The sequence below is a fragment of the Pongo abelii genome, chromosome 14, assembly GCF_028885655.2.
Source record: "Pongo abelii isolate AG06213 chromosome 14, NHGRI_mPonAbe1-v2.0_pri, whole genome shotgun sequence".
NCBI lineage: Eukaryota > Metazoa > Chordata > Mammalia > Primates > Hominidae > Pongo > Pongo abelii.
In genome coordinates, this window is record NC_071999.2 from 52788168 (window position 1) to 53076525 (window position 288358).

General features: G+C 40.2%; 3 protein-coding genes and 1 long non-coding RNA gene across 21 annotated transcripts; 2 read left to right on the forward strand and 2 right to left on the reverse strand.

The window, feature by feature from the left end:
• Positions 1–56586: 56586 nt before the first annotated feature.
• Positions 56587–211451, reverse strand: SUCLA2 (succinate-CoA ligase ADP-forming subunit beta). Of its 8 annotated transcripts, none has more exons than XR_010136636.1 (15): positions 211094–211451; positions 175905–177297; positions 171543–171723; positions 163572–163671; positions 163231–163393; positions 147862–147990; positions 143219–143357; positions 129103–129264; positions 128847–128989; positions 124197–124317; positions 123654–123742; positions 118116–118216; positions 107436–111548; positions 58180–61318; positions 56587–56864 (listed from the first exon to the last, which is right to left on the reverse strand). XR_010136636.1 is itself a non-coding variant. In XM_063714634.1 (13 exons), the coding sequence occupies exons 2-12, from the start codon at positions 175992–175994 to the stop codon at positions 118142–118144; spliced, it is 1440 nt and encodes a 479-aa protein (XP_063570704.1). In that variant the 5' UTR covers positions 175995–177297; positions 211094–211451; the 3' UTR covers positions 106581–111548; positions 118116–118141.
• On the forward strand, positions 120666–173015 carry LOC129049527 (uncharacterized). Of its 2 annotated transcripts, XR_008512671.1 has the most exons (5): positions 120769–120838; positions 122844–122981; positions 129936–130053; positions 130553–130635; positions 171951–173015. It is a non-coding gene; the product is annotated as an uncharacterized LOC129049527 (long non-coding RNA). The 2 variants fall into 2 exon arrangements; XR_008512670.2 differs by lacking the exon at positions 171951–173015 and having other exon boundaries at positions 120666–120838; positions 130553–131095.
• NUDT15 (nudix hydrolase 15) lies at positions 211166–221956 on the forward strand. The gene is made up of 3 exons (XM_002824258.5): positions 211166–211392; positions 215694–215890; positions 220404–221956. The coding sequence occupies exons 1-3, from the start codon at positions 211235–211237 to the stop codon at positions 220541–220543; spliced, it is 495 nt and encodes a 164-aa protein (XP_002824304.2). The 5' UTR covers positions 211166–211234; the 3' UTR covers positions 220544–221956.
• A 4858-nt stretch (positions 221957–226814) lies between these two features.
• On the reverse strand, positions 226815–268894 carry MED4 (mediator complex subunit 4). 10 transcript variants are annotated; one of them, XM_054529037.2, is made up of 8 exons: positions 268802–268879; positions 264099–264165; positions 260039–260209; positions 257152–257209; positions 255421–255507; positions 253643–253774; positions 250957–251115; positions 226815–228254 (listed from the first exon to the last, which is right to left on the reverse strand). In XM_054529037.2, exons 2-8 carry the CDS (start codon positions 264150–264152, stop codon positions 228055–228057), a joined length of 861 nt encoding a protein of 286 aa, XP_054385012.1. In that variant the 5' UTR covers positions 264153–264165; positions 268802–268879; the 3' UTR covers positions 226815–228054. The 10 variants fall into 10 exon arrangements, with proteins under 10 accessions (XP_054385012.1, XP_054385017.1, XP_054385011.1 ...); XM_054529042.2 differs by having other exon boundaries at positions 268696–268853; XM_054529036.2 differs by lacking the exon at positions 268802–268879 and adding an exon at positions 267296–268672.
• Between the last annotated feature and the right edge of the window lie 19464 nt (positions 268895–288358).

A 288358-nucleotide genomic window follows, 5' to 3' on the forward strand; every position in this document is an offset into this window, starting at 1 on the left:
ACTCACTCACTATCATGAGAACAGCATGAGGTTAACCATCCCTGTGATTCAATTACCTCCCACCAACTCCCTCCTAAAACACAAGGGGATTATAGGAACTAAAATTCAAGCTGAGATTTGGGTGGGGACACAGCCAACCATATCACCCTTCTAAGTACAACTTCTTGCAAGAATCACTCATGCTGTCTCCAACCCTCTCCTCCGATCCTCTCTTGAGCCCACTGCAATCAGGCCTGTCCACCTACTGTTGCCAAACCCAATGTTCACTTCTCAGTTTGCACCTACCACAACTGACCCACCAGCAGTGTCCCAGGACATAGTGCTCTCTGCTCTTCCTGCCTCACCAGCCCCTTGTCAGCCCCAGCTGCTCTTCATCAGGCCTCTCCTCTTCCACATCTGCCTCACTCCCTTAGTGACCTCATCCATGGCTTTCAGTATCTTCTTCAAGATTTTCTAACATGTCTCGATAAGCTGTCAGCTCTCAAAGGTAGCTCACCAGTGTGGACTTCTGCCCTGAAAATAATCCAAAATCCATCTTTTGTCCTGTCTATGCCCTGCTTCCTTTTGTTAGAGAGACAAAACATTTCCAATGGATCAGGTCCTTTCTTGGGTCAAGGGTGGACATTGACAACAATCCCACATAGATCCATTTATAAACTGACCTGTTGCTAGTGGAAGATCTTTTATCCTCTTCAAGGTTTTCCAACATGACCTCATGACATATGACATTTTCACTTGTTACAAGACTCTGGACATTTCTTTTTTTTTTTCTCTTTTTTTTTTTTTTTCTTTTATTATTATTATTATTATTATCATTATTATACTTTAGGTTTTATGGTACATGTGCGCAATGTGCAGGTAAGTTACATATGTATACATGTGCCATGCTGGTGCGCTGCACCCACCAACTTGTCATCTAGCATTAGGTATATCTCCCAATGCTATCCCTCCCCCCTCCCCCCACCCCACAACAGTCCCCGAAGTGTGATGTTCCCCTTCCTGTGTACTCTGGACATTTCTTAAGCTGTCTCAGTTTGGGATTCTCATCTATACCTTGGCTTATCAACATTTCACCTACAGGCTAGGTATATAGTTATAAAGAACATTTTAATCACTTCAGATAGTAGAAGATAGAATACAGCGCACAATATTTAAACGATAGTGAGGCATGGATTTTATTTGCTCTCCCAGAGTTTCCCCTTGGGGTTAAGTCCTAGTGACCCACTGCAGTCATTGACTTGGTAATGCACACTTTCACAAAGTACACATTTTTAAGATCCTCTATTATGTAATATAATCCAAGATTTTTTTTAGAAGTATTTTCCTGGCAGCAATGTGAATGGACAGAGACTGATTAAGGACCTAGAATGAGAGTCTAGTGAAGAAATAATAAATGCCTGAAGTCTGGCAGTGACTTGGAGGTTGGGTAGGTGCCAAATTTTTTAAAAGTCTGAGCTTATGAGTATAAGATAAAAAATGGTATAAACATCTCCAGCTTGTGAATGTGGAGAGGTGACATCATGGAATAAAACTGGAAATACAGAAAGAGAAAGAGCAGACAAGGGGCTAACTGATGAACGCTTGTGATGGTAGGTTCTTTTTGCCTCAGAAACTAGTCACCCTCTTTCTAACTCACAGGAAAAAGGAGACCTAAAAATAATCATGATAGGCCGGGTGCAGTGGCTCACGCCTGTAATCCCAGCACTTTGGGAGGCCAAGGCAGGCGGATCACAAGGTCAGGAGTTTGAGACCAGCCTGATCAACATGGTGAAACCCTGTCTCTACTAAAAATACAAAAATTAGCTGGGTGTGGTGGTACATGCCTGTAATCCCAGCTACTCGGGAGGTTGAGGCAGAAGAACCGCTTGAACCCGGAAGGCAGAGTTTGCAGTGAGCCGAGATCACGCCACTACACTCCAGCCTGGGCGGCAGAGTGAGATTCTGTCTCAAAAAGTAATAATAAAAAATAATCATGGTAATAATAAAAAATAATCATGATAATAATAAAAAGCACTAAGATAATCAAGAATAGATTGCCCATGTTCCTGCCTTCCTCCTGCTTATTGGAGATACTGAAAAACTAAACATCCAGGAAAATGTTCTGAACTCACCAAGGCAACAGTATTATATGAAGACAAGGCTAGGGGAGCCAGGCCATACTCTAGGCAGGTATTTGTCCAGTGCAATGGGCATGGCATGTTTAGCGGAGTAAATCCACTAGGAGAGCTGACAAATTAAAATGAGAGCACCATTCAGTAGATACGAAAAAGTCCTGCTTGGTAAAGTGATGGGAAATGGCAGAAGTCAATGAAACAATTGACCCTTCAACCAGAGGTCCCACCTGGGAATCAGCTCCAAAGACTGTAACTGGGTTACTGATGATCAGCGCAGCTCATAGGCCATGAATGTGAATGTTTCTCATCTCGGCTGTCTCACTGTGCTTTCTATTTTTCAGAAATCATTCCTGTTGTTCTGTTTTCAGACTTAAGGAATATGTATGCTGTCGAAATGACACTGCACTCAGAGATGGAAGGAAGCTGTTCCGGCTGTTCAGTTATTCCACTAACATTTTTCAACTCCCACCATGGACCACCCATGGTGGACCCAAACCAGGGATGCTAACATTGCCCACAAAAGACTTTCAGATTAGTAGCCATAACCACAAACATCTTATACAGCACTTATTCCTTTCCAGGCACTGTCCTATATAATTCAGTTATATTTTAGTGCCTTACATATATTAACTCATTTAATCCTTCACAACAACTCAGTAAGATAAGTGCACTATTGTTATCATCTCCATTTTAAAGATGAGAAAACTGAGGCAATAAAGGGTAAGAAACTTGCCCAAGGCTACACATAGAATAAGCTAGGATTTCAAATCAGGCTGGCTGAGTTCAGGGGCTGCACTAGACTATTCTACGCTCTATAGAAACAAATTATCAACAATTGAAATGGAGCATTTCTGGTATTAGATATTAGAAGTGAGGACATGCTGCCCCCAGGGCCAATTTGCATGGAGAAAGGTCAGGAAAAACTTTTCAGCCCTTGAACAGGGTCTTGCCAGATGAATATGGATTCACCAGGCAGGCTGGGAATGGGAGTTTCAGAGAGAGGGAAACTTGTGTGCAGAGACACAAGACAGGCAGCTGGAGGATGTTAGTTCAAGGTGGCTGGGATAAAGGACTGGAAATGGCATAGCAAGGGGAAAATGTGGGCATGTGCCGAGGCTTTATACATTATACCAAAAATAAATAAAAATATCTTGTTTCTGGGCCATACTTTTTCACTTGGTTCACTTAGTTCAGCACTTGAAGTCATCAGAAAATGAGAGAAGCACAGCCCCCGTGTGATGAAATGGAATGATAATCTCTCCAGTTAGCTCAGAACAGCTTTTGCTCAAGGCTCCTTAAGTTGCTCCTATAGCACAATGAGCACGTGTAGCCGTGTAACCACCACCAAGGCATTTAATGGGGTAACACAAACCAAGCCGGCTTCCATGATTCTTCTGCCCAACAGGGGGCTCTGTTTTGCGGTCCAACGCCAATCAAAAGTGATTCTTCATGCCACAAGATGTCTACAACTCCCTTTCCGTTAGACAACAGTCACAGAGCAGAGAAAAGCCAGGCTTAGAAAGCAAAGCTGCAGTACCAAACAAGAAACTATTCCAGGGAAATAGACAATAAGTAAAGCAAGCAGCCAGCCAGCACTCCCTTTAAAGTATCAGGATTGGGGTGAGGGAGGATGAAGCCTCCATAGCAAAGCACAGGATAAATAAGGTGCTTAAGGAAACCCAAAGCAAGCACAGATGCACAGATGGAAGATTTGTGCACCTGACTCTGGAAAATCCAATCCTATGTAGACTGGTGTGAGAAAAGAAGTGTGAGACTTGCAAAGGAATCTAGAGAACTCAGACATGGCAGGAAGAATCCAGCCCAGACCGAAGTAATTCCCTGACCACACCAGTAAGGGCTTTGGTTGTTTCCTCAGAGGGAAAGGACAGGATATTTCCAACCGCATCCTCTCTCTAGTGCCCTTCTTGCTCTTTCCTCCCCTCAGCCCACCCAGCTCAGCTCCATTCCCAGGGTAGGAAACTCAAGCCCCAATCCCCAACTCACTTCACCTGAGGCCTCAGAGAATCCAAACATAGGAACAGTCTCTTGCGACGGGTACCACAAGCACCAGTCCCATTCCTGTGTCTCCCAGACCTAAAGGCTGGGTCTGGGTCCTCTCTTCCCACCACGGCTCCACATCTGGAAGGGCAGATGTGCGCACCCAAGGCAGTTCCCTCCAGCCCCAGGCCTGACTGCTCATGGATTGGAGGCAGTGCGGGAGCCCCAGACAACCGTGCCTTTTCTGCCGCTCCATCCGCACAGGGCCTTGTAGCCTCTGTCTCCAGACCTCTGAAAATGAACAGGTTGCACACAAGCTCCAGCTCATCCCCCTCTGCTGAAAGGGGCACTTCCTGTCCTTCAGTCCCCCAAAAATGACTCACTCTCCAAAGTAGTGGTCTCTGATACTTCTTACTGGAGAGAACCAAAGTACGTATTTTCATCAGTGAGGAAGCAGTCTACTGCATCTATATTTCTGCACTATTAGTTACACATTGTTGACTGCATAGTAAAATGTGTACAGTTCTTTTTCCATATGTGAACTCAAATACTTTGGGTTTTTTCTCTTCATAAAGTGCTGAGTCACAGGACAACTTCTGGAACAGATTAGTGTAGATTATCTGCTCCCTCATGACAAATATAGTTACAATTCTGATGTCCAGAGCAGACCTCATCTGGATTCATGTCTGCTAGATGTGTTGTAATCATTCAAATTAACCCAAGCACAGAAAACCCTAGCAAAAACAAGATAGGCCTATGTTATAAGTGAAATGAAATATGGATGAGCTACATGGCTCTTCCAAGAGGCAGAGCTGGGTGCTGATTCTACATATCACCGTGTGTGTGTGTGCGTGAGAAAAAGAGAGAGTGAGAGAGAGTGAGAGAGAGAGAGAGAGAGAGAGAGAAATTGCCTGAAAGCTTTGGGCTGGCCCTATGGTAAGAATGGTCCAACAATGTCCTACCTCATCCCCTCCCAGGACTCACTTCTGAAATCTTGATTGAAGTCTGTGGTATGCCTGGTGCCCTAGTACTTAGGGAGTCAACTTTGAGATTTATCCCTTAGGATCCCTGGCTTGAATTGTCACTTTCCAGAAGTCACAACTGATAATTTGTTCTTACTTTGCTAAGGATGCAACACTCCCCACACTCAAATATTCACCTAAGTGGTGATGTAGGGGAAGACTGGTTATGAAGGATTCATGGTTTTCTCAGTCACTTTCAGATTCTGTTTCACATGAGCTGAGCAGCACCTCAAAGCCTCAGGCCACTAATCGCTGTCAAGTCAGCTGTGCCAATCAATGTGCCTTCCTATAATTTAAATCAAACATGACTGACTTTTTAAAACCCATCTAACTCAAAAATGTTAAGTACTTAGGCTCTGGGATATGTTTTATTTTTATCTCAGAACTGTATCTTCTCCCCCAAAATTGTATATAAGTGGTTATTTCCTTTTAATTTTTGGAATGAAGACACTGCCTTTTGGCCAGATGCAGTGGCTCACACCTGTACTCTCAGCACTTTGAGAATCAAAGGCCAGAGGATCACCTGAGGTCAGGAGTTCAAGACCAACCTAGGAACACAGCAAGACCTCATCTCTTTAAAAACAATTAGCTAGGTGTTATGGCTTGTGCCTGTAGTCTCAGCTACTCAGGAGGCTGAGGCAGCAGAATCCCTCAAGCCCAGGAGTTTGAGGTTAAAGTGAGATGTAATCACGCCACTGCACTCCAGACTGAGTGAAAGAGTGACTCTGTCTCAAAAAAAATTAAAAATGCCTTTCCTAGAAAGAAAATAAACTTGAATTTTGTGGCAAAACAAGTCTTACTAGGAAATACAATTGAGAAAGCATATTGGCTCTTATATATATTTATCTCCTGTAAACAGACTCTAAAATAACTGAAGCACATATGTTGGGGTTAGGAGCCTGGTTCCTTTCTTTATGAAGTGAGTAAAGTAGTCCCAGAAAATGAGAACAATTACCATTGCTAGAAGACTCTAATTTAAAACCAAACATAAAGTTGAAGGATTGCTAATACCTTCAGAATCTCTGATGAAACAAACGTCTACTAAGTTCATCAGAAGATAGAAGTAGGGCACCTTGCCTTTTAACACTTTCCACATTTTCCTTTGTGCATCCTCTTAGTTTGGATATACAGTCATGCATTGCTTAACAACAGGGCTATGTTCTGGAAATGCATCATTAGGCAATTTCATCATTGTGCAAACATCATGGCACGTACTCACACAAACCTAGATGGGATAGCCTGCTGTACATCTATACTCTATGGTACAGCCTATTGCTCCTGCACTACAAACCTGTGCAGCATGTGACTGTACTGAATACTGTATGCAACTGTAACACGATAGTAAGTATGTGTGTAGACTGTCCTGCTCCTTACCTCTCACTTCTTATGGAGATCCCCTGCCTCCACAGCTGGCCACCATGGCAGCAGGGAGACAAATGGAGTCATCAATCAGAGCTCCTTTTACCTTCCTGTCCATAGGACTTCAAGAGGCTGCAACAACTTGTAGAGAATGGAGTGGATAGAGTGTGGCTGAAATGCACCCGTGCTCAGCATCAGTAAAAGCCACCATTCACTGGGGAGCACTGGAAAGCGAGAATACAGGCAGACTCCTGTCTACACCCGGCTCATCAGAAAGCCAAACCCCAAAATGACCTAGAGAGCAAGGAGCTCAACCCACAGCCCAGGCTTCATGCTGCAGCCACCTTAGAGAAACCCCTCTACCCACCCCCTCCTTTAGTGGATAGTGGAGCTTCGTTTTGAACATTGAGGTTTGTGATATACAAGTATGGGAGCTTTAAAGCGAAGCAAGGAGAAACACCATAAAAAGAAAACAGTTTTGAGCATCCCAAAACAATCTCTGCAGAACACCAAGAAATGTCCAAAAGAAACTTCCACAGACTAAAATACTCTGTGGTCACCATCTTGAAATTCTTAAGAATTTTTTAACAAGGGGCCCCATATTTTCATTTTGCCCTGGGTTCCACAAATTCTGTAGTCCTTCCTGACAGAGTCTTCCCATATTGGCAACACCTGTGTCTAAACAACCAGAGAAAATTCTTTGGGAAGAGATGTCATAAAAGAACTGAAATCAGCAAAAACCCGCAGGTGGGATATATTACCTCTCCTGCTTACAAAATTTATCTTTCAGGTTGTCTGAATTTTTTCACTTCACTTTGTCAAATGGCCTGAAATGTTTTTCCCTTGGGAAAAAAAAAAGGTGAAGAAATGAAAGAAAGAAGAGGAGAAAACTCTTGTTTTCTAAAAAATAGCACTATAAACACAAAACAATATCAGTCATCCAGACAACAGTGTGAATTAACTTAATCTACCCACTTCTCTTCCTCCTGGCTGAAATCAGCTGCCACATTGCCACTGGGTGGGGAGAGGGAGGCAGAACGGGTGGTCTGGAGAAAGGGCTCTCAGTCACAGAGATGCCACAGTGGCACCTCTGGGTATCAGTTAGGACACTGATGTTGGAGAGAGGAGAGTGCCCCAGAAGGCAGATGAGGAGTGCAGAGAAGGAGTCAGAACATGCTAATGACACACTTAGCCTCTTCCATTCCAGAAATTTGCCTAGGACAGGTGAGTGCCAAGGACAAGTCAAGATCCCTTTCCTTTTCTGCATACCATGAGTCCTATTCCATAATAAATTATAGAATTAATTAACATCAGCAACTTAGCTACATTGTGTCCCAAAGACATTTACAAACAGGCCTAGCACAGTGCATACATAGCAGGTTTTCCAAGGGCAACAAATGCCCTTAAAATACCAAAATGCTGCTTTACAAATTAATGTTTAGGACACTTCTAGCCAAAGGTTAGATATAACCTGAATCCTATTCCACTGATGCACATAATGAAGGTAAATACCAGAGATATATTCCTACAAATAAATTTATTTTTAATGTGCATCCGTCCTTTCCACAGATACACTTAATTAGTAAAATACATGAAACAACAACTTTTGGCATCACTTGCCAAGAATGTTGAAGATTGAAATCGAATGATTAAATCTTTTAACCTAGAATGTAATGGGCACTTTTCTTCCAAAAACTCTACATTCCTAATTCATCCTTATGTGAAATGAACAATGGATGAATTTCCATATTTCCATGGAAACCAGCAGGAGTCGCTTGCCCATTTGACAGGTGAATGCACAAGCCCATAGTGGAACACATTCCCAGACAAACATTTTTCTCTCTCTGCTGCCCTAGGTATCCATGATCACCAGCACACAGCCCTATGTAGCCCACAAAGCCTTTCTCCCTGTTTCTCCCTGCACACCAGTCAGCAGCAGGTAAAATGTACAAAGCACCAACCATGGGCTGCTCTAAGTGCCTTTCTTCTAATCCTGATGACAGCCATTGAAACTGGTGCTATTGGCCCAATTTTGCAGATGGGAAAACTGAGGCTCAGTGAAGTAAGGGGTTCACTCAAAGTCACCAAGCAAGCTAATGGTCATGTTAGACTCTCCACCAGCTACTGTGCTGCTTGGGAGAGCAAGTAGGTGGGTGAAGGGAGTTGGGAGGAGGCAGAAGGGGGAACAAACATTGAAGACTCACTGTTCACTTTACAACTTACCTCTCAGTCAGGCCAGGTATCAACCCAGGTGGACAGAAGGAGGCTCCCGCTTCACCCATGAAGATCTCAGCCCCAGAACACAGCCCCAGAACACAGAACACTGCATATCGCCTTTACAGCAGGAGCTGTCTCCCACCCTCACGACCAAGCCTGAAATCTGTCATTGTATCTCCACCAGGATCACCACAGAGGCTTTGCATAAGTGCACAGACTGTAAGGGGCTAGGCTGAAGATGACAGGACAGGAGCTACAGCTGTTACTAGCATTGTGAAGGTTATGCTGTATGTGACCATGAGCAAAGAGAACGAGAGGGTCTCTTTTCTTCAATGCTTCCTCGTTTTATCATTTTCATGTGCCCCAACAGCTCTTAAGATGTCCCAAAATATCCCTTTGGATCATATATTATGAACATTTAAATATTATCTATTTTATCGCCCTAGGCATTCCAACAAATCTCAATGTATGGCTTTTTTTTTTTTTTGAGGCAGTTTTGCTCTGTTGCCCAAGCTGGAGTGCAGTGGCGCAATTTCAGCTCACTGCAACCTCCACCTCCTGGGTTCAAGAGATTCTCCTGCCTCAGACTCCCAAGTAGCTGGGATTACAGGCGTGCACCACAATGCCCAGCTAATTTTTGTATTTTTAGTAGAGATGCAGTTTCACCATGTTTGGCTAGGCTGGTCTTGAACTCCTGGCCTCAAGTGATCCACCCGCCTCAGCCTCCCAAAGTGCTGAGATTACAGGTGTGTGCCATCATACCTGGCCAGCATTCTTTATTAACTAAGCTTTGCCACAAGAATGACGTAGAATGTGAAATTAACGTAAAGTCATAAGCATGGAAATCACTGACATATATAAATGTTCTCAATTTTACCTTTCTAACTCCTCTATTAACAAATAACTTATGGGCTGGGTGCAGTGGCTCAGGCCTGTAATTCCAGCACTTTGGGAGGCCAAGGCAGGTGGACCACCTGAGGTCAGGAGTTTGAGACCAGCCTGGCCAACATGGCGAAACCCTGTCTCTACTGAAAATACAAAAATTAGCCGGGCATTGTGGCGGGCACCTGTAATCCCAGCTATTAGGGAGGCTGAGGCAGGAGAATCGTTTGAACCTGGGAAGCGGAGGTTGCAGTGAGCCAAGATCACGCCATGGCACTCCAGCCTGGGCAACAGAGCGAGACTCTGTCTCTAAATAAATAAATAAATAAATAAATAAATAAATAACATGTTTTCTTCTGGGTTGCTACTCAAAGTCTCATTGATGACAACGATTCTCAAATCTGACTGCACATTCAAATCACCTGTGGATCTTTTACACACGATGGTACTTAAGCCCCAGCCCAGACCAAGTGAATCAGGCAGGGCAAGGCCTGGATGTTGTTTAAAAATTCCTGGATGATTCAAAAAATCTTGTAAAACTGAGACACTTTAGGGTAATTTGCATCACCTGGGGATATTTTTTAAGTATCGGTGCCTGGACCACCCCCACCCACGAGATTTCCATGTAATTGGTCTGAGATGAGCCTATACAAAGCTCCCCAGGTGACTCTAATGTGCAGCCAAGTTTGAGAACTACTGCAGAGCCCAAAGAGAAATTATTATTCAATAGAAAAGATGGGAAATTAAAGAGCCAAAAAAAGTAAGAAAACTATTCACACTTCTCTGAGCAGTTGAAACCCAACACTTCTGGTTCCATTCTGGTCTCCTTCCAAACATAAGCATTAGTGGAGGTAAAGCTTGTTCCTCACACATCCTCAGGCTGCCTCCTTTCTGTTCCCTCCAAGACTTCCTGCTTAGCTCTTATAAGCGTGGACTTAGAAACAAAGAACCCTGGGTTACAGTCGCAGCTGGGTGACTCAGGCAGTGTACTTACTTCCCTGTCTCAGTCCCCTCCTATGTAAAGTGATTAGCAAAGAGCTGACACACCGTAAGTACTCAATAAACACTGGCTGTTCTACTTACTGGTGGTCTTTCTTCAACTCTTGTGAGGCAGGACAATAGGGTCTGGAGGCAGGGAACCTAAGGCTGATTCACGCTGACTTCCTAGAACTAAATCAAAAGGAAAACCCCAACTTTCCACACCTAAGTAACAAAAGGACTAGAGGCTACTCCCTTTGCAAACCCCCAACCCCCTTTCTGCGTGGAAGACGGAAAATTGAAAGTAAGTACCTCTGATTGGTTGCGAAAAGAACCAATCAGATATTTGCATAGGAGTGTAACTTTGTAACTTCACTTCAGCCTCGCGGGCCACTACTTTATTTGCGTGAGGTGTACACCAAGTAGCCAATGGAAAACCTTTAGGGGGTATTTGGACCCCAGAAGATCCCGTAACCATGTCCCTTGAGCTGCTGCTCTGGCAGCTCCCACCCTATGTTGTACACTTTCACTTTCAATAAATCTCTGCTTTCCTTGCTTTGATGTGTGTTTTGTCCAATTCTTTGTTCAAAGTGCCAAGATCCTGGACAACTTGCGGTCAAGACCCTCTACTGGTAACACTTGTTGGTAATAACTAATAATGATAATTAACACAAATAGGCTTATGATGTTCTAGGTCCTGTTCTAAATGCTTTACATATATTACCTCATTTAATTCTCACAATCACCCACAACTCTGAGGTAGTCACGAGCTTTGGCAGAAAGTAATGTGATCCTCGATCATCCAAAGAGTCCATCGACCCTCTCCCAACAGTCAGGGAGAGCCCAGCACTGCCTTCTCTTTGTCCACCTCTTTGTAGATTTAACATCTGCCTAAGCAATTTTACCTGTGTCTTTTCCATTTGTTGAAAGGCTTCAAACAAAATAACTTGCTTAAAGGCCCAGACACAGTGCCCAGCACCTAGGATTTTCAGGCAATATATATTTCCCTGTCGTCCTTAACGAGTTTGATTTCTCAAGCCACTTGGGGATTATTTTCTCACGAGCAATGTGCCTGCAGTTCTAAGTTCACAGCCCAGTGAACAGCTTTGCCTTCTATTCTGGCCCCAAAATTGGCCTGTGGGCTGGCCTACCGGTCCAGTGCTGGGGAATGGCAGCAGGTGTCAGGCATGAAGGAAGCACATCCGGAAGGGACCACCACTCCTCAGAGAGACATCATTGCCCTGACAAGCTGGCGTCTGAATGTCATCTCCTTATCGCTCCATCCACCCATTGACCCTACATTCGAGCTAAGTGATTTCCTTCCACCATTCATTCTTCCCCACAGTCTATAGAGCACTGTACTTCCCCTGAGTTTGCATCCAGCATATATTTCGAACCCTTCCTCCAGACCTCCCTGAGCCTCCCATTTAGCCTTGTTGGTTCAGTTTAAGCACTTCTTCAAAGTCACCCCTGCTTTGATGTGCATCCATGCCAAGGATTACCGGTAATGTCTGTATCTTATTCCTCATTGCCCAAATCTTTTACATAGCTTCCTAGAAGCCAACTTTTAAGGTATCATTCAGTAATATCACCACTTCTGAATCATCCATTAACTTCCCTCACTTATGGCTCTGCTTTTTGTCTGGTACTATCTGTCTGGGCATCATTTTTGACATTTTCCTAGCCCCTTATTTTTAAGCCATGAAGTTTACAAAACCAGTTCATCTAAGTATGGGTAAGAACAATTTCTCCCCTTCTAGAAACGTAAGGAGGAAAGCGCATGTAGAAAATCTTTCTGACTATATTGGGGGATTAGAGGTGGGTTCCGAAGATGTTGTGGAATGCTGTTTCCCCATGGTTTCCAGGATAGCTTTCAGGAATCCTTTTCTGTAGAATAGCCAAAGGGAGCCCCACTGAGTCGTCTGTAGGATTATTATTCAGTGGGAGGAATTCATGATCTGGGGTCCAATTGTGTGAGCTGGGATTCTGAACTCCATCAGGTAGTTGTGAACCCGTGTCAGGTAGCTGAGTATGTAGCCTTAGGCTATACTTCACATTTCTGACCTCATTTCCCCTTCTATATAATGAAGACAATAGGATTGTTGGTAAATTAAAGGAGATAATGCATTTTAAAGACCCAGCACATAATTAATACTCCAGAAATTATTGCTGTGGTTTTTATTATCATCTTCATTATGTTTATTAGGAACTTCTATTCTCCAGGCTGCATCAAAAACTGAGTGCTGGAAAACACATCTGCGAATAGGGAGGCAGGACTAGACAGGCATTGATATTCTCCAACTCTGTGGTCAATGTGCATGCAGGAGGAAGCAGAGCCCCATCCCTGGCATTTCTGGCCCTCTCCCATCCCACTTTCTCCATCCTGCTGCCTCGCTCCTTCCTCAGCCTGTGCTAGTGACAGCTGAGAGTTTTGACCATGCAGTCTGGCCCAGCATCTATCTCCTTAACCAGTACAAGCCTCTGTCTCCTTAGCCCTGCTCCTCTTCCTCTCCTTTGTTTCCTGAGGGTGCTGCTGTAGACTCAGATGAGCTGCTGGCAGCTCAGTGAGGAAGCACTCAGAGCTTATTTTTCCCCCTTATCATATGAATTATGTTAAAGACTAAAAATGCCAGGATGCACTCTAACTAGTAACAGCAGTTGGAGGCGTGGAGGTAGCAGGGGGAGAAGGAGGTGGTTGAGAGTGTATGTTTTTGACTTTTTATTTTATATAATTTTTAAGCTTTGTGATTACAGGTAACATTTGCCTTCTTTTTAGTGTTTTTTCATTATTCAAATATTTTAACCTGACTCATGCCTTTTGAAGATTAAAGAAATGAATAATAAAGATTTATCATTCCAATTAAATGAATTTTTCTCTGTCAGGAATTCCACAGCAGTAATAATGCTTGTTTCATTTGGGTTCTGTAGAATGAATATCCCATGCTACATCTTTGAGCCTTGCAAGATGGTAGAGGAAACTCACTGCCATGCATGAGAAAGGCCAACAGGGAGTCTTAAGGGGAGAGGATGAGGTGAGCCTTAGATGGAAAGAAGCAACTACCAGCCAGGGCTTGGCCTGCAGGTCTCCTGCGTTCCTCCTCCAATACACTGTATTCTGGAAGAATCCCTGCATTCATCTTCTAAGTTTACTTTGTAGTCGTCTTTTGTAGTTAGGGCATAGTTAAAAAGAGATTTACTTGCTCAATATTTGACACATGGACTCACCTATTGATGCTAAGGGCTAGACACACATATGGAGCAAAGCAATGTTCTTTGTGTTCATTGTTAGGCATGCGGTGATGCTTTTGAAAGGACTACAGCGCGCCAAAGGGTAGAGACTACCTTTGCAAACAGTGCACTGTGTATTCTCTTTTTTTTTTTTTTTTTGAGACAGAGTCTCGCTCTGTCATCCAAGCTGGAGTGCAGTGGTGTGACCTCGGCTCACTGCAACCTCTGCCTCCCGGGTTCAAGCTATTCTTCTGCCTCAGCCTCCCAAGTAGCTGGGACTACAGGTTCATGCCACCAGGCCCAGCTAATTTTTGTGTTTTTAGTAAAGACGGGGTTTCACCATATTGGCCAGGCTGGTCTCGAACTCCTGACCTCATGATCCACCCACCTCAGCTTCCCAAAGTGCTGGGATTACAGGTGTGAGCCACGGTAGCCGGCCACTCTGTGTATTCTTAAATCCAGCTTCAGACCTAGGGTGAGCTCCTATTCAAAACATAAGGTCTAAGTTTATCTCAATCCATGTGTTGCCAAACTTTCTGCCAAACATTGCCATAGACACATTTCTCTGAATCCTAAATTCATTCCCATCAACTAAATATGTGCTTAGCATTGTCATTGTACTTTAATTTAAAAGAGTCCAAACCAAGTATAAATGGATGAACCTTTTGGAGGGCAATTCAGCAAGACCTACCAAAATTTATTTTACTTCTATGAATTTACTTGCCTGTGTGCAGAAATAAATACACACATCTATGCATTATAACATTCTTTGTTAACAGACTCATTGGAAGCAACATAAGACTATTTTTAGAGGACTGGTTAAATAAATTATTCTACACCCATACAATGGAATATATGGAGTCATTAAAAAGAATGAGGTAATCTCTAAATACTGACAATGAAGATGTCTAAGACACATTATCAAGGGGGAATAAAAGAGGTCCACTCTATGTATGAGGAGCCTACTTATATAAGCAGAAAAATAATTTGTTGATATGCTCACATAGATATTAAAAGTGTAGAAAATATTTGAAAATCTTTGATTTCATATAGTACTTTCTAATATAAGGCTATGATGTGCCAAGCACTGTTTTAAGCTCTTTATAGATATCAACACATTTAATTCTCATGAGAAACTCTGAGGTAGGTGCTATTGCTATCCCCACATTTCAGATAAGGAATGGGAAGACAGAGAGCTTGAGGTCACACCCTGAAAGCCTGTGCTGGCTACAGCAGATAGTTTGACCCATGCAGTCTGGCCCAGCCTGCTCCTTCTTTCTAGTACTGCTTTAGTTTTTTTAAATAAGCAGCTATTGCTTTTATTTAAAATTTCAAGAATTAATAGAAAAAAAGAATCTAAACCCATTTGGGGCGTATCAGTTGCCATTATAAGGCATTCATACACATTGCTGCCTCAGGTTCAGGTATTGAGGAAAAGATTCAAAAATATGAGCAGGTTACTTGTCTTTTAAGTGATAGAAAAAGCAGAATTTGTTTCAACTCTTGATGTTTCCTGAAATCTAGCTCAAGAGGGAAAGTTGGTTTTAGAGATCCTGTTTTTCAGACATGTTTCTATGAAATCTTGATAGAGGAGCCAAGAGTACAAGCCTTAAGCAAGGGAGCTCTCCAATAAGACCCTCATTCAACAAGGAGGCCAGGGAATAGATTGGGAAGTGGGAAGCTGTGTTGGCTGTGGATACCCAAGAGTCATGGAGAGCTTAGGAACAGCATAGCAATTACCCTCCCCTCTAAGGCAGACACTTAAATTGTTGGAAACACCTCACAGGTCACCTCCTATTGGTGGTTTTAGCATTAACAAGCTGGAGGGTTATTTTTGCTGTTCCACTTAGCTGATGGCATCCCACATGAAGGTTTATTAGAAGTACTAAGATGTATACAAGGGTGTGGAGAACAGAGAAGAAAACATAATTAACTGGAAAACAGAAAGAGAGGAAGGTCCATGATCTGACTGAGGAAGGAAAACAGCAACCCTAAGCCACATATATAGAAAGAAACAAACAAGAGTGCAAGAGTGGGGAAGGGAATCCCAAGGACACTCCGGTCTGCTAGGGAGGGTAACCATAACAGTCACAAATTTTGGCTGCAAATAACAAGAATCAGGCCAAGGTAGCTTAAGGAAAAGGTGGTAGATGCAGTATTACAAGGGTGGATCAGTGTCTCACAGAAGCCAGCAGCCACTCATAGTCAGGTAGGAGCAGAACTGGAAACTGGAAATCCGGAGGCACCCTGGGAGCAGAATTTTCAGACATGCCAAAATTTCAGTCAGTGGATCTCCTTCACCCCACCTACATGGCAGAAGGAAGCAATGTCTCTATTTGGTCATATTCCCCAAGCTCTAGTGGTTGGCCTCAAAAAATTAAGAGACAGTTCCAACATCTACAGCAAGTTGGCGGTGTCCTTGGCTCCCTGGATTATTTTGCAATCTGCTGCTCACACCTCTTAGCCGTCTTGACAGGAGGAAAGAGAGAGACGGCATTTCCTTTTCTCTGTATGATGCCAACTTCTTTTCTCCCCTCATTTTTATCTTCCTTCTTTCTTCTTTTATGACACTTCTTTGGCTGGCCAGAAAATTACTTACAGTCTCCCTTATGGCATCTCTTGCCCCCTCCCCCAGCCATGAAGCACCCCCATTGTACATTTCTGGAACTGTTCATTGATTGCTCAGAATGGAGTAATTCTCTGTCTGCATCTAAGCCCAATGCACACACAGCAGCAGCTCCCAGGTTCCATGGAACTGCAGATAGCAGGGTCCAGAAACCTTAGACTGCAAATCTCATCTCAGGATTACTAGTTTTCAGATAAGGAACTATCTTGATTTGGTTTCTACTGAAAGCAGAGCCTGAGATGAGGACTCAGTGCAGGTAGTTTATTTGGGAGATGAGCCTAGGAAGCAGTAACAGGGGAGTATGAGAGAGAAAGGGAAAATGTCCATTTCAGAGTATGTTATTGAGTCATCTCTGTAGGCAACAGGGGCTCCACTCTGCTGGGGACCTTTGGGAAGTGTTCCTATTCTTCCCCTAATTATCAGCCTGAAGTTGTATCCACTCATTCCAACCATCTTCTGTTGAAACTTTATCCCCCGGGGGTCTGTGTGCCTCTCCACTTCCTGGTTGCTCCTGTGCATGGGCCAAGAGGGTTCCCACGATTTTGAAGAAGGTCCTTGAAGCAGAGGAAAAAAAGAAAGCCAGGCTTGCAGCAAGATGCTGTCAGCAGAAGGGAAATCCAACCTTGCAGGGAACAGCCCACTACATTGAGCCAAATTCAGGGGTAGGCTAGGGGGATGTAACACAAAACCCCACCTAGGATTTGTTTTTAATTGCTCAAAGTAATATGTGCACATGGTAAACAAACAAAAAAAAATCAAAGAGAGAAGAGTATACAGTAAAAGCAGCAATCTCCAACTCCACTCAGCCCAATACCAAGTTCCACTACCCAGAACCAACCACGTGAAACTGCTACTAGTTTTTCTTACCTCCAATTGCCCCTGTTTCTTACTCTTCCTCAAAAGAAATACACTGTAAAATTATCCATCCTCTCCATATCAAGGATTTCTCATGAAGTTTTGGGTTTTGATCCTAATCTACCTTTTCAACCAAGGAATCATAGATAGGAAAATGTATAAGGGATTTAACCCCAGAAAATTAGCTCTTTGCATATAGGCATTCATACCTCATCAGGGCTGCTCTTAGCACTGAGCTTTTCAGTACAGGCATACCTTGGAGATACTGTAGGTTCGGTTCCAGACCACAACAATAAAGCAGATATTGCAGTAAAATAAGTCACAAGAATTTTTTGGTTTACCAGTGCACATAAAAGTTATGTTTACACTATGCTTAATAGACTATAATCTATTAAGTGTGCAATAGCATTGGGTCTAGAAAAATGTTCATATCTTAATTGAAAAACACTTTTGCTGAAAAATGATGATCTGAGCCTTCAGCAAGTTGTAATCTTTTTGCTGGTGGAGCTTCTTTCCTTGATGTTATGGGCCTTGACCTGGATTAGGCTCTGGTTTATGGGAATGCTATGGCTGATTTGATCTTCTATTTAGACTACTCAAACATTCTTCGTATCAGCCATCGGGCTATTTCACTTTCTTATCATTCATGTGTTCGCTGGAGTAGACTTTCAGTTTCCTTCAAGAACTCTTCCTTTGCATTCACAATTTGGCTGTTTGGCTCAAGAGGCCTAACTTTCAGTCTATCTCGGCTTTCAACATGCCTTCCTCACTAAGCTTAATCATTTCTAGCTTTCAATTTAAAGAAACACATGACTCTTCACTTGAACAGTTTGAAGTCATTGCAGGGTTGTTAATTGGCCTAATTTTAATATTGTTCTGCCTCAAGAAATAGGAAAGCCCAAGGAGAGGAAGAGAGATGGGGGAGCTGCTGGTCTGTCGGGCAGTCAGAGCACACATGCATTTATTAAGTTTGCCATCTATGGTCACGGTTCATGGCACCCTAAAACAATTACAATAGTAACTTCAAAGTTCACAAATCACAGATCACTGTAGTGGATATAATAATAATGAAAATGTTTGAAATATTGAGAGAATTACTAAAATGTCACACAGAAACATGAAGTGAGCACATGCTGTTGGGAAAATGGCACCAATAGATTTGCTGGATGTAGGGTTGCCACAAACCTTCAGTTGGTAAGAATATGATATCTGCGCAGCACAATAAAATGAAGTGCATAAAACTAGGTGTGCCAGTATAAGCAGTCGAGACCTCAGTTTTTGGGAAATACTTGGATTCACAAAATTTTATTTCCATGCCTGTGATGACGGCAGGAAATACCCGTGGCCATGCAGATGCAGAATCCTAAAACTGAAAGTAAATGGAATTATAAGTTTGGAAATTGGTGCTAAGGACAGGGAAAATTGATTTGGGTAAATACTGATTCTAACAAGAATTGAATTTCTGAAAACCCTACATCCAACATAAGAAGATACCTTGGAATGTGGTGGGCTTCCTGCAAAGACTCAGAACTTCTTGCCAATGTAGGTAGAGAGTGTCATTTAATTATGTGACAGAGGTACTTGTCTAAGGCAGCTATACACCCTGGATTTGCTGGGGCAAACACAATGACAGATATTCCACCCAAGTGGCTCCATAGGACACTTGTTAGGTCACATTTGGGTAGCACAAGACATTCACTGATAAAAAGAGCTGTGAGTCTAGCCCTAGAGTAAGGAAGCCCAGCAGCTGGAGCTAGCTGTCTTGCCACAGCATTGACACTACTTATCAGCATGACCCTGAGCAAGTTACTCAGCCTGTCTGTGCCTTGGGCTACTCATCAGTATATGAGGGGTACTAACGGGATGTACTTCAAAAGATCGTTTTAAAGATTAGATGAGATAGCATAGTGCTTCTCCATTCATCTGTGGTGAAAGAACATATTTCTAAAATTTTCAATCTGTTATGGATGAATACTCATACAAATACAAAAAAAAAATACCAGTTACATAGCAGTGACAAATACAAGTTTCTAAATACATACTCTCAGTTTTTCTACTTATCATGTCTTAAATTGGTAACAAACTGTTGTTAGTCGGCACTAGTTCCTGGACCACACTTTGAGCAATACAGCAATCACATATTTAAAGGGCTTATCATGGTTTCTGGCATATAGTAAGAGCTCAGTAAATGTTGGCTTTTATAATTATTACTGCCTGGTGTGTCCATTTTATGGTAAAAGCTTTTATTGATGGGAACTGCGTTGTCAGGACCTGTCTCAGGCTGAGCTAACTAGAACTGAATTGCCAGAGCACCAAGTTAAAAGCAATGCGCCAAAATGAAAGCAAGAGTGAAGCCTTTATCCATGTACCGCGATAATAGAAGCAAGAGGCTAAAACCAGAGAAAGGTGTCATCTCTTCCCTTTTCCATTTCCCCAGGGAACAGTGCACCTGTTGAGGATCAGATGGATCCCTGGGGGCGGGGTGGGGGGCGGTGTCTCACTAAGTAAGAAGTCCGGAACAAAAGGCTTTTGCAGTTTTATGGACCTGGGATCCAGAGGAGAAGGGAGGGCTAGAAGTGGAAAAGTTACTGGACACTGAGTCAGTCAGAGTGGAGAAAATATCTTCAAGGTTTATGGATAAGGAGGCACCTTTTCCAGTGGAGGTGCCTGGCTAGGAAGTCACTGTGCATAAGAGCATGACCAGCCAGTGGGCAGGACTCCTTGTCTCTTGCAGTGAAGAGACTGCAGGTCTCCTCAAAGACCACAGTGCACTGGCTGTGCGCCAAGGCTGTGTGGGGAGGGCAGATTTCCCCAGAAGACTGCCAGGGAAAGCCTCTGTCATTGCCTATGGAAAGGCCGGAACAGTCACACATAGATTTTTTTTTCCCCAGGAACTGGTCTCCTAACATGTAGCCAAAGCAACTTCCTAAGAAAAGGCAAAATTCAAATGACAAATACTTGCCCTTCCCTGTGGCCTTTTTTAGAGAAATATTCTGACTCAATGAATGACATCATTTGAGAAAAACTTTTGTAACTCAGGTGTTTGGAGATGAACAAATAGTACCATTTAGGAAATCCAACTCGAAAACAGATGCAAAGTCTATGAATAATTTGAACAAAATGAAGGATCTTTTTTTAAAATGTGTAAGAAGACAGGTGACATAGCAAAATCCAGCTTTTTCTTCCTTTCTAAGGAATGTTGCTTAAAAACCATTCCATGAACCACAGATTTAGTTATAACTTTTTCACATAATATTTCAAATTACTTGAGTAGGAAAATACATATACAGTCACAGAATTCTCATTAGCTCTGCCTAGTAGATTTACTAGAGCTGATTATATCAATGCTCACTTGTTTTAGTCTCCTCTTATGATCAACAGATTTTATTTTTCTTCTTTTTCTTTTTCTTTCTTTTTTTTTTTTTGAGACATAGTCTTGCAGACTATAGTGCAAGCGGCGCAATCTCAGCTCACTGCAACCAACCTCCCCCACAACAAGCCTCACCCCAGGTTTAAGTGATTCTCATGACTCAGCCACCCAAGTAGTTGGGAATATAGGCATGTGCCACAACGCTCAACTAATTTTTGTGTTTTTAGTAGACATGGGGTTTTGCCATGTTAGCCAGGCTGCTCTCGAACTCCTGGCCTCAAGTGATCTGCCTGCCTCAGCCTCCCAAAATGCTGGGATTACAGGCGTGAGCTACCACTCCTGAGACATTACTTTTAAGGACTTTGCCACACTGGACAGGACTCAAAGGTATGTGATGAGGTTAGTAAGGAACAAAACTTGGGAATCTTTTGCTGCGAAAAGAGACTTGTAAGGGTGGGTAGGCAATAACATAATTGTCTTCAATATTCCCTAGATTAGACATAATCAGAGCTAAATTAACAGGAACCAATGAATAAAGCAACAAGGAAGTATATCTGATCTATACGCACACACACATACACAGACAAATATTTTAACACAAAAACATTCAAGAATTTTTAACAATAGAGCATGTCTTAGTTCAAGCTGCTAATACCAAAAATACCATAGACTGGAGTGGTTTAAACAATAAACATTTATTTCTCACATTTATGGAGGTTTGGAAGTCTAAGAAAAACGTGCCAACAGATTTGGTGAATGGTGGGGGCCCATTTTCCGGCTTGTAGACAGCCATCTCTTCTCACTGTAGCCTCACATGGCCAAGATAGAAATGATTTCTCTCATATCCTTTCTTATGAGAGCACTAATGCCATTCACGAAAGTCTGCACCCTCATGACCTAATAACCTATCAAAGGCCCCACCTCCAAACACTATCATACTGAGGATTAGGGCTTCAACACATGAATTTGGGGGAGATACAAAAATTCAATCCATAGCAGGCTACCTGATTAGAAAACCAAATATCCTGCCGGGCATGGTGGCTCACGCCTGTAATCCCAGCATTTTGGGAGGCTGAGGTGGGCAGATCACGAAGTCAAGAGATCAAGACCATCCTGGTTAACTCAGTGAAACCCCATCTCTACTAAAAACACACACACACACACACACACACACACACAAAATTAGCCGGGCATGGTGGCCGGTGCCTGTAGTCCCAGCTACTCAGAAGGCTGAGGCAGGAGAATGGTGTGAACCCGGGAGGCGGAGCTTGCTGTGAGCCGAGATCATGCCATTGCACTCCAGCCCGGGCAACAGAGCGAGAGTCCATCAAAAAAAAAAGAAAGAAAGAAGAAAGAAAGAGAGAAAGAGAGAAAAGAAAGAAAGAAAGAGAGAAATAAATAAATAAATAAATAAATAAATAGAAAGAAAGCCAAATATCCGTAGTTCTATAAATTTTTTAATGCTAAAAATGGCAATAGATGGGTTAAAGCCTGAATACAAAAGCAACACACACAAAAAAAGTTTAATCAACTTTATTCATTCAGAGTGCATAATATTGATCAAGTCAATGAAACTAGTGGCAATAACGAATAAACTGGTCTCGAAAAAATTGAGATCTATTCAATAAGCATATGTTTACATTCTGACTCCAGATTTATTTCACAGACAGTAACTCTTAACGTGTTTCTCAACTTGTATTTAATTTTCATTTCAACACCTTTCTGAAAAAGAAAATATTTTCAGAAAGTTAGGTAGATGCAAAAGTTGCCTAAACTTTAGGCATATAAATTTCATAACATAAGTTTCATAACAGTTCTGGAAGTAATATACTGAATTTTAACATGATACAGAATTCTGCATCACCTTGGAAGTCTTCATTATCCTTCAGCTCAATCAAGTCCCCTCAAAACTAAGCCAAACTAATAGGACATATTCTTTTTTTTTTTTTTTTTTTTTTTTTTTTTTGAGACAGAGTCTCGCTCTGTTGCCTAGGCTGGAGTGCAGTGGCACAATCTTGGCTCATTGCAAGCTCCACCTCCCGGGTTCACGCCATTCTTCTGCCTCAGCCTCCCGAGTAGCTAGGACTACAGGCGCCCGCCACAATGCCCGGCTAATTTTTTGTATTTTTAGTAGAGACGGGGTTTCACCATGTTAGCCAGGATGGTCTCGATCTCCTGACCTCGTGATCCGCCCGCCTCAGCCTCCCAAAGTGCTGGGATTACAGGCATGAGCTACCACGCCCGGCCAATAGGACATATTCTTGAGAGTTCATCACATCCTGAGGTTTGCACTTGAAAGGCTGCTGCAAAGGTGTAATGTATAATTCATACTCCTCAAATATCTGTGAGTTTCTTCTGAAATTGTGTATTCATTTCTACAAAATTCATTTATGGAATGCCACAAAACATGGGATACTATTGAGTTCAGGACAGTTCAGTTCAGACACTTCAGGAACAGGAAACTGGACTCAAGCTGGCTCAGACATTGAAATAATTTACGGGCCCACATAATTTAAAGTTCAAAGCTAGCACAGAGCTTAGGCACGGTTTGTTCAGAACTCCAGCTCAATCTCTCTGCATTTCTCTTGACTTTATTTCTTTTTAATTTTATTTCAATAGTTTTTGGGGAGCAGCTGGTTTTGGTTACATGAATAAGTTCTTTAGTGGTGATTTCTGAAATTTTGGTGCACTCATCACATGGTCAGTGTACACTGTACCCAATGCATAGTCCTTTAACCCTCATGCCCCGCCCGCCCTTTCGCCTGAATCCCCAAAGTCCATTACATCATGTTTATGCCTTTGTGTCCTCATAGCTTAGTTCCCACTCATAAGTGAGAATACACAACATTCCATTCCTGAGTTACTTCACCTAGAATCATGGTCTCCAACTCCACGCAGGTTGCTGCAAATGTCATTATTTTGTTTCGATTTATGGCTGATTAGTTTTCCATGGTGCATATATACCACATTTTCTTTATTCACTAATTGTTTGATGGGCATTTAAGCTGGTTCCACATTTTTGCAATTGCAAATTGTGCTGCTATAAACACGTGTGTGCCAGTGTCTTTTTCATATAATGACTTCCTTTCCTTTGTATGAAGAATACCCAGTAATGGGATTACTGGATTGAATGGTGGTTCTACTTTTGGTTATTTAAGGAATCTCCATACTGTTTTCCACAGTGGTTGTACTGGTTTACATTTCCACCAACAGTGTAAAAATGTTCCTTTTTCACCACATCCATGCCAACATCTATTTTTTTCTAATTTTTAAATTATAGCCATTTTTGCAGGAGTAAGGTGGTATCACATGTGGTTTTTATTTGCATTGCCCTGATAATGAGTGATGCTGAGCATTTTTTTTTTATACTTTAAGTTCCAGGGTACATGTGCACAATGTGCAGGTTTGTTACATATGTATACATGTGCCATGTTGGTGTGCTGTACCCATTAACTCGTCGTTTACATTAGGTATATCTCCTAATGCTATCCCTCCCCCCTCCCCCCACCCCACAACAGGCCCCAGTGTGTGATGTTCCCCTTCCTGTGTCCATGTGTTCTCATTGTTCAATTCCCACCTATGAGTGAGAACATGCAGTGTTTGGTTTTTTATCCTTGCGATAGTTTGCTGAGAATGATGGTTTCCAGCTTCATCCATGTCATTTTTTTATTTGTTTGTTGGCCATTTGTTTATCCTCTTTTGAGAATTGTCTGTTCATGTCTTTTGCCCACTTTTTGATGGGATTATTTCTTTTTCCTTGCTGATTTGTTTGAGTTCCTGTATATTAGTCCTTTGTTAAATGCATAGTTCACAAATATTTTCTCCCACTCTGTGGGTTGTCTGTTTACTCTGCTGATTATTTCTTTTGCTGTGCAGAAGCTTGTTAGTTTAATTAGGTCCCATTTATTTATTTTTGTTTTTGTTGCATTTGCTTTTGGGTTCTTGGTCATAAAGTCTTTGCATAAACTTATGTCTAGAGAGTATTTCTGATGTTTTCTTCTAGAATTTTTATGGTTTCAGGTCTTAGATTTAAGTCTTTGTTCAATCTTGAATCAATGTTTGTATAAGGTGAGAGATGAGGATCCAGTTTTATTCTTCTACATGTGGCTTGCCAATTATCCCAGCACCATTTGTTGAATAGGGTGATCTTTCCCTAATTTATGTTTTGTTGTGTTGTGTTTGAGACGGAGTTTCACTCTTGTCACCCAGGCTGGAGTGCAACGGCACAATCTGGGCTCACTGCATCCTCAGCCTCCCAGGTTCAAGCAATTCTCCTGCCTCAGCCTCCCAAGTAGCTGGGATTACAGACACCCACCACCATGCCCGGCTAATTTTTGTATTTTTAGTAGAGATGAGGTTTCACCAGGTTGGCCAGGTTTGTCTCAAACTCCTAACCTCAGTGATCTGCCCACCTTGGCCTCCCAAAGTGCTAGGATTACAGGCGTGAGCCACAGTGCCCAGCCCCCAGTTTATGTTTTTGTTTCTTTGTTGAAGATCAGTTAGCTGTAAGTATTTGGATTTATTTTTGGGTTCTCTATTCTGTTCCATTGGTCTACATGCCAATTTTCACACCAGCCCCATGCTGTTTTGGTAACTGTAGCCTTGTATTATAGCTTGAAGTTGGGTAATGTGATGCCTCCAAATTTGTTCTTTTTGCTTAGTCTTGCTTTGAATATGTGGGCTCCTTTTTGGTTCCGTATGAACTGTAGAATTTTTTTTTCTAGTTCTGTGAAAAGTGATGATACTATTTTGATGGGAAGTACACTGAATCTGTAGATTTTGGCAGTATGGTCATTTTCACAATATTGATTCTACCCATCCATGAGCATGGGATGTGTTTCCATTTATTTCAGCAGTGTTTTGTAGTTTTCCTTGTAGAAATCTTTTACCTCCTTGGTCAAGTACATTCCTAGGTTTTTCGGAGTTTTTTTGCTTTTGTTTTTGTTTTTGTTTGCAGCTGCTGTAAAAGGGATTGAGTTATTTATTTGATTCTTAGTTTGGTTGATGTTGGTGTATAGCCACACTACTGGTTTGTGTACATGAATTTTGTATCCTGAAACTTTATTTAATTCATTTATCAGTTCTTCAAGTTTTATGGATGAGTCTTCAGGGTTTTCTAGGTATATGATCATATCATCAGTGAACAGCAACAGTTTGACTTTCTCTTTACTGATTTGGATGCCCTTTACTTCTTTCTCTTGTCTGATTGCTCTGGCTAGGACTTCCAGTACTATGTTGGGTAGAAGTGGTGAAAGTTGGCATCCTTGTCTTGTTCCAGTTCTCAGGGGAAATGCTTTCAACTTTTCCCTGTTCAGTATTATGTTGCTCCTGACTTTATTTCTGTGTGAGTTGTTTCTTCAGGATAGCTTTTCTTTGTAACACAATGGCAGCAGCAAGTTCAGACTGTAAATCCATATTCTTTGTCATCCAAAAAGAAAGAGATTTCCTGTGTCCTACAACTCCCAAAAAATTTTTCAAAGCATCACATTGATTAGACAACCTCTAAAGCAATCCCTTGAACTAAGGGAATGTCATGTACTGAATGGCTTCATATTCAATTACCTGGAGCAGTAAACATGGACTCAGGGCAAGATGTGGATTTGCAGCATTTGCTAATTTCCATGGTGTAAATACTCCCACGATAGCCAATAAAGTGTGTGAGAGAGAGGAAAAATGGAAACACTATGAAGAATGCCAGAAATATTGTCAAGAGACAGGGAATGAAGAAATAACAGAACATATCTTAAGGCATTGAGGGAAAAATAATACTTTTGCTGACTTAAGTCTACTTAATAAAATGGTTACACACATAAATACTAGAATAATAGATACCAAACTATGAACAGTTATTATTTCTTGGTGGTAGCCATATGAGTAAACTTCCTTGTATTTTTTAAATATATATATATGAATAAACAACATATTTATTTTACAAGAGGAAAAAATGGTATTTTCATAATACTATTTGCCAAAACACATCTGGAATAGATGTCAGAATTCAGCACTCCTAATGCAGCATTCTCTACTTAATTATGTATAATCACTCAACAAACATTCTCCTCATGCAAAGAAGTAGAATGAAATTGTTAGTAAAGGAAATGGCAGATTTTACACATTATAAACTCACTCCTTCTGCAGTGTCATTCAAATATTTATTGATCACCCTCTACCTACCATAATCATTTTCCATGAATTGTTCCCAAAACAATGTTATTGATATTCATCTTTATAATAATATTCCAAACTTTTAATTGCAATAAAAAATCATCAAAATAAATGCATGTTTTACTGATTTATCATCTTATTTAGCTGTTACTGTGATGCTTACTTCACGCTACAAGACATGAAAAAATCCAAAAAATGATGAAGTTGATAGACCACAGAAACTATCTATTAATTACGTGAGGAATTTAAATTATCAAAAACTAAGTGGTTTTCCTTGCTTTAAAGAAATTATAATGTCTGAGTGGCAGATGAAATGAAATAAGACAGAAATTCATCTTTCTTCCTCTGCCCTTCATTCATAAACCTTTTTGTTCATTTCAAAATGGAAAGCAAGAAGAATTAATGAGATTTTTGCCTGAAGCATATCCCTCTAAACCCACATCTATTTAAATTAAAAATTCACCAAAATAGTGTCTGCATTTTCAGTAATTCTTGAAAAATAATTGTATAGCCTCCAAACGACAATCTCAAAAGATAAAGAAATAATACAAATATATTTAAAAACAACTGTCTGAATCTATATATTTTTCCTCTTGAGTCTTTTTTCAAATTGAAGTCTTCAGATGAAATGTTTTATAAGCCTATTCAAGTGTCTGCACCTATTTCTATACCTAGCATAAGATCATATCATTTTATCGTGTTAGAAAAGCAGCACTTACAGGACAACTGCTCTGCAATTCATATGCCACAGCATATAACTGAAGGATTTTCAGTGGAGTGGTCTTGAGAGTAGATGATTTTTCTCCCCAGGGATCTGCCTTCCATACTAGATTAGGAACTCCTCAAGGCAAGGGATTTTCTTTATGTCATAGGCACCTTTGCATATTGGTGGACATATAACTGATTTCAGTGAATATTTATTAAATAAATGAATCAGTAATTGAATGAAGCTCTGCTTTACCCAGTGTCTCAAATTCATGAATCCAGAAACAACCTTAAATTTAAATAAGCAGAGATGTAAAATTGGATGTAGGACATAGTCACATGGTGGCTTCTCAAGTCATCCACAGTCCATCCATTCTCAAAACCTCAAAAGCTCCTTGAGCCTTCTGACCACTTTCTAAGGCAAAGAAATTGTGGCAACTCCATCTTATTCATTGAAAGGTGTTGCCCAATTTAGGTTTCAAGGGGTCCTTCTAGCAAGCTGTTAAGATAAGCACCCAGTGTGTGACTGGAACACTGAATCCTGAGTTATGGGTGCCCCTCTGTCACAGAATTCTCCCCTATCCAGCCTATACTCCTCCCTCTCAGGACTAACATTTTCAAGATCTACCTCTGATGTGATGCCTCATTTCCTCCGGGCACTTCTTACCCAGATTCTCCAACTCCTTTATAGGGACCACTTCACCCTAAAGAAGGGCTCTACTTCCCCATTCAGGCTGAGCTGAGACCTGAATCTGGTTATCGGCCTGAAGGCAATAAGGGTGGTGGACTCGAGCTTGAGGAGAACCAGCAAGTCGACTGCCTCGCCCTCACCTGAGGCTTCTCAAAGTATCCAGACAATGGGAAGCAAGAGGGCATGTTTTTCTTTGGAGAGGGTGATGGAGCTGCTTCTGCCAATGAGGAGGATCCAGAGGAACTGGGACCCTTACGGTTATCCTCCTGTGTCTCAAACTCCCCATCTTTTCCTCTCAGGGTGCTAAATTTGTCAGAGGAACCTTGTTGAGATGGTGCACATAATATGTCTTGCATTTCTGCCACCCTTATAATTAAATCCAGAGCTGGATTTTCAGCACAGGCTTCACGGTAGCTGTGAGAAATGAGTCCTTTAAAGCTGCCTCAGGAACACTCTGGCTGACAAAGCATGGCTTAAATGTGTCTGTGATTCTCTTTTTATAAAGCTACTAATTCCATCAAAAGAAGATACCTCATGCCACAATCCTTATAAATTTTGTTCCTCCCATAACAACCAGATGCATCAGTCACGCATCTACCAATGCCCTGTCTTATAACTACACTTCTCAATAAACCACAAGTGAAAACTTCAGTAATTTTTATGAGTAATCAGCAGAAGAATGCTCCCTGCAGAGATATCTACTTTCCAGAAGCTGTGAATATGCCACTGTACATATAGACAAAAGGGACTTCGCGGATGTGATTGAGGTTAGGTAGTTTGAGATGGGGAGATTATCCTGGAGTATCAAATGGGCTCAGTCTAATCATTCGAGTTCTTAAAGACAGAGATACTTTCCTAACTGGGTAAGAAGTGACCATAGAATAAGGGTCAGGGAGATGCTACTGCATTGCTGGCCTTTGAAGACAGAAAAAGGGGCCACAAGCCAAGAAAATGCAGGTGACCTCTAGAAGCTACAGAAGACAAGGAGTCAGCTTCTCCTTTGGAGCCTCTGGAAAAGAACACAGCCTCACTGACACTTTGATTTTAGCCCAGTGAGACCTCTATCAGACTTCCACCCTACAAATTTTAAGATAATAAATTAGGCCAGGCTCACATCTGTAATCCCAGCACTTTAAGAGGCTGAGGCGGGTGCATCACTTGAGGTCAGTAGTTTGAGACCAGCTTGGCTAACATGGTGAAAATTCTTTCTCTACTAAAAATATAAAAATTAGATGGGCATGGTGGCAGGTGCCTGTAGTACCAGCTACTTGGGAGGCTGAGGCAGAAGAATTGCTTGAACCCAGGAGGCAGAGGCTACAGTGAGCCAAGATCACACCACTACACTCCAGCCTGGGCAACAGTGTGAGACTCCATCTCAAAAAAAATTTTTTTTAATTTAATTTTAAAAAAATAATTAATGCCTTGTGTTGTTTTAAGCCACTAAGATTATGGTAATTTGTCACGACAGCAATAGCTAATTCAGGATGCTGCTGTATGCCAGAATTGTTAACATTTCATTTTCCACAAGCAATGAAGTTCCTAATGCTTTCAGACAGATAGGCAACTCAACCCAAAATCTAGTCTTGAGGGTCTGCTTTCTAGACCCACTCCTCTACCTGTGTTTCCTAGAAAACGAAACCTGTGGCAGTTACCTATGCACTGAGGCTTTATAAAAAAGGACAATCCCAGGACAGCAAGAGTGTGGAGGGAAGTAGATCAAGTTAGCAAATATAAGGTCCACCTCATTCATCCACTTATCTAGCCACAGCTTATAAGACAACACAGCCAGCTGCTTGGCCATGTGGCCCATCTTCCAGACAGATCATGGAAAACCATTTCCCCTCAGAAGAGTCCATCAGGGGAAGAAAGGGAAATGAATGGAACCTTTGAGCACATCTCCTGTCTTCATTAGTCAGAATCTTCCCTCCACACTTTCAAGGTCTTCACCCAGTAGGACGACCCACTAGGGAACCCAGGTCCCGCAGCCTGTAGCACAAAAGTGGAGCAAAGGGCCAAGACTCCCCCGATCCTTAGGTGATGGCTGGGTGCAAGGTTGATGCAGCTCCTGCCAAGACATGCACCACAGACACCATGGAGAGCCCAACCATCGCCAAGTGGGTGGGGGAGGACTGAGACCCAGAGGGAGAAGATGAGGAACTTCCCATTGAGCGAGCTGCTCAGGACCTGGGGGACAGGGCGAGCAATGAGAATCTATGGAAGCACATGAACGAGGTCTCATACAGCAGCTTAGAAAATTCCATAATGCAAGACCTCTAAAATTAGAAACCTAAGACAAATAGCAGAGACAAAAATTTCCACTTTTAAAAGTTTTGTAATCACAAAATTTCATCAGCACACACACATACACACACGCACACAATCACCTAATTCATAATAACTACATGTTGATATACAAATTTTTGAGTTGGCCAGTCATGTTCAGTGGACTTTTTGGACTGCCTTGGAAAAGTTCCACTTTTCTGAGTCTAATGTTTCTGTACTAGATTAGCACTTCTTTTGTTGATCAATGGGGAAATGGGACAAGACCAGACAATCTTACCTAGGTCTTATTGGAAGGGCTGGACCTACTATCCTTTGGTACCCTTTGATTCCAGGATGTCTTCTTGGCAGCCAATCATGCCACTGTCTTAGGTCAGTTCTGGTGTAGCTTTCTTTTTTTTTCCCCCCAGACAGTGTCTCTCGTTCTGTCACTTAGGCTGGAGTGCGATAGAGCAGTCATGGTTCTTCCTGGGCTCAAACAATCCTCCCACCTCAGCCTCCTGAGTATCCGAGAACACAGGTGCACACCACCATGCCCAGCTAATTTTTTAAATTTTTTGTACAGACATGGTCTTGTCATATTGCCCAGGCTAGTCTCAGACTCCTAGACTCAAGTGAGTCTCCTGCCTTGCTCCCAAAGCCCTGGGATTACAGGAATAAGCCACCCTGCCAGGCCTGATGTAGCTTTTTTTTTTTTTTTTTTTTTGAAACAGGGTCTAACTCTCACCCAGGCTGGAGTGCAGTGTGCAGTAATGACTCACTGCAGCCTCAACCTCCCAGGCCCAGGTGATCCTCCCACTTCAGCTTCCTGAGTATGTGGGACTACATGTGTGCACCACCACGTCCAGCTAATTTTTTGTATTTTTCTGTAGAAACAAGGTCTTGCTATATTATCCAGGCTGGTCTCAAACCCATGGGCTCAAGTGATCACCTACCTCAGGATCCCAAAGTGCTGAGATTACAGGCATGAGCCACCGCGCAGGGCCTGGTGTAGTTTCTTTCATGGAGCAATGTTCCTCAGCAAATATCTGTTGATATTCTTTTTCAATGCTTTCTACCTGCCTGGTTTCTTATACATGTACCCCTTTCCTTATTGGCTTTTTAACTCTAAACTATTTTTGTATCACAGTTATAGCTTTTATAGTTGACCTAGTATTCACAGTTATTAAAATCAAAATTAGTTACAATTAAATTCATAGCACACCACCCTAGGATTTTTTTCTCACTGGGTGTGAATTTCAAAAAAAGAAGCCTAGGGTAGACCAAAGAAATAATTTGCTGATTCAGAGGCTTCCAAACGCTGGTACTGGGCTGGGGAACGTTATAGATCACCCTTCCTGTAAATATCCCAACTGCTTAGAAATAGACTGTTCCCTACACAGTACAGTATGAGAGTCACTGCAAGTTCTCTAAATTAAAAAAAAAAATCAATGGATTAGCTGACCATATGTCCTTATAAATTAAGTATACTGGAGACTTAACTTATGGTCTCTTTGTGCTTTAAGTTTAAATCCATAAAGCAGTACAGCAGCAGTTTTCTTCATGAACAGCTTTTTATCAGCTCTCTGGGCAGAGCCCAGGTAATGAAGCCCAGGGACCTCAGAGAGCTGGCCCTGTGAAATTAATTCCATGGCTATGGGAACATTCATTAAAATAATGGGTGACCAAAGAAGTATGTTTTTATAAGAGCTACAGTTGTAGTTGTTGTGAAATGTACTCAAGTATTCAAAGTAGTTTCAGTACTTGGCATTTTAAATAAAATACAGTTAGTGGATTGAAATGGTAATAGCCTGTCAGGATTCTTAAAATAAACGGGGCCTGGTAGGATAAATTACTTTATATGGAAATTACCTCCGAGTCTACTCTGATACATTACTGTTTTTGAACATGTTGAGCAAGATTTAATAAAGCTAACTCTAATAGAGTCTGATAGCCTATGTTTTCTTAGTGGTTCTTAAGGTTTAGTCAGCTTAAGAATCACCTGGCTACTTGTTAAGTATGCCTATCTTAGTTCCTATCCCCAGAGACTTTTGAATCAATAGATCTGAGGTGGGACCCAGAAATCTACATTTTAAGGAGCATTTCCTCTCTTTAGGTGATTCTGACACAGGTAGTTTACAAAGCACTCTCTTAAGATAACCAGTGTGGGAGTCTATGGCTCCATCCACTATCCCAAAACCTCAGTGGGCACGCCAGCCAGGAATACCATGGAGAAGTTGGTAAGTCATAAGCACTGTGTGCAAGGACGGCTCCTACAGTACTCTTCAGATCCTCCCAGGCCTCACTTGTCACCAGTAACTTCGAACTAGCAGCTAGTAGCCTGTTCTCCACGAACTATGACCAGATTGTGGGTCTGGGACATATGGTCAGCTAATCCATTTATTTATTTTTTTTTAATTTAGAGAACTTGCAGTGACTCTCATACTGTACTGTGTAAGGAACAGTCTATTTCTAAGCAGTTTGGATATTTACAGGAGGGGTGATCTATAACGTTCCCCAGCCTGGTAACAGCGTTTGGAAGCCTCTGAATCAGCAAGTTATTTCTTTGATCTACCCTGGGCTTCTTTTTTTTGGAAATTCACACCCAGCGAGAAAAAAATCCTAGGGTGGTGTGCTATGAGATTAATTGTAACTAATTTTGATTTTAATAACTGTAAATACTAGGTCAACTGTAATAGCCATAACTGTAATACAAAAATAGTTTAGAGTTAAAAAGCCAATAAGGAAAGAGGTATATGTATAAGAAACCAGGGAGGTAGAAAGCATTGAAAAAGAATATCAACAGACATTTGCTGAAGACATTGTGACCAGGGGTCACAATCCATCAGGATTTCATCTCATGCCTGTGCCTCCCATTCTCATTTCCTGCCCTATGATTGCACTGTTGGCACAGAGGCATGAGACATCGTGGGTCTCAGTGGCACCCATATACATGCAACCTGGAAGTCCTTGGGGAATTAATGTCCCATGATGAAAATCTTGGATCCAGGGAAATGGAGACAGCACATGATTTTTAAATAATCCTCCCTCAGTGGACGATCAAAAGAGGCAGTCCTTTCTATGACCTCCCAAAACATGGTTCCACTGAGATCAAGCGATGATCACACTAGATACCTCAAATGGCTCTCTATATCTGTCATTCCCTGTCTCACTCCTCTTGTTCCTCATGTGCTCTGGGGAATTGCACTCCTTGATAGCATAAGAGCACATAATCTTTGCCTCAGGCTCTGCTTTCCGGGGAACCCAAGCTAAGATACATTCTAGAATTTAGTTATTTAACTGTAGTGCAGCAAATAATTATAAATTCACAAGCTCCTCTGACTAGACCTATTCTCGCTTCACTGCGCATGGCTGAGACCTCTGAACTTTGGACAGAACATTTCCACAAGGGACAAAGAAGATATTGAGAAGCCACATTCACCAATACCAGCACGTGGCCTTCATCTTGTGTGTATCTTTGCACTGCTAGCTAGCTAAAGAAACTTCGCCAAGTCTAATCTAAGTTGTCACTCTCACCATTCCCCAGACCTGGACTGACCAAGCTTTATAGTCTAGCATGGCTCAACTGGGTTACATCAACTTCAACTAGATTAAAAGATTTGTCTGTTCAGCTAGAATGTGATTTGAGTTAGAGATCCAGAACTATTATTCCAACAAAACTTAGTTCCATTTCTCAGCTGTATCCTTTTTATGACCTAGATTAGGACATCACTCCCACCACATTCTGTTAGTTAGAAGTGAGTCACCAAGTACAGCTTATGTTCACACTCACATGAAGGGAAATTAGACTTCACCTTTTGTACGTAGGATTATCAAGGAACAGAAAGCCACCATCTGGCTTCATGCTGGACAGGCTTACCAACATATTCACATTTCAGAAGCCCTAGTTAAACTGCCACTTCTCAAGGACAGAATTGTGACCACTTTTCAGTACAAAGCTGTACATACAATAGACCCCAAATATTTGCTAAATAAATAATCAAAAAAGAAAAGGACTTTATCTTCATGGTCCCCTGTACTTCCATTATTTCAATCATCACTAGAACTAGGCATTTATTCACATTATAGCTATCAGTTCATATCCTTCATATCTTCACTGACATGCCAGGTAGAAAATTGAAGCAGTTAGCTAAATAACTCAGGCTAAAAGTGTTTTCACTTCAATTACATGCAAAGATGATGCAGGAATTTTTGCCCATAGTGAGATTTTTTTTTTTCCCACCAGAGGCAGCATACTTTCTCCTAAAGATTTTTCCTCCTTCAAGTCAACCTCAAATTTCTTCCAGATGGTTCTGAGAAACTCATAGCAGCAATTTGTCACCATTCCTTTTATTGAAGGTGTAACACACTGCTGCAGTTTTAACTAGTCCCAGATCAGCAGTAACATATCAAGCACTAATGCCTTCATTAGCTTCTTACAGGCTGTTGCTTCTGGAATTTCTAGGGACTGAGAACTACAGTGTCTCAACCAAAGAATCGGCAACCCCTTTAGAATCCACAAGGAGATGTGTGGTGTGCATCAAGTATAAGAGGCCAAATGTATATGCTTTAAATCTATAGTACCTGAGAACAAAAGCAGTTTTTAAAAATTATTCCATAGCTTTTTCAAGTACATTTATGATTTCATTATTTAAGTTTAAATATTTTTGAAGTATTATACGAAATGCAGAAGCAGAAAAGAAATTGTTGATATACTTAAACAAATGAAAGTATAATATTTCTGCAAGGCAAAAATCCTCCATAATTAAAATCAAAAGACAAATAACAAATAAGAAAAAAACTACAACTCATTTAAGTGACTAAACATTGATTTTCTTAATATATTAAGAGCTTCTATAATTTAATAAAAAAACAACAAGCCAATGAAAAAGTGGACAAAAGATATGAACTGATAGCTTAAGGTCAAGGAAGTGGAAATGGCTCAAACATATAAACAGATGCCCAATCTTATACCTAATAAGAGAATGCAAGTTGAAAGAACACTAGGGCATCATTTTTACCTATTAAATTTGAAAATACGAAAAAAGGTTTGATAACATTCTGTTAGGGAAGGCGTAGGAAACAGGCACTCTTATATAGCTTGATGGTGGGAGTAAAAACTCCATGGAGACCAATGTGCTCACACTGATCTCTATTACAAATGTATGTGCCTTTTGGCCCTCATGAACCACTTCTAGGACTATGTCCTAGAGTTACTCCCATACGAGTATAAAATGACAGATATATAAGCCTTCGTTACAGCATGGTATCGAATATTAAAACCACTTAAATGTCTACCAAGAGCAGATGGGTTAAACAAAATAGTGCAAATGTGTGCAATGGAACACAGCTACTAAAAAATGAAGTAGATCTTTATATACCAATATGGAGTAAGTTCCAAAACATATTGTTAAGAAAAAATTAAAAATAAAGTGCAGAACAATTTACATAGTATGTTATGTTTCTACCTTAAGAATATATATCAAAGCTATATTGAAACAGGGTTGCTGGGAGACAGAGATGGAAAGGAGATCTATTTTTTCATTTTGTTGCACTTAAACCTTTTATATTTTATATTATGAGAATGAATTACTAATTTAATTAATAAATAAAAATGTTAAAATCATGCACTGCCAGAATGTGGTTCTATAATGGGACAAAGCATAGACTTTTCAATTGACCCACCCCCCAATACAGCAAAAGCAGTGCTAAGAGGAAAGTTTATAGCATTACATGCCTACATCAGAAAAGCAGAAAGATTACAAATTAACAATCTGGCAACCCACCTCAAATAACTAAAAAAGCAAGAACAAACCAAACCCAAAATTAGCAGAAAAAAAAAAAGAAATAACAAAGATCAGAGCAGAACTAAATGAAATAGGACCAAAAAACAATACAAAGGATTAATGAAACAAAAACTTGGTTCTTCTAAAAGATAAACAAAACTCATAAACCACTAGCTAGAAGAGAGAAGACCCAAATAAACAAAATCAGAAATGAAAAAGGAAACACTACAACTGATACCAGAAATACAAAAGATTATCAGAGACTATCATGAAGCATTGTACACTCACAAACATGAAACCTAGAGGAAATGGATAAATTCCTGGAAACATAAATCCTCCCAAGATTGAGCCAAGAAGAAATAGAAAACCTGAACAGACAAATAACAAGCTGAGATTGAATCACTAATAAAAAAAATAATCACCAACAACAATAAAAAGCCCAGGACCAGATGAAGTCACAGCTGAATTCTAGAGAAGAACTAATACCAATCCTCCTAAAACTGTTCTAAAACATTGAGGAGAATGGAATTCTCCCTAACTCATTCTATGCGACCAGTATCAGCAAAACAAGACAAAGGCACAACAAAAAAAGAAAGACACACCAATATCCCTGATGAGCATAGACACAAAAATCATCATCAAAATGCTAGCAAACAAAATCCAACAGGACATTAAAAAGGTAATATACTATTATCAAATGGGCTTTATACCAGGGACATAAGGATGGTTTGACATATGCAAATCAATAAATTGGATTCATCACATAAACAGAATGAAGCACAAAAGCCATATAGTCATCTCAATAGACACAGAAAAAGCATGTGATAGAATTTAATATTCCTTCATGATAAAAACCCCCAAAAAACTAGGCACAAAAGGAACATACCTCAAAATAATAAAAGCCATATATGAAAATCCACAGTCAACATCATACTGATTAGGGAAAAGTTGAAAGCCTTTCTTCTCTAAGAACTGGAACAAGATAAGTATACCCACTTTCACCACTGTTCTGGCTAGGAATTCCAGTACATTCAACATAGTGCTGGAAGTCCTAGCCAGAGCAATCAGGCAAGAGAAAGAAAGAAAGAAAGTGCATCCAAATTGAAAAACAAGTCATATTACCCTGTTTTCTAACAATACAATCTTACATCTAGAGAAACCTAAAGACTCCAGCAAAAAACTCTTAGATTTGATATCTGAATTTAGTGAAGTTGCAGGTTACAAAATCAACGTACGAAAATCATCTGATTTTCGTACGTTGATTTTGTATCCTGCAACTTTACTAAATAATAACGGTCCAATAATGATCCATTAATGCCTCAATAATGATCTAGCTAAAAAGGAAATCAAGAAAGCAATTCCCTTTATAATAGCTGCAAAAAGTAAAATACCTAGGAATAAATTTAACCAGGGAGGTGAAAGATCTGTACAAGGAGAACTACAAAACACTGATGAAAGAAATTGTAAATGACATAAACAAATGGGAAAATATCCAATGCTTGTGGATTAAAAGAACTAATATTGTTAAAATGACCATACTGACAAAAGCAATATATGAATTCAATGCAACCCCTATCAAAATACCAACATCGTTTTTCACATAATTAGAAAAAACAATCCTACAATTCAAATGGACCCCAAAAAGTATCTGATAGCCAAATCAATCCTAAGCAAAAAGAACAAAGCTATAGTCACATTGCCTGACTTCAAATTATATGACAAGGCTTTACAAAGCCAAACGGTAGCCAAAACAGCATGGTACTGGTATAAAACACATAGACCAATGGAACAGAATAGAGAACCCAAAAATAAAACCACATATTTATAGCCAACTGATCTTTGACAAAGCTGAAAAGAATATACATTGGAGAAATGACACTGTTTTCTTTTTTTTATCATTATTATACTTTAAGTTCTGGGGTACATGTGCAGAATATGCAGGTTTGTTACATATGTATACACGTGCCATGGTGGTTTGCTGCACCCATCAACCCGTCATCTACATTAGGTATTTCTCCTAATGCTATCCCTACCCTAGTCCCCCATCCCCGAACAGGCCCCAGTGTGTGATGTTCCCCTCCCTGTGAGAAATGACAGTTTTCAATAAATGGTGCCGTGAAAATTGGATTGCCATATGCATAAGAATGAAACTAGACCCCTATCTCTCACTATACATAACAGTCAACTCAGGATGAAATGTAAGACCCGAAACTATAAAATTACTAGAGGAAAATATCGGGAAAACTCTTCTGAACATTGGCCAATGCAAAGAAGTTATGACTAAGACCTCAAAAGCACAGGCAACAAAAAAATAGACAAATGAGATTTAATTAAGCTAATACACTTCCGCACATAAAAAGAATCAGCGGAAGGACAGACAATTTGCAGAATGGAAAAATATTTGCAAACTATTTATCCAACAGGGAACTAATATTCATAATCTACAAGGAGCTCAAACAACACAACAACAACCAAAAAAACGCCATTAAAACTCGGGCAAATGACATGAACAGACATTTTTTAAAAGAAGACATAGAAATGGCCAAGAGGTATATTTTTTAAAATGTTCAACCTCAGCCGGGCGCAGTGGCTCGCGCCTGTAATCCCAGCACTTTGGGAGGCTTAGGCGGGTGGATCACGACGTCAGGAGATCAAAACCATCCTGGCTAACACGATGAAACCCCGTCTCTACTAAAAATACAAAAGAATTAGCTGGGCGTGGTGGCGGGCGCCTGCAGTCCCAGCTATTCGGGAGGCTGAGGCAGGAGAATGGCGTGAACCCGGGAGGCGGAGCTTGCAGTGAGCCAAGATCACCACTGCACTCCAGCCTGGGTGACAGAGCGAGACTCTGCCTCGAAAAAATAAAAACAAAAAGCTCAACCTCACTATTCATCAGAGAAATGGAAATTAAAACCACAACAAGATATCATCTTACCCCAGTCAGAATGGCTATTATTTAAAAGACAAAAAATAACAGATGTTGGAGAGGATGTGGAGAAAAGGAAAAGCTTATACACTGTTAGTGGGAACGTAAACTGTGGAAACTATGGAAAACAGTATGGACATTTCTCAAAGAACTAAAAATAATGGCCGGTGGCTCACACCTGTAATCCCAGCACTTTGGGAGGCCAAGGCGGGTGGATCACCTGAGGTCAGGAGTTCCACACCAGCCTGGGCAACATGGTGAAACCCCGTCTGTACTAAAATACAAAAATTAGCCAGGTGTGGTGGCACGTGCCTGTAATCGCAGCTACTCAAGAGACTGAGGCAGGATAATTACTTGAACCTGAGGAGGCGGAGGTTGCAGTGAGCCAAAATCGCACCACTGCACTCCAGCCTGGGTGACAGAATGAGACTCCATCTCAAAAATATATATATATATATAAAAAAAGAACTAAAAACAGAATTACCATTTTATCCAGCAAACCCTCTACTGGATATCTACCCAAAGGAAAAGAAGTCAATATATCAAAAACAGTACTTGTACATTTATCACGGCACTATTTACAATAGCAAAGATATAGAATTAACCTAAGTGTGAATCAATGGATGATTCAATAAATAAAATGTAGTATATATACACAATGGAATATCATTCAGCCATAAAAAACAATAAAATCAGTCAGACGTGGTGGCTCACACCTGTAATCTCAGCACTTTGGGAGGCTGAGGCAGGCGGATCACGAGGTCAGGAATTCAAGATCAGCCTGGCCAACATGGTGAAACCCCATCTCTACTAATAATACAAAAATTAGCCGGGCGTGGTGGCACATGCCTGTAATCCCAGCTACTCGGGAGGCTGAGGCAGGAGAATCGCTTGAACCTGGGAGGCGGAGGTTGCAGTGAGCCAAGGTGGCGCCATTGCACTCCAGCCTGGGCAACAAGAGTGAAACTCCATCTCAAAAAAAAAAAAAAACGAATAAAATCATATCTTTTGTGACGACATGAATAGAACTGGAGATTATTATTTTAAGTGAAACAAGCCAGACACAGACAAATATTGCATGTTCTCACTCATAAGTGGGTACTAAAATATGTATACACGTGGGCATAGAGAGTGGAATGATAGACAATGGAGACTCAGAAAGGTGAGAGGGCAGGAGGCAATGGATGATAAGAAATTGGTTAATGGGTGCAATGTGCATTATTCAGGTGACAGATACTCCAAAAGCCCCGACTTAACCACTATGCAATCTATGCATGTAACAAAATTGCAGTTGTACCCCATACATTTATACAAATAAATAAATAACAAAAAAATTGGCCCACCCCCCATATGTACCTGGCTAGACCCTGGGTCAGGCACTGGATGTCTTCATAGCCCCTTCCCCTTATTTTGCAGCTTGCTTCTGGTGATATCCTGGGGTCACTTACACTTACACTACACAGTACCATTGCATTTAATAGCTTCTACATTCAGAAGATGCTGCCTCTGACAGTGAGAGACACTAGGATCCAAAGAGAGTTTTTCTGGAAAAAGGGGGCTTTTCTTTCTCCTAAAAACCTCTGCATGCAGCTAGATGGAATTGGTTTTGTGGTGATAGGAATAGAGAGCTGAACCTTATCACTCTTTCTGATACATGTTTTTGAGTCAAGGTACCTGTTATTCATGCATTACAATTGGCTTTTTTGGCTTTGACCCTTCCTTCCCTCCCTCCCTCCCTCCCTCATTCCTTCCTTCTCTCCCTTTGTTCCTTCTTGTATAAATCCATCTGGAAGCAGGTCATAGTTGGAAGTTCTATTTGCCTGTGATTGCAAAATCACAGTCCCCTTTTGGCAACACAGGAATTACCTGAGAAAAGATTCTGCAGCTTCAAACTTTAACTGCATCGCCACTTTTTTTTTTTTTTTTTGCTAATTCCTTTTCTAAACAATAAAACTATGTTAATGATCACAAGAAAATCATCACATCAACTGAGTTAGAAATTAAGAGAGCAACTGGATGTCAATAAAATATTGACCACAGCTCTGAGAAAGGCAGTTTCATTTGGCAGGTGGTGTGATTCTCAGGGGAAGCATTTATTCTGTGTGTCAGATCCTGGGGGCCCAAGGTGCCATGGTGGGAGTTTACAGGTGGTGGTAGAGGAGAGGAGGCATTGGCCAGATCTTAATTTTGAAGAGCACTCTTTTCCTTCAATGAGGAAGTTCACTTCTTATCTAGGGTAAATTTCTGCATTGAGGTCTTGTGGCTGAAGGTGATACTCCTAACTCTGATTGGGCATCTTGGGTCAAGACAGGCTATCTCCCATCTACAGATGGTGACTGTTCAATAGACTTCCTAAGAATTCATGACTTTCTGAGGGGCTTGGCTACATCCTAGTTTTGGCAGTTACATAAGTCAGATTTTGCAAAACATGATGTAAACCTTTCTTATTTCATATGGTTGAAATATTATTTCCTTAACAATTTTAATAATTTCATGTGAGAATCTTGCCTATCGAATTGGATTAGAAATTGCAATCTCTCCTTTCTCTCTATTTACCTTCCTCTCCCTCCAGAAGTGGTTCTAAAGAAAAGTTCTGCTATAGTTGATAACTGACAAGCCAAAACAACTATCTGATTTTTGCATAAAGCTGAGAATTATACCAACACTCTTGCTTTCATAATTTGATTGAAACACAACATAGAAAAGGGGAAATAAACAAAATGGGCATAAAAATCAATTTGGCAATGAAAAGGCAACCTGAGATTGTCAAGGTGAAACTATCTGGATTGGAGAAAGAAAGTATTACATCTTTTTTTTTTTTTTTTTTTTTTTTTTTTTTTTTGAGACGGAGTCTCACTCTGTTGCCCAGGCTGGAGTGCAGTGGTGCTATCTCGGCTCACTGCAAGGTCCACTTCCCAGGTTCATGCCATTCTCCTGCCTCAGCCTCCCCAGTAGCTAGGACTACAGGCGCCTGCCACCATGCCTGGCTAATTTATTTGTATTTTTTTTAGTAGAGACGGGGTTTCACTGTGTTAGCCAGGATGGTCTCAATCTCCTGACCTCATGATCCGCCCGCCTTGGCCTCTCAAATTGCTGGGATTACAGGCGGGAGCCACCGCGCCAGGCCGAAAGTATTACATATTTAGCAATGCAAAATAAAAACTGAATTAGACCTTTTATCGAATGTATTATTAATATATTGCTGAAACTTTCTAGAATTCTAGACCTATGAAGTTCAAGAATTGAAGCTTTCAATGCTATCTATATGTGTCCCTTCTGTCTTGAGCTCTATAATGGCCCAGAGGGTGAAATGCAATCCCCATTGGACTTCGGGCACTGCCAGCTCATAGTTCTTTTTAGGGTTTTTTGTTTTTCTTTTTGTTTTTTATGTTTGAATGGCTAGCACACGGCCTAGTAGACCAATGGATCTTTTGTGCAATTTACTGCTCTGAGTATGCAATCATTAGGAAACAGTTAATCATTTAAATTGAAGTTGAATGTCATTGATGGCATGATGTTGAGCTTTTAAACTTTATATCAACCATATCAAACTGAAACATGGTGAAAAAATTACCAAACTGCTTCTCAACGTTTTTGCATTCAGCGACTATTTTTGAGTATGTGCTATGTTTTTAGCTATATTCTTGAAAGAATTAAGACTTGAATATCCACTTGAAGGATGGATTTGGTGAAAAATAACTTTGTATGGTTATTACTCCATTCCTCTAGATGCAAGCCCCTTTGCTCTATGGTGGCTCACCTGTGAAAAGCTGTGCTTTTCTGAGTGAGAACCACTGGATTTTTTACAAAAGGAAACTAGGCAAGGCTTATACTTGGAAGATGCTTGAGACCCTTTTGACTATTACCAGTGGACAATTCATGGAGCCTGTTAGCAGTTGGATTTCTTTTTTATTACTTTATTTTATTTTTTGAGACAAGGTCTCACTCTGTCACCCAAGCCTGAGTGCAGTGGTGTGATCATGGCTCACCACAGCCTTGACCTCCAGGGTTCAAGCGATCCTCCCACCTCAGCCTCCCGAGTAGCCAGAACTACAGACACACACCATCAGGCCCAGCTAATTTTTTTTTTTTGGTAGAGATGGGGGTCTCACCATGTTACCCAAGCTGGTCTCAAACTTCTGAACTCAAGCAATCCATCCACCTTGGCCTCCCAAAGTGCTGGGATTACAGGCGTGAGCCACTGCTTCTGGCAGCAAGTGGATTTCTATTGCTATGTCCCTACCACTGAAAAACCCAAGTTCTATGCTTCCTTCTACATTGTTTTTAACACTCAGAACAAATTTTGAAGTAATAATTATCCCAAATTTGTTTGTAGAAAATCTTAAACTTAGGAGACTTAATTTATCACATTTCCTTCTATGAGGACATTCCACCAGCAAGTCTGCTCACTGCTTCTGGTGATGTGTGTTATGTGGATGACACAAGACAATGAACTTTTTTATCTTTCTTTTGGTCCATGTTTAATTCCTCACACTTGGCAACTAAGAAAAAGTTGGTTGGGTTGGTTTTGTTTTGTTTCATTTTCCAAAAGGGCTCACTCAGGTTGTCTTTTCATTCAAATAATTGAACCAAAATGGCAGTCAGTATTCATTGAAGGTTTACTAGGAATATAGTTTTGTGGCGACATAAAGGAAAAGGAATGTCTACTTGAATGAAAAAGTCCACTTTATTTAAAAACAAAATACAGAAAGTAACAAAAAAAACTACATATTGAGTTTAAAGGGATGGAAAAGACAAAGGAAAAAATAGGACGGGAATATCTGAAATTTTTAATAATAAATAATCAAGTCCTGGCTCTACAGAGGAGACCAAAAGTGTTTGCATATTCCACTCTGTATGTACTTGGCAGGTACAGAGAGAAGTAAATGAAGAAAGAATGAAGACTTTGAGAAGTGTAGTTCCACTCAAGTTCTTGGTTGGTTACAATCAACCAAAACTAACTCAGGTGCCCTTGGTTTCACCACACTTGATGATCCCTGGGCCTTTGAGTCATTCCCTTAAGACTGGAGGGCTCAAGTGGAAACACTGGATTTGCTGAGCCCATGGGACCTGGTTGCTCAGAGAGTGAATACTTGGCCCTCTTTGGCTTCCGTAGAGGAAGGTGCAGACTTGTCTTCCACTTGTGTGGTATTCCCCACCCACACATTAGAAAAGGTTTTGAGAAGTCCTTTGTATCTATCACAAGTAGGTAGGATTCACAAATGGTATCACTAAGTAGTTTGGATTTTCTCCTTCAAATATCAAAACCCTGCACACTACCTTGGTGAGTTATAAAAAAGCTGTAATTAAAAAAATGTTTTAACTGGAGGACTGAAGTCACTAAAGACCATTCCTAGATAATTTAAGATAGATTTCAAATTATTTTGATTATCCTCATTAAGTTTTAGGAGCTTAAAATTTAATCAATAATAATAAAGTTTAATTTTTATAGTCTCAGAGTGCTTGGCTGCTTATGTAGTAATCTGAGGGTCATCTCTTCATTAGGCCTTTTGGGAGATGCTATTTCTTCATGCCAGCCTGAAATTTCATGCTCTGCTTTGAGATGAAAAGAAGCAATTCCAAGAGTTTTTGACCAAAAGCAACACAAATTCAAGTTATAAAATACCCTTGACATGTTCACTGTTCAGCACCTTGCACCAAATGTCAAGGAATTATCAATACTAATTTACTTCCTTTGCCTTTCTAATGACTATGTTTGTGGAGAATTTTGATTAAAATGTGGCTACCTGTGGCCATTTTGCTGGAAAGGGGTTTTTCAATAATCTTTGAATGATTATTCTTTCATGTGACTTCAAGGAAGAGATATTTATGAATTGGGCAATTAAAGTAAAATTTAACATTAAGAAAGTGAATGCTGTCCAAGAATTACAATTTTATGTACTGAGCAATTTCCTAACAGGAGAAGCTTAGCTCAGGTCCCAAATGCTGAACATGGCTCGTGTGTGTGCGTGTGTGTGTGTGTGTGTGTGTGTGTGTGTGTGTGTTGATCAACAGTGGCTCTCAATCTTGTCTCCAAATTAAAATCACCCCTGGGGAGCTTTCGAAAGTCCCAATGCCCAGTCTACATTTCAGACCAATTAAATCAGAATCTTTGGGTGTAAGTCACAAGCATCACCATTTTTTAAAGCTTCCCAGATGACTCTAATGTGTGACTAAAGTGGAGAATCCCCGGGTTCATCAGATTGACTGGCACATGGCTAACTAATGAGTAAACCATAAACTCTGTATCCTGCTTCATTCTGGAGACCTTAGCTCCCAAATCTACGCTTTAACTCTGAACCTTCTCCTGAGTTATAGACCCATATTTTATTCAAAACAAAAGTCATGATCCAGCTTTCACCAATCTTCCCCTTTCCCTTTGTTTTCTTTATCAGTTAATGGTTTATGAGTTCTTGTAGTGCATTGCATCAGGCCAAGGGAGGTCTGCAATAGCTTTTACCTGAAGTAGTGTTTCTCAGATTTGGGAGATCTTGCTGAAATGTAGAGTCTTACCTAATAGGTCTGGAGTGGTTCTACATTTTCTACAGACTTCCAAGTAAGGGCCCCACCGCTGGTCCAAAGACCACACTTGATTGACAAGGATCTAATGTAACACCTGTTCCAGTTATTCTGTTATAATGTCTTGTTTATTTCCTTCACATACCAGAGTTATGTTGCTTAATTATGTGTTTACTTGTTTACTATCTCCCCACCAAATACAAACTCCAATAGTCCTATGGATATTTTATCTACTGAGTACCTATTATACTAACTGGCATTTAATAGTGGCTTACTAAATATTGAATAAATACATGAATGAATGAACATGCTAAAGAGACTGTCATAGGAGCTGAGTCAAGCTGGAAGGGCTCTTGCCTGAGAGATTCTGGATGGAAATGCTGTCAAGGGGAGCTGAGAGGTAAAAGATAAAGGGAAATTAAGAGTATGAATGGAGAGTAGGAAGCAATTGGATAATTGCGACTGTTGAGTAGAAGGAGTAAGGGCTCAAGTGCAGAGTGGATAAATATCAGAGCTTAGAGGTCTAATATTAAAATTATGAGCATTCTTTCAAGCCTTGCACATCATTGCCATATTGATGGTAAGCTAAAGAACTAGCCTGGACAAATATCAGCTTTCATAACCAAGTTCTCTGGAATGTCACAGAAGGTTTCCAGAGTTTACCTTTAGCTCTCTTGTCCAGACTCATCTCCCAACTTATTCTCCCTCTCTCTCCAAGATTCGTCACTGCCCACCAGGCACGGGCTATACTGTACTGCTTATTGATATGTGCTCTTATTGAAATTTTATTCATTTTCAGCCCATATTCTTCCTCCTCATTTAAGCCATATTTAATCCTATTAATATTGCCTTCCTCCTCTATACTGATTTAGCATGTCAATTCCATGTCTAGTCTCATTCTGCCACCCAGGCATGATCTCAGCTCACTGCAACCTCCGCCTCCCAGGTTCAAACGATTCTCATGCCTCAGCCTCCCGAGTAGCTGGGACTACAGGTGTGCACCACCACACCTGGTAATTTTTGTACTTTTAGTAAAGTCATGGTTTCACCATGTTGCCCAGGCTGGTCTCGAACTCCCAGCCTCAAGTGATCCACCCAACCCAGCCTCCCAAAGTGCTGGGATTACCCAGCCTCAATTCAATTTCTTAACATGTTTTATCACCAGTGCACAGGTCTATCTCTCCCAGGAGTTTAGGGTTCTATTAAGGTCAGGCCCCTGTCTTATAAATCTTTGGCTCTCCATGGTATGTTACACTGTTATTATATGTAGTTGGAGCCCAACAAATGTTGCTTAAAATGATGTATAACAAAATAATGGTAAAACTTCATATTCATATATGGATATTATAACTTCAAAATACATTCATAGACTCCCTCTTCTGACCATAATGAAATAATAAGGGCTGGATTTTCTTCCTCTCCTCCCCACCACCATAAATAATCAGAAAACTGGAAAAATATAAGAGATCTGTTTTCAGACAACAAATGACACAGGGCTGTGATCCTTGAGAAAAGGGAACCAGGTGAGCCGGGCCCTATGATCACTTCAGATTTCTGCCTGGCGGTACCCCATATCATGGAGCTGAGTGATAGCATGTTGATCAGAAGCAGACAATGATTATTTTGCTGAGTTTAAGAGACAGTGATCAGAGTTGAGAGAGGCTGAGGCAGCTAAAAGTTGTAGAGAATGATGCAGAATAATAACTGTATTAGTCCATTTTCACATTGCTGATAAAGACATAGCTGAGACTGGGTAAATTATAAAGAAGAAAAAGGTTTAATGGACTTATAGTTCCATGTGGCTGGAGAGGCCTCACAATCATGGCAGAAGGCAAAAGGCATGTCTTACATGGCAGCAGGTGAGAGAGAGAATGAGAGCTAATCAAAAGCAGAAATCCCTTATAAAACCATCAGATCTCATAAGACTTATTCACTACCATGAGAACAGTAGGGGGAAACTGCCGCCATGATTCAATTATCTCCCACTGGGTCCCTCCCACAACATGTGGGAATTTTGAGAGCTACAACTCAAGATAAAATTGGGGTGGGGACACAGCCACACCATATCATTCCACCCCTGACCCATCCCAAATTTCATGTCCTCACATTTCAAAACCAATCATTCCCCCAAAGTCTTAACTCCTTTCAGCATTAACTCAAAAGTCCACAGTCCAAAGTCTCATCCAAGACAAGTCCCTTCTGACTATAAGCCGGAAAAATCAAAAGCAAGTTAGTTACTTCCTAGATACAATGGGGGTACAGGCATTGGGTAAATATACCCATTCCAAATGGGGGAAATTGGCCAAAACAAAGGGGCTACAGGCCCATGCAAGTCCGAAATCCAGCAGGGAAGTCAAATCTTAAAGCTCCAAAATGATCTCCTTTGACTCCATGTCTCACATCCAGGTCATGCTGATGCAAGAGGTGGGTTCCCATGGTCTTGGGCAGCTCTGCCCCTGTGGTCTTGCATGGTACAGCCTCCCTCCCAGCTGCTTTCACAGGCTGGCATTGAGTGTCTGTGGCTTTTCCAGGTGCATGGTGCAAGCTGTCAGTGGATCTACCATTCTGGGGTCTGGAGGATAGTGGCCCACTTCTCACAGCTCCACTAGGCAGTGCCCCAGTAGGGACTCTGTGTGATGGCTCTGACCCCACATTTCCCTCCCACACTGCCCTAGCAGAGGTTTTTCATGAGGCCCCCTCCCCTACAGCAAACTTCTGTCTGGGCATCCAGGTATTACCATATATCCTCTGAAATCTAGGCAGAGGTTCCCAAACCCCAGTTCTTGACTTCTGTGCACTTGCAGGCTTAACACCACGTGGAAGCCGCCAAGGCTTAGGGATTGCTCCCTCTGAAGCCACAGCCTGAGCTCTACATTGGCCCCTTTCAGTCATGGCTGGAGCAGCTGGGATGCAGGACACCAAGTCCCTAGGGTGCACACAACACAGGGACCCTGTGCCCATCCCATGAAACTATTTTTTCCTCCTAAGCTTCCAGGCCTGTGATGGGAGGAGATGCTGTGATGACCTCTGACATGCCCTGGAGATATTTCCCTCATTGTCTTGGTGATTAACATTTGGCTCCTTGTTACTTATGCAAATTTCTGCAGCCAGCTTGACTTTCTCCTCAGAAAATGGGATTTTCTTTTCTATCACATTGTCAGGCTGCAAATTTTTCAAACTTTTGTGCTTTGTTTCCCTTATAAAACTGGATGCCTTTAACAGCAACCAAGTCACCTCTTGAATGCTTTTCTGCTTAGAAATTTCTTCCATCAGATACCTTAAATCATCTCTATCAAGTTCAAACTTCCACAAATCTCTAGGGCAGGGGAAAAATGCCACCAGCATCTTTGCTAAAACATAACAAGAGTCACATTTGCTCCAGTTCCCAGCAAGTTCCTCATCTCCATCTGAGACTACCTCAGCCTGGACTTTATTGTCCATATCACTACCAGCATTTTGGGCAAAGCTATTTTAACAAGTCTCCAGGAAGTTCCAAACTTTCCTACATTTTCCTGTCTTCTTCTGAGCCCTCCAAACTGTTCCAAACCCTGCTCATTACCCAGTTTCAAAGTTACTTCCAAATTTTCAGCTATCTTTTCATCAGCACCCCACTCCTGGTACCAATTTACTGTATTAGTCCATTTTTATTCTGCTGATAAAGACATACCAGAGACTGAGTAAGTTATAAGAAAAAAAAAAAGTTTAATGGACTTACAGTTCCATGTGGCTGGGGAGACCTCACAATCATGATGAAAGGCACATCTTACATGGCAACAGGAAAGACAGAGAATAAGAGCCAATTGGAAGCAGAAATCCCTTATGAAACCATCAGATGTCATGAGACTTATTCACTACCATGAGAACAGTATGGAGGAAACCACCCCCATCATTCAATTATCTCCCACTGGATCTCTCACACAACATGTGGGAATTGTGGGAGCTACAATTCAAGATGAGATTGGGGTGGGGACACAGCCAAACTCCAGAAATTTGCATAGGTCCCTTTGTGTCTTTACTGAATACATGAGGGTATAGCATGAAACTCCATGAAGCAGAGCACAGAAAGACAAGGGAGCAGTGATCCAAACAACTGCCCAACCTCACACAGGGCTTTTGAGACATTTGAGCTAACTAGCCAGTTTGAAGAATTATTGTGATCACTGGAGGCATTCAGTAGACTCCAGAAGAGCCATGCCTTAGTAGTGTGGTAAACTATCATTAAGGAACAATCTCTGTTTACTGTAATACATCTTACAAACAAGTCTCTAAAAGGCCAAACTGTGCTGCAGTTAACTTAACCGGCTGCTAGAACAAAGACCAATACTCTTTAAAGGAAGAGAATAGAGTATAGATTTTCAACAATGTAAAAATCACAATGTGTATTATTCAACAAAAAATTATTATACATATCAAGAAGCAAGAAAACATGGTACAAAACCAGAAGGAAACTCCATCAATAGAAATGGACCCAGAAAATTAACAGAATTAGCAGACAGAAGGAAAAAAGCTGTTATAACTATGATCAATTATATTTTCTAAAAACAAGAATATAGTGAAGAGAGACACGAAAGATAAAAAGGAGAGCCTTCTGGGGATACGAAATACCAGCATCTAAGATGAAAAACTCACTGGTTGGGACTAACAACAGGTTAGACATTGTATTAGTCCATTCTCGTACTGCCATAAATAAATACTTGAAACTAAGTAATTTATAAGGAAAAAAGGTTTAATTGGCTCACATTTCTGTAGGCTGTACCAGACGCATGGCTGGGGAGGCCTTAAGAGACTTTAAGTCATAGCAAAAGGGGAAGCAAGCACATCTTACATGGCCAGAGCAGGAAGAAGAGAGTGAAGGGGGAGGTGCTACACACTTTTAAACAACCAGATCTCATGAGAACTCACTCACTATCATGAGAACAGCAAGAGGGAAATCCATCCCCGTGATCCAGTCATCTCCCACCAGGCCCCTCCTCCAAAACTGGGGTTACAATTTGACAAGAGATTTGGGTGGGGACACAAACCCAAACCATATCTGACACTATATAAAACAATATTAGTAAGTTTCAACACAGAGCAATCAAAAATATCCAAAGCGAAGCACAGACAGAAAAAAAGACTAAAAACGAAGGAAAAAAAAAAAGAATAAACAGAGCTTCAGTGACTCAGAAAAAAGACTAGAGTTGTCTCACATTTATGAAACTGAAATCTCAGAAAGAGGGGTGGGCACGGGAGGGGGGCAAAAAAAGATTTGAAGAACTAACAAATGAAAAATCTCTACAAATTTTATGAAAACTATAAATTCATAGATCCAAGAAGTTTAAAATACCACATGCAAGATAAAAAAGAAAAACGCACCAAGGCACATTCGAATCGAATTCCTGAACCTGGTGATAATGCCTGGGTTTAAATCCCTGGGCTGTGTCCTCTTTTGCAGACTGCTTAATTGATGGGCCTGTCTCAGGAGACATGCAAGGTTAGCTTTGGCAATATCCTTGTGTTCCTGACTCTCCTGTGATGGGAGTCTTATCTCAAGATTAAAATCCTTCCATGCTGCACATGCCCTAATTGTTGTAAGTTACGGAGGGAAGGCAAATGTAGATTAAGTCTGTGTGATTTCTCACGAGGGTGGTGAGGCACATGGGATAGTCATTGCTTAGGCTGTTGTTTTTAACCCCTGAACTAGTGAAAGGGCCTTTGCTATCATGCAGGGTTTCAGATTTGCAAAGCAAGCACCTGGTCCACTTGTTGCTATCTTCCTATGCTTTCTCTCTACAAATCAAAGCAGAACTGTGTGGGATCAAGGACTTCCTCAGACAGGGGTTAACTAAGCATAGGTTAGCTCCTGGATAACCAAATTAAATTTTGTTATAAAAATAATGCCATGCATAATCATGTACAGTCAATCCTCATTATTTGTGTATTCCATATTTGTGAATTTGTCTACTCACAGGATTTGTTTATAACCCCAAAATCAATGGTGCTTTCATGGTCATTAGTGGACGTATGCAGAGTAGTGAAAAATTTGATTCACCCAATGCGCACAGTCATGGCTGAGGTCAAACAAGGTGACACTCTGCCTTCTTGTTCCAGCTCTCATACCGTAAACAAGAGACCTTCTTGTGGTCTATTTAGTACCTTGCTTTTTGCATTATTATGCTTTCCGTGGATGATTTTGCTATTTATAATGGCCTCCCCAAGCACAGAGCTGAAGGCCTGTCTAGTGTTCCTAAGTGCAAGGCAAGTGTTCGATAAGCTTCCTTAAAGCAGGAGTGATAGTGCCATTGACTATGAGTTCAGTGTTAATGAATCAACAATATATATTAAATAAGATTGACATAAGACTTTGCATAAAGATCCAGAAAATGTCCATGAGTCCAAGTCCCATCCCCACATCCCTTGTGATGCCTTCTGGGGCCCATGGCATTTTGGTATTGGGAGGCAGGGCAACAGGAAGTATCCTAGGTCCTGGCACATAGCTGGTGTCAGTAAAAACCCCAATCTCACAGGGAATGGCAAAGAGCAAACCCATTACCAACTCTCTAAGTGTGAAAAGCAGACAAAACTCAAGAATCAGAGCCATCACTTTAGTACTCATAGCAGAGTAACCAGCAGGAACATTAGCAAAGTGGGACCAGTTCCACCACCTTTGTGGGGCATGATGGCTTGGGATGGGTGTTACATGCCATGGGTTACATCACAGTTGAGAAACCCAGGGCCAAAGTCCTCATACCTTTTAGAGCAAGCAGCAAACATTGCAGCAAGAAACAAGCCAATCCTCCTCCTCGGGGAAACAAGCAGTTACATGGTGGTTATACTGTCACTGTCTTAATCATTCAGCATCAGGAAATGGACGAGACTTGTGGTCTGGCACAGTTGGCAAGAAAATACAAGATGCTCGGGGCCCATGGTGGGTGGCATCTCCTAATGGGAAGTGTTTAAAACTGTTTGTTGAATGAATAAAACGAGCAGAATAGTGGGCTCTGTTTAGAGTGAAAGGTCTTTGTCAGGTTTCATTTAGTAGTTTGGAATGAAAAACTTGTTTCTATCAGTGTATAGTTTTAACTATGCAGTTTTAGCCATAACTTGTTCTCACTATACTTGGGGCCTTGGGGAGTGCTAGAAAGAAATATGGGTGCGTAGGAGGGCAGGACATTGGCAGATGAAATGCAAATTTTGCTGGGAAAATAGAGAGGCATTTTGGGAAACAGGTTGATGAGCCTTAGAATTATTTGCAAAACTGCTAGAAATTCCCACATAGTGCTGTGCTGTGATTGGCTATTAAGTTGCAGCTGCAACTTGAAACAAGTTGCTATCCAAGTTTTAAATAATTCTTTGAAATGTGCAATTCTCCATGGAATGGTAGATTAAAATTCATATTCTCTTTTTTTAATACTTCATAAAATCTTTTTAAAATCCACTTCTATTTGGACAGGGGAAAGTGAAAGATACCAAAGGGAGTTTGTAAAACAACCAAGGTAGCAATACCTGAAAGGAGCTAACTAGAGAGTGTTTTATCTGAGGTTAAGAATTAATAATGACATCTTTTTAAGACTAAGGACTGCTTGAACTGTTTTAACTGAGAGATTAAATTAGATCAAGTATCAGAGCCCAGGATTAGACTGAATTATTCACTGATAAAATTATGGCTAACGTGTTTTGAATCTACTCTTAAGAACTATGATGCAGCAATTTGATTACCTTCAGCAATCAATGAATGAATGATGAAATGAAGCCTTCAGCCAGGTGCAATGGTTCATGCCTGTAATCCCAGCACTTTGGGAGGCCTAGCTGGGCGGATAACTTGAGGTCAGGAGTTTGAGACAAGCCTGGGCAACGTGGTGAAACCCCATCTCTATTAAAAATACAAAAACTAGCCAGTGTGGTGGCACACATCTCTAATCCCAACTGCCCGGGAGGCTGAGGCATGAGACTCTCTTGAACCCAGGAGGTGGAGGTTGCAGTGAGCTGAGATTGTGCCACTGCACTACAGCCTGAGCAACAGAGCAAGACCCCATCTTGAAAAAAAGTAAAGACAAGAAAAAGAAAAAATGAAGCCTTCAGGTTCCATGCGGACAGTGGCAGAGGATTCACTGATATGTGCACATACCAGCCCTTCTCTACTCTGGTGCCATTTTCTCCTCACTTTTTCTACTTCTCTTTCTCCCCTCACTCTTACTCATTTTCCAGGGTCTAACTTAGGTCCTGAGATGTCTTCACTGACCACTTCAGCCCGCAGAGCTCTTACCTTGGAGGTGCAAAACCTTATTTTCTATGTCAGTGGTTCTCAAATTTTAGCATTCATCAGAATCACCCAGAGAGCTTGTAAAAACACAGATTCCTGGGTCCCATCCCCAGAGAATTCAGGAGATCTGGGCTGGTGCGAGCAATTTTGCACTTCTAACAAGTTCCCAGGAGCTGCCGATGCTCTTTCTAGTACCATACTTTGAGAACCACTGATCTATATTCCTGGTGTTTTTCACTTAGTTGTACATGTTTTGAGATAAGAGACCTTTCTTTCCATATTGCTATTGAAATTTTCATAAGAATATGCCTGGTCTGGAACATAGAAGGTACTCAACAAATGTTAGTTCCATTCACCATCCCTACTTCCTTATTTAAATTATAAATTCTTTGAAGGAAGGTGCATTTAATATATGCAGCTATGTACTTAGGAAGTACTCAATATATATTTACTAAATAAATGGATAAATAGAAGATTCCTGATTCTGGTGAAGATTTTTTCCTAAAACCTCTAGCTTATTTTGTTCTGTTATGAATACCTTCAGTTTTCCTCAAGACATAGTTCAGTAGTATAGAAATATCTTTTATTAGTTGTGTGTTGTGGAAAGAACTGACAAATTAAAATGTCTCACTTCAATGTAGTTCCCAGTTGGACAGGTAGTTTTCTCTTTCTTGGATCTTTCACACTGCTGAATTGAGCGACACGGTCGTGGGTCTTTCTGGCTGATGTCTCCATAGTCTCTTGACACAGGGCTGCTACCAGGGTTTGGTTCAACTGATGGAGATATAATTTTTCTTTGTCTGAAAGGCATTGTTTACCTTGACCTTGACAGGGTGGCAGCAGGACTGAGGCTGCCTGATACCTGTGATTTTGTTTCTCTGTTATCAATGGGACTTAACTCTTGCATCTATGTCCAATTTGGGAAGAACGCTTGGGTGGAGAGATATTAAACTCTTACTTTTCGCATGCTATTGGCAAGTACAGGAGCTCCATTCCCACAGGGCAGGCATCCAGGAGCACAGAGGCAAGTCACTGCATGTTTCAAACACACTACCAGAATTCAGAAATTGAAAAAATTCCCTGAAGAGTCCAACAATTTGGGAAATAATAAAAATTATCCCTTAATTGATTTTTTAAATTATTTTCATGTCCAGTGTTATGGATTAGTCCATTTGCTATTTGACACCCAAGATAATGGGGTCTTATTAGCTGTAATTATTAGAGTAACAATTTTTTCTGTCTACAACTATTCCTGTGAGTAAAGTGAAAAGAACACAGATTTGAAAAGTATCTGTTTCTGGCTTCTGGCTGAAGGCTGTGCTTCCCAGCCTGTCAGAACAGCCACCCTGAAGGCTGTTAAATAAAAAATAAAATAACATAATATAGATTTGAGGTCACATAGACTAGAGCTCAACTCTTAGCTTTGCCTCTGCATTAGTTCTGGTCTGTTAAGAAGCAGACAGTAAGAAGAGATTAGACAGAACTTCAGATCACATGCAGGTCTGACACCTGGAGAAAGAGAGAGGGAAGGAGGATGGGGTGGGAGGTCTCAAACTGTAGTGCCGAAAGGACAGTTTGGCCAGGTTTCTGGGGACTCATCAAGTCAAAGGTGCCCATGAGAGGAATCCTGTGTCTCGCTGGAATGACCCTGCATTAGTCCTCACTTAGTGACCCGACTGTGCTCAATCACTGGCTGGGAGAAGCTGGGAGATGTGTGGCTCAGGAGGAAAGTGATGGTGCATCCAGAGGGCAACAGCAGGGGCTGCCAGTCAACTCTGTCCTTGCAGCAGGAGATCTGAGGCTCATTCCCATGGTCACCATGGCCTCTAACCACACACTCTGTTTTTACTGCCCCATGGAAACTGTCTCATGGGGATGTCAGTTAGGATGCTACACCTTTCCTTAACTGAACACATATATGAATGATTTCTTCCTAGAAGTGGTATCCTGGGTGGAGGGACAAAGAAATTAGAAACAACAAAGCTGATTCATCTTAGCAACCACTGCCTTGGTTCATGAGTGAAATTTCTGAATCTGGTTCCCAAACTTTCCTTTCATTTCTTAAATTATTCACCATCTTCTGCTCAAACGTCATTATTGTTGCTTGGAACCAAAGAACCCTGACTGATCTGGTAACTCTGATTTTGGGGGTTCACTCAGTCTTTTAGCTCCACTTGTGAAATGTGGGAATCTGGGAGGATTAAATAAGATAGAATATGTAATAATATAGAATAGGTAAAACATTTGGTACATGGATCTTGCCCAACAATTTTTCCTCCTTCAACATTGATTTCAGCCAGGTGCAATTGCTCATGCCTGTAATCCCAGCACTTTGGGAGGCAAAGGTGGGAGCATCGCTTGAGACCAAGGCTCAAGATTAGCCTGGGCAACAAAGTGAGACTCTGTCTCTCCAAAAAATATTTTTTCATTGACTGCATATTTTAACAACATATGTCTCTGATATTTGAATTTGAATTAAATTGCATGAGGTTGTAAATGTTCATTTTTGCAAACATCACACCACCACTATTTATTGACTATTGCAGGGGCAGCAAAACTCTACCTCCATCCTCTTAAAGTCCTGGCTGGGCCTGAGAATTAAATTGACATAAGAGAGATTAACAGGAGAAAAGCAGCACACAAATTCATTTAATACAAGTTTTATGTGGCCTGGGGAGCCCTCATAAGGAAAATAAGACCCAAAAAACCAGCTACAGTCAGTTACTTATATACTGCATTGGACAAAAGAATACTAAGTTGTGAAGAAGCAACTAAATTATGTGGGGAGACTTCAACAATATGAGTTATCTTAACAAGGTCTGTAAAGAATTCTTTCAGCCTTGACTTCTCGTCCTTAAGGATACAGATGTTGCTTTTCCTTCTAGTATAGGAAGGGTGTCTTTCACATCGGAATTTCATCTTCTGCTTTTAAGAAACAGAAAAGAGGTCAGAATGATCTTCTTGCAACTTCTGTCTTTCAAATGCCTTTAATTCAAAACAGTCAATATGTGAAAGCGGTATGTTTTTAACCCCTTCAGGGTGAACTATGTATGAAGTAAAATTCCACAAAAGATACTCAAGACATGGTTCCCAGTCTTGGAAGGAAACAATCTCAACTCCCTATTGTCTAGAATAAATTTCAAAATACCTTTCTTACCATTTAAGGCCACTCAGCATCTGACCCTGTCTTTCCTCTCTAGCCTTATTTCCCAGTCCTGCCCATCACATTCCCAGAGCACTCACCCAGATGGAACCCACCTTGCTCTTCTGAGCCTGGGGCTCTTCTTATGACACTCCCTCTGCCCCTTTGTCTATGCCACTTGTCCTGCACTGTGTTCTGCTGTCAAATTCCACCTGTCCTCATGGCTGACCTCAAGTGTCCTCTACATGATCCCTTCCACGGTCTCGACAAGCCCCCAGGCCTTCTCCCTGCTCTTGTGTCCTTCCTCACATGTTTGGCCCTGCATGTGGCAGCCTCCATCTCACAGGGTGGTCATGGTGTCCATACTTGAACTCCCCACTGAGCTAAGGGTGAGGCTTGCATTGCACTGATCTTTATTTCCCTGAGAGTTCCTAGCATGGTGCTTCTGACATAAATGCTCCCCAAGCCATAGCGAAAATCACAGGGGAGAAGGACAGATGGAAGGAATCAACGTGATGGTAGGAAGCAGGCAGGAAGTGGCTCAGTGCTCTATGAGAGGCACAGATACAACCCAATTTAAATTTTATCTTGAAATTTCAAACTTAGAGAAATATTGTAGCTACAATTTTAAAAACTCCTGTACATCTTTTACCCTGATTTACCAATTGCTAATATTTTGCCTCATATGCTTTATCATTTTCTCACTCTATGTTATTTTTCTGAACCATTTGAGAATAAGTTGCAGAAATCATGCCACTTGCTCCTAAACACTTCAGTGTGTATTTACTAAGAATAAAGGTATTCTCTTACACAGCCATATTACACTTATCAAAATCAGGAAATTTAACATTGATATAGGATTAATCTATACCTTCATTAAATTTCCCCAATTGACCCAATATCTATTATATCTTTTTTTTTCTGGTTCAGGAGCCAATCTATGATCATATATTAAATCGTGTATTCATGACAGATAAAGTTTTAAGGACAAAAATGGCATCATTTTGGGGTCCAGATTCTACTCAAATTCAAGATGCATGTTTCTGCTCATCCCAGCAAATTATGATAGCAAAGCCGGGAGTTGTGTGATCTTACACAGCAATGCTATGCTGCCCGTTGTTTTTGATTTGCAGACCCATCAGAGGTTCTGCGCAGATTGAGGCCTCGGGGTGCTCTCCCCAACTGGTGGTGAAAAAGGCTTCCAGCGGAATGAGATGACGCCTGTCTGCTTACAACTTCTCACATTTCCCAGAGATTGGCAAGGAAGTGGACTCCTGTTAGACTCAACATGGCAGGAAATAATTACTCTGAAGTGTTTTTTGTGAAGCAAAATTACTAATGTTAATTATTAATCATATTTATTTCAAGATTCTAAATTAACACAATTATCCACATCCTATGGATTACAGAAATATAAAATATTACACTTTTGGCTTACACACATATAAATACTAATTTTAGGCTTTTATGATTTGAAAGGCAAATCACCCCAAACATTACCAGCTGGAGATGCTAAGGGAGAAAAGAGGCCATCTCTTTTGTTCCTTTGGCATGATCCTGACACTTTTAGTATTTGAGAGTCCCAGGTTTTGCTGTTATTTTAAATCAGATCACTTTCAGAAAGGTAAGTGATCTTGCTTGACTCCCACTCCTTTGCAGAAAGACAGAAGAGCTTCATCGGGGACTTTTTACCCTGAATGACTTGTCTATACCTTAATAAAATTTCTCCAACTCTCTGATTGTTCCAATATCTATTATATCATTTTTTTTCTGGCTCAGGATCTAAGATCATATAGTAAGGTGTGCATTCATGACAGATAATGTGTTAAAGAAAAAAAATGGCATCATTTTGGGGCCCAGTTTCTACTCAAATTCAAGATGCGTGTTTCTGCTCATACCAGAAAATTATGACAGCAAAGAAAAGAATTGTGTGATCTTACACAGGGATTCTGTTTCCTGTTGCTTTTTATTTACAGATCCATCAGAGGTCCTGCATGCCAGCTCTTCCTCCTGGATTGTCCATTCAGGCCTCATTGGAATCTCTATTCCGTAGTTAAGATCTAGTTCAGTAGCCACCTCCTCCATGAAGTCCATCAACCCTTCAACAGTTATTTGTCCTCCCCTCCATACACCTTCAGCATTTATTCATTGTTGTAGTAACACACTGTGCTGTACAATGATGTGATGGTCCTTGAGATTACAAATGAATTTCATCTTCATCTTCTCATACCCAATAAGGTTCCTGGAATATGGCCAGTGAGCAAGGAATGAATGAATCTCTGACAGTCTCATACTGACCCTCTAAGACTCCCTGAATCCTCCTCACTTTACTTTGGAAGCTGCTAGTTCTAATTCCTTGTGCTTTCCTTCTCTCTGATGCCCTCTGGTTACTTTACTTTGCGCTTGGATGAAATTGATACAGCAGCTTTATTGCAGTTGGGAAGGCTTTTGGATTACAAAGCAGATGTGGTGGTTTGGGGTCGGGGGTAATTCCATATGAAGGCTATTGGAAAGCAAAACTTGGAGGGCTCTGCAAGTTCATCTTGTCACTTCTACTCCTCTTTGACTGATGGGTATTTTCCTCATTCTCAGTGACCTCTGGGGACAGCAATTTTGTATGGCCCCCACTGGAAACCTTTACAGCGGCAGCATGGTGAAGCAGGTGTGAGAGTTTAGATGCATAAAGATGGGTATTCTCAGATGCCCCGGCACAGAATACAGCTTCTCCAAGGCTGTCAGGGCTGGGTTGAAAAGAGGTCTGGCCACACCGAGAATGGTTATCAGTGTGAATTTACCTGATCTCACAGATATGTTCTCTAGTCCCACCGTCCTTTCCTTCCGCCTTGCCAATTCAGCAGGTCTGGCCCAGCCCAGACCATTGGCCCTTCCCATCCTTGGCAGCTACTACTATTAAGTGCATATCTTATCTAATACCACCCTTGCTTCACTCTTGCTTTACCTCCCAGACCTTGAAATTCTATTCATATCTGATCTCAGCCTCCCAGCACCAGCACCTATATATATTCTATTAGTGCTGTAATGGCTAGCATGTAAAGTGTGGCTTAAAAGAGCCAGGGTACCCATTTGCCAGTAGAGCAAAATTTTGGCATCTTGTGTTTTTTTTTTTTTTTTTTTTTGAGACGGAGTCTCGCTCTGTCCCCCAGGCTGGAGTGCAGTGGCGCGATTTCGGCTCACTGCAAGCTCCGCCTCCAGGGTTCACGCCATTCTCCTGCCTAAGCCTTCCGAGTAGCTGGGACTACAGGTGCCCGCCAACACGCTCAGCTAATTTTTTGTATTTTTAGTTAAGACGGGGTTTTATCGTGTTAGCCAGGATGGTCTCAATCTGCTGACCTCGTGATCCGCCCGTCTCAGCCTCCCAAAGTGCTGGGATTACAGGCGTGAGCCAACGCGCCCGGCCTATTTTGGCATCTTATGTAATGATGCCTCTTATATTCAGCAAGTAAATTCCGTAATGTGTCACCCACCCGTTTTAAACGCTAATAAAAGAAATGAGTGCATCTCTCGTAACTATCACAGTAGTGGGAGTTGTAAGGGGAAAAAAAGGCCAGACGCATTTTGCTTTCTTTCTTAGTTAACACTAACATCTTTGCTCTATATTTGTGTCTCAGTGATGTTCCCTTCTTGCTGCTAAGCCTGGTCTATTGTTGGCATGGCACATGTGGGCTGCATGGGTAATTTGTGTCCTAGGAGGTTTCAGTTTACAAAAATAGGCAAAGCTTGACTTTTCACAGTCACTTCCTCTGTAATTAAAATGGCATATTTCTTAAGTTAGGAAAAGATGAGTTTATGGTAAGGGGAAAAACAGTCTCTTCAAAGAGACTGAATTTATATTCTTGAACCATTGCCATATATAATAAAAGGCCTAGCAATTACTTGAAAGTCAATTTAACATTGGATATAACAAAATAGTGCAAATTGGATAAATTAAGCTTCAGGTTCTTTTCTATTGAAGGACATATTGACTTTTTTGTTTTATTTTTTTGTTTGATCCTGGGGAAGTGGAGTCAATGGAAGCATTTTGGCACACATTTCTTTTTTAAAAAAAATGTAGTTAGGAATATGCACATCTTCCTCTGTACGGGTGGGGAGAATCTGTTTTGTTTTTCAATATTTGCTCCATTGTGAATTTATTTTTGGTGTAATGGTGCGTCCCAACACCATTTGTTGACTGATTCATCTTTTCTCCACTGATTAGAAACACAACATTTTCCTGCTATAAAAAGAAATAATGTTTTGTTAATTTTATATTTCAGGACTAAAACAACTATATTTACATGTGTTAAGATATTTCCTTATTAAATTTAAACATGTAAGCCACACAAGTTTTAATATCCTGTCTTGGCATTTCTTCACTTTTAAAGATGTGCTAAGAAACAAACAGGAAACTGGCCAAGACTTCTGTTAACTGTTGAGAAGCTCCTAGAAATATGACCTGCTACCTCACAGCTCTGCCTCTAGCAAGATTCCCCTAAGTCTTGGCCCTAGAGACTTTTAAACAAAGACCAAGACATTCAGGTCACAAGGGCAGTGGCTGCGATGATCTCAGAGCCAATGATGGCAAACTGCTCAGTTCTGGCTCAGCACAGGTGAGGGCTGCAATGACATGGAGGAGATGGGGCACCATCCAGAGTCTAACCTGCTTGCTGCTGTGTCCACTGCTAAGAGTCCTCAGAAGTCACTGACAGCAGAACGGAGAGGAGAAGGTGCTGATGAGCAAAAGATAGCCCTAGACTCTGACTGGAAGGGGCCAAGTCAGAGTCCCACTGTATGCTCACTGCCTCGGAGAAGGGCACCAGGTGTGTGTGTGTGTGTGTGTGTGTGTGTGTGTGTCTGTGTATAGCAGAGGAGGGGGCTGGCTGGGGAGGCCTCACAATCATGGTGGCAGGCAAAAGAGAAGCAAAGTCACGTCTTGCATGGCAGAGGCAAGAGAGAGAGCATGAGCAGGGGAACTCCCCTTTATAAAACTATCAGATTTCATGAGACTTATTCATTGTCACTAGAACAGCATGGGAAAGACCCACCCTCATGATTCAGTTACCTCCCACCGGGTCCCTCCCATGATACGTGGGAATTATGGGAGCTACAATTTGAGATTTGGGTAGGGACACAGCAAAACCATATCAGTTGCTTATGATTTGGAGCAGATTTTTTGGTTTGGTATTGGTTTTTGCTCTTTGTCCCATAAAATGGCTTCTGAGCCTGAATGTCCTTCTTGTTGCCCTGAATTGTTTTGACTGGATCCCAAAAGGCTTTCCCCAGGGGATGTTTGGAGAAGGAGCTCAGAATAGTTCAACTGGATCTAGTCCTCCTGGCTACTAAGAGACATAGATAGGAATCATATAAGCTTGCTTTGTTTTCGGTTCTTTGGTGTTTTTTGTTTTTTTTTCTCTCTTGACTTGGAAACAAGTTTAATGCAGGAAATGGATGCAGATAAAAATATATTCAAGTGATTAGGACTTGGAATACCCTACAGAAAAGGTAGGCTACTTAATGTCAGAAAGCATAACAAGAAGATTTTTTTTTATAATGAATGTTGAGCTGAATTATGTCCATCCCCTATGGGGTAGGGTTGGTAAAGGGATAGTATGAACCCCACCCCAAGGGAAGTTATAATCTAAGACTAGTAGGACAGAGGCAGGAAGCAGAAATGTCACTTTTCACAATACAATAACTACTGACAACATTAGAAAGTACCCATATGAAGGCCCTCATTTTTATAGATAAGGAAACAGAAACCATTTCCAAATAGTTAAGGAGAATGATGAGGCTTCAGGTTGAGTGCTTTGTGCACTCAACATGAAGAGCACTCATTTACTCTTCACCATGGCTACATGGGGTAAACAATGTAGTTACAGCCATTTTCAAAAAGTTTCATTCACTAGGTTCTCAATAAATAACTGATGAAGGAATGAATTAACAACTCTAATGCATTTATTCTTTTACGGGGGATGTTCTTTCCTCAGGCATCCTCTTGATAACTTCCCCCACCAAGCCTGCTCCTCTTCCAAGGTTCCCTGTCTCTATGAACTGCCCACCTTGCAACCATTTGCACACGCCAGAAACCTGTCTCCTTCATACCTTCCTCTCTGACACACGCTTAGAGAATTCTTCATCCAGTCCTGACAGCTTTGCCGCCTAGAATTCTCCTGAATCCATCCATAGATCTCTGCCTCCACCACCACTACCCTCATCCAAATTGCCATCATCTCTCACCTGATGACCGTGGCCACCTCCTGACTGGGTCCACATATCAATTCTGAGCTCCCCTAAATCTTCTTCCCACACTGTAGCAAGAGTAGCCTTTTCAAAAGACAAATCCCCTCTTTCTATTTTTTCTTTTCCTTTCCTTCCTGAACAATTCAGACTCAAAGCCACTAGGTAGGACAAAGCAAGGCAGGCATTCCAGCCTGAGATGTAAGAAGTTGCCTTAAAAGAGCCCTCCAGGATACTACACACCCTAATGTAGGTACATAGGACCCAAATCAACCCTACTCTGGGATTGGGGTCAAATATCAAGGATTCCAGCAGTAACAGTATCTGGTGACAAGGCTGAAGTGGGAGAAGAGACCACAGAACACAGGAACAATGCAAAATCTCTCCAGATAACAGTTTTCTCAGCCTCTTGACTCTGATGTACATGGAGATCCCATCTTGTTTTTTCACTCCTTGCCCCTTCCTGTTGAGCTTTTTACACAGACCCTCGCCATTGCCTTTTAATTCATCAGGAAATAGACAGAGCTTCACAGTGGCAGCAGCACCTGTTCCCTGCCCAGCCCCAAGCACAGATATTGGAAAATTATTCAATTATTAATTAACACTTGCAGCCCACAGTTTACATTCTCGTCTTAAGTGAGGGCTAGTGAATGAGGCAATAATATACTGTTTTACATTTTCAAAAATTAAGGAATACTACTACACACCTATCGGAATGGCCAAAATCCAGAGTGCTGACCACCCAAATGCCAGTAATAATGTGAACCAATAGGAGCTCTCATTTATTGCTCATGGGAATGCAAAATGGTACAGCTACTTTGGAAAAGAGTTTGGCAGTTTCTCATAAAACTAAACATACTCTTACCATATGGCCCAGCAGTCATGATCCTTGGTAGTCAAAGGAGCTGAAAAGTTATGTCCACACAAAAACCTGCACATGAATACTTACACCAGCTCTATTCATAATTGCCAAAACTTAGAAGTGACTAAGATGTCCTTCAGTAGGTGAATGGATAAACTGTGGTATATCCATACAGTGGAATATTAATTCAGTGCCAAAAACAAATGAGCTATCAGCCGGGCGCGGTGGATCATGCCTGTAATCCCAGCATTTTGGGAGGCCGAGGCGGGTGGATCACAAGGTCAGGAGTTCAAGACTAGCCTGGCCAATATGGTGAAACCTCATCTCTACTAAAAATACAAAAATTAGCTGAGCATGGTGGCAGGCACCTGTAGTCCCAGCTACTCGGGAGGCTGAGGCAGGAGAATCGCTTGAACCTGGGAGGCAGAGGTTGCAGTGAGCCAAGATCGTGCCACTGCACTCCATCCTGGGCAACAGAGTGAGACTCTATCCCAAAAAAGAAAAAAAGAAAAAAAAGAAATGAGCTATCAAACCACAAAAACATGGAGGAGGCCAGGTGCATTGGCTCAAGCCTATAATCCCAGCACTTTGGGAAGCCAAGGTGGGCTGATCACTTGAGGTTAGGAGTTCAAGACAGCCTGGCCAACATGGTGAAACCCCGTCCCTACTAAAAATACAAAAGTTAGTTGGAAACGGTGACCCATGCCTGTAATCCCAGCTACTCGAGAGGCTGAGGCATGAGAATCGCTTGAACCCAGAAGGCAGAGGTTGCAGTAAGTGGAGATTGCACCACTGCACTCCAGCCTAGGTGACAGAGTGAGACTCCATCTCAAAACAAAAAAATAGTGGTGATGATTATATTAATACAATCTTAATGCCGTTGAATTATACATTTAAGGATGGTTAAAATGATAAATACTATGTTATGTATATTTTACCACAATACTAAGAAGAATTACCAGTGCCCCCCTCCACTCATTTTCCACTGTATACTCTTTGTATATTTATATCATGGGCTTGTATTACCTATTTAAAGCAGATGTTTTTAACCAAAAGATTTAGCTTTATACATTTATAGGATGTTCTTTCAACTGCATAAAAGTGGCTCTATTGTGTCTTAAAAATGAAAACTTATTGAAAAAAACTGCAAAGGGTTAAAACTGCATCTGAGGTAAGTAAATTCATCAATTGCTGCTGTTCCTCCACAGAAAGAATGTACACCTCCTCCTTTCTTCCTCTCCTCATAGCCCCACCCCAGCTTCCTGTCATGCACACTGAGAATTTCATCATTCTGGCAACCTCATATCCAAAAAAGGTCCCTGGCACAAGATTTATCACTCCCCAAAATTATCATGAAAATTATATTTTAATACCTGACATATTAATGCAAGAATGTAAGCAATAATTGCAGAACTGTCATGAAAAGACTTTCAGTCTTTTATTTTTCTTTCTAGAATCGAGAACAGTGGTAGATATGGAAGCTGTGACTAGCCTGAAGAGTGCAGACAACCAAAATGAGTTTCCAGCAACATTAAGGCAAACCACAACAGAACAGGTAAGTCAGCCTTTATTTCTCAGGTGACACTTTGCACTGTGATACCACAGTGCTCACAAAAGCTATTACAAGTATACAAGCCAAGTTAACCTATTTAAGAACTTTTCAGAGGCTACTGTGTGCCCAGCACTGTAACTTCAGGTCTCTATTCTACCAAATCTATGACGTCAAGTGGAAAAGACAAATTTTCCAGCTCTGCAGTGTCCCATGTAGAACTCTTTGAGAGGAGGGACTATGCTTTGTTCCTGTCTACTGCGCAACACAGAGTAGGTGCTTACAAGATGCATGAAGTTCTAATGTTCCACAGCGCTGCAGGATGACTATAGTAAACAATAATATATAGATTCAAACACCTAGAAGGAGGATAATGAATGTTCCCAACACAAAGAAATAATAAATGTTCAATTTGATGGATAAGCTAATTACTGTGAGCTGATCACTATACATTATATATTGAAACATCACTCTGTATCCCATAAATATATACAATTACTACATGTCAATTTTACAAATAAAAGAAAAAAAAGATGTTTGAAGTAATGAATGAGTAACAAAATGATGTGGATGGCTATGTGCAGTGGCTCACACCTATAATCTCAACACTTTGGGAGGCCGAGGTGAGAGGATTACTTGAGGTCAGGAGTTCGAGACAAGCCTGGCCAACATGGTGAAACCCTGTCTCTACTAAGAATACAAAAATTAGCTGGGCGTGGTGGCACATGCCTGTAATCCCAGCTACTCAGGAGGCTGAGGCAGGAGAATCGCTTAAACCCAGGAGGCAGAGGTTGCAATGAGCTGAGATCACACCACTGCATTCCAGCCTGGGCAACAGAGCAAGACTCCGTCTCAACAAAAAAAAAAAAAAAAAAAAAAAAGAAGTGGAGATATGGAGCACCTACCCCATCAGTTTGCATGGCAATAATCAGTGACCTCTTCTTCAACACTCAGAGTGAACGCAAGCTGTTAATCATCCCAAACCAAGCTGTGACCATGCTGAGTGGTGGCCAGGAAATTATAAATAACATTCATTCCATAAGCAGATATTGAATGTCTACTATGCTCCAAATAAATGCAGGGTGCAGAGGACAAGGGAATGCTGTCCCTGCTCTTTTACTGCTGTATTCATCATAGCTTTTTGTTTTATATATATCTGATGCTCTGGCATCTGGGGCTTTGCTGACCTTGGAGAGACTGCCTTTCCCAGGGCTAGCCAATTCCTAGAGATAGTAAATAAATTGCCTGCAAGTGCACCTTCTGAGCAATCCAGAGCCCATGCCCCCACCACCTCCTCTATCAGACTCTGACACACAGAGCTTTCATTTCCCTGCCCTAATCACCCCCAGGCAGGTACCAGACAACTCAGGACAATCCCTATGCCCCAAAACCCACTGAAATCATTTGAACTAGCCAATCCTAAGATGCTTACCCTTCCTCCCCAGCTCTTTCCCACAGAAACCATGATAAAGGCTCCTGCCCACATTTCCCTCTCACTCCCCTGCCTCCTGACTGACCCTGGTGCCTCCCCAGGCGGCCCAGCATGGTGTGGCATGCCCCTCCTCTTGGGAACTGTGAGCAACAAACTATCTTTTCAGTGGCAATCATCTCTTAATCTGTTGGCCTCACCATACCTGGATAATAATAAAACCCACATTTAAAAAGAGTTGCTTACAGTCTAGGAGGGGACATCAACATATCTCCCTACAATTACAGGGCTGGATGAGAAGTTCTACAAAGGAGACATGAGCAGAGGGCTGTGGGGGTGCAGCGGGTAGTAGCTGATGTGGGCACTGCTGCAGATTCCAGCAAGAACCCTAAAACGAGCTTGGGTTGGATGGTTTGTTGCTAAGGCAGAGAATGCAAACATGAGAAAAGGCTGAGGGTTGGAAAGGCTTCACCTGGAGCTGGGAGGAGCCCTCTTTACAAAGAAAGGAGACGGACACCACTGCCCTCCTGCCTCTGGGACACGGCTGCTAACCTGTGGAAGGTTCTGGCTGACTGTCTTCTGTACCCGCACAGAGAAGGGTAGGTAGTAACTTCAGCCTGGACCAGAGTTAAAAGACGTTGGCCTTGTGGTGGAAGAAAGTTGGGATTCTCTATTTTCTTTTAGCCCAGATTTAAAAAATGTGAACATTAAAGAGTTTCTGGCCAGGTGCAGTGGCTCACACCTATAATCCCAGCACTTTGGGAAGCCGAGGTGGGTGGATCACCTGAGGTCAGGAGTTCAAGACTAGCCTGGCCAAATGACGAAACCCCGTCTCTACTAAAAATACAAAAATTAGCAGGGCATGGTGGTGGGCACCTGTAATCCCAACTACTTGGGAGGCTGAGGTAGGGAGAATCGCTTGAACCTGGGAGGCGGAGGTTGCAGTGAGCCAAGATCATGCCATTGCACTCCAGCATGGGCAACAGAGCGAGACTCCCTCTCAAAAAAAAAAAAAAAAAAAGAGTCTCCATTCTCCCTCTTAAATTCAGGTTCCTCATCTGTAAAGTGAGTGAGGAGGACCAGGCATCTGAAGTCCACTCCAGTCCTTGACTTAGTATCTATTCCAGGTACAGAGAATAATACAGTGTTATGGGCTGAATCATGTCACCCTAAAATTAATTTGTTAAAGCCCTTGCCGCCAGTACCTCAAGGTGTGATATTATTTGGATATGAGCATTACCAGCATGAGGTCATGTGGGTGGGCTCTAATCCAGTTTGACCAGTATCCTTGTAAGAAGAAGAAATCTGTATACAAAAAGAGAAACACCAGTGATGCGTGCACACAGAGGAAAGACCGTGTGAGGACACGTGAGGCAGCAGCCATCTGCAGGCCAAGGAGAGGGGCCTCAGGAGAAACAATTCTGCTCACACCTTGATCTTAAAGTTCCAGCCTCCAGAACTGGGAAAAAATTAATTTCTGTTTTTTAAGCTACCTAGTCTGTGACAGCAGCCATAGCAGACTATATGGTAACAGATCAATTGTTAAAAACTTAAAGTGTCTAGGAAAAGGACTTCCTCAACAGGAAGCCACAAAATGCTCTCTGGTTATTTTGATGTTCAGCCAATTCACCCAAAGCTCTGTGCCATGACTAATAAGATACAATTTAATATAACAAACATTGACCGAATGCCAGTCACAATGAGAGGCACTGCAAACACATCTAATTCTCCAAGGTCATGAGGATTCAGACAGGGGGAAGAAAGAACAGGTTCTTCAAAAATCTCACTTTAGCCAAATAAACAAAACCTCTCCCTCTTTTCCATGTGACCTGAGTCTCAAATAACTGATGGATTCACCCCCATCAGGACTGCCTCAGTCTCTCCCAGAGGTGAGACAATCAAGCGTGACAAGGAAGAAAAGTAAAGTATAGAAATCCACATGTGTGGACTGGCCATTCTTACAGAGGAGAAGCTGTGGCTGTTCCCTGTGAGAAATTCTCCAACTCAAAAGGAGACAATTGAGAAAGGAACAAGAACCATAAAAACTTTCCAGAGTCTGTCATCAGAACAACCTCCTTCACTAGGGCCGTAATCAGCAGAATGGAAAAGAACAGGTTGCACAACACTTAGATAATATTCTTGGATTTGCCCAGAAAAGTAGGGAGATGGGAAAACTCAAACCTAAGCTCTGTCTTTGGATAAAAATATAACAAAACAGGGGGATAGGGAAAACAGGGAAATGGCAAAAAGGAAAGAAAGGTCTGGCAATTGGGATATTTTTATCATTAATACCCAGGGATGAACATCTTTAGAAGCCACTCCACTATCACGAATCTTTAAGACATCAACAATGTTAAAATAGAAAAGCAGAGACTAAATATTCTACCTTAACGCCTTAAGAATCAAAGTCCCACAAATCCACCCACTGGGATGCTAAGCATTCCCAGACATCTCAGGAAGAAAACCTTCCATTAGGAGAGCCCAGAGTCCTTATTTTTCAAGTGGCAAAGATCTAAACTTGATTCTAGAGCATGGTCCTAGCAGGACAGCATAGCACAAAGATTTTATTTTTTAAATATTCCTTTTGAAATTCTTTCTATATCCCTTCCCAGCAGAGAAAGCCAGTGGGTTTATCCTTCCAGGGCCCTCTCCTCTTCTTTCTCAAAAAAAGCTGGCAGTTGCTTCCAGGAATGGGCTCTGCACCTCCCATAAGTCACTCCTGCCCCACAATCAGGGCCAGGACTGTGTTGAATCAGAGCAACCCAAGACCAAATTGCAGCCCATCAGCTAAGGGTACAGCAGGTGGGTGTTGAGTCTCTAAGGACAATCCTCACAGAGAATCAGAGCCCGAGATTTGCATTAATGTGATGTTGGTGTTTGGACCTAAAAGAAACCCAATTCTGAAAGGAACCATGAGCAGGAAAACCTCTGGACAGAGTCCAAGTTCTGGCTCTATCTTTGCTGTGTGACTTTAAGCAAGTCACATAACTCCTCTGGACCACTGTGTTTTTTCACTGGAAGAAAGCAAATATCAGGTGAATTGCTAAGGTTCTTTTCAGCTGTAAAAGTGTCATGGCTTCAGTTTCTTCAATTCATTCTGGTAAATATTCATATAAAATAATTTTTAGAAAATAATTTTTAAATTATTTAAAATAATTGTAATAGTCACATAAGACTGTGAGTATTATCAACAATAAGCTGTTAAAGCATCACAAATTGGAAATACCATTTTCTGAATTTATACTTGATATTTCTCATTCTTTTTTACTTTTTTCTGCATTTAAAGAGTCTCCTGGCTGCGTACGGTGCCTGTAATTCCAACACTTTGGGAGGCTGAGGTGGGTGGATCACATGAGGTCAGGTGTTTGAGACCAACCTGGCCATCTCTACTAAAAAATACAAAAATTAGCCAGGCGTGGTGGTGCTCGCCTGTAATCCCAGCTACTCAGGAGGCTGAGGCAGGAGAATCACTTGAACCTGGGAGGCAACAGTTGCAGTGAGAGATCGTGCCACTGCACTCCAGCCTGGGTGAAAGAGTGAGACTCGTTCTCAAGAAAAAATAAAAACATTAAAAAAAAAAAGTCTCCCACCCATAGGAGGTATTATGAGTTGAATTATGTCCCCTCAAAAATCATATATTAATGTCTAACCGCCCATATCTTGGAATGTGACCTGATCTGGAAATAGGGTGACTAATTAGTCAAGATAAGGTCGTAGTGGAGTAGGGTGGGCCCCTAATCCCATGGGACTGGTGTCCTTATAAAAAGGAAAATTTGGAGACAATCATATCCACGGGGAGAATACATGAAGGCTGGCGTTGTGCTGCCACAAGCCAGGGAACTACCAAAAACTGGAGAGAGGCCTGGCACAGATCCTTTTCCAGTTCCTTCAGAGGAAGCACAGCCCTGCTGACACGTTGATCTTGGACTTGGACTTTCCAGACCTGTGAGGCAGGAAGTTCTGCTAGTTAAGCCACTCAGCATGTGGTGCTTTGCTATGACAGCCTTAGCAAACTCGTACAGAAAGTTAAACCTACCTCTCGCTATAAAGCAAGAAAGGCAGCTCCTCACTTTCTCAGCATTCCCTGTGGTTGGGGCCAGGATATGTGGCCTGGGCTCTGCCCATCTGACACACCTGCCAGAGCTCTGAAGCAGAGAAGCAGGGACTTCCCTTCAGATGACATGTGGCAGAGCAGCAGCCACTCCATGCAGCTCCAGGAGGTGGCTGCAACAGAAGCCCCTGCAGCAGCAGCCAGCGTGGCCCATCCACAGTGTGCGTGGTGCCAGCAGGACCTGCTCCTGATGGCAAGGGCAACTCATCTCCACAGGACTCGTTCTGCAGCCTCTGAGCCTGGTCCTTCTGGAGATTCCATAAGTTACTCCATACTTTCTCATCAATTTCCTTTCTTCTTTAACAGGGAAGGCTTCTATTGCTTGCCTAGAACAGTTCCTGACACAGCAGGTTCTTAGTATTTGTCAATATCTAATAAACCCTAAACTGAATAAGTGGTATTATATAAATCACATAACTTTCTAAAATAATTTCAATTTAATACACATATATTTTTGTGAATATCAAAAAAAAAACAACAGTTACTTGTTACCTCACAACAGCACCTTGGGAAGACCTTTCTAGTATCCTGACTTTCACAGATGGGGAAATCCCTGTTTGGAGACTTGCCCAAGGTCCAGAGCTAGCAGATGGCAAATACAGGGTTTGAACCGAGGCATGCTGCCATAGTAAATGTGAACAGAGCTCTCTGGAACAGTACTGAAAAATTTTTTTTTTTTTTTACATATTACTGGTCAAAGGTTCAAAGTCTCTGATTCTGAACTAGTTATGCACAATATTTGAAATTTGCCTGGGTGTCAATTTGTCTGGAAAAAGTGACATGTGTCTTGCCCTGAAGGAAGAGAACTAGAAACACTCTGTTTTTTGGGCAATGGTCCAAAGGAGAATGATATCAATAGCTCTATAACTTGGGGCACAAATTATTCAGGCAACAGCAAAGTTGGGGACTTAATTTGTCCGACAAATTGTGTTGTGTCAGCTTGACTTATAAAACCAAATTCATTTTTAAAAGTGTTAGCCATTACAAATTCTGAGATACTTTTTAAAGCTTCGGTTTGGCAAATGAGAACAGTTGGGAAAATAAATATGTGCGGTGAAAAGAGTTAAAATATCTTGTTCAAAAAAGAAATTATGATAACTGTGAAAACTAAGTATCAGAACAAATGTCCATTCTCAAGTTAGGCAGAGATGTCACCCTCAAAATCAAAGCATCATTTTTGGAAAAATGTTGGAAAGAAGCCCATGGTGTAGGTGACAGTAACAAATTTTCTGTTGCAGTTTCTAAGGTGAGGATGAATCAGGTCAGCTGGGACCTGCCTTCCCAGTCTCCGGTAGGAATCCTCTCTTGTAGAACTTACTGCTGAAACCAGGTACTTACTTCCCTGCATGCGGATCCAGAATCATAGCAAGTTCTGTTGATTCATTGCTTCCCACGCTGAGCCTGGAATGCAGCCATTCCACCTCTTTCCTGGCCTGTCCTAGATGGAATTCGTGGCTTCTCTGGGCTCTGGCTTTCTCACGAAGTGAAGGGGCCACCTGCCTTATCCTGTCTGACCTTTGATGTCTGATAGTGGAGGCTGGGGTTGCTCCTGAAATTCCTGCAAGGTACTAGAGACCTTCCAGCTAAGCTGCCACTTAGCTCCCAGTTATTTCCCACATATCCTCTCCCCAATCTCTGGGCTCAGAAGTACTGCATTATGAGGAAGCTGGTGGACCTGAGGCTCACAAAGGCAAAGGCTTCAAGTTCAAGGTTCAAATGAGGCTCAGGGAAACTATCTGATCAAATCTACTAAAACTAAATATGTGCCTATCCCATGACCCAGCAATTCTACTGCAGAGCATATGCCCAAGAAACTGTGTATATGTCTCTTTCAGAAGACATGTGCTCATCACAGACAAAAACTAGACACTATCCAAATGTACATCCACAGTACAATGGGCAAACAAACTGTGGCAGGTTCATATTTTATTACATAACAACAAAAAGAATAAACCCCTTTTATATTCAACAATATGGATAGACGTAATATTAAGTGAAAGAAGCTAGACACCAAAAGTACCTACTGTATAATTCCATTAAGTTCAAGAACCAGAAACACAAATCTGTGGTGAAAGAGGTCAGACTAGGTGTTATCTCTGGGGAAGAGGGTGAGTATTGACTGGGAAGGTACATAAAAGAACTTTCTGGGATACTGGAAGTGTCCTAGATATTTGTCCTAATGGTGATTACAGGGGTATATACATAGGTAAAATTTTAAAAGATGTGTGTTCATTTACCTATGTAACAAACCTGCACATTAAGTTCCCACACCCCGGAACTTAAAATAAAAGTTGAAAAAAAAAAAAGATGGTGTTTATCTGCAGGTATATTACATTCTTTTTTGTTGTTGTTGAGACGGAGTCTCGCTCTGTAGCCTAGGCTGGAGGGCAGTGGCACGATCTCGGCTCACTGCAAGCTTTGCCTCCCAGGTTCACAACATTCTCCTGCCTCAGCCTCCCGAGTAGCTGGGACTACAGGCGCCTGCCACCACTCCCGGCTAATTTTTTGTATTTTTAGTAGAGACGGAGTTTCACCGCATTAACCAGGATGGTCTCAATCTCCTGACCTTGTGATCCGCCCGCCTCGGCCTCCCAAAGTGCTGGGATTACAGGCATGAGCCACTGTGTCTGGCCTACATTCTTTTAAAAAATTTGAAAGCATGGGCTATGGGAGCTCAAGACGTCAGTGTTAAAATAGTGATGAGTAACGGAGATTCCAATTACGTTGCTCAGGTCAGAGCTATCAGGCTTCAGTGCTCAGTATTCAAGATAGCTCAGAATTCAGAGCTCATAATCAAAATATCTGCAAGTAAACAATAATAATTGCTACCAGCTGTTAATCACTTTCTAGGTGCCAGGCTCTAGATAAAGCATTTTATGAACACGACCTCATTTCCTGCCTGCAACAACTTTATAAGGTAGGTGCTAGTAATATTTCCATTTTACAGAATAATGACATGCCTTGCTCAAGGTCATGCTGCTGGTAAATGGTAGTCAGGAAGCTAAAGAGGATCTATCCAGGACAGAGAGATTGAATGGCATCAAGGGGTGTGGGGGAGCAAATTTTCCAGGTTCCTCTGCTCTGGACACTGTATTTCTTAGTAAGAGATTAATCAGCAAGACAAGGATGCCCTCTCTCACCACTCCTATTCAACAGAGTATTGGAAGTTCTGGCCAGGAATCAGACAAGAAAAAGAAATAAAGGGTATTCAAATAGGAAGAGAGGAAGTCAAATTGTCTCTGTTTGCAGATGACATGATTGTATATTTAGAAAACCCCATCGTCTCAGCCCAAAATCTCCTTAAGCTGATGAGCAACTTCAGCAAAGTCTCAGGATACAAAATCAATGTGCAAAAATCACAAGCATCCCTACACACCAATAACAGACAGACAGACAGCCAAATCATGAGTGAACTCCCATTCACAATTGCTACAAAGAGAATAAAATACCTAGGAATACAACTTACAAGGGAAGTGAAAGACCTCTTCAAACAGAATTACAAACCACTGCTCAAGGAAATAAGAGAGGACACAAACAAATGGAAAAACATTCCATGCTCATGGATAGGAAGAATCAATATCATGAAAATGGCCATACTGCCCAAAGTAATTTATAGATTCAATGCTATCCCCCATCAAGCTACCAATGACTGTCTTCACAAAATTGGAAAAAAATTACTTTAAAGTTCATATGGAACCAAAAAAGAGCCCACATAGCCAAGACAATCCTGGGCAAGAAGAACAAAGCTGAAGGCATCACGCTACCTGACTTCAAACTATACTACAAGGCTACAGTAACCAAAACAGAATGGTACTGGTACCAAAATAGATATACAGACCAATGGAACATTGGTCTCAGAAATAACGCCACACATCTACAACCATCTGATCTTTGACAAACCTGACAAAAACAAGCAATGGGGAAAAGATTCCCTATTTAATAAATGGTGTTGGGAAAACTAGCTAGGCATATGCAGAAAACTGAAACTGGACCCCTTCCTTAAACCTTATACAAAAATCAACTCAAGATGGATCAAAAACTTAAACATAAGACCCAGGACCATAAAAATCCTAGAAGAAAACCTAGGCAATACCACTCAGGATGTAGGCATGGGCAAAGACTTCATGTCTAAAACAACAAAAGCAATGGCAACAAAAGCCAAAATTGACAAATGGGATCTAATTAAATGAAAGAGCTTCTGCACAGCAAAAGAAACTATTATCAGAGTGAACAGGCAACCTACAGATTGGGAGAAAATTTTTGCAATCTACCTATCTGACAAAGGGCTAATATCCAGAATCTACAAAGAACTTAAACAAATTTACAAGAAAAAAACAAACAACCCCTCAAAAAGTGGGCAAAGGATATGAACAGACACTTCTCAAAAGAAGACATTTATGCAGCCAATAGACATATGAAAAAAAAGCTCATCATTACTGGTCACTAGAGAAATGCAAATCAAAACCACAATGAGACACCATCTCATGCCAGTTAGAATGGCGATCATTAAAAAGTCAGGAAACAATAGATGCTGGAGAGGATGTGGAGAAATAGGAACGCTTTTACACTGTTGGTGGGAGTGTAAATTAGTTCAACCATTGTGGAAGACAGTGTGGCGATTCCTCAAGGATCTAGAACTAGAAATACCATTTGACCCAGCAATCTCATTACTGGGTATATACCCAAAGGATTATAAATCGTTCAATTATAAAGAGACATGCACACACATGTTTATTGCAGCACTATTCACAATAGCAAAGACTTGGAACCAACCCAAATGTCCACAATAATAGACTAGATAAAGAAAATGTGGCACATATACACCATGGAACACTATGCAGCCATAAAAAAGGATGAGTTCTTGTCCTTTGCAGGGACATGGATGAAGCTGGAAACCATCATTCTCAGCAAATATTACAAGGACAGAAAACCAAACACCTCATGTTCTCACTCATAAGTGGTAGTTGAACAACGAGAACACATGGACACAGGGAGGGAAACATCACACACCAGGACCTGTTTGGGGGTGCGGGGCTAGGGGAGGGATAACATTAGGAGAAATACCTAATGTAGGTGATGGGTTGATGGGTGCAGCAAACCACCATGGCACATGTATACCTATGTAACAAACCTGCACGTTCTGCACATGTACCCCAGAACTTAAAGTATAATTAAAAAAAAAAAGAGAGAGAGATTAGTCAAAACTTCAGAAACGGAAATTCCTCTCTTTCCCTAGGCAACCAAGCCATCAATACATTGATGTGAGGGAAATCAGAAGGGAGCAAATCAGGTCCAGGCATGAAATGGCTTCTGACTTTGTCAGCCAGTAGATTTTCTCCCTTGTAAAGAAATCACCACAGGAATGAACAGTGCCCCAGCAGGGGCTTATCATTCTCTTCCTTGAGAGTGTAAAGCTCCAGTGCTGACTCACATATGTGGAAGGGGCCAGAACTAAGTTAGGGCACAAGGGCCAGAAGCTCCTGTAGCTGTGGCCTCCAGGCCACCTGCCCACAGCCTTTCCCACACTTGTGACACTTTTATTTCCCTTTTGTGAATTGCCCCCAGAGTCTTTTCAATAAATCCTGTGTTACTCATAGTTGGGGCTCTTGGTTACAGTGAAAACTTAATTTGAACCAGGTTAACTGAACAGTGGAATTCACTGGAAAGATCCAGTGTTTCTCACAAACTTCAAAGACAGGGATGCAGCCAGCCTCAGGAATGGAACCATGGCTGGAGCCCTGTAGAGAACCTGGAGGCATCTCTCTACAACACCCCATCTGTTTCTCCCTCTATGTCTGTTCTATTCTTCCCTGTTACTACAAACCAGCCTCCTCTGCTTCTCCATCTACGTGTGGGACCTGGCTACCACTGCTCCCAGGATTTCTACACTCTCAGTCATGCACCCAACAAGAAGCCTATCTCCAGCTCTTACTCCCCAACCTAAAATCTCAGGGAAATGACTGATTGGCCCAAGTTGGATCAAATGCCCCAGACCAGACAAATGTGGCAGGAAGTCCAGGTCCTGTAGAAACATGGCAACTCCTATCACAATTGTGGGAATGGATGGGGAAGAAGGAACTAGTAGGAAAGGGAGGGCAGACAACAATCTTATGGGCATCCATCACGTGGCCTACCTTAACAAATCTTTTGACAGTGGGGAAAACATCAGCCTTGGAGAAACAGGGACTAGCTCTATCATTTATCAGTTGTGTGATCATGGGCAAGCTGCTTGACTTTCCCAAGCCTTTGTTCCCTCATCTGCAAAGTAAGGACAGTAACACCTACTTCTTGGTGTCACTGAGAAGATTAAGCAAGAAAGAAGATGTGCAGCACCTAGTACAGTGCCTGACACACCTAAATGCTAAATAGTCCTAACCTTATTTTGAACATCAAAACAGTCATGGGAGGACTGAGGGTGCTTTGAGTATAATGAATCGTTTTGCTGAAGAGGAGGTTTTCTTATGCTATGAAGCCTGCCAACTTATGGCATTTCACCAGGGCATCACATGCTTTCAAAAACGTGTTTTAAAGAAAAATGGATATAAATTATATTTAGTGTTTGTCACAAGAAAAGTGAGAGGCCAAGACTGTAACATACTGCAGGTACCCAAACTAAATCCTCCCTATGAAGCAGATAACAGTAAACTTTGTCCTTGGGATATTTGGATTTGTTGAATGATAAGCAGTTAAGTGTGGACATTTATCAGCGATAAGTTATAAATAAGAAAGTTCTGAAGAGGCTGAAAAGCTTATCAGACTACATGGGGAGGAGAGTTCTAGTTGTCAAAAAGACAGGTGGAAGTTTTCCTTTTTCTCTCTTTTTATAGAGTAAAGAGAACAATTTTTTATTTTAGGAAATCCTGGACTATCTCAGACACTTCTTTCTAGGTCTGATTTAACACCTTGAATAAGTTGGCTTCATGTCACCCATATCAAGATGGCATTTCAGAAAACAAAGACAACAGATACTGACTCTGAACACAGCATGTTGAAATGTTGAGAAAGTGTCTTGTTAAGAGAAAGGGCCAAACTCTTGAAGTTTATCAGTTTGACATATCTTGGCTTAGGATTCCCAGGACTTCTCACTTACAACAGGATCTGTAATAACTCCCATTCTCTGAAGCTGAATGAAGAAGGCCAGGGAAATTGCTCCATCTACAGTGCTTGCTGGAAATTAGTGCATGTGTGTCTAATATTCAGAGTAGAGCAGCATTTTGTTTGTGAATATTTATAAGCAACAACCCACATATACTTAACATTTCATATTGAAGAACTGTTTCTCAGGTAGATAAAAAATTTCTCTGCAACCTAAAATTTTAGTGCACATTTTATGATGTGAAAAGACTCAAGCTTTTTTTTTTTTTTTTTTTTTGAGACAGAGTCTCGCTCTGTCACCCAGGCTAGAGTGCAGTGGCATGATCTCTGCTCACTGCAAGCTCCGCCTCCCAGGTTCCCGCCATTCTCCTGCCTCAGTATCCTGAATAGCTGGGACTACAGGCGCCTGCCACCACACCCGGCTAATTTTTTGTATTTTTAGTAGAGACGGGGTTTCACCATGTTAGCCAGGATGGTCTCGATCTCCTGACCTTGTGATCCGCCCGCCTCGACCTCCCAAAGTCCTGGGATTACAGGCGTAAGCCACTGCACCCAGCCAAGAATTCTTTATATTAATCCATTTTAAATTAACAAAGCAAGTATTTCCTCTTTAGCATCATGAAAAACGGAGCATGCTCATATGAGAATCATAGAAATCCACCCAGCACAGGAAATCCCTTTAAAATTTGTAGGACTAAAATAGTCCTACAAATAATCGTTGACCCTCTTGCTTAATACTCTCAAATGATGGGGAGTGACTCACTAATTTATGAGGTGTCCTTGCCATCATTTGCTTTTGCTTTCTACCGATCGGTACTTAGTATGTCTCAGAAGCAAAACAAAACAAGCCAGCCTTTAAATACCCTCTCAAAGATGTGACAATGGCCACAGGCATCCGTCAGTCCTATCTCCTTTATATCAGACTGAACTTTTGCTATACTCCTGCTACGCTGTTTCACCTAAAGCTGCCTCCTCGCGTATTTTAAGTTCAGCCTCAAGGTTTCTGGGTACATAGTGAACTGAAACCCGACTGGATGTGGAAACAGACCGGAACCTGCTCTTGGAACAAGTAGCTAAGTCTCAGCTAATCCCAGCAGCCAGACTTTGACCACTCACACGCAGCCAACCTCTCAAACCGTGCTAAGAAGGCAGACGCGAGCTGTAAGCAACCCAGCAGTTTCCATACCTCACTTCCGTTTTCTGTACCTCACTTCCGTCTTCTGTACCTCACTTCCGTTTTCTGTACCTCACTTCGATTTTCTGTACATCATTTTCCTTTATCTGTCCATATATCCTTTTGAACTCCTGGCAGTGCCTGAGTAACTCCGAACCTATTCAGGTTGGGAGGTGGGGGTTAGCTACTCAATTCACAAATCGTTCTTTACTCAGTTAAAATCTGTTCAATTTAATTTGTCTAAAGTTTTTTTTTTTTAATGCTCCCAACAAGATATTTTTTCTAGGCCCTTTATCATCTTGAATACCTTCCTCTAATCCATGACAATCTCTCCTGAAACGCCATATTGGGAACTGAATTGGATCCAGCCCACGTTGTGGAGGAGCTTTCTGGTGGTGGGATGTGGTGTGAGCTTTCTTTAGAAACCGCTTCACACCATTGGCTACTGCTTTAAAAATAGCAGAAAAACGAACTATTTTCTCTAAGATGTTATCACATCTCAATATTACACATTATTTCCATTTTTCTTTGAAGTTACACTTATTTAAGTAGTTCTATTATAGGCCAGCACTGACCTTAAATGGGTTCCATTGTAAAGGAGCTGACTGCTGGTGCTGATCAGGAAGTGATTCTTTTGTTTGCAAGCAGAAAGGTCATGAGAGGGCTTTCATAGAAGACTAAAGAAAATGTCTTCCAAATTGGACATTTCCTTTTAGATGGAGGGAGGATAAGAAATGATGTGAACATCAGTTTCTTACATTGGAGGAAAATAATGAGCCATGAAAAGAGGTAAAGTCACATAAAATTACATTTGTTTTGTTAATTAGGTGACACACCATGCCAAGACTAAATAAAATAAAAGGAAGGAAAAGCAACACACCATTTCTGAAGCTAACTTCCTGATTCAAAGGCGAGGGACAGCTCAACCACCTGCTCACCCAGAAGATGGGCTTCAAAGAAAGATGCAGTTAGAGAGACTGGTTTTATAATTAATCTTTGGACAATGCGGTTGATATAACCTGCAAAAGACTTATAATGAGAAGCATGTTCCTGGGAGCTGGTCTGCTATATATATATATATATATGTATGTATATGTATATATATGTATATATGTATGTGTATATATGTATGTATGTATGTATATATGTGTATATATATGTATGTGTGTCTATATATATATATAGACACACATACACACACACAACATATTTTAATTCAGGCCAGGTGCCATGGCTCATGCCTGTAATCCCAGCAATTTGGGAGGCCAAGGCAGGAGGATCATGTGAGGCCAGGAGTTAGAGACCAGCTTGGGCAAAATAGTGAGACCTCATCTTTACAAAAAAAAAAAAAGCTAGGCACAGTGGGACATGCCTGCACTCCCATCTACTCGTGAGACTGAGGTGGGAGGATCATGAGCTCAAGAGATCGAGGTTACAGTGAACTATGACCATGCGACTACACTCCAGCCTGGGTGGAAAAGTGACACCCTGACCCCCCCCCCCAAAAAAATTAAAACATTCTCATTCCTTCCTTCTAGTTCTTGAATATATCTCAGCTACAACTGGTGAAACTGTAGGTAAAAGTACAAAAACTACTCTTCAAAGACAGGCAACTGACAAAACACAAGTGTACAGCATGAAAATTAGAATGATTATTGTATCACTTCTCGGTCTTTCAGCTAAAACCAAGTGCAGAATGATTGCTGTTACTTGGTCAAATAGTGTGGACTTTCCAATGATGATAACCTAGTGTGCTGTGAAAATGTTCCAGAAAACTGGAAGACACCACACCCACACCTCTCACAAACAAATAGTTTCTTCTATCCAGAGAGTAGCTCCTGGTTAATGTAACTTCAGTTGAATTTTCTTAAGTTACTATTTGAGGAAATATCTTTGCCCTCTCCCCGCATACATGCAAAACCACTTTTTAGCACTCCTGGGTATCTCTGAAGTTTGACAAAAACATTTGTACCCTCAGTGATTTCAACTATAATTAATAGAGCACTCTATATATAGAGAGAGAGACATAGTAACATGAAGCTTATGCTCTATGTCCACTCTGAGAATTCCTAGGCCATCCTGGTAGTCGGCATCTTCTCTTTCTCACAATTTTCCATTCCAAATATCACCATTCTGTCACTTTCCACTAGCTCTCAGTCACCTTCACTCTCTTCTAGGACTAGTATTTCTGGCTGTATGCCTGTACCACAACTCATTACATAAAATTTCCTGTGTCCTGGCAAACTTCATTAAAGTTAAACGAGGATTTTCGTGGTTACATCTCTGAAGCCACAAATTTTAATCCCAGCTGCACATTAGAATCACATGGAGAGCTTTTTTAAAATGTCATTGCCAAGGCCTCACCCTCAGAGATTCTAATTTAATTCAGGGATGCCCAGCACTAAGTCTCTTTTTTACTTTTCTTTTTTTTTAGAGACAGGGTTTTGCCATGTTGCCCAGGCTGGTCTTGAAGTCCTAGGCTCAAGCAATCCACCCACCTTGGGCCTCCCAAAGTGCTGGGATTACAGGCATGAGCCACCATGCCTGGCCAGCATTGGTAAGTCTTAAAAGCTTTTCAGGTGATTTTAATCTACAGCCAACGTTAAGATTTAGTGTGCTAATGCCCAAAATACCTGAAATGTGTGATGTATGCCATTAGTAACTGGTTCTCATCACTGCAACTGTTTTCATGAGGCAGAGACAGCAAGATTCTTACAGACAGACAGCTTCTAACACTGAGTCCCAGAACACCCACAGGAATGAATACAATCAAGAATTAAATGTCAACGCTGGGCACAGTGGCTCACACCTGTAATCCCAACACTTCGGGAGGCTGAGGTGGGTGAATCTCCTGAGCTCAGGAATTCAAGACCAGCCTGGGAAACATGACGAAACCCTGTCTCTACCACAAATACAAAAAAATAGCCAGGTGTGGTTGCATGCACCTGTGGTCCCAGCTATTCAGGAGGCTGAAGAGGGAGGATCATTTGAGCCTGGGAAGCAGAGGTTGCAGTGAGCTGAGATTACACCACTGCACATGGAGTGAGACTTTGTCTCAAAAAATAAATAAATAAATAAATAAATAATAGCAAGAAAATAATTAAATGTCAGATAAGAGATAATGCTTAAGTTCACATGGAAAAATAAACACACTGAAGAGTTAAGAAAACACTGACAAGGGGCTGGGCACAGTGATTCATGCCTGTAATCCCAGCACTTCAGGAGGTCAAGGCGGGTGGATTGCTTGAGGTCAGGAGTATGAGACCAGCCCAGCCAACTTGGTGAAACCCCATCTCTACTAAAAGTACAAAAATTAGCTGGGCATGGTGGTGCATGCCTGTAGTCCCAGCTACTTGGGAGGCTGAGGCAGGAGAATCACTTGAACCCAGGAGGTGGAAGTTGCAGTGAGCCAAGATTGTGCCATTGCACTCTAGCCTGGTTAACAGAGCAAGATTCCATCTCAAAAAAAAATAAAAAGAAAGAAAAGAAAACACTGATGACAAGGAAGGGCTCTGAAGAAAACAAGTTCAATCAGATATTAAAAATACACTACACAGCTCTCGAGGCTTCCAAGATGGCTGAATAGGAACAGCTCCAGTCTGCAGCATCCAGCGAGATCAACGCAGAAGACAGGTGATTTCTGCATTTCCAACTAAGGTACCTGGTTCATCTCATTGGGACTGGTTGGACAGTGGGTGCAGCTCACAGAGGGCAAGCCGAAGCAGGGCAAGGTGTCGCCTCACCCGGGAAGCACAAGGGGTCAGGTGATTTCCCTTTCCTAGCCAAGGGAAGCTGAGACAGTCTGTACCTAGAGGAACAGTACACGCCTGCCAAAATACTGTTTTTTTCCCATAGTCTTTGCAACTGGCAGACCAGAAAATTCCCTCCTGTGCCTGACTCAGCAGGTCCCACACCCATGGAACATTCCTCACTGCTAGTGCAGCGGTCTGAGATCGACCTGTGATGCTGCAGCTTGGCAGTGGGAGGAGAGTCCAACCTTGCTCAGGCTTGAGTAGATAGTTTTGTCCTCACACTGTAAATAAAGAGGCCAGGAAGCTTGAACTGGGCGGAGCCCACCTCAGCTCAGCAAGGTCTACTGCCTTGCTGTAGATTCCACCTCTGTGGGCAGAGCATATCAGAACCAAAGGCAGCAGACAGCTTCAGCAGAACTAAACGCCCCTATCAGACAGCTCTGAATAGAGCAGTGGTTCTCCCAGCACAGCGTTCGAACTCTGAGAACAGACAGACAGTCTCCTCAAATGGGTCCCTGAACCCCATGTAGCCTGATGGGGTCCGACAGACACCTCATACAGGCAGATGCCCCTCTGGGATGAAGCTTCCAGAGGAAGGATCAGGCAACAATATTTGCTGCTCTGCAGCCTCTGCTGGTGATACCCAGGCAAACAGTGTCTGGAGTGGACCTTCGGCAAACTCCAACAGACCTGCAGCTGAGGGTCTCAACAGTTAGAAAGGAATATCATCAACATCAACAAAAAGCACATCTACACCAAAACCCCATCTGTAGGTCACCATCTTCAAAGACCAAAAGTAGATAAAACCACAAAGATGGGGAGAAACCAGAGCAGAAAAGTTGAAAATTCTAAAAACCAGAGCACCTATTCTCCTCCAAAAGGTCACAGCTCCTCACCAGCAGAGGAACAAAACTGGATGGAGAATGAGTTTGATGAGTTGACAGAAGTATGCTTCAGAAGGTCGGTAATAAGGAATTTCTCCAAGCTAAAGGAGGATGTTCAAACCCATCTCAAGGAAGCTATAAACCTTGAAAAAAGGTTAGATGAATGGCTAACTAGAATAAACAGAGAAGACCTTAAATGACCTCATAGAGCAGAAAAACACAGCACAAGAACTTCTTGACGCATGCACAAGCTTCAAGAGCCAATTTGATCAAGTGGAAGAAAGGATATCAGTGATTGAAGATCAAATGAATGACATAAAGTGAGAAGACAAAATTAGAGAAAAAAGAGTGAAAAGAAATGAACAAAGCCTCCAAGAAATATGGCACTATGTGAAAAGACCAAATCTACGTTTGATTGGTGTTCCTGCAAGTGACGGGGAGAATGGATCCAAGTTAGAAAACACTCCAGGATATTATGTAGGAGAACTTCCCCAACCTAGCAAGGCAGGCAAACATTCAAATTCAGAAAATGCAGAGAACATCACAAAGGTACTCCTTGAGAAGAGCAACCCCAAGACACATAATTGTCAGATTCTCCAAGGTTGAAATGAAGGAAAAAATGTTAAGGGCAGCCAGAGAGAAAGGTAGGGTTACCACAAAGGGAAGCCCATTAGACTAACAGCAGATCTCTCGGCAGAAACCCTACAAGCCAGAAGAGAGTGGGGGCCAATATTCAACATTCTTAAAGAAAAGAGTTTTCAATCCAGAATTTCATATCCAGCCAAACTAAGCTTCATACGCAAAGGAGAAATAAAATCCTTTACAGACAAGCAAATGCTGAGAGATTTTGTCACCGCCAGGCCTGCCTTATAAGAGCTCCTGAAGGAAGCACTAAACATGGAAAGGAACAACTGGTACCAGCCACTGCAAAAACATAGCAAATTGTAAAGACCTTCAATGCTAGGAAGAAACTGCATCAATTAACAGACAAAATAACCAGCTAACATCATAATGACAGGATCAAATTCACACATAACAATATTAACCTTAAATATAAATGGGCTAAATGCCCCAATTAAAAGACACAGACTGGCAAATTAGATAAAGAGACAAAACTCATCAGTGTGCTGTATTCAGGAGACCCATCTCATGTGCAAAGACACACATAGGCTCAAAATAAAGGGATGGAGGAAGATCCACCAAGCAAATGGAAAGCAAAAAAAAAAGCAGAGGTTGCAATCCTAGTCTCTGATAAAACAGACTTTAAACCAACAAAGAGCAAAAAGGACAAAGAAGGGCATTACATAATGGTAAAGGGATTAGTTCAACAAGAAAAGCTAACTATCCTAAATATATATGCACCCAATACAGGAGCACCCAGATTCATAAGAGAAGTCCTTAGAGACCTACAAAGAGACTTAGACTCCCACACAATAATAATAGAAGATGTTAACACCCCGCTGTCAATATTAGACAGATCAATGAGACAGAAAGTTAACAAGGATATCCAGGACTTGAACTTAGCTCTGGACCAAGCAGACCTAATAGACATCTACAGAACTCTCCACCCCAAATCAACAGAATATACATTCTTCTCAGCACCATATTGCACTTATTCTAAAATTGACCACATAATTGGAGGTAAAACACTCCTCAGCAAATGCAAAAGAAGAGAAATCACAACAAACTGTCTCTCAGACCACAGTGCAATCAAATTAGAACTCAGGATTAAGAAACTCACTGAAAACCACACAACTACATGGTAACTGAATATCCTGCACCTGAATGACTACTGGTTGAATAACAAAATGAAGGAAGAAATAAAGATGTTCTTTGAAACCAATGAGAACAAAGACACAATGTACCAGAATCTCTGGGGCCCATTTAAAGCAGTGTGTAGAGGGAAATTTATAGCACTAAATGCCCACAGGAGGAAGTAGGAAAGATCTAAAATCGACACCCTAACATCACAATAAAAAAAAACTAGAGAAGCAAGAGCAAACAAATTCAAAAGCTAGCAGAAGACAAGAAATAACTAAGATCAGAGCAGAACTGAAGGAGATAGAGACACAAAAAACGCTTCAAAAAATCAATGAATCCAGGAACTGGTTTTTTGAAAAAATCAACAAATAGATAGACCACTAGCAAGACTAATAAAGAAGAAACAAGAGAAGAATCAAATAGATGCAATAAAAAATAATAAAAGGGATATCACCACTGATCCCACAGAAATACAAACTACCATCAGAGAATACTCTAAACACCTCTATGAAAATAAACTAGAAAATCTAGAAGAAATAGATAAATTCCTGGACACATACACCCTTCCAAGACTAAACCAGGAAGAAGTTGAATCTCTGAATAGACTAACAACAGGTTCTGAAATTGAGACAATAATTAATAGCCTACCAACCAAAAAAAGTCTAGGACCAGATAGATTCACACCCGAATTCTAACAGAAGTACAAAGAGAAACTATTCCAATCAACAGAAAAAGAGGGAATCCTCCCTAACTCATTTTATGAGGCCAGCATCATCCTGATACCAAAGCCTGGCAGACACAATAAAAAAGAATTTTAGGCCAATATCCCTGTTGAACATCAATGCAAAAATCCTCAATAAAATACTGGCAAACTGAATCCAGCAGCACATCAAAAAGCTTATCCACCACAATCAAGTCGGCTTCATCCCTGGGATGCAAGGCTCATTCAACATATGCAAATCAATAAACGTAACCCATAACATAAATAGAAACAATGACAAAAGCCACATGATTATCTCAATAGATGCAGAAAAGGCCTTTGACAATATTCAACAGCACTTCATGCTAAAAACTCTCAATAAACTAGGTATTGATGGAACATATCTCAAAATAATAAGAGCTATTTATGACAAACCCACAGCCAATATTATACTGAATGGGCAAAAACTGGAAGCATTCCCTTTGAAAACCAGCACAAGACAAGGATGCCCGCTCTCACCACTCCTATTCAACATAGTGTTGGAAGTTCTGGCCAGGGCAGTCAGACAAGAGAAAGAAAGAAAGAGCACTCAATTAGGAAAAGAGGAAGTCAAATTGTCTGTGTTTGCAGATGACATGATTGTATATTTAGAAAGCCCCATCGTCTCAGCCCAAAATCTCCTTAAGCTGATGAGCAACTTCAGCAAAGTCTCAGGATACAAAATCAATGTGCAAAAATCACCAGCATTCATATACACCAATAACAGACAAAGAGAGAGCAAATCATGAGTGAACCCCCATTCACAATTGCTACAAAGAGAATAAAATACCTAGGAATCCAACTTACAAGGGATGTGAAGGACCTCCTCAAGGAGAACTACAAACAACTGCTCAGCAAAATAAGAGAGGACACAAATAAATGGAAGAACATTCCATGCTCACAGATAGGAAGAATCAATATCGTGAAAATGGCCATACTGCCCAAGGTAATTTATAGATTCAATTCCATCCCCATCAAGCTACCATTGACTTTCTTCACAGAATTGGAAAAAAATACTTTAAAGTTAATATTGAACCAAAAAAGAGCCCACATAGCCAAGACAATCCTAAGCAAACAGAACAAAGCTGAAGGCATCACGCTACCTGATTTCAAACTATACTGCAAGGCTAAAGTAACCAAAACAGCATGGTACTGGCACCAAAATAGATATATAGACCAATGGAACAGAACAGAGGCCTCAGAAATAACACCACACATCTACAGCCATCTGATCTTTGACAAATCTGATAAAAACTAGCAATGAGGAAAGGATTCCCTATCTAATAAATGGTGCTGGGAAAACTGGCTAGCCATATGTAGAAAGCTGAAACTGGAACCCTTCCTTACACCTTATACAAAAATTAATTCAAGATGGATTAAAGACTTAAATGTAAGACCTAAAACCATAAAAACCCTAGAAGAAAACCTAGGCAATACCATTCAGGACATAGGCATGGGCAAAGACTTCATGAATAAAACACCAAAAGCAATGGCAACAAAAGCCAAAATAGACAAATGGGATCTAATGAAACTAAAGAGCTTCTGCACGGTAAAAGAAACTATCATCACAGTGAACAGGCAACCTACACAATGGGAGAAAATGTTTGCAATCTACCCATCTGACAAAGGGCTAATATCCAGAATCTACAAAGAACTCAAACAAATTTACAAGAAAAAAACAACTCCATCAAAAAGTGGGCAAAGGATATGAACAGACACTTCTCAAAAGAAGATACTTATGCAGCCAACAAGCATATGAAAAAATGCTCATCATCACTGGTCATCAGAGAAATGCAAATCAAAACCACAATGAGATACCATCTCATATCAGTTAGAATGGCGTTCATTAAAAAGTCAGGAAACAATAGATGCTGGAGAGGATGGGGAGAAATAGGAACACTTTTACACTGTTGGTGGGAGTGTAAATTAGTTCAACTACTGTGGAAGACAGTGTGGTGAGTCCTCAAGGATCTAGAACTAGTAATACCATTTGATCCAGCAATCCCATTACTGGGTATATACCCAAAGGATTATAAATCATGCTACTATAAAGACACATGCACACGTATGTTTACTGCAGCACTATTCACACTAGCAAAGACTTGGAACCAACCCAAATGTCCATCAACAATAGACTGGATTAAGAGAATGTTGCAGATAAATACCATGGAATACCATGCGGCCATAAAAAGGGATGAGTTAATGTCCTTTGTGGGGTCATGGATGAAGCTGGAAACCATCATTCTCAGCAAACTATTACAAGGACAGAAAACCAAATACTGCATGTTCTTACTCATAAGTGGGAGTTGAACAATGAGAACACATGGACACAGGGAGGGGAATATCACACACCGGGACCTGTTGGGGGTCTGGGGGCTGGGGGAGGGATAGCATTAGGAGAAATACCTAATGTAAATGGTGAGTTGATGGGTACAGCAAACCAACATGGCACATGTATACCTATGTAACAAACCTGCACATTGTGCACATGTACCCTAGAACTTAAAGTACAATAAAATAAATAAATAAATAAATAAAATAAAAATAAAAATACACTACACAGCCTCCATAGTTTAAACAGTGTAGTATTGTCATATGACTGGACAAATAGATCAAAGAAATAGAAAGTTCAGAAACAGACTCAACTATTTATAAAGATCAAGCATATAATAAAGGTGATATATCAAAACACTGGAACAAACGTAGTCATGTGCAGTAAACGGTGTTGGTACAACTAGACAGCCATCTAGAAAAAATATAAAATTAGATTCATTCCTTAAAGCGGAGAAAAGAAAAAATCTCAAATGGATCAGAGGTCCAAATGCAGAAAAGGAAAATATACAAGTACATGAAGAAAACATGAGTGCATTCTCCTTTAACTCTGGAGTAGAAAAAGCCTTTCTAATCATGACTCAAAATTCAGAGGCAATAAAAGAAAAGACTGATAAATTTGACAGCATTTAAAAAGATTAAAACTTTTGGCCGGGCATGATGGCTCACTCCTGTAATCCCAGCACTTTGGGAGGCCAAGGCAAGAGGATCACTTGAGCCCAGAAGTTGAAGACCAGCCTGGACAACATAGTGAGACCCCATCTCTACAAAAACAAACAAAATTAGCCAGATGTGGTGGTGCACACACGTAGTCCCAGCTACTCAAGAGGCTGAGGTGGGAGGATAGCTTGATTCTGGGAAGTAGAGGCTGCAGTGAGCCAAGATCATACCACTGCACTCCAGCCTGAGCAACAGAATGAGACACTGTCTCAAACTTTTGCATGATTAAAAATACCATAAGCAAAGTTGAAAGACAAAAAACTGGGAATAAATATTTGCATCATATATAATAGCTAATGGGCTAATATCCCCAATTCACTTTTTAAACTTTAAAATTCAGAGGAAATGATCAAAAATCATATGTTAAGTAGGCAGTAGACATCAACAAATAATTCACAAAAAGGATACAGTATACGAATGGATTTAAAGCAAATGAAAAGATGCTTAATTTCATCCATAATAAATGCAAATTAAAACTTTACTGAGTTAGCATTTATCACTTATCAGAAAAAATAACAAATCAGACCAAAAAATTCAAAAAGTTTCAATACACTTCGTTGGCAACACTGTGGGCAAATGGGCACACTCATACATTGTTGGAAGGAAATGCAAAATGGAATAGCCCCTATGGAGGACAATTTGGCAATATCTAAAAAAAGTACACGTACATTTACTCTTCAAATCAGTAAACCCACATCTAGGAATTCACCCTAAAAAAGATACAACTTCAATAACATCAAAATACATGACCACACAATAAAGCGTTAATTATAACTGCAAAATATTGGAAACCACCTGTTTGTCCAAGCAAAGGGGATTGGCTGCATAAAATATGGAAAATGCACACACAAGAGTACCGCGCAGCTAAAAAGAATGAGGAAAATCTCTGTGAACTAATAATAGATTTCCAGGAGATACTGCCCAGTAAAAAAAAGAAAAAAAGACACCTTTTAGGTAAATCTATTAAAAATAAGGAAAAAAATCATATTTTCATATCACTCCAAAAAAAACCAGAATAACAATCTGGTAAACAATGTAATTCATTACCTACAAAGGATGAGGAGGGAAGGAAAAATGGGAAAGTGATGCTTCTCTGAATATATCTTTTTGTATAGTTTTGACTTTTGAAAGTATATTTATATCTTACCTGTTCAAAACGATAAAGTTGAATCAATAAGATTAGAAACTGGGGGGGGAAAACTCAAATTGAAAGCAATTTCAAACAAATGAACCTAACTGTATTTCAAATAAATAACATAACCACACCAAAGGGAAAAACAATAAAAAGAAAGAACTAATGCAAGTAACTTATGAATACAGTAAAGCAAAGTATTTGACCATATATCCTCAGCCTGGGGAGGGTAGAACATGGGACAAGGGAAAGAAGCAAAAACAAATCCTAAATGCTTCTCAATAGGGTTCGTTTTATGGTGATATGGCAAAACGGTTCTGAAACTACTGTGGATGTATTATTGAACTGAGCAAAAGAGTGAATATGTTGATACTGTAGATATATAGGATTTCATCATGGAATAAATATCAAATGGGAGACAGCAAGAAAAATCCCTGTTGATATAGATTGAAATTAGAGTATTGGTGTGAGTTCATGATTTCTAAAATACATATACACACACACAGGGTATATATATATCTGCATGTGCATACACATACATACAAGTGTGTGAATATTATACATGCATTAATTTACTAGTTCTGTCTGCTAAAGGGCCAAAAAGCAGTGACATCCCAGTGGAAATGAGTACACTTACAGCCCAGATCTTGGTCTCTAGTACTACTTTCCACTAAAGGAACCAGGGATCCTGGGAGAAACTTCTGATTCCATGGATAGGACAAAGTAAGCCTAAGAAGAAAGTGCTTTAAAAAAAAAAGATGAGGCATATCATGAAGACACAGAAGCCAGCTTGAAGGGGTTTCCATTGGTCAAATCTGGTGTAAATTGAGCACCAAAATAGTTTAAAATAGTAATGAGGTAGGGAAAAATGGTGGATAGGAGGCAGGACTAATTTGCAGCTTCCACTTAGATGAAAACAGCAGCATGTGGAGACTCACATTGTGAATTTTTAATGGAAGAAATACTGCAGAAATATACCAGGAAAACCAAGAGAATCCACAGACCCTTTGAAGGAAGTGGCTTGCTTCTGCAGGCTCCATGAGACAGCCAAAAAACTGTGAGTCCTCAAAGTGTGAAGGGAGAATGTCCACCCCTGAACACACATCCTCACTGGAGAACCTGAAAGTCCAGATCATGGGAGAAGGATTAGACCTAACCTGGAGCTGAGACAAATTTAGAGAGTTGAGCAATATATAGGGGTAAAGGAAGCAGCAGGAAGAGCCCTGTGGGCACTTTCAATCCCCAGGGAAGCCATTTCCGACTTTGTCTTGCAGGGATCCTTGGGGACAGCTGCTAGTGGAATTGGGAAAAGGTCATAGGGAGAAAGAAACTTCCAGCTGAACTCTGTTAACAATTTCAACTGAATGCAAAGTTTCCCGGACAGAATCTGGGAGAGAGGGCAAACTGGGAGAACAGGTACCAGCACAGAAGCCATGGCAGCCAAGGAGCGGTGAAACCCAAAAGCCCTGCTTGCTTTCTCAGCAGGGAGGTTTGCAACCTGAGGCAAGTTCTCAGCCCTGCTTATGTGCTGCCTGGAAATAAACTCAGTACTGTTGAGGGGGCACAGTGGGAGTGAGACTGGCCTTTCCAGCTGTGTGAGACCTGGGTGAGGCCTATCACTGCTGGCTTTCCCCCATTTCCCTGGGGACCTGTAAGAAGCAGCAGAGGCAGCCATAATCCCCCTGGGACCATAACTCCATCAGCCTGAGAACCACACCCCCATCTCCCTCACTGGCGCAGCAAGTTCCACCCAAAGACAGTCTGAACTCAGACATACCTAACCCTGCCCCCACCTGATGGTCTTTCTCTATCCACCCTGGTAGCCAAAGACAAAGGACATAATCTCTTGGGAGCTCTATGGTCCCACCCACCACCTAAGAAACAGGAAAACTTATCCAGGCAAGCTTAGGGCAAGCTCGTATCCTCCCTATACTACCATAGCTGGCGCTCTCTTGAAAGCGCCACCTTCTAGCTGGAGACCAACCAACACAAAACCAGCACACTAAACAAAACTGCAACCAAGGACCCTCACAGAGTCCACTTCACTCCCCCACTACCTCCACCACAGCAGGTGCGGGTATCCATGGTTGAGAGACCTGAAGATAGTTCACATCATAGGCCTCTTTGCAGACACCCTCCAGTACCAGCCCAGAGCCCAGTAGCTCTGCTGGGTGACTAGACCCAGAAGAGACATAACAATCACTGCAGTTAGGATCTCAGAAGGCCACATCCCTAGCAGAATGGGGAGAGCACCACATCAAGTGAGCATCCTGTTGAATAAAAGAATTTGATCAGCAGCCCTTGAGCCCCAGATCTTCCCTGTGACATAATGTACCCCAATGAGAAGGAACCAGAAAAACAATTCCGGTAATATGACAAAACAAGGTTCTTTACCACCCCCAAAAGATCACACTAGGTCACCAGCAATGAATCCAAACCAAGACAAAATCTCTGGATTGCCAGAAAAAGAATTCAAAAAGTCAATTGTTAAGCTAACCAAGGAAGCACCAGAGAAAGAAGAAATCCAACTTAAATCCAAAAAGTGATATAGGATATGAATGAAAAATCTCCAGTGAAAGAGATACCATAAATAAAAAACAATCACAACTTCTGAAAATGAAGGACACACTTAGAGAAATGCAAAACTCACTGGAAAGTCTCAGCAATAGAATCAAAAGAGTTAACCCAATCTGACAAAGACAAAGAAAAAAGAATTTTAAAAAATGAACAAAGCCTTCAAAAAGTTTGGGATTATGTTAAACAACCAAATCTAAGAATAACTGGTGTTCCTGAGGAAGAAGAGAAATCTAAAAGTTTGGAGAACACATTTGAAGGAATAATCAAGGAAAATTTCCCTTGTCTTGCTAGTGATCTAGACATGCAGATATTAATACCAGAAGCTCAAAGAACACCCAGGAAATTCACCACAAAAAGATCATTGCCTGGGCACGTAGTCATCATATTATCTAAAGTCAAGACAAAGGAAAGAATCTTAAGAGCTGTGAGGCAAAAGCATCAGGTAGCCTATAAAGGAAAACCTATTAGATTAACAGCAGATTTCTCAGCAGAAACCCTATAAGCTACAAGGGATCAGGATCCTATCTTTAGCCTCCTTAAACAAAACAATTTCCAGCCAAGAGTTTTGTATCCAGCAAAACCAAGCTTCATAAATGAAGGAAAAATCATTCTTTTTAGACAAACAAGTGCTGAGAGAATTCACCACCACTAAGCCTGCACTACAAGAAATGCTAAAAGGACTCTAAATCTTTAAAGAAATCCTCAAAATACAGCAAAATAGAACCTCCTTAAACCATAAGTCTCACAGGACCTCCAAAATCATAACATGATTAAAAAAAAAAACAAAAAACACAAGGTATTCAGGCAACAATTAGCACAACAAATAGCATACTACCTCACATCTCAGTACTAACACTGAATGTAAATGGCCTAAATGCTCCACTTAAAAGACACAGAATGGCAGAATGGCTAAGAACTCACTGACCAAGTATCTGCTGTCTTCAAGAGACTCATTTCTTTTTTCTTTTTTTTTTTTGAGACGGAGTTTCACTCTTGTTGCCCAGGCTAGAGTGCAATGGCACAGTCTCAGCTCACCACAACCTCTGCCTCCCGGGTTCAAGCAATTCTCTTGACTCAGGCTCCCAAGTAGCTGGGATTACAGGCATGCACCACCACGCCCAATTAATTTTGCATTTTTAGTGGAAACGGGGTTTCTCCCTGTTGGTCAGGCTGGTCTCGAACTCCTGACCTCAGGTGATCCACCCACCTCAGCCTCCCAAAGTGCTGGGATTACAGGCGTGAGCCACCATGCCCAGCCAAGAGACTCATTTCTAACACAGAACAACTCGCATAGGCCAGGTGCAGTGGGTCATGCCTGTAATCCCAGCACTTTGGGAGGCCAAGGCGGGCAGATCACCTGAGGCCAGGAGTTCAAGACCAGCCTGGCCAACATGGTGAAACCCTGTCTCTACTAAAAGTACAAAAAAATTAGCTAGGCATGGTGGCACACACCTGTAGTCCCAGCTACCTGGGAGACTGAGGCAGGAGAATGGCTTGAACTCGGGAGGTGCATTGAGCAGAGATTATGCCACTGCACTCCAGCCTGGGTGACAGAGTCAGACTCCATCTCAAAAAAAAGGGGGGTGTGGAAAAAGATATTCCATGCAAATGGACATTAAAAGTATGCAGGAGTAACTATTCTTGTATCATACAAAACAGACTTTAAAGCAACAACAGTTAAAAAAAGATGAAGAGGTACATTATATAATGATAAAAGGACTAGTCCAACAGGAAAATAGCACAATCCTAAATATATATGCACCTAACACTGAAGCTCCCAAATTTATAAAAACAGTTACTACGAGACCTAAGAAATGAGATAGACAGCAACACAATAATAGTGGGGGACTTCAATACTTCACTAACAGCACTAGACAGGTCATCAAGACAGAAAGTCAACAAAGAAACAATGAACTTAACTATACCCTAGAACAAATGGACTCAACAGATATTTACATTACATTCTACTCAACAACAGCAGAATATACATTCTATTCCTCAGCACACGGAACATTCTCCAAGATAGACCATATGACAGGCCACTTTTCAAGTCTTAATAAATTTAAGAAAATCAAAATTATATCAAGTACTCTCTCAGACCACAGTGGAATAAAATTAAAAATCATCTCCAAAAGGAACCCTCAAAACCATGCAAATACATGGAAATTAAACAACCTGCTCCTGAATGATCATTGGGTTAACAATGAAATCAAGAAGGAAATTTAAAAATTCTTTGAACTGGACAATAATAGTCACACAACCTATCAAAACCTCTGGGATACAGAAAAGCAGTGCTAAGAGGAAAGTTCATAGCATTAAATACCTACATAAAACAATCTGAAAGAGCACAAATAGACAATCAAAGGTCACACCTCAAGGAACTAGAGAAACGAGAACAAAGCAAACTCAAACCCAGCAGAAGAAAAGAAATAACAAAGATCAAAGCATAACTAAATTAAATTGACACAAACAAACAAAAAACAATGCCAAAGATAAATGAAACAAAAAGCTGGTTCTTTGAAAAGAAACTAGAAAACCTAAAGGAGATGGATAAATTCCTGGAAATATACAACCCTCCTTGATTAAACCATGAAGAAATAGAAACTCTGAACAGACCAAGAACAAGCAGCAAGATTGAAATGGTAATTTTAAAATTGCCAACAACAAAACAAGTCCAGGACCAGACAGATTCATAGCTGAACTCTATCAGACATTCAAAGACAAATCAGTACCAATCCTATTGACACTATACCAAAAGATACAGAAAGAGGGAATCCTCCCAAAATCATTCTACGAAGCCAGTGTCACCCTAATACCAAAATGAGGAAAGGATATAACAGAAAAAGAAAACTACAAACCAATATCCCTGATGGACAAGGATGCAAAAATCCTCAACAAAATACTAACTAACTGAATCCAACAGCGTATCAAAAAGATAATCCACCACAATCAAGTGGGTTTCATACTAGGGATGCAGGGATGGTTTAACATATGCAAGTCAATAAATGTGATACACTACATAAACAGAATTTAAAACAAAAATCACATGATCAACTCAACAGACACAGAAAATCATTTAACAAAATCCACCATCCCTTTAATGTTTAAACCCTCAGCAAAATGGGTATAGACGGGACATACCTAAATGTAATAAAAGGCATTTATGACAAACCCACAGCCAACATAATACCGAATGGGGAAAAGTTGAAAGTATTGCCCTCGAGAACTGGAATAAGACAAGGATACCCACTTTCACCACTTCTATTCAACATAATACTGGAAGTCCTAGTCACAGCAACCAGACAAGAGAAAGAAATAAAGGGCATTCGAATTAGAAAAGAGGAAGTCAAACTGTCACTATTTGCCAATATGATTGTATACCTAGAAAACCCTAAAGACTCATCCAAAAAGCTTCTAGAACTGGGCTGGGCACAGTGGCTTATGCCTGTAATCCTAGCACTTTGGAAGGCTAAGGCGGGCAGATCACCAGAGATCAGGAGTTCGAGACCAGCCTTGCCAACACAGCAAAACCCTGTCTCTACTAAAAATTCAAAAATTAGCCAGGTGTGGTGGCACATGCCTGCAATCCAGGCTAATCAGAAGGCTGAGGGAGGAGAATCACTGGAACCCAGGAGATGAGGTTGCAGTGAGCCAGGATCGTACCACTGCACTCTAGCCTGGGTGACAGAGCAAGACTCCATCTCAAAAAAAAAAAGAAAAAACAAAAAACAAAAAAACTCCTAGAACTGATAAATGAATTCAGTATACAAAATTAATATACAAATCAGTAGCACTGCTATACACCAACAGCAACCAAGCTGACAATCAAATCAAGAACTCAACCCCTTTTATTATAGCTGCAAAGAAAAATAAAATACTTAGAAATATACCTAACCAAGGAGGTGAAAAACCTCTACGAGGAAAACTACAAAACACTGCTGAAAGAAACTATAAATGACAAAAACAAATGGAAACACATCTCATGCTCATGGATGAGTAGAATCAACTCTGTGAAAATGACCATACTGCCAAAAGCAATCTATAAATTCAATACAATTCCCATCAAAATACCACCATTATTCTTCACAAAACTAGAAAAAACAATCCTAAAGTTCATATGGAACCAAAAAAAAAAAAAAAAAAACCCTGCGTAGCCAAAGCAAAACTAAGCAAAAAGAACAAATCTGGAGGCAGGCATCACATTACCCAACTTCAAACTAGACTATAAGGCTATAGTCACCAAAAGAGCATGGTACTGGTATAAAAATAGGCACATAGACCAATAAAACAGAATAGAGAACCCAGAAATAAAGCCAAATACTTACAGACAACTCATCTTTGACAAAGCAAACAAAAACATAAAGTATTCAACAAATGGTGCTGGGATAATTGGCCAGCCACATATAGAAGAATAAAACTGGATCCCCATCTCTCACCTTATACAAAAATCAACTCAAGATAGATCAAAGGCTTAAATGTAAGACCTGAAACCATAAAAATTCTAGAAGATAACATTGGAAAAATCCTTCTAGACACTGGCTTAGGCAAAGACTTCATGACCAAGAACCCAAAAGCAAATGCAACAAAAACAAGGATAAATAGGTGGGACTTAATTAAACTAAAAAGCTTCTGCACAACAATAGAAATAATCAACAGACTAAACAGACAACCCACAGAGTGGGAGAAAATATTCACAAAGTATGCATCCAACAAAGGACTAGACTGGCCAACATGGCGAAACCTGGTCTCTACTAAAAATACAAAAAAAAAAATTAGCTGGGCATAGTGGCGCATGCCTGTAATCCCAGCTACTGGGGACGCTGAAGCAGGAGAATCACCTGAACTCAGGAGGTGGAGGTTGCAGTGAGCCAAGATCACACCACTGCACTCCAGCCTGGGTGACAGAGTGAGACTCAAAAAAACAAAGAATCATATCCAGAATTTACAAGGAACTCAAATCAGCAAGAAAAAAAGACAGTTCCATCAAAAACTGGGCTAAGAACATGAGCAGACAATTCTCAACAGAGGCTATACAAATGGCCAACAAACATATGAAAAAATGCTAACATCACTAATTATCAGGGAAATTCAAATAAAAACCACAATGTGATACCACCTTACTCCTGCAAGAAAGGCCTTAATTAAAAAATCCAAAAATAATAGATGGTGGGGTGGATCTGGTGAAAGGGGAACACTTTTACATTATTGGTGGGAATGTAAACTAGTACAACCACTGTGGAAAACAGTTTGGAGATTCTTAAAGAACTAAAAGTAGATCTACCATTTGATGCAGCAGTCCCACTCCCGGGTGCCCACCCAGAGGAAAACAAGTCATTATATGAAAAAGATACTTGCACACGCATGTTTTACACTCACAATTTGCACTTGCAAAAACACGGAACCAGCCCAAATGCCCATCAATCAATGAGTAGATAAAGAAAATGTGGTACAAATATACCATGGAACACTACTCAGCCATAAAGGAATGAAATAATGGCATTCGCAGCAACCTGGATGGAATTGGAGACCATTATTCTAAGTGAAGTAACTCAGGAATGGGAACCCAAACATCGTATGTTCTGACTCAAATGTGGGAGCTAAGCTATGAGGACACAAAGACCTAAGAATGATATAATGGACTTTGGGGACTCGGCGGAAAGGTTGGGAGGGGAGTGAGGGATAGATACAGTGGACTTTGGGGACTCGGCGGAATGGTTGCAAGGGGAGTGAGGGATAAAGGACTACATACTGGGTACAGTGTACACTGCTTGGGTTATGGATGCACCAAAATCTCAGAAATCACCACTAAAGAACTTATCCATGTAACCAAACACCACCCGTTCCCCCCAACCAAAAAAAAACAATTTTTAAATTTAAAAAAAAAATTTAAGACAGATGGGAAAAAACAAAAAAAGTAAAAAATAAAATAGTAGTGAATTGTAAACCATTGAAAAACAGGAATTCATGAGTCCAAGCAAGAGATGGCTCCTGCTTGTAGTATTAGATTGGTGCAAAACTAATTGCGGTTGGCCGGGTGTGGTGGTTCACGCCTGTAATCCCAGCACTTTGGGAGGCCAAGGCAGGCAGATCATGAGGTCAGGAGATCGAGACCATTCTGGCTAACATGGTGAAACCCCGTCTCTACTAAAAATACAAAAAATTAGCCGGGCGTGGTGGCGGGCACCTGTAGTCTCAGCTACTCAGGAGGCTGAGGCAGGAGAATGGCGTGAACCTGGGAGGCGGAGCGGAGCTGGCAGTGAGCCCAGATCGTGCCACTGCACTCCAGCCTGGGCGACAGAGCGAGACTCCGTCTCAAAAAAAAAAAAAAAGAAGTTATTGTGGTTTTTGTCATTACTTTCAATGGCAATTACTTTTGTACCAACCTAATAGAATGCTGAGGGGTGACTAGTCAATGCAGAACAAATTGGAAAAAATCATCATTTGGGAGCTATCATTGTGATGTCTGGATAAAGCAAGAAACATCAATGGATGCTAAAACCAAGGGGGAATTTTTAATGAAGAGCACAATATTTAGCTGGTCTTAAAAGTGTCTCCCTGCAGAATGCATATTAATTACAAGGAAAAAAGAAGAGTGGTAATTGTAATGTGTAATTGTAAGTGTAAATGTATTACAGTGGAGAAATGGAGGAAAACTTTGACAAAGTAATTGAAATGATCACGAGTGAGGGCCAGACGGACACCATGCACTTGTCGATACACTGAGAGCACAAAATCAATGACACAGTGTTCTTTCAAGCCAAGAATGCAGAATCTGCATCTAATCATAAGAAAAAACTAGATTAATATAAAATTAAAAACATTAAATTTTGTTAAAGGCTGTGGAAATGTTTCAGGTTAAAAAAAGGCTAAGACATGATAACTACATGCAATACCTAATCCTAGACTGAATCCTGCACTGGAGGGGGAAATGCCACAAAAGACATTATGAGGTCAACTGACAAAATTGGAATATAGATGGTAAAGAATTCTATCAATGTGCATATATCACACCGACAACAGTACTAATGTTATATAAATGAATATTCTATTATTTGAGCAGTTTATACATAGTTTGTTCCATTCACATTATTTAGAATTTCAGTATCATCCACAATGTGAGTACAGTAACTGAAACACAAAGGAGAAAGCAAGGCAGTGGGGTCAGGGTAAGGTTCAACGCATGGCCTGACAAAGCCCAAGAGTTCTCTCCTTTAGTATGCATCTCCTACAGGCAAATAATATCAGTTGCTCATTGTTTGAAGGAGAGTAGCCTATGCAGGATTCATTTATTGTTCAGGTGTCTTTTCCAAAGTATGATAAAACAGGAGTAAGTTCAATAATGAATATCTGCAATCCAAACCAATTTAGCTATAATCAAGGATATCTTTCTTATCTACTATCACAAACATCCCTGTTGCCTCCATCTGTCTTAGAAGAGTTTTTCAAAAGTAAAGACACAATTAATTATACCTTATTAATTTCCTCAAAAGCAAATAAAAAAATGTGTGTACCACTCAGCATACAAAAGTTACACATTAAACGTGCATATATATACATATATATCTCTTTCTTAATTGGCCCAGTCATGAAATTTACATTATTTACATTTGGCCATCCTTACTTTTAACATGTACAGAATTCTTCATGTAAATGTAGATGACCATACATTTTTTTTAAAAAATTACTTCCATACAGTACATGCTTCCTTCGTGAAATCCTAACCTCAGTTCTCAATATTGTAAACTTGGATAAACCCACAGTTTGTTGGACAGCTAACACACAAGCATCACAAATTTTACTAAAAATTTGGGCCAACTCATTGTACACTTGCCCCCTGAAATGAAAAATACACTAGAATTGAAGCAGTATATTGCCATAACTGACCTTAAGGGTAAGGAGATTCTCCTATATTTACAGACTAAGACTGGAGACATGACTGGTAATCTCCAATACAAGTGCTTTTAAAGATAATCTAATTTTAAGCTTTGAGGTAGCATAGGACGAACCCTATAAAATTCATTTTTCTTTTCTCAAAATAATGGAAGAGACTTTTAAAACCTAATATCTCATCAATATTACCGCATTATAGAGCTAATGCAATCCTGATAGCTTGATCAAAAAGACTAAATACAATAAAAAAATCAAGGTATTATATGAAGGAGAGAAGACATTGAAGATAATTTAAGGCCTTGAAGTGAATTAATCAGTTTAAGTTAAAGCTGAAGAATAAATCATAAATTATCCACCTGAAATGCAAGCAGTACGCTTTTTCAGCTTCTGTTCTGTGGATAAAACAATAGAAGAGAATATTCTTATCCTTAAGAAATACTCAAAGCATTTAGGGAGAAAGAGCCATGATATATGTAGCTTACTCTCAATTGGTTCAAAAAACATCATGAGAAAGAAAGAGATAGAGAGAGCAACAGATTAAGCAAATGGAATGAAATGTTAAGAATAGGCAAATTTGGGTAAAGGATACATGACTATTCCTTGTACTATTTTTATTTTAGCAACTTCTAGTAAGTTTGGAATTATTTCCAAATAAATTTTTAAGTCTTTTAATACTAATATTCCAGGCCAGATTAAACAAAAGATTCAACCAATGAAATACTAACCAATAATTCCTTTGTGCTGTCAAATTGAAGACGTACAGTTTGTTGGGCCACTTGTGGTTTTCATAGGTCATTTCCCATGTATTTGGCAGCTAGTGGATTTATTTGCCACCATTAGATGTAGAAAATCTAAAGTACCTTTGAAAGGCAAGGTTGAAGCTCAGAAGAAATGATTAAGACTCCAAGTCCCACAAGTGGTTACAAAACAAATTTAAATTCACCTTACAGGTGTGAAGTGTAGAAGTAAGTGTCCTTTCTCTATCATGCTGTCATTCAAGAATAACTACTCATAAAGATCCTTTGAGCCCTGGGCCCTACTGGCTGCCTGGAAGCTCAGAAATGAATGGAGGAACACCATTACCTTCATATTTCATCACCTAGTCCTCCTCCCTGCTTCTATCCTAATGTTCCATTTCTAGGCTAGTGTCCCTTGGCACGTGATACCTGCTCACAAGCCACAGTATCCCACCTCTCCACGTGTGCTCAGTCCCTCCAGCCTACCTGTCCCCACCTGGTAGATTCCTACTCCTGCTTCAAGATCTGGCTTCAAAAGCCTTCCCTCTCTCCACACCATCTCTTCTCCCTCAGCACCCTGAACACACCGTTGTGAAAGCTACAGTCTAGTAAAAGGGCAGCGTGTTTTTCCTGTATTTCCCTCGAAGCTCCTTAAAGGGTAGAAATCATGCCTCAGTCATCTTTGCACTCCTCATTTCCAACTAAATGTCTACTTTGTTTAACCAAATGGAACTGCAAGTCTTTTGCTGTAGCCACCAAAAGTTCTTTTGTTCAAAGAAGAATGTAAATAAAACTGAAATATGAAATAGAGTGAGTTACAGAGGTAAGCAGTAGCTCTACCTCTCAGAGAAAGAAACGATCCCTCCTGCAAACGCCCTTTTGCTGGATCTTAGGTGTGTCACCATAGAAAATAAGGAAAGAACTTTTAACCCATAAAGAACTATTTGGTTTAAGATGAGGAAAATAAATCTCTGATGCTGTCTTTCAGGGTGATAGAGATTTCCATATGAGAAAAAGCAGCTAATTCCTGGGCACTTAATGATAGCACTATCTTGTCTAAAAACGGCAAAAGCAGTATCCTGGAAAATGCTGACCTAAGGTGACAGCTTATAGTAAAATGAAAGCAAATTTTAAGCACAAATCTTACTCTGCATAAGTTATTTACTACCCAGATATGTATTCTTTGCTGATTAAAGGTACAGCATCAGTGAACTACTGGAGTTATTTTTAGCCAGAGACAGAAGAGATTTTTTAATCCTTGAAAATTAAGGGGCAAGATGTTCCTTACACTATGCTGCTTCTAGGAGTTCATGTCTCATTCCTTCTCATAAGGTCTGGTATTCTTTCTACTCCCATGCAACACTAACAGCTTTTCTGGAATATGATTATAACAGCACTATCTTAGTCTGTTTGTGTCACTATAAAGGAATACCTGAGACTGGGTGATTTATAAAGAAAAGAGGTTTATTTGGCTCATGGTTTTGCAGTCTATACAAGAAGCATGGAGCCAGCATCTGCTTTTGGTGAGGGCCTCAAGCTGCTTCCACTCATGCTGGAAGGTGAATAGGGGGCTGCATATGCAGAAAGCACGTGGCAAGAATGAAGCCAAAAGAGAGAAGGGAGGTGCCAGACATTTTTTAACAACAAACTCTCAGGCTCTCACAGGAACTAATAGAGTGAGAACTCATTCATTACCTCAAGGATAGTACCAAGTCATTCGTGAGAGATTCCTCCAAGACCCAAATACTTCCCACTAGGCCCCACCTCCAATCCTGAAGATCAAATTTCAACTTGAGGTTTAGAGGGTCAGATATCCAAGCTATAGCAGCATCATCCCATTATACATTTGGTGTCTATGTCCTTAACCAAAGCTCCCTCCAGCTTTGCTGTAGTTTACTAAGTTGTATATTATACTTTATGTGGGATTTTCTCACTGCCCCCTAACATGGAGCATAGAATCTACTGCTGGAGCAACTTCCTCCAAATACTTTTCAATTTGGTGGCTTTAACGGGTATGCTTATTGCACCTCCTCTGCAGACTCAGAGGTACTTGGAGTCTGGCCACTGCTCGTGCCAATGACAAAGAATGCGTCAGCTCTGAAGTCAGAGCTCAGACCATGAGAGTAAAACCTATGTATTAGCAGAAGAGAAAAGCAAAAAGAAAAACAAAGAATAGAAAAGAAAGGCAGGGAAATGAAGGGAAGCAGGGAAGAGGAATAAGTGAAACGAATCCCAGGAGTGGTAAGGCACAGTGGGCGCCACCAGGAACTGCCCTCTGATCTAGTTCTCCTAACATGCAGAAAAGGATCCTTTGTAGATTGAGTTCACTATTCTTCCAGCGACAACTATCAGATGACAGGAATTCTAAAGCCTAACATCACTTCCACTTTAAGACCAGCAAGGTATGGAGGAGGTGGGTAGTAATAGAGTATGAAGAACATGAGGCTGGGCACTGTGGCTCACACCTGTAATCCCAGCACTTTGGGATGCTGAGACAGGAGGATGGCTTGAACTCAGGAGTTCTAGACCAGCCTGGGCAATATAGCAAGATCCTGTCTCTACAAAAAAATACAAAAAAAAAAAAAAAAAGAAATTAAAAACATAAAATTTGAAGGCAGAAGGCCTGGTTCAGGTCATAGGCTATGACACACAGGGTAAGCCACTTCTTAATCTTTTCATCTCAGCGTCCTTATCTGTTAAATGGTGATAATAACACCTGGCACACAGGATTGTTGTGAGCATCAAATGACTGCACATGAAAGGGTAAGTTTCTATTTCAACCATGATGGAGAGATGGTTAACATGCCTGCACTTCACAGATTCTGAGAACTAAAGGACAAATATACCCAACAAGCAAAATTTGAGGTGCAATTGCTTTATTAGATGATATCCAAGTACTTGTGTATCTACACGTATTTCTCTATATCAGCTAACAAAATGGGGAGCCTTAAAAGAAACACAAGTATTTTTTTCAAATATTTGAAGGGTTCCCAGAAAGAAGGATTAGCTATTTCCAAACTGGTTCAAATATAGAAACTTAGTCAGACTAGCAGGTAAAAGCTACAGGGAAAAGGATTTGGGATCAGTATAAAAAGAGCTTTCCAATATTTCAAACTGTTTAAAAATGAGACAACTCCCCATAAGGAAATGAGTTCCCTGATAGTGAAGATGTTTAAGTTGAAAGGAATGACCAACTGTCAGGATATGTTCAACGTTGGGTAAGGTGCAAGTTGCACGAGGGCAGGGGGGGTGTGTTTGTTTTGTTCACTGCTATCACCCTGTGCCTAGAACAGTGCCTAGCATGTGGAAGACACCCAGATACGATAAATAAATGAGCAAACTGAGCATAGTGGTGCATGCCTGTAGTCCCAGCTACTTAAGAGGCTGAGACAGGGGCATTGCTTGAGCCCAGAGGTTTGAGTCTGGCCTGGGCAACATAGGGAGACCCTGAGAAAGAAGAAAGCAAAGCTAAGCAAAAAAAAAAAAAGAAAAGGAAGGAAAGAGAAAAAGAGACAGAGAGAAAAAGAGAAAAGAGAGAAAGGAAGGAAGGAAAAAAGAGAAGGAAGGAAGGAAGAGAGGGAGGGAGGGAGGGGAAGGGAAGAAATGAGCATATCCTGTGATCACTTTGAATCTAAGACTATAATTTTATGACAGATGTTCAACAATTCTTAGTCTGCTGAGTCTGTGTCCACTCAGCAGCTCAGCTGGGCATCTCAAAGGCCAAATCATTTAAATATTTTCTCTTGTCAAATTCACAAACACAAGAGTTGATTCTACATCTGCAGACAAACAGGTACCAGAAAGCCCTACCTCACTGTTACACACTAAGAGTGTGGAATGAACAGCAGGTGAAACAGCCAAACCTACACAAATCAACCAACAAAATCAAATGGGAGTTGAGGAGAGGGGTAGGTGTTACTCAGGTATAGTGGCAAGTGGATCTGAGGACAAGAATGTTCTCCTATGCATCTCTGTATCCCCAATACTGAGCACAGTGCCTGGCACAAAATAGATGCTCAAAAACCATTTGCTGAATTCAATTGAACTGAAATTTATGTCTGACAATTATTAACTATCTGCCTTTTCATTTCGTATGAGGTTCACAATTCATTGTTATATATTTATTCATACATTGACTTGGACTTAATTGCTTATATCTCCCCCACTACATTACAAACACCATAAGGGACCACTTCTCCTATTGATCATTGTATACCATGTAGCCCTGGTACATTGTGTGGAACATAGGAGGTGTGCACTTAATATTTGTTGAATGAAGTGAATAAATACTGGAAGTGGATCTCTAAAATAACTGTGTACTTGAAAGAATTCCAGAATCATAGAATCTTTCTAATCCTTTTAGTTATTATTTGTTTATTATCAAGTTTTCCCATTTAGACTGAACCATTTAAGAAATGAAGCAATTTAATCTAGATAAAGTAATGGTAATGCAATAGTAATATCAGAATATTTCTTCTAAATTGATGGTCAAAAATGCTCATGAGAGTCCCCAGAAAAACTCAGCTTCAAGTTTGTTTTTTTTTTTTCTTTTTTTTGAGACGGAGACTCGCTCTTTTACCCAGGCTGGAGTGCAGTGGCGCGATCTGGGCTCACTGCAAGCTCCGCCTCCCGGGTTCACGCCATTCTCCTGCCTCAGCCTCCCGAGTAGCTGGGACTACAGGCGCCTGCCACCATGCCCGGCTAATTTTTTGTATTTTTAATAGAGACGGGGTTTCACCGTGTTGGCCAGGATGGTCTCGATCTCCTGACCTCGTGATCCACCCACTTCAGCCTCCCAAAGTGCTGGGATTACAGGCGTGAGCCACCGCACCCGGCCTCAGCTTCAAGTTTTTTAGGGAAACATTTTACTGGCCAACACTCCCATTTTCAAACAGACTTCACAGTCAATCCAGAGGCTGCAGATAACTAACTTAATCCTCTTCTTTGGGCTATATAACTGGGTTTGTCTTTTTTTTTTGGCACTTCTACTGAAGGGCATACTAAAGCAGAGGAAAGAAATCCAGTCAAACCACAAGCATGAATTTTGGCAACTTTTATAACAGACAAGCCTAGTGAACAGTTAGTATTTGGTGACTCCAATGTTGTCTTTCTGGACCTTTTCCCACCCAGTCATGGAGATATCCCTCCACCCAAAGCTGCTCCATTCATACCTAAGGCTCAAATGTCTGTGAAGACAGTGTTTGTTACCAGTCTGCAATAAGATAACTTACATCAGAATATAAATGAAAGCACTGAAGCTTCCTGCATTGGAAAAGTCTTGCTACCTTGCTACCAAGATAAAAATATATTTCAGATGAACTAAATAGTGTGCTTCATGACATAATTGACTTAAATCCTGGCAAAAGATCCTTACCTGGTTGCAAGTCAGGAACAAATAGCTTCAGAGACTGGCGCTTTGAGCAGCATTGTGCTAAGCCATAAAAATATATCTCCTCCTGGGTATCTGCATTTTAAAGGACAATAAGAAGCTTCAAACCGAAGGAATCGTTCCCTAAGCACAGGTTCTCACAAACATAGGGATATTATGTCTCGAACAGGTGGACATGATATTTGAGGTTTAGAAGGGAACCACTGAAATGAGGCATCCTGCCATAACCAGATCTAGTACATAACACATGCATAAAACGGTATCAATTCCTTTTCTCCTACATCCTGACCCAATCCAATTTTTTTTCAAAGGAACACATGCATTAGAATCACCTAAGAAATTTATTAAACATGACTGTTGCCAGGCCAGCTGAATTAGAATAGCTGGGTATGGGCCTAGGAATCTGTATGCTTAACAGGCATCCAAAAGATTTACGTACACTGAAATCTGAGAACCACTGGATTATATCAGCTGAGGCTACAGAAAAGATCTTTGCAACTGCAAAGGAAACAAAAATAAAAGTCCAAAGTGAGCACCAAATAGGAACTTTTGTCCCTGCCACAGATATTTCAGAAAGCACGTGAATACAGCATAGCCAATCAACTGATGCAAGCACCCCCTACACCATAAATAGGCTTTGCCCAATAGCATTTGCCAGTTACTGTTTAAGCAAACCATTGTTTAACTGCCATTAACCTCATAGGATTATTGACACTGGGTATCCATTTCTCAAAGAGATATCAGATATTTGATAGGTTAAATTGAGAAACACTGGATTATTTGGCTTGGTTTGGTTTTGTTAATGGAACTTCCTCACCTCAGAAACAGCCTGTAAGCCTTTTTCTAACTAAGGAAACAATGGGCTTTATTCACATGGTATTTCACTCACAAGTCCCCTAAATTACTGGCTTGCCAAACCCTGCTCAAGCAAGCAGGCTGAGTGACAATAACAAAAGCTAAATTATTTGGCATTTCAGTGACAATGTGTAACAGTGTATAAATTTTTTAAATCCCCTTACTGTTCTGCCTTTTCAGCAATGACACATCTACAAAATGGGCACTAGGCCAAGTACCCTACCACAAAACAAAATCGTTGCCTGTTGTGGTATTAATGCTCAGTGAAGCAACTGGTCTCAGTACACAGTCAAGTACACCAAAACAGGCATCAAAGAGTAGAACCTAACTGTTAACCCAAAGTATCTGAGACGGGTCTCAGTCAATTTAGTAAGTTTTTTTTTGTTGTTTTTTTTTTTGCCAAGATTAAGGAGGCACCCGTGACAGACTCAGGGGGCCCTGACGACATGTGCCCAAGGTGGCTGGGGTACAGCTTGCTTTTATACATTTTAGGGAGACATGAGACATTAATCAACATGTGTAAGATGCACATTGGTTCGGTCAGGTAAGGCAGGACAACTCAACGTGGGGGCTTCCAGGTTAGAAGTAGATAAAAGACATAAGGGTGCATTTTTTTGAGTCCTGATCAGCCTTCCACTCAATACACAACTTAGTCTGACTCAGTGAATCTGCATTTTTACATAAACAATACGGCAAAGGAAGCAATCAGATATGCATTTGTCTCAGGTGAGTCTCAGAGGGATGACTTTGAGTTCTGTCTGTCCTTTGTCCACAGGGAATTTCCTTGTGGACGAGGATCCTTGTGGCAAATTGTGAGGGAGGTATGTAGCTATGTTATTTAGGAATAAAATGGGAGGCAGGTTTGCCTGACATAGCTCCCAGTTTGATTTTTCCCTTGGCTTAGTGATTTACTTTCCTTTTACATAACCACAGAGGAGAATGCCATGGAGAGGGGCAATAACAAGCACTGAACATCAGGAATGCTGGCAGGGGAGTTAGATATGGCTCCAAGTCTGTTCGGTCGTCTCCACAAGGCTTCCACAAAGGCCAGTGGTTTCACACTGACTTATGATACCAAACACAAGAGAACCAACAGCCTGGGCAAATTAAGTCTACGTTTTTTTACGAGTTAGCCCATAATGAAAATTCTCTCACAGACTGAAAAAATGGTCCATATCAATCGAATCACAATATTTAAGAAAGCCATGACCAACTTGCTTAAGACTGCTCCTTCAGCTGCCCCTCTTCAGCATCCCTCCCAGAGGAAGAAAAAGCATTAGACAAAAAGATTCAGATCAACACTGCCCCCCTTCAAGAGAGTCATGACACACCAGACATAAAGCAGTGAATCACCTGTCATTTGTTTCCAGTTCTTCCTCATCAGCCGACAGTCATACATCTGGCATCAAATAGTATAGCTTTTATTTTTTTCCTAGTAGGATTAGAGTTATTCAATTGAAAGTTGAAAGTTAGGAAAATGGAAAGTTCAATTTTTCTACAAATAAGCAAGGATAACTTTGACAGCTGAATGACTGAAGAAGAAAACAATGCTTTATCTGCAGCACTCTCTGTCATGGTTTCAACAGATCTCTTTCCTACCTCCTACTTTAAGTAAAAGTTAAATGAAGAGTCTCCCTGCATGTGCCAGTTTCATATACACGCAAGAACATACAGGAAGTTAGTATATGATAAAGATGACATTTTAAAATTGGTGGGAAATAGATCAAATAGGGAAAAGTAAATCCCCTAAGGGATAAGTAAATGGTGTTTGGGAAACAGCTTAGCCATTTGAGAGGGGAAATTTGCATTCATAACTCAAGTTCAGACTTTATAACAAAACAATTAAGCCTTTCAAAACATATCATGAAAACTAGAAACCACAAAGACTAACACATTTCATTATATTTAAAATGGCATATGACATATATATAAAATATATAATAGGCAAAAATGGTTAATCTCAAATATACAAAAAGTTATTAATACTAGGAAGAATGAACAGTCAATAGAAAAACAGTCAAAGAACATGAAAAGGGCTGGGCGCGGTGGCTCACGCCTGTAATCCCAGCACTTTGGGAGGCCGAGGCGGGCAGATCACGAGGTCAGGAGATTGAGACCATCCTGGCTAACACGGTGAAACCCTGTCTCTACTAAAAATACAAAAAATTAGCCGGGCGTGGTGGTGGGTGCCTGTAGTCCCAGCTACTCAGGAGGCTGAGGCAGGAGAATGGCGTGAACCCGGGAGGTGGAGCTTGCAGTGAGCTGAGATCACGCCACTGCACTCCAGCCTGGGCGACAGAGCAAGACTCCGTCTCAAAAAAAAAAAAAAGAACATGAAAAGGAAGTCACACGCTGACACACACAAACACACACACACATACACTTCCACAAATGCCCAGTCAACAGATGATAGCTCAATCAACATTAAACAGGACATGGTTTTTGCCCATTGGAATTAGCAATACAATGTTATCAAGTATGGAAATATTATTGTGCATTATGAATGGAAGAGTAACCAAAAGACACTTTCTGGAAAGCGGTTCATGCTTTTACACAGCTATTCCACTTACAGGTTTTTACCCTAAGGAGAAATTACCCATGTGCTGAAAGACATATGCACCAGAGTGTTCACCTGTTATTTATAATGTTAAAGACATATAAACCAAATGTCAATAAATGCAAAGCTAGGTTAAATAAACCACGATATACACATTCTCTTGTATGTGCAGCTATTAAAAATTACGTAGTCCTATATTTGATGCCATGGAAAGATCCTTATTTGACTGAAGAAATGCAAATTATAGAACATTATGTATATGATCCTATTTATATAAAAGTGTATTCATATCTATCCACATATGCTCATATTTAGAGATGACCAGAAGATTGTTTACAAAACTGTTAACATTAGTTAATTCTGGGTTCTGGCACTGCAGGTGATTTTTACTTGTCTGCACTTTCTTGCATCATTCCAGTTTTGAAGGGGTTTATTTTTTCAATGAGTATGTGTCATTTTTACTAAAACAATTATCTTTTTTCTAAAACGATGCTAGTTTCATCAAACAAGGATATCAAAAACAAATAAAAAGATGCTTCTCTGCTTTAAGAACAAATCATAGGAATAATCATAAAGTAGTTGAGGTTTTCTCCAGTTTCCTTCTTATTACATGCTCAGCTGGTCACTCTGGAATTGTCACTCTCAATTGATGAACTGCAGGGTCTCAACTGGTGGTCAATCAACTCCTATTGAAGACATTAATAGATGTTAGTGTTTAGTTGGTGATATGGTTTGACTGTGTTCCCACCCAAATCTCATCTTGAATTATAGTTCCCACAATTCCCATGTGTTGTGGGATGAATCTGGTGGGAGGTAATTGAATCACAGAGGTGGGTCTTTCCTGTTCTCATGACAGTGAATAAGTCTTGTGAGAGCTGATGGTTTTTTGGTTTTTGGTTTTTTGGTTTTTTTTTTTTTGAGATGCAGTCTCGCTCTGTCACCAGGATGGAGTGCAATGGCACAATCTCCATTCAGTGCAACTTCTGCCTCCTGGGTTCAAGCAATTCTCCTACCTCAGCCTCCCGAGTAGCTGGGATTACAGGCACACACCACCATGCCTGGCTAATTTTTGTATTTTTATTTCAGTAGAGACAGGGTTTCACCATGTTGGCCAGGCTGGTCTTGAGCTCCTGACAATCAGGTGATCTGCCCGCATCGGCCTCCCAAAGTGCTAGGATTACAGCTCGTGAGCCACTGGTTTTATAAGGGGGAGTTTCCCTGCACAAGCTCTCGCTTTGCTTGCTGCCATCCATGTAAGACATGACTTGCTCCTTCTTGCCTTCCACCACGATTGTGAGGTCTCCCCAGCCATGTGGAACCGTGAGTCCATTAAAACTCTTTCCTCTATAAATTACCCAGTCTCAGGTATGTCTTTATTAGCAGTGTGAAAATGGACTAATACAATTGTCAACAAATGAACCAGGAAGCTTAGGCCACTCCTGGCCCTTTCAATACTTCTCCCAACTTGCTAAACTTAGTGATTTCTGTGTTACTGTATTACTGCTGACTAGACTCTAGGGCACCCAACAGTCATGACTTCTTTAGTTAATGGCAATTGTTTTGCAGATTTACATAGCTATAAGTACCATAATGTTAACCACAACTACTCAATGCTGAGTCTCCTATCCCTAGACATTTGTTTATAGCCTACTTCCAATTTGTGTTTATATCTTCACAAATTGGATGTGATGGAGCTTTTTTCAGTCCTACTCAAAATGTTATCTGTGGACTGATGCCAGTCCACAAACAGATCACAAATCTGCAAGCGATAAACAGATATTTTAAAATATTTAGAAACTTTTACAGCAGTTTGAAAGAGCAATTTTATCCTGTAGAATCAAAAATAAATGAATAAAAGAATTGAGGCTTTTCTGTGCTTTTTGAAAATTTTTTTCTAGTAACTGTTTTTTATAAAAGAATCAGTCCATTAGAGAATTTTAATTTCCAATTTTAAAAAAATGGCCCTTATTTTTAAAAACTCATCTTTCCTCTCAGTTTAAGAGCTGGCTTATTATAACTTATGCACAGAAGCATAAATATGGTAGTGTATTAAATTTCCTGGCTCTGCCATCAAAAATTAGCAGCAATTTCACAGCCTAAAACAACACAAACGTATTATCTCACAGTTCTGTAGGTCAGGCATCTGGATAGGCTTGGCTGGTTTCTCTGCTTAATTTCACAAAACCAAAATGACGGAGTCAGTGAGCTGTGCTCTCATCAGGAGGCTGTGAGAAGAACCTACCTCAGAATGCATTCAGATGGCTAGCAAAATCCAGCTCCTTGCACTTGTAGGACTGAGACCCCCACATCCTTGCTCGCTGTCAGCTAACAGCCACACTCAGCTAAAAGTCTCGCTCCAGTCCTTGCACACAAACCCTACATCTCAGAGGCAGCAACAGGGCATTGAATTGTTGCCTCCAGCTGTGGATTATTCTTTGCTTTTAAGGGTTCATGTGATTAGATTGGGCCTGCAGGGAAATCCAGGATAATCTCCCCTATTTTACGCCACCACACCTGGTTTTTGTATTTTTAGTAGAGATGGGGTTTCACCATGTTGGCCAGGCTGGTCTTAAACTCCTGACCTCAGGTGATCCACCTGCCTCAGCCTCCCAAAGTGCTGGGATTACAGGTGTGCTCCACTGCGCCTAGCCTACTTTTTTCCTCATTTTATACTGCAAACCTCTAAATCTTTTTTACCACTATACGTTAAATTATAGAAATCTAAAAGCCACAGGACTTTCCTCACCCTTTACATTTTGACAGGACAAAAGAGCATGACTAACTACAGACCTCTACCCTTGACCCACCATCCAACATTTACATCCATCATTTTGCAACTTCTTTCATTTTTTTATTTTTTTGAGACAGAGTCTCGCTCTGTCGCCCAGGCTGGAATACAGTGGCACGATCTTGGCTCACTGCAACCTCCACCTCCCGGGTTCACGCCATCTCCTGCCTCAGCCTCACAAGTAGCTGGGACTACAGGTGCCCACCACCACGCTTGGCTAATTTTTTGTATTTTTAGAAACCTAACACGGGTTTCACCGTGTTAGGCCAGGATGGTCTCGATCTCCTGACTTCGTGATCTGCCCACCTCGGCCTCCCAAAATGCTGGGATTACAGGCGTGAGCCACTGCGCCCGGCCTTGCAACTCCTTTAAATAGAATTCTTTGCCAGATGGAAACAACTCACCAAAATATTAACAGCTTCATTGCCCTCTGCTGGAGTTTTGAGAGTTGGTTTCTGTTTTTTGATTTTTGCCTGCTTATTTTCCCCCTTCATGGGCATCTGCTACCAAGTGCCAGAATCAAGCTGGCTTAGTCTAGGCTTCGCAACTGCAAGGTTAATAGTCAAAACTGGTTATACTCTTGGTACAAACCATAGTAGTTTAGTATCTACTCAACTATACCTTAGAGAACTCAAATGTTAAAATAGGCTTTTTTTCATATGAAGCGGGTAGGGCCACAAGGAAGCAAGTATCAGCACTGCATAAAGAATACTCAAGGTTGTATGTGTTTTAGGAAATGAGGTGTGAAGGTGTATAAGTAGCTACCAGCTGGTTGTTTCAAGTCTCCATTCTCCACAATCATTCTCCATAACCATTCTTGCCAAGCTAGTTAGTTTCAATTCCACTGGTTACTTTTTAGTCCTTACTATACTTGACTTCTGAGCTGCATTAGACACCATTGATGACTCTGTCCTTGAAATATTTTTCCCTTGCCTTCCCTAATACTTTTTAACAGTTTTCCCCTTCAGCCACTTAAGAAACACTTTGAAGCCATGCACTCTTCTTTTTGCATTCCAAGCATCAGAAGTCTTCCAAACTCCTAGCAGATTCGAAGTACCACCTCTCTCCTAGCAGCTACTAAACTCTGAGTTAACTCAACATCCACTGTTTGTCCTTTCAGTCTCCAAGCATGAATTGTGATGGTTTTGAAAAATGTTAACAAAATCTTTGATGCTTCTCCCTTCAAAAAGTGGAGCTTAATTTCCCTCCCCTTTGTGGGCTGGATTTTCTAATAAACAGTGCAGCAGAAGTGACAATGAGACTAGAACACAAAGGCACTGTGGCTTGGGGGGCAGCGGGCACGCAGCAAAGAGCCAGCTGCCATGTCACAAGGACACGAGCAGCCCTGTGGATAGGTCCACATGGTAAGAAACTGAGGCCTCTGGCCAACAGCCATACAAGTTAGCCACCTTGGAAGTAGGTCGTCCAGGCTCAGTGACACCTTCGAATAACTGCAGCACCAGAACTAATCCCAGCTAAACTGATCCCAAACCCATAGATAAGAGATATAAATGAGATAGTAAATGTTGTTGCTTGAAACTCACTAAGTGTTTGGGGTAATCTGTTATGCAAGAATAGATAACTAAAACACTAGTATTACCAATAATCTGTATTATATCCTCTCTGATATACCAAGCATTGTTTTTAACTCCTAAGTAGACCTTGAATAATACAAATAATACAAATAATGCCAATCTTAGTTCATCACTGGCTGGTATTCTTTGGAATGAATCTTTAAAAAGTAAAAACTAAATGACTGGACTTTTAATTATCACAAGTTTTTTTTTTTTTTTTTAAGATGGAGTTTTGCTCTTTGTTGCCCAGGCTGGAGTGCAGTGGCGTGATCTCGGCTCACTTCAACCTCCGCCTGCCTCCCAGGTTCAAGCAATTCTCCTCTCTCAGCCTCCCGAATAACTGGGATTACAGGCGCCCGCCACTAGGTCTGGCTAATTTTTGTATTTTTAGTAGAGACAGGGTTTAACCATGTTGGCCAGGCTGGTCTCAAACTCCTGACTTCAGGTGATCCACCCACCTCGGCCTCCCAAAGTGCTGGGATTACAGGCGTGAGCCACTGCGCCCGACTACAATTTTAAATGGTTTATGGCTCTGATACTCTATGTCATATATATGTAAACTACCAAATATATATTTGGCTAAAAATACATATTTTGTTTTCTACATATAAATTCTCTCACACATTTTTGTTCTCTTCCCTTACTAAATAAACTTCACTGATAAGAAAAGAGCTAAGTAAACTGAGGGACACTAGCATTAAAACTTACTCTAAGGCAGAAAGACTGCTTGATGACAGCCTGGGCAATGTAGCAGGACCCCATCTCTATAAAAAATAAATTAGCTGGGCATGTTGGCATGCACATGTAGTCCCAGCTACAAAAGGAGGCTGAAGCAGGACGATCACTTGAACCCAGGATATTGAAGCTGCAGTGAGTCATGATTGTGCCACTGCACTCCAGCCTGGTTGACAGACTGAGATCCTGTCTCAAAAAAACAAAAAACAAAAGAAGCCCTCATATAGCTAGTAAGTAGTGGATCCAGATTCAAAGCAGACAGTCTACTTTCAAAGTCTGTGCTCATCATCACTATGTTATGCTGCCTCTCATAGTATATACATCTGATCACACTTTAAGAACATCACAATAGGTAGAAGTTCTGAAATCCATCAGTATGGTTAAATAGTCTACTGCTTGGTCAACATTTCCTTCCATGGCATTAGTTAACTACCAAGTTTTATGCAGTGAGCAAAAGGTCAATATGTATATATACACACACACATATATTTACATATATGGACAAAAAGAACAATGTGACTACAATCTGTCTAAAAATATCCACCTGTTACCATATAAAACATCATACAGACTTTGGGAGGCCGAGGCAGGCAGATCACGAGGTCAGGAGATCGAGACCATCCTGGCTAACTCGGTGAAACCCTGCCTCTACTAAAAATACAAAAATTGAGCCAGGCGTGGTGGCAGGCGCCTGTAGTCCCAGCTACTCAGGAGGCTGAGGCAGGAGAATGGTGTGAACCCCAGAGGCAGAGCTTGCAGTGAGCTGAGCTCGTGCAACGGCACTCCAGCCTGGGCAACAGAGCGAGACTCCATCTCAAAACAAAAACATCATACAAATTTAGACATGTCCAAGACCAAAAAATAAACTCAGCTTCTCTCTTCCCCAGTAAAATAGTTAAGAAAAGCCTTTGAACTTAGACATCTTGGACTCAATTCTCCCCTCTGTTTCCTTTAGAGGATATACTAGATGGCATACACATAAATAGCAGACTTCCAGTGAACTATCTATCTATAAGTAGCTGTATAATATGTATGGTTGGCTGGGTACAGTAGTTCATATATGTAATCTCAACATTTTGGGAGGCAAAGGCAGGAGGATTGCTTGAGCCCAGGAGTAAGAGACCAGCCTAAGCAACATAGTGATTCCCTGTCTCTACCAAAAAAACAAAACAAAACAAAAAACAAAAAAACCACATATGGTGGCGTGTGCCTGTAGTCCCTGCTACTTAGGAGGCTCAGGTGGGAGGACTGCTTGAGCCCAGGAGGCAGAGGTTGCAGTGAGCATGATCATACCACTGCACTCCAGCTTGAGTGACAGAGACCCTGACTCAAAAAAAAAACAAACAAACCACTGTCATGGCAAGTGTATGATCTACGAATTGGTGCTTAGACCTCTATACTGCAATAATGAACACATCAACTTCTACTGTGTTTACTTCAAAACAAGCAAACAAAAGCCATGAACCCAAATCACATTGGGAGATTTTTATTAATTTAAATTGACATTCTTAATTTTGTCTACAAGTCCTTGGTAAATATGCCTTTATCTGAAACAAACCTACAGGTGTTTCTTAATATGACAGAATCATGAAGACTTGCAGTTAATCAGTGTTTCCTAATGATTAAAACAATGTTCAAATAATTACAAAGTTACTTCATCAAAATTCTTAGAAGAATATTCTGAGGAGTGTTTGAAAGCTCTGTTTATAAATAGTGATTGATACATTTATTATGTATTTGGTGCTGAAGATAAACACTTTTTACATAAAACATTGTTTTAATATACTGCTCTACTAATGAGGCTAGTTATTAGATATACTGTATTTTAACACTAAAGAATAAAGTATCTTCATATTTATCTTATTTATAGGACTCTTATCAATGAAGAACTTTGTATCCAACAATAATAAACTGGCAAATTGCAAGTTACGTTTTGTAGGAGAAGCAAAAAAGACTGGCTGCGACAAAAGAAAGAAGATAACTGCATTATACATGCTTCATACAAACAGTCCATTCTGAATGGTACAATTAAATGCAGACCAAATCCTTTTAAATGTTTGTGTGCCTAGATGGCAATTACAATCTCCACACACTAAAAAGAAAAAGAACAATAACACAGAACACAGTATTCTTAATGATTATAGCACATTTAACACCTTCAGCCATCCAGTGGGTTTTCAGATCATATTGGCAACTGAAATTTCACATCCACATGTGCTTGCTTCGCTAAGGTCACTATTTCAGAGAGCTTTACAACCTAAAAAAAAAGAATGAAGAATTTTCACAAAAAGGTAAATTCAGAACTACAGGTCAGTGCAAAATTAATGTACACTCAATTTTTTCCATTTAAAACATCTGGGCTATTCTGACATCACTATAAATCACATTACATTCTTATAAGCAAATGACACTCTCAAAGGATAATCAAGTCTGACACTCTTCATAGCCCAAACTTCAATTAAATACTTTCTGATTAAGATGTTATACCACCTGCTAGGATTATACATATGTATTACATAAGATTATATATATGTGTATAAAATGTGTGCGTATGTGTGTGTGTGTGTGTGTGTATATATATGTATAAAATATTCTAAATTTTATCTTAAAGACAGAAACAGTGAGTGTCTTTGTTGGATACTCCACAACTCAAAGCACGTCTAAATAAAAATTTGTTTTGAAATAAGTATACAATCTTAACTTAAAATATTGGGATAGAAGTTTGGGTCTAGTAGTTAGTATTTTATTTTTTGTCAGTAAGTTAACAATTGCTAACCTGAGTTCCAATTCCCTCTACAATCTGTCTAAAAATATCCACCTGTTACCATACAAAACATCATACAAATTTAGACATGTCTAAGACCAAAAAAACAAACTCAGCTTCTCTCTTCCTCAGTAAATTAGTTAAGAAAAGGCTTTGAAGTTAGATATCTTGGATTCAAATCCCCCCTCTGATGCTTATGACATATAACCTTGAATAAGTTAACTTATCTAGCCTGTTTCTTCATCTATAAAAATGGAAATTTTATCACCAAACTCATATTAAATGAGATAATCCTTGAAGAAAATAGCTTAGCATTGCATGCACAGTAAATATTCAATAAACAGTAGTAACTGCTAATATCATCATCATCTCATTCAATATTATTATTGTCATGACTTCTATAATCTCCCAGTCAATAAAAACACTGTAGTCATAACTTAAATCAACTGTTCACTTTTACCTCTCATGATCTATTTGATCAAGGTCCTACTGGTTCTTCTCCTTCTTTTCATGTCCTCCAAGCTTTTCTTAATTCAAGCTTTCATTCCAAAAAAGTGCACTTTCAGAGACAAGTTATAACCTATTTATTACCTTCACCTTTTCTCATATCTAAGTATTACACTAGATGGACTCCTACTATCTCTCCTCTTTTCCCTTCAATATATCCCACATCTCAAAGTCAAAACAGGCTTTCTGAAATACTTTCTCCTACTATTCCCTTGCTCAAATTCTTTATTTTTAACTCAGGTTTAAGTTTAAATTCTTCTGTCTCTAAACTAGAGTTAAATTTTATTTACTAGTAAGTACTTTCCCAAAGACGGACATAAGACTTTTATTATTTTTATGTAATGACATCACATTAACTCAGCAAATTCAAGAGTCTGGCCAAGTGTGCGGGCTCATGCTTGTAATCCCAGCACTTTGGAAGGCCGAGGTGGGCGGATCATATGAGGTCTGGAGTTCGAGACCAGCCTGGTCAACATGGCAAAACCCTATCTCTACTAAAAATACAAGGCTGGGCGCAGTGGCTCACACCTGAATCCCAGCACTTTGGGAGGCTGAGGCAGGTGGATCACAAAGTCAGGAGTTCAAGACCAGCCTGACCAACATGGTGAAACCGCATCTCTACTAAAAATACATAATTAGCCAGGCATGGTGGTACATGCCTGTAATCCCAGCTACTTGGGAGGCTGAGGCAGGAGGATCGCTTGAACCTGGGAGATGGAGGTTGCAGTGAGCCAAGATCACACCACTGCATTCCAGCCTGGGCAACAAGACCAAAACTCTGTCTTAAAAAAAAAAAAAAAAAAAAATTAGCTGGGCGTGGTGGCACACACCTGTAGTCTCAGCTACTCAGAAGGCTGAGACACAAGAACTGCTTAAACCCAGGAGGCAAAGGTTACAGTGAGCTGAGATCACGCCACTGTACCCCAGCCTAGGTGACAGAGCAAGACTCAGTCTCAAAAAAAAAAAAAAAAATCAAGAGTCTACTATTGATTAAGCTACAGAGCCCAAAGAGTGTTCGAGTGTTCAGTGAAATGTCTATAAACAGAATGGAAGGGAAGACAAAAAATTCTCATCTCTCTGTATCTACTATGAAGTGTTCTCTGATACACATTATTATTAAGTAAAAGAAACAAAGTATAGATTACCATTAATCTAAAGTGGGAAAAGGGAAACACACACACACAAAGTCCCCCCCTTATCCAATTTCACTTTCTACAGTTTCAGTTACCTGCAGTCAACTGTGGTCCAAAAATTTTAAATGAGAAATTCCAGAAATAAAAAAGTCGTTAAGTTTTAAACTGTGTGTTGTTCTGAGAAGTGTGATGAAATCTTGCACCATCCTGCTCCAAGTGGAATGTGAACCATCTCTTTGCCCAGCGTATCCACGCTGTATAAACTACTCTTCCATTAGTCATCAACATTATCTGCTCTTGACACCCAACCATCAACATCATGGCTCAATGATCCAGGATGAACCAAAGCAGATGATTCTCCTTCTGTTACATCATTAGGTCAGTAGTAGCCTAATACTATGTCACAATGCCTTCATCATTCACCTCACTTCATCTCACCAAGTAAGCATTTTATCATCTCATTATCACCACAATGGTGAGTATAGAACAATAAGATATTTTGAGAGACCACATTCACATTTATCACAGTATATTGTTATAATTGTTCTACTTTATTATTAGTTGTTGTTAATCTGTTACTGTGTCTAATACATAAACTTTATCAAAGGCATATATGTATAGGAAGAAGCACAGTATATACAGGTTTGGAACTATCTGTGATTCAGGTACCCACTGGCAGTCTTGCAACACATTCCCTGCAGATAAGGGGGGACTACTGCACACATACATATAGTTATATACATACAATTAGCTTATGTTTTTAAGAAGTGGAAAGATAAACCAAAACTTTCTTAAAAAACAAAAAAAAAAGGTAAAAAGGTTGCCTGTTGGGGAAGAAGGAAAGAGGGAAATATATAAAAGCTAGATTCCCTGATAATACCTTGTTCTATACTTTCCACTTTGGAATCATGTAAACATAAAATAAAAAACAAAAGATTGTGTTTTTTTTTTTTTAAAAAAAGCAATCCCTTTAAAAACAATGAAACTACATCGAGCTGAGACAAAACACACAGAGAATTATTTCACATGAATTTTAAAATCCACTAAGTTGTGGGACATACCCTAAAGGACAGAAAGAAATGCAGATATAATTGCTTTCAGTAATCAGACTGTTGGTATTCTTATTATAAAATTGTCATATCTGTACTAAGGGACAAAGCAAATGAATAATTATGATAGTATGGCATGAACGAAGGCACAAACAGATGTCAGATAAGAAAAAAAATCTATACTCCTGGACTTGCATTGAAAATATCAGTATGAACTCAAGTATTACCTCTTTAAAAAACACGTTTTCTCAGACTTGCCACTTAAAAAGCTCAGAAACAATAATCAACCCAGTATCTATGAATACTCATAAGGCCCAAATTGTGCTCTCTAAATACCATTTGGCCCATTCAAGTTCTGACTCAAGAAATGTAAAGATGAGCCTGAAACATTTTATCATACCAGATAGAGGGCTTCTCAGAAGGATGCAACAGTTAACCTGAAGAGAGGTTCCCAAAGACCAAAGGTTGGACAATTTCTGTCACAACTTATATGAACTGAACTACATCAAATGTTTAAGTCATAAGTTCAAAACAGTATGCCAGTGGAACACACATGTGTATGCACACACACACATACACACACACACACACCTGAAAACAAAAAGTAAACAAAATACAAAAAAAAAAAAAACCAAAAAAAAGCCTAGGTCACCTTTATTGGACATAATAGAACAAACATTATTTTGAAAATTGGTCAATAAAGGCAAACAATCAGGTAATTATCCTACTTTTCCTATGCAAAATGTACTCCATGGTAACAAATGGTTGACACGTGGAAGTTTTACTTTTTAGAAGCATTACATATAATAAGTGAAGAATGACAGAATTACAATAGCACCGTTTTGCAACACAAACAAAATACTGGATCTAAGCTATGATGTCAATGGCTAGTAATACCACAAAAAGATTAACATTGTATACGTTTTGATGAAATTAAACAACACCTACTATGAAACATTCTTGTTCCCTGCTCCCCAAAATCAAATATGAATATGGTCAAGCCTACAGATTGAACTCCCAGTTTACAGGAAATATACAGGGCAGAGAACATAGAGAGGGCAGAGAACATAGAGAGGGCAGAGAACATAATAAATGAATGACATCCTAAAGATGCAACCATTAAAATCCAGACTATGAGAAACTTAACAGGACCATCAACCTGGATTTTTCAACAAATAAACCACAGAAAATACTTTTCTTTTTAAAAGGGGAAACCAACAGATTAAGAAACTTAGTGACATATTAACCAACTACAATGCAGAGACTTATTCTGATCCTAACAAAGAATTTAAACAAAAGATATGAGAAACTCACAAATTTCAACAATGACTGTATTATTTTTTATAAAACATAACCATAATACCATTACCCCACCTAAAACAAATAACAGTAATTCTTTTATACCATTATCAACACCTTTATCTTTTACAGATGCATGATGAAATGTATGAAATGATTAATGTCTGGGATTTGCTTGAAAACAATCACAGTTGTGGGAGGAAGTAAAAATACAGACAAAACAAGAAACAAGAGTGGGCAGGAGCTGACCATTGTTTAAGATGATCACAGGTATAAGACGTTCTGACAAAGATTCTCTCCTTGACCAAACTCTCTTTTGTTTTTGTCAATATATATTTATCGAATATATATATAGATACACACACATACATATATATGCGTGCATGTGTGTGTGCGTGTGTGTGTGAAGATAGGGTCTCCCTATGTTGCCCAGGCTAGTCTCAAACCCCTGGACTCAAGCAATCCTCCTGCCTCAGCCTCCCAAAGGGTACTCTGAACTCTCTTCTCAACTTGGCCCTAACTTTTGGACTTCTGTATTTGTCCCTGCATAGTCCAATTTTACCAAGAATCTTGCTTAAGTCAGTTGAGCCAGGATCCTCCCTTACCCATAATGTATCCTTTTAGTAATTTTTCATCCACTGCCCCCACCCTCTTCCTTGGTTATAAATTCCCACTTTTCCTTGCTGTGTTTGGAGTTGGGCCCAATCTTTCTCCCCTACTGCAAAACTCTACCGCAGTAGTCTCTATGCTTATTCCAACAGTCCCTCTGAATAAAGTCTGCCTTAACATCTTTCAGCAAGAGTCATGAATAATCGTTTTCTTTAACTATTCATTACACTCATAATATTTAGCTGAAACACAAATTATTAGCTGTATTAATAATTAGGTTCATTTTAGAATCTGTGTTTATAAATCCTCCTTAGATGAACATGGCCAATTTACCATTCTAGCAGCTTCATCCAAGTCATCACAAGCAAGTATTTTAAGTCCACTGTCCGCTATCAGTGCCTTAGCATCATCGACTCGTGTACCTGTAAATGATTTATGCAAATATAAATGTTTTAAATACACACACAAAAGCATTTTAAAATGTTTGCCAAAACATGATACAAGAATGAAACCTCAACAGAGGAGACTTCCATCATTTAGTATAAACGCTTCTAAACCAAAGAAAACACTGTGAAAGCCCAGGTTATCTTGTAAAATATTTTGCCTTACAATAATTCTGACTTGCTTAGTAATTCAGGCAAGTCAGAATTCAAGACAAATCACAACAAATAAAAAGTGTATCAAATTATACCAAGCAAAAGTATAAACATTTTGCCCCAATGTTAAAATTTTTTAAAAACTATAGTTTTAATTTCATATTGTATAATGCTTTCAAAGACACAGCTATTTAAAAACTATCTTTTAACGAACTGAACTCCATGGAAATGTGAACTTTTAAAGAATTAGGAACAATTGCAAGATACCTTTTACACTCACCTTGTAACCGTACCACAACAGGTATTTTAATTTCCAAGTCTTTTACTGCCATGACTATACCCTGTGCAATAACATCACAGCGCATGATTCCTCCAAAAATGTTGACCAGAATAGCCAGTACCTATGAATAAAGTGTTCTGATAGATTAAAATTTAAAAGAAATTTAAGTTCTTTTCCCCAAAAAATACTAGTATATGTGCTTCATGATAAACATTAATTTGATAGAAAGATTTTCAGACCAAACCACCATACCCTCTTCTAGCTCTCTTTATTGAAGTCTATGTAGTCCACTGCCCACCAGAACTTATTTCCACCTCCTTGGGTAATTTCAACACCTAGTTCACATTTCCTTCTCTACTATATCCCATATGAACAAGACCATCTAATTCCATTTACTTTCTCTTGTTAAACTTGGCCATTCACCAACATGACTACCCCCAGAACATACTGTAAGATAGTCTCATGTGCAAGATCTCCAATTTAGTGTTTGTCACCTATCATTTCCTCATCTATTCCTGTAGGAAAAGGGCATGTTGTGTGACAAGAGTAACACCATCTTGAAGCAAAACTGTCATAATGACTAATGTTTGACTCCTGCAGAGCAAGGCCTTCTGCAGCAAGGTCAAGAAACACTGCCTATAACATAGATAACCCTTATAAAGAAACAATGCCTGTAGCATAAATGACAACTCATAAAGATGTTTACCTAACTTCCTCAATGGTCACAAGTTTGACAAGAGGGTCTGAGACGTGACCAGCTGCACAAGTGTTACCAAGAAAAAAAGCTCACTACATAAAGGATAATTTCTGGAGGGCTAGTGTGGGGATCCACCATCTCGCAGCCACCCAAGCCATAGCTTCTGTTTCTAAGTCCCTATATTAATTTATTTTCTTTCTGAGAACTGGATTTGCCAGCCTCTTTCTTTGGCATCTCAGATCCCTTGGCCTCTGGGGGTACATGTGCATAGACCTGCTCACTGCAAAACAATCCCCATCAATGTAATCAACTTTTTACACAAACCAGGCCCTAAGAATCACCCAACTTCTCCTGTATGGCCCTCTCTTGGCTACATTTCACATCCAAATCTCAGGACCTGTTTTGGTCAGCATTCTTTCAGCATCACAATGATAGTTCTGAATCAGTGTTCTCCTATCCTTTCCAAATAATCTCTTTTTTTAAAAAAAATAGTTTAGTTCACTCAGCTATACCAGGGCTTCTCAAACAATGAGATTAAAATGCATTGTAGATACACCAAAATATCGTTCCCCTCAATTCTTGGGGCAGCTAGGAATGTTCTGGAGCAGCAGGAGCCTCAGGGCCAGTGGACTCTGACTACAAGCAATCTTCTCCATCTACCTCCAAGGCCCCATTGAAATATCTTCTGTGAATGCCATGACATGAAAAGGGGTGAGACACACTGAGCTATACTATACATTCTTTACCTTACCACTATTATTCCCAGACCTTTAAGAAATGAAGCTCTGGAATTCATAATAGACTGGAACTCATAGCAGCCTTTGGCATCTCTCATCTCTCTCCCTCTCACCTCATTCTGGATAGTTTCCATATTCACCACCAGGCACCATCTAACACTCCAGCCTTAAAGTTCTTGGATCTTTACGCTACCAAGCCACTTTCACCTGTAGTCAATTTAAACGAATTACTACCATGGATAAATCCTGGACTAGGCCAGAATGAGTGTCTCTAGAATATTAAATGTATAAATCTCATTCTCTGCTCAACCTCCTTCCCCTTTCACTTTAATGCCTTTTTCCTCTAGCTCTATCAAACACAATCTTTTCCTCTTAAAAGCCTCTAGTCCCCCACCCCCACCCCCCAAAAAAAGCCTCTTGTCCCTCAATCCCTCTCTAATCTTCTACTCTATTAGCTCTCCATGGCACTGACTTTCTTTACTATAGAACCTGGGACATATGGCTAAGCAATTCAGTGTCACTGCCACCTGAATGCTCAATTCTGTCATACCTATTCCTCTGCCATCCTACTTCAAACAATGCATCTTTGGATGATTCCAGCCATAGCTTATTCAGGGAAAAGTAAAAAAGTAAAAACTGAAAACAAAACTGGAAACACTAGCATAACCTGAAGAGCAATAAAATAATGATTCATCAGCAATCCTCAACTTAGTAGTCGGCCTCATATCTTTAACTCTCTTCATAAGCCTTCTATCCCACGCAAGCCCTCTAACTTTTAGCATACAACCTTCCTTTCTTTAGTGGCACCTCAGGAAAGGAGTAACCACCTTTCCAAAGCTAACCTGGCCAGATAATTATCTCCATCTATTTACTATATAGTATTTCTTCCAGGTCTTCACCCCTCTAGCTACATTCACTCTCTGTATTTTCAAATCTCTTCTCTTCCTCCAACTAGAAACAGCTCATCTTCTTGATCTTCTAAACAAGCAAGAAAACATACACTACAAAACTCTCCTCAGTCCTACTGCCTTTGACTGATAGCACTGCATCCCTTCCATGCCTTTGTAAAAAAAAAAAAAAAAAAAAAAAGTCCTGGAAGAGTAATCTCTCCTGGATATCTCTATTCCCTCAATTCCTCGTCAAATCAATCCATTACAATCTGGCCTATGCCCCCATCTCTTCTACTACTCTTACGAAGGTTCCCACTCACCTCTTTCAGTTCTTACTCTGTCTGAATAGTCCTACAACATTTGACATTGTTTCCCAATGCCTTACTTCTCAAAACTCTTCACCTTGGTCCTTCGATGTCACCACTCACTCCTGATCTGTTCCTATCTCTGTCATTTGTTCTCTGTTTTTCATTTGGGTTTTCCTTCTCTATTCAACCCTTCAACAAAAATGGAGGGGCCAGGTTCCATTCTTGGTTCCTCATCTCACTTGCACGGATCACCTCATCAACTCCTAAGACTTCAACTTTTCTCCACTATAGGAAGTACAATATCTTTTCAACCAACTGTCTACTAGATATAGTCACCACAATCCAAACTTGACTTTCATTCTGAAATACCTGTTCCTCGACTTTGCCTCTGACAGCATGAAAGGCATCACCACCCAATGATTCTCCCCAGCCCAAAGTCCTAATGTTAACTTAACCAACCCTTCTACGAGGCTCCCAGAAAAGAAGAAAAACAACGAATTTAATGACCTTATCTCAGAAATGCCTCTAATTTATTCTTAACTGATACTGCCTTTGTCAGGGATCTCTTCCATGACAAGAGAATTTATTCATTATGAATTCTCTTGTGTATGTGCTGGGGTAGGGAGTTAAAATCCAAACTCCTTAACTATAGACAATAGGGATCTTCACAAATGTGGTCACAATTTGCCAACATTATCTCTTATCATTTATCCCAATAATGCCATATTCTTACACATAAGCATCTTACCACCCCATGAACATAATGGCCCTCTCTGGATTCTATGTCTTTGCACATTTTCTTCCTCTTGCCCTCATTTAATTTTCAAGACAGCTCAAAGTATCATCCATTCAGTGAAGGCCACCCTGATTCTCCCAGTTGTTGCCTCTGTCTTCTGTTCTTCCACAGCACTACTTTCTGTCGATCACCCCAATAAAACTATAAGTAACTCAAGAGAAGGGCCCATGTATTTCCAAGTCCAAGCATAGTGACCATCACAAAATATATGGCCACTTCAATGCTATCCACATTGACACCCTGGGTTCCCGTTCTGTTTCCAACTCTGATGCCCATCATGTCAGTCCCCTACACTGTAACTCTTCATATACTTTTCTCCATTCTTGCACCTGGGCCCTAAAAGCCATGCTTAGAAAAATAAACAACTAGAATTCTAATTCTAGTTGTAAGTACTCAACTCAATTCTAGTAGTAAGTACTCAACAGTTAGATAATTAGATTGTCTTTAATACTCTGCTTCTTGAGTTTAAGTCAAAAGAAGCTATAGAAATATAATTCCAATAAAATGTTTGTTTTAGTAATTACTAAACAAGGGAAATAATGCACATTTTACATCTCATTTTAGTTTAATCCTCCTTGCAAAATTAATAAATATGGAAAATAAGGCTGTAGGCTCAAAGGAAAAGGCATTGAAATAAATTTATATTTTAAACAATTCTACAGTCTAACACCACAAATAAAAATATACATTGTCAGCAGCATCAGCAATAAAAAATATTGATTAATGACCTACATATGTACTGGGCATTATACCAGACACTAGGAGAAGCAACAATTAGTAAGATATGATCCCTATCAGTGAAGAATTCTCAGTCTAAATCCAGTAAGAATAGTTCTACAGAGATTATTATCTTTTTTGTAAGCCTTACAAAATCTACATTGGCCACACAATAGATACACTCCTTAACAAATATCTAGTGATTAATAATATATATGTATTTTGAATTATGATACTTCACATCCCTTGTACTTTGATAATCATTAATAAACACATAGTTCTAAATTATGGCACATCTATAATGACAGATTACAAAAACATTAAAATGAGTGTCTCAGAAGAGTCTCTTGGTGAATTGCAAAAATCTTCAAGATATGATAGCAAAAAAAGACTCAAAATATATATTAAGACATATATATGAATTCTAAAACAAAAATATACATTTTTACATGTATTTATTTTATATATTTACATGACATAAAAATATATCAAGCCCTGCCCTTACCTTTTTATCTGAAGTGATAAGCTTAAATGCTTCTGTTACTTGATGGACTGTAGCACCACCACCAACATCAAGGAAGTTGGCTGGAGTCCCTCCATGAAGTTTTATTATATCCATTGTGGCCATAGCCAAACCAGCACCATTTACTATATAGGGGAAAATGATTTGTATAAGCAACAAACATAGAGAAAATAAATTAAACTTAGTAAATCCAAATTAAACTTAGTGAATCCAATTCTAACATAAAAACACATGGTACCTAGGCAGCCTATATTTCCATCGAGACCAATGTAGTTGAGATTTGCCTTAGCAGCATCTTTGTCCCTTTCATCTTCCTGGGTCCAGTCCTGTAGATCAAAGATTTTCTTTTGGCGATAGGCTGAATTAGAGTCAAAATTGATCTTTGCATCCATACACAATACTTCGAAGGGAAAAAGAGAAAAATGACCTTAATTTCAAGACACATACAATAAAGTATCAAATAATCAAATGGTCTTTAATTTAGGGAAAAGACACATTTTAATTTTGTTACTTAATGAAAATATTTCAATTTATGTTCACCATGAATTCAAACTGTTCTTTAAAAAAGAATATTTGGGAATTAAAACTGCCCCATCAAAGTTATTGGGTCTACATCCATGCTATGCACTACATAAAGAAAAAGAAACCTCAAAAATATTTTAAATTATTTAAAAATTGTCAAAAATTAACTATCCTTGTTCCTAGCTAACCCCATCACTTGGGCCCCATATCCCATCCCCTCTCCTCTACTCAAAAATAATGTTCCAGCAATTCCGTCTCCCCTACATTATAAATCTGCCTCCCCCACCTTACCTTTCTATTGGCTAAATCTTGCCTACTTGCTAAAACAGTTTTATTTCCTCACCTTAATAAAAAGAAAAAAAATCTTTTAACTCCTATCTCCCCTTTACTCTTTACTACATAGCAACTCCTTGAAGATTTGTCTAATTAATCGTTAAAAGAGGGGTCTCAGAACAAGGGTTTCTGGGGAAAAAAAAAGAAATAGAGGGGTGAGAAAACTATAGCCAGATTTGGCCTGTGCCTGTTTTTATTTTTATTTTTTTGAGACAGGGTCTCGTTCTCACATCCAGACTAGAGTGCAGTGGCGTGATCTCAGCTCACTTCAACCTCCACCTCCCAGGTTCAAGCAATTCTCATGCTTCAGCCTTCCGAGTAGCTGGGAATACAGGTATGCACCACAACACCCAGCTAATTTTTGTAGTTTTAGTAAAGATAGGGTTTTGCCATGTTGGCCAGGCTGGTCTCGAACTGCTGACCTCAAGTAATCCACCCGCCTCAGCCTCTCAAAATGCTGAGATTAAAAGTGTGAGCAACTGAGCCCAACCTGTGCCTGTTTTCAAATGGCCTGTAAGCTAAGAATGGATTTTACACTTTTAAAGGATTATGAAGACAAAAGGGGAAAAGAAAGAGAAGAAGAAGCAAAACAGCAGCACCGAAAACAATATGTGATCCATAAAGCCTAAAATACTTATTAACTGCCAACCCCTGTGCTTAAACTCCTTGTACCGAATTTTTTTCCTGCCATTCTCTCTTACACCCACTCTAATCAGGCTTTTACTTCCAGCACTCTACCAAAATGGCTCTTAACAAAGGTCACCTCTCTGACTTCACCTTTCAGTACTCTACCCCTTCCTCACTCCAATCTAAACATAACATTCTCCTTGCAGCTCCTGAAAAGATACAGGGTTGAAAGAAGCGAGCAATTTCAGCTGCTGCCCAACACAGGAGAAAAAGTTTGGAGCCCAGCTAAGTTAAGTACCATTAATACCAAAAGTCAATATTGTTTCAGAGGAAGATAATAGAATTCAGTCTTTATACCATAGCTCCCAAAATGTACAGTATATGAGTCAAACTTACTAGATCCGTAATGAAATGGGGAAATGTGACCACTGGTAAAGAGAAAAAACAGTCAACTGAAACCAAACCCATAGTAACCCAAATTTAGAATAATCAGAAGACTATTATAAACTTTTTAAAACATGTTTAAGGATTTAAGAGAAAATATGGTCATAATAAATGAACACACAGGTAATCTAAGCAGAGAATAAAACAAGGGAACAAAATGGAAAATCCAGAACTAAAAAGTATAATATCTGAAATAAAAAATTCACCGGATGAACTTAACAGCAGACTGGTGATGGGTCAGTGAACCTGAAGACAAAGAGAAATTTTCCAATCTGCAGAAGAAAAAAAAAAAAAAAAAAAAGAAACTGCACCTCAGTGACCTCTTGGACAATATCAAGAAGTCTAATGTGAAACTGGAAGAAAAGGAGAATGGGACAGGAAAAAAGTGATGAAAGAAAAATATATCAAGCCAAGATTCTATATCCAGTGAAAATACACTTCAAAAGAAGGACAGAATAAAGACATTTGCAGAATAATGGAAACAATATTCATCATTAGAAGACCTGCGCTAAGAGAAATGCTACAGAAAGTTCTTCAGGCTCCAGGGATGTAACGTGGAAATCTGAATCTAAAGTAGTAAATGTCAAGAAGGGGCAGTTTTGTTCCACAGGGGACATCAGGAAATGTCTGGGGGCATTTTTGTTTGTCACAAATGGAGGTTGCTACTGGCACCTGAATGCTACTGGATAAACATCCTGTTAAACATCCGACCAAGCACAGGACAGCCTCCCATAACAACAAAAAAATCAACCTACCCTAAAATGTCAATAGTGTCAATGTTGGTAAATCTTCATCTATGGGTAGGAAAGAACAACAAAAATATATGAGCAAACTGAAACCAACCCAATAGTCCCACAGCCTGTTCTTTTGGATAAACAGTGAAATTGATCTTTCTGGTCTTAAAGCTTGAAGCTCACATTTGTTTTATCTCAGTTCCTTCCTCAGGAAGGGACCCTCAGGGCTCTCAAAAAAATGTATCAAAGAACTGAAACTCACCAGATCACCACATCCAGACAATGAGACTAGACTCTGGACCCCTCATTCATCATGATTGCTTCCTTGACCCTCCCTAGTTCCTATTTTCTTACACATTGTTACTTTTTTTTCCCTGCTATATAAACCCCGAGTTTTAGCCAGTCAGGGAGATGGATTTGAGACTGAGCTCCGATCTCTTCAGCTGCAGCACCCGGCCTTCTTCCTTGGCAATACTTGTCTCAGTAATTGGCTTTCTGCGTGGCGAGCAGCAGGACCTAGACCAAACCCCTAGTGATTCTGTAACAGATTTTGGTTAGTTGACAGGGAACATGTTGCTTGTGACTCAGCTGACGTGGGTGGGGAGACTCAGAAACCATCCTAAGCAGCTGCCCACCCAATTTTGGCTGAAGGTGAGTGTCAGTCTCTCTGGCCCCACCACAGCCGGCCCCAACCACATTCCTGATTGCCTCATTAGAACTGCCTTTGAAACTTGACATTGCATCGATATAGGTAAGTGTCCTTTATGGGCCTAGACATAAGGATTTGCTCCTCTCAATTTGGGAAATCTTTAAAGAATTTTCATTTGTAGATTGAACAAGCCCAAATGACTGAGAGAGGGAAGAACCCTAACTGTTTCAGTAAGAACATTCTTGGAGGTTTTTCTGTAATTGCGTGTTGTGTCCGTGCAAGTGAGTGACCTTTGTGGGTACCGGACAGTTGGATCAGCTCCTCTCAATTTGGGAAATTCCTAAGAAATTTTTGTTTGCAGTTGACCAAGCCCAACTAATGGAGAGAGGAAGCACCTCAAGTGTTTCAGTTTGGACACTTTTGGGGCTTGTTTGTTGCTGTAGCAGTTGGATTGTGTTTGGGTGATTGTGTGTGTTTTATATAGTCATGAGAAATTAGAATTTGGTAAAATGATACACTTTTGCAATACTGTTTGGTCCCAGTGTTGTTTGGAATCTGGAGTTTGCTGCTGAATGAAAAAGTGGGATGGAGTTGTATGTTACCAAGACTTTTGTGCTGCTACGCTAAGCAGGATTGAGCCTGGTTAGTATGTGATGTTCTCCTTTGCTGATGTTTGGCCCCAGTGTTCTTTGGAGTCTGGGGAGGTTTGGCCTTTAAAAAATCAAACTGCCATGAAAACTGCTTTACCCAAAGTTTTGGTTCACAGCTTTCAGTGGATTACCTATTGGAGTAAACAAAATGTAACCATGTAAAATCAGTGAGTTTGTATTGCTATCTCATGGCTAGAGTTCCAAGGTAAACACTACTGGATTTTCATTTGTGTGCGTGTATACATACATGTCTAGATGTGTTTATCTGTATGTACACTTATTGTTATATGTTGTGTCTACCAAATTGGCTTATAAGTAAAAGAGCACTCATAAATTAAGTCCAAGCAATTTTTAAGTTCATGTGAGTTAAGTAAATCTTTACTAAACAAACTAGCTTTAAAATTGTTAGTAAAATGAAAATAGCAATGTCTTCAGAATTGTCAGCATACATTTTTGCCTAGATTTTATATTTGTCTCTGGTAGATATTTTGAGGTGTCAGGGTTTGGCATAGAAGGTTATAAAACTATAAACCCAGCCAAAACAAAATGATCTTTGTGCAAATTTTTTGATAAGACTAATTAAGTTATTGGTTTAATGAAAAGTTATTGGTGAAAATGCCTATGTAGTTAACTTTAAAGTTCTTATTTCAGTGAATGACTGATATTCATAGATTATAAAATGGTTAATAAGGAAATAACTTTAAATGATGGCATCTAATATATGTTTTCAGAAGTAATCTCGATAAACTTAAAAATGAAAGAACTGAATACTTGTAATTGGGATAAATGTTTTAGGTAAACTTCTTGTGTAATTTAAAATTTTGAAATTATTTTTGATGCTCATTGGATATCTGGGTCATTTCCAGTTAAGAAAGGGTTGTGATATAGGGAAATATGTTTCTAAAAATTGTGGAACTGTTCTCATCTATAAAATGCTAATATAGTTCAGGATTGCTTTCTAGGGTTTCACTAACATTTAAGGTTACTAAGGATAAGAAATAATATATAATTCTGTTTTAAAAATGTGCCCAAAAAAATGTTATGAGAAAAATAATAATTTTGTTTAATTCAGAAGTTATCTAAAAGTTAATTCAAATTATGGGCTTGAAAACGTTTTTTATGAAACAAGGTAGTAAGGAAACAAGTGGGGGAGAAAGGTGTGAAAAAAATTATGTATATGATGATCATGTATTTTTGGTAAGGAAGGTTATAAAGAAAAGATAATAATTTTGTACGTGAAAGGATCTTGTATGGTAAATTGCTGTCCTGGAGTAAAATGATGTTATTTAAAGAAATAAGAAAGAAGAAGGGAGAGGGAGAAGGAGTAGGGAGAAGGAGGAAGAGAGGGGGAGGGGAGGAGGAGGAAGGGGAGGAGGAGGAGGATGATGATGATGATGATCTGGGACTGATCGGAAAGCCCAGGAGAAGGAGGAGGAGGAGGAGGAGGAAGAGGAAAAAAATCTGGGACTGATTGGAAAGCCCAGGCATGTCATGGATGGTCTGTGTAAGTCATATGTAGCTTTTCTGGTTTTCCAGTGTGTCTGTCTTCATGCACAAAAAGAGAAAACAGAACACAGAAGAGTTTAGATAATAGATTCTTTAAAACCTGAGAAAGAGAGAAATTTGGCTAATTAACATTTCATAGTTAAAGCTCTTAGTCTTGATGAAGGTAAAATAAGAAACATTGTAAAGAAATGCATCAGCAATTTAGCAATTCTTAATAGTTAAGCATGAAGCCAGATCTAGTATGGACTCATATTTCACATACATGCTTGCATTGCTTCACACTATGTTAGTTGTTTTGCATGGATACTGCTGGCACTGGAGTATTTACTGGTCATGGGCCTAGAGTGAATTTCTTTATTGCACAGGATGTATGGTGATATTGGTGGACTTAAGGTTATTGAATTGTGTACCAGGAATAAAATATTCATCATGTGGTTTTTTGGGAGGTTCTGGGTAACACTGTAGCCTCCAGGGTAGACTGAGTAGGGGAAAGATTGAGGGCTGGGTTTCCTGTTTGTTTTTGCTTCTAATTTTCATTTGTTTGCTGTTGTTCTCCTGTGGGTTTTGCTTGTGTATGCATATATATAAAACCATAACTTTTTAAGTTTCTAATGGAAAGCTTTTATTTGGTTCTACAATTTGCCCTATTTATCTAAAGTTCCTAAGCTACTTTGGTCAAGCCTTTAAGATAGAGGACACCAGCCATTTAAAATTTGGTGGATTTTGCTTACCTCTAATGATCTAAAGAACTACAACAGCTTTAAGGTTTCTGGCACACACACACAAATAATAATAAAAGACAAGTTCTGAACAGTACATTATATATTCTGTTATTTGGAAAAAGTAGGTGAGAATAAAAATGTTTAAATGTTTATATCCAAGATAATTCAATTCAATCAATAATTTAATGAAGAAAAACTGTGATGTGAGTACAAAGTTCTAATGTTCAGAAAAGACTGGCCCTGTCATTAAGGAAATTATATTGATTAGGATTTCTCCTCAAACTAATTTAGTTGTGTTGACCATTATTAAAATTAAGTGATATTCATTTGAATTTAGTAGTAAAAAAAAAAAAAGAGACTTTCTAGTGACTTTTGATCCCAAGACATTTATCAATGATGGGCTTTCATGTGTATTTGTAAACAGAATATGTGCAGGTGTTGCACTGGTTTGAAGATTAATACTCATAATGAACTGCTTTTATAAGACACAGGGCCAGAAGTTAAAACGATTCAGTCCCTCTAGGCCCAGGGATCACTGCGGAAGAGGTAGCCATGTAAGATTGTAAAGGCTGATTTTGAGGGATAAGATCAGAAGTTTTCTATAAATTAAACATTAATACCAAAAGCACACTGATGCAAGGCCAGCATCTGGGTCTATGTGTTAGAAGAACATGGTTTTCTTGGAGCACTGATATGCTCTTTAAAAAGAAAATTGGGACCATAAATTAAAAGTTTATGGAAATCTTACCTTATGGTCAAACTGATTAAAATTAGATTTGTTTATACAGTTTTATTAACTTTAATAATATATCATATAAAGGAAAATTTTGGTTTTTGCTTTTGAACAAAATGTTTGTGTAATATTAAGAGATAAAAGATTTTGTTTACCTTCTGAGTAAGTTGCAGGGAGAAAATGGAGGGGAAGGGGCCAGACAGGTTTAGTTGGCATGCTATCTTTATTACATCTTATTGCTTAGGAAAATGAGTCTCCTCTCTATCAAAGAGTAAATGTTTTTGTATAATTTTGGCTAAATGAATGACATTTTACAGTGACTTTGTGATTCTATTTTGTGATAACAAGTGTCTTAAAACTTTGATATTTGGCAAACTTTCTATAAGCAAAATTTCAAGATCTAAATTCAGTCTTTTTGACCTCAAACTATTTTTTTTGGATATTAGGTTCCCTGACATCCAAGAGAGATATATTAGGCTTATTAGGCTTGTTATGTTAGAATTATACAGGAAGCATTATCAAATGTGAGGTAGTATTTAACTGTCTTTGGGTTATATTTATATAGATATGTTGTTAATATGCATTCCAGGATTGCATGACATTCCTGAAATTCTGATGTGTCTTAATATATGTTGTCAGTAGTAATTATGATTATGTTAAATTGTTGTATGCCACACAAGTAACCAAATATCCTTATCAACTGTCTTTATGACTGTCTTATGACTTTCGACATCCACAATTGATATACTGCTTTGAATCTCCTCAAAAAGTGACTTATAATCACCTATGTATGGCCCAGGGCTTGCTTCTTTGGAGGAGTTCATGAAAAGGACCCTTTAATGCAGGTTTCTAAAAACTTTGGAGTTTGTGCCCCTGGATTAGAGAGACCTTCCAGGACTCTAATTAAAGAGCTGATGTGTTTATAAAGATTGCTAACCCAATATGAAGCAGAGCAGGAGTTCATTGCATGGACTGAAATAATGAAGACTGAAATAATTTTTATGGCTTTTTTTGTTTGAAATATTGATGATTCTTTTGTTTGTTTTTTGTTTTTCAGAGTCTGGAGAATATGTTCCTTTTGAGCTATATATAGCCTTGATATATACTTTAAGTGTATTGAGTAGAGGATACTTTTATAAGTAGAATTTGAGGCATATTTCTCTCTCTGCCTAATTTCTCCAGAATTTGGAAACTGTGAATATTCTTAATTCATGGAAAATGTGTTTGTTTGCATACATTTAATAAAAACCTGTTTTCTTTTGTAATGGGACACAGCCGGAGGAACTGGCTATTTTCCTAGGACTTTGACTCAAATGACCTTGTGAAATGTTCCAGCAAAGCCAATTTGGAAGAATCTATGGGCAATGATTCTTGTCACACTGTGTGTGGGTAATCAGGCCAAGTATATGGGACTGAAGATTATTTTGCAGGTAGATTGGTAGAAGCTTATTTTGCAGGTAGATCCTGCTGTGATTTGTCTTTGGTGGAAGTGGTACGCCAGAGAGAGAAATATTATGTGTCAGAAGAAACTCTATTAGGTGAACCTTTGATTCCTGGGTGGCTACATGGTCACCTATGGTATGGAGCTGCCTATGACACCCTTCCTCAGCATGAAGCAGCCAGAAAGACCAATGACTGGATTCCTCATGATTGAGGAACTGATAAATAGAAAGGGAAGACTGAAACTGACCCAACAGTCCCATAGACTGTTCTTCTGGATAAACACAGAAATGGACCTTTCTGGTCTTAAAGCTTAAAACTTATGAGTTTTTCCTCAGGAAGGGACCTTGGGACCTCTCAAAAAAATGTATCGAAGAACTGCAACTCACCAGATCGCCACATCCAGACAATGAGACTCTTATCACTTATTCATCATGACTGCTTCCTTGCCCCTCCCTAGTTCTTGTTTTCTTACACATTGTTACGTTTCTTCCCTGCCATATAAACCCCTGGTTTGTCAGTCAGGGAGATAGATTTGAGACTGAGATCCTATCTCCTCAGCTGCAGCACCCAATTAAACCCTTCTTCTTTGGCAATACTTCTCAGTGACTAGCTTTCTGTGCAGCAGGACCTAGACCAAACCCCTGGTGTTTTGGTAACAAAATGAGTAACTATATTGAAGCTAATAAAAGCCATTTATGTAAATGTTGAATAAGAAAATTATAAACATAGAAAGTGGTAAAACTAGAATGAACCTTGAAGAACTCAAGTGGAATTAGAGTTATCAGTATAAATTTGGAGATTTTTAAAAACACAGAAGGCCGGGCGCAGTGGCTCACGCCTATAATCCCAGCACTTTGGGAGGCTGAAGCGGGCGGATCACCTGAGGTCAAGAGTTTGAGACCAGCCTGGCTAACATGGAGAAACACCATCTCTACTAAAAATACAAAAAAGTAGCCAGGCATGGTGGCACATGCCTGTAATCCCAGCTACTCGGGGGCTGAGACAGGAGAATCCCCTGAACCCGGGAGGCAGAGGTTGCAGTGAGCTGAGATCACGCCACTGCACTCCAGCCTAGGCAACAGAACGAGACTCTGTCCCAAAACAAACAAACAAAAAAAAACAGACATAAACATAGGTGTGTTTTTATGTATGTGTACAAACATATACATACACATACACACACACATACTTCTTGGTTCTGTTTGTTGAAAAGGCCTAGAAGCAGTGACACAATATTAGCAATATGCATTAAGTAGTATGTCTATCTTGGTACCTATTAATAAATATCGTTTTCCACAAAAAAAAAAGCCAGAGTCCTTTGGAGAAAAGGTGGCTTGCCAAACTGTGACAAGGAAAACAGAAGATAATCCTGGAATATCTTGTTGCACAAAATATAAAGCTTGCTCAAATAATAATATGGACATATCAAAAGGACAAAGGGAGGACTTACAGTCACACAAACCTTGCAAACGTTTGTAGCAGCTTGTTGGTAATAGCAAACTACTGGAAATAACCCAAATGTCCTTCAAAGTGTAAATGGGTGAATGAAATCAGGTACTTCTATACAGTGGAATGCTACTCAGCAATGAAAAAGAAACTATTGGTAGATGCAACAACCTGGATAGACCTCAAAGGCATTATGTATAGTAAAAAGGTCAACCTTAAAGGTTATATATTATATGATTGCATTTTTATAACATTCTCAAAATAAAAAAAAAACTATAGAGGATGAAGAATAGCCTAGTGATTTCTAGGGCACACGTAGAGGATGTGAATGCAAAGAGGTCTCCTGTGCTGATGGAACAGTCTGTATCTTGATTGTGGTAGTGGCTACTCAAATCTATGTATGGACTAAATTAAATAAAATTATACATATACACACAAATAACTGTAGGTTTAAAATGTTAAAAAAAATGGTGAAAACTAAGTAAAATATTTAGTCTAGCTAACAGTAATGAACCAATGTCAACTAACTGTTTGGGTATATACAGCTAAATAAGATGTCATCATTAGACCGGGCGCGGTGGCTCAAGCCTGTAATCCCAGCACTTTGGGAGGCTGAGGCGGGCGGATCACAAGGTCAGGAGATCGAGACCATCCTGGCTAACACGGTGAAACCCCGTCTCTACTAAAAATAAAAAAAATTAGCCGGGTGTGGTGGCGGGCGCCTGTAGTCCCAGCTGCTTGGGAGGCTGAGGCAGGAGAATGGCGTGAACCAGGGAGGCGGAGCTTGCAGTGAGCTGAGATCGTGCCACTGCACTCCAGCCTGGGTGACAGAGCAAAACTCTGTCTCAAAAAAAAAAGTCATCATTGGGTGAAGGGCATACAAGACTATTAATTTAACAACTTCCTGAAAGTCTGTATTTGTTTCAATATTGTAAGTTAAATTATAACTTTATTTATAATTTTTCATTTATTTAAAAAAAAAAAAAGAGGCCACAGGAGCAAGCCTGAAAGTGGCCTCTGCTGGCCAAATCTGGGATAGTCTGCGTAACAAAATAAGGATTAAAATGGATAACTCATTGATTAAAGAATGGATGAGTCCATCCTGATACAAATGATGGAGCAGAAGAGAAAGCTCTTCTGTATAATACAAAGCCAACTAGTAAATATAGAGGGAATGATGTAGTTAGAAAATCACCAGCAGATGCCAAAACTAATGGGTAAAAGTTTGACAAGGAATATAATATTTTCCCACAAATTTCATGGTAATTACAACGGGAAAAAATAATGACTCTATAATGAAAAAACCTTCTGGAAACTATCTTAAACAAGTGAGCCAAGTTAACATTATCAATACTGGAACAAACCAACATAATGTACCTCCTGACATCATGCACTATGAAGGAAAAAAACACCATGAGGAACATCAAACAGAGAAACACAAACTGAAGGGCATTCTATGAAGTAAATGACCCCTTCTTTTAAAAAAAAAAAAAAACAAAAACAAAAACAGGAACAACAAAAAATAAGATCAAGAAATAAACTTCCTGATCTGTTCCAGGTCAAATGGATGTGACAACTCAATTCAATGTGTGATCCTGGTGGTCCTGGGGGAAAATAGTATAAAGGACATCAGTAGGACAGCTGGCTACATTTGAATATGTATTATGAATTAGATAATATTTTCTCAGTATTAAATTTCTTGGTTTTAATAAATGTAGTCAGGTTATATAAGAGAATGTTCTTGGCTTGCACCTGTAATCCCAGGACTTTCAGAGGCTGAGGCAGGCAGATCACGAAGTCAGGAGATCAAGACCATCCTGGCTAACATGGTGAAACCCCATCTCTACTAAAAATACAAACAATTAGCCGGACACGGTGGTGAGCACCTGTAGTCCCAGCTACACGGCAAGCTGAGGCAGAACAATGGTGAGAACCCAGGAGGCGGAGCTTGCAGTCAGCCGAGATTGCACCACTGCACTCCAGCCTGGGCGACAGAGCAAGACTGTCTCAAAAAAGAAAAGAATATTCTTGTTTTTAGACACTAGAAGAACAATGTCTCCAACTTATTCTTAATGGTTCCAAATATATTTATATTTTTATACACACAAATGCATGTGTACACAGACAGAAAGAGAGCAGAAAGAGAATAAAACACAGGGTGAAATGTAAACAACTGGCAATGTTGAGTAAAGTGTATCTGGGAGTTCCTTATACTATTTATTTCTGTATCAAAATTTAAAAGTAAGGGGGAAAAAAGCACACATGGTACCATATTCACAGTAAGGAATGATTTAGTTCAGCAAAACATCACCCATTAAATTAAATTAATGCTGTTGAATAGGAAAAAAATTGGCAATTCTTATCCTTTTACTTTCCATATAAATTGCATAAGGATCCACTCTTGGATGGTTCTTGGACAGTTTTTAGTTAATCCTTAGATAATTACATTTAAGTTATATAGGCTGGTGCAGAAGTAATTGCCGTTTAAAAAAAAAAAAAGGCAAAAACTGCAATTACTTTTGCACCAACCTAAATATTAAGAAACTGACCCCTTTGATAATGAGTATTCCTCACAATTCCTACATTCCTTGCAGTTGTTCAGTTTGAAATATTTTCTCATTTCCATTACTATTTCTTCATTAATTCATAAATTATTTTAAAGCATTTTCTTTAAATAAAAAAAAAAATAGGCTGGGTGTGATGGCTCACGCCTTTAATCCCAACACTTCAGGAGCTGAGGTAAGAGGATGGCTTGAGTACACGAGCTGGATGAGCCTAGGCAACATATTGAGGGCCCGTCTCTACAAAAAATTTTAAAAAGAATTAGCCAGGCATGGTGGTGGCATGGGCCTGTAGTCCCAGCTACTCAAGAGGCTGAAGAGGGAGGATCGCTTGAACCCAGAAGTTTAAGGCTGCAGTGAGCTGTGATTCTGTCAGCGTACTCCAGCCTGGGCAACAAAGCAAGACTGTGTCTCAAAAAATTTAAAAATGTAATATTTTATATTAATTTCCAATGTTATTGCTTTGTGTTTACAGATCATTATCTGTGTTATGAATTCTTGGATATCTGCTGAAACTTTTTAATTTGTGACTCAGTATTAAGGTTTTTTTAATCAGTATTTGGATTAAAAAAGTGTTTTTCTAAATGTTGGGTAGTCCATTAAATTTAAAAAAAGGGAGGGGGCGGGGGGCATAAGGAACACCTAGTGAAGGCAATTTACTCTAACTTTAGTTTTACTAGAAAGTTTTAAAAAAGAAAATAAAGTTCTCACTGCAGAACCTTTACTTTAGCATTACTAAAAGTAGAATAAGATACTCTAAAAAACTAAAAGTAAAGCTAAAGTAAAATATTAATTGATTAAAGACTTAAAAAATGAAACAATTTAAAAAATAGAACTGACTAAACTGACCCAAAACAAAAAACAGAGCACATTGAGGATGAATATTTACTGATCTTAAGATGGAGAATAAAAAAATCTCTCAGCATAAAAGTAATGGAACTCGGCTGGGCGCAGTGACTCACGCCTGTAATCCCAGCACTTTGGGAGGCAGGGGAAGGCAGGTTACCCAACGTCAGGAGGTCAAGACCTGCGTGGCCAACATGGTGAAACCTCATCTCTACTAAAAACACAAAAAAATTATCCAGGCGCGGTGGTGCATGCCTGTAGTCCAAGCTACTTGGGAGGCTGAGGCAGAAGAATTACCTGAACCCAAGAGGTGGAGATGGCAGTGAACCCAGATCACGCCATTGCACTCCAGTGTGGGGGAAAAAGCAAAGCAAGACTCAGTCTCCAAAAAAAAAAAAAAAAAAAAGTAATGAGATTTGAGTACATGCAAAAACAAAAATATTTCCCCCAAAAATCAAATAACATTAAACAATAAAGGACAATCTCAGAGAAAGATTCACGCCAAATGTCAGAAAAAAGATTGACATCCCTAATATATAAAGACCCCATATACATAAAGAGTTCCCCAGGATATGTTATTAAGTGAATAAAGAAAGATGCAAAATGTATATAGTATGCAATCTATATATCCAGATAGCTAATTCCATAAAATTACAGTTCAATCACCACCACACTGCATACACTAACCCAGCACTGCCCAATAAAACCTTCTGCAATGATGGGAATGTTCTGTGTGTGTGCTCTCTTAATATGGTAACCACATTTGGCTGTTGAGTATTTGAACCATGACTAGTGCAACTAAGTAAATAAATTTTTAAATCTTATGTAACTTTAATTAATTTTTAATTAATTTTAATAACTGGCTGATAGTCACTGTATTGGACAGTGCAGTTCCAACCCCTCTGTGCACGTCTCTATAAGGTGTTCGTTTTATTTTTTGTTTGTTTTAATGGGTTGAATAGTGTGTTTTGTTTTAATGGGTTTAATATTTGTTCATATTCATTCTGTTAGTTTTTTTTAAAAAGCTTCTACATAGGTAGAAGTTTAACTTCTTTAACTTCCATGAGTTTAACTTCCTTAGGGAAGCATATTAGAGAAATAAATGCATAATCATGTTAGACAAAAGAAGATACTTTACCAGCTCCATCTGAATCTTCCACCATTGGATTTATTTCTATCATGGTTGCATCGTATTTCAGAAAAAGGCTGTAAAGCTTGACCATGTTTTCTGCTGCTGATTCCACAATAGTAGGTGGAAATCCCATCTTCTGTGCAAGCTGAAATCAACATGTCTTTTTATTATAGGTAGTTTGCATATGTCTAATCAACATTACTATAAATAAAAAGCCTGTAGTTTATCACTTAAATGATAAACATGAGTCATTTATAGTCAAACATTAATTACTGAAATAGCAGCTACCATTACTAAATGCTTAAACAAAACTTTTTATTCAAAATCTTCAAAAGGTAGATATTATGCCCATTTTATAGATAAGAAAGAGATTCAGAGAGATCAAGTAACTTGCCATTCATTGGCCTATATTCCAGTTCCATAGTGTCCATACTGCCTAAGCTTTACTGCCAACCTAAGCTGAAAGAAGAGGTTTATATTTTATTAAAACTATATATAAAATGTGACCCAGGCACAGTGGCTCACACCTGTAATGCCTGCAATTTCAAAGGCTGAGGGGGCCGGATCACTTGAGGCCAGGAGTTATGGACCAGCCTGGCCACCACAGTGAAACCTCGTCTCTACTAAAAATATAAAATGTGGACTGACAACCCTTATGATCCAAAGAAAAGCCAAAATATTAGAAGACCCTATTTTACCTTTTGTGTAATTTATAAAGTGTCTACCAAGCAATAAGAATACATGTTATACAGTCAAATGAGTGTTATCTCATTCATTCAAAAATGTACCAAGCACCTAACACATTCCAGGCACTGTGCTAGGCCCAAAAGATAAAGATGTTTAACTTTATAATATAATAAAAGAGTTTAGTCTTGAGGGATTCCCAAATAGAGATACCCACAGAGCTTTTAAACAATACAATATCAAGGTCCCAACTCAGAAGTTCTGGTTGACAAGTTATATACTGGATCAAGCATCTATCATGTTTCAAGTTCCATAAGCAATTCTGAACCACTGGTACAGAGGATACATGTCTATATGTTTATTCTAACAGTGCTGCCACTGCTCAGGAACACTATAGAGAATTCTTTCCTCTTTTTCAGTTGTTATCTAAAGTTGTAACACATTCTTTTGATTTTCAATAACAAAAAATCTTAAATTCTTTGAAGATGAAGAAGTTATTTGCAAAGAGTCAAATGCCAATAAGTAAAGTGAATGATCAAGCTAAACAATGTAGCCTGGGCGCAGTGGCTCATGTCTGTAATACCAGCACTTTGGGAGGACAAAGAGGGTGGATGACTTGAAGCCAGGAGTTTAAGACCAGCCTGGGCAACATGGTGAAACACTGTCTCTACTAAAAATACAAAAATTAGCCAGGTGTTGTGACACATGCCTGTAATCCCAGCTACTCGAGAGGCTGAGACACAAAAATTGCTTGAACTCAGGAGGTGGAGGTTGCCGTGAGCCGAGATCACACCACTGCACTCCTGCCTGGGCGACAGAGTGAGACTCTGTCTCCCAAAAAAAAAAAAAGCACTAAGGAATGTAATCTTTTGTTTTGACCTATTTCAAATAAAGAATAATATGAAAGTACCATTTTATTATGAAAGTTTTTCGCTGTCACAACTCACCTAAAAAAACAAAAACTAAAACCAAATGTTTAGGCTTAAACATTTGAAAACTACAAAGTAATTCTGATCAATCCATTATGACATCAATTTTCTAATGCTAGGCTCTGTTTCCACTCACCATCATGCAAAATGCTATAATCTTAGATTATTCCTCCATGCATTCTTGTAAATCAAGTATTTTCTTCCTCATCTAAATTTCACTCTCCAGTCATCATCTTCACGTAACTACCTAATAAATCAAATCCGTGCCTTTTAAACATTTATATCATTCATTTGCCAAAATTAATTTGCTTTACTCTCCATCAGAAACATTTCTCTATCTCCTTAAAACTTTGTGCCGGTCAAAATTCTTGCCCTTGGCTGGGCACGGTGACTCACGCCTGTAATCCCAGCATTTTGGAAGCCCGAGGTGGGCAGATCATGAAGTTAGGAGTTCGAGACCAGCCTGGCCAATATGGTGAAACCCCATCTCTACTAAAAATACAAAAATTAGCTGGTCATGGTGGCGGGCGCCTGTAATCCCAGCTACCTGGGAAGCTGAGGCAGGGGAATTGCTTGAACCCAGGAGGCAGAGGTTTCAGTGAGCCAAGATCATGCCACTGCACTCCAGTCTGGGCAACAGAGCAAGACTCTGTCTCAAAAAAAAATAATAATTCTTGCACTTGCTGTACTTCAATACCATAAACTTATTCTGACATAGTTTTCTCATTAAGAAATGTTTAAGGAGAATGGTGTGAACCTGGGAGGCAGAGCTTGCAGTGAGCCAGGATCGCGCCACTGCACTCCAGCCTGGGCGACAGAGTGAGACTCCGTCTCAAAAACAATAAAAAATAAAAATAAATAATAAAAAAAAGAAATGTTTAACTTCAAAGTCCAATATTCGAATTCTTCTTTTAAGATGAGTCATTAGACCAGGCGCAGCAGCTCACACCTGTAATCCCAGCACTTTGGGAGGCCCAGGCAGGCAGATTACTTGAGGTCAGGAGTTCTGGAGCAGCCTGCCAATATGGTGAAACCGTGTCTCTACTAAAAATACAAAAAAAAAGTTAGCTGGGCATGGCGGTGCATGCCTGTAATCCTAGCTACTTGGGAGGCTGAGGTGGGAGGATTGCTTGAACCCAGGAGGCGGACATTGCAGCGAGCCAAGACTGCGCCACTGCACACTCCGCCCTGGGCGACAGAGCAAGAATCTCCATCTCAAAAACAAACAAATGAAAAGATGAGTCACTTATTTTTATATCCAAAGCAAACAATTTAATTCAATAGCAGCATTACAAATATTACCAAGCAACTCTCACAAGGCCTTAATATTAAACTCAATGGGGGCTTTTTTTTTAGTGGGGGGAAGAATGGAGGGAAGCAGCACACAAGGACAACAGAGAAAACCAGTAAAACTAGGCAAAATTTTATTGTGAACATATACAAATTGAAAGAATTGAAAGAAGGACCACAGCATTTATCAAATTCTTAAAATCATTCATAAACCACAGCTCTATTATGGAGATATATAAGACAGTGTCCCATCCATTCTATACAATTTACAGAAAATAAAGGGGACACAGGAATATTTTAAATGTTTAACCACTTAAACCATGGAGATATAAAATCCAGACTACGAAAAACAATGAATAATAATCACCTCAGTTTCTTCAACAACTAAACTGAAAGAAAAAAGATGACAGCAGAAAAGAGAAACCTATAAGTTATAAAAGACCTGTGAGACTTATCAGTCAACAGCAATGAAGGGACTGGACGCGGTGGCTCACGCTGTAATCCTAGCACTTTGGGAGGCCGATGAGGGCGGATCACCTAATGTCAGGAGTTCAAGACCAGCATGGCCAACATAGCAAAACCCCATCTCTACTAAAACAAAATACAAAAATTAGCCGGGCATGGTGACGCGTGCCTGTAGTCCCAGCTAGTCAGTAGGCTGAGGCAGGAGAATAGCTTGAACCCAGAAGGCAGAGGTTGCGGTGAGCCAAGGTGGCGACACTGCACTCCAGCCTAGGTAACAGAGCAAGACTCCATCTCAAAGAAAATAAATAAAATAACAATGAAGGACCTTATTTGGATCCTGAGTCAAACAAACTGTAGATGAAAAATTGATTTGAAACAACTAGAGAAATTTGAATGACTAAGTGATGATACTAAGAAATTATTGTTGGCTGGGCGTGCTGGCTCACGCCTATAATCCCAGCACTTTGGGAGGCTGAGGCGGGTGGATCACCTGAGGTCAGGAGTTTGAGACCAACCTGACCAACAAGGTGAAACCCCATCTGTACTAAAAACAAAAAAATTAGGCAGGCATGGTGGCAGGTGCCTGTAGTCCCAGCTACTTGGGAGGCTGAAACAGGAGAATTGCTTGATCCTGGGAGGCGGAGGTTGTGGTGAGCCAAGATGGCACCACTACACTCTGGCCTGGGCGATGGAGCAAGACTCCGTCTTAAAAAAAAAGAAAGAAAAGAAAAGAAATTATTGTTAATTTTACCAGATAGGGTAATGGTATAGTGACTCTTTTTTTTTTTTTTTTTTTTTTCTGTTGCCCAGGCTGGAGTGCAGTGGCACAATCTCGGCTCACTGCAACCTCCGCCTCCTGGGTTCAAGCGATTCTTCTGCCTCAGCCTCCCAAGTAGCTGGGACTACAGGCATGCACCACCATGCCCGACTAATTTTTTTTGTATTTTTAGTAGAGACGGGGGTTTCACCATATTGGCCAGGCTGGTCTCAAACTCCTGACCTTGTGATCCGCCCACCATGGCCTCCCAAAGTGCTGGGATTACAGGCGTGAGCCACCATGCCCGGCCAGTGACTTTTCTAAAAGAATCCACACTGAAATATTTATAGAGATATGAAAAAATTGTAAATAATTCCAAAATGAGCTATTTCAAACAAGCTATTAACTTGCCCGACACTCAAAATGTTTAAATAAATTTTGACAATTACTTCAGTTGTCCAGTTATCTTTAAGTATCATAATTCTCTAATCATAAGCTAGAAATTTTTCAGGAATACAACATACGTGGAGAGCTTGTTCCTTTTTGATGCCTTCTTCAATATCAATAGGTTCTTTAATTATTGCTTCAGGAGTCTCAGCAGCAACATCTTCAATGTTGACACCACCATGTGAACTTCCTATTAATACAGGACCCTGGCAAGGGAAGGAAACAACCAAAACCCTAGATTTATTTTAGACTCATCAATGAAACTTTAAAACCTACCCGTGCATAATATCAGATGTAAGCATCTATTACTCTCTACCCACATTTTAAAATTTTCTTGAGAATTTATCCTCACATCTCCAGCATAGTGCCCTCTTATAAATATTCAATTAAAGCAATGGAAAAAAAAGTAAAAAAAGAAGAAAATAATGGCTTGCCTGCAAGGAAAACAGATTTAAAATATACACAAAAACTTACACCACAATAGCAACAACTTGGAACCAACCCAAATGCCCATCAATGACACATTGGATAAAGAAAATGTGGCACACATACCATGGAATACTATGCAGCCATAAAAAAAGAATGTGTTCATGTCCTTTGCAGGGACATGGATGAAGCTGGAAACTATCATTCTCAACAAACTAACACAGGAACAGAAAACCAAACACCACATGTTCTCACTCATAAGTGGGAAATGAACAATGAGAACACATGGACACGGAGCAGAACATCACATACCAGGGCCTGTCGGGGTTGGGGCAAAGGGAGGGATAGCATTAGGAGAAATACTTTATGTAGATGACAGGTTGATGGGTACAGCAAACCACCATGGCACATGTACACCTATGTAACAAACCTGCACTTTCTGCACATGTATCCCAGAACTTAAAGTATAATTAAAAAAAAAAGAAAAGAAAAAAAAACTTAACACCAAATATGTAAACATATATATGTGAAATATAACCTATGCATTTTTCATAAAAACTGAGGGGACATTAAAAGTATTGCTTAAAGCATAAACACTAGAAAATCCTGAAAACAGATATTTCAAAGAAAAAGCCTAAGAAAAGGGAAAGTCTAAGCTCTAGCCCTACTGCAAGACAATAAAAAAGAAAGCTGGCCAGGCACAGTGGCTCACACCTGTAATCACAGCACTTTGGGAGGCCAGGGCAGGAGGACTGCTTGAGTTCAGGAGTTCAGGAGTCAAGACCAGCCTGGGCAACATAGTTAAGACTCCATTTCTACAAAAACTACAAAGAAATTAGGCAGGCATGGTGGCATGCCCCTTTAGTCCCAGCTACACAGCAGGCTGAAATGGGACGATGGCTTGAGACTGGGAGATCAAGGCTGCAGTGAGCTGTGATCACACCATGGCACTCCAGCATGGGGACAGAGCAAGACCCTGTCTCAAAAAAAAAGTAAAATAAAATAAATAAAAGAGAAAGCTAACTAGTTTGAAAGAATAGCTCTGGCTATTGTCATGAACAATATGAGAAGGTAAGGTATCAATACTAATAATTATTAACCTTTAAGGCCTTGAAAATCAATCAAGAAAAAATCATAAATTATCTAATAGAACTACTAATTTATGCATTAAACTAGAAATAATGTTAACATAAAAAAAAGAGAAACAGTAAAACTGTATTTAAAGATTATTTACTGACAGGAAAATACTGATCTATAGTGGGTAATGTAGTGTATGTTTACATGTAGTGTTATGTATGAAAAAAATGATACAAAGCCCTAGGTTGTTTTCTCAATTGTATTATTTTTTAACATAAAGTGCGTTTCAATGTGCTCCATATTGACAGAAACAATAAAAGAGTGGGAAATAAAACATTAAAAGACTTTTGTTATTTTAAATGCAACTATTTTCCAAATAAAATTCTTTTACAATGAACATACTATTACATCCAGAAAAAAGAACAGGCATGATAACTTTTTTTTAATCAAAAGACTAATTCCACTTTTCTTTCTTTTTCTTTTTTTTTTTTTTTAATATGGAGTGCCGTTCTGTCACCCAGGCTGGAGTGAAATGGTGCGATCTCAGCTCACTGCAACCTCTGCCCCCCAGGTTCAAGGGATTCTCCTGTCTCAACCTCCCAAGTAGTTGGGATTACAGGCATGCACCACCATGCCCTGCTAATTTTTGTATTTTTAGTAGAGACAGGGTTTTACCATCTTGGCCAAGCTGGTCTCGAACTCCTGACCTTAGGTGATTCGCCTCCCAAAGTGCTGGGATTATAGGCGTGACCCACCGCGCCCAGCCTAATTCCACTTTTCTATCCTAGCATTTAGTGTTTTAGTAACATACTCATTTAAGGTATAAATTAAAGGAATAGTATTGCATTCATTACTGTTTAGAGAACGAAACAGTCCTTCAAATACTTAAAATAGGGCAATAACAAAAATTAAAAAGAAGAAGAATCTATCACTTTTTTAAGAGTGTTAAACTTTTATTTAGGAAAAAATGATTTTGTACCATGTATTCGATTTCTGTATATATTTGTAACAAGGAATTTGGATGACTTTTGTCCCCAGGGTCTTGGAAGTAACTTCTAAACCCTCCGACCACATCTGATAGTTGATGCTACCAAGGAGCCTCACGGTGGGCCCCTAGACAGTTTACACTAAGGAGATGCCTCAGGCGGGCAATGGCCATGCCAGAAAAAAGATTGATAATGTGATTAGAGGTTTGGGGCTTTCAGCCAAATTATATCAACCCACTCTGCATAGAAGAAACGGGCTAAGTCAACTGCACACACAATGATTCAATCAATGATACCCAGGCTGGGTGTGGTGGCTCACATCTGTAATCCTAGCACTTTGGGAAGCCAAGGCAGGAGGACTGCTTGAGTCCGGGAGTTCGAGACCAGCCTGGGCAACATAGTAAGAACCTGTCTCTACAAAAATTTAAAATAAAAAAAAATTTTCATTTAATGCCTACACCATAGAACCCCAATGAAAACTCTGGACACCAAGGTCAGCAAGATGACAAAATAGGAAGCCCAAGACCTTGCTCCCTGACAAAAACACTGACTTTAGCAACAATATATGATCCAAAAACCTTTTATGACAATGACAGTAACCAATTAGGAAGTCACAGTACCCCAGGTAAGCTCAAAGCCAAGAACATCTGCAATGAAATTGGTAAGAAAAGCCATTTCATTTCATCCACATCAGCATCCTTCCCCCCACCTCTCCAAACTAACATAGTTTGGGATTAAGAAGCTTCTCCATTGGGAGAGAAAGAGAAGAGTAGAACACATGTTCAACATTCCAGCTTCTTGGAGGGCTGTCCAAGGGACTGTTTCCTGTCTCAACTGACATGGGTGCTGATGGAGAACCAGCATACTCTGGATGCCTGTGGGGCATCGAGAACAAAGGAGAGTACACAGGCTCATGGCAGAACCAGAAAATGTGTAACATCCCAGAGAGAAGTTGACACAGCTTGCCACAACTGAGAAAACACACCCAGCTCCTGATTTTTTTACAGGTTGAGTACTCCTCATCTGAAATGCTTAGGACCAGAAGACTTTGTTTGGATTTCTTTGAATTTTGAAATATTTGCATTATACTTACCATTGGAGCATCCCAAATCTAAAAATCTGAATTCCAAAATGCTCCAATGAGCATTTCCTTTAAGTGTCATGTCAGTGCTCAAAAAGCTTAGGATTTTATAGCATTTTGGATTTCAGAATTTCAGATTTGGGATGCTCAACCTATATTAATACCACAAGAAACTAGAAAAAGAATAACTAAACCCAAAGTTGGCAAAAAGAAGAAAATCATAAAGATAGAGCAGAAATAAAAGAAACAAGGAATAGAAAAAAAAAAATCAACAAAACTGCAAATTGGCTCATTGAAAAAGTGAATAAAATTCACAACCCTTTAACGATAAAACGATAGAAAAGACTGAAATAACAAAAATCAGAAGTGAAAGGAGACATTACAACTGTCACAGAAAAACAGTCTGAGACTGCTATGAAAAATTATGTATCAACAAATTGAATAACCTAGAAGACATTGATAACTTGCTAGAAACAATCTTCAAAATCATAAAGAAATAAAAAATATGAACAGCTCTATAACTAGTAATGATACTGAATCAGTAATCAAAAACTTCTGAGCAACAGGAAGCCCAGGACCAAATGGCTTCACTGGAAAATTCTATCAAACATTTAAAGAACTGAACCAATCTTTCCCAAGCTCTTTTTAAAAAATTGAAAAGGATGGAAAATTTCCATACTCACTCTATGAAGCCAGCATTACCATGATACCAAAATCAGAAGGTATTAAAAGAAAACTACAAGCTAATAGCTCTGAAAAAATAATTTTGAAAAAAAAACTCAACAAAATACTAGCAAACTGAATTCAACAACACATTAAAGGGACTTTACATCATGATCAAGTGGGACTTAACTCCTAGAATACAAGGATGGTTCAACATACAGAAATTCAGTGTAATACATCCTATTAACAGAATGAAGGACAAAAACCACAATAATCTCAATTGATACATAAAAGGCATTTAACAAAATTGAATACCCTTTTACGATAAAAATTCTCAACAAAGACTGAAGGAAACAACCTCAATATAATAAAGGCCATATAAGAAAACTCATAGCCAACATCATACACGATAATGAGAAACTGAAAATCAATGTGCAAAAATCACAAGCATTCCTATACACAAATAATAGACAAACAAGAGCCAAATCATGAGTGAACTCCCATTCACAATTGCTACAAAGAGGATAAAATACCTAGAAATACAACTTACAAGAGATGTGAAGGACCTCTTCAAAGAGAACTACAAACCACTGCTCAAGAAAATAAGAAAGGACACAAACAAAGGGAAGAATATTCCGTGCTCATAGATAGGAAGAATCAATATCATGAAAATGGCCGTACTGCCCAAAGTAATTTATAGATTCAATGCTATCCCCATCAAGCTACCAATGACTTTCTTCACAGAATTAGAAAAAACTACTGTAAATTTCATATGGTACCAAAAAAGAGCCCATAAAGCCAAGACACTCCTAAGCAAACAGAACAAACCTGGAGGCATCACGCTACCTGACTTCAAACTATACTACAAGGCTACAGTAAACAAAACAGGATGGCACTGGTACCAAAACAGATATATAGACCAGTGGAACAGAACAGAGGCCTCAGAAATAACGCCACACATCTACAACCATCTGATCTATGACAAACCTGACAAAAACAAGCAATAAGAAAGGATTCCCTATTTAATAAATGGTGTTGGGAAAACTGGCTAGCCATATGCAGAAAGCTGAAACTGGATTCCTTCCTAACACTTTATACAAAAATTAACTCAAGATGGATTAAAGACTTAAATGTAAGACCTAAAACCATAAAAACCCTAGAAGAAAACCAAGGTATTACCATTCAGGACGTAGGCATAGGCAAGGACTTAATGACTAAAACACCAAAAGCAATGGCAACAAAAGACAAAATTGACAAATGGGATCTAATTAAACTAAAGAGCTTCTGGACAGCAAAAGAAACTATCAGCAGAGTGAACAGGCAACCTACAGAATGGGAGAAAATTTTTGCAATCTATACATCTGACAAAGGGCTAATATCCAGAATCTACAAGGAACTTAAACAAATTTACAAGAAAAAAAACAAACAACCCCATCAAAAAGTGGGAGAAGGATATGAACAGACACTTTTCAAAAGAAGACATTTATGTGGCCAAAAAACATATGAAAAACAGACACTTTTCAAAAGAAGACATGTATGCGGCCAAAAAACATATGAAAAAAAGCTTATCATCACTGGTCATTAGAGAAATGCAAATCAAAACCACAATGTGATAGCATCTCATGCCAGTTAGAATGGTGATCATTAAAAAGTCAGGAAACAACAGATGCTGGAGAGAATGTGGAGAAATAGGCATACTTTTACACTTTTGGTGGGAGTGTAAATTAGTTCCACCATTGTGGAGGACAGTGTGGTGATTCCTCAAGGATCTAGAACCAGAAATACCATTTGACCCAGCAATCCCATTACTGAGTATATACCCAAAGATTATAAATCATTCTACTATAAAAACACATGCACACGTATGTTTATTGTGGCATGATTCACAATAGCAAAGACTTGGAATCAACCCAAATGCCCATCAATGATAGACGGGATAAAGAAAATGTGGCATATACACACCATGGAATACTATGCAGCCATAAAAGGGATGAGTTCATATCCTTTGCAGGGACATGGATGAAGCTGGAAACCATCATTCTCAGCAAGCTAACACAGAAAACAGAAAACTAAACACCGCATGTTCTCATCATAAGTGGCAGTTGAACAATGAGAACACATGGACACAGGGAGTGGAACATCACACACCGGGGCCTGTCGGGGGGTGGGGGGCTAGGGCAGAGATAGCATTAGGAGAAATACCTAATGTAGATGACAGGTTGATGGGTGCAGCAAACCACCATGGCACGTGTATACCTATGTAACAAACCTGCACATTCTGCACATGTATCCCAGAACTTAGAGTATAATAATAATAAAAATAAAAAAGAAAACTTACAGCCAACATCATACACAAAAATGAGAAGCTGAAAGCTTTTCCTCTAACATCAGAAACAAAGCAAGGATGCCCACTCTTCCCACTTCTATTCAACATAGCACTAGATGTCCTAGACACAGAAATCAGGTAAGAAAAATAAAAAGCATCCAAAGAGAAAAGGAAAGGTAAAATTCTATGTTTGCAGATGAGATGTTGTCATATGTAGAAATCCCTAAAGATTCTGCACACACACACACAAAACTCTTAGAATAAATCAGTTCAGCAAAGTTGCAGAAGACAAAATCAACAAACAAAAATACGTTGCATTTTAACACAGTAACAGTGAACAATGTGAAAAGGAAATTATGGAAATAATTCCAGTTAAAATCAAAAAGAATAAAATACTTAAGGATAGCCTAATCGCGGAGGCATAAGACTTATGAACCGAAAACTACAAAACACTGCTGAAGGGAATTAAAGAAGACACAAACAGGCAGGGCGCGGTGGCTCACACCTGTAATCCCAGCACTTTGGGAGGCTGAGGCGGGCGGATCACGAGGTCAGGTGATCGAGACCATCCTGGCTAACATGGTGAAACCCCATCTCCACTAAAAATACAAAAATTAGCTGGGCATGGTGGCGGGTGCCTGTAGTTCCAGCTACTCGGGAGTCTGAGGCAGGAGAATGGTGTGAACCCAGTAGGTGGAGGTTGCAGTGAGCTGAGATCATGCCACTGCACCCCAGCCTGGGCGACAGAGCGAGACTCCATCTCAAAAAAAAAATAATAATAATAATAATAATAAAAAGACACAAACAAATGGAAAGACATCTTGTGATCACAGATTGGAAGACTTAATATTGTTAAACTGTGCATACTACCCTAAGCAATCTACAGATTCAATGTAATCTCTATCAAAATTCCAATGGCTTTTTTTTATAAAAATAGAAAAATACACTAAAATGCATACATAATCTCAAAGGATCCAGAACAGTCAAAACAATCTTGAGAAAAAAAAAGAAACTAGAGGCCTCACACTTCTTTTAAAATATATTACAAGGTTACAGTTATCAAAACAGTATGATAATGCATAAAAAAATAGACATATAGACCAATGGAATAGAACAGAAAACCCAGAAATAATCCCTCAGGTATATGATTAAATGATCTTCAACAATGGTGCGAAAGCTACACAAGAGGGCAAAAAGAACAGTCTCTTCAACAAACGGTCCTGGAAAAATTGGATATCCACATGCAAAAGAATGAAGTTAGATCCTTACCATATACTACTATATGCAAAAATTTACTCAAAATAGATTAAAGACCTAAACATAAAACCTGAAACTATAAAACTCATAGAAGAAAACAGAGAGAAGAAAGTTTATGACATTGGATTTAGCAATGATTTCTTAAATATGATACCAAAGGCACAGGCAGAAAAAAAGCAAAAATTGACAAATGGAACTATATCAAACTTAAAAACTTCACAGCAAAGGAAATAATCAACAAAGTAAAAAGGCAATCTACAAAATGAGAGAAAATATTTGCAATTCATATATCTGGTTAACAGCTGAAATTCAGAATATGTAAGATCTTCTACAACTCAATAACCAAAAAAATAAAAAATAAAAAACCCAAACAAAAAAATTTAAAGATGGGCAAAGGACTTAAATAGACATTTCTCCAAAGCAGATCGGCAAATGGCCTGTAAGCATATGAAAAGATACTCAATATCACTAATTACGGGGGAAATGAAAATAAAAACCACAGTGAAATACAATCTCACACCCTTTAGGATGGCCACTACCAAAAAAACAGAAAATGAATGTTGGCGAGAATGCAGAAAAATTGGAAGCTTTGTCTGCTGTTAGTTGGAATATAAAATGGTACAGCTCAGCTAGGCGCAGTGGGCTCATGCCTGTATTCCCAGCACTTTGGGAGGCCAAAGCAGGCAGAACACCTTTAGTCAGGAGTTCAAGACCAGCTGGCCAACATAGTAAAACCCCATCTCTACTAAAAATACAAAAACTAGCCGGGCATGGTGGTGCATGCCTGTAGTCCCAGCTACTCAGAAGGCTGAGGCAGAAGAATCACTTGAGCCCGGGAGGCGGAGGTTGTGGTGAGCCGAGATCGCACCACTGCACTCCAGCCTGGGCAACAGAACGAGACTCTGTCTCAAAAAAATACAAAAATTTAAAAATTAGCAGGGTGTGGTGGTGGGTGCCTGTAATTCCAGCTACTCAGGAGGCTGAGGGAGGAGAATCACTTGATCCCGGGAGACTGGGGTTGCAGTGAGCCAAGACTGCACTACTGCACTCCAGCCTGGGAGACATAGCGAGACTCTGTCTCAAAAAAATAATTAATTAAATAAAATGGTACAGCTGCTATGGAAAACATTATAGAAGCTTCTCAAAAAAATTAAAAATAGAATTACCATATGATCCAGTAATCCCACTTCCAGGTATACATCCAAAAGAAATGAAAACAGGATCTCAAAGAAATATTTGAACATCTATGTTCACTGTAGCATTACTGACAATAGCCAAGAGATGAAAGCAATCTGAATGTCCATCAAAAGATGAATGGATAAAGAAAATGCCGTATATACATAAAATGGAATAGTACTCAGCCATAAATAAGGAAACTTTGTCATACGCTACATCATGAATAAACCTTGAGGACATTATGCTGAGATAAACCAGTCACAAAAAGACAACTACTTCAGGTATCTAAAATACTCAAACTTGTAGAAACACAAAGTAGAATGTGATTACCAGGGGCTGAAGGGAAGGGGGAGAGGGAAAAGGGAGCTGTTCAATGAATAGTTTTAATTTTGCAAGACAAAAAAGTTCTGGAAAAATTAAAGAAAAGAAAAAAAAGATTTGGAGATCTGTTCTGGAGATGTTGCACAAAACGTGCACAAATTGTTTTACTCTGTTCCTTTCACCAAAAGAGAAATTAACATTCTCCTTCCTTCCTCCCTCCCTCCTTCCTTCCTTCCTTCTTTCTTTCTGAGAATGCACTATTATACTGCATACTCAAAATGGGTAAGGTAAATTTTTTGTTATATTTTTGACAATCAAAAAAAAAATCTCTGAACACCAAAAGCTTGGGGAGCTTTGAGTTGGCAATATTCTGCATACTGCCACACATTAAGATGCTAGCAAGACAAAACATTCCTGAGAACAGTGGAAACTTCGTGTTTGGGAACCCTCCCAGACCTTGTTGGCTGGTTATGATTTTTATATCCTTTGGCTATAATAAAACTGTAATCCTAAGTTTAACATTTTCCTGAGCTCTGTGAGTCGTTCTAAGGAATTAACCCTCAAATTTGTAGCTAGCTAGTCAGAAATGAGGGTAACCTGGGGACCACCAAAATTGACGCTGGTGTCTGAAGTAAGGGCAATCATGTACAGGACTATGCTTTTAGCCTCTGAAGTTTGGCTAAACTATGGGCACTTGGTATTAGAACTCCTTTCAATATCAAAAAAATTTTTTTTAAATAAAAGAATTCAGAGCCTTCTGAGGCTAAAGAAGAGAACATTAGCAAGTCTAAGTAAAGAGAAATGTTTGAAATGATGGTCTAATTTTCAGTTCCTCTATAAATTTCAAATGAAAGGGTATTCTTCATTTTCTCTCTAGCAAGGCCGTTCATAATTATTAGCTTTTACAAAGATCTAAAGAGCAGGAAAAAATTCTGATTGAAGAAAAGGCGTTTCAGTTTTAGTCATGCCACTGAAATAGAATACAGACAAATTAAATCTATAGATAACCATAAAATATAATTTTATTCAACAGGGGAGGTACAGACCAACAAATCTTCAAAATATTCTAACACTTTAGTTTAGTTTTCTTTTCCTTTTTTTTTTTTGAGACGGAGTCTCGCTCTGTCGCCCAGGCTGGAGTGCAGTGGTGCAATCTGGGCTCACTGCAAGCTCCGCCTCCCAGGTTCACGCCATTCTCCTGCCTCAGCCTCCAGAGTAGCTGGGACTACAGGCGCCTGCCGCCACACCTGGCTAATTTTTTGTATTTTTAGTAGAGACAGGATTTCACCATGTTAGCCAGGATGGTCTCGATCTACTGACCTTGTGATCCGCCCGCCTTGGCCTCCCAAAGTGCTGGGATTACAGGTGTGAGCCACCGCACCCAGCCTATTTTCATTTTAGTTTTACTCTCTTTTTATACCAACTGGTAAAAGAAATGAAAAGCCACAGAAAAGGCAACACTAGTTGAGGAGAAAAGTTAATATTAAATTCTCACTAAACTAAAAATTAAGTCAACAATTGGTTATAAGTTAGAAAAAAAAAGGAAATAATAATACATAGAAGAAAGTGGAGTCTCTATTTGTCTTAATTCCACAGCCAATTAGAAAGAAACCAACTTGCATGGGTAAACGTTAAACAATGACTATAGTTCCACATTTACTCAACACTGTAGAATGAATAGCTATTTCACGTTCAAACGACTTGGCTTCACTTTTAAATCTTAGTAATAAACTTTCAAAACAATTTCATTTCAAGCAAGTAGCTGAAATTTCAAATATATTAATAATTCTACTTTTCACTTTTTTTTTTTTTTTTTGACACAGTCTCACTCTGTCACCCAGGCTGGAGTGCAGTGGTGCAATCTCGGCTCACTGCAAGCTCTGCCTCCTGAGTTCACGCCATTCTCCTGCCTCAGCCTCCCGAGTAGCTGGGACTACAGGCGCCCCCCACCACCAGGCCCGGCTAATTTTTTGTTTTTTTGTATTTTTAGTAGAGACGGTGTTTCACCGTGTTAGCCAGGATGGTCTTGATCTCCTGACCATGATCCGCCTGCCTCAGCCTCCCAAAGTGCTGGGATTACAGGTGTCAGCCACCACGCCCAGCCCTACTTTTCACTTTCTTAACCTAAATTCTTCTCTTGTTGGTATTTTTTAAAATTTGCCTTAAAATAGGCTTAAATGTAAAAGGCTTAAATGACAAAGCAGACATATGATATAATAAAGATCTGTAGCGGGGCATCATGGCATGCACCTGTAATCCCAGCTACTCAGGAGGCTGAGGCAGGGGAATCACTTGAACTTGGGAGGCGGAGGTTGCAGTGAGCAGAGATGGCACCACTGCACTCCAGCCTGGGCGACAGAGCAAGACTCTCAAAAAAATTAAAAATAAAAATAAAAAATAAAGATGTGTATTTAAAAAAAATCATACGAAGTAAAATTAGAATTCTTAAGCACATTTTATAACTATTTCAGGTAAAGTCAAAAATTGACACAGGAAAATGTCCCACTCATTTGCAGAAGACTGCAGTTGTTTTACCAGAAAAATATAGTAGCAAATGTGATTTATTAAATAGACTTGACTCAGACCAAAAGTACCCAACAGGCACTAGGCACATGTTAAGAAATCTAATTTAACAAAGGTATCACACAGAGAGTAGGTACTTGAATTCATTTTCTGGCACGCCAACCCCATAGAAGATACCTTCCAGAATCAGGATGTGAAAGGTACTAAAGACCAGTAGAACCTATGATACATCTCCTAAAAACAAGTCAGTAATAAAAGTAATTGTTTTCTGTTTTGTTTTAGTTTTGCTTTGCTTATTCTTTTTTTTTTCTTCAACTTTTACGTTGAGGGGTACATGTCCAGGATGTGTAGGTTTGTTACATAGGTAAACATGTGCCACGGTGGTGTGCTGTACAGATCATCCCATCAGCCAGGTATTAAGCCCAACATTCACTAGCTATTCTTTCTGATGCTCTCCCTCCCTCCACCCCCACCCTGACAGGCCCCAGTGTGTGTTGATCCCCACCTTGTGTCCATGTGTTCTCATCATTCAGTTCCCACTTATAAGTGAAAACACACGGTGTTTGGTTTTCTGCTCCTGCATTAGTTTGCTGAGGATAATGGCTTCCAACTCCATCCATATCCCTGCAAAGGACATAATCTCATTCCTTTTTTATGGCTACAGAGTATTCCATGGTGTATATGTACCACATTTTCTTACCCAGTCTATCATCGATGGATGTTTAGGTTGATTCCATGTCTTTGCTATTGTGAACAGTGCTGCAGTGAACATACCGATGCATGTATCTTTATAATAGAATGATTTATATTCTTTTGGGTATATACCCAGTAGTGGGATTGCTGGGTCAAACAGTATTTCTGCCTCTAGGTCTTTGAGGAATTGCCACACTGTCTTCCACAATGGTTGAACTAATTTACACTCCCGTCAACACTGTAAAGGTATTCCGTTTTCTGCAAAACCTCGCCAGCATCTGTTGTTTTTTTGACTTTTTAATGATAGCCACCTGAGTGGCATGAGATGGTATCTCATTGTGGTTTTCATTTGCTTTTCTCTAAAGATCAGTGATGAGCTTTTTAATCACATGTGTGTTGGCCATATGTATGTTTTTTTTTTTTTTTGAAACAGATTCTTGCTCTGTTGCCCAGACTGGAGTGCAGTAGCACAACCTCGGCTCACTGCAACCTCCACCTCCCAGATTCAAGCCATTCTCCTGCCTCAGCCTCCCAAGTAGCTGGGATTACAGGCACCCACCACCATGCCCAACTAATTTTTTTATTTTTAGTAGAGACAGGGTTTCACCATGTTGGCCATGCTGGTCTCAAACTCCTCACCTCAGGTAATTCATCCACCTCGGCCTCCCAAAGTCTTGGGATTACAGGCGTGAGCCACCACACCCAGCCTGTGTCTTCTTTTGAGAAGTGTCTGTTCATGTACTTTGCCCCCTTTTTAATGGGGTTGTTTGCTTTTTTTCTTGAAAATTTGTTTTAAGTTTCTCATAAACTTTGGATATTAGACCTTTGTCGGAAGGATAGATTGCAAAAATCTACTCCCATTCTGCAGGTTGTGTGTTCACTATGATGATAGTTTCCTTTGCTGTGCAGAAGCTCTTTAGCTTAATTAGATACCATTTGTCAATTTTTGCTTTTGTTGCAATTGCTTTTGACGTTTTCATCATGAAATCTTTGCCCGCGCCTATGTCGTGAATGAATGGTATTACCTAGATTTCCTTCTAGAGTTTTTATAGTTTCGAGTTTTACATTTACGTCTTTAATCCATCTTGAGTTAACTTTTGTATATGATGTAAGGAAGGGGTTCAGTTTCAATTTTCTGCATGGCTAGCCTGTTCTCCCAGCACCATTTATTAAATAGGAAATCCTTTCCCCATTTTAACAAAAGCAATTTCTAATGATTAGTTAATTGCCATGCATGGGACATTAACTCAATCACAAGTGCTCCTTGTAGTTTAAATAGCTGACTAATTTTTGTTGTTCAACAGAGATCTGTCCACAGGGATTCCCAAAAACATGGCTATACCCCAAAAAGTGACACCAACCAACTCTACATTGGTCTAATGTGATATCAAAGAATTTATAATGTCTTCGGTCAAACAGTTTTACTGGTACTACAATATTTTTAACCTGAATTATAACCATGTATTATTATTAACCAAGTATTAAAATAAAAACATTTTATCCCCAACAAGACCTAAATAGTTGTCAGGAAATTCAAGTTCTTAAGACGAACTCAAATTTGATCCTTTTCCCAAATGCCTTAACATATCTTTAATAATACATATTCAGTATCCTACCTTCACTACAATAAAGATGAATTACTATGGATAGAACTCCTATCTCAATTCGTCCAGGTATTTATACCTTGTTTCTGGCTACCATAACAAAAAGTAAAAGCATAACTAACAAAATGACAGATGCTGATATATAATGTCAATGAAAATAAAAATAAAATGTAGTGAAAATAAGTGAATGTGTAAAAATATAATTTATGTAAATTTTGGGTAATATATGAGGTTACTGTCATGGGATTTTTAAAATAACTCACAAACTAAATTCTATCACATAGAATATCACTTAAGAATAAAACAATGCTTCTTAATTTTATATTCTGAGTGGATTTTTACTACCATCTAGTGTTAGATCTTTAGAAATACTTCCTTATAAAAATTAAAAGTTGCAAAAGACATCTTATATCATTCAAACATTAATAGATTTAATTGTAAATAAGAAAAATCACACTACAGAAAGTTGCTATTTTTTAAAAAAGTTGTTCTACATAAGAAAACTATTTTCATGACTCTTAAAATTTTTGTTACTCTAAATTCTACACAATTAATGTTCTACATGAAATCCGTACTGGGGCTTTCAAATATATACCCAGTTGCTTCAAAAAACAAGCTAGTTAACACACAGATTCAGCTTGTAAAACTTAATACCCTTGAAAAACAGATAATTCTAGTATAAAATGATTATCAATGCTCTCTTCCAAGCACCAGGTCTATAAAGGGATTTTCTCTTCACCAGAAGCTTTATGTTCAACATTTTAGGTTCCATAAAGAGAGGAGAGCTATGCTAATGTAATACTCTTTAAAACCATATTGTTTGCTACTTAATGTCATCCCTCAATTTACCAAATATTGAATCATATAGTGAAACAAACCCGAAACTATTAAAAAAAAAAAAACCCAAGAAGTTGAGAAAACAGAAGATGAGGCAATGGATACACATTCTTCTAGTGGGTTCAGCAACTTTCTCTTTCATTAGAATATTTTACTATGCTAGATATTATTTTCTCAATCTGGAGATGATCCAGAGATGATTTAAGCTGCTTTTAGTGAATTAACAATTTGAGAATCCCATGAAATTTATTACAGCAGAATTTTTCCTATAATTTTAAGATCATGATATTATATATCAAATTTTATGGCATTAACGAAGCCGTTTTTTAAATGACATAAATATCATGCTCATGACATACAAACAGATTATAGTTTGTACTTTTAAAATCTTTCCCACATAAATAGAAACAATAATGAACTTTTGAAATTGAATGTCATAAATTTATCCTGTATGTATCATGTCTACAATTACTCACTTGAAATGACCTTTCCATTGTTATTGCAAAGTAGTATTCTCTCCTGGGATATTTTCGCTCACAGACCAATACTTGATTGCATATTCTGCCCTTTTCTCCTGTTTGCTTGGTAAACAATTTTTTCCCAATCATTTGTGAAGAAACAGCTTTTGCTTCTTCTGGACTAAAATAAGAAAAAGAACTCAAATTTTTCTTTCCTCCAGTTGAGAAAAAGCAAATCCACATAATAGCCAAAATTTTATCTCATCTAATATTTAAATTTCAGTATTTTCATCAATTCAGTAAGTAATCTTTAATCAATCTTTAACAAGGATGATTTTTCCTTAAAAAATATGACTTACGAGAAAACTATCTTCACTCCTCCTTTGAGGCCACTTTCAAATGTTCCTTTTCCTCTACCACCAGCTAAAACCTGTGCCTTTATCACAACATCTTTTGAACCTAGAAGAAAAACACTTCTATTAAATATGAAGCATGTAGCAGCATGCCAGACATAGTATTTTGTTATTTAAAATACATATTGACAGGTGTTATTAAATCAAGTCTAATTTATTCACAATGTCCAAAAATGAGGCATTCTATTCGTAGATTTTCTAGATTAGAACACTAAAATAATCACTGTCTAAAAGACCCACAATTTTCAAAATTAGTCACTTACATTAAACCATTTCTTTTTTTTTTTTTTTTTGAAACAGAGTCTCACTCCGTTGCCCAGGCTGGAGTGCAGTGGCGCGATCTCGGCTCACTGTAAGCTCCACCTCCCAGGTTCACGCCATTCTCCTGCCTCAGCCTCCCGAGTAGCTGGGACTACAGGCGCCCGCCACCATGCCTGGCTAATTTTTTTGTATTTTTAGTAGCGACGGGGTTTCACCATGTTAGCCAAGATGGTCTCGATCTCCTGACCTCGTGATCTGCCCGCCTCAGCCTCCCAAAGTGCTGGGATTACAGGCGTGAGCCATCGCGCCTGGCCACATTACACCATTTCTTAAAGTAAACTGAAAATAATTTAACCATTCCTTGACACTTTGGAAAGTGTCATCTAGAACTTTGGAAAGTATCAAAAGTACAAAATTGAATTTCATGTCTTCCTAACACTTCCCGCCCTCTCTATTCACATGTAAACTTGTTGTCCTGAGAACATTTGAGTTATATACGCTATAGCAGGAATATGTCATGATTTGGCGGATATTACCATTACCAGTATTGATACTGATTTATACTGTCCCACTAAGAGAAAGTTCTATTAAAATACATTATTGAGCAGTACTGCAGGAGTACTATCAGGAGTTATTAAGCTATCTGTATCAAAAGATTTCAGAATTCTATGCTTGCAAAGCTTATGCATATTTTTAAATAAATGGACTGAATTTTTCTTAACAGGTAGGCTGATTACTATTTATCCCTTTTCCTCTCCTTTCTAATTTGCTGTGGAAAACCAGCAAACTAGCTGTTTAGCCTAGATAGTACTCATCATTCATGATCAAGAGTAAATGGGCTGCGTGTGGTGGCTCGCTCCTGTAATCCCAGCCCTTTGAGAGGCTGAAGCAGGCAGGTCACATGAGGCCAGGAGTTCAAGACCAGACTAGCCAACACAGTGAAATATTATCTCTATTAAAAATACAAAAATTAGCCAGGCATGGTGGTACACGTCTGTAATCCCAGCTACTTGGGAGGTTGAGGCACAAGAATCACTTGAACCCGGGAGGCGGAGGTTGCAATGGGCCAAGATTGTGCCATTGCACTCCAGCCTAGAGGACGCAGCAAGGCTGTCTCAAAAGAGTAAATGCTCTGGGTGATGGGTATCCTAAATGCCCTGAATTGATCATTACACACTCTATGCATGTAACAAAATATAATGTACCCCAAAAATGTTATGTATCAGTTAAAAAATAAGAGTAATACCTCTTAGAAAGGCATTCTCTGTGTACCAGACAGGCAGAATTTCAGAGCCTCCTCATTTTGCCTCTCATAGCATTTTGCCCATACTGGTAGGGTGGCACCAACTATACGTTATGGCAAAATAATTAAGCTTTGAGATCAGGGCTAAAGGTCTCATTGTATTCATTATATCCCAAGCACAAGGAAGTCTCTGGGATATAACAACTACTCCATAAACATGGATTTGAACAGACTGAAGTAGGGTCCTCTACAACTAGGATGTCACTCCACGATGCATTTATCAAGCAGAATGAGAGGAAGCTCCCACCTAATCAGATGAACCAACCAAATCAATGAGGTAGGAAATGGAGTTTGAAACCAAACAAAAATAACCTAAAGTTTACACATTAACAATTATTTTAAAAGAACATTTAGAAAATTACTGATGTAAGCCTTCACCAGAAATGCATGCTATTTAAACCAGATGATGACCCTATGCATAGTCAGCCAAGAGAGTGTTTAAAAAACTTGTCTTTCTCAAACTCCACTTCCATTCAGCCAGGAAATCATACTGGTTCTATCTTTAAATTTATCCAGAATCTTCACCATTCCTCATCACCTGCAGTTTAGACTCTGATCCCAACCATCACTATCTCTTAACTATATGACCTTTGTCTCCCACAGAATATTCTCAAGGCAGCAGCCAAAGCAGGCACACCATTCCTCTACTTAAACCTCGCACTAAATGCCAGTCTCACTCAGTTAAATGCCAAAGTGCTTACAATGGCCTAGAAGACCTTATAATAACTCTCTATACCCTATAATACCCTCTACCCTTTTTATCTCCTAGGCCCTCCTTGTTGCTCACTCTGTTCCAACTGCACTAATCCCCTCACTATTCCTGGGCATGTTCCTGCCTTCAGGACTTGGCTCTAATGCACCCTCTGCCTAGAATACTCTTCACCAGGTGTCCATGTGGGAAAAGCCCCCGATCCTTCAAGTTTCTCTTTAAATCTCATGCTGCCCATGAAGCTTACCCTACTAACCTGCCCACCTGTGACCAATCCCCCTTACCTACTACACTTTCCGCCATAGAATTCATCATCTTCATACATATGTAATTCTCTTACATATATCATTTGTTATTTTGCTTCCCCATCAGAAAAGAGGCCCAGGAGGGCAGAATCTTTGTTGTATTCATAGATGTTAACAAGCATCTGGGAGAGTTCCTAGCACATAATATTTTGCTGAATGTTGAAAAAAAGAAACATTTAAAAATATGAACAGAATTTTTATAAATCTAGATTTTTCACAGCTCTTACGAAAACTCCCAATGGGAAAAACTGGGTGCACAGTACTACAACTAGAGCTGATTAGAAAAAGTATCTTGTTTAGATAAGACAAACCCTTTTCAATTAGCCTGTCTCTACTATTCACAAATGTGTCACAACTAATGTTAGGTAACGAATAGAAACAACTTAGAAATTTCCTTAAAACCAACAATAACGTTCTTATTGAGAAAACTACAGGTAGTCTCTGAACCGTGGCAAATTAGAGTTTGTGCCCAAACGGAAGGGAGCAGCCACTATTTATTCCACCTGTTTCTGTTTACCTGTCAAGTCCTGGTTTTCCAGCACTTTAAATATTTGTTTATATCCAAAGAAAAAAATACTTGTTTATATCCGAAGAAGAGAACTGCAATGCAAACAGTGCAAATGTAATGTAAAAAACGGTCATAGTTACACTGTGCTTTACTGAGCTAAATTCCTCATTCCTATTTATTAAACTGGGAACTTAACACACTGACCTATTAAGTAAGAGTAATGAAACTCTATTTTTTCAAAAACACTTTGCAAGACAGAAGGTTCTTCTCTTCCCCGCAAAGTGGCAATTTCCTTTCTTTAGGAATATAAAGTCTTTAAGGGCAAAAGATGATTCTTCGAAAGTTCCTTCTAAAAAAAAAAGCCCTTCACAACGAAAGCAAAAAAAAAAAAAAAAAAAAAAAAAATTCATGAAATACAGTCTCATCAACTATCAAGAAAGGAAGAAGGATAAGAAGAGAAGTCTGAGGACAACTGGTCGAAACAAACATTTTATTCAATTCCATTAATTCACTCAACAGGTTCATCTACAAACCAGACACTATGCTAGCGTTGTAGATACAACAGTGAATGAGACCTCTCCTGCCCTCATAGAACCTGCAGTCTTATTACATTTGGCACTTTGCTCTAGTCAGACAAGATCTTTTTTGGATCCCAAGACTGTCTCTCTAAAACACAATCACTATCCCACCTACCTTTAGTCACTCACAAACATTTTAAGCATTCCTTGTATACAGGTATCTAACTAATAAATATTTAAAAGAAAGAAAGAAGGTAAAGTCCTATTATATGCCATTAGAAATCTCCCTCCAGGCTGACGTTCATTAATCAGCACCCTTCACATGTATCTATTCAACCAGATAGGGATTCCACCTTAAATATACTAGAAGCCAAACTATCTTTCTATAGTAAATAGGGAAATTATAAAAATTCTGCCAAATCTGTGCCCAGGCGCAGTGGCTCACACCTGTAGTCCCAGCACTTTGGGAAGCCAAGGGTGGGTGGATGGCTTGAGCTCCGGAGTTTGAGACCAGCCTGGGCAACATGGTGAAACCCCATCTCAAGAAAAAATACAAAAATTAGCCAGGCATGGTGGAGCACACCTATAGTCCCAGCTACTCAGCAGGCTGAGATGGGAGAAGTCGCTTGAGCCCAGGAGGTTGAAGCTGCAATGAGCCATGATCACACCACTGCACTCCAGCCTGGGTGACAGAACAAGACACTGTCTCAGAAACAAACAACAAAAATTCTGCCAAATCCTTACTAAAATCATATTTCCTTGAACTATGAACTGTTAGAGATAATTTGCTCTCAGAACTGACCCCAAATAATATCTACTACATTTATCTGTGCTAACAACCATCCCTTTGATAATCTATTCCAGAAACCTCATGATCTTCAAGCTCACCAACTTTCATTTTGGGGACTTATATAGTCTTTTAAAATATTAGAATTAGATTTCTTTCTAACCATTCCTCCATTCCTAACCTCAATTATTCACAACAGGTAAAACTTGCCTCCAGGACAGTGCCTCTCAACTTTTTTCACATCATCACACAAACAGAAAATGATGGACATGGTAGGAAATATTGGGTAAAGAGGCTCAGTGGCCCCAAACCCCATGCTAACTCAACTTCTCCTGCCACCACAGGACTGGGAAGAAACAATAGTTTGGCACACCTGTAAAGCATTTATGCTCTATTATATCACTTGTTGAGCAAAGCGCTGAGTTAAGAGTTTTTACCAAGGCCGGACGTGGTGGCTCAGGCCTGTAATCCCAGCACTTTGGGAGGCTGAGGCAGGTGGATCACCTGAGGTCAGGAGTTTAAGACCAGCCTGACCAACATGGAGAAACCCCGTCTCTACTAAAAATACAAAATTAGCCGGGGTGGTGGCGCATGCCTGTAATCCCAGCTACTCCAGAGGTTGAGGCAGGAGAATCGCTTGAACCCAGGAGGCGGAGACTGCTTGAACCCAGGAGGCGGAGGTTGCGGTGAGCTGAGATGGCCCCATTGCACTCCAGCCTGGGCAACAAGAGCGAAACTCCATCTCAAAAAGAAAAAAATAGTTTTTATGAAATGAAAATTAGCATTTTATGAATTTTGCAGAAATTCAAAATGCAAAAATCACCCTGAAGTAATGAAAAATCAGCACCGGGAATTGCTAGCTAGATGAACAAAACCAGATGTATTTCTAAGGCCCCTCATTCTACACCTTGTGCAACTAGATCCCATAATCATTATCTTTTGTTATCAATGACTCACTAAAAACACAAAATTGGGCCGGGCGTGGTGGCTCATGCCTGTAATCCCAGCACTTTGGGAGGCCGAGGCAGGTGGATCACAAGGTCAGGGGTTCGAGACCAGCCTGACCAACATGGTGAAACCCCCTCTCTACTAAAAATACAAAAATTAGCTGGGCATGGTGGCGAGCGTCTGTAATCCCAGCTACTCAGGAGGCTGAGGCAGGAGAATTGCTTGAACTTGGGAGATGGAGGTTGCAGTGAGCCGAGACCGCGCCACTGCACTCCAGCCTGGGCGACAGAGCGAGACCCCGTCTCAAAAAAAAAAAAAAAACAAACACCACAAAATTGTCCTCCATATTTTCATAGAAGTTTCTAAATTTATCTTTTAAAAACTAGCATTTCTGCTCCTCTAGATTTAAATTTCCTTGTTAATTATTAGTCTCCCTCCCACACTATAATCATCATTTGCAATATTCTTTGACAAAAAACACACTTTCTAAATGAACAAGGTATCTGTTCCAAGGGGCTCAAAATCAGAGCTGCCTACCTGCTTCTTATTACTTGTGAGTTCTGGTCCCAGAGAACTTGCCAGAAATACTCATAGTTACAGTTTATCCTGCACATATTATTTCTTCTGTACCTAAGAATCATTAAGTTTTTATAAGGCATAATCAAAACAGATTGGCATCTGAATTAATCCTATTCATTTTATGAAAAAAAATTTCTATGCAAATTATTTTTTCTGACAAAACAATGGAATTTCACTAAATGAGAAAATATATGGAAAACTAGTTAAAGAAACCAATTATAATAATCAAAAAATAGACAGACACAGTGGCATGTGCCTGTAGTTCCAGCTACTCAGAGGCCTAAGTAGGAGGATCACTCGAGCCCAGGAGTTTCAGACTAGCCTGGGCAACATAGTGACCCTATCTCTAAAAAAAATTTTTTTTTGGAATTTTGAAATCTGGAAACAAGGGGAAAACCATTTTTACCGACATAATTATATATAAATCAGGTCTCATTAACATTAACCATGCAGAAGTTCCAATTATAGGTCACCATTAATTAATAAGAATTTCATCACAATTAGTATGAACTTATACAAAGCTTTTGCTTAATAAAAAGTATGCTTGTAATCTGATTTAAAATAATTTTTTCTGATTAACAACAATAAAAATAACAAAACTATACATGAAAAATCATGCTTCCAAGTCAAGGAAATCATGGCCATCTCATTCAAAAACATAGCTTATATGACAGTTTTCTGAACTTGTATATATCCTTAATTTTGAAAGAAAAATCCATTCTAGAGACAAATAAGTACTACCCAAGATGAATACTTTTAAAATTTCAAACACTTTGAAAATGTTCCTTATCTTTCTTAAAAAATATAAAAGCAAAGTATTCACCAAATCATACTTAGAGTCATATTAATTAAATGTACATAGAAGAGAGATTATTTATGCTAATCTACGTAAAATTGGTGGGATTTAAAATACTGCTAAAAAGAAACTGCAGTGTATAGCTAGTACATCAGCTCATTATGTTTTCATGCTAAAATCTTTAAAAATGTAAGCTTATTTTCTGAAATCAAAAATTATTTTTTGATTAACAGAGTAATTCAAATTGACAAAAGCTATTAAGGCTTCTGTTATCAATAAAGGAATCTGCTAATAAACATGGGCAACTATTAAATTCATTTAATATTTATTAATTTAGTATTTATTGATTACCTAAGTGTCAGGCATTCTTCTAAGATTTTGGGATATATCAGTGAACAAATAAGAAAAAGAAACTTGGGCTGGGTGTGGCGACTCACACCTGTAATCCCAGAACTTTGGGAGGCCGAGGCAGGCAGATCACAAGGTCAGGAGTTCGAGACCAGCCTGGCCAACATAGTGAAAACCCGTCTCTACTAAAAATACAAAAAAATTAGCCGGACATGGTGGTGGTGCCTGTAATACCAGGTACTCGGGAGGCTGAGGCAGGAGAATCCCTTGAACCTGGGAAGTGGTGGTTGCAGTGAGCCAGGATTGCACCATTGCACTCCAACCTGGGTGATAAGAATGAAACTCCGTCTCAAAAAAAAAAAGAAAGGAAAAAGAAACTCTACTCTCAAGGAGTTTACATTCTAGCACTCTACTTTTTGTTCCCCTTTGGTTCCATATTTTTCATGACAAAAAAATGGAGGGGGAAGCACGGACCTCTCCTTATAAGCACATAAACAGCTAAGATTTTCCTTCACCATTTCCCTGAAGAATCATCACAACTGCCATCCTTTAAGCTCCAGAGTAGTTAGAGTAGTAGTAGTAGAATTCCCTTCCCCATAATTATGTTCCAACTAAAAACAGGACTTCAGCTTCTTAATGCCAATGTAAGTGACTCCCACGTCACTGGCATTATGGGAGCTCATAATAATAATAATAATAATTTTAGAATTTCAATAATAATAAAGTTCTACCTTCTATTTTAAGCAAAGAAAATGTATTTTTAAAAAAAGTTAAAAGTTATCAAACCAAAAATAAATTTCAAATCTTCTCAGAGCTCTCATGTCAAGGTGGCAAAAGTTTTTGTTAATTTAGTACCTAATTTTTTGGCAATTGCATAAGCTTCATCTGGTGACTTTGCCACATATCCTTTGGGAATGGAGACACCAGCTTCTTGCAATAATTCCATACTCATGTATTCATGTAGTGAGAGATTCCTTTGCTGTTGCTGCTGTACTTGGAGTCCATGGTTATTAAACAATCCAGAACTTCCCAGAACCTAGAAAGATTGGGGACATATTTATATATGACAGTGATTTGGCAGTCAGTCTTGTTAACTACTTGGTTCTTCATAATTATAACAAAACTGTTATATTACATTAGCAAAGTACAATATTCAGAGTACCTGAATTATAGCATAAAACTAAAAGCTAGCCTATCAGCTAAATATCACTGTTACCACTGTCATTTTAATTATTTCCTCATCATCTCTATTCCTTATTTTAGATTTCAGCTTTACTACCATATCTCCAATGATCTACAGGACAGTTCTACCTCAATGCCAAATTCAGCAGATCTAACACCAATCTCATCTTTTCCACCAAACCAAAAATCCTTCCCAATTTTCTTCTCTCTACCATTCCTCCACACCTAACAAGTCACCTGGCACTAGATATGTAATAATAAAATGATTTGATACCATTACTCTTTCATACAATTGATACTCAAAACCATGGCTTCATCTGTAGTGGATGTTGCAGTATGCTGCCCAGATCCCCCTGGCACTCCCCATTCAGGACCAAGGCATTCATAGCCCCAGCTGCTGCTGCTGGGAGTGCTGGTTGCTGACAGCTCTCAGCTAAGTCCTCTCACTGGAGCCTACTTGCCCAAAGTCACACCTCCTTCCCACTGGCAGCCTGTACCCAATGACTGGTCAATGGAATCACACATTTAAGTGTTATCCACACATTTCCATAATCTCAATACAGAATGCAGTATACTGAAACATGGTTCATATGAAACACACAATGTCATAAGAATTAAATTTAAAGAGGTCATATAAACAATCTGTTTCTTAAAGTAGGTTCATGAGCTTTTGCCTCAAAATTAACTGGGTTGCTTGTAATCTGCAGATTCCTGAGACCCATTCTAAACTGCAAAATTAGAATCTCTGGACTGGGCCCAAGGAAATCTGCATTCATAACAAGTCACTCAGTTGATTCTTAAGAACCCTACAGTTATGAGAACTACTAGTCTTACAAATCAATCATATATAATAGCAACTTATTTCTGATCCATTTAGCAAGCTAAAATCCTTGGTAACGTTTGACCTAGGTAGCTCAATTCCTTGATTTAGTGTCACTTCAATATTAAAAGCCAGCAACCAAGCTGGGCACAGTGGCTTACACCTATAATCCCAGCTACTCCTGAGACTGAGGCAGGAGGATCGCTTCAGCTCAGGAGTTTGAGACTGCAGTGAGCCATGATTTCACCATTGTCCTCCAGCTTGGTCAACAGAGCAAGACCCCGTCTAAAAAAACAAATAAATAAGTTAAAAAAAAAAAAAAGAAAGAAAGAAAGAAAAGAAAAAAACCCAGCAACCTCTCAAACTACTGTTTAGTATACCTCCACCTTCTGACTCAGAAATACCATTCCTGGGTATGTACCAATAGAAATTAGTCCTTACATCTATCAAAAGGCACATATAAAAATGTCTAGAGTGTCTAGACCAGGCTTATTTATAACAGACAGAAAACAGAAATTAGCTGACTGCCCATCAACAGGAGAATGGATAAACTGTGGTATATGTATATAATAGTATACTACAGAGAAATAAAAAGAAAAAAGTACTATGGCTCACACATCAATGGATTAATCTCACAAATATAATGTAGAGAGAAAGAAGCCAGAAACAAGAATATATACTTACATGATTTATTTTTATAGCGTTCAAAACCAGTCAAAATTAGCCTATGGTGACAGAAGTCATAATTGGTTGCTACCTTCTGTCAGGGAGTATTGATAAGAGAGAAGACATGAGAGTCTTCTGAGGGCTGGAAACATTGTATATCTTGATGTGGACGATGGTTACACAGGTGAATACATACATAAAAATTAATCTAGCTATCCACTTAAGCTGTACATCTTACTGTACATAAATTATACCTCAAAATAATAATAAAAATAAGTGGGTAGGGGAGTAACTAGCATAAGCCTGGCAAAAATAGTTATACACTCAAATATTTTCTTTGATGACTATGAACTAGACAGTGGGCTAGGGACACTAAAAGAATAAAGACACCTGGGTCCCAGCCACAGAGTTCACAGGCATGTAAATAAACAACTGCAATACATGTAAGAGCACTAGGTCACTAGCATATAAGTCACTAGGTGGCACCTAACTGGTTAGTTGGATCAGAGAAAATGTCATAAGGTCTGATCCCAGTTTAAATTTTAAAAAAATTTAATGTCTATAAAGAACACTTTGGGGACAACTAGAAAAATCTGAATCTAAACTATATATATTCATGTTACAGCAATGTTGAATTCCTAAGTATGATCATTGTGGTTATTTGGAAGACTGTCCTTATTCTTAAAGACATGCTGAAATATCTATTTTCAACGAACATACACTAGGATAAAGATACCAAGAAATTGGAGGAGGGTCAGAGAACTTAAAAAAATGTTTAAAACAGGCCGGGCGCGGTGGCTCAAGCTTGTAATCCCAGCACTTTAGGAGGCCGAGGCGGGCGGATCACGAGGTCAGGAGATGGAGACCGTCCTGGCTAACACGGTGAAACCCCGTCTTTACTAAAAATACAAAAAATTAGCCGGACGTGGTGACAGGCGCCTGTAGTCCCAGCTACTAGGGAGGCTGAGGCAGGAGAATGGCATGAACCCGGGAGGCGGAGGTTGCAGTGAGCCAAGATCGCGCCACTGCACTCCAGCCTGGGCGACACAGCAAAACTCCGTCTCAAGGAAAAAAAAAAATGTGGAAAACAAATTGCTAAATTAAATGTGTGACCTTGAACAAGTTTCTTAAGACTCCGTACTTCTATGTCCTCATCTACAAAAGCAAAGGGTTAGACTAAGGTCCTTCCAAACTCTAGAGCTGCATTTCCTAATAGCAGGGTAGAAGAGAGCAACTGTTATAAAGAAAATAATACTGGAAATTTCCATATGGAGAAATGAAGGCTTTTAAATGAACTTCCAAAAAGATAAAGATTTTGACTAGAATGAAAACGTATTTGTCACTAAATTCCCCATCTTCTAAAAACTAAATAGCACTCTTGTAAGATTCATAAGGAAGTTCAAGGTCAAAAAGTCACTTCTTCTATTGGGAAGCAAACTCACAGAACTCACTATCCCTAGGCTGAAAGTATGAACAACTTCAATAAAAATGAAAAAAAAAAAACAAAAACAAAAACAAAAAAAAGGTAGGGGCGGGAGGGCCCTAAATCAATTCATACTATGACATGTATGAAGAGTTACTTTAGAAAAAAACCCCAAACTCTGGAATTGACTTAGGACACCAATAATGCCCTTCCACAGTCTTTTGTTGTCAAAGTTGGAAGGAAGATGTTTGTTTTCGAAGTTGTGGAGCCGACTCAAGTACACGGCTTTAGAACGAGACAGCTCTGGGATTAAATCTCAGCTTTGATCTTACCTCCTATATGACCTAGTCCAAATTACTTGTTCTCTTAACCATAATATGTTCAACAATGATGCAGGTATTGAATGACTTCCTCACAGTTGCTGAAAAACGTGAGAAACTACACGAAAAGCGCTCAGCACATTACCTGGCACACATCAAATATTCAAAACAAAGCCGGTAACTATTATGCTATAGCCTATCCAGAAATAAGGCTATACAAAAGATTATTTTCTTACCTCTCCAACTGGTTAGGTAGAAAACAATCTTATTACTGCTATTAACAAGTAGAACAGTATACAACTACTTGGAGGAGAGGGGAAACTTCCCTACCTTGCCCCACAAAAGGCAAGCTAGTAAGCACCGCTGGTCCTCTAACATTCCCACCTATGACAGCTCCCAAGAAACACAAAAGTGCATTTGAAGGGCATTCCCCCCTGCCCAAAGAGGGGCCGCGCAAGTCTCAGCCCACCGTGCCAGACGCCGGAATGGCAGCAGAAACTGTCCTGACCCCCTCACCTCCACTCACAGCCCACCTGCTCCCGCCCATCCCTCAGAAACTGCAGGAACAGCCACCGCCGGGCCGCCGGGGATCCTCGCGGACTAAGGGCTGGGGCAGAGCCGCGCAAACATGGGCTCGCTCGTAGTCCTGGCGAGCAGCACTCCCGGGCAAGTCGCCCGAGGGCCTTGCAGGGCACCCAGAAAATGTCACTGCCGGCGAAGTGACCCCGAGCCGGGCCACGGGACCCCTCACACCTCACCCTTTCTCCTGCCGACCCTCGAGATGACAGCGGGCTGGAAGGCGTTACCTGAGCAGCGGCCCGCTGAGCCGTCCGAGGCCGGTGGTTCCGAAAGGTGGCGACGGCCACCAGCCGGCCGTAGAACATGGAAGCCGCCATTTCTGAGTCGGACCCTGTCCCCTCGGCGCCGCGCGCAGGCGCACAGGCGATAGGCGGCCCAAGGCGCAGCCTCTCTGCAGCGCTCACCTACGCCCCGCCTCGCACCACAAGTTGGGGGCGGGGCCTCGGGTTAACACTGCAGCTGCCAGACCAGCTCCCTGGCGGGCGGGGAGCAAGCTTTGACCTTTGGAACTGGTCACCGCAGCCCCAATATCTGCCCTGCCGTCAGAAAGCAACCTGAACACTTCCTAGTGAATTGCAATGTAAAGGTGACCAGCGCCGCCACTTGTGTGATCTTAACTTCTCTTAGCCTCAGTTGCCTCATCTGTAAAATGGGTTTCATTCAAGAAATGATTACCCACTGTCTACTTCGTGCTAAACAGCCTTGAGCCCTTGGGCTACAGTAATGAATAAAACCACTTGTGATGCTCAAAGAGATGTTCGGTGTCATGCGCTTCTGATGCTTAAAGAGATGATCGGTGTCACACACATCCATGTGAAGAGACCACCAAACAGGCTTTGTGTGAGCAATAAGGCTGTTTATTTTAACTGGGTGCAGGCGGGCTGAGTCCCAAAAAGAGTCAGCAAAGGGAGATACGGGTGGGGCTGTTTTATAGGATTTGGATGAGTAGTGGAAAATTACAGTCAAAGGGGGTTTTTCTCTTATGGGCAGGGGTGGGGGTCACAAGGTGCTCAGTGGGGGAGGTTCTGAGCCAGGAGAAGGAATTTCACAAGGTTAATCGCTCAGTTGAGGTGGGGCAGGAACAAATCACAATGGTGGAATGTCATCAGTTAAGGCAGGAACTGGCCAATTTCCCTTCATTTGTGATTCTTCACTTGCTTCAGGCCATCTGGATGTACATGTGCAGGTTTGAGCTCAGAGGCCTGACAGTCGACCCCTAGTTACCAAAGCTGGTGGCAGAATGGAGTCTCCAGGGAAGCTATTGATTGATTGATTGATTGACTGATTGACAGGGTCTTGGTCTGTCACCCAGGCTGGAGTGCAGTGACTCGATCACGGCTCACTGCAGCCTCAACCTCCCATGCTCAAGGGATCCTCCCACCTCAGCCTCTGGAGTAGTTTGGGACCACAGATGTGTGCCACCAGGCTTGGTTAATTTTTTTATTTTATTTTTTTAGGGACAGAATCTCTCTATGTTGCCCAGGCTGGTCTCCAACTCATGGGTTCAAGCGATCCTCCTGCCTCAGCCTCCCAAAGTGCTCGGATGACAGGTGTGGGCAACCACACCCAGCCAAGGATCTGGTTTTTGAAAAGATTAAATTTAACAAACCTCCAGCAAGACTGCAAAGAAAAAAGAAAAAGAGAAGACACAAATTACCAATGTGAGGAACGTACCAGGGAATATAATTATAGAACCTTCAGACACCAAAAAGGAATGCCGTAAATAACACCACACAACATAAATCTGACAACTTTGACAAAATAAGCAAATTCTTCAGAAGGCACAAATTACTACAAATAACCTAATATGAAAAGGATAATTTAAATAGTCCTCTAACTAGAGAAAATAGTCCTCTAACTAGAGAAAATTGTAATTTTTAAACTCAAAAAAAAAACCCAAAAAACCTGAGATCTCCAGGCCCAAAAGCTTTCACTGATGAATTCTATCAAATGTTTACACAAGAATTAACACCAATTCCATACAACCTCTTCCAGAAGATAGAAGAGGAAGGAACAGTTGCCAATGTATTGTATGAGGTTAGAATTATGCCACTACCAAAGCCAGGAAAAGACCATACAAAAAGAGAAAAATACCAACATTTCTCACGAATATTGATGGAAAAATCCATAGCAAAATATTAGCAAATATAATTCAGAAATATATAAAAAGAATTGTACAATATGACCAAGTGGGATATATTCCAGAGATGTAAGTTTGTTTTAATATTTGAAAATATGTGTAATGCACTATGTTAAGTTAGAAAAATCACATGATAATTTCAATCAAAACAAAAAAAGTAGCTGGGCACAATGGTTCATGCCTGTAATCCAAACACTTTGGGAGGCCGAGGTGGGAGGATTGCTTGAACCCAGGAGTTCGAGACCAAACTGGCTGGGCCACATAGCAAGATTTCATTTCTATAAATAATTTTAAAATTAGCCAGTCATGGTGGTGTACACCTGTGGTCCCAGCTACTCCAGAGACTGAGATGGGGGGGAATCACTTGAGCCCAGGAGGTCAAGGCTGCAGTGAACCGTGATCGTGCCCCTGCACTCCAGCCTGAGTGACATAATGAGACCCCATTACAAAAAAAAAAAAAAAAAAAAACAGGCCAGGCATGGTAGCTCACGCCTGTAATCCCAGCACTTTGCGAGGCCAAGGCAGGTGGATCACCTGAGGTTAGAAGTTTGAGACTAGCCTGACCAACACGGAGAAACCCCGTCTCTACTAAAAATACACAATTAGCTGGGTGTGGTGGCATGTGCCTGTAATTCCAGCTATTCAGGAGGCTGAGGCAGGAGAATCACTTGAACCAGGGAGGCAGAGGTTGCAGTGAGCCGAGATCGTGCCATTGCTCTCCAGCCTAGGCAACAGCAGTGAAACTCCATCTCAAAAAAAAAAAAAAAAAACCGAAAAAGCATCTTACAAATTCCAACATTCATTCATGATTAAAAACTCTCAGATAAACAGGACTAGAGGGGAACTTCCTCATCTTGATAAACCAGATTACAAAAAACTTACGGCTAATATACTTAATGGTGAGAGAAGACTGAATGCTCTTCTCATAAGATTGGGAGCAAGGCAAGGGTGTTCACTCTCACCACTTTTATTCAATATAGTGCTGGAAGTTCTCCTCGGTGCAATAGACAAGAAAAGCAATTACAAGCATATGGAGTGAAAAGAAAGAAAGAAAACTCTCACTATTTACAGATAACATAATTGTTGCTATAGTTTGGATATCTGACCATCCAAACCTCATGGTGAAATCTGATTCTCCAATGTTAGAGGTAGGGCCTGGTGGAAGGTGTTTGGATCACGGAGGCCGATCCCTCATGAAGGGCTTGGTGGTGTCCTCTAGGTAATGAGAAAGTTCTCACTGTATTGGCTCCTGTGAGAGTTCTCCCAAGAACTCATTGTTAAAAACAGCCTAGGACCTTCCCTCTTTCTCTCTTTCACTTCTGCTCTCTTCCAGTGTGATCTCTGCACATGCCAGCTCCCATTCACCCTCTGCCATTTGGGGAAGCTTCCTGAGTCCCTCACCAGCAGCAGATGCTGGCTCTAGGCTTTTTGTTTAGCCTGCAGAACCATGAGCCAAATAAACCTTTTTTCTTTATGAATTACCAACCCTCAGGTAATGTATACACAAACAATTTTCACACACGTCCATGTGAAGAGACCACCAAACTCACTTTGTGTGAGCAAGAAAGCTTTTTAATCACCTGGGTGCAGGTGGGCTGAGTCCGAAAAGAGAGTCAGCAAAGGAAAATAGGGGTGGGGCTGTTTTATAGAATTTGGGTAGGTAAAGCAAAATTACAGTCAAAGGGGGTTGTTCTCTGGCGGGCCGGGGTGGGGGTCACAAGGTGCTCACTGGGGGAGGTTCTGAGCCAGGAGAAGGAATTTCACAAGGTTAATCGCCCAGTTAAGGTGGGGCAGGAACAAATCACAATGGTGGAATGTCATCAGTTAAGGCAGGAACAGGCCATTTTCACTTCTTTTGTGAATCTTCAGTTACTTCAGGCCATCTGGATGAATACGTGCAGACTTGGGCTCAGAGGCCTGGCAAGAATAAGATGATTGTCTATGTATAAAATCCCAAACATTTTACCAAAAAAAAAAAAAAAAAAAAACTCTTTGAATTGATAAGTGAGCCCTGCAAGATCTCAGGAAACAAGAAAAATATACAAAAATCAATTGTATTTCTAGGTACAAGCAATGAACACATGGACCCAAATCGAAAATACAATATCACCTAAAATTCCTTTTAAAAATGAAATGCATGTAAATCTAATAAAACATGAACAGGACTTACCTGCTGAAAACTACATAATACTGATGACATAAATCAAAGAAGATAAATAAGTGGAGAGATATACCATGTTAATGAATTGGAAGACCCAACACAGTAAAGATGTCAATTCTTCCCCAAATTGATATATACGTTTAATGTATTTCTATCAAAATTGAAGCAAAACTTTTTATACATACAGATGTAGTATTATAAACTTTATGTGAAAAGACAAACTAGAATAGCTGAAACGATTTTGAAAAGAACAAAGTGGGAAGAAACTGAGTTCAACATTTACTATAATAGCTACAATAATCAAGACTGTGTGGTATTGCTGGAGAGAGAGACGCATAGATTGATGAAACTTAATAAGAAACCTAAAAATAGGCTCACACAAATATGCCCAACTGATTTTTGACAAAGGTGCAAAAGTAATTCAACGGAGGAAATATGGTCTTTTAAATAAATGGTGCTGGAGGAATTGGACATCCATAAGCAAGCAAACAATCAAAAAGAGCCCTGACCAAAATCTCACATATTATACAAAACTTAACTCAAAATTACTTAACTGTAAAACACAAAACTATAAAACATTTAGAAAAAAATAGGAGAAAATTTCAAGATCTAAAACTAAGTAAAGAATTCTTAGACAACACCAAAAGCATGATCCATAAAACAAAAATTGATAAATTGTGCCCCATCAAAATAAAAGCTTTGGCTTTGCAAAAGGCCGTGTTAAAGTAAAAAATCAGCCAGGTGCGGTGGCTCACACCTGTAATCCCAGCACTTTGGGAGGCTGAGGGGGGTGGATCACCTGAGGTCAGGAGTTCAAGACCAGCCTGGCCAATGTGGCGAAACCTCATCTTTAATAAAAAAATATAAAAATTAGCCAGGTGTGTTGGCGCAGACCTGTAGTCCCCGCTACTTGGGAGGCTGAGGGAGGAGAATTGCTTGAACCTGGGAGGTAGAGGTTGCAGTGAGCCAAGAATGTGCCACTGCACTCCAGCCTGGGAGAGACTCTATCTCAAAAAAAAAAAAAAAAAAAAGGATAAAAAGTCAAGCTACACACAGAGGAAAAATATTTGCAAACCACATCCAACAAAGCTCATACATAGAATATATGAATTACTTTCAAACACAACATATAAAAGCAAATAATCCAATTATAAAATAGGCAAAAAACATGAACATATATTTTCCCAAGGAGGACATATAAATAGCAAATAAGCACATGAAAAGATATTCAACATCTTTAGACATTGGGGGAAATAAAAATTAAAACAACAATGTGGTATTACTACACACCAGTCAGATTAGCTAAAATAAAAAATAGTGCAATAAAAATGCTGACATGGGCATGAATCATTCATACATTGCTGGTGGGATGTAAAATGGGAAACAGTTTGTCAGTTTCTTTAAAAAACTAAACATGCAACTACCGTACAACCCAGGAAATGCACTCCTGGGCATTTATCCCAGTGAAAGGAAGACTTGTGTTCACACAAAAACCTGTACACTAATGTTTATAGCAGCATTATTCATAGTAGCCAAAAATTAGAAACAATTCTGATGTCCTCTAATTAATGAATAGCTAAACAAATTGTGATAAATTCATACCATAGAATACTAAGAAATAAAAAGGAACAAATGATTAATACATTCAGAATTTTACTGAGTTTAAAAAGCCAATCCCAGCCGGGCATGGTGGCTTTTGCCTGTAATCCCAGCACTTTGGGAGGCCAAGTCGGGCAGATCATTTGAGGTCAGGAAAGAGTTCAAGACCAGCCTGGCCAACATGGTGAAACCATGTCTCCATAAAAATACAAAAATAAGCCAGGCATGGTGGCACATGTCTGTAGTCCCAGCTACTAGGGAGGCTGAGGTAGGAGAATTGCTTGAACTGTGGAGACAAGGGTTGCAGTGAACCAAGATCCGGCCACTGCACTCCAGCCTGGGCGACAGTGAGACTGCCTCAGGAAAAAAAAAAAGCAAAAAAAAAAAGCCAATCCCAAAAGGTTACACATTATATGATTCCGTTTTTTTTTTTTTTTTTTTTTTTAGACGGAGTCTCCCTCTGTTGCCCAGGCTGGAATGCCATGGCGTGATCTCGGCTCACTGCAACCTCTGCCTCCCGGGTTCAAGCAATTCTCCTACCTCAGCCTCCTAAGTAACTGAGATTACAAGCGCACACCACCACGCCTGGCTAATTTTTGTATTTTTAGTAGAGACTGGGTTTCACCATGTTGGTCAGACTGGTATCAAACTCCTGACGTCGTGATTCACCCGCCTCAGCCTCCCAAAGTGCTGGGATTAGAGGCGTGAGCCACCGCGCCTGGCCTATATGATTTCATTTAAATAACATTCTCAAAATGACAAAATGGAGAACAAACTAGTAGCTGCCAGAGTGAGGGAGAGGTATGGGAGAGGAGTATGGCTATAAAAGGACAACAAGAGGGATCCTTATTAGTGATGGAAATGTTCTGTATCTAGACCGTATCAATATCTTAGTTATGACATTACTATTGTTGGAAACTAAGTAAACGGTCCAAGGGGTCACTCTGTATTATTTCCTACAACTGCATGTGAACCTATAATTATCTCAAAAGTTGAATGTAAACATTAAAAAAGAATGTATCATATTACAAGTCATTAATAAAATAAAAATTCACGGGCCCATAATTTAAAATTTAAATTTGTTGAAAAGGGGGGAAAGGCCGAGCATGGTGGCTCACGCTTGTAATCCCAACACTTTGGGAGGCTGAGGTGGGCAGATCACAAGGTCAGGAGTTCAAGACCAGCCTGACCAACATGGTAAAACCCTGTCTCTACTAAAAATACAAATATTGGCTAGGCATGGTGGCGTGTGCCTGTAATCCCAACTACTCAGGAGGCTGAGGGAGGAGAATCACTTGAACCCGGGAAGCAGAGGTTGCAGTGAGCCGAGATCACGCCATTGCACTCCAGCAATGGTCTCAAACTCCTGGCCTCAAGTGATCCTCCTGCCGCAGCCTCCCAAAGTGCTAGGGTTACAGGCATGAGCCATTGTGCCAGGAGTGACCATTGCTTTTGATCATCAATGAAAATATCAACATGGGGTAAAGATAAAACAAAACAAAATTATAAAAAATAATTTTTGCCTTGCTAACCACACTTTGAGAACCACTAAACACTACTGAGACAAAGAAATTAGTCAAGCCATAAATAACTATTGATAACAACCAAAAATAAAGGATTGTGTTTTTATATAGCAACTTACAACATAATTTCTCATGCATTATCTTACTTGATGCTCATAACACTCTTGATATGGTAGGTAAAGCTGGTATTATTTTTCACACATTTGGGCTAACTGAAATAACTTGTTCATTGTCTTAGCCAATAAGTGACAGAGCTGGCCTTCAAAACCAGACTTGGTGACTCTAGCTGCAGAATTTTCCCCACAAAGCACATTTCCTCTCTGCCCTGCCAATGAAATACAGAAAGATCTGCTTCTTTTCTTCCTCCTTAATATGTCTGTAGCCTGTAATCTGTTGATCCGTCTACTGGGTCCCTCCCACAACAGGGGAGAATTATGGGAGCCACAATTCAAGACAAGTTTTGGGTGGGGACTCAGAGCCAAACTCTATCAGGATTCAATGCAAGGGACAACTCATCTTGGAACCCTTTCCTGACTGCCTCTGCCTACCTCTCATCATGCTCCACTCTCACCGTGGCTGAGGCAGAAGTTGTGCTGTGTATGCCTTTTCATAGCACATATCACATTATATTGAAATCACTGGGGTATTTGACCTCTTTTCCTCTCCAGACTTGAGCTCCTTGAAGGCAAGTCTATGCGCTTGATCTTTGGTGCTGATTGTGTCAAGAAGTTAAGTGCTGAATGAATGAAGAAATTTAACCAAAAAATAACTATTGAGTGAATGCCAGCTCTGTTCCAGCTGTGGATCTAAGCGGCTGAAGGTCCAATGGCAAGCAAAACTCCATACAGCATCACTGTTCACGTGGCTTACACTCTACTTGGAGTGCAGACACGAGTTAAATACCCACACTAATGAATAAATAACTAAAACTAAAATATGTGCTTTGCAGGATGAAGAGTACAGCTCAACAAGAGCAGTTAAAAAGGACCATGACCTTGACTATTTTTGTTCCTTTCATTTTGTTTTCATTTGTTTATTTGTTTGGATTTTAGGTGGAAGAGATCTGAGTATGATTAAGACTTAATGGGAATAATTCAGGCGCATGTGAAAGGTTAAATAATAGCAAACAATAAAAGGAGATAAAATGATTAAATAACACAGTATGCTTCTTGAGGATAGAAAGAATTCTACAACTCTTGTCGAGAGACTAGCCTGGATGAGAGAAGAAACACCTCTCCTGAAGCCATAGGAGGGAAAACTGAGGAAGTAGATGCAGAGGTAGGTAGAGGGTAGGTTTTGTACAAGTAAATTGAATGAAGTTCTGTCAAAAGCTTAGATTTTGTCTGAGTGAAAGGAGTCAAAATGATCTACTGGAAATTAGGTGAAAGGTGAGGGAGTCAGAAATTTGAAGGGAGTGAAGAGGGTTTGAAGTTTTCATTATAGAGTGCAGGAAAGAAAGTTAACAGAAAAAAGTAGCAGGATTGCTGGGGTGTGTTAAGAACCATCTGAGGTTGGTGATGGTGACTATATACCTACAAAAATGTGCCTATTGTGTAATTTTTCTCCAGCAGTCTGGGAGGCCCGGGGCAAACACAGGGAAAGCAAACCATTGTGTTAATTCAGGGTGTGGTTTTGCCAAATTGCAATGAGGAAGTGGCAGTGGGTCAAGGCAATTTAGAGTATTTGGTGAGAATGTTATTGAAATAAAAGACCATGAATCCAAGAGGAGAAGCCTGATGGACTGGAAGGAGTAAAGGAGAGGGGGCGGTAGTGGACTGGAGGACCCAAGGAGATTAAAGAACAACAATAGCGAAAATTGTTGAATATGAGGCTAGAAGGAAAAGTAGAAGCATGGCTTGTGGAAAGTGGGGTGGCGGAGCTACCCCTGAACATTCTCCAAACATCGCACTTCTTCAACAATGTTCAGGATATTAAAATTATGATGAAAAGGTATTAGAGGAGACAGCATGAAAGCTAGGCAGTGAGAGCCAAGATGCACAGACAAGTAGTAAAAGGTGATGACTTTTTAGCATCCTTGTTGCTCCTCTGTCAATCACTATTAGCACAGGCCTCAGATTACACTCTACACTCTACCCACTCCCAGGTTCCACTCTCCCAGGGTCAGAGACCGGCTGGGACTGTTAAGAGGGGAGGGCACGGTTACAGATCAAAATGCTTAAATTTGCTATTTTGGAGGTAGAAGGTCCAGGTGATAACAGTGTCATGGAAGTATATGGAAGAGGTAGAGAGGTTAGTGGAAATGAGGAAATTGGAGTTTTTGAGGGCCCTCCATGGAAGGTGAGGGCACACTGTGGAAAGAGAAGTCTGTGAGCCACACAGATCTGTGAGCCAACAAAGATCTAAGTCTTTGTTGAATGATAGAGTGTAACCTGGAGGCAAGTATGTGACACGGACTAGGAAAGAGTCAAAAGGTATGACTTGCTGGGCACGGTGGCTCACGCCTGTAATCCCAGCACTTTGGGAGGCTGAGGCAGGCGGATCACGAGGTCAGGAGTTTGAGACCAGCCTGATCAACATCGTGAAACACCGTCTCTACTAAAAATACAAAAAGAAATTAGCCGGGCGTGCGCCTGTAATCCCAGCTACTCTGGAGGCTGAGGCAGGAGAACTGCTTGAACCTGGGAAGTGAAGGTTGCAGTGGGCTGAGATCGCGTCACTGCACTCCAGCCTGGGTGACAGAGTGAGACTCCGTTACAAAAAACAAAAAAGTATGACCTGTGGTATGAGATAATTTGTCTCAGAAGAGTGAGGGAGTAATGATCTAGAAGAAGCAGTGGAAAGCAAGGCAGACACAAAACCTCATGGCAGATCCTGAGGTAAGTGCAGCAGAAAAGAGTAAACAGCCAGCACTAAACCTAGAGAAAGAGACATGTTAGAAGAATCATTGCCTACGCTGTGCCCCAGTGGACTGTGTCAGCTCAAGAGGTATGCCTTTCAAATTGTTCAAACCCACACTCCGGGCTAGCTTGGCCTTGTCTGGGAAAGTGCTGACCTCAGGAAAAAGCAGATTTCAGTTAAGACAAGTTGATGAAGGGATGGAGGAAAAAGGCTATTTCTGGTATAGTAGAACAAATAAATATTCATTCATTTAAGAGAAAACAGATTGGCCGCCTCTAAGATTGTGTTTTATCACTTGACTAAAAGCTGTGTGAGGCTGGGCGCGGTGGCTCACACCTGTAATCCCAGAACTTTGGGAGACAGAGGCGGGTGGATCACGAGGTCAAGAGATCGAGACCATACTGGCCAACATGGTGAAACCCCCATCTCTACTAAAAATACAAAAATTAGTTGGGTTTGGTGGCGGGCACCTGTAGTCCCAGCTACTCGGGAGGTTGAGATAGGGGAATTGCTTGAACCCAGGAGGCGGAGGTTGCAGTGAGCAGAGATCATGCCACTGCACTCCAGCTTGGGTGACAGAGCAAGACTCTGTCTCAAAAACAAAAAGTGAGAATGAATTAACTGTTGCTCCAGTTACGTATGGAAGGGATGTGGGTAGGAAAATTCACAGTTTAAACCTCCATCAATGGAAATAAGGTGGATATAAAGCACAAAGTAAATTGAAAGTTGATATGGTTTGGCTGCGTCCCCACCCAAATCTTATCTTGAATTATAATCCCCATAATCCCCACATATCAAGGGAGAGACCAGGTGGAGATCATTGAATCACGGGGGTGGTTTCCCCCAGGCTGTTCTCATGATAGTGAGTGAATTCTCAGGAGATCTGACAGTTTCATGAGGGGCTCTTCCCTTTCACTCAGCACTTCTCCTTCCTGCTGCCTTGTGAAGAAGGTGCTATGCTTCTCCTTTGCCTTCCACTCTGATTGTAAATTTCCTGAGGCTGCCCCAGCCATGCTGAACTGTGAGCCAATTAAACCTCTTTTCTTTATAAATTACCCAGTTTTGGGCAGTTCTTCATAGTAGTGTGAGAACAAACCAATACAAAAGTCTATACCCTCAAGAGAAGCTTTGCAAAGTGCCTCTGTCCCTGACTTCCAAAGTCATTGTTTCAGAAATTCTCTGGAATGCTTCCTCCCCAGGTGAGCTTTCAAGTACTATAGCAGAGGCTGAGCAGTAGTGGAAATAGGGGAGAGAAAGAGAGGAAAAGAGAAATAGGAGAGAGAGAAAGAGAGACCTGTTATAAGAGGGTATAACTAGGAATCACCTGAATTCAAAGGTGGAAATTCAGGTCTCAATTAATTTTATTCTATGTTTTATCTGAAGGAAGGAGCAGTGGCTAGATAAGACACTTGTAATTCTTAGAAGGACTGGAAAGAAATACAGCATAATGTTAAAAATGCCATTGTGGTCTCTGGCTAGGAGACATTTTTTCTTCTTTGTACAATTCTTTATATCTGTATTCTCTATATCAAATATATATAACTTTGATTTTTAGAAAAACTGTAGAAAAATATTTATGCCCCATTAAAATTCCTCACAAGCACAGAACAGCTATTTTTAGGGTAAAATTGGTTGCAAACTAAAGGAATTATAAAGCTCCAAAATAAATTATCTCCAATAATTTCAGTAGTAGTGCAGTAATTATGAAGAATCAATACATAGTAAATTTCATAAAAATGAAACGTGTTAGAAAAGCAAACATGCTAAAACACCAGCTGTGTGACTTAATGTCAATACTTATCACAAAACACCATCTACAGTATATAAAAGAGAAAATTCAGAGCTGCAGGAAAACTTGTTACCTACAATGGGAGGAAGATACACATTTTAGGAAATCAGCATGACAAGCTACTAAAGTGGAAATAAGTAAATAACTATTATTTTCAAATAGTTTCGAGTAATATTAGTCACTAGATGAGAATTTTTTAATTAAACAGAATTTTTCCTTAAAGTATCAACAAGGATATATCCTCTATTTCAGCACAACTAAGAACCAAAAATGTGTATTAGTCTGCTTTAGCTAGATTGTGCTATGGTAACAAACAGCCCCGTAAATCTCAGTGGCTTACAACAATAGTGTATTTCTCACTCATGTTACATGTTAGGGGCTGCAGGTTGGCTATGGCTTCACTCCATCTTTCTTCTCATTCTAGGACTTAGGCTGAACAAACAGTCTCTATTGAGACATATCATTCTCAAGTCTGAGGAAAATATTGACTTACTTGAAAACAGCAAAGACTCAAAGCTTCTACTAAGAATTGGATATTGCAACCTCATTTTATTGGTCAAAGGAAGTCACGTGGCTAAGCCTGATACTATGGCAGGGGTGTATACTTCTTCCAAGGGATGCACTAAATTCACATGGCCTTGGACAGAGATGTGCAATCCTTTTATAGGGAAAGGGACAATGAATATTTGGCATAATAATATAATCCATCACAAAATTCATTCACTTACTGAGCATTTACTATGGTGGTAAACACTAGAAAAGTGCAGTGAAGAAGGCTGGGTGTGGTGGCTCACACCTGTAATCACAGCACTTTGGGAGGCTGAGGCAGGAGGATCATGAGGTCAGGAGTTCAAGACCAGCCTGGCCAATAGAGTGAAACCCCATCTCTACTAAAAATACAAAAAAAAAAAAAAATTATCCGGGCATGGTGGCGGGCGCCTGTAATCCCAGCTACTCAGGAGGCTGAGGCAGGAGAATCGCTTGAACCCAGGAGGCAGAGGATGCAGTGACCAGAGATTGCACCACTGCACTCCAGCCTGGGTGACAGAGTGAGACTCTGTCTCAAGAAAAATGCAGTGAAGATAAAAAACATTGTTTATATCCTTAGGAGCTTAGTGGATAGCTACCACAGAATGTTTGCTATAGATATATACCACACTATATCCTGTACTTATGGTATCCCATTTAAGCCTTTCAGTAGCTCTATAATGTATTATAGGTATTTATCATTCTTATTTTATTTAAGGGAAAACTGAAGTTTTCCAATTAGCCCAAAGTATCTGTGGTAGATTGGAAAAATGATCAAAATTCTTCCTCTTCTGGCTACCACACCCTTGCATGTCTTAAAATATACTTGTTAAAAGTGAGAACGCCTGTAATCCTAGCACTTTGGGAGGCTGAGACAGGCGGATCACGAGGTCAGGAGATCGAAACCATCCTGGGTAACATGGTGAAACCCTGTCTCTACTAAAAATACAAAAAAATTAGCCGGGCGTGGTGGTGGGTGCTTGTAGTCCCAGCTACTCGGGAGGCTGAGGCAGGAGAATGGCGTGAACCCAGGAGACGGAGCTTGCAGTGAGCCAAGATTACGCCACGCACTCCAGCCTGGGAGACAGAGCAAGACTCCGTCTCAAAAAAAAAAAGTGAGAATAAATTAACTGTTGCTCCAGTTGTAGTATGGAAGGGGAAATGGTGGGAAAATTCAGTTTAAACCTCCCTCAATGGAAATAAGGTGGATATACAGCACAAAGTAAATTGAAAGTCTATCCCCTCAAGAGAAGCTTTGCAAATTGCCCTTGTCCCCTGACTTCCAAAGTCATTGTTTCAAAAATGCGATGTACCCTGGAAGCCTCCTCCCCAGGTGAGCTTTCAAATACTATAGCATATCTGATCTTCTCAGCAAGAAGTGTAGACTCTTTCTCCACTCTTAAATCTCAGCTGGTCACGTGAGTTTCTTTGACTAATGGGCTACTAACAAATACAGCAAGCAGAGGCTTGAAATATGTTTGCACACAGGGACTTGCCCTTTTCCTGCTCTTGGAACCATGCTGCCATGATCACTCTTCTAAATGAGTGACACGTGGCTCAGCTGCCCCTATTGTACTAACTTATAGCCTATACGTCACCAGACAAGTGAATGAGGCCACCTTAGATCATCTAGGCATGTGCCAGTGCACCACCTGGCAACAGATACATGGAAGCCCAGCAGAGACATGCTGAGATGGCCATCCACCTGGGCCTCAGAATGAAAAGCTAAATAAATAGTTGTTGTTTTGAATCACCAACTTTTGGGGTGGTTTGTTATGCAGAAAAAGCTAACTAATATACAGGAAGAAAGGACAGAACAGAAATATATATACAAGCCTATCTGTTTCCAAAGCCTTGTTCTTTCTACTAAGCTGTACCTCCCTCTCTAGGATGGAAGAGGGACGTTGAAAAGTCAGGTACTCCATTCATGCAACATGAATGTAACAGATATTTACTGGGTGACCAGTTTAGCACGTGTCAGGCACTTTACTATGTTTAGGTGCACTGTACTGAACAAGAAGGAAATAGCTCTGTCATCAAACAGCTTACAGTGTAATGGCTACGGGAAAGCAGTAACGAGTAATAATTACATAAAAAAAGAATGTATTATTTTACCCTTGATCCCAGGAGGTCAAGGCTACAGTGAGCCGTGATTGTACCACTGCACTCCAGCCTAGGCAACAGAGCAAGACCCTGTCTCAAAAACAAAAAACAAAAAAAGAATTCATTATTTTACATTGTTATGAGAGATACAAAGAAACCCAACATAATTATGAGAAAACTATGGGATAGAAGAAAAACAGGGAGTTAGAAAAGGAGCTCTGGTGTCAGTAGAGTTGTAAGGGGAGCAAGCAAGTCCTCTCTAAAGAAATGGTGCCAGTTGTGGTCTCCAGAAAACAGAGATTGAGATGGAGTTAGGAGTGCAAAGGTTTAGTAAAGAGTAATACTTGTTTTTAGAAGGTGAGAAAGAAATATTGGACAGAGGAATCATCAAATCATAACCTGACAAGAAGCCAGAAAGACTGGAGCCCAACACAGAGCTCTGGAGCAAAGATTGCCTGTTAGAGGAATTCCATATTGGGTGGAAATGCCTTGTACCACTGATTCTGACAATAATCACAGTCACTGGCTGGGGACACCATGAGAAGAGTGTGACCTCAGTTCAAATAGAGGGGGACCCTGAAGGAGCTAACCACTGGACACTGTTGCCTAACCATGCTCTTCACAACTGGGCAGTGAATCCTTTTTTTCTTTTTTTTCTTTTATTATTATCATTATTATTGAGACAGGGTCTCACTCTGTCACCAAGGCTGGAGTGCAGTGGCACGATCACAGCTCACTGCAGCCTTGACCTCCTGAGTAGCTTGAGCTACAGGCACGTGCCACCAAACTTAGCTAAGTTTGTATGTTTTGTAGAGATGGGGATTTGCCGTATTGCCCAGGCTGGTCTCCAACTCCTGGGCTCAAGTGATCTGCCCACCTCGGCCTCCCAAAGTGCTGGGATTACAGGCATGAGCCACCATGCCCAGCCAAAATTTACCCTTTTAAAGTGTACAGTTCTGTAACAGTAAGTACCTTCACATTGTTTACTAACCATTACCACCATCTCCAGAATTTTTTTATCTTCCCCAACTTAAATTATGTACCCATTAAATACTTCCCAATACCCTATCCTTTTAGCCCCTTGCAGCCAATATTCTACTTTCTGTCTCTGTGAATTTGCCTACTCTAGGTACTTCATCATAAGTGTAAAATCATACAATATTTGTCCTTTTGTGACTGGCTGATTTCACTTAGCATACTGTCTTCAAATTTCATTTATGTTGTAGCTTATGTCAAAATTTAATTCATTTTTAAGATGGAATAGTATTTCATTGTGTTTATATTCCACATTTTGTTTGTCCATTCAAACACCAATGAACACTTGGGTTGCTTCCTTGTTTTAGCTATTCTGAATAATGCTGCTTTGAACATGGTATGTAAATATTTGTTTAAGTCCCTGCCCTGCCTTCATTTATTTTGTATATATACCTAAAAGTGTGATTGCTGGATTATATGGTAATTCTACGTTAAATTTTTTTGAGGAACCAGCATACTGTTTTCCACCGTGGCTGCACCATTTTATATTCCCAACAGCGCACAAGGGTTCCAAATTCTCCACATTCTCACCAACACTTGTTATTTTCTGGTTGTTGTTTTTTATAATCCATCTTAATGGGTGTGAAGTGATCTCATTGTAGATTTTTTTTTTTTTTTTTTTTTTTTGACAAGAGTCTCACTCTGTTACCCAGGCTGGAGCGCAGTGGAGTGATCTCGGCTCACTGCAAGCTCCGCCTCCCAGGTTCAAGTGATTCTCCTGCTTCCGCCTCCCAAGTAGCTGGGATCACAGGCGCCTGCTACCACTCCAGGCTAATTTTTGTATTTTCGGTAGAGACAGAGTTTCACCATGTTGGCCAGGCTGGTCTTGAACTGCTGACCTCAAATGATCCTTCCACCTCAGCCCCGCAAAGTGCTGGGATTACAGGCATGAACCATCACGCCTGACCTAATAGTAGCTTTTTTATTGAATTTCCCCAACAATAAGTGGTGCTGAAAATCTTTTTATGTAGTTTTTTTGTTGTTCTTGTTGTTTAGACAGAGTCTCACTCTATTGCCCAGGCTGGAGTGCAATGGCACGATCTTGGCTCACTGCAACCTCCACCTCCTGGGTTCAAGTGATTTTCCTGCCTCAGCCTCCCAGCTAGCTGGGATTACAGGCATGTGCTACCAGGCCTGGCTAATTTTTGTATTTTTAGTAGAGACAGGGTTTCACCATGTTGCTCAGGCTGGTCTTGAACTTGTGACCTCAGGTGATCCACCCTCCTCGGCCTCCCAAAGTGCTGGGATTACAAACATGAGCCACCGCACCTGGCCAATCTTTTTATGTATTTATTGGACATTTGTATATCTTTTTTGGAGAAATGCCTATTCAAGTCCTTTGTTCATTTTTTAATCAGCTTGTTTTTTGTTGTTGTTGTGTTATAGGAGTTCTTTATATATTCAAAATATTAATCTGTGGCTCAAGACACTATTGTTGGGATGGCTTCAAACAGGCCATATATGTGGAGCAGGTCTGAATTCATGGATGTGTGACCTGTGCTTACTCAATAATAAAAAGGTCCCACCATCTTGAAGTTCTCAACAAATTTCAAACAAGGAGTTCCACATGTTTATCATTGGGTCCTTCAAATTATGTAGCCAGTCCCTCACTTCTGGTTGTCAGTTGGGTTCTTCATTCTTCTCTACCTTTTTATCTACATTCACAGAAATGTCGAAGATGACTTCTTTACACACGTATCTGGTTGCCTGTATTGGAATGGATGAAAAAGTTAGGGATGGCCAAGCATCTTTGTCCCTTTCTCCTTTTTTTTTTTTTTTTTTTTTAGACAATGATGTCATTTATTTAAAATGTTTACTCCAAGAAATATATATATATATATATATATATAAATAATAAGACAATTATAGCACTAAACCAGTCACCTTCGGCCAAATCACAACCTCCTCTTTGATTCCCCTTCATGCTAAGCCTCTTTCAAATTCTTTTTCCTGAGCTGGAAGACCAGTCAGATGCCCACAGGGTCGTGCCAAGCACGTTCCCAGCCGGACAACTGTGTACCTTTCTCTAGGAGTGCATGACACTCTTCCCCTACAACATCTTGTTTTAAAGGATTTAACCCATTAGGAAGCCCATTTTTCAATCTAAGCCAGAAGGAGGTGCGGGACAAGGCAGTCTTCACTTTGAAGGTCCATTTCCTGCTCCAGTCCCCGGGCTAGGGTTCTAGAAGAGACTGGCTGCCGGGTTTACATGAGGCCACCGAAAATCTAAGTCCAGCTCCGCCCAGGGCGGCTCCTGCAAAGCTTTGAAGCTTTGTCCCTTTCTCTACATGGCCTCCCTATGTGGCTAGCATGGGCTTCTTTAAAACATGGCAGTTGTATGGCAATCATACTTTTTACATGGTGCTGGTTTTCCTCTAGAGTGAGTAGTCTAAGAGCCTGAAAAAAAACTGCAAGGATTCTTATGACCTAGCCTGGCAAACCACATAGCATAATTTATGTCACATCCTATTGGTCACCAGCCTGCTTGTACCATCTGGTCCTTCTGCTTTTCAAGAGGCACTATAAAAAATTAAAAAGCTTCCAATTATGTGGTCAATTTTAGAATAAGTGCGATGTGCTGAGAAGAATGTATATGCTGTTGATTTGGGGTGAGGAGTGCTGTAGATGTCTATTAGGTCTCCTTGGTCCAGAGCTGAGTTCAAGTCCTGGATATCCTTGTTAATTTTTTGTCTCATTGATCTGTCTAATATTGACAATGGGGTGTTAAAATCTCCCACTATTATTGTGTGGGAGTTTAAGCAAATGCAAAAGAACGGAAATCATAAGAAACAATCTCTCAGATCACAGTGCAATCATATTAGAACTCAGGATTAAGAAACTCATTCAAGGCTGGGCGCAGTGGCTCACACCTGTAATCCTAGCGCTTTGGGAGGCCGAGGCGGGTGGATCACCTGAGGTCGGGAGTTCAAGACCATCCCCACTAACATGGAGAAACCCCATCTCTACTAAAAATACAAAATTAGCCAGAGTGGTGGTGCATGCCTGTAATCCAAGCTACTCGGGAGGCTGAGGCAGGAGAATCACTTGAACCCTGGTGGAGGTGGAGGTTGCAGTGAGCCGAGATGGTGCCATTGCACTCCAGCCTTGGCAAAAAGAGTGAAACTCCATCTCAAAAAAAAAAAAAAAAAAGAAACTCATTCAAAACCGCACTACTACATGGAAACTGAACAACCTGCTCCTGAATTACTACTGGATAAATAACAAAATTAAGGCAGAAATAAAGATGTTCTTTGAAACCAATGAGAACAAAGACACAATGTACCAGAATCTCTGGGACACATTTAAGCAGTGTGTAGAGGGAAATTTATTGCACTAAATGCCCACAAGAGAAAGCAGGAAAGATCTAAAATTGACACCCTAACATCACCATTAAAAGAACTAGAGAAGCAAAAGCAAACAAATTCAAACAGTAGCAGAAGACAAGAAATAACTAAGATCAGAGCAGAACTGAAGGAGATGGAGACACGAAAAACCCTTCAAAAAATCAATGAATCCAGGAGCTGCTTTTTGAAAAGATCAACAAAATAGATAGACCGCTAGCCAGACTAATACAGAAGAAAAGAGAGAAGAATCAAATAGACGCAATAAAAAAATGATAAAGGGGATATCACCACTCATCCCACAGAAATACAAACTACCATCGGACTACTATAAACACCTCTACACAAATAAACTAGAAAATCTTGAAGAAATGGATAAATTCCTGCAAACACACACACACTCCCAAGACTAAACGAGGAAGAAGTCAAATTCCTGAGTAGACCAATAACAAGTTCTGAAATTGAGGCAGTAATTAATAGCCTACCAAACAAAAAAAGTCCAGGACCGGATGGATTCATAGCCAAATTCTACCATAGGTACAAAGAAGAACTGGTACCATTCCTTCTGAAACTACTCCAAACAATAGAAAAAGAAGGAATCCCCTGAACTCATTTTACGAGGCCAGCATCATCCTGATACCAAAACCTGGCAGAGACACAACAAAAAAGGAAAATTTCAGGCCAATATCCCTGTTGAACATCGATGCAAAAATCGGCAACAAAATACTGGCAAATGAAATCCAGGAGCACATCAAAAAGCTTATCCACCACGATCAAGTCGGCTTCATCCTTGGGATGCAAGGCTGATTCAACATACACAAATCAATAAACCTAATCCATCACATAAACAGAACCAATGATAAAAACCACATGATTATCTCAATAGATGCAGAAAGGCCTTTGACAAAATTCAACAGCCCTTCATGCTAAAAATTCTCAATAAACTAGGTATTGATGAAACGTATCTCAAAATAATAAGAAATATTTATGACAAACCCACAGCCAATATTATACTGAATGGGCAAAAACTGGAAGCATTCCCTTTGAAAACCAACACAAGACAAGGATACCCTCTCTCACCACCCCTATTCAACATAGTATTGGAATTTCTGGCCAGGGCAATCAGGCAAGAGAAAGAAATAAAAGGAATTCAATTAGAAAAGAGGAGGTCAAATTGTCTCTGTTTGCAAATGACGTGATTGTATATTTAGAAAACCCCATCGTCTCATCCCCAAATCTCCTTAAGCTGATTGAGCAACTTCAGCAAAGTTTCAGGATACAAAATCAACGTGCAAAAATCACAAGCATTCCTATACACCAATAACAGACAAACAGAGAGCCAAATCATGAGTGAACTCCCATTCGCAATTGCTACAAAGAGAATAAAATACATAGGAATCCAACTTACAAGGGATGTGAAGGACCTCTTCAAGGAGAACTACAAACCATTGCTCAAGGAAATAAGACAGGACACAAACAAATGGAAAAATATTCCATGCTCATGGATAGGAAGAATCAATATCATGAAAATGGCCACACTGCCCAAAGTATTTTATAGATTCAATGCTATCCCCATCAAGCTACCAATGACTTTCTTCACAGAATTGGAAAAAACTACTTTAAATTTCATATGGAACCCAAAAAGAGCCCGCATAGCCAAGACAATCCTAAGCAAATAGAACAAAGCTGGGGGCATCATGTTACCTGACTTCAAACTATACTACAAGGCTACAGTAACCAAAACAGCATGGTACTGGTACCAAAATAGATATATAGACCAATGGAACAGAACAGAGGCCTCAGAAATAACACTACACATCTACAGCCATCTGATCTTTCACAAATCTGAGAAAAACAAGCAATAAGAAAGGATTCCCTATTTAATAAATGGTGTTGGGAAAACTGGTTAGCCATATGCAGAAAGCTGAAACTGGATCCCTTCCTTACACCTTATACAAAAATTAACTTAAGATAGATTAAAGACTTAAACATAAGACCTAAAACCATAAAAACCCTAGAAGAAAACCTAGGCAATACCATTCAGGACATAGGCATGGGCAAAGACTTTGTGACTAAAACACCAAAAGCAATGGCAACAAAAGCCAAAATAGACAAATGGGATCTAATGAAGCTAAAGAGCTTCTGCACAGCAAAAGAAACTATCATTAGAGTGAACAGGCAACCTACAGAATGGGAGAAAATTTTTGCAATCTATACATCTGACAAACGGCTAATATCCGGAATCTACAAAGAACATAAACAAATATACAAGAAAAAAAAAAACAACCCCATCAAAAAGTGGGCAAAAGATATGAATAGACACTTCTCGAAAGAAAACATTTATGCAGCCAACAAACATATGAAAAAAAGCTCATCATCACTGGTCATTAGAGAAATGCAAACCAAAATCACAATGAGATAGCATCTCATGCCATTTAGAATGGCGATCATTAAAAGTCAGGAAACAACAGATGCTGGAGAGAATGTGGAGAAATAGGAACACTTTTACACTGTTGGCGGGAGTGTAAATTAGTTCAACCATTGTGGAAGACAGTGTGGCAATTCCTCCAGGATCTAGAACTAGAAATGCCATTTGACCAGCAATCCCATTACTGGGTATATAACCAAAGGATTGTAAATCATTCTACTATAAAGACACATACACACGTATGTTTATTGCAGCACTGTTTACTATATCTAAGACTTGGAACCAACTCAAATGCCCACCAAGGATAGATTGGATAAAGAAAATGTGGCACAGACACACCATGGAATACTATGCAGCCATAAAAGGGGATGAATTCATGTTCTTTGCAGGGACATGGATGAAGCTGAAAACCATCATTCTCAGCAAACTAACACAAGAACAGAAAACCAAACACCGCATGTTCTCACTCATAAGTGGGAGTTGAACAATGAAAACACATGAACACAGGTGGGGGGGGCATCACACACCAGGGCCTGTTGGGGGCTGGGGGGCTGGGGGAGAGATAGCATTAGGAGAAATACCTAGTGTAGATGATGGGTCGATGGGTGCAGCAAACCACTGTGGCATGTGTATAACTATGTAACAAACCTGCACGTTCTGCACTTGTACCCCAGAACTTAAAGTATAATAAAAAAATAAATAAACCGGTGCAGCACTGGGGAGAGGGAACCATTTACGGTGGTAGTAGAGAGCTTCTTAGGAAATCAAGCTAATGTATTCAAACATCAAGTAAATCTGGGCCAATAGAAAAAATTTTCAGAAACCAGAGATCTGTGTGGTGTGGTTACATTTCCGTCAATCAAAAGGACAATACTATTTGCTTCAGAAGAATAGAGTTAAAAGGCTGATGGCTTGGTCTGGAAGATGCTTACCAAGTCCTGAAACTTAGAGAGCCAATGGTTGTGGTCAAGAGTTACTTAAGGAAAAATGATATACTCCACCTTTTGGGATTCTGTACCTGGGATACAAATAAGGTTTAATATTAAGGTGTACTCTCCTTGTAGCAAACACTAGAGTAATGAATTATGAACTCTTACTTCCATGCTGTGATGGTTAATATTAGGCGTCAACTTGACTGGATTGAGGGATGCCTAGATGGCTGACGAAGCATTGTTTCTGGGTGGGTCTGTGAGGGTGTTGCCAGAAGAGATGGATATTTGAGTCAGTGGACTAGGAGAGGAAGACCCACCCTCAGTGCAGGTGGGCACCATCCAATCAGCTGCCAGGGCAGCTAGAACAAAGCAGGTGGAAGAAGGGGGATAAGTAGCGTGGCTTTCTGAGTCAGATTTCTCTCTCTCTCTTCCTGTGTGGTGCTGGAAGTCAGCTTTTCCTCTTCCTGTCCTCTTTGGACATCAAGCTCCCAGTTCTTCAACCTTTGGACTCTGGGGCTTGCACCAGCAGCCCCCCATGGGCTCTTGGGCTTTCAGCCTCAGATTGAGAGCTGGCACTGTCAGCTTCCCTGGTTTTGAGGCTTTCAGACTTGGACTGAGGTACTACTGGCATCTCTCTTTCCCCAACTTGCTGGTGGCCTATGGTGGGACTTCGCCTTGTAATCATGTGATTTAATTATTCCCAATAAACTCATATATATATAAAAGCAAACTGTGCACTGAGATAAAATATTTGCAAAACAAATATTTGATAGAGGGATTGTAAGAAAGTCACTATTGGCAGCCCGGATCCAAAGGAAGGGAAAATAAACTCCACTTCTCAATGGAAGAAGTAGCAAAGAATTTGGCTAATATTGTCTTTAATTTACCACAGGCTGATATACGACTAACACATTCATTTTGCAGGGCCAAATAATTGGTGTTTGTTGCAGAAGGAATGCAAAGAGATAGACCAATGTAATATTCTATTTCTTTTTCTTTTTCTTTTTTTTTTTTTTTGTTGAGATGGAGTCTTGCTCTGTCCCCCAGGCTGGAGTGCAGTGGTACAATCTCAGCTCACTGCAGCCTCCACCTCCTGGGTTCAAGTGATTCTCGTGCCCCAGCCTCCCAAGTAGCTGGGATTACAGGTATGCACCACCACACCCAGCTAATTTTTGTAATTCAGTAGAGACGTGATTTCACTATGTTGGCCAGGCTAGTCTCTAACTCCTGACTCAAGTGATTCACCTGCCTTGGCCTTCCAAAGTGCTCGGATTACAGGCTTGAGCCACCGTGTCCAGCCTAAATATTCAATTTCTAACATTCAAAATAGGATTATGGAGTAAGGCAATATGCCTGCAAGTCGGACCTATATCTCTCCCTTAAGAATATGAAAGATTAGGGCTAGTCCATCAATTATAGATTTTATAGAGTGAGGGTAGTAACCTTCCCCTTTCTGTCCCATAAGGATAGTGGTAAATAGAAATAAAGAGGAAAGACTGGAGTGAAATGTTAGTTTTTCCTCTGTGATCTTTACTCTGGTGAAAGAAGGTGCATTAGATAAATGAGGATAGTGTTGAAGGCAGGAGGGTATTCTCCTTTTCTGCCCCAGCCTTGTCGTGCTTCCCATTTGAGGCCTCATCTGAGAGGAGGTCATGCCAAAGAGTCTCCTATACCAAAGCAAATTTGGTAACATGGTATGATCAGGTAGCCATAAAGAGAGGGACCTCTTCAGCACTCTTTGTTCCTCTATTTGGACTCTTCCCATCTCTGGTCTGCCTAATCCAGGGACACCATACTGAGTCTACATGGATGCCAGGACTCTTCAACCTCCTACATCTGGGTTCTTTTTTTTAGAGATGGTCTTGCTCTGTCACCCAGGCTGGAGTACAGTGACACCATCATAACTCACTGTAGTCTCGAACTCCTGGCCTCGAGTGATCTTCCCACTCAGCATTCCCTAGTAGCTGGGACTACAGGTGCGAGCCACTGCACTCAGCTACATCAGGAACATCTTAAGTAGGCTGGGAGCAGTGGCTCACACCTGTAATCCTAACACTTTGGGAGGCTAAGGCAGGCGGATCACCTGAGGTCAGGAGTTTGAGACCAGCCTGGCCAACATGGTGAAACCCCATCCCCACAAAAAGTACAAAAGTTAGCCAGGCATGGTGGCAGGTGCCTGTAATCCCAGCTACTCAGGAGGCTGAGGCAGGAGAATCGCTTGAACCTAGGAGGCAGAGGTTGCAGTGAGCTGAGATCACGCCACTGCACTACAACCTGGGTGATAGAGTGAGACCCTGTCTCAAAAAAAAAAGAGGCACAAGAAGAAGAAAGATGACTGAGAGGACAGCCCTTTAAACCAGGACAGAGTGAACATGATTTAATGGGACCAAGTTGAACCACATTGAACATTTGATTCATTTTACACAGACCCATATCCCAACTAGTGACAAAGAGATTTGGGAAAAAATCAGACTCCCTATTAAAAAAAGAAAGAAAGAAACTCATTTTCTTTACACATCTGAGTTGCGGTGTGAGTTAAATTTGTGATTCAGTTAAAATACACACCATATAATACTACATAAAACCATAAGGTGGATTCTTGAGTTTTATATATGAAGCTTCAAATACCAAACATAGGGATAGACCAGAGGAAAGTGGGAAAAGAAACTGGATGAGTTTAAACAAGAGGCTCAGGTCTGGGAGTATAATTAAGCACATCCAGGCCAGCGCGGTGGCTCACGCCTGTAATTCCAGCACCTTGGGAGGCCGAAGTAGGCGGATCATGAGGTCAGGAGATCGAGACCATCCTGGCTAACATGGTGAAACCCCGTCTCTACTAAAAATACAAAAAAATTAGCCAGGCATGGTGGCAGGCACCTGTAGTCCCAGCTACTCGGGAGGCTGAGGCAGGAGAATGGTGTGAACCTGGGAGGCGGAGCTTGCAGTGAGCCAAGATTGCACCACTGCACTCCAGCCTGGGCGACAGAGCGAGACTCCATCTCAAAATAAAATAAAATAAAATAATAATCAAGCACATCCAGTCAGCACAGGGTTGCCCAGGGCAGGGTGGGGTGAAAGAATAGTTCCAGCTACAGTGGACTCTCTCTTCCAAATCAATCTCCTGAGAAAGAGTTACAGGTGAAGGAAAGAGGAATTGGGCAGCATGACCTTAACTGCATTATTTCACCTTATAACCTAACTGTATTCATTACATGTTCTTCAGGTAAATTAAGGAGGGCCTGCTTCATACTTTATTGCTAGGAATATTCTCAGCCTCAGTTCAAATTATCTTCTGGTAAAAAGCTGACCCAATAATAACAGATACATAAAAGAGGTATGAAAATAAAACAGAGAGGCTGCCATTAACATAAGGATATACTGTAGCAGAACAAAATAGCCAGTATGAGGAGCATTCCAGCATCCCCCAGACTGAGGCTATTTCTGTGTAAATGGAGGGAGGAAAATGGTGCTCTCGTGGTAGAGTCCTGGAATTGGGCAGGAGAGGGGCCTCTTTGCCTGGATCACCTTTCCTTCATCTGGGAATCTGGAAAAATGCAGAAGAAAGTGTAGCAATAAGGAGCTCCATCAGGTTCTCATGCTGCAATAACTCCTGGTAGATCCTGTTCAACTGGTTGAGAATCCTGCAGAAGGGAATTCAATATGGGGGTTCTCTAATTAGAGTAATATTTATGTGGGTTGACACTTCTTTTATATGATTCATAAACATCAGCTTGGTGCTTTTTTTTTCATGACCATTTGTACTTTATGTGAATCATGCCACCTTTCTCCACACAGCCTAAAGTTTTCAGGAGAAGAAAAATGTTTTCTAGTTTAACTATTTAAAAGGACAGATGCTCCTTGACTTACAACGGGGTTACATCTAAATAGACCCATTGTAAGTTGAAAACAAGATTTTCAACTTGACTATATTTTCAACTTACAACGCGTTTATCTGGAAATAGCCCATCATAAGGAGCCTACTGAATGTTATTGCGTTTGCACCACTGTAAAATAGAAAAATCATTAAATCAAACCATTTAATCCGGGAACATCTGTATTTTGTTACACTGGTATAAAGTAGAGCAGCTTTTACTCAAATACTCATTTATGGGGTACATATGTGTCAGTCACCATTTGGGTCCTAGAGATACTGACATCAAAGGCATCCTCCTTGACCTTAATGCTTCTCTGGGCTGATGCTCCTTTCTTGTCATTCCTTTATGGGAGGGCAGACTTAGGCTATTCCAACTCTTCAAAGCTTAGTAAACATCAGGCTATAACATATAACCAGGTTTTATTGAAGGTTTTGGGATAATGAAATGCAACTACTATGCAATAAAAGAAAACTTTCAACTGGCTAGCAAATGTGACTTTTGAATGTCTAGGTTCTCCTCTTCACCTTCCCATCCCCTCTTAGCCCCAGACTTCCTACTTACTATGTTCTAGGAGCGGCCTACTCACCTCAACAGGAATGCCTGGGACAATGAATACCATCACCCCAGAGCCAGGCTCTCCAAGTCCTCTAAGGCCCAGTGAGAGGAGGAACCTGCTAAGGCTAGCCTCTGCAGATATATAGTCTTCATAAACTCAGCTCCACCCACAAGGATGACCACTTTTGGTATTAAGTGGAGCAGTCCAGCTCAGCATTGCTTTGACCCTTTCTACTGCTGAATTGTATCTTGATTTTTTTCTTTCTGCAAATCCACGTTACATTTTTCTTTTTTTGGCTTTTTAAAAAAGTTTGATTTTAGTTTTAATATACAGATAGTAAAATTCATCTTTTTTAGTGTCCAGTTCTATGAGTTTTAACAAATACATAATCATATTACCACCATGATAATCAAGATACAGAACCATTCCATCACCCCCCAAAAATCTCCCATGTCCTTTTGTCGTCAACCCCTCTCCACATCCTCAGCCCCAGGCAAACACTGGCCTGTTTTCTATGTCCAGAATTTTGCCTGTTCCAAAATGCATATAAATGAAATCATACAGCATGTAGCCATTTATATCTGATTCCTTTCATGTAGCATAATGCAGTTGAGATTCATCCATGTTGCTGAGTGTATCAGATGTTTGCTCCGTTATATTGCTGAGTGGGTTTCCATTGTATGAATTTACTGCAGTTGATTTATCCATTCACCAGCTGAAGAACGTTTGTTTCCAGATTTTGATGATTATGAATAAAGCTAGTGTAACTGTTACATACAGGTCTTGGTATGAACGTAAGTTTTCATTTCTTGTGAGTAAATATCTTGGAGTAAGGTTACTGGGTTCTATTATAAGTGTATGATTAACATTATATGAAATAGAAAATTGTTTTCCAAAGCAGTTGTGCAATTTTGCATTCTCACCAACAATGTATGAGAGTTCTAACAACTCTGTATCTTCACCTGCATTTGGTATTGCCAGTTTTCATGGGGATTTTTTTCTTATTCATTCTAATAGATGTGCAGAGGTACTTCAGTTTGGTTTAGGCTTTTATTTTCCTAATGACTCATGATGTTTAGCATCTTTTCATGTGCTTATTTGCCATCATATCTGATATGGTTTGGCTGTGTCCCCACCCAAATCTCATCTTGAATTGTAGCTCCCATAATCCCACAAGTTGTGGGAGGAACCCAGTGACAGAAATTGAATCATAAAGGCAGTTTCTCCCATAATGTTCTCATGGTAGTGAATAAGTCTCATGAGATTTGATGGTTTTACAAGGGGTATCCCTTTTCACTTGGCTCTCATTCTCTCTTGCCTGCTGCCATGTAAGATGTGACTTTCACCTTCCACCATGATTGTGAGGCCTCCCCAGCCACATGGAACTGTGAGTCCATTAAATCTATTTTTCTTTATAAACTATCCAGTCTTGTATATGTCTTTATAAGCAGTGTGAAAACGGACTAATACAATATCTCTTCTTGGTGAAATATCTGTTCAATTCTTTTGTCCATATATTTATCAGGCTGTTTGCTTTATTATTGATTGCTGAGGATTCTTTACATATTCTAGGTCCAAGTCCTTCATAAGATATGTTCTTTGCAAACATTTTCTCCCAGTCCACAGCTTGTCTTTTTGTTTTCTTAACTAGTGTCTTAGTGAACTGAGGCTACTATAACAAAATACCATAGACTGAGCGTCTTAAACAAGAGACATTTATTTCTCACTGTTCTGGGGGCTGGGAAGTCCAAGAAGATCAAGGTGACAGTAGGGTTTCTTCCTGGTCAGGGCCTTCTTCCAGGCTTGTAGATGGCTGCCTTCTCACTGTCTTCTCACAGAGCAGAGAGATTGTCTTAGTCTGTTCTGTGCCACTGTAAGGGATGGTTTCTGTTTGGTAATTTATAAAGAACAGTGACTTATTTCTGACAGTTATGGAGGCTGGAAAGACCAAAGTTGAGGGACTGCATCTAATAAGGGCTTTCTTGCTGTATCATCCCATGGTGGAAGGGTAGAGGGTTAAGAGAACATATATGCACACACGTGTGCAAGAGAGAGAGAAAGAGAAGGGAAAAGTTGGAAGGTCCAACTCGTCTCTTTATCAGGAACCCACTCCCACAATAACTAACCTCCTCTCAAGATATTAGCATTAATGCATTCATGAGGGCTCTGCCATAATCACCTCTTAAAGCTCTCACCTCTCAACACTGTTGCACTGTGGATTAAGTTTTTAACACATGAACTTTGGGGTACACATTCAAACCACAGCAGATAGAGTGACAATCAAAATGACTGATTGAGGCATAAGTCTCAAATCATCCAGGTTTATTGAGCCAGCCTGAGGCTGTGCCTGGGAAAAACACAAGTCACAGAAGCATCTGTGGCTATTTTTTCCAAAAAGGTTCTCAGGAGGTTTAGTATTTATACATTTTCCTTAAAAAACAGGAGACAGCAGTGAGATAAATGATTACCTACTTATGAGACTTTAGTTAAAGCCCAGTAAATCTATATTTTACATATGATAAGGTGAACATTTGAAGAAAAAGGGACTAGAGGAAGCAGCCATCTAGGGGAGAGGTAAAGAAACCATTAATCTCATCTTATCTCAGGGACTGGTGAAGGAACTATTAATTTCATCTTGTTTTTGTTCTACACCTGGGAAGATAAACTAGCAGTCTTTTGAAAGGGCTAGCTTCTGTTTGGCCTTTAGGGAAGAAAACCTAATGACTCTTTTTTTTTTTTTTTTTTCTCAGACACTTACACTTTGTCACCCAGGCTGGAGTGCAGTGGTACAATCTCGGTTCACCACAACGTTGGGGTGATCAGACCCAACACCAGGTCATGGAGGGTGATGAAGTCCGGCAGAGTCAAAGGAATGAGAAAAGACAGTTTGAGAGAGAAAGTGGGTCCAGGGGGCCAACGCAAGTATGGAGGCTGTGAAGGCCCTGAGCTCTGGAAGCCCACGCTATTTGTTGGTGATCAAACAAAGAACAGGTGGTGAGGATGTGGAGGTTGAAAGGTAGCAATGCATCAAGCAAATAAGCTATAGCTGTGATGCTTTAGCGTTTTCTTTGAAGCATATGGAACATGTTCTGCTACTTGAGATAGTGGGAGTGCTAGAAGCAAGGAGCCAGCAAGTCTAGACACATTCCAGAGGCCGTGAGGGGTTTTATGCCCTGAGGCCTGGGTTCCATCCAAGCCATGAGGGGTTTTATGCCCTGGGCTTAGATTATGGTGCAGCACGGCAGCCTTCCACCCTTTAGCACAGAGCTTGGTGTTCCGAAGGCCACGAGGGGTTTTAGACCCTGGACCCCAGACATGTTCCAAGACTCTTTCACATTATATCAGACATGCAAGCCCTGCCTCAGCTTCTCTCCCAACACTCAGCTTTTCTCCCAACACACAACTTCCACCTCCTGGGTTCAAGCGATTCTCCTGCCTCAGCCTCCCAAGTAGCTGGGACTACAGGCACCGGCCACCAGGCCCAGCTAATTTTTGTATTATTAGTAGAGACGGGGTTTCGCCATGTTGGCCAGGCTGAAATCCTAATGACTATTAACAAGGGAGGGGGTATAATGAGGTGTGTCCAACCTTCTATCCTATCATAGATGTAAATTCGGCATCCAAGGTTTCTCTGGCATTCCCTTGGCCAAGTTGGGGGTGTGAGGGGTCCATTCAGTCAGTTGGAAGCTTAGAATTCTGTTTTCATTTCACAAGAGCAAGCAAGCTCTGTGGTCTCTTCTTACAAGGCCACTAATCCTATCATGAAAACCCTAGCCTCATGATCTCATTTAACCTAATTACCTCCCAAAGACCCCATCTCCAAATACCATCATTTTAGGGATTAGGGCTTCAACATGTCAATTTTGTGGGAACACAGTTGAGTCCACAGCAGTATCTCTCAAAGAGAAAAAGGCTTTAATTTTGATGAAACCCAGATTATCATTTTTTGAGGGTCATTCTTTTCATAGCTATGAAATCTATACCTAACCAAAGATCACAAAGATTTTTACCTATATTTTCTTGTACAAATTCTATACTTTAGATGTTTTTATTTAGGTCTACAATCCACTTTGAGCTAATTTATATATATGGTGCCAATTATAAATCGAGGCTTTCTGTTTACATTTATATGTCAAATTGTTCCAGCACCATTTGTTAAAAAGACTATCTTTTCTTTATTGAATTGTCTTTGCACATTTTTCAAAAATTAATTTTTATATATATGGATATATATATATATATATATATATATATATGGATCTATTTCCAGTACATTTTGTTTCACTGATCTATATGTCTATGTTTTTACCAATACCATATTCTCTTGATTACTGTGGCTTAATCCTAAGTCTTGAAATCAAGTGGTGTGAACCCTCTAAATGTTTTCTTTTTAAAAATTGTTTCTATTATTCTAGTTATTTGTGTTTCCATACCAATTTTAGAATCAACCTATCTATTTCTACTGGAAAGGGAAGCCTTCTGGTGTTCTGATCAGGACTGCATTGAATCTATATAAATTAATTTGTAGAGAACTGATATTTTAACAATATTGAGTCTTCTGATCCATGAGTATATTTCTCTTCTTTTACTTAAGTATTTTATTTTCTTCAGCAACATTCTGTCAATGAAAAGAGTCAAACTCTGGCAAACTACGCATCTGACAAAGGACTAGTATGCAGAATCTACAAGGAATGCAAACGAATCAGCAAGAAAAAAACAATCCCATCAAAAAGTGGGCAAAGGACATGAATAAACATTTATCAAAAGAAAATATACAAACAGCCAACAAACATGAAAAAATGTTCAACATCACTAAGCATCAGGGAAACGCAAATTAAAACGTGAGACACCACCTTACTCCTGTAAGAATGGCCATTACAAAAAAGTAAAAAAACAATAGATGTTGGCCTGGATGTGAGGAAAAGGGAACACTTTTACACTGCTACTAGAAATCTAAACTAGTACAACCACTATGGAAAACAGTATAGAGATTCCTTAAGGAACTAAAAGTAGAACTACCATTCAATCCAGCAATCCCACTACTGAGTATCTACCCAAAGGAAAATAAGTCATTACATAAAAAACACACATGCGGCCGGGCGTGGTGGCTCACACCTGTAATCCCAGCACTTTGGGAGACCGAGGCGGGCGGATCACGAGGTCAGGAGATCGAGACCACGGTGAAACCCCATCTCTGCAAAATTACAAAAAATTAGCTGGGCGTGGTGGCGGGCGCCTGTAGTCCCAGCTACTCAGAAGACTCAGGCAGGAAAATGGCGTGAACCTGGGAGGCAGAGCTTGCAGTGAGCCGAGATCGCGCCACTGCACTCCAGCCTGGGCAACAGAGCGAGACTGTCTCAAAAACAAAAAAAAGAAACAAAAAAAACCACACATGCACACATAGCAGCACAATTTGCAATTGCAAAGACATGGAACCAACCTAAGTGTCCATCAACCAATGAATGGATAAAGAAAATGTCGTATATGTACACCACAAACTACTACTCAACCATAAAAATGAACAAGATAATGTCTTATGCAGCAACTTGGATGGAGCTGGAGGCCATTATTCTAAGTGAAGTAACTCAGAAATGGAAAAGCAAATATTGTATGTTCTCACAAGTGGGAGCTAAGCTATGAGGATGCAAAGGCATAAGAGTGATACAATGGGCTTTGGGGACTCGGGAGGGGAAAGCTGGGAGGGGAGTGAGGAATAAAAGACTACATATAGTGTACACTATTCAGGTGATGGGTGCACTAAAAATTCAGAAATCACAGCTAAAGAATGAATCCATGTAACCAAAAACCACCTATACCCCAAAAACTTGAAATAAAAAAAAAAGGAAGAAGTCAAACTCTGTAAAATAGTTGAAGGGATTTATTCTGAGCCAAATATGAGTGACCATGGCCTGTGACACAGCCCTTGGGAGACCCTGAAAACATATGCCCAAGGTGGTTGGGGAGCAGCTTGGTTTTATACATTTTAGGGAGACAGGAGACTTCAATCAAATACAATTAAGATATAGATTGACCATTGGTTTGGTCCAGAAAGGCGAGACAACTTGAAGTGGGGCAGGGCTTCCAGGTTATAGGTAGTTTTAAATTTTTCTGATTGGCAATTGGTTGAAAGAGTTATCAATAGAAAGGAATGTCTGGGTTAAGATAAGACGTTGTGGAGACCAAAATTTTATCATGCAGCTGAAGCCTCCGGGTAGCAGGCTTCAGAGAGACTAGATTGTAAATGTTTCTTATCAGACTTAAGATCTGTGTTAATGTTAAATGCTAGTTGGCTTTTCCTGAATTCCAAAAGAAAGGTGGCATAATGAGGCATATCTGACCCCTGCTCCGTCATGGCTTCAACCAGTTTTTCAGGTTAACTTTGGAGTGCTCTGGCCAAGAGGAAAGAGTCCATTCAGATGGCTGGGGGTGGAGGTGCTTAGAATTTTATTTTTGGTTCAGTTTTATAGTTTTCTGTATACAAGTGTTCCACATCTTTTGCTGAATATATTTCTAAGTATTTTATGTTTTTTATGGTATTATAAATGGTATTGTTTTAAAAATTTACTTTTCAATTGTTCATTGCTAATATATAGAAATATAATCAATTGTGTATATTGACCTTGAATCCTATGACCTTGCTAAACTTATTTGTTCTAATAGCTTTTTAATTAATTCCTCAGGATTGTTTGAAAAAAAAAAGACAGTTACTTATTCCTTTCCAATTTAACTACCTTTTATTGATTTTTAAATTTTATGAGTTGTGCTAACTAGAATCTCCAGCAACATGATGACTAAACGTGCTCAGAGTGGATACCCTAGCTCCTCCCAAATCTTGTCTTTGACGGAGAGTAAGGCTAGGCTAGTGCTATGGCTGCCATAACAAAGTATCAAGCCATAACAAAGTATCAAAGATTGTGTGGCTTAAATAACAGAAATTAATTTTCTCACAATTATGGAGGCTAGAATTCTAAGATCAAGTGGTCAGCAGACTTGGTTTCTTCTGAGGCTGCTCTCATTGGCTTGCAGACGACTGCCTTCTCCCTGTGTCATCACACAGTCTTCCAATAGAACACAGTCTGGGTTCTAATCTCCACTTCTTGTGAGGACACCAGTCATAACATTAGAATAGGGCCTACCCTAACGGCTTCATTTTAACTTGATCCTGTTTCCAAATGCTGAGGTACTGGGGGATAGGACTTCGACATAGGAATTTTGAGGGGACACAATTCAGCTCAAAACAGTCATTAAATATGATGTTAGCTGTAGGTCTTTGTAGATGCCATATATCATGTTAAAGTTTCATTTTATTTCTAGTTTGCTCAGAGGTTTTGTGGGTTTTTTTTAATCACAACTGAGTATCGGATTTTATTAATTTTTTTCTGCATCTATTGAGATGATTATATGTACTTCCTTTCTCCCTCTGTTAATATGCTGAATTACATTGGCTTTTCAAATATTAAGCCAACCTAGTATTTCTGGGATTAATCTCATTGTTTAATATATTATCCTTTTTATATCCTACCATTTTTTGAGAAGATATTGTAAGTACCTTTGTTATGAATGTGAATGTTGATAGTGAGGAAAGATGCTGTAAAAAGCTTAATATAATACCCATTTACTATAACATGGAGAGTAAGCATATTACTTAGAAATAAGTAGGCAAATATCAGAAATACAGTTCAAAGAGTTAAAAGTGATTGTTTCTGAAAGTAGGAGGGTCAGGTTGCTCTTGTTGCGGTTTTTGCACCATTTTACTTCTTAAAAGTATAGCTATAGGTCAGGCACAGTGGTTCACGCCTGTTATCCCAGCACTCTGGGAGGCCCAAGTGGGAGGACTGCTTGAGGACAGGAGATGGAGATCAGCCTCGGCAAAAGACCGACAGGCCACCTCCACAAAAAAAAAAAAAAAAAAAAAGAAAAGAAAAAAAAGAAAATTAGCTAGCTTGGTGAAAATTTTAAAAAAATCAAATAAAATTACCAGTATGTGCACATTACTTTGGTAGAAGTAAAAATGAGAGAGAGAGAGAGAGAGAAAACCCTCCCAGTGACTAGTCATTTGTTTTTGATTCAGCTGGTTTGTGTTTTGCATGGTGCATGGTGTGCAAACATCTGAAAATGTCTATTTTCCACTGTTTGTAACTAACTCTTCCCAGCATGATTTATCAATTAGCCTTTATTTCCTCCCATGACTTATGAATATACCTTAAGCATAGTTGTTTATAATGGGATGTTTCTAAACGACCTATCCTTATCCTGGTACCACGCTGATTTGAGCTGCAGGGCAAATGGGTGCACCATGTTGGACGAGGTCATTCAAGGAAAAAAAGAGGAGAATGTGCAGTGGTGCCGAGCTTTGTAAGAGCAGGCGGCTTCTACATGTAAATGCATGGTTTGCAGGAATCTGGGAGTGGATAGGCTGATGGGTGATGAATATTCAAAGCACAACTGTAAGCGACTTTAGTTACAGCGAAACTCTAAGGCACGCTGCCCTTCGGCAGGAAACACAGCGTTCCCCAACCTGATAGCCCTCCGCGACGCATTACGCACCGCGGACAGCTGGAGAGGCCCAGGCGCTCTCGCTTTGATTTCGGCGCCTCCGCCCTCGCGGGGAGAGATTGGCTGCGGCCGCGGGACGGGGCAGTGAGCGCGTCACTTCCTGCTGCTGCCAGGCGCGTCCTCCCGCGCGCTATGACGGCCAGCGGACAGCTGCCCGGGCGGCGGCCCGGAGTCGGAGTCGGAGTCGTGGTGACCAGCTGCAAGCATCCGCGTTGCGTCCTCCTGGGGAAAAGGAAAGGCTCGGTTGGAGCTGGCAGTTTCCAACTCCCTGGAGGTCATCTGGAGTTCGGGTGAGCAGCCGCGGACGCGAGGAAACCGGGCCGTGCGCAGAGGGACGAACTCACGCCGTGCGTGAGAGCGTCCGCGCTGACGCTGCGTCCTTTCTTGCCCGTTCCCTCGGTTCCTCCCCTCGACCTCTGGGCGACGTAGGATTGCGCCCAGGAGGGGGCGCTGTGCCTGGTCAGGCGAGGTGTTTGCTCTGCTAGCTGGGTCTTTGCGGCTGCGCGCACGCTGGGTGGTGGTTGGGAGTTCGTCTGTGAGGTGTGTTTCTCACAGCTTACACAAGGAGGAAAGCAGGTGTGTGTAACCTCCAGCAGCCCGATGTTGTCAGCTAAGACATTGCACCGTTTCCATGTAATTGATTGATCGATCGATTGATTGATTGATTTGAGACTGTGTCTCGCTCTGTAGCCCAGGCCGGAGTGCAGTGGTGCTATCTGCAGTCACTGCAACCTCCGCCTCCTGGGTTCAAGCGATTTTTGTGTCTCAGCCTCCTGGTAGCTGGGATTACAGGCGCCCGCTACCACGCCGTGCTAATTTTTGTATTTTTAGTAGAGACGGGGTTTCGCCATGTTGGCCAGGCTGGTCTCTAACTCCTGACCTCAGGTGATCCACCCGCCTCGGCCTCCCAAAGTGCTGGGATTACAGGCGTGAGCCACTGCGCCCGGCCGGTTTCCATGTGATTTAGACCAACACAGATCAGTTTAATACCTACTGGCCCTGTAACCAAGCCCATTTGCTTGGCTAGAGTGCAACTAAAAAATAATCATGAATGAGTATTGGATTTTGTCATTTTTTTCCTGCATGTGTTGAGATGATTCTATGTAAAATTTTAGTTGCACTCTAACCAAGCAGATGGGCTAATGAAACGCTTTGGGCCTCGGTTTCTTCATCTTTAACATGGGAGCGTTGGACTAAATCCCCTTGAAGCTTCCTTCTGCCTTGGCACTTCTGTGATTCGATTATAACTATCAAAGGAGTTGGACAAAGGAGGAGACTCAGTTCTAAACAAGAGTGAAGAGAGCCTAGATAGTTTATCACCTTGACTATATTATCATGGGTGTGCGCACATGTCCAGACTCATCAAATTGTATATATATTTAACATGCGCATTTTTATGTAAAATGTATACAAAACACTTTTGTAAAAAAAAATAATAAATGTTTTTCAAGTAAAAAAAAAGGAAAGCCTGGGATGGTGCTAAAAAGTGGATTCTGAAGTGAGAATAATGCTAATCAAGAACAGATAAACAGCATCAGACCCAGCACTTGTTTTTCCTTCAGTATAAATTTTCAAATGTACATAAAAGTGGAGAAAATAGTGAATCCTTTTGTACCCATCACAGAGCGTTTTCTTGTTTCATCTTGACTGCCCTTCCCTCTCCCACCCAAAACACACACACACACCTGAATTGTGTGTGCGTGTGTGTGTGTGTTTTGGGGGCTTTTTTTTTTTTAACTATTTTATAGGCAATCTCAGACATCCTATTATATCATCCCTAAATAGTTCAGTATGTACCTCTAATAGACTTTTTAAAAAAACATATCACAACCATTTTCATACCTAACAAAATAATTCTTTAAGTATCATCTGATACCCAGTGTGTGTAGCATTTTCCTCAGTGATCTTAAAAATGTCCTTTTACTGTTTCGTACCAATTGGGATCAAAGGAAGGGCATGTATTGCATTTGGTTAACTTTTTTTTAAGTCTCTCAATCTAACAGTAACCCCCTCCTCATCTCCTTTTTTCCCATGCCATTTATTTGTTGAAGAACATGGGTCATTTGTCCTGAAGAATTTTTCACATTGTGACCGTGTTCTTCTAATCCACCTGTGTCTTATAAAGTGGTAGTTAGGAGTAAAGAATAGCCTTGATCTTAGTGCCTTTTAATCAGACTTTGTCCTTTATAAAATAGGAAATTCTTATTATCCTTATCACATGAAATTTTTTAAAAATGGTCTTTGGAATTTAAAAAAGCATCAATAAGCTTATAATTTTCAGTTAATTAAGAAAAACTATCAGTTAAGAAATAAAATTTCTAGATTAAGAACCAGATTGCCCAGGCAGCCACACATATTGTACTTTGTTGAATATTGGTGAGCATTAACCAAACTCAGATCACAGATTAAGCGCTAGTTAGAATGAACAGTCACCAGTGCAATGGCTAGAGATAGCTGTCTTATTACCAGTAACACAAGGAAGTGTTGAAATCTTGACTCAGGTGTCAATGACCATAGCCAACATTGAGCTCTAATGGGCTTTTTGTTAAGGGCTGGATAATATGCCAAGCTCTTTGCATGTATGCTTTCATTTGATCTTTACATAACTGGTATACTCAGTGGGCTAAATTTGATGAGAGAACAAACAGGAAATGGCTTTGTTTTCTCCTTCCATTGCCTTCAAACATGATTTTTTCTTTCCCTCTTCAGTGACGTTTCCTGCAAATTCTATAGTTTTCCTGTCACTTGGTTATAAAAATAAATCACATTTGGGTCAGTATGATTCACTTCCAAGCATTTAGAAGTCCAATCCAATTTAAACCTTCAGTGTCACTTCGAGTTTCTAATCCCTCCCCTGCAGTACATAAAGGAGGTGTGAGCCATTGTTCTGCTTTTCTGTATCCTCCTCCTCTTCTCACCTGGCTGTCTCTGAGTTTCCTTCTTTCTCCAGTGTGTTGGAGAAGGAGGAGAGAGAGCAAGCCATTCAAGTGACTGATGCTGCTCTGATCCATCCATTGGTGTCCTCTGGGCATGATATCCACATGTGTGCTTTCTCAGGGTATGTTTGTCAGTTGTTGGGAAGTCCCACAGATTTTCCTGACATAGGTGATGGGCTTTCTGTGATGCTGGCCCACCTCCTAGCTCTTGCTTTTAGCACATCACCCCCATTTTCTTTCTACTGGGATCTCCTATTTGATTACCCAGCAGTCTCTTGTGGCATCTGCTTGGCCCAAAGGAAACACACAATGGGAATGATATTTTCACTGCTGCCCTTTTTCCTTGCTCTGCCTCTGTATTGATCTGCATCTGTAAATTCCAAGGGACACATTTCAGATTTACCCAAGAGCTCTCACCCTTCTAGCACACCTTCTCTGATGCACTGGGGTAGGCCTGTGAGTTTCTGCAGCTCAGGATGTCTTTAGCAGGGGAGTGACACACTGAGTATCTCCTTCTTGAGTCACTCCCAATCTTATGACTGATTCTCTTGGAATGTTCCTCACTTGGCTTGGGGGGCAGAGTTGGCCCCTTGTAGTCTGGAAGGGAAATGCTCCTACTAGACTGAAAACTCCAAACTTTCCTCTCTCTCAAACATCTCCTGTCTTTCTTATGTAGCCTGGGTACGGAGAAGTCGCAGGTCTAGTCTGGCCTTCCTTAGCTTGAGCTTGAGCTCAGATGACATCTGTTTGCCCTTTTGCTTGAGAATTTAGAAGTGCTTTTTACCTATTGTTGTCAGTTTTGAGGCTTAAATTGAAATTCTGAAACTGCTGGAAAAGACATAGTGGCTCTTCTTGATGCAATTACAGTGACTCCATGAGGAAGTAATATACTCTCTTTTTACTTGTCCAAGGTGGAAAGTAATGAACTTTGAGCTCAATCCCAGGTCTAACTGACTCCAAAGTCTGCTCTTAATCCACTAAACTGCCTCCTGGTTACACACAGGTTCCAGGGCTGTAAATTAGTGTTGAGATGGCTAAATGTTAATTTTTATTCAATATTAAGTCCTTTTCATCTTCAGATAACTAGATACAGGATATAATGTCAAGGGCAAGGTTGCTGATTTATTGTTTTTAAATTTTTATTTTTTTAATTAATTATTATTATTATTTTTTGAGACAAAGTCTTGCTGTTTGTCCAGGCTGGAGTGCAATGGCACCATCATGGCTCACTGCAGCCTTGACTTCCCAGGCTCAAACTATCCTCTTGCCTCAGTCTCTTGAGTAGCTGGGACCACAGACCATAGGCACGCACCACCATGCCTGGCTATTTTTTTTTTTTTTGGAGAGATGAGGTCTCACTATGTTGGCCTCGGCTTGTCTCAAACTCCTGAACTCAAGCTATCCTCTTGCCTCGGCCTCCCAAAAGATTACAGACATGAGCCACATGCCCAGATTTGTTGTTTTAAAGCAGGAACCAATTACAGTTCTTTTTGCTTTACACTAGAATTTTCTAGCCAAGAATTTCATGGCAAAATACACACACACACACACACACACACACACGTATATACATATATACATATATATATACACACATTATGTATACGTATATATAAAAAAATAGAATTAATCTAATTTTTGTTTCTGTTTTCCAGTGAAACCTGGGAAGAATGTGCTCAAAGGGAAACCTGGGAAGAAGCAGCTCTTCACCTGAAAAATGTTCGCTTTGCCTCAGTTGTGAATTCTTTCATTGAAAAGGAGAATTACCATTATGTTACTGTATTAATGAAAGGAGAAGTGGATGTGACTCATGATTCAGAACCAAAGAATGTAGAGCCTGAAAAAAATGAAAGTAAGAGAATTATATATAATCATGCATTTTTCTTTCAGGAGAGGAAGTGGTCTGGAGGAATATTACAGTATGTTGCCATATGAAGAGAATGCTATTATCTGAATGCTTGTGTTCCCCCAAAATTCTATGTAGAAATCCTAACTCCCATGACGATGGTTTTAGGAGGTGGGGCCCTTGGGAGGTGATTAGATCATAAGATAATGAATGGGATTCATGCCCTTATAAAAGCGACCCCTGACCCCTTCCATGATGTAAAGATACAGAGAGAAGATGGTTGTCTGTGAACCTGGAAGTGGGCCCTTCCCAGATATGGAATCTGCCAGTGTCTTGATCTTGGACTTCCCAGTCTCTAGAACTGTTGAGAAATAAATTTCTGTTGCTCATAAGCCATGTAGTCTGAAGTATTCTGTTACAGCAGTCCGAATAGCCTAAGATATGTGAATGTAGAGATGTAATACAGAGATACAGATAGGTAAATATATTTGGACCATGAGGAACCAGACTGTGTTTGTGTCCTGGTTCTTAGAGCTTTGTGACCTTGGGCAAATTATTTCATGCCTGGGCCTCTTTTCTTATCCGTGATAATAATAAATACCTTGGATGGATTCTTGTAAGGATTTACATATGAAGAACCTCATGAACACAGTAAGTTTTATTGTTATTGTTTAATTTTGTTTCAGGCAGTAATTTTAAGGAAAATATTTTATTTGTTTTACTCAGTTTTCTCACCTGTGCAGGAGAGTTAATACCATCCATTTACTGTAAATAATTACACTGATAAAACAGTTATTGTTTCAGAGCAGTTGGGTGCTGCCCAGAAAAAGCCAGTACCCTGAGACAGTAGGAGTTGTAGCAGAGAAAGAGTTTAATAATCACAGGGCAGCTGCATGAGGAGGATAGGAGATAATTCTTAAATCCTACCCATAGAGAATTGAGAGGCTAGGGTTTTTCAAGGATGGTTTGGCAAGCAAGGGGCTAGGGAATGAGAAATGCTGATTTGTTGGGTTGGGGATAAAACCATACAGATGTCAAAACTGTCTTCTTGTGCTGAGTCAGTTCCTCGATGGGGGGTTCACAGGACCACTTGAGTCAGTTTCTTTGTGTGGCTTACCGATTTGGGTGGTACCAGTTGGTCCATTAGAATGCAAAGTCTGACAAATATCTCAAACACTAGTCTTAGGTTTTATGATAGCAATGTCATCTGTAGGTGTAAATGGGAAAGTTATAAATCTTTTGACCACGGGCTACATGCTTCCTGAGCAGTAAGCAGTTACAAAAAGGCAAGTTATAAAATGATGCCTGGTTAGAGTTTAACTATGCCTACATCTTAATAGAGTTCTGGCCCTTACCATAATTCTAACCTTGTGGCCTTTTATTAGTTTTACAAAAGCAGCTTTGGTCCCTTAACAAGGAGGGGGTTAGTTTTGGGAAAGGACTATTACCATCCTTGCTTTAAAGTTAAACTGTAAACTAAATTCCTCCCATAGTTAGGTTGGCCTGTGTGTAGAAATGAGCAGACAGTTTGTGAGGTTAGAAGCAAGGTGGAGTCAGCTTTGTTAGATTTCTCTCACTGTTATAATATTGCAAAGGTGGTTTCATCATGTTACCCTCTATGTTGAATTGAATGCACTGAAAGTTTATTTACTGTGTGCTAAGCATTGTTCTAAGGGTTTTCTGTTTACCATTTCTCCTGAAATTCTCATAAAACAGTCAGAAATGGAACTAAAGAGAAAAATATCAAACTTTTTGAATATATTCCTTGCCATATGAAACTTTATCCAAGTGGTCTTACGTATTGAACCTCCCCTCTAAACATTTAATTTCTTCTCTAATAGGGAAGAATCTTTTCATTCAACAGATACCTATTGAGTACAGTGTTTTGAGTATTGAGACACTGTTCTAGGCACTAAAGAAACAATGGTGCGTAGAACAAAGTCCCTGCCCTCTTGGACTTTACATTTTAGTGGGCAGGGGAAACGACAGATTACAGATATTTTATGATAGTAGCAATAAGGACTAAAAAGAGCAATAAAGCTATGTAAGAAAGGGATATATGAGTGCTGTATCAGATAGGGTGGTCGGGAAGGGTCTCTGACAAAGGGATGTACACACATATACTGGGCAACATAGTGAGACCCTGTCTCTACAAAACTAAAAATGTTAGCCAGAGTGGTGGCACATGCCTGTAATCCCAGCTACTTGGGAGGCTGAGATGGAAGGATCATGTGAGCCTGGGAGATCAAGGCTGCAGTAAGCTATGATTGCACCACTGCTGTCCAGCCTGAGCTGTCTCAAAAAGAAGAAAAGAAGAAATGGACTAAACATTTTCTTATTTTTCTTTTTTCTATGGACAAATAAAGCTGAGACTAGAAGAGACAAATATGATGGAATAGTTGTTTTTTTTTAAATTCAGTATCCTTCACAGGAAGCAGATATAGAAAGCCTTCATTTTTAGAGAAGGTGCTATAGAGAAAACACCAAGGTCACTGACTGTCCCACAAGCTTTATTTGACCATTCTCACCAAGCCATCTCTGGGTGCTTCCTCATTCTTCAGTCCTCTTTTTGCCCTGTCTAGCCTCTGTAGGGATTTGAGTTGGGGAATCCTGATGCAAGTTATAATTTTGAATCTCGCTCCTCTGAGCTGCGGGCCTGTGTTTCCAGTTGCTATCTAAATATCTTCCCTTAATGTTCAGAAGGCATCTCAAATTCAACTCAACTTCAAATTGTGCTCATTATTTTTTTGACTGAACTTTGAATCTATAAAGAACAGTTCTTTTGGCTTATACATTTTGGACTCTTCCCTGCCAAACACAGTGTCTGACTCATAATCAGTATTCAAAATATGTTGAAGGAAGGAAGGACCCAGTGAATGAACATACAAGCCAAACTCTTTCTGTGAAGCTCTCATTTAGTACTAGACTGCCCTACTTTTTAATAACTTCTATAAGATTACTATTCTACTTTAAGTACTAAATCATGAGTTTTTATAACCATGTAACTATATGTATTGTTTTATTCCTCTTAGGATATAGTAGTTAGTAGTTTTACATGCTTTGTGGTTTTTAAAATTCATTTATATAACTTTTTTATTTGTTCACTTTCATTTTGTTAACTCCCTGACATGAACCTTGCTAGTAATCTCAAATAAAGCAGTATGATTTACAAGGTCCAAGATTACTAGCATCAAATCAGATTTGATCAAAAACATTTATTCCTTTTTATCTGTTAGTAACAATACAGCAGGAATTATGTCACTTTATTCCCAGTTGCAGCCTGATAACCAACTACACTGATAACCAGCTGCAGCCTAGCCAAGGTGCAAGGGCTTGGTGGATCTTTGTTTTATTTCTAGGATAAAGACATGGTCTCTCTGTCCCGTGCTCCTCAGGCCTTGGATCTGGGTAGCCTGCTTCAGTTTACTATTTAGTGCATTTTTCCTCCAGCCATCTAATTATAGTTTGGAGGCTCATCCAGACACTTCATTTTCTAGGGGATGGGGTAAACTTCATGGACAGCTCTTTGGAGACCTGGTTAATTAAGCATCTTGCACTGCATTGTTGGGTACTCTGTCTGTGTCTGTCTGTCTGTCTGTCTCTCTTTCTCGCTCTCTCTCTCTTTCCCTCCCGCCCTCCCTCTCCCCCCCACCTCATTAGTGTATGGTCACAGTTACTGATCATCTCTTCTTGTACTTGTTCCAGTTTCATGGATTTTTGGCCCCTGCATTCCCAAAGTGAAAATACGTACCTATATACCTGTATGTTATGGACAGAGAGATACTTAGTGCTTACACATAGTAAAAACAGGTGATCATAAAGAAACTAGAACATGGAGTGTATATCTTAATATAATATGTAGGTATTTGCCTGTCATAAGCATCTGTGCTTCTATGTTATTTACATTTAAATCATGAAAGAAAACACCATTCTCTAGAATCTTTTTCTAGAATTTCATGTACTTCGTAACTGATAGACACTGTTAAATCTTTCTTGTTTCAATGGATTTTTAAAAATCATCTCCCTCTGTATTTGTTTAAAATATACCAAGATACAATATTTTATTTTCCTCTGCACAGCTTTCATACTTTTTTAAGAGATGGAGGATATCTTAGAAACTTTGTAATCTACTTTATTTTATAGGTGAAGGAAGTGGTTTATTTTAATGTAGTATAACCTATAGTATATAAAGTTATTTGCATTTTTTACAAAAATATTTAAATAAACATTGACTAATACTAAATCTGGGTTTACCATGGCATAGCCTTTGTAAACTGGGCTTCACATTCAAATAACACAGTGTTTTAAATGACCACCATTCTCTTCATAAGACCTTCATTCTACATGCAAATTATATTTGTATAGCCAAGCAAATGCAAAGCATCACTATTAGAGTTTATTAGTAGCAAGTTATTTTTAAATTCAATTAATTTTTTCTAAATATAGGTTAGCTTACCCAAATAAACACCCTTTGTTTTCTGTTACCTAAATAAATTGATTTAGCATCTTTCTTTTCCAGGTTGGGAGTGGGTTCCTTGGGAAGAACTACCTCCTCTGGACCAGCTTTTCTGGGGACTGCGTTGTTTAAAAGAACAAGGCTATGATCCATTTAAAGAAGATCTGAAACATCTGGTGGGATACAAAGGAAATCATCTCTAGGTGGTCGAGAAGATTTGATTTTCTTTAAAAAGACAAGAATAAGGTCTGGTTAGGGAATGAAAAATGTCTACATTTTGGAACAACTCCATTTTATCTAAAAAAGTTCTTGTGATCGCCAGTTTATTTGCAGTCTCTTAATGTATCCACCACTCTTTCAGCCAGTACTTGAGAAAATTTTTCCGAAATATGTCACTGAATTGTATTCCAGACACAGAATATATGATAAATACTGATATTATGGGTAATCTGCTTTCCATATTTACCTGTGATATTTACTGTGCAGTTTGTCATTACTAGCTTGCATGGAGTAGGATGCAATCAAATTTGCCTTAGTGTTTCTGTTTAAATAGAGACCTGAATTCAAATATTGTAGTTTAGGTTCAAACAGAGTATGCCTATTGCAAAATTTACCAATTTGTTGATTACCTCTTTTATTAAAGAAATGTTGGGGAGAGGGTAATGTATTGTGACAATTTTTGCAACTTACAGGGAATAGGACAGGTCATTAGGGTGTATTTCCCAGGTTTCCAATTGAGAACCTAAACCAAGAGAAGTGAGACAAACCATCTAATATCTGTATCCTGCTATTAATAGGCTGTGATGCTGAGTTTCTCACTTACTCTTTCTGAGGTCCAGGGTCCTTATATGTAAAATGAAGAGATTCATCTAGAGCAGTGGTTGTCAAAGTGTGGTCTGTGGGGGCCTCAAGAGCCTTTCAAGGGTATTCTAGGTCAAAGCTGTTTTTATAACACTAAGACATCATTTCATCATTTATAGTTTTTCCTTTTTTTTATTTGAGAAGGAGTCTTGCTCTGTTACCCACACTGGAGTGCAGTGGCACGATCTCAGCTCATTGCAGCCTCTGCCTCCTGGGTTCAAGCAGTTCTCCTACCTCAGCTTCCGGAGTCGCTGGGATTACAGGCACCCACCACCACACCTGGCTAATTTTTGTATTTTTAGTGGAGACAGGGTTTCACCATGTTGGCCAGGCTGGTCTGGAACTCCTGAGCTCAAGTGATCTGCCCACCTCAGCCTCCCAAAGTGCTGGGATTACAGGTGTGAGCCACCATGCCCAGCCATCATTTATCTTTTTCACTCATTTTTTCATGAGTGTGCAGAGGAGTTTTCAAGAGGCTATCTGGTGTGATATTGTAATACGCTGAATGCAAAAGCAGATATGAGATTCCAGCTTTCGTCTGTCATCAGACATTGAAGAGATTTGGAGAAATGTAAAGCAGCAGTACTCTTCTCACCAATGATTTTTGTTGTGGTTGGTTAGAAAAATAGTTATTTTTAGTGGGTTTTAATATGTGAAAAAATAAAAATAGCCATTTGTCAAAAATGTTATTTATGTGTTTATACGTACTCAGTTTTTGTTACTTGTAAATGATTAATAAAAATTTTAAGAAATTTCTCAGTTTTCATTTCTATATGATAAATATTTCTAGATAAAAGCATACAAAAACAAAATCTCTTTGTGGTCTTTGGTAATTTTTAAGAGTACAAAGGGATCCAAATTTTTGCCAGATTAGGTCAAAAGCTCACATTTTTAATTTTGAGCCCACTTCTGTGAAATCCTGTGCTTCTCTTAGAGTTGATTACCTTTGAATTTTGCTCTTTCAAAAGACCCCAGTACTATTATAATACCTGCTAAGGAATCTTTTTCCAGTGAGTATCATTTTTTAAGTTCTTCCTTAATTGTTTGCTTTTTCAAAATTATATATGTACATTATATAATTTGTCATGTAGAAATCTCATTTTCTATTAATTGTATCTTTACCTATTTTTTTTTTTTTTTTTTTTCTGAGACAGGGTCTCACTCTGTCAACCAGGCTGGAGTGCAGTGGTGCAATCTCGGCTCACTGCAACCTGCAGCTCCCGGGCTCAAGGGATCGTCTTGCCTTGGCCTCCTGAGTACCTGGGATTACAGGTATGCACCACCACGCCCAGCTAATTTTTGTATTTTTAGTAGAGATGGTTTCACCATGTTGCCCAGTTGGTCTCGAACTCTTGACCTCAAGTGATCTGCCCACTTTGGCCTCCCAAAGTGCTGGGATTACAGGCATGAACCACCACGCCCTGCCCATATTTTTGATGTTGGATGCCTGATTTTGGAATGTTTGAAGAGCTCAAATATAATAAGTGTGTATGTATGCCTTGTTCTTTGGATATATAGATTAATTTCACACTAATTTTTCTACTCCTATTTGATTATTCCATGTCCTTCTGTTGCTTGCTTCCTCATTTTACTTAATTTCACTCCCTCAGTTGACTGAATCCCTGTCCCTGGCTTCTCCTAAGTGATAGACATGTGAGGCTTGATAAGAAAGCAGGCGAGCTTATGGATTAAATCCTTTCATAGGTTTATCTCAACTACAGTTCATTGGTAATTCATTAAGATATCTCTTTATGTTAGTACTTATCCATGCAGATATTTTATAGCTTCAAAAACTCATCACAAGGCCTGGCACAGTGGCTCACACCTGTAAACCCAGCACTTTGTGAGGCTGAGGTGAGAGGATTGCTTGAGTTCAGGAGCTCAACACCAGCCTGGGCAACACAGGGAGACCCTGTCTTTATGAATAATTTAAAAATTAGCCTGGCATGGTGGCGCATGCCTGAGGTCCCAGCTACTTGGAAGGCAATGACAAACTCATTGAAAGCTTGTGAGGTTTTTTTGTTTTTTAACTCAACCAACTTGACATGAAATGTGTTTCAATGGAAAGAAAAAACTAACCAGGAGTTTTATTCATAGGAAAAGGTAAAAAGGTAAGAATTCCATACTAATTAGAAGGGGATCGTGTTTACATCAGCACTTAATATGCTCAGGTGGCATTCAGTGACAACTCAGTAATTAGGAAATATTTCTCTAAATAAGTCAATGAATGAAGCAGGATTTAGAACTCTTAAGAAAGCAGTTAATGCCTGGATGGTTTGAGTATTGCCTTTAATAGAAAAAAAACTAAAGCTGACTAGCAACATTCTCATAAAACTAAATGTCAGCTAGAGTTCTGGAAGTGTACTTTACTGCCAGGTTGCTGGGAGGGAAATATCTTTTCGTCTATTTGCTGGACTGACCCTGAGGTGTCATCTGTCCCAGGATAGGCAAGTGCTCCTATACTGGCTCTGGCAACACCTTAGCAAAAGTCTTCCCAGTGGAGCCTGAGGTGAATTCGGCCTCTTTCCGATCCATTTGGAGGAGTCACTTCTTTGTTATCTTGACTGCCAGCTTCCCAAACAAGGCAAATACTTTTAGGTGAAACAGTCTCTTCTTTGTGGCATGAATGATCACAATAAATGGAGATTGTGGGAGAAAGCAAGCTCAGGAAATAATTCATATAAGAGAAGACATCCAAAGTCTTCTTTCAACATAAAATCACATATTGAAGCTGCCTCTGTTTTTAGTAATTATTTATGTTGTACGCAGATGTCTGTGCTGCACTTGAGTAGTTTTTTTGTTTTTGAGATGGAGTTTCACTCTTGTTGCCCAGGCTGGAGTGTAGTAGCACGATCTCGGCTTACCGCAACCTCCGCCTCCTGCGTTCAAGCAATGCTCCTGCCTAAGCTTCCTATTTGGGTTTACAGGTGCCCGCCACCACATCCAGCTAGTTTTTGTATTTTCAGTAGAGATACGGTTTCTCCATGTTAGTCAGGCTGGTCTTCCGACCTCAGGTGATCTGCCTGCCTCGGCCTCCCAAAGTGCTACGATTACAGGCATGAGCCACCGCGCCCAGCCGAGTAGTTTTATAAAAAGTGAAAATTAAAGGTAACAATGTGCATTGTGTTCCACATCTTCCATTTTATGTACTTCAATAAATTAAAAATATAAATGAATACTTAAGGTTCTCCAAAACATCTAATTTTTCATCTATTGTGTGCCAAGTCGTATGATAAGGACTTTACAATATTTGTACTGTCAGTTAAACCTACCACACTTCCTTAAATTCCCATTCCAGACTTTTTCTCATTTTCATGTTTAAAATGTTTAAATAGGCCGGGCGCAGTGGCTCATGCCTCTAATCCCAGCACTTTGGGAGGCCGAGGCAGGTGGATCACCTGAGGTCAGGAATTCAAGACCAGCCTGGCCAATATTGTGAACCCCTGTCACAACTGAAAATAGAAAAATTAGCCGGGTGTGGTGGTATGCACCTGTAGTCCCAGCTACTCAGGAGGCTGAGACAGGATAATTGCTTGAACCTGAGAGGAGGAGGGTGCAATGAGCCAAGATCACACCACTGCACTCCAACCTGGGGGACAGAATGAGACTCCGTCTCAAAACAGAAAAGAAATGTTTAAATAGCCAGGCACAGTGTAATCCCCACATTTTGGGAGGCCAAGGCCAGAGGATCACTTGAGCACAAGAGTTTGAGACCAGCATAAGCAACATAGTGAGACCCTGTCTCTACAAAAAGTAAAAGATTAGCTAGGTGTGGTGGAGTTGGTGGGACATGGTGGCGCTTGGCTGTAGTCCCAGCTCCTTGGGAGGCTGAGGTGGGAGGATTGCTTGAGCCCAGGATATCGAGGCTACAGTGAGCTATGATCCCACCACTGCATTCCAGCCTGGGTGACAGAGCGAGACCCGATCTCAAAAAATAAAATATTTAAATATTTGGCTTTCTGCATAATAATATTGGTTAATAACGTTGTATTCAATCATGTATCACTCTTCATTTTGTTTATCAGATCAATTCATGGACAAAAGCAACATAGTAGCAAGTAAGCGAAACTTCTCACCAACTTCAGTTTGACTTGATACTTGTTATTTTTGATAACAAGACTTATTTTTGATAACTTGATACTTTTTTTTTTCCTTTGTAGATTCACTTTCTACCTATTCTTGGATGACTCCCCAAACAATATTATCTACAGCCCAGACCTTTCTCCTAAGCTCCAGGCCCCACCGCACACCAGACATCTCTACTTGACTGTCCGCATCCTTCTGGCTTGCTGTGTTTCAGACTGAACTTCCTCCTGTATTCTTCTCAGAGAAGGGCTCTACCATCTGCTGAACTGCTCAAATTTGATTCCCTTCCCTGCATCCAGCAGTTGCTCTTTCTTGTCCATTCTGTTTCTTGTCTCTTGAATCCATCCCCATCACATGGTCCCACCTGCCTCTCCCCTAGGCCAGGCCCGCGCCACCTTTTCCCCAGACTCTTCCTGCAGCTTTACTCCACCAATCAACTGAATGGCTTATTTTTATTCTTAATTGTGGTAAAATACACGTAACATAAAGTTTATCATCTTAACCCTCCAATTCATTTTTGACATTACTCCTAGAGTGACTTTTCAAAGCATAAATTTAGTTATGTCTCATCTTCCCAAACGTCTTTGGAAGTTCCCATCACCTGTAGAATAAAATCCCTAACCTGACATATGAGCTTTCCTAATTTCCCTGGACTAATTTTCTCATTATACTACACCCTGCTGTTGCACCCTGCACTCTCAGCATCTTTCTTTGTGCTTCATCCAGTGCAGCACGCTGGTTCCTACCTCCTTGCCAGGGCACCTGCAGCTCCTTCTGAACTGAATGCGACACCCACCCTCAGTCTGCCTTAACAAGATCCTTACTAGTTTTTCGTACCTTAGTTCAAGGTTCCTTCCTCTGTGAAACCTGGACTCACCGAATTGGACCTTGGCATATCTCACCTTACACCATTTCTACTGTATGTTGACTTCAGAGGTAGCTTTTGATTTCATAAGGCTCTAGGCTTAAATGAGACACATCACAAGTTGTGTTCTTCCAAAGCCACCCGTTTTTGTCTTTTTGAATAGCTTGGTTTAAATTCCTAATGGGTTGAATTCACCTCTGATGCATTTGTGAAGCAATAAGTTAAATTCTGCAGATAAAATGCCCGCAAGTCAGCCTCCTCCTTCAAAATGGCTGAAGACAAGTATACATCAATATTGTAGTTTTCATAAACGCTATTTATGTGAATGAAGAGGAAATATGTTCACCTTTCAGGAATCGCGTGTGACTCTGGAAGGGTATTTTCTGTGGCTGAGCACAGCTTTGATTATTTGAGGATTTAGGTCTGATGCATCTGACAAGGCTGCCAGTACTTGTATATTATGGAAGATGTCATGTTGATTTCTATTGATTGCTTGTCTCCTCAGTAGAAAGTAAGCTCCTTTAGACTAAAGACCATGTCTTTCTATTATATACCTAGCAGCCAGAGTGGTAACTGCTAATGCTAAATGCCTAATGTATGCTAGCTGAATGAAAAAAATGACCTTTTAGTATTTCTTTTTCTTCACTTTTTCTTTTTCTGGGTCAGAATGAAAACAAGTAGTATTGAGGATCCTCAGAATAGGAAATGCAAATACTGCATTCCAATTATTGGCAGGGACATGAAGAATATCTGTTTCTATAGGTGTAAGGAGGAGTTAGGGTCCAAAATAGAAACAGAAGTGATACTCTGGCTAAAGATGTACACAAAGTTCACAACTGGGTAAGGAAGCTGAAATCCAAATGCCAATTTACTAATGTGAGGAAAAATGAGGGCAACTTACTATGTTGTAGGGGAAATTATTAAGTAACATGCATGTGAAATGTACCTTATAGCAGGTTCTGTATTTTTAAAGGGATATAATTATGTGTTCATGCATATTTGAGAATTTTATTATGTTGTGTTTTATTAGTGGAAATAAATCAGTAGAATTAGATAAACCTGACTCACACCATAAGCTGTTTCAATCAACAAGATACTTGGGATGCAGAGAAAGTGACTATTTAGGTAAGATATTCTTGCAACCCCAAGAGAGGTAAACCAGACCACAGGTGGAAGTCTGGCAAGTAGGAGCCATGAACTGCCTTGAGGGAGTCGGCAGCAGCTTTAAGACAGTATGAAGAAGGGCTCAACTTGTCCACAAAATGTTTTAGGTCTACCAGTTTGAGAACTGCAGGACACACACCTGCACTTTGTTCCTCCCTCTGTTGTTGCCACTGGTGAAAATAAACCAAGTGCTCTTGACCACACATTGCTTCACCAGTCTTGCTTATCAGCAGTGCTACACAGAAGCAATCCATGGCCAGGATAGCTTTCATTTTCTTAATGGCTTTGCGTACACTGGGTTTACAAATACTTATGGCAGTTCACTAACTTAACCAACATCCCTGCTCATGCTACCACCAAAGAGTTGAATTCAAATGGAAGGAGAAAGAATAGGTGGTCAACAGGTTCAGTAATGAAAGATGCCATGTTGGGCAAGAACCATAGTAAGGGACTAAAGGGCTAGGGGATGGAATGAGGAGTTTAGAATCAGGGAAATAGTAGATCAGCAGGTCAGAACAGGGAAGTGCAGTGAAGTCCCAAGAGGCCACCATCCCACCCCAGCTACCATGCGTGGATTTTTCTCCATGAGCCATCCCAGGTGAACTGTTTGGGTGTCTAGCTGACTGACCCAAAGGGCTAGAAGTGAAGTGGCCAGGAGCAATAGTTGCAAGAACCAATGGTTACAACGGTGGTAGAAACACCAGCTCAGTAGCTAGTTCTATCCCCTAGGAGTTTGTTTCATGTAGGATCTAACAAAACAGGCAAGCAATATAACCAAGAAGTATTTATTAAGCAATCTTCTGTGCTAAGTAAAGAAGGCTCTTGCCAGGCGCGGTGGCTCACACCTGTAATCCCAGCACTTTGGGAGGCCGAGGTGGGTGGATCACTTGAGGTCAGGAGTTCGGAACCAGTCTGGCCAACATGGTGAAACTCTATCTCTACCAAAAAAATACAAAAATTAGTTGGGCATGGTGGCACACACCTGTAGTGGCAGTTATTCAAGAGGCTGAGGTGGAAGGATCACTTGAGCCCAGGAGGTCGAGGCTGCAGTGAGCCAAGATTGTGCCACTGCACTCTAGCCTGGGTGACAAAGTGAGCCCCTATCTCAATAAATAAATAAATAAGGCTCTTTGGGTATCCTTAATGCCTAGTGTAGTCCCTGGCGTTTTAGTAGGGCTCCATAAATATTTGAATCTATTTGAAAGATTCAAATGGATTATGGAAACAAGATGATAGCAAATTAAGTAAAGTGGCAGCATTTTTTTTTTAACTTTTAAATTCAGGTATAGCATGCACATAGGCTTTCAATGAACTTTTACAAAATGAACACACCTATATAACCACCACCTAGATCAAGAACTGTTTTACCATCACCCCAAAAGTGTCACCTTGCGAAGATAACCACTATTACCACCATCTCATAGTTTGTTTTTAATTTGGTCTAAGTGGAATCATACATTATGCATTGTTGTGTCTGGTATCTTTCAGTCAACATTGTTTTTGAGATATTTATCTCTGTATGGCTGTAATTCATAGTATTCCATTGTTTATAACAAAATTTACCTAATCTTGATGTTCACTTGCATTGTTTCTAATTCAGGGCTATTACAAATAAAGCTTCTATAATGTGCACATGTGTTTTACATGTGCGTGTGTGCTTATTTCTGTTGGAAGAATATAAACCTAGGAGTGAAAAGGCTGGGTCATGGAGTATATATGTTTTTGCCAAATAAATTTTCATATGCTTGTTTGACTTATAAAGTGCTGCTGCTGGCTTTAATGGGGACATATAACACATGGTATATAAATCCTATTAACCTTCCAAAATGCAAAAAAAGAATTTCAAATTCTGAAATACATTCAGACCCAAAGGTTTTGGATGAGGGGTTATGGAGCTATATATATAAATACACATGAACATGTACATAGCAATTTGATTTCTTAGAGGCACATGTGAAATTCCCATTTCTTTTTTTAAATTCACTCCCCATTAATGCTTCTTAAAAGTAATCTATGTATTCTTAGTTCTACCTGTTTTTCTGTTTGGGTTTCTTTGTTGTTATCTTTGTCTATGTTGGCTTATAAATAAAAACGCCTAGGGGAAAGCGGTGCTAAGATTCTCAGATAGTGAGTGGCAATGACTAAGACAGGTCCTTAAAGGCTTCAGGGCTCCAGTGCTCAAATATGCATAGGGTCTCACACAAAGCTTCCCATTCAGATGGTAAGGAACAGGTTCTTGAATCACTCTTGTAACAAACACCCAGGTGATTCTGATATGCATGGTTCATGGTTACACTTTGAGAAATACCACTTTGAAATTTAACAAATGGCCAGGCGTGGTGACTCACGCCTGTAATCCCAGCATTTTGGGAGGCTAAAGCAGGTGAATCGCCTGAGGTCAGGAGTTCGAGATCAGCCTGACCAACATGGCGAAACCCCGTCTCTACTAAAAATACAAAAATAAGCTGGGCGTGGTGGCGGGTGCCTGTAATCCCAGCTACTTGGGAGGCTGAGGCAGGAGAATCGCTTGAACCCGGGAGGTGGAGGTTGCACTGATCTGAGATCATGCCATTGCACTCAAGCCTGGGCAACAAGAGCAAAACTCTGTCTCAAAAAAACAAAAAATAAAATAAAATAACAAATATGGCCATTGTGCCTTGCACAAGTCTAACATCATTAGTATGGGGTGTGCTTTTCCTAAAGGTAATTGTAGGTTACTGAAGCACATTATTTCAAACCCTGGACACTTTAAATAGAACACTGTTATAATAAATTTGACCAAATATCAACATTACATTTCATCAAAATGAGACTGTCAGGCCTCTGAGCCCAAGCTAAGCCATCATATCCCCTGTGACCTGCACATATACATCCAGATGGCCTGAAGTAACTGAAGAATGATGAAAGAAGTGAAAATGGCCTGTTCCTGCCTTAACTGATGACATTACCTTGTGAAATTCCTTCTCCTGGCTCATCCTGGCTCAAAAGCTCCCCTGCTGAGCATCTTGTGACCCCCCCATCCCTGCCTGCCTGAAAACAACCCCCCTTTGACTGTAATTTTCCTTTACCTACCCAAATCTTATAAAACGGCCCCACCCCTATCTCCCTTCTCTGACTCTCTTTTCGGACTCAGCCTACCTGCACTCAGGTGATTAAAAGCTTTATTGCTCACACAAAGCCTGTTTGGCGGTCTCTTCACACAGACGTGCATGAAATTTGGTGCCGTGACTTGGATCAGGGACCTCCCTTGGGAGATCAATCCCCTGTCCTCCTGCTCTTTGTTCTGTGAAAAAGATCCACCTACGACCTCGGGTCCTCAGACCCACCAGCCCAAGGAACATCTCACCAATTTTAAATCGGATAAGCAGCCTCTTCTTACTCTCTTCTCCAACCTCTCTCACTATCCCTCAACCACTTTCTCCTTTCAATCTTGGTGCCACTCTTCAATCTCTCCCTTCTCTTAATTTCAATTCCTTTCATTTTCTGGTAGAGACAAAGGAGACATGTTTTATCTGTGGACCCAAAACTCCGGCGCCAGTCACGGACTCAGGAAGGCAGCCTTCCCTTGGTGTTTAATCATTGCAGGGACGCCTCTCTGATTATTCACCCACGTTTCAGAGGTGTCTGGCCACGCAGGGACGCCTTACTTGGTCCTTCACCCTTAGCGGCAAGTCCTGCTTTTCTGGGGGAAGGACAAGAACCCCAACCCCTTGTCTCCCTGTCTCTACCCCTTCTCTGCTTTTCTGGGGGGCAAGAACCCCCTGATCCCTTATTTCCGTGTCCCGACCCCTTATCTCTACACCCTGATCCCTTATTTCTGTGCCCCGACCCCTTATCTCTGCGCCCCGATCCCTTGCTTCCATGCCCCGACCTCTTATTTCTGCACCCCGATCCCTTATTTCCATGCCCCGACCTCTTATCTCTGTGCCCCAACCCCTTATTTCTGTGCCCCGACCCTTTCTCTGCTTTTCTGGGAGACAAGAACCCCCCCGACCCCTTCTCTCTGTGTCTCTACCCCTTCATTGCTTTTCTGGGGGGCAAGAACCCCCCCACCCCTTTTCTCCGTGTCTCTATTCTCTCTTTTCTCTGGGCTTGCCTCCTTCACTATGGGCAAGCTTCCGCCCTCCATTCCCCCTTCTTCTCCCTTAGCCTGTGTTCTTAAAAACCTAAAACCTCTTCAACTCACAACTGACCTAAAACCTAAATGCCTTATTTTCTTCTGCAATGCCCTTGACCCCAATACAAACTCGACAGTGGTTCCAAATAGCCAGAAGACGGCACTTTCAATTTTTCCATCCTACAAGATCTAAATAATTATTATTATAAAATGGGCAAATGGTCTGAGATGCCTGACGTCCAGGCATTCTTTTACACATCGGTCCCTCCCTGGTCTCTGTTCCCAATGCAACTCGTCCCAAATCTTTCTTCTTTCCCTCCTGCCTGTCCCCTCAGTCCCAACCCCAAGCATCGCTGAGTCTTTCTAATCTTCCTTTTCTACAGACCCATCTGACCTCTCCCCTCCTTGCCAGGCAGAGCTAGGTCCCAATTCTTCCTCAGCCTCCGCTCCGCCACCCTATAATCCTTTTTATCACCTACCCTCCTCACACCCGGCTTACAGTTTCCTTCTGTGACTAGCCCTCCCCCACCTGCCCAGCAATTTCCTCTTAAAAAGGTGGCTGGAGCTAAAGGCATAGTCAAGGTTAATGCTCCTTTTTTTTTTTTATCCCAAATTAGACAGCGTTTAGGCTCTTTTTCATCAAATATAAAAACCCAGCCCAGTTCATGGCTCATTTGGCAGCAACCCTGAGACACTTTACAGCCCTAAACCCTAAAAGGTCAAAAGGCCGTCTTATTCTCAATATGCATTTTATCACCCAATCCACTTCTGACATTAGGAAAAAACTTCAAAAATTAGAATCTGGCCCTCAAACCCCACAACAGGAATTAATCAACCCCGCCTTCAAGGTGTACAATAATAGAGAGGAAGCAGCCAGATGGCAATGCATTTCTGAGTTACAATTACTTGCCTCTGCTTTGAGACAAAATCCAGCCACACCTCCAGCATACAAGAACTTCAAAATGCGTAAGCCACACACGCCTAAGCCACAGCAGGCAAGCATTCCTACAAGACCTCCTCCCCCAGGAGCTTGCTATAAGTGCCAGAAATCTGGCCACTAGGCCAAGGAATGCCCACAGCCCAGGATTCCTCCTAAGCCACGTCCCATCTGTGCGGGACCCCACTGAAAATCAGACTGTTCAACTCACCTGGCAGCTACTCCCAGAGCCCCTGGAACTCTGGCCCAAGGCTCTCTGACTGACTCCTTCCCAGATCTTCTTGGCTTAGCAGCTGAAGACTGACACTGCCCGATCGCCTCGGAAGCCTACAGGACCATCACAGACACTCTGGGTAACTCTCACAGTGGAAGGTAAGTCCGTCCCCTTCTTAATCAATATGGAGGCTACCCACTCCACATTACCTTCTTTTCAAGGGCCTGTTTCCCTTACCTCCGTAACTGTTGTAGGTATTGACGGCCAGGCTTCTAAACCTCTTAAAACTCCCCAACTCTGGTGCCAACTTAGACAATACTCTTTTAAGCACTCCTTTTTAGTTATCCCCACCTGCCCAGTTCCCTTATTAGGCTGAGACACTTTAAATTATCTGCTTCCCTGACTATTCCTGGACTATAGCCACATCTCATTGCCGCCCTTCTTCCCAATCCAAAGCCTCCTTTGCATCCTCCTCTTGTATCCCCCAACCTTAACCCACAAGTATAGGATACCTCTACTCCCTCCTTAGCGACCGATCATGCACCCCTTACCATCTCATTAAAACCTAATCATCCTTACCCCACTCAATGCCAATATCCCATCCCACAACACGGTTTAAAAGGATTAAAGCCTGTTATCACTCGCCTGTTACAGCACGGCCTTTTAAAGCCTATAAACTCTCCTTACAATTCCCCCATTTTACCTGTCCTAGAACCAGACAAGCCTTACAGGTTAGTTCAGGATCTGTGCCTTATCAACCAAATTGTTTTGCCTATCCACCCTGTGGTGCCAAACCCATATACTCTCCTATCCTCAATACCTCCCTCAACAACCCATTATTCTGTTCTGGATCTCAAACATGCTTTCTTTACTATTCCTTTGCACCCTTCATCCCAGCCTCTCTTCGCTTTCACTTGGACTGACCCTGATACCCATCAGGCTCAGCAAATTACCTGGGCTCTACTGCCACAAGCCTTCACCGACAGCCCCCATTACTTCAGTCAAGCCCAAATTTCTTCCTCATCTGTTACCTGTCTCGGTGTAATTCTCATAAAAACACACGTGCTCTCCCTGCCGATCGTGTCTGACTGATCTCTCAAACCCCAACACCTTCTACATCCTAAGCATGGTTGGATCCTTTCGACTTTAGATACCTGGTTTTGCCATCCTAACAAAACCATTATATAAACTCACAAAAAGAAACCTAGCTGACCCCACAGATCCTAAAACCTTTCCCCACTCCTTTTTCTGTTCCTTGAAGACAGCTTTAGAGCCTGCCACCACCCTAGCTCTCCCTGACTCATCCCAACCCTTTTCATTACCCACAGCCAAAGTGCAGGGCTGTGCAGTTGGAATTCTTACACAAGAACCATGACCGCGCCTTGTAGCCTTTTTATCCAAACAATTTGACCTTACTGTTTTGCCTAGCCCTCAAGTCTGTGTGCAGCGGCCGCCGCCACCCGAATACTTTTAGAGGCCCTTAAAACCACAAACTAGGCTCAACTCACTCTCTACAGTTCTCATAACTTATAAAATCTATTTTCTTCCTCACACCTGACACATATACTTCCTGCTCCCCAGCTCCTTCAGCTGTACTCACTCTTTGTTGAGTCCCACAATTACCATTGTTCCTGGCCTGGCCTTCAATCCAGCCTCCCACATTATTCCTGATACCACACCTGACCCCCATGACTATATCTCTCTGATCCACCTGACATTCACCCCATTTCCCCATATTTCCTTCTTTCCTGTTCCTCACCTTGATCACACTTGGTTTATTGACAGCAGTTCCACCAGGCCTAATCGCCACACACCAGCAAAGGCAGGCTATGCTATAGTACAAGCCACTAGCCCGCTTCTTAGAACCTCTCATTTCCTTTCCATCGTAGAAATCTATCCTCAAGGAAATAACTTCTCAGTGTTCCATCTGCTATTCTACTACTTCTCAGGGATTATTCAGGCCCCCTCCCTTCCCTACACGTCAAGCTTGGGGATTTGCCCCTGCCCAGGACTGGCAAATTGGCTTTACTCAACATGCCCCAAGTCAGAAAACTAAAATACCTTAGTCTGGGTAGACACTTTCACTGGATGGGTAGAGGCCTTTCCCACAGGGTCTGAGAAGGTCACCGCGGTCATTTCTTCCCTTCTGTCAGATAATTCCTCGGTTTGACCTTCCCACCTCTATACAGTCCAATAGCAGACCGGCCTTTATTAGTCAAATCAGCCAAGCAGTTTTTCAGGCTCTTAGTATCCAGTGAAACCTTTATATCCCTTACGGTCCTCAGTCTTCAGGGAAAGTAGAATGGACTAAAGGTCTTTTAAAAACACACCTCACCAAGCTCAGCCACCAACTTAAAAAAGACTGGACAATACTTTTACCACTTTCCCTTCTCAGAATTCAGGCCTGTCCTCAGAATGCTACAGGGTACAGCCCATTTAAGCTCCTGTATAGACGCTCCTTTTTATTAGGCCCCAGTCTCATTCCAGACACCAGACCAACTTAGACTCTGCCCCAAAAAACTTGTCATCCCTACTATCTTCTCTCTAGTCATACTCCTATTCACCGTTCTCAACTACTCACACATGCCCTGCTCTTGATTACACTGCCAGTTTACACTGTTTCTCCAAGCCATCACAGCTGATATCTCCTGGTGCTATCCCCAAACCGCCACTCTTAACTCTTAAAGTAAATAAATAATCTTTGCTGGCAAGGCTATGCTGAACCTCCTTAGGCACTCTCTAATTAGATGTCCTAGGTCCTCCCAATTCTTAGACCTTTAATACCTGTTTTTCTCCTTCTTTTATTCCGTTTAGTTTTTCAATTCATACAAAACCGTATCCAGGCCATTACCAATAATTCAACATGACAAATGTTTCTTCTAACAACCCCATAATATCACCCCTTACCACAAAATCTTCCTTCAGCTTAATCTTTCCCACTCTAGGTTCCCATGCCGCCCCTAATCCTGCTTGAAGCAGCCCTGAGAAACATCGCCCATTATCTCTCCATACCATCCCCCAAAATTTTCGCCGTCCCAACACTTTACCACTATTTCATTTTTCTTATTAACATCAGAGGACAGGAATGTCAGGCCTCTGAGCCCAAGCTAAGCCGTCATATCCCCTGTGACCTGCACGTACACATCCAGATGGCTGGTTCCTGCCTTAACTGATGACATTCCACCACAAAAGAAATGAAAATGGCCTGTTCCTGCCTTCACTGATGACATTATCTTGTGAAATTCCTTCTCCTGGCTCATCCTGGCTCAAAACCTCCCTTACTGAGCACCTTGTGACCCCCACTCCTGCCCACCAGAGAACAACCCCCCTTAGACTGTAATTTTCCTTTCCCTACCCAAATCTTATAAAATGGCCCCACCCCTATCTCCCTTCACTGACTCTCTTTTCAGACTCAGCCCGCCTGCACCCAGGTGATTAAAAGCTTTATTGCTCACACAAAGCCTGTTTGGTGGTCTCTTCACACAGACGCGCATGAAAATTATACTTAGCACTATCTGACTTATTCTATTTATTGATGTGCTTATTATCTGTCTTCCCCCCCACCCCCACCCTGCTCCTCTGCCTCATAAATTCTGGTAAGGCAGGCTCACTCTGTCTTATTCACTGCCATATCCTCAGCACCTACAGAAGTGCCTGGCACACAGAGGTTCTCAAACATATGGTGAATGATGAATGACAGCTATGAGGACACTAGGCTGCACTGGGTATGGCACATACTGTTTCTCACTGATTGAGCCCAGATTCAACCTAGGAAGCCTTTTCAACACAGCAACCAGCGTCACTGGATGGGTAATGGTGCATAACTGAAACCTATTCCATATCCCTGAATTGCACGCCCTCAAAGGTCTCTAATGCTAATATTCTTTGATTCTATGTATCAGAAGTTAAAATAGCCAAAGCATTTAAAAGAGAGGTTTAAGCAAAAAATTCAGGAGAGAATATGCCTTATTTAGGAGTTTAAAAAGTACCTATTTGTAGCAAACTTTCCTTTAAAATGCCATAAAGTCAGTTGTTACAAAGAAAACCATTTGCCCATTCAAATATTATAATTAGGGAGACAATATCACTGATCAAAGGCTTAGTCTTATAAAAACTGCTGGAAAGAACTATGTATTGGGCTGGACTAGGTGGCGCATGCCTATAATCCCAGCACTTTGGGAGGCCAAGGCAGGCACATCACTTGAGCCCAAGGGTACAAGACCAGCCTGGGCCACATGGCGAAACCCTATCTCTACTAAAAATACAAAAAATTAGCCTGGCATGGTGGTGCTTCTAATCCCAGCCACCTGGGAGGCTGAGGTGGGAGGTTCACCCAAGTCCAGGAGTTTGAGGCTACAGTAAGCCGTGATCATGCCACTGCACTCCAGCCCGGGTGATGGAGTGAGACACTGTCTCAAAAAATAAAATAATTACATATTAATTCAACATTTAATTAATAAAGTTTATACAGGCTCTTGGGCGGTGTTATGCTGTGAACTGTGTCCCACCAAAATTCATGTGCTGAAGCCCTAATCCTCAGTACTTCAGAATGTGACTGTATTTGGAGATAGGGCCTTTAAAGAGGCAGTTTAAGTTAAAATGAGGTAATTAGGGTGGGCCTTCATCCATTCTGACTGGTGTCCTTATAAGAAGAGAAAATCCGGACACACATGTGACACTAGGGATGCATGCGCAGAGAAAAGGCCACAGGAAGATTCAGCGAGCAGGTGGCCATAGGCAAGCCAAAATCACTGCATCTTGTTATGGCAGCCCTAGCAAACTAATCCAGATGGCCTAAATCTCACATCTGTGTTCAAAGTACTGCGATAGAGTCAATAAAAATTCACTACAGTGTGTCCCACACACTCCTTCCACACCTATCATCCTTGAATTGGAATTCTGGCAGCATCAAGGACATCTTTAGAGAGTACCCAAACTTTTCCACTCCCTGGCATTTTAAACAGGATATTGGGGGAATACTTTTGATGTGGAGAACAAAGGAATTTTTTTTACATGAAAAATTTAAAACATACCAGAAATAGAAAATAGGGCAATGAACTCCCACACACCTATCACCATTCAATGAGTACCACGATTTCACCTTATTTGCTTCCTTGTCTCCATGCCCCCTATTTTCCTTAGCTATAGCATGTTTTTCTATTCATCACCATTTTATTTATTTATTTTTAGACGGAGTCTCGCTCTGTTGCCAGGCTGGAGTGCAGTGGAGCAGTCTTGGCTCACCGCAACCTCCACCTCCTGGGTTCAAGCAATTCTCCTGCCTCAGCCTCCCAAGTAGCTGGGACTACAGGCGCACGCCACCACACCCAGCTAATTTCTGTATTTTTAGTAGAGATGGGTTTTCACTATGTTGGCCAGGCTGGTCTCGAACTCCTGACTTCAGGTGATCCACCCGCCTCGGCCACCCAAAGTGCTGGGATTATAAGCGTGAGCCACCATGCTTGGCCCATCAACATTTTATTTTCTTCAATGCACTATGGGATGACTTAATTTATGTATATTGGTATACATACAAAGGTAAAGAAACTGAACTAAACTGAGATAAAATATTTATACTGTCAGAATTCCAAACTATAATACTGACTCTATGCCCTATATTATTTCAAGTTACCAATCTAAAAAACAATTTTGTCCCTGGGAAATTGCAGAAGTTGAAAGACACATTTTTTAAGTTGTTTCCCTACATTGACATATTTCAAATTCATATTATACTTTTTCATTGAGATATAATTTACACACCATAAAATTTACCCTCTTAAAGTGTGCAATTCAGCGGTTTTTAGTACACTGATAGTTATTCAAGAACCACCATCTAATTTCAGAACATTTTCACACTGCATTGAAAAGAAACCCAGTGCCTATTAGTTGCTCCCCACTGCTCCCTCCCCCATCCCTTTGGAAACCACTCATCTACTTTCTGTCTCTGAAGATTTGTCTATTCTGTACATTTCATATACGTGGAATCACACCATATGGGGCTTTGTGTCTGGCTTCTTTCACTTAGTATCTGTTTTCTTCAAGGTTCATTCATGTTGTAGCATATATCAGTACTTCATTCCTTTTTATAGCTGAAGCATATTCCATTATATGGACTTATCACATTTTATTAACCCACTCATTAGTTGGACACTTTGGTTGTTCCTGCTATTGACTATTACGAATAATGCTTCTAAAAATACTTGTGTACAAGTTTTTGCACAGATGTGTTTTCAAGTCTCTTGGGTACATAACTAAGAAGTGGAATTGCTGGGTCATAAAGTTTAACTGTTTTTAGCTTTTTTATATATATATTTTTGAGACAGAGTCTTGCTCTGTTGCCCAGGCTGGAGTGCAGTGGCATGATCTTGGCTCACTGCAATCTCCACCTCCTGAGCTGAAGCAATTCTCGTGCCTCAGCCACCTGAGTAGCTCGGATTACAGACGTGCATCACCACATCCGGCTAATTTTATTTCTGTATTTTTCTTAGAGACAAGGTTTTGCCATGTTGGCCAGGCTGGTCTCGAACTCCTGGCCTCAAGTGGTCCACCTGTCTTGGCTTCTTAAAGTGCTGGGATTACAGGCATGAGCCACCACACCCACCCTTGTGTTTAGCTTTTGAGGGATTGTTAAAAGGTTTATCAAAGTGGTTGTCACATTTTATACCAGCAATATATGAGAGTTCCAATTTCTCCATCTCCCTTCCCCACTACCACTGGCAAAAACTGTTCTATTTTCTGTCACTATGAGTTTGGCTACTCTAGGTACCTCATATAAGTGGAATCATGTAGTATTTGTCCCTTTGTGACTGGCTTATTTCACTTAGCATCATGTCCTCAAAGTTCACCTGTATCATAACAAGTGTCAGAATTTCCTACCACTTTAAGACGGAATGATATTCCATTGTATGTATATACCACATTCTAAAAATTGATTCATCTGTCAATGGACATGGGTTGCTTCTACCTTTTGGCTATTATAAATGATGCCATTATGAGCATGAGTGTACAAATATCTGTTCAAGTCCTTGCCTTCAATTCTTTTGGGTATATCAATGATGTTTTAGAGTTTATAATGTAAGTCTTGCACTTCTTTTGTTCATTGTATTCCTCAGTGTGTTGCTCTTTTTTATGCTATGGTAAATTGAGTTATTTTATTTTCAGATTATTCATTGCTATTGTATAGAAATGCAGTGTTGCATGTTGATCTTGTATTCTGCAACCTCTTACTGATTCTAACAGTTTTTTAGTAGATTTCTTATGGTTTTCTATATGCAAGATCATGTCATCTGCAATATATTGTGTATGATCCTTGAAGTTTTACTGTTAGTTTAGTGGTTAGCTTATGATTAGACAGAGGTTTCTATAATTGCCTCAAACAGGTAAGTCTCCCTGCCTTTGCCAAGTGAGCTCTATGTGCATGTTGGAGCACACTTTCAATGCTTTTGCAGGCAGTTTACAACTCTACCGTGCCTTCACTCCCTGCTTGCACAAAGCCTCAAGGTCAGACAGAGGTGACAGATTAGGGCCACCTTAGGTATTACCTGGGCATACATACAACACTGAGCATGCATGTCGCCTTCTAGATTTCCAGGAATATGTCAGAGCTTTTCAAAGCCCAATGTGGATATCTTATTTTCCAAGCTTTCCTTTCTACGTTTTAAGTCAGCTGTTTATTTGCTTCAGTTGTTATTGCAGCCTCAGGCAGCTGTGATACTAAACTCTTGTCACTGATTGTTTTTGACAAATGCATGCAGAGAAAAGACTGTTCACAAAGAGAGAGCGCTCAGTCAGGTCAAATAAAGTCAAACCTTATTGAGACAGCCAAATGCCTAGGCAGATAAAAAGGGCTCCCCAGAGAATCTCCAACCTGCCCCATAAGTGTTTACATCAGATACTTTTGCACAGAGGAGGGAACCTGCCCAGGGATTGTCTGGGCATGCCCATAGCTGACTGGAGCCTGATATGCACATGGGGGGAAGTGGGTGGAAGCACAGGGAATTCACCCCTTATGCAAGGGAGGAGCCTGCCCTCTTCAGCTTGTGTGGTGACCTGGGAATCAATCTGTGAGGTGGGGGCGGCCTGTTAGCAGGACTACATTTTGCTTTGCTGAGTTTTATTCTTTTTTTCCCTTTCACCCAATAAAATCCTGCTCTACTCACCCTTCAATGTGTCCACATGCCTAAATTTTCCTGGTCGTGTGACAAAATTCTGGTTTTAGCTGAACTAAGGAGCAAAATTCTGCTACATTTTGGCACCCAGATGTAGGACTTGAGGAAGAGTAAGACGTAAACCAAAAAATCTTTTTTCCTTTTGCTTCTAAGCCTTTTTGTCCTCGAACTTCTGAAGGTAGAGAAAACTATGCCTCCCTCCCCTCCCAACTGCTGTTGCTCCCAGGGGTTGGGCATGTCAGCCTTTTCCTTCTTTTTCTGGATGGACAGGCAAACTGGCAGCTCCCCTGCTCCCCTCTTAAATTTCTCTCCCTGTTGGAAGAACCCATTTGCATAAGAGTAAGAGGTTCTTCCTCCAGGTGTCTTTCCAACCCTGCACTTTAAACTTTTTCCTTTTCTCTACCCTGTCAGCAGTTAACTTTTAAGTAAGAGGTTTTTTTTTTCCTTTTTAGAAGACATTTTACTAGGCCAGAAATGATAAGGATCATTGTTTATATTCTCTGTAAAGTTTTAATTATGAAAAAGGATCTGTGAGGTTGGTCTTAAGCTCTAGCCAATCTGGTGTGCTTTGCATGACTTTCTGTATAGTCAGCAGCAAACTTTGCTGCAGGCCTCCATCTTGTTTTACATCCTTGAGAGCATGACCTGTAACCACGTGGCAATGTTTTGTTTAGCCCCACCATTTTACAATGGCAGCTGGGTTCAATCCTGGCTTAGGGAATGAATGCTTTCTGGTCTGATGTCTGTGCAACCTTTGCTATTTGTTGATTCTCTTCCCCTCACGAACCACTTTGTATTTTCCTTTCTCTGAGCCTCTAGTAAAGTTTGAAAGCAAATAATATGGCCGCTTGGTACATCTAAAGTCAGATAACAAGGGATTTAAAAGGATTTTAGTAAAGAGCACTCAGGTTAATTAAAAGTGGATATCTAAGTTATAAGTATACTTAAAAGGCCTTTATGGTTTTCTTTTCTTGGATCTTGTTTTGCTGGAAAAAGGGTTTTTCTCAGTCGACCGAATTATTTTTCTTCATTTTGCCTTGTCACTCTCAATGCATGCATGACTAGCCCCAAGATAACTCCCAGGGGCATGGGACTCCTTGGGAAAAACAGAGAAGGCACCACTGACTCCATTTTGGGAAGAAACCTGTTTTCCTCATGGAACCCCAGGAATTAAAAGTGGTTAGATCCCTCTCAAAATCTGTTTTTGCCCAACCTATGCCTGTTTATTAGGCCTTAGAAGCTGCATGTTTTTCTAGCCCTGTCTCTTAAAGGGCTCCACCTGGAGGCCAATAATCCAATTAGGAGATTGGCAAATGAAAAATCTTACGGCTGCTAAAAATCCTTCTGCCTGTCTGTGTAGTTATATATATTGTGTGTATGTGACATCTATAAAAAAGAGCTCTAATTTACTTAAAGAAGGATAAGCACTTGAATTAAATATTTTGTAAAAGGGAGGATAAAAGGTGTGGTACCTTTCAGTTTACATGACTTTAATCTTTAAGAAATAAAAACAATCTTAAAGATTATTGGTAAAATGCAGATGTGATCAAAATGTAAATAGGTGGACTAAATTATGCAGGTCAGATACTAAGTTTGCTAAATATTTTAAGGTAATAAACTGCTTTTTTGGTCTTTGAGAACTGTTTGACTTCCCTGTTTCACAACTGGTAAGGCCTGGGGACATACGGAATTAACCACAACCTTAATTATGCTGGAAGGAGTCAAAACTTGGCTGCACCTAGCAGTAATTAAAACAACTTACCAGGTTTTACATTAAAGTTACAAATTGCTAGGAGTTACTATTATAATGTAATTGAAACTACTGGAAATAGACTTACATGAGAGGTGTGTAAGAACAGTAAGGTAAGTCTTTAGAAAAAGATTATAAGAAGGTGTGGAAATGCAAATTCTTACCTAAGTTAAAGGATTGCCTTGAATTAGATAATCTAAAAGTTCAAACAAGTTGTGGAAGGACTGTAAAAATTAATCTTGCAAAAGAAATTCCATGTGGGAACATATTGACTAAATTCATAAAGGTATTATATGGTTTTTCTATAAATTGAGCATTGAAATAAAAGCACAACAAAGTACTCTTAAGACACTAATTTCTTAGCAAAATTGGTAAAGGGTTATAAAAAGTTTTTGCTTTCTTAAGATTTCTGAGTCATCATTTTGGCAAAATAAATAACTTACAGTAATCTGGAATTCTGTTTCATAACATCAAGTGTTTTAAACCTCTAACGTATTTAACAGGCTTCCCAAAATAATCAAACTTCAGTTTCAAAATAGTCTTTCCTGATGCTTGGATTTTGGATGCTAAAAGGGCCCCTGAAGTATCCAAAAGAGAGGTAAACAGGATTATTTGACATGTTTAGGTACACGGGATTGTCAAAATGATATTTAATCTTCTTTAGATTATATTTTAGTGAATAATACTAATATATGTTCCAAAATTACTTGGGATTTCTAAAATTCTAATGTCTGAAGTATATGCTATCAATCATAATTAAGGGGGTTATGTCTTTGTCAATTATGTTTCTAACTGTAACTACTCTGGGCATTTTGTTATCATATACAATTGTTGTCTTCTTTGGATCCTCTTCAAAAGATCATTTATAATCAGCTGTATATCTTTGACAGGTGCTCTCAAATACAGGTTTCTAATAACTTTGGAGACTGTGACACTGGGATAAAGGAAAAACGTACAGGAGTCATGAAGAGCTGAAATGTTCATGAATATCAAGCAAAACAAGAGTTAACTGAATGGAGTGAACTAGTAGAAAACTAAAGTAATCTTTTTGACTTTTGCTTGGAATATTGCTGATCCTTGTTTTTTTGTTTGTTTTTCAGAGTCAAGGAAACTTATTTTGAGCTATTTACAGCCTTTAATAATTGAGAAAGGTATACTCCTGTGAACAAAATTTGGAGCATATTTATTTGTCTCTCTCTCTCTCTCTGCTTGGCTTCTCCAGAATTTGGGAACTACTTGTGAGTATTCTTAACTTATGGCAATACAGTTGTTTGCATTGGTGCAAGAAAAATCCATTTTCTTTTGCAACAGGATGCAACTGGAGAAACTGGTTGTTTTACCAAGGCTTTGACTGGAAGGGTATGCTTCCCTTTAAGGAGTCAAGCTCGACTTGTAGAGCCAATAAAAGCCCCTTGGGAAAACTGGCTTCATACCCTTGTCTACACAGTCCCTGTAGACTACAGCTTCCTGACCTGTAGTCAGTAAAGAATGTCACTTTCTAACAGGCCCAGGAGCTCCAAGTTTATCTTGGGACCTTAAGAGGAGAGGATCACCCAACTCACAGGTATCTGAGGATACAAACCCATGACTGGGCTCAGCTTTAAAAGATCTTATCTGAGATTTCTTGTGGAAGAGTTCCACCAAAGCCAATCTAAAAGGCCTATGTAGAAATAGTTATTCTTACTGCACTTTATGCAATAATCAGGCTAAGTACAAGACTAAAGTCTATTCTGCAAACAACTCAGTCCTATCATGATTTTTTTTTTTTAACAAAAATGAGGACTGGAGAGAGAGAAATTATGTTTCAAAACTTGTACATTTGTCATTAAATTCTAAACTCATTACTTGTTTTTAAGTTTTTGCCTACATTTTAGACTAACCATGCTTGTTCCTGTGAACCAACCAGAAATCTCTGGCTGCAGCTCAGAAGGAACAAAAGAGAATGGGTGATATAAAAACCTGGATCAATAGTCTAGTTTTGAGCAATTATCCTGCGAATCCTGCCAGGTGATGGGAATAAATAGGGTGCTCATAACGTGGGGGTTTCCTTTTTGGGAAAGTAAGACCAACGGAGCTAACCAAAGCCAAGCCCCAGGCACCCAAATCTTAGCAAGCATAACGATAGCCACCAGTTATCTGGGTGTGTAACAGGACATTCTTTTCTCTCCCTTGCTGGAGGAGGACCCAATCCCACAGCTTCACCTTAGCATTCGGCTTATGATAAGGAGTCAATGCAACCCCTCAAGACACAATTTTGTCCCAAACTCAATTCTAAGCTTTGGGTTGAAGCCCTTGGAAAGAAAACTGGGTCTGAGGGATCCAGAGGCAGATATGGAGGTTAAAAGGCACCACATAGGTGAGGATGACTAATTCCTGGCAATAAAGCCAAGCTTCCCATTTCATGGATAAAGGTCATGCTAGTATCCACAGCATAAACAAGGTCTAGGGAATTCAAAGACTACTGATAGCAGGGGAGGTATGGTGTACATGGGTAAGAGTGGATACTACCACCCCCTAGGGCCCCGTTAACAAGGGTGAAAGCCGCTTTGACACCCATGGGCGGCACCATGTCACAGTTGCTGGGACATGGGGATATAAGGACAGAAGAGAGAAAGAGTGATGCCTTGCTTTCCCCACCTCACATACCCTGGGTATTTGCTAGGAAGAGAAGGGAACCTAGAATGCCTCATTCCCCTCATTCTAGATGAGTAGCCATTCATCTTCAGTCTGTACCCCTTTCTTTTTTTAAGACAGAGTCTTGCTTTGTCACCCAGGCTGGAGTGCAGTGGCACTATCTCAGATCACTGCAACCTCCACCTCTGAGGTTCAAGAGATTCTCATGCCTCAGCCTCCCGAGTAGCTGGGACTACAGGTGTGTATCACACCTGGCTAATTTTTGCATGTTTAGTAGAGATGGGGTTTCACCATGTTGTTCAGGCTGGTCTCAAACTCCTAACCTCAGATGATCCACCTGCCTCAGCCTCCCAAACAGCTGGGATTACAGGCATGAGCCACTGCACCCAGCCAGTCTGTACCACTTTCAAATGCATCCTGAACATCTGGGACTCCTCTGGAAACAACACCTTTTTTCCTTTTTCCTCCTGTCCTCTCTTCACTAATAGGCAATTATGTCTCCATACTATGGGACACTCCCTTTAGATGCATCCTCCAAACTGGGAAGAATTAATTTCCCAAACCTTAGACTGTTTGGCTTAGGATTGGGCTTAGGGGAAGGGAACCCAGAAGCCTGACATGCTGGCAAAAGGGTAAAAGGTCTTTTACCAGTGGGGCTTTTGGCCTCTTTCTCCCTGTGCAAACTGGTAAAAGGCCTCGGGATTTCTGAGCTGTCCTTACCCCCACCTTGCTTTGTTTTGATATGTTTTCCAATAACCCAGTTTGTCTCTTCTAGCCTTTGGGCCATCGAATTCCAAATGGTCATGCAAAGCAGCCTTGGAGGATGGCCCCTTTTGCCAGGGACCCTTAAGTAGGCCTCTGAGGGAAATCTGACTGCCATTTTCCCAAAATAGCACTGCTTGTTAGCAGGAAGCAGTTAAGCTTGATCTTCATCCTTATCCTTATCCTTATTCTAAAAGCAGTTAGATGTACTTCTTTAGAGGGGGGAATAAGACAGCCAAATGCCTAGGCAGATAAAAAAGGGTCCCTTGAGAATGTTCGCCTCACCCCGTAAGTGTTTATCTCACATGCTTTTTTGCACATGAGGGAACCTGTCCAGGGCTTGTCTGGGCATGCCCACAGAGGACTGGAGCCCGACATGTGCACTGGGGGAAGTGGATGGAGCCCCAGGGAATTTGTGTCTTATAGGGGAGGAGCCTGCTCTCTTCAACTTGTGTGGTGACTGATCTAAGAATCAATCTGTGGGGTGGGGGGCCTATTAACAGCACTCTATCTTGCGTTGCTGAGGTTTCTTTTTTCCTTTTTTTCCAATAAAATCCTGCTCTACTCACCCTTCAATGTGTCTGCATGCCCAAATTTTCCTGGTTGTGTGACAAGATCCCAATTTTAGCTGAAGGAGCAAAATTCTGCAACATTGTGAAGGGGGGTTTCCAGAAAAATGCCACACATAACTGTCAGGTCAAATAACAATTCTCAGCAGATGGTGTTTTGAGGGAGCTTCAGAGCCTTTCTATACCCTCCAGTGGCTGCTGGTTTTCCCTGGGATTGTGGCACTGTTGGTTGTCAAGGCTAACACAAAGTTTGGCAGAAGGAGATGAAATTAGGGTAAGTAGAAATGCTACAAAGCAGGTTGCTCTTGCTGAGATTCAGGTGGTTTTCTTGAGTAAAACTTCCCACATTGCCTTTGGTTAATTTCCTGAATTCTGGAGTTCATTTTGACATATTTGTTGTTCTCATTGTTCTTAAAGAGTGGCTTTTCATAGGTTCTTTCTCTACCATTCCCATTGGTATCTTAAAGACAATCCTTGCTGTCACCCCATTTCACTCTTAACGGTTCAGTTCAATATGCAGACATAGCTCTACAGAACCACACTGCCATTGTTTAACTGCTCACAAAATTTCGTTATCATCTAATATTCAGCTTATAATTAAATAACATCTATTGCCTCAGAAATGCCTCTTTATACGATATAATTTGTTATTCTCTCTTCTTTCAGTGAGCTATGGGAGGTTAATTCTTTGTATTGGCTATATAGTTAGGGGAGACGCAGGTAGGGCACCCTGCAAGGGTCTAGCATTAAGTGGATTCTGGCTTTAAACAAGAGGTGTAAAGGGGGCCCTTAGAGTTTTCTTTAACATCTTCAAGCCAGTCCTCCCGGGAGATAAATTGAAATTTATTCTTTTTTTGAGAGAGGGTCTTGCTCTGTCACCTATGCTAGAATGCAGTGGCACGATCACAGCTCCCACACTCAAGTGATCCTCCCACCTCAGTCTCCCCTAGTAGCTGGCACTATAGGCGTGTGCCACCATGTCTGGCTAATATTTGCATTTCTTGTAGAGATGGGATTTCACCATGTTGCCCAGGCTGGACCCAAACACCTGGACTCAAGCAATCTGCCCACCTTGGCATCCCAAAGTGCTGGGATTATAGGTGTGAGCCACTGAACCGAGCTGAGATTATTCTTGCAATAATTATTTATTGGGGGCCTACAAAGTGCCAGGCACTACGCTGAGAAAGCAGAAACCTACTCAGAACACCCACGCATTTCACATGTCACAAGTATGGCAGAAGTTTAGGAGGATAAGATTAGCGGAAGAGAGACCCTTAAACAGTTACAAGTCTTTCTAGCACCAAGATCATTTCAAAAAAGCTGACTGACATCCCCAGAGTTAAAAGTTATACTTATCAGTAGGAAAAAATAAACAGCCTACAGATTTCCTTAAAGGGGACACTGGAGAATCAAATACAAGATAGTAACTTGCTATGAACAAATTTAGAAATCTGCCTACAGAAGTGTGGCTTTGCAAATGTTTTTCTTCCTCTACCCTTTGTTTTTAGCCCCAAGGTGTTTCCCTTTACCACTTAAAAATAACTGCTGATGCAGCTGAGGGATGGATTTGTCCACTCGCAACCTCAGAATACATAATTCTTAGGCAGATCTCACTCTAGCTTCCCAAAGCGACAACTGCACAAAGTTACACCAAGATCAAAAACTGGTACTTCTGAGCCCAGCATGGTGGCCTGTAATCCCAGAACTTTGAGAGGCTGAGGAAAGAGGATTGCCTGAGGCCATGAGTTCATGAACAGCTTGGGCATCAAAGTAAGACCTCATCTCTGGAAAAACAAACAAACAAAACAGGCACTTTTGGGCTAGATTTGTCCCACAGTTTATACAATCTAATTTTAAATGCCTGGGCATACACTCTAGTTTTGGCCAAAATTTCTACCACTCCCTGTTAAGTAGTATCTAGCCAACTCCTTACATTTGTGTGAGTGGCCTCGTCTCTGAAGATAAATTTGAGTTTATGACCTTTTATAGACAAATCATTTCCAGATGCAGTTATTTTAAGGGCATCTACTGGGACACACACAAAAACCTTTAAAAAAATTTTTCAGGCCGGGTGCGGTGGCTCACACCTGTAATCCCAACACTTTGGGAGGCTGAGGAGGGTGGATCACAAGGTCAGGAAATCAAGACCATCCTGGCTAACATGGTGAAACCCCATCTCTACTAAAAATACAAAAAAATTAGCCAGGCATGGTGGTGGGCACCTGTAGTCCCAGCTACTCAGGAGGCTAAGGCAGGAGAATGGTGTGAACCCAGGAGATGGAGCTTGCAGTGAGCTAAGATAGGGCCACTGCACTCCAGGCTGGGTGACAGAGCGAGACTCCGTCTCAAAAAAAAAAAATTTTTCAGAAATATATAGACTTATGATATTGACTTAGTACTTTATATAAAGTCTCATTCTTTCTGTAAAACTGACAGAATGTATATTTGTGTAATTTTCAGGGGAAAAGTTTGGATTATTTCTGATAGGCTGGATAATGACCCCCTTTCCCCAAAGATGTCTAAATCCCAATCTACAGAACCTATGAATGTTGTTTTGTTACATGGCAAGGAAGAATTAAGGTTGCAAACAGAATAAAGGTTGCTAATCATCTCACTTTAAAGAAGAAGATTATTCTGGGTTATCCAGTGGGCTCAGAATGATCACACGATCCTTTAAATATGGGAGAGGTAGGCAGAAGAGGATCACAGTAATGCAGAATGAGAAACACTCACCAACCAGGGGCCTGGAGCAGGAGCAAGAGCGGCCTGTAAAACCTGGAAGACGCAGGGGACAGATTCTCCCCTATGGCCTCCAGGAAGGAATGCAGTCCTGCTCACACCTTGATTTTAGGTGAGACCCACTTCGCATTTGTGATGTACAAAACTAAGATAAATTTGTGTTGTTTTGAGCCAAGTTTGTGGTAATTTGTTATGGCAGCAACTGAAAACTAATAACGGTATTAAAGAATTTGAAAAACACAATCCTTTTGAATCTACCCTAAAGATTTGGTGATAAAAACAGGTAGTTACATTATGGCACATACCACAATAAAATTTTAGCCATTAAAGTAAATCTTTCAAGAATGTATCCACATGGATCAATATTCCTAGTATACGGACAAGGCAATGTTAAAATTAGATATTGTGTTAGTCCATTCATAAAAATAACCCTGGAGGGAAAGACATTCAAACATTGTATGTCCTTAATTCCAGATGGTGAAAATATAAGATTAATCTCCTATTTTCCAATTTTTCTAGAGATCAAAAATAATCAAAAGGAAAAAATGATGGAAAAATGGAATTCTCAGTTCATTTGAATAATATAGATTAGCAATTAAAAAATACAGCAGTATCTCAGGAAATAAACATTATTCTCATTTTACAAAAAAGAGTGTATGTGAACTTTAAAAAAATCTACACTACAATATGAATTGATATTATCTCTGGGTAGAATGCTAACAATTTTATTTTCTCCTTTACTGTATTCACTAAATGTTTCACATTAAATGTTGTATTACCTTTGAAATCAGAAGATACATTGTCTAAAACTGATACATCAAGAAATAGTTGTATAAGCATATTACCTAAACACAGAGGTTACCACCAGAAATTAAAAGTGGTTAAAAATGACTCCTGGGGAACTGTAAGAAGAGGAAGGTGAAGGGAAGAAATGGTTGCTTTCCATTCTAAATCTTTTCACACAATCTATTCTTAAAATCAGACAAGGCTGTGGTAAATTTTTTCAATTATTAAAAAAAATTATTTCTTCTAGTAGGAACGAGGGCCTTTGAGAAACCTATTAGTTGTAATAGGTTTCAATTCAGTTAGTCACTCAAGTATTATAAAATGCAACTGGATTTACAGAAATAATTTCCTACCTACACTGACAGTATATTTAAACTAAAAAAAAGCATACAATGTACAAACAAATTTATTTACAAAAATTACAATAATTACAAACTGTACAAATTGAGAGACAATTTCCCATTCCTCCAACAGAAGCCAAGAGCCTTTACTGTCAAATGGGAATTTTTGTTACTTTTAAATGACACACAAAAAGAAATATGATGCCTATTCAGTCATCCACTGCCAGTTTAAAAATGCTTTTCTAAATAATTCCAAGAAGCCTATTAGTGATATGTATATGGATAATTTCCCTCAACTCTATTTCTAGAATGGCTATGTACAAATCCAGCAAAACTGGAACAGAACAGGGTAAGAGAGCACATAGCAACTGCTTTTTCAACAGTAAATTTTGACTATTCCCCTAATTATCTAACTAGTGGCTTAAAACTAAAACTATAATCTTTGGCTTTAAAAAGAAAGTTCATTTTGACTTTTAATGACTGCACAATTCTACCAAAGCCAGTGTTTACCTGATTATTTTTTGTCACCTGTAGTTTACATTTCCCTGCTACTGTTAAAGAAACAGAATTCTACAGTATTCAATTCTGTATATTGTCTTTTACGGTTTTTCAATCAGACTCACTACTACTGCTTGAGGAGTCCGTTGACATAATCTCTACATCATCTTCATTTTCTTTATTATGCCCAGGAGGTTCCAACAAAAAGTCACTACTATGATTTGGTGGTAACATATTCATCGACATGTCATTTGACTGCCATGGATACTGTGGAGCAAGGACATCTGGAGAAAAAAAGAAGCACAGATAAGAACAGCTCTATTTGTAATTAATCTAGTTCTGACTTTTCCCTTTATGCAACAATTTGAAGTATTTTTTAAATTTTACTTTTTTCTCTTCTTTTTTTGAGACAGGGTCTCATTCTGTCACCCAGGCTCGAGTGCAGTGGCACGAACACATCACTGCAGGCCTGACCTAGGCTCAAGCAATCCTCCTGCCTCAGCCTCCTGAGTAACTGGGTTACAGGTATGCGCCACCATGCTTGAGTACTTTTTAAAGTTTTTGTAGAGATGAGGTCTCACTATGTTAACCAGGCTGGTCTCCAACTCCTAGGCTCAAGCTATCCTGCTACCTCAACCTCTCAAAGTGTTGGGATTACAGGCATAAGCTATTGTGCCAACTTTTTTAAGACTAGGAAAAAAATACACACTTGGCCAAATTAATAAAAATCAAATTTATCAAGGAAAAGTGTGATATTTTAGCAACTCGGGACTTTGTTTTTAAAATCATACTACTCTGTAAGAAACTATTTAGTCAGTTGACATAATTTTTCTTTTGTAAGACATTTGTAATTACAAATTTTTCCTATATCTATGTATCTATTATATGCATATATAATACATACTTATGTATACTAGGTTATGTAGATTATTCTACATATTATAAACAATAGGTACTTTAGTATTATAATAGATTTGAATGATTTCTTGATAGAGGAACTGCTATTGTAAATGACTCTCATCAAAGAGAGGTTGATTAGCAATGTATGCATATGAAATACCTTACAAAAAAGTGCCCAAGTCACATTTAAAGTCTGTATTTCTGAAGCAAAGGACAGAGCACATAAACAGGTACAGTTCAAGACTCAAAGAAGAAGGCAGATTTTTAAAGGGTCAAAAGAAAGAGTGATAGTATTAACTAGAAAGGTATGCCAGTTAGCTTCAAATCTACCCTTCTCTCTGGCCCATGAAACCATTTCTCCTTTGCCAGCTGCCACAATTAAGTTTTGTCAGTAGAGGGTACAGGTGGGACTCCACTGGCAAACAAGTTTCACTTCCTGGATCAGGTGGTTTTGTCTCCTTTACTGCTGTGATGCCTGGCTGGTGTGCAGGACATTAAGTGGTGTTCACCACAGCAACTTTCAGTGGCGCCTCTAAAGGTGGTTTCCTAGCAGGTTTCACCACAATCCCAAAGGGCAGCTTCCCAGCAAGTCTCCCTGGAACCCCAGTGGGTAATTTCCTGCTTGCCAGCTCTGGCCTCTGACGCCTCATCTAACTTCTCTGCCATGGAGTGGGCCACAATTACACTACACCCTCTTCAATGACAGCACCATGATATGAGAGCATCGGCCTTGGGATGGGGCTGGGGAAGACTGTTTTTAGGTCTGTCCCTTCCTTGGTCCAAAATATGGCAGTGACTCCCCATATCTGTTTTTCCTGTACTTTTAAAACATGAGAAATATGACGTGATATCCAAGGATATCACAGTTGAGTTCCCCCGACTGTACTTTAGGTAGCTAACAAAAATGATGCATACAAAGCATTATTAATGCCACAGGGAGAGCCTTATGATGTAACATTAAGCAAAAAATGTATAGGGGAAAAAAGGAAACAGGCTAAAATATTTAAAGTGACTGCCTCAGAAAGGGTATTTTTTTTCCTTTTTTAAATGCCTTTGTTTACTTCCCAAATGTTCTACCATATCAAAACAAAAGTCACCTACAAACTATAAAATATGAGGAATAATATAAAATAAATATATATAAAAACAGCACAAACCTATGAAAAATGAGGAAAACTGAAGCTCAGAATGAATTGGGTCTCACAGAAATACTATTTTATAAAGTTATAAAAGTTTATAAAAAGCTATTGTTATTCATTTTGTTAACTTGGGGGTTGTTCAGGAGTATGTTCACTTTATTCCATAAACTATCTTACTCTATTTACACAGCATGTTTCACAATTATAAAAAAGCTATGTTTAGAGCAATAATTTAAAAAGAGAGGCCAAATGCCTGAGGAAGACAGTGTAATATTTACAAATAAGAGAAAGGCAGCTTGTTCTAATTTCATACCTCCCTCAAGGAGAATCTTTAGAGAGCTGAATAAACCAGCAAAGAATCTAGCTATTACAATGAACTGGGTCTGAGAGCCAGGCACACTGGCTCACACCTGTAATTCCAGTACTTTGGGAGGCTGAGGCAGGTGATTGCTTGGGGTCAGGAGTTCAAGACCAGCCTGGCCAACAGGGTGAAACCCCCTATCCACTAAAAATACAAAAATTAGCCAGGCCTGGTGGCACACGCCTGTAATCCCAGCTACTCGGGAGGCTGAGGCACAAGAATCACTTGAACCCAGGAGCTGAGATTGTGCCAACGCGCTCCAGCCTGGGCAACACAACAAGACTGTCTCAAATTTACAACAAAAAAAAATTGTGTCGCGAATCTCAAATGTGCTTTACCACCAGATATTCCAACCTTGTCATCTCTGGAAAACCCTGATCTGTTTGAAAACACTCTTCGGCTTAACATTACCTGGCAATCTTCCCGCTGCAAGTGCATCTCCTGGTAAATGGCCATTCACGCCATTAGTGGAAGGATTGTTCATCTGACCCAGTAACCCACTTCTCATCTCCAAATCAGTTGGGTAGGGTCTCCGGGGGTCCCCTACAACAATAAAGACTGCATTTAATTCAATCATATTTTAAAAAATAAGTGTTAATATGTTCTTTGACATACTCATTTTCCTTGGTTCATGCTGAAAAGTTCAGGCTACATTTTCAATTTTGAAATATAAAAGTCATCTGGCCGGGTGTGGTGGCTCACGCCTGTAATCCCAGCACTTTGGGAGGCCGAGGTGGGCGGATCACCTGAAGTCAGGAGTTTAAGACCAGCCTGGCCAACATGGTGAAACGCCATCTCTATTAAAAATAAGAAAATTAGTCAGGTGTGGTGGCACGCACCTATAATCCCAGCTACTCGGGAGGCTGAGGCAGGAGAATCGCTTGAACCCAGGAGGCAGAGGTCGCAGTGAGCTGAGATCGCGCCACTGCACTCCAGCCTGGGCCACAGAGCAAGACCCTGTCTCAAAAAAAAAAAAAGAAAGAGAAAGAAATATAAGTCACTTTATAAACCGCTATTAATAGCATATTACTTTTTAAAATACACGCATTTTAATTTCTTTTCTGAATCTTCCCAAGAATATACTATTTTCTATACCTTAAAAAAACGAGATGTCTTTTTTTGTAGACATTCCAGATGACAACTTAAGAAAATTATAATAATCTCAATTATTCAAACTTAACTGTATTTTCTAGCAAGAAAATGACAATGATTATGCTGCAAGGGAGAAAAAAATCATGACACTTATAAGACAGAAAGGACTGGAATGTTTAATAGAAGGACTGCCTCAATTTAAAATCTTTTTTTTAAAATTTTTCATCTTCTTGTTTTACTTTTTTTTTCCCTCATGCCACCTTGTCTAAGATAAAACCTTTTTCTAAACCAACCTCTTTGATCTTGTAATTCAGAAACTAATTCGTGTAAGTGGCGAAATAGCAGGAGTAATGTCCATCCCAAACATGAAAGCACACTAAATAGCAGTACGTGGTTGACAAAAACATGACCAGATTTGGATTGACTTTTTGGGCACATCTCACCAACTGCAGATTACTCATCCCCAAAATTATAGTCACCCTTAGTGCTTTCAGCATGGTAACACAGCACCTTCAGAAGTTACCGAAGTGGAGATAACTACTACTATTTCCCCTTCCTCCAGTAAGGCTGCTACCTTACGTCTCCTGTTTTATGTTTCATCCACTGTCAATATAGTTGCAGCTTGATCCTCTCTTTTGCTGTCTAATTATCCCAGCTCTTTCCAAGCCTGTGTGTTCACTGTTGGGTGCACAGCGCTTTGTCTTTAGCATCTAAGAGAATCGGAATTGTCTTTCTCAGGCTGGAACCTTTGTGGAAATCCTAATGGCTCTAAAGAGTTTGCTCCTGGCCAGCCCTGATATAATGGTATATAAATCCAAAGCTTTAGAAGCATCACATTATTATCTTGTACTTTAAAAATTATCAATTTATTATTTCAAAAGACGAAAGAAACAGTCCCTAGCAACAATGGCTTCATAGAAAACCAAATTTATAAAACCCATGGCCTATATCATTACTTATAAACCATTAAAGATGTGAAAATATGTGGCAGAGGTTTCTAAGGATAAATACATTTTAAATTAAATCTATGTCTGTACATAGTCACCCAAGAATCTTCAAAACCACATACATCTAGTATAAGAGACGAGTATGTTTACCTGGAACCCAGGTCAGTGGAGCACATACAGCATTACTTGCACTGATCCTATGGGCATACTTAATTATTTCTTCAGAGGAGATAGCACCTGAAAGAGTTTTAAGAGGACAGTATAACCTGTAGTCTAACAAACATACAAGTTTAGAAATGTTATCTATCAGTTACACATCGTATTTAATTTTAAATTATCTGAAAATAAAATAATCTCAGTCACCCGCCTTCCTTAACAATACCTACATATTTAGTATAAACTTAAATCTCCAAAAACAGGACACTAATCCAGAAAAATTAGCTGACATAAACAAATTTCGGAGATTAGCACGACAGCACTCAATAATCTCAATTATTAACTACCGTTAAATACCATTACTCTTCTGAAAGCAATAGTGAGCACAAATAAAATAGAGAAAACAGTGTTTCATTTCTCAAAGACATCCAAGCTACGAAATCAGAGCAGACAGTTCACACCACTCTGTTTGATCAATATGCCCTAAGGCTCTTAAATAGACCTAAATAGAAAGATGTCTACAATGTATTCATTAGGTAAAAAAAAAAAAACTAAACTGCTAAATAATATGTACAGTATGACCTGACTGTTCAAAATGTATGTACATATGTGTATTTGTATTTTTATTACATACATACTCACAGATCTGGAAAAAAAAATCTAGGACTTATACCAAACATTAATAGTTACCTCTGAGAAGTGAGAACCACACACTTCATTTTACAAACTTTAGATAGTTTCAATGTAACAAAGTGTATGTGTGTACAATTTTTGAAGATTAAAAACAGAATCAAACAACGGTCTAGAAGTCAATAGCCAGCCTCAGTCATCTCTCCTAGAGATTTGTTTCTTGCTACAGAAGCCTAACCTGACTCTCAAAAGAATATTAGCTATTTGGCTGGGTGCAGTGGCTCATGCCTGTAATCCCAGCACTTTGGGAGGCCGAGGTGGGCGGATCACGAGGTCAGGAGATCGAGACCATCCTGGCTAACACAGTGAAACCCCATCTCTACTAAAAATACAAAAAATTAGCCGGGTGTGGTGGCAGGTGCCTGTAGTCCCAGCTACTCGGGAGGCTGAGGCAGGAGAATGGCATGAACCCGGGAGGCGGAGCTTGCAGTGCGCCGAGATCGTGCCACTGCACTCCAGCCTGGGCGACAGAGCGAGACTCCGTCTCAAAAAAAAAAAAAAAAAAGGAATATTAGCTATTTAACGGAAGCCTTTGAAAAAGGGACAGCAGGGCAGGAAGGCATGTGGGCCTCTGCACCACCAAATGTGCTTATATGCCAAGGCTATAACTGGCTCTGACTTCATGTACGTCTGGCTCTGACTTCATGATGTTTCAGTCCCAGCTCAGTCGTCCAATGGATGTCTTTTCACTCACTCTGTCCTAGCCTTCAAGATTTGGTATAAATCCCACTTCTAACCCATACTTCTCTTTCCCTCTCCCACCAATTTTATAAACTCACTGTTTTTACTGCACATTTGGGCACACAGCCATAAACTGTCTTGTATTAATTGCTTTTTCTAATCTGAAAAAGGATGTGATACTTCTACCTCCCTCACAACACCCAGCACAATGCTAGAACACAACACACTTTACAATAAAAATTCATTGAATCTTTTCAACAGCAGCAAATGATTATCAGTAATATCCTCTTGTATTGGTTTCTTGAAACCAGAACCTTAACTTTTCAGGTCATTCAGTCTTCCCATGATACTAACCTTTTCTTGCTTTTTCTATTGACTTGAGTTTCTCCTTTGCTTGGTAAACAGCTGTTGCCTAATTTAAACAACATTAAAAAAATGTGGTTTATTCTTCAACTATATCAAACTTAGTTTTTGGCTTAATTCACATGATCCTTTATCCTACAAGAACAATCTTCGAAACTTGGAAATCCCAACAATTTATTTGTAATGTTCTGAAATACCACTTGACATTATTTATTTCAGTCATATTTAATGAAAGAAATATTATATTTATGAACTAGTCTCCCATTCACAAATTAGTTGTAGAAACAAAACATAAATTGGATTGTCTTTTTCTTCACGTCTTCTATCATAAACATGCAGAAGACATCCAGACTATGGACGACCCCAAAAGCATCCTATTCTTGCAACTAGTTCAAGAATAAAATACCTTTTTTTCCCCTAGTTTGGAAGATACAACCTTGAATTCATATTCTTATTCGTTTATATATCACCTCAATGTTTAATGACTTTATCACAAAAACACTCCCTCCAAGCCTCCAGGTACACTAAAGGACAAAATGAAGTTAACCTAGTATATGCATATCTTCGACTATGACACAGTGGTTAAGAGTATGGAGTCAGGCCAGGCACAATGGCTCACACCTGTAATCCCAGCATTTTGGGAGGCCAAGGCAGGCAGATCATTTGAGATCAGGAGTCTGAGACCAGCCTGACCAACATGGTAAAAACCCATCTCTACTAAAAATACAAAAAAATTTATATGGGCGTGGTGACACATGCCTGTAATCTCAGCTACTTGGGAGGCTGAGGCAGGAGAATCGCTTAAACCCAGGAGGCAGAGGTTGCAGTGAGCCAAGACTGTGCCACTGCACTCTGGCCTGGGCAATAGAGCAAGACACTTGTCTCCAAAAAAAAAAAAAAAAAGAGTATGGAGTCAGAGAGATCAAGGTTTAAATTCAATCTACTTTTTAGCCTCCATGGGCAAGTTAGTTATTAAAGTATTGGTTTCTTCCTCTAAATGATGACACTGACTTGATATAAACTATTATGAAGATGGAAGTAATGCATATACAATGCAAGGCACAGGGCCTGGTGCCTAAGCACTCAATCAATGTTAGTTACTACTATTTAAGTCATGAAATTCAGTTTTATGGTCCTGTGTTCACTGTCTTTAATTATTTATAACACAAAGTGGAAAAATCAAACAAAGTGGATACAATTATATGAAAAATGCTTAAGTTTCAATGAACAGTAATTGAAAGTCTGTTAGTATCCTGCTAACTACAATAAGCTAAAAAATGAATACACCTGAGACTCAAAGGAAATAGACCAAACTATGAATAGTGGCATTCTTTCCGCAGCTGAACTAAAGACAATTTTTTCCCTCTTCTTTCCATTTTTCTGTATTTTCTGAATTTTGTTTGATAAGCAAGTATTACATACATAAGGATTTATATATATATATTTACAGATTTTAATATATATATAGCACATATAAATAATATATTTTGAGACAGAGTCTCCCTCTGTCACCCAGGCTGGAGTGCAGTGGCGTGATCCCAGTTCATTGCAACCTCTGCCTCCCGGGTTCAAGAGATTCTCCTGCCTCAGCCTCCCAAGTACCTGAGATTACAGGCGTGAACCACCATGCCCAGCTAAATTTTTTTGTATTTTTAGTAGAGATGGATTTCACCATGTTGACTAGACTAGTCTTGTACTCCTGACCTCAGGTGATCTGCCCACTTTGGCCTCCCAAAGTGCTGGGATTACAAGTGTGAGCCACCATGCCCAGCTAATTTTTTTTTTTTTTTTTTGAGAGTCTTGCACTGTTGCCTGGGCTGGAATGCAATGGCGTGATCTCAGTTCACTGCAACCTATGCTTCCCAGGTTCACGCGATTCTCCCGCCTCAGTCTCCTGAGTAGCTGGGATTACAGGCACACACCACCACACCTGGCTAATTTTTTGTATTTGTAATAGAGACAGGGTTTCACTATGTTGGCCAGACTGGTCTCGAACTGAGACTGGTCTCGATCACAGACTGACCTCGTGATCCACCTCCATTGGCCTCCCAAAGCGCCGGGATTACAGGCGTGAGCCACCACGCCCGGCCTGATTTTAATATATTTTTAAAAACTATTTACTAGTGAGTTGTTTCCTTAATAGGAGTGATTAATTTACCCTGAACTGCCCAGGCTTCTAGTTACTGGAGCTCATTTTAATACATTTGTTAAGACATTAATCAGTGGTAAGGATGCCAGCAACGTCTCGTCGACATGAGAATCAAGCTCAGCTATTTCTGCAATACTATCATGTTGTATTAGTTAGTATTTAGTGAAGTAACCGGGCAAATACTAGCAAATAAATTGCCTCTTTGAAATAGTAGCCAAGAACAGCAAAGGGAAAACTAGGATCCTTGATATATGTCCAAATCCTACCTAGATGAGGATGAATGACTAAATTAATGTAAATTTTAATCAATTTATAAAATGTGTATATATTTTTACTGATTTCAAAATATATAAAAAATGAAGAATTTCCCTGATTTTTATGCTAAGGATCAGAGACCAAAAAAATAAGAGAGATTTAGACTACTGATAATTAAAATTTATATCAGACCAGGATAAAAGTAAGACTTTCCATTTCTATAATTCAATACTGTAAAATCTTTAAGCAATGAAAATGTGGCTCACAAGTAATGCAGACTATTTGAAAACAGTAAGTAAAAAAGAGAATGACAATAGCCTTTCATTTAACCACTGGCAATGGTGAGTGACGAGATATCACCTTTAGACTTGGAAAGTCCAGTTTTCTGCTCTTCAAAATATTGATAACAGATTTTTCAGAAACAGATTAAACCACATCCTTTTTAACCTTAAGAACCAACCTCTGTCAACTTACCAGTATTTGTTCTGCTTCCTTTAGCTGTTTTTGTAGCTGCTGAATATCACTGTCTCTCTTCTCTACTTCTTTTTCTAAAACTTGCATTTCATGATGAATTTTTCCCTGATTAAGTGCCAATTTCATTAGTTCTTGAAATTCCCCATCTCGGTGAATTAACAACTCCAGGACCTGTTAGATAACAGTCAATTAAATCAGACAACAGACTACTGAAAGGCTGCATTCCAATGAAACAAAGAATCCATAACTGAATTGGCTACGCTATAAATTTCAACACCTTCAAAATTTTATTCCTAATTCTTGTTAAGAATAAATATAGCCTACCTATGATTATTTTGGGAAACATTAATATCAAACTTTTCTACTTTTTCAGCTATTCTTTCATACAAAACAAAATAAAACTAGCCTTTCAGAACTAGCAATGTGGCAACATGAGCAAGTTTAGTGATTTCCTAGGGAAGACACAATTTTAAAGTTTATCCTTATGGCTGGGCACAGTGACTCATGCCTGTAATCCCAGAACTTTGAGAGGCTGAGGCGGGCGGATCACTTGAGGTCAGGAGTTCGAGACTGGCCTGGCCAACATGATGAAACCCCATCTCTACTAAAAATACAAAAATTAGTTGGGTGTTACTCAGCAGGCTGAGGCAGGAGAATTGCATGAGCCTGGGAGGTGGAGGTTGCAGTGAGCCAAGATCACACCACTGCACTCCAGCCTGGGTGACAGAGTAAGACACTGTCTCAAAAAAAAAAAAAAAAAAAAAAGTTTATCCTTAAAAATACAATATAGGCCAGGCGCGGTGGCTCACGCCTATAATCCTAGCACTTTGGGAGGCCGAGGCAGGCGAATCACCAGAGGTCAAAAGTTCGAGACCAGCCTGACCAATGTGGAGAAACCCCACCTCTACTAAATATACAAAATTAGCTGGGCGTGGTGGTGCATGCCTATAATCCCAGGCACTCGGGAGGCTGAGGAAGGAGAATCGCTTGAACCCGGAGGCAGAGGCTGCGGTGAGCTGAGATCGCGCCACTGCACGCCAGCCGGGGCAACAAGAGCAAAACTCCATCTCAAATATATATATGTATATATATATAATGAAAGTTCTCCCAAAATTTGGTATTTGAGATGATTTTAGGTGGCACCAAGAACTTAAAAAAACTTTTACACTTACACATTTGTGCTAATATATATTAGAAAAAATTGAGACACTGAAACTCTGAGTTTATGCACAGTATTGTTTACGATGAAGATGATCTTAAAAATACAGTGATTTCGGCCAGGCGCAGTGGCTCATGCCTGTAATCCTAGCACTTTGGGAGGCCGAGGTAGGCGGATCACAAGGTCAGGAGTTTGAGAGACCAGCCTGACCAACATGGTGAAACCTCGTCTCTACTAAAAATATAAAAATTAGCCAGGGGTGGTGGCACACGCCTGTAATCCCAGCTACTCAGGAGGCTGAGGCAGAAGAATCGCTTGAACCCGGGAGGCGGAGGTTGCTGTGAACCCAGATCACGCCACTGCACTCCAGCCTGGGTGACAGAGCAAGACTTCGTCTCAGAAAAAAAAAAAAAAAATACAGTGATTTCATAAAACAGTAAACAAACAAGTGGTATGCAGATACGGCAAAAACCATAAAGGCTAAAACACATAAAATAGAAAGTCTGGTTGTTCATATCTCTAGTCCTCCATCTGCTAGCTGTGTGACACAGGGAAAGTTACCAGCCTCTCTGAGCCTGTGTTCTTAATAGGAAAAGGAATATAATATTAATAGTAGCCATTACATGAAGCTACTGTGAGGATTCATGATATAATGCACTTTAAGTACATACAGGAAGAGTTCAGCAAAGGCTAGTTATTACAATCACCACCCCAGTACAGAATTAAGATGCAAGTCTAGTCTAAATATCCTTACTTTACTGTACTAAGTAGAGAATACTACTTCAGAAAGAAAATAGCTATCAAAATTCAGAATCAATTTTAAAACTATTTAAAAAAATTTGTTGAAGACTAAAAAGTACAGGTATGCCTCTTCAAGTTCCTTTTGACATGAAGTTCCTTTCATTTACAGGAATTCTTCTAATACAATAGACAAAAGACTGAGCTACAAACTGCCAAATATTAAGAGTATTTTAAACATCAACAGAAAGCTTCTTCTGTAAAAAGTAAAGTATATTCTATTTATTTGACTTCCAATCCTCATTCCTCCCACATCGTAGGAGAAAGCTAGGTTTCCATTTCTATAAAAGCTGTATTATTAAAGCAAGCAGTACACAGTAGTTCCCTGACAACTTTCAAGAAGTTTACACAGGTTGAATTAATTTGTATACTACCCATGAATAAAAAATATTCTCTTTAGATCTTATTGTTCAGTAGAAAAAAATTATTCAACTAAAGTCAGAAGACCTAGGTTCTGGTTCCACTCACCATTAACCTCTAGCTCATCCGTCCACCCTGGAGCTCAGTCTCACAGGAGGTTGAACGGAACATCGTTAAGATCCTAATTCTAAAATTCTAGATAAAATTATAAATATCCAAATAAAATGGTGGCTAGAAAATTTTCAAATGGGCACATCCCTCTCTAATATTAACAGTTTCAATGAAAATTATATACGAACCCACAGTACTAAGTATAAGATACAATTCACAAATTGCTACTCTTTAAAAAGTACAAGAAAGATCAGTGCTGATTATAGGTCTTAATTATCACCTTCTGAATAATCTGTGTGCCTGGCTCATAGCAAGCATTTAATAAGTGTCTATCAAATAAAGTCAAGCCTTGCATTTTACTTCTTGCATACTTTGTATAAATTCCTATTTAATCTCACGGGTATTAATAGAGTACCTGAGAGACTAGTAGTCTTCTATTAACATATTTATCTCTAGCCTCTTTCTTTTTTGAAAAAAAAAAACAAAACAAAAGCCTTACTAGCCCTAAGGTTAGCTGTTTTTCCTAGCTTGTGGCCTCATCTGGATCCCCTCCTCCCCTTTTGAGGCTCACTGACACTTTTCTATTGAGTCCGTCAGATTTCCCTGCCCTCAAAACATAAGATAGAACTAAGATAATGATGCAGACAAAAGATTTATTACTGTCTCCTCTTCTCCTTTACATCATCTTTAGAAAGGTTAATCCTCTCCATTCATTTTCTCTTAAACATTTTTTTTTGGCCAGCTATGGTGGCTCATGCCTGTAGTCCCAGCACTTTGGTAGGCCAAGGTGGGGAGGATCCCTTGAGGGCAGGAGTTCCAGACAGTTCAAGACTGGCCTGGGCAACACAGTGAGACTATGACTCTACCAAAAAAAAAAAATTTCTTTTAAATTAGCAAGGCATTATAGTGCATGCCTATAGTCCCAGATACCGGTGAGGATAAGTGGGAGCAGTCCAGCAAGGTCTGGCTGCAGTGAACAGTCATCATGCCACTGCACTCTAGCCTGGGATACAGAGCGAGAACCTGTCTCAAAAAAGAAAAAATTAATTGTGCCAAAAACATAATATAAAATTTATCCTCTTACCTCTAAAAAATTTCTGAATCAGGAAGAAAAGTCTGTTCACCCACCATGGAAAATTAGAAAGCACAGAAAAGTGAGCAAATAAAAACTGCCTATACTTTCACACCTATAAGGCAATGTCTAATAAGAGTTGTATGCTCTTTTATTTCCCTGCATGTTCAAGTTGCATTAGGGAACTATACTTACAATACACAGTAAGTTTTTCAGCATTAACTTTTGATTCTAAATATTGTTGTAATCTCCATACAACAAGCCTTTCTTGGTTAATTCAAAGGACAAAAATAAACATGTAAGTGTAACTAGAATTGTAAGAGAAAATAATAAAATACTGCTAAACCCTCAGGCAACTATTCTTCTTAAGCACACTGTTATCTTAAGTAAATGATACAAAGAAAATACCAATTTTAAAGTTTTAATTAATAACTTAAAAGGATCCAATATTCCTGTTCCCACACAAAGTAAATATAAATAGGAAACTTGCAGAAATCAAGTTTTTTTCTTTTAATTAAAAAACAAAGAGAAATTAATTAATTTAAAAAGAAGCCACTTACCTGGTTTTCCTCTCCAGCCTGTAACAACTTTTGGTTTCTTGAAATTGCCAGCATTTCTATAAGTTCCCTAAAAAAAAAAAAAACCAACAACAACAAAAACCCTTTCACAGCATGCTGAACACCCAGGGCTACTCCCTACAGTCCGCTATGACTGTGAACTACAGCTCACCAAGACTCGCTTGTGCCGGTTACCAAACTTATTTATAAAAGTTCTACTTAATACTATCATTATATAAATAGCTATCACCTAAATGCCAATGAAAGACGATTGTGAATAGAAAGAGTTCTTTCTATAAAAACCTAAGCCTAATGCTTGGAAAGACTCGACAGAGGCTTGCAAAGGACAGCTATTAAAGAAAGGATCAGGGAAAAGTCATAAAAACTAAGGGTCTGCCCTAAGACTGCTTGATAAGAGGATAAGTTCTCATTTTGATTTGATCTAGAAATCAAACTACAAATTGCAGACAATGCATTATGAGCGATTTATGCAAGAAAAACTCATACATCAGGGGTCTACAGGCCAAATCCAGCACATCTGCAGTTTTTGTAAATAACATTTTCCTAAGACAGTCTGCCTATTAATATACAAATTGTCTATGGCAGTTTTCCCAATACAGAGGCAGAGTTGAGTTGCTACAGCAGAGACTATATGGCCCATAAACCCAAAAGTATTTATTATCTGGCCTTTGCAGAAAAAGTTTTCTGACTCCTGTCTTACATAACATGATTAGTGAATGAACATATGTTTATATATTTTAAGGTAAAATAAAACAATTAAGGGATGCATGGACCATTTTTTAATGATTCTCCACTTTTTTTAAATTTTTTAAATTAAACATCAACTAAGAGGGACCCTTACACATAATAAAATGATATCCTTTTAGAATGCTCATTTAATAAATATGACAATTTCCCTATATGAAAATTAGTATCTGATGAGGAAAATAAGATTGGGGAAAATGTATAGCAGGTAATGTTTATATATTAGTTTCAAACTTGTTGATAGATGGGACTTTTGAGAAATTATGCAGAAGGGGCAGCTTCACAACTAGCTACCTGACATTGCTCTGATCAGCCTGAGCTGTTGTACTTTCTCACTGGCTACCAGGCTATTTTTACCTTCAAATTTCCACCTTCTTTCCAGCTAGCCTCATATGATTTTTCTGGATCATGTCAACTAGACCCAACCCTTCCCACTGCTACTTCCCCATACCATTATTTATGAATTAATCAATGAATGAAAAAAGTAGATATAAGAATGCAAAGTCTTCATTTATTCACTAATTCATCAAATATTTATTGAGGGCCTATTATGTGCCAGGCACTTTCTAGATACTTGGGGTATCAAAGTGAACAATGGCACTTAAATTCTAATACAAGAGACAAGAAGAACTAAGAGAAGAAATAAAACTAGAGTGATAAGGGTTGGGAAGGAAATAAAGCAATGTTTTATTAGAGACTATTGGGGGAGTGGGCTGGCTACTTCAATAGGGTGGTCAGAGAAGGTCTTCGTAAGGGCACAGCTTTGACATAAGACACGGATTAAATGAGAGAAGTCAGCCAAGATGTCTGGAAGGAAAGAGTGCAGTAGAAGACACAGATAGTTCAGTGCCCCAAAGATGGATCTGAGGAGGTGTAGCCAGCGCCTGGTACAATGGGGAGAGGAAAGCAAAGTGAGGATGTAGCAGCCAGGTGGCTAGGGGTGAGATTACGTAGGGCCTTATAGTTATGGTAAAGATTAGTGTTTCATTCTTTTTTTATTTTTTATTGTTTGAGATGGAGTTTTGCTCTTGTTGCCCAGGCTGGAGCGCAATGGCATGATCTGGGCTCACCGCAACCTCCACCTCCCGGGTTCAAGCGATTCTCCTGCCTCAGCCTCCCTAGCAGCTGGGATTACATGCATGTGCCACCACGCCCGGCTAATTTTGTATTTTTTTTTAGTACAGATGGGGTTTCTCCATGTTGGTCAGGCTGGTCTTGAAATCCCGACCTCAGGTGATCCACCGGCCTCGGCCTCCCAAAGTGCTGGGATTACAGGCATGAGCCACTGCCCCCGACCTAGCGTTTCATTCTAAATGCAATGAGAAGCCACTGGATTATTTTAAACAGGGAAATGGCATGACCTGATTTATACTTTTAAAAACTGCTGAGCGATTTGGTAAATAGACTGTAAGAGGGCCAGAACAGGAAGTAAGTTAGGTGGTTTTTGCAGTGTTTCAGGCAAAAAATGACACTGGTTTTGACTAGGTCATGGCCTCCAGGACTTAGTAATGGTGATAGGAGAAACATGGACAGATTTCAGATATCTTTTGGAGGTAGAGCTAACAGGACTTGCTGATGGATCAACAGCGTATGAAAACAGCATGTTAAGTAAACTTTTTAGCGTACGCCACAAGTGAGACATAGACGGCTGAGAACCTCTGGTCTAAGTAAAAGCTGGTTTCAGGTGGGGCAGGGGTGGTGCTGACTGGAGTGGGGCTATGTTAAGAGATGTGGGATAAGCCTTTCTCTGTTCTTGCAAATCTGGGAGTGTGAGTCCACAGAAGGCTTTACAAGGCTTGCCTTAGGCGCCGGAGTAGAGGGGAGGTAGAAGTCTCTAAGACTTAGTCGTGTTCTGTAACAGTCCAGGACAAAATAGAAACCTCTGTCCTCCCCAACTGTGAAAAAGAGGCCAAAGGAAGCCCCACACTCAAGAGCCCTGTCCTGCTAAAAAGAAGGTGCAATCCCGGCATACTGCATTAGAATCCAGACACAATTCCCCATAGAAATAAAATTTCCATAGGGGTTAGAGCCTACATTATTAGTGGTAATACACTTTTCAGGTAAACGGAATTAACAGGCTGGTGTGGAAAACTCAAGACTCCTATCAACATGGTTCTGTGGAACAATGAGTTTTGAGTTACAAATGGGTTAAGAAAAACGTTTAGCCTACAACCTGTTTTTCAACTTTTTAAGACTATCTCCTTGCATTACATTTTACAAACTAATAAATATCCTGAAAGGCTATATAATCAGGTTAATAAAAAAAAAAATCCTAAGTTATAAATCCACTATTTTTAAAGTTAAGAGGCTAAACCTAAAAATATGTAAGGTACATTCCTGAATTTTCTTCTCATTTTCATAAATGCAAGCTAGACACAAATTACATTCAGAGACTGACAAACTTCACAGATCACAGAATCAGTACACGTAACTACCTCTGAGTGAACACATGAGACTTTTCTGGAAGCCAGTCACACCACCAGAGCAGCTTCATTCTGTGAAGAAGTTCCAATGATCCGCCCGCCTTGGCCTCCCAAAGTGCTCGGATTACAGGCATGAGACACCACACCTGGCCCTAATACAGTTTATTTTAAACAGTGGATCAAACACATAAGCCATTTAATTTCTGGTGTCTAGATGTTTTCGGGTTTTCTTCCATCATTAAATATTGTGCTGACCTGGTAACTTGGTAGCAATACTATGGCAAGGACTAAATTTACACCAAAGAAAAAGTGCTGATTATATCAGGTATACTTTAAAATACAACAGATAAGATTTATTCCAAAGCTGTCAAAGAATGTTGGCTACAGAAAAAGTGACATTCGAGCTGGATTCTGAAGGATATATGAATCATTCACCAAATCGGGGGTAGACTGGGAATGGCACTGAAGATGTGAAAGTCTGACTAAAGAATTTGAACTTTACCTCACTGGACAACGCAAACCTACCAATGAGGTAGGTTTTATATAATTTTTCTGCAGAAAAGTAATATAAGATGCCTTTTAAAACTGGTATCGGCCAATATAAAAGGATAAAGTGCAGAAGCATGAGGCAATTAAAACTGTTTGGGAGGCTACATTTAAGAAGTAGTTATGAACAGCGGGGTAGGAACGAGGGCAAATTTGAGCAACACTAGGAGGTAGAACCAAGGTAATTTACCATCCAAGTCAACGGGAGGGAGTCAAGGAAGGCTTCAACTTGAAAGACTTATCATGAAAGGTGACAGAATATGAAGAATGACATCTAATTTCATCTCCTATCTCTGACACACAACCATCCTAAACAACTTGCAACTCCACCAAGCCAGGCTTTTTGCACTTGCTGTTCCATCTACCTGTGCCGCCTAGTGAGTTTGGCGAGCTCATGCTTCCCAAGCAGCCCTTTCTTCTGAGGGCCTGCCCTGACTACAACCAGGAAAGGTGCCTAGCCCGTGCTCCAGTACCCCGCAGCGCAGCCTTCTAATAAAAACAGGCCCCAAGCCAGTTTACACATCTGTCTCTCTCTCGACAGCTGACATCCAGCCTACCCTTCACTACCAACTCCCCAATGCTTAGCACCCAAGGGGCGTACCATAAATGTTAAGTGGCTGGCCGCGGACGAAGGGGCTCAGACCGCACGAGTTCTTATCATTACTAAAATTCCCTCTAATAGGAAAAACCGTCGCCCAGAGTGCCAGAGGGCTGCGGACTCCACGTTCGTGACCCTCATGTACCCGAAACTCCCGAGCTGGCCCTCCCCGCCGAACCCCGAGAACGAGCACAAACGCAGGGCGGGCCGGCTCCGGGGTCAGTCCCCCGGCCCAGCTCCAGCCCGGCTCTCAGGCTCGCCGCATTACCTAGACAGGACCTCCAAATCCTCAAGCGCAGACAGCAGCCGCTCTCGTGTGCTGTTACCACCCGCCACTCCCAAACCGCCTCCCAGCCGCTCCTTCTCCTTCTCACCACTCGAAGACGCCGCCATTCTCCCCAGAGCCCCGCCACCGGCGCACGCGCAGATCGCGCTGACGCAGGTGCGTGGCGAGAAGGCGGGCTCGGAAGGCGGAAGAGTCACCCTGGAGAGGAACAAGAGACCTGGCGAGAGCCCTCCCTTTGCGCCTGGAGGCGCACTGCGGCAACCGGCGCCATCTGTTGGGCCAGCGAGGGCTGGCCCAACTGGGAGCGACAGTTGAACTGAGAACAGGGTGGGCAATGCAGTTTGATTCTCCCGGGCCTAATGTTTTTTCTTTCTTTCTATTTTTTTTTTTGAGACGAGTCTCGCTCTGTTGCCCAGACTGGAGTGCATCGTCGCTCACTGCAAGCTTCGCCTCCTGGGTTCACGCCATTTTTCCTGCCTCAGCCTCCCGAGTAGCTGGGACTACAGGCGCCCGCCACCACGCCCGGCTAATTTTTTGTATTTTTAGTAGAGACGGGGTTTCACCGTGTTAGCCAGGATGGTCTCGATCTCCTGACCTCGTGATCCGCCCGCCTCAGCCTCCCAAAGTGGTGGAATTACAGGCGTGAGCCACTGCGTGCGGCCCACCTTAACCATTTTTAAGTGGATAGTTCAGTGGCATTAAATACATTCATACTGTTGAGCAACTATCCATCTCCAAAACCTTTTATCTTGTAAAACGAACTCTGTACTCACTAAATGCTAACGCCCTATCCCTCCTTTCTCCCGGCCCTGGCAACCACCATTCTACTTTCCATCTCTGTAAGTTTGGCTACTCTAGGTACCTCATATAAGCAGAATCATACAGTATTTGTCTTTTTGTGTCTGGCTTATGTCACTCAGCATTATGTCCTCCAGGTTCATCCATGATGTAGCATGTGCTGGAATATCTTTCCTTTTTAAGACTAATATTCCGTTGTATGCATATGGCACCTTTTGTTTATCCATTCATCTGACGATGGACAGTTAGGTTGCTTCTACATTTCTATAATCCATCTTTATAGCCATACATCTTCCAACAAAATGTTTTGCTCATTACTCAGGTTAATTATTGAACTGAAGGAATCAATACAGGACATAAGTAGTAGTTAATTAACATAGTTTAAGTCATTGATGTAGCACACATTCCAAACCAGAACTGGTTGTCAAAGGCAAAAATACGTCTTAGCCTACTTTTTCTAGGGATAACAATGTAGTAGGGATCACTCTCTACCAGAAAAAACCAAAGTTACAAGCCTATTGGGAATGAGGATTCCATATTGCTATTATAAAAGGTGGTCTGGGACTGCCTCACTCTGAGGTAGTAGTACCTGTAGTCCTTTCATTTCAGGGTCTCATCCTCTACTCTGTCTTTTTGGAGGTGCTAAACCTGACTCCTGGGCACCCAGAGTTGACAAGTCTTTTAGAAATTCATGTTAAATAAATTCACTCATAGCAACTGCTGCGTAATCTAGAATGCTGATTTACTCACTTACGATGAAAAGTAATAGTGCCAAACATATCTTTTTCCCATAGACAAAACTACACGAGAAGCCATATTATCACAGGATGTTGCTTGTTAAACTTGGATCTGAACAAACAAAGATAGATTAAAAATTAATGACATAATCATGAGGCTTTGTATCTCCACAGTGTAGGGATATTTGTGTTCAAGAGATTGGATTATTTGTGTTCGTAGGTCAGGGTACCTTTTCCTCTAGACAGTGCAAGAGATCCTTGTCACCTTTTGTTTTCTGACCGTTCCCTGCATCTGCAGTTGGCTAACCCTTTTTTGTTCAATGCAGTCAATTCTCAGGCAATGGGTTAAAGTAGATTGAAGCTGTGTTCATTACACTTGCATTCTAAACATGCCTCTCAGTATTCAAGTCAATCATTTCTTATGTTAAGTTTCCAGGGTGCCAAACTTCTGCGGTATGTGTTGGTTTTGTTTACTCAACTCTCACGGGTCATATTGAGCCATGACTCTGGTAGGAGGAGAGAGAACATTATATTAGTGTAAACATAAAAATTCTAGAAGGATTCTAATTAGTTAAAAACGACCAATTACAGTCCTACTTTGCAGACATTGAGGATCAGTGTGTGGAGCGTATATGTGTATTGTGAACTCCTGACCTCCTCAGATTTATTGCAAATTCATATGCATATTAAACAGTTTCTATAGACTGATAAGTAATAGCATCTTTCACAGATATACTGTCTTGCAAATTGTACAAATCCAGGCATGATAAACAAATATGAATTATTTTATATAGTATTACTGAATTCATGGTAATTTGGAGTTAGGTACATATTTTCTCAATCTGTAGATTCAAAAAGGACACTACTTTCTCATGAAATTTTATTTATTTAACATGCTGGGGGCACTGTTCTAAGCACTTAAAAAATATTAACTTGTTTAATTTTCCTAACACTCCTATGAGGTAAGTACTGTTACTATCCATGTGTTACAGATAATGAAACTGAGGGGCAGAGATGTTAAGACACATGCTGGGGTCATATAGTAAATGGCAAAGCTGGAATCTGAACCCAGAGTCTGGCACCAGGGTCTGTGCTCTTTACCACTGGTTATCCCAACTCTCTGTAAAGAAAGAAGGATCTTCATGTACTAAAAGGACTGGGAACCTCTAACCTAAAATATGAGAGGACTTCAAAAAGTTCATGGAAAAATGGAATTAAAAGATAATAATTTAAAATATAAACTTTATTTCTCAACATAAGCTCCATCTAGTTCAAGACACTTTTGTAAATGATGATACCAGCCATTTAGTTCATCCCTAAAGAACTGAGGATCCTCAGAATTTAACCATGTCAATGCTGTCTTTTTTACTTTTTTCTTTTTTTTTTTTTTTTTGCCACAGGGTCTCACTCTGTGTCACTCAGGCTGGAGGGCAGTGGTGCAACCATAGCTCACTGCAACCTTGACCTCCCAGGCTCAAGCAATCCTCCCAATACATTTTTAACTGAAGAAAAATGAGTGCCCTTTACAGATTTTATTTATTTATTTATTTTTGAGACAGAGTCTTGCTCTGTTGTCTTGCTCAAGCTGGAGTGTGGTGGCGTGACCTTGGCTCACTGCAACCTCCACCTCCCGGGTTCAAGTGATTCTCCTGTCTCAGCCTCCCGAGTAGCTGGGATTACAGACATGTGCCACCATGCCTGGCTAATTTTTGTATTTTTAGTAGAGATGGGGTTTTGCCATGATGGCCAGGCTGGTCTCAAACTCCTGACCTCAAGTGATCCACCTGCCTTGGCCTCCCAAAGTGCTGGGACTACAGGCATGAGACACTGAGCCTGGCCCAGATTTTTTTAAGATTAGGAAACAAAAAGAAGTCAGATCAGGACTGGAAGGTGGATGTTCAATGATTTCCCATTGAAACACTTCCAAAATTGTCCTTGTTTGATGAGAGGAATGAGCAGGAGTATTGTTGTGGTGGAGAAGGACTCTCCAGTGAAGCTTTCTCAGGTGTTTCTCTGCTAAAGCTTTTGCTAACTTTCTCAAAACACTCTCATAATAAGCCATTGTTATCATTCTTTGGCTCTCCAGAAAGTCACCAAACAAAATGCCTTGAGCATCCCAAAAAGTGTTGCCATGCTGTTTGATCTTGACTGGTCTGCTTTTGCTTTAACTGGACCACTTCCACCTCTTGGTAGCCATTGCTTTGATTTTTCTTTATCTTCAGGATTCTGCTGGTAAAGCCATATTTCATCTCCTGTTACAGCTCTTCAAAGAAGTGCCTCAGGATCTTGATCTCACTTGTTTAAAATTTCCATTGAATGCCCTGCTCTTGTCGGCAGGTGATTTGGGCATAACAGTTTTGGCACCCATTGATTGGAAAGTTTGCTCAACTTTAGTTTTTCAGTCAGAATTGTATAGGCTGAACAAATTGAGATGTCTATAGTGTTGTCTATTAATTGCTGGTCGTCTGCAATTAGGGCACAAACAAGATAAATATTTTCCTTGCAAATTGATGTGGATGGTCTGCTGCTGCAGGTTTTATCTTCAACATCATCTCATCCCTTCTTCAAATGAGTTTTTTATTTGTAAAACTGCTGATTTCTTTAGGGCATTGTCCTCATAAACTTTTCATAAAGCATCAAGATTTCACCATTCTTCCACACAAGCTTCACCATCAATTTGATATTCTTGCTTCAATTTTAGTAGAATTCATATTGTTCTGATAGGGGCTCTTGTCAAACTGATGTCTTATCCTTCTTGTGCCTCAAACTAGATCCTGTTCATACATGTTTTAACAAGTTAGTATGACTTTATTTTGGTGGAAAAATATTTTGAAATGCATGTATAGTTTTTCTATAATACACACTTTTCATGAACTTTTTGAAGAACCCCTCATACAAACACTATCAAATAAATGCACAGCTTGAAATTCTGAGCAAAAAGCAGCTGCAAGCAGTTAGTATGGAGGTTTGGAGGTGCAGTAAGAAACTCAACCAAGGCTGTCCCTAAGGGTCAGCAGAATAGATAGCTGAACACACTATGTATCTTTTTAAAAAAATTTTTTTTAATTTCATTATTATATTCTTGAGACAGAGTCTTGCTCTGTCGCCTAGGCTGGAGTGCAGTGGCGCGATCTTAGCTCACTACAACCTCCACCTCCTAGGTTCAAGGAATTCTCCTGCCTCAGCCTCCCAAGTAGCTGGGATTACAGGCATGTGCCACCATGCCTGGCTAATTTTTGTATTTTTAGTAGAGATGGGGTTTCACCATGTTGGCCAGGCTGGTCTCAAACTCCTGACCTCAGGTGATCTGCCCGCCTTGGCCTCTCAAAATGCTGGGATTATAGGCAGGAGCCACTATGCTTGGCCTATTTTATTTTTTTAAGGCAGAGCCTTGCTATGTGAGCCACTTCACCCAGCCTATTTTTTATTTTCATCAAACAACATATATACGTAGTCTAAAATCAAATGGTACTCAAAAGCTTCGAATGAAAACAAAAACGTTCTAAGTTACCACCTCCTGAGCCCCACTTCCTAGCATATCCTTCTCACTAAAGGTGGGCACTCTCAGCATTTTTAACCATTACTTCTATTCTTTGCTCACATACTTTAAAATAATATGCATATATTCTATATCTCTATTCAACTGGTTTTGAAATTTATTTCCTATTATGATAAATGAGGATTTTATCTCTCTTACATGTGTCATTTATCTTCCCATTAGTTAGAACACAGTTCTGGCCAGGCATGGTAGCCTATGCCTATAATCCCAGTACTTTGAGAGGCCAAGGCACTCAAGACCAGCCTGACCAACGTGGTGAAACCCCATCTCTACTAAAAAAGTACAAAAAATTGGCTGGGCGTGGTGGCACATGCCTGTAATCCCAGCTACTTAGGAGGCTGAGGCAGGAAAATTGCTGGAACCCGGGAGGTAGAGGTTGCAGTGAATCAAGATCACGTCATTGCACTCCAGTCTAGGCAACAAGAATGAAACTCGGTCTCAAAAAAAAAACCAAAAAAAACCACAATTCTTTGTTAAGTCAATAGTTAGTGTTTACATTACTACACTATATCTACACATAACTATGTAATTATTATTTGTTTGATATGCCTAACATATCCCTGTAGAGATTTTTTTTAATAGGAAAGAAAATATCTAAAATATCAAAGTGTATTGTGCATCTTGTGGAAACTTTTTTCACTTATATATCTAGGTATGTGTGCACTGGGTCAAATGTAAAATGTATTTTTTACTTTGTACTGAAAAAGTGTGAATACTTTGGAGATGGGGTCTTCAAAGAGGTGATCAAGTTAAAATGAGGCCATTAGGGTAGACCCTAATTCAATCTGACTGGTGTCCTTATAAGAAGGGGAAAAGATGCCAGGGATGAGTGTGCACAGAGAAAAGACCATGTGGGAATATGGCAAGAAGGCAGACACGGGCTAGCCAAGGAGAGAGGCCTTGGAAGAAACCAGACCTGTTGACACCTTGATCTTGGACTTTTGGCTTCCAGAATTGTGAGAAAATAAATTCTTGTTGCTTAAACCACTCAGTCTGTGGCATTTTGTTACGATAGCCCTAGCAGACTAATAAAGCGGGGTTGCATGTCAATGGGCATCTAGAGATGTCTAATCATTGCCTTGCACATAACTTTGACTTTTTTGCCGCCATCTTGATTTGTCTTATTCCCTTGGCAAGGCCACGCACTGAGCTAAATGCAGCTGTGCCTACTACATGCCTATACCAATGCAGCTGAATATGGATGGAGAAAAACACACAAGCCAGTCAGTTTGTTGTAACTGAAATTCATGACTTTAACCCCCCAAATCTCCAGTGGGTCCTTAGTGCTTCTGTGTAATGAGACTATGCATCCCTATTCTGACCCCTCTCCACTGTCCTTCATACAATTTCACACCATTGCTTTTCTCCACCCCTCAACATCTCCTTTCCCTTCCCCTTTCTCAATTTAGGATCTTGCCTCACTTGATTCACTGAGGAAAAAAAAACAAAAAACAAAAATTCATATTCAAGGTCAAGGTTGAGATGGAAAGTCAGACTCAGGTATTTCTTTCCTGGCAGGCAGGCAGTGAGAGAAGGAAAACAGACCAACTGCATTCATTAACTCTTCTCCAAGAAACAAAAAGAGTTGAAACTCTACCTCAAGACATGAACCTCAGAGCCTTTAATCCCAAGTAAAAATAACACTCAATTCAGGATCAAGCTCCAATATCAAGAACCACCATTTATGGTTTCTGAAGACATAAATCACCTCTCAAAAAGCTACTGGGAGAAAGGGATGAATTCCTAGCAAGTTGCTGGCATATAGGGCAGCAAATCTAATTTTTAAATAAATTACAAAGCCTCAAAATGTGCCATTTTAACTGCTTTTAATTAGCCAGGTTATCTCACTTAGAACCAACTAGGGCTGCTCCACCTCAAGAGAAGATTCACCCCTTACTCCTTCACCCCCCCCGATCCTAGTTACATTTTGAGGCTTTCCTCAAAAGAACCTCAGCCTCCACTTTCAAAAACAATACGACAAAAAACTCCCACTCTTCAAAATTACTCAGTTAATTAAAGTCATTAGCCCTCTAGTAACTGTGGCATTTGACTTTAACTCCCTACATTCTTGTGCCTTGAGAATAAAAAACAGTTTAGGTTAAGCCTCTCATTCCCTTTATTTATTTTTATTTATGTACTTATTTTGAGACCAAGTGTCACTCTGTCACCCAGGCTGGAGTGCAGTGGCACAATCTCGGCTCACTGCAACCTCTGCCTCCGACATTCAAGTGATTCTCCTGCCTCAGCCTCCTGAGTAGCTGGAATTTCAGGCGTGTGCCACCACACCCAGCTAATTTTTGTATTCTTAGTAGAGACAGAGTTTCGCCATGTTGACCAGGCTGGTCTTAAACTCCTGACCTCAGGTGATCCTCCCGCCTTGGCCTCCCAAAGTGCTGGGATTACAGGCGTGAGCCACTGTTCCCAGCCTCATTCCCATTAAATATTTGCAGTTTGGTATCGATGGAAAAATCTCCTGGAATGTATCAGACTCTCAAATAAGAGAAATGTCATCCTCTCCCTGAAATTCTCCAGGCATCATTAAAAACTTATGACTTCTCAGTAACTCAGAAGAAGGGTGGGCATCATCTTTGACCTCCTTTGGTAGATTCATTGATTCTTTCAACAAATATTTATTAAGTTCTGTGTATACGCCACACTAAATGGTAGGCCTATAGAGGTGAGCAAGACAACAGTGGTCAGGAAAGGCCTCCTGGATGAGGTGAAAGCGGAGATTCTTAAGATAGAAGGTGGCTGGAATAAGTATCAGAGGTGGGCAGGAAGATTGGCAGGTCTAGAGGAAGAAGGACTAGAACAAAGAATCAGTATCAGAAAGGAAATTGTCAAAATGCCTCACAAACTTCTTAATTGTGGATTGAATGGTGGCCTTCCCAAAATATATGTCCACCTCCCAGAACTTGTAAATGTGATTTTATTTGGAAAGGCTTTTGGAGTTGTAATTAAGGATCTCAAGATGAGATGATTCTGGATTATCCAAGTTGACCCTAAATCCAATATTGAGGTGTCATTATAAGAGACACACAGAGGAGAGACACAGAAGGAAGAGGAGAAGGTCATGTGAAGACAGAGGCAGAGACTGGAGTTACGCAGCCACAAGCCAAGGAATGCCTGCAGCCTCCTGAAGCTGGGAGAGGCAAGGAAGGACTCTTCCCTAGAGCCTCTGAGGGAGCACAGCTCTGTTGACACCTTGATTTTGGGACTTCTCGCCTCTGCAACTGTGAGAGGAAAATTTTCTGCTGTTTCTAGCCACGCAGGTTGTGGTAATTTATTATAGCAGCCCTAGGAAACCAATACAAGATGAAAAAAAGTCTAGTTTGAATGAGTAAAAATTCTCAGATTATTCTAAGAAAATACAGGTTCACTTTATCCTAATACATAAAACAAATCTCTAAGTGTTCTTGGGTGCTTGGAGAGATGAATAAACTAAATGTATTTATATTAACAGCATCAATTTGTACATCGTGAGCTAAAACAATTAAAAACATTTTGTGTTCTTAAGTAGAAGCCCAGGTTATGGAATAAAAGCTAAAGAGATCTCAGAAGTCATCTGGTCTAGCCTGATCCCAGCCTGTGATCAAACCCTTTCTGGTACAGGGGAGGTGGCTACCTCACATCAGCTAATTTTATGTATAATGAACCCAAATGTGCCTCAAGATAATTTTCACATATTGAGCACAAACTCTGTCTTCTGAAGTCATAAACAAAACATTTAATCTGTCTTTCACACAACAGCCTATTAAGTTTTTTTAAAACCACAATTTATTAAGATATTTTTTCTTATAAAAGTTTCATATATACACGCATATTTTTATTTCTTTTTAAAATTTTCTATATTTTCTATGATGCATTTTTTATATTTTCTAGATTTTCTGATGCATATATATATGCTCATATATATACACCATAGAAAATATATATTATGATTATGATTTTTATTTTTATTTATTTATTTATTTATTTTGAGATGGAGTCTCGCTCTGTCGCACAGGCTGGAGTGCAATGGCGCAATCTCAGCTCACTGCAACTTCCGCCTCTCGGGTTCAAGCTATTCTTGTGCCTCAGCCTCTCGAGTAGCTAGGTTTACAGGCGCTTGCCACCATGTCCGGCTAATTTTTGTATTTTAGTAGAGACAGGGTTTCACCATGTTGGCCAGGCTAGTCTCAAACTCCTGACCTCAGGTGATCCACCTACCTCGGCCTCCCAAAGTGCTGGGATTAAAGGCGTGAGCCACCGCACCAGGCCGATTTTTATTTTTTTATACGTCTAGATTTACTATGATGCATGTATATGTGCATATATATGATGCATCATAGAAAATCTAGAAATATATGAAAAAATAAATATCACCTGTTAGCCCACCATTGAGAGACACGCGTTGTTAACATTTTGGTTTATTTCATCTCTAATATTTTATTTTTTCACCCACGTAATCATCCCTAGTTCCTCCAGTCAAACCTCATTTAAAAGGGTTTCCAGACCTTTCATCAACTTGATCATCTGTTTCATACATTCTAGTTTGTCCTTCATAAAATGTGACAACCCAGAGTAAAGATGATGTTGCAGGTCCAGTATGTCTAGGGCTGCATGAAAGGAAACTTCTCTTTTGGTCTGGAGAATCACTGTAATGAAGTCGAATGTTCAGAGCCTTCGTAAAATGACTAACCTCAATTCAAGTCCTGGTTCTAATGATTTATAGTCTCTGCATTTCAGGTTCTCAGTCTATAAAATGGGGAAATGAAGCTTTTCCTATTTTTGCTGGAAGGCATAGAGGGATGTATGTAATGTGCTTGCTGCATGGTATGTACAAATAAAAATAAACTACAGAAGTGGGTAATGTCTACTGGACTGGGTGTTGTTGCATACTCTATAGGTACAATTGCTATCCCTGTTTACAAACAAGGACACTGAGGCACAGAGAAGTTAGGTCATCCATCTAAGACCACATACTGGGGGTGGCAGCACCCAGGCAGTTTAAAGTCAGAGTCAGTATTCTTCACCACCATACCGCAATGTCCAGCAGCTATCATCATAACCATTATATTTCCTTCAGCGTATCCCAATGCATTCAGTAAGTTTTTTGGAAGTCATATTACTTTGCAGATACATGAAAGTTTGCAACATATTAAAAAATTCTAACTGAAAGTAACCAGAATGTCATTCAATGGGTTGGATAAGTAATGGAATTACATAACAAACATTAGTACATCTATATAATGAAATACTGTACAGTAACAAGAAGGAATGAGCTATCAAAGCCACCCTAAGACATGGAAGAATCTTAAATGTGTATTGCTAAGTGAAACAAGCCAATCTGTAAAGGCTACATGCTATGTGATTCCATTTATATGACATTCTGAAAAAGGCAAATCTGTAGAGATAGTAAAGAGATCAGTGGTTACGAAGAAATCAGAGGATGGGGAGACTGGAGTAGGAGAAGCACAGACGATTTCTTTAAGGTACGGAAACTATTCTGTATGATATTGTAATGGTAGATACATGAAACCATGCATTTATAAAAACCCATAGAACTTTACAGCACAAAGGATAAACCTTAATGTATGCAAATTAAAACAATTATTTAGGAAGTTTGATGATCCCAGTATGGAGTGCAGAATGTGAAAAAAGAATCTAACTGTATTATAAATGTTTCATCCCCTGAAAGAGGGGAGGAAAAAGTTGCAGAGAAGGGGAGAAGGCTAGAATGATCCATGTGGTACTGGATTAGATCAATATGAACTCTTATATAGCTTAACATAGGTACACAGGGTTACAAATAGAAATATTTATGGATATGTGTCTATACGCTGATGGGTGTACATACATGTATCTCTTTGCTTTTAATTACCCAGGTTCAAGGAATCCTTTATAGTTTATTTGCATTGCTATAAAGGATTCCTTGAACCTGGGTAATTAAAAGAGAAGTCATTTATTTGGCTCACAGTTCTGCAGGCTGTACAAAAAAACATGGCAAGAACATCTTTTTTTTTTTTTAAGTTTTAAAAATATTTAAATAGTAGAGATAGGGTCTTGCTATATTGCCCAGGCTGGTCTCAATCTCCCTGCCTCCACCTCTTAAAGTGGTGGGATTATAGGCATGAACCATTATACGCAGCCAAGCATCTGCTTCTGGTAAGGGCTTCAGGGAGCTTCCAATCATGGCAAAAGGAGAAAGGGGAGCAAGTGTGCCACACAGTGAGGGAGGAGGAGGCAAGAGAGAGAGGAGGAGGTGCCAGGCCGTTTTTTACAATCACATCTTGAGGTACCTAATAGACCTGGAACTCACTCATTACCAGGAGGATGCCACCAAGAAGTTCATGAGGGATCTGCCACATGATCCAAACACCTTCTCTGAGGCTCCATCTCCAACACTGAGGATCAAGTTTGCACAAGAGATTTAGAGGGGATGAATATCTAAACTATATCAGAGGCCGGGCGCAATGGCTCATGCCTGTAATCACAGCACTTTGGGTGGCCGAGGCAGGTGGATCACCTGAGGTCAGGAGTTCAAGGCCAGCCTGGCTAACATGGCAAAACCCCGTCTCTACTAAAAATACAAAAATTAGCTGCGCATGGTGGTGGGCACCTGTAATCCCAGCTACTCGGAGGCTGAGGCAGGAGAACCGCTTGAACCTGGGAGGCGGAGGTTGCAGTGAGCCGAGACTGTGCCATTGCACTCCAGCCTGGGTGACAGAGCAAGACTCCATCTCAAAAATAAATAAATAAATAAATAAATAAATGAATAAATAAATAAATAAATAAAATTAAAAACTGTATTAGAGATCAGGGGTGAGGGAGTAACTTACAGAGGAAGAGCCTGACAAACACTACTTCAGCCACATGATCAAGGACAACGGTGAGAAGTCAGTTGATAGTAAGTACCTGTTACAGGCTGAATTGTGTCCCGCTCCTGCCCAAATTCACATGTTGAAGCCCTAACTCCCAGGACCAAAGAATGGGACTGTATCTGGAGACAGGGCCTTTCAGTAGGTAATAAGTTAAAGTGAGGCCGTTACGGTCCCTATTCAAGCTGTCTGGTGTTCTTAAAAGAAGAGGAGATTAGGACACAGGGAGAGAGGCCCCAGGAAGGTGGATGCATGGAGAAAGAGCCATGTGAGAACACAATGAGAAGGCAGCCATCTGCGCAACAAGGAGAGAGGCCTCGGAATAAACCGATCCTGCAGATTTTATATTTCCAGGCTTCACAACAAATTTCTGTTGTTTAAAACACACAGTCTGTGGTATATTGCCATGGCAGCGCTAACTGACTAACACCAGCACTCTTGATAGGATGTGATGGAAATGGCACTTTACCTCTGGGGTTTTCCTCCAAACTCTAACTCCATCAGATAAATCCCAAGTGAAGGGCTTTCTACAAAACACCTGACCCATACTCTTCAAGACGTGAAGGACCTCTTCAAGGAGAACTATAAACCACTGCTCAATGAAATAGAAAAGGATACAAACAAATGGAAGAACATTCCATGCTCATGGGTAGGAAGAATCAATATCATGAAAATGGCCATACTGCCCAAGGTAATTTATAGATTCAATGCCATCCCCATCAAGCTACCAATGACTTTCTTCACAGAATTGGAAAAAACTACTTTAAAGTTCTTATGGAACCAAAAAAGAGCCCGCATCGCCAAGTCAATCCTAAGCCAAAAGAACAAAGCTGGAGGCATCACGCTACCTGACTTCAAACTATACTACAAGTCTACAGTAACCAAAACAGCATGGTACTGGTACCAAAACAGAGATATAGATCAATGGAACAGAACAGAGCCCTCAGAAATAACGCCGCATATCTACAACTATCTGATCTTTGACAAACCTGAGAAAAACAAGAAATGGGGAAATGATTCCCTATTTAATAAATGGTGCTGGGAAAACTGGCTAGCCATATGTAGAAAGCTGAAACTGGATCCCTTTCTTATACCTTATACAAAAATCAATTCAAGATGGATTAAAGACTTGAACGTTAGACCTAAAACCATAAAAACCCTAGAAGAAAACCTAGGCATTACCATTCAGGACATAGGCATGGGCAAGGACTTCATGTCTAAAACACCAAAAGCAATGGCAACAAAAGCCAAAATTGACAAATGGGATCTAATTAAACTAAAGAGCTTCTCCACAGCAAAAGAAACTACCATCAGAGTGAACAGGCAACCTACAAAATGGGAGAAAATTTTCACAACCTACTCATCTGACAAAGGGCTAATATCCAGAATCTACAATGAACTCCAACAAATTTACAACAAAGAAAACAAACAACCCCATAAAAAAGTGGGCAAAGGATATGAACAGACGCTTCTCAAAAGAAGACATTTATGCAGCCAAAAGACACATGAAAAAATGCTCATCATCACTGGCCATCAGAGAAATGCAAATCAAAACCACAATGAGATACCATCTCACACCAGTTAGAATGGCAATCATTAAAAAGTCAGGAAACAACAGGTGCTGGAGAGGATGTGGAGAAATAGGAACACTTTTACACTGTTGGTGGGACTGTAAACTAGTTCAACCCTTGTGGAAGTCAGTGTGGCGATTCCTCAGGGATCTAGAACTAGAAATTCCATTCGACCCAGCCATCCCATTACTGGGTATATACCCAAAGGACTATAAATCATGCTGCTATAAAGACACATGCACACGTATGTTTACTGCGGCATTATTCACAATAGCAAAGACTTGGAACCATCCCAAATGTCCAACAGTGATAGACTGGATTAAGAAAATGTGGCACATATACACCATGGAATACTATGCAGCCATAAAAAATGATGAGTTCATGTCCTTTGTAGGGACATGGATGAAATTGGAAATCATCATTCTCAGTAAACTATCACAAGGACAAAAAACCAAACACCGCATGTTCTCACTCATAGATGGGAATTGAACAATGAGAACACATGGACACAGGAAGGGGAACATCACACTCTGGGGACTGTTGTGGGGTGGGGGGAGGGGGGAGGGATAGCATTAGGAGATATACCTAATGCTAAATGGCGAGTTAATGGGTGCAGCACACCAGCATGGCACATGTATACATATGTAACTAACCTGCACATTGTGCACATGTACCCTAAAACTTAAAGTATAATAAAAAGAAAAATATTCAAGGCCATTAAAAACAAGGACGCTCTCAGAAACTCACAGCCAAGAGGAGCCAGAGGAGACACTATGACTAATGGTAATGTGGTGTCCTGAATGAGATCCTGAAACAGAAAAGCAACATTCAGCAAGAACTAAAAAATTCTGAAAAAAAGTATTGACTTTAGTTAATAATAATGTATCAGTATTGGTTTCTTTTCTTTTTCTTTTTTTTTTTTTTTTTTTTTTTGAGACAGTCTCACGCTGTTGCTCAGGCTGGAGTGCAGTGGCATGATCTTGGCTCACTGCAACCTCCCAGGTTCAAGCAATTCTCCTGCCTCAGCCTCCCCAATATCTGGGATTACAGATGCCCACCACCACACCCAGCTAATTTTTGTATTTTTAGTAGAGACAAGATTTCACCATGTTGGCCAGGCTGGTCTTGAACTCTTGACCTCAGGTGATCCACCCACCTTGGTCTCCCAAAGTGCTGGGATTACAGGTGTGAGCCACTGCGCCTGGCCCAGTATTGGTTTCTTAATTGTAACAGATGTACTTAATTATTGTAAGGAGTTAATAATAGGGAAAACTAGTATGAGATAGATGGAAACTCTTCACTATCTTCACAATTTTTTCACAGGATGGAGTGCAGAATTTTTTCTCAGCTCACTGCAGCCTCGACCTCCCTGGCTCAAGTGATCCTCCCACCTCAGCCTCCCCAAGTAGCTAGGACTACAGTCAAGCACCACCATACCCAGCTAATTTTTTTGTATTTTTTGTAGAGACAAGGTTTCACCATGTTGCCCAGGCTGGTAAAATTATTCTAAAATAAAAAATTTATTTGAAAAAATCTTTGTGTTTTTCAGATCCATTACCACTAAATTCTATTTAGATATTCAACAATGTTTTCAGTATAGTAACTATGTAATTGCTGCTCAGGGCAGAGCCAAGTAGGGTATTATGGTGATAATTTCCTTCCCATACAGCTTTTAGTTCTTCCAGTAGTTTCTATTTCTTTTTCTTCTTGTAACCTCTTACAATAATTTTTCATTTGTCTTCCAAAAGTTCCATCATATCCAAAATTTTATTTGTCTCACCTTCTTTTTGGGGAAACCTTGCCTCTCAGAGCCTCTGCGGCCAGCAAAGGCCATTTGGTGAAAGGCTTATTTAATGTGGTTCAGGCATACGGTCTTCTGGTGGCCTAATCTGATTTAAGGATAGAATTTAGGGTAGCTAGAGAAGTGAGTAAATGACATATACAGTAAATGTCCTTTCCCACTTTACTCATCTAGCACTTGGTGGTGAAGTTGATATAATTCCAGTTCACAGCAAAGATATTTGATATTTCAGTTAGTCCCAATAGCATTGATACTTTTAAGAACCTTCTGGGATTCAAGGACTCAAGGTGGAGGCTGACTACTCTCAGCAGCCAGTAATAAAAAAATCAATGGTGCTGAGGTATAGCCAATTAACCAAAACAAAACCACCTAATGATATCATCACCCAGTCCACATTTCTTCATTTGATGGACAAAGAGTCTCTGATAGATTTTGCCAAAGTCATAAACTTCAGATAACAATAACTCTTAACATTCTTATCCTTCTAACATTCCTAAATAACAACAACAAAGAAGTTTTGAGGACAAAGGAAATTTTTTGGCACAGAATAGTACTTGTTTTGCACAGAATAATACATGTTTAAATTTCTTCATAAATGACACCATATCTTTTCAACTTCCTATAAGCAGTACCTACCACAGAGTAAGTGACAGTATTTAATTGAAGTTCTTTGACTTATCTAGTTTCTGAATGTGAAGGTCAGTTTTACATTCACTTAAACTTTTGTTTTCTCCCACATCAAAATATTTGTTTTGGCTCCATAAAGAGAGATTTCCCAGAAAAAATTTTCCTTTCTGGCTGTTAGTAAGTTAGTTCACTTCCTGTCTCTGAGTCTGTGGAAACAATTCAGAAAAGATCAACTATAATTCCCGTTTTTCAGCTTGTTTTTCATTTCCTTGCATTTCAAATCCTGTTTGTTTTTGTGTGTTAGCCTCTCACATAAGTACCTGCTTGAAAATACTTACTGATTTGATTTAATTTAGAAAAACACTTTATGATCTACACAATATAGTTTAATTGGCAAAATTTGCCTCTGATGGTCGTACCCTGTCTCTGAATGTTTATGACAATTCAGAAAGTACTACATGACCCTGTGTGCAAATGAGTCACTGTATCTCCCCCATAATGGCACAGAGATTAACATCAAAGTGGCAGGAAATGAAGAATCGAATCCACCTCGAAACCACCAAATTCCCAGCTCATTTAGCCTTCTTGGTAACTACAGTATCATTATTTTCCATTTTTCCATTTACTTTCAAATACATCCAAACTCATGTTATCTGATTCTGACCCTGGCCAGAATATATGTATATATATGTATGTGTGTGTGTATATATACCTATATATATACACATATATATGTGTGTGTATATATATACATATATATACACATATATATGTGTGTGTGTATATATACATATATATACACATATATATGTGTGTGTATATATATACGTATATATACACACATATATATGTGTGTGTATATATATACGTATATATACACACATATATATGTGTGTGTATATATATATATAACCATTAAAAGCCATAAAGATGAGTTTACCATTAAACATTTGAGTAAAAGCAAAGAGGTTAAAGGAGGTTTCTTGGCACTTGTCAGGGCAGAACAGTGGCTTCTTTGTCCTTTCAGATTCTCTGTGGCTTGGCCTTTGCCTCTTCTTGGATAACACGTTGCTCTTCGACATGCTGGGCTTCAGCCAGGTCTGGTCCCCAATCCTCCCCATAAGTTATCCCTTTCAGCCAGCCCCAGTCCAGTGGTGAACACAGTGACTCCCTGTCTCAGCAGTTAGCTTTCCAGAAAGTTGCTTGCCCACTTTGTGAATCTAACACCTGATATAAAATTTCTAATTACAAACACCAAATTCTTTCTCCTAGGAGATCTGAAACTGCATGCTCTGCTCTTTATTTCAACCTTTTATTTTCATTGGAAAGCCCTTGCCAAACACTGGGCACATTTCATTCCATCTGATACAGGCTTTTATCTCTTCTCAACTAGAAAAATGCATAATGCTTCATTTTCAGGATAACCAGGCAATCCATTTCCAAGATCTGCTGTATACAATGCTCCTGCCTGGCCAGTATGCTGTGCAAAGTGCCTCAAAGGTATTTCTCAGATTCTGGCAGGACCACTTTGTTGACATTCCTCAACAAAGGCCTTACAATTTCAAAGGCAGTTTAGACAATTTGATTTTAGAAGTATCAGTGGTTCTTCTTTAAGTCCTTAGACACCAAACCCACAGAGCCCTTAATGCCGGATTTAGATGTGAAGTGATGGAATTATGGAACACAAACATCATGTGGCAAGTGACCATCTGACAGATGCATATTTAAATCTGTTTGCAGAAATGTCCCCTGTTGGCTTGTTGACATCCTAAGGTGTTGGTTAATAGACTTTACATCCCCAACACAAGTGAAGAGCGTGGCCCACGTCTATTACCAAGGAAAACGAGGTAGGGAGACGTCCAGGGATTACAAAACTCTAATAAATCCTCTTTCTTTTTCCACATAATACTTAGTATACTCACAGTTTCTATTTGGTTTACACCCCCACAGAAACCTGGGTAAGTTCAGGGTGGCCCCAGGAAACAGGGAGAAAGGAAGACTGCAGGGACTGGCTGTCAGTCAATGTCAATGTCAGAGGTTGAAGGAAGGGGGAGGGAGAATCAGGGATCCTGGAGGAGTCTGCAGGGGAGAACAGACTATGCAGCAGCCTCTATCAGGACAGTTGGTGTACACTTGGCTGCACTGTCTCCTTTTTGCATTTTTCTTAGGAAACTGAATATAATGGCAGAAAACTGAAGAGAGTTCAGATAGAAATCTTGTGTTCAACTCTGAGCACAAGACTTTCTGTTCATTTATTCATTCATTCATTCTGTATATTTATTGAGCAACTATGTTTCTAAGAACTGTTTTAAATTCTGGTGATACAGGAGGACCAGTCAAACAATTCCCTGCCCTCCTAAAGCTTACTTTCTATTGGAGGTGGGGCAGAGTGTTAACAAGTAAATTTACCAGATAATTTTAGTTTATGATAAGTGTTATGAAGAGGTGGGAACCACATTACATAGCAGGGCCAGAGAAGGCCTCTTTGAGGAGGGTGATGCTATGGCTAAGAACCAAGAGATGGGGCTGGGCGCAATGGCTCACGCCTATAATCCCAGCACTTTGGGAGGCCGAGATGGGTGGATCACCTGAGGTCAGGAGTTCAAGACCGGCCTGGCCAACATGGTGAAACCCCATCTCTACTAAAAATACAAAAAAATTAGCTGGGCATGGTGGCGTGCGCCCATAGTCCCAGCTACTCGGGAGGCTGAGGTAGGAGAATCGCTTGAACCCAGGAGGCGGAGGTTGCAGTGAGCCGAGATAGCACCACTGCACTCTAGCCCGTGCAACAGAGTAAGACTCCATCTCGAAAAAAAAAGAGCTAAGAGATGAAAAGGAGAACATAACTGTGTGACCACTGAGGGAAGAGGTCCAGGTAGAGTGAACAGCAAGTACAAAGGCCCCGAGGCAGGGAGGTTGGGGGGAGGTGTTTGAGGAAATGAGTCTGAATTAGGTTTCTGTCTGCTAATGCAGGAACCCAAGCCTTTAAAACCACCTCAGTCTAATGTCCTCATACTTATTTATTAATATACTGCGGTAAGTGAGAAGACAGGTGAGCACAGGTTCTATGGGTTTACAAAGAGCATTTAGATCAACCTGGAGGTTCAAAATATGACATCTAAGCTCAGATATAAAGGATGAGTCACAGTTATGCAGGCGATTTCAGTAAGTGCAAAATTTTAGGTGTACAGTAGGCGCCCTTTATCCATGAGGGATATGTTCCAAGACCCCTAGTAGATGTCTAATAGTATCAAACCCTCTATAGACTATATTTTTTTGATCTGATAACAGAGATGTCTACCAAGTGACTCACGGGTGGGTAGTGTATACAGCATGGATCCCCTGGACAAAGGGAAGATTCACATCCCAGGCAGGATGGAGTGGGAAGGTGCAAGATTTCATTATGATACTCAGAATGACATGCAATTCAAGTTTACATAGTTTATTTCTGGGATTTTCTGTTTAATGTGTTTGGACCTCAACTGACTGCTGCTAACTGCAACTGTGGAAAGTGAAACTGTCTAAATGGGGACTACTGTATTTGGGAGGAGTTGGAATACCAGAAAAAGTGAAAGGTAGGAAATAGCAGAATAAAAGGCTGGAAATTTAAAAAGAAGCCATGAGGCTGGGCATGGTGGCTGATGCCTATAGTTCCAGCACTTTGGGAAGCTGAAGCAGGAGGATTGCTTGAG

What these genes read in the sequence shown, in the direction of transcription:
- NUDT15 (XM_002824258.5), top strand. Translation starts at nt 211,235, where the DNA reads ATGACGGCCAGCGGACAGCTGCCCGGGCGGCGGCCCGGAGTCGGAGTC. An exon ending in GGAGGTCATCTGGAGTTCGG is followed by an intron (nt 211,393 to 215,693) that starts GTGAGCAGCCGC and finishes TCTGTTTTCCAG; the next exon opens with TGAAACCTGGGAAGAATGTG. An exon ending in AGAGCCTGAAAAAAATGAAA is followed by an intron (nt 215,891 to 220,403) that starts GTAAGAGAATTA and finishes TTTCTTTTCCAG; the next exon opens with GTTGGGAGTGGGTTCCTTGG.
- MED4 (XM_054529042.2), bottom strand. Translation starts at nt 268,820, where the DNA reads ATGGCGGCGTCTTCGAGTGGTGAGAAGGAGAAGGAGCGGCTGGGAGGC. An exon ending in AGGAAGCAGAACAAATACTG is followed by an intron (nt 257,210 to 260,038) that starts GTAAGTTGACAG and finishes TGTTTAAATTAG; the next exon opens with GCAACAGCTGTTTACCAAGC. An exon ending in TGCAGCGGGAAGATTGCCAG is followed by an intron (nt 251,116 to 253,642) that starts GTAATGTTAAGC and finishes TTTTTTCTCCAG; the next exon opens with ATGTCCTTGCTCCACAGTAT.
- SUCLA2 (XM_063714634.1), bottom strand. Translation starts at nt 175,994, where the DNA reads ATGGCGGCTTCCATGTTCTACGGCCGGCTGGTGGCCGTCGCCACCTTT. An exon ending in AAAAGGAACAAGCTCTCCAC is followed by an intron (nt 143,358 to 147,861) that starts GTATGTTGTATT and finishes TGTTGATTTCAG; the next exon opens with CTTGCACAGAAGATGGGATT. An exon ending in TGTTGTGGTACGGTTACAAG is followed by an intron (nt 123,743 to 124,196) that starts GTGAGTGTAAAA and finishes AATCATTTACAG; the next exon opens with GTACACGAGTCGATGATGCT.